This window comes from Anas acuta, chromosome Z (assembly GCF_963932015.1).
Source record: "Anas acuta chromosome Z, bAnaAcu1.1, whole genome shotgun sequence".
NCBI classification, from domain to species: Eukaryota; Metazoa; Chordata; class Aves; order Anseriformes; family Anatidae; genus Anas; species Anas acuta.
Window position 1 is genome coordinate 70320314 of NC_089017.1, and position 288358 is coordinate 70608671.

General features: G+C 39.4%; 10 protein-coding genes across 25 annotated transcripts in view; 4 read left to right on the forward strand and 6 right to left on the reverse strand.

Moving 5' to 3' along the window:
- Window positions 1-6722: 6722 nt before the first annotated feature.
- MSH3 (mutS homolog 3) lies at window positions 6723-120426 on the reverse strand. Of its 4 annotated transcripts, none has more exons than XM_068666212.1 (24): window positions 120218-120426; window positions 119827-119950; window positions 118580-118800; window positions 115052-115255; window positions 113543-113659; window positions 112652-112771; window positions 111250-111393; window positions 110082-110248; window positions 82831-82943; window positions 81368-81482; window positions 74752-74836; window positions 74023-74132; window positions 63510-63642; window positions 53073-53260; window positions 49343-49511; window positions 46075-46139; window positions 44719-44835; window positions 40758-40865; window positions 36863-36977; window positions 33327-33484; window positions 13049-13235; window positions 12707-12836; window positions 9913-10087; window positions 6723-7167 (listed from the first exon to the last, which is right to left on the reverse strand). In XM_068666212.1, exons 1-24 carry the CDS (start codon window positions 120323-120325, stop codon window positions 7059-7061), a joined length of 3282 nt encoding a protein of 1093 aa, XP_068522313.1. In that variant the 5' UTR covers window positions 120326-120426; the 3' UTR covers window positions 6723-7058. The 4 variants fall into 4 exon arrangements, with proteins under 4 accessions (XP_068522313.1, XP_068522312.1, XP_068522314.1 ...); XM_068666211.1 differs by having other exon boundaries at window positions 118580-118803; window positions 120218-120425; XM_068666213.1 differs by lacking the exon at window positions 120218-120426 and adding an exon at window positions 120034-120182 and having other exon boundaries at window positions 118580-118803.
- DHFR (dihydrofolate reductase) lies at window positions 120405-137221 on the forward strand. 3 transcript variants are annotated; one of them, XR_011091059.1, is made up of 6 exons: window positions 120405-120575; window positions 121004-121053; window positions 123863-123968; window positions 124871-124997; window positions 130614-130692; window positions 134707-134822. XR_011091059.1 is itself a non-coding variant. In XM_068666216.1 (6 exons), exons 1-6 carry the CDS (start codon window positions 120490-120492, stop codon window positions 136424-136426), a joined length of 573 nt encoding a protein of 190 aa, XP_068522317.1. In that variant the 5' UTR covers window positions 120413-120489; the 3' UTR covers window positions 136427-137221. The 3 variants fall into 3 exon arrangements, 2 of the variants coding, with proteins under 2 accessions (XP_068522318.1, XP_068522317.1); XM_068666216.1 differs by lacking the exon at window positions 130614-130692 and adding an exon at window positions 136339-137221 and having other exon boundaries at window positions 120413-120575; XM_068666217.1 differs by lacking the exons at window positions 130614-130692; window positions 134707-134822 and adding an exon at window positions 125100-129516 and having other exon boundaries at window positions 120406-120575.
- Window positions 137222-148623: 11402 nt separating this feature from the next.
- Window positions 148624-157944, forward strand: ANKRD34B (ankyrin repeat domain 34B). 7 transcript variants are annotated; one of them, XM_068667293.1, is made up of 3 exons: window positions 148624-150775; window positions 152267-152390; window positions 152745-157944. In XM_068667293.1, the coding sequence occupies exon 3, from the start codon at window positions 153579-153581 to the stop codon at window positions 155124-155126; it is 1548 nt and encodes a 515-aa protein (XP_068523394.1). In that variant the 5' UTR covers window positions 148624-150775; window positions 152267-152390; window positions 152745-153578; the 3' UTR covers window positions 155127-157944. The 7 variants fall into 7 exon arrangements, with proteins under 7 accessions (XP_068523394.1, XP_068523395.1, XP_068523392.1 ...); XM_068667294.1 differs by having other exon boundaries at window positions 148624-148971; window positions 150480-150539; window positions 150653-157944; XM_068667291.1 differs by having other exon boundaries at window positions 152267-157944.
- A 3522-nt stretch (window positions 157945-161466) lies between these two features.
- FAM151B (family with sequence similarity 151 member B) lies at window positions 161467-175791 on the reverse strand. 2 transcript variants are annotated; one of them, XM_068667703.1, is made up of 5 exons: window positions 175653-175791; window positions 173024-173180; window positions 169457-169674; window positions 167660-167795; window positions 161467-165174 (listed from the first exon to the last, which is right to left on the reverse strand). In XM_068667703.1, exons 2-5 carry the CDS (start codon window positions 173167-173169, stop codon window positions 165021-165023), a joined length of 654 nt encoding a protein of 217 aa, XP_068523804.1. In that variant the 5' UTR covers window positions 173170-173180; window positions 175653-175791; the 3' UTR covers window positions 161467-165020. The 2 variants fall into 2 exon arrangements, with proteins under 2 accessions (XP_068523804.1, XP_068523803.1); XM_068667702.1 differs by lacking the exon at window positions 175653-175791 and adding an exon at window positions 174430-174614.
- Window positions 174717-207688, reverse strand: ZFYVE16 (zinc finger FYVE-type containing 16). Of its 4 annotated transcripts, XM_068667697.1 has the most exons (19): window positions 207535-207587; window positions 204162-204247; window positions 199961-200069; window positions 197637-199774; window positions 193068-193164; window positions 192110-192280; window positions 191161-191336; window positions 187572-187953; window positions 186928-187050; window positions 186673-186828; window positions 185838-186062; window positions 184581-184663; window positions 181788-181892; window positions 180810-180960; window positions 179532-179612; window positions 178782-178944; window positions 177840-177945; window positions 177262-177426; window positions 174717-176390 (listed from the first exon to the last, which is right to left on the reverse strand). In XM_068667697.1, the coding sequence occupies exons 3-19, from the start codon at window positions 200028-200030 to the stop codon at window positions 176229-176231; spliced, it is 4554 nt and encodes a 1517-aa protein (XP_068523798.1). In that variant the 5' UTR covers window positions 200031-200069; window positions 204162-204247; window positions 207535-207587; the 3' UTR covers window positions 174717-176228. The 4 variants fall into 4 exon arrangements, with proteins under 4 accessions (XP_068523798.1, XP_068523797.1, XP_068523800.1 ...); XM_068667696.1 differs by lacking the exon at window positions 204162-204247 and having other exon boundaries at window positions 207535-207688; XM_068667699.1 differs by lacking the exon at window positions 204162-204247 and having other exon boundaries at window positions 191161-191312; window positions 207535-207687.
- A 148-nt stretch (window positions 207689-207836) lies between these two features.
- Window positions 207837-220805, reverse strand: CCDC125 (coiled-coil domain containing 125). Its single transcript, XM_068667701.1, has 12 exons — window positions 220628-220805; window positions 220172-220531; window positions 218521-218579; window positions 217074-217160; window positions 216267-216344; window positions 215473-215558; window positions 213036-213118; window positions 212009-212124; window positions 211265-211372; window positions 209819-209990; window positions 208309-208442; window positions 207837-208183 (listed from the first exon to the last, which is right to left on the reverse strand). The coding sequence occupies exons 2-12, from the start codon at window positions 220437-220439 to the stop codon at window positions 208034-208036; spliced, it is 1341 nt and encodes a 446-aa protein (XP_068523802.1). The 5' UTR covers window positions 220440-220531; window positions 220628-220805; the 3' UTR covers window positions 207837-208033.
- Window positions 220806-221796: 991 nt separating this feature from the next.
- AK6 (adenylate kinase 6) lies at window positions 221797-223845 on the reverse strand. Its single transcript, XM_068667705.1, has 5 exons — window positions 223672-223845; window positions 223353-223445; window positions 222432-222490; window positions 222195-222340; window positions 221797-222050 (listed from the first exon to the last, which is right to left on the reverse strand). Exons 1-5 carry the CDS (start codon window positions 223697-223699, stop codon window positions 221861-221863), a joined length of 516 nt encoding a protein of 171 aa, XP_068523806.1. The 5' UTR covers window positions 223700-223845; the 3' UTR covers window positions 221797-221860.
- On the forward strand, window positions 223758-239852 carry RAD17 (RAD17 checkpoint clamp loader component). Its single transcript, XM_068667700.1, has 16 exons — window positions 223758-223894; window positions 224959-225234; window positions 226017-226100; window positions 226817-226973; window positions 227441-227577; window positions 228395-228447; window positions 228540-228665; window positions 228749-228818; window positions 229457-229568; window positions 231235-231429; window positions 232590-232675; window positions 233549-233695; window positions 234238-234384; window positions 235133-235253; window positions 236594-236651; window positions 239044-239852. Exons 1-16 carry the CDS (start codon window positions 223862-223864, stop codon window positions 239309-239311), a joined length of 2070 nt encoding a protein of 689 aa, XP_068523801.1. The 5' UTR covers window positions 223758-223861; the 3' UTR covers window positions 239312-239852.
- A 7056-nt stretch (window positions 239853-246908) lies between these two features.
- ZCCHC9 (zinc finger CCHC-type containing 9) lies at window positions 246909-254147 on the forward strand. The gene is made up of 5 exons (XM_068666749.1): window positions 246909-247358; window positions 247821-247971; window positions 248231-248323; window positions 249589-249657; window positions 252376-254147. Exons 1-5 carry the CDS (start codon window positions 247050-247052, stop codon window positions 252489-252491), a joined length of 738 nt encoding a protein of 245 aa, XP_068522850.1. The 5' UTR covers window positions 246909-247049; the 3' UTR covers window positions 252492-254147.
- Window positions 254148-258958: 4811 nt separating this feature from the next.
- The window catches only part of ACOT12 (acyl-CoA thioesterase 12), a 34027-nt gene continuing 4627 nt past the window's right edge, over window positions 258959-288358 (reverse strand). The window contains exons 3-15 of the mRNA XM_068666748.1: window positions 285868-285928; window positions 284747-284848; window positions 282206-282338; window positions 279843-279993; window positions 275279-275398; window positions 273736-273886; window positions 271917-271972; window positions 271440-271500; window positions 269882-269965; window positions 263191-263324; window positions 261829-261957; window positions 260549-260675; window positions 258959-259666 (exon numbers count right to left, since the gene is read on the reverse strand). Of these exons, the coding sequence (XP_068522849.1) occupies window positions 259532-259666; window positions 260549-260675; window positions 261829-261957; window positions 263191-263324; window positions 269882-269965; window positions 271440-271500; window positions 271917-271972; window positions 273736-273886; window positions 275279-275398; window positions 279843-279993; window positions 282206-282338; window positions 284747-284848; window positions 285868-285928 (1444 nt within the window). The 3' untranslated portion in view covers window positions 258959-259531. The remainder of the gene's footprint in view (window positions 259667-260548; window positions 260676-261828; window positions 261958-263190; window positions 263325-269881; window positions 269966-271439; window positions 271501-271916; window positions 271973-273735; window positions 273887-275278; window positions 275399-279842; window positions 279994-282205; window positions 282339-284746; window positions 284849-285867; window positions 285929-288358) is intronic.

Sequence of the window (288358 nt, forward strand, 5' to 3'; positions counted from 1 at the left end):
ATGCACCTGTCTATGAGGCATAAAAGATAATCAGACAGGGAATGAAAGGAAAATTTTTAGATACTTAATAGTGATTGTGGAGATCCACAAAGCAGGCTAAGGGAAACTGATGCACGGTATATGGCCAACTGCTATCAACATGCCACAGAACTTGGTGGATCTTGAATGGAGACACCAAATGAGGCCAAGACTTGAAAATCTGAATGGCACTTGCAGTGACCTTGCACTGAAGATGAGTTTGTTGCTAGCGATGTTGTATGTAGAAATATTATTGCCATTATTCCAACACCAGGCAATAAGCAAATATTAAAAGATAATTGCATAAATGTGGAGGAAAATGTCACAATGCCTCCCCCTCTCCCTGCCATTCTCTTACCTACATTTCAGACATAAAGAAGGAAGACAGTACTAAATAGGTACATTAAAAAACAAACAACAACAAAAAATAAAAAGACAACACTAGCTGTGATTTTGTGAAACAGGGGAAACCATCAAAACATTTCTAACCTAGAATCTGCGTCAACTCTCATTGAAATCCTTGGGATTTTAGGGGTCCCTGAAGATTAAGCTTTTAGAATCTGCAATGAAACTCACAACAGCAGCAAACCCACACTAGCAAGAAGAAAAAAACATGGGAACAGAGGACACAGTCTCTGTGCCATTGCTCCAGCTGTATGCATACCATGGTACCATGGGCATGCTGCATGCCTCACATGGGAAATGGGTGGGCATTTCTTCTGTACTGCTGGGGACATGGAGAAGGACAGCTAAAGCTTCTGGGCCTCCTGACACGTTGGACACAACACCTTGTCAGGATGAATGTACCTCTGGCCACGGGCTTGACCTTGCTAATAGGACTTAATTGCTTCTCAAGAAAAAAAAAAAAAAAAAAAAGTATCAAAAGCTTCAAAGGCTTTGTTTTGCAGATTTAATTAAATTATTAGAAATTAGATTTTCTTTTCCTATGTGGAAGCTATTCAGAATAGGAAGTTGCTTAGCAAATTAGATCATGTAATATAGCTGCTTATTGTGCAAAGATAGTGCCTGCTTAGAGTACAATATTTCACTTTATACAGAAATGCTTGCATAGTGAGCCATGATGAAATAAGATTAACACGAAGTGTGTATAAAACATAACCGATGAGAACAAAAACATCACGGGTGCCAGCCAGCTGGGAGGGAGGGTGGTCCCACTGAGCACCATGCTGCTTGCTGCGGGACAGCCTGCTAAAAAAGCTGGGGAAATTCTTGGGCTGCACAGAAAAAACAGCTCAGTATGCCTCCGTGTTGTGTACTTAGCATTATTAAAATGTATTTACTTAAGAGGTCAGTGTTGAAAGAAAAATATGGAGAGCAGGTCTTCCCACTCCCTGGTGGCAAGACGATTTTTGGATGACTTTTTGGATGAGCTGACCTACCCCAGGACAAAAATGCTGTGTCAAGGCCTTCTCCAGGATCCCCCCCCTCTCCCCTCTTCGACCACTCTGGGTTCAGCATTTGTTTTTCTCGTGGTTGGGAGCATTTCAGGCACACGGGGGGCTGACGAGTGGCCTGAGCTAGCACATCTGAGCAGATCTGAGGAGCGACCTTCAGCTGGCACACATCGTGAAAAGGGAAAAGCCGGGGGGACACCGGGGGACAGAAGGGAGAAGGCCTTGCAGGAGGTTCATGGAGATGGGCCTCCATGGAGACGTGGAGGCCACCCCGGGCCCAGCGCCCTGAGTAGCCCTCTGGCGAGAGTAGGCCCCACATGGCCGGCCCTGCGATGCTTGCCTCTAGTGATCAGCGTCACGGCGCTGCTATATTCCTCCCCGCTCCCAGCCTGGGTGAGGAGAACTATAAAGACATGCCCATACAACGCGCCTGATGTTCTGAAATGCTCTGAGACGATGTTCGATTTCTAATGGTTTGTGCGGAGAGGAATGTGCAAAGAGAAATATTTCAATACGTAGGCAGAAGGAGAAGCTCGGCACTTGCCTGAAACTTTTATTTTGTGTTACATAAGAGTGAGATAATTATATCTAGTAATCTTCCCAGTATTCAGGACACTCTGAGTTTTAAGTCACCCTAGATATTTGGATTATTATGAGTAAAAAGCAGCTGATTTCTACTTCAGCAGATTTCTACTTCATTATTGCAGATTGCGCATTTAAAATTTGCTGTATATTGTGTTCTCCGATTCCTTTGTTCTCAGGAATCACCCTTTTTCTTACAGCACATCGTAAGGTCATAAAAACTGACAACTTAAAATTAAAAAATAAAAAATAAAACAAATAATAATAAAAAGGTTAAAATGCCAAGAAGAAAGCAGAAGTATTTTTAAATTATTATTGCAGCTACCAACATTTCAAATAAAAGTCACCTTATAATACCTGAAAAAAATACTTTTACTTTCAAACAAACAATTGGAAGGAGAGCAAAATGTAATTTCTGATTCCCTCAAAGGAAGACAAGTATTTAAAAACATGTCTCTTAACGGAGATTATTTTGCATGTATGCATTTAAAAGACTTGTTAACTTGTCAGATTTGTATTTCAGAGCTAAAACTAGTGCTCTGCTGACCCTGTGCGGGGCAGAGGATGGGGCATGAACTCCTCCTCCTTCCGAAGTGTTGAGTAACACTGGACACGTAGGTGACCCCACAACAATTAGGGCCATCAAGCTTACCTCCTGCCCTCCCTTGCTGTGCAGTGAGTATGCGAGGTGACAATCCACATCCATGTGCTGGCCAGTATGCACTAACTGATGAAGGGATGCTTTTTGGAAGAAAAAATAATAATAATAAAAGAATAATAAAGTGCCTCCTGGCTTAGATTTGGTTCATCCTTTACCAGCTGTAGCACCAATGACTTCAATCCCACAGCCGGGCACCTTCTCCCTGTGACCACTTTTTACAATCTGCCCTTGATCCCCTTCCGAAGGAGAGGCACCGCATGCAGACTGTGTGCTGGACATCCAGGGCAGCAGCTTGAGGGCTCACAGCAGAAATCTCCCAGCCTTGCGTGCCATACCTGCTTGCTAGCAAGACTGTAGCCAAAATATCAATCACGCTGGTGCTCGCTCGCTCCTTAACAAATCCTGACACCATGTAGGAGGAAACCATTCTGTTTCCTAATGCCATAATTCTTAGAAGAGCTAATTATTCTTAGATTTCTATATCTGGCTTTATCTTGTTCACCACTTATTTCCCTTGAAGTGTATCTTAGGCTCTGCCATCCCTTTCTCTGCAGCTCACTTAGGATTTAAGCCAATTTAGTCTCAGGCAGACACACTATTTACCGTTAACAGCACGGGCCTGGAAGGACTTGCATCTTGCAAAACAAGATGACCATCTCAGAGACTGATTTTTAAACATTTTTTTTTAAGTGTAAGAGATGAAGAGAACATCCATTGCCTTCTTCTAGTCTCTATAGCTAGGCAAGAAGAAAAACCTATAATGTAGTTAAAGAAGTCAAGTTTGTGTTTATCTAGCTGACAGGGAAAAAAAAATGATCTATTGTTTCAAGCAAGGGGAGGATTTCCACGTGCTTAGTTGTATGCAATGTACCATTAGCATTATCAGCATCATTAAGATAGGCAGACTTCCATAATTTTGGCAACAGTGTTTTCAGTGCAGGACTCTGCCATGCTGGGCAAATCCAAGGCTTCCCCCACAAGGAGCTACAGAACAGGAATAGCCAGCAGTGATGGACTTCACTGTCATTTCAGTGATCTTCAAATTCATTTATACATGTTGTAAACTTACGTACATAGCTAAATTCATGCAGTTTCTATAAATACTTGTGGATAACTTTACAATACCAAGAAAAAAGGGGGTGGTGGTGGGGAAGAAACCAAACAAAAAAAAAAAACCTCTTGCGAATTACTTCAGTGAAAGATGTATGCCAGCATGAAAGATAATTGCTACTGGTAATGCATTTTACCTTGCATATTCTATTATAACATTCTTATGTAACCAAATATAAAAAGGCAGTGACAGTGTACCCAACCCTCTCTCCCTCTCTTCCATCACAATGGTCTACCAGTTTTTGTTGCTAACCTGTGGCACTGTGATTTCTAAAGGCACTATATTTGAGACAAGATGCACAAAGGCATTATTAATACTTTTAAAAGGAGGAAAGAGAAAACAATGAGGAAGCTTAAAATTAAGTGAAAAACAATCTTTTAAAAATGGATAAAAGCTGCGAAGTACAAAAGTCTTTCAAGGGGACTTTATGTATAGCACAAAGGTATGCTTTTTCACATCAGTATTAAACAGTGTCAGTAACATCCTGGGAGAGACAGTAGGAGCCAGTTTTCTATTAAAATAAGAAAAATGCTGGTTTTAAAAAATATATTAGCATTTAGACAAAGATTTAGACGTTACTTTCTTGAAGGCAACTCAATACGGGGAGTTATTCCTGCTGTAACCAGGGACCATCTAAGTTCAGGTCACTCTTCTTCAGCTTTACAGCAGATGGACAGCAGTGTGCAGCATCAACCCTGCTGACTCAGCACTCAGCCAACCTTTGATTGCTCTGATTTTAAAAACAAAGCACATCTCCAGGATTATGCCACTACCAAAACTGCACTTCAAGTTACCTTTAAAATACATTTTAATGTACTGCTATTTAATTAAAAAAGAAAAAAAAAAGGGGGGGGGGGGGAAAGAAAAAGAAAATGCAAGACCAGATTCTCTTCTTTTAGTCTCTCAGGAAGACTCCTGCTATAACACCCACAGAAACTCTGCTTACCACAGCAAAAGGAATGGAAAGATCTCTTACAAAATTATTGCTTTTCTCTGTTTTTTCCAGCAGGTTTCTGTTTCTTTTTATCCCTATACTGTATGCTACCAAAGGCCCAGGCATCCCTGTCTGGCTGCTTGTCTAGACTATGTCTAGTCTCAGGCTTTGCAAACATACCCAAGCGAGCTCTGAATTCATCCCACCCCAGCTCGATCGCCCCCGCACAGCCCAGTGCTCATCCTCTTAATGAGCTTGGCTGCTCCACATCAGCAGGACAAGGTCTAGACAAACCTGCACTGTTCTGTGTGGTGCACTACAGATGCATCCTAAAGCCACCTGTCAACACATCGAACAACAGGATGTGTCTCCTTACAGTGCATTCTCAAATGGTCATTCAAACATTTACCTATCTGCTAGGAATACTAATTATCAGCACCGAATAAAACAGCAAGCTTCAGCAATTAGTTTGCCTACCCAGAAGAAACTTTACTGGGACAAGATAACCTCTTTTGTTGAAATGGGCAAGGCTACAATCAAAATTTATTTCTGAAATGGTCACAGACATTAGGAAAAAAGCCTGCTCTAACTGCTTTGTATTGTGTAGTATGAGCAGGGCAGCAGTACCTTGTCTGTTCACCCATTCTTAATTGTATTTCTTTATTTTTCTGAGAATGCGTCCAGGTGTTTTTTCGTGTCACAGCACAGTCTGAATGCTCCCTTGAGGACAGAGAGAGTCTTACTAAAAGCACATTTAGCACATATGGGAATTCAATAATGTTTCATTATTCTCTTTGAAAGCTATGGTCAGAGGTCTTTAGATCCAGTGCACAGTGTCTGTGTGCATCAGTAATGAAGAATTATATTCATTGTGCTTCACAGTGTGTGGCATTTGTAAACACACATGTATAAGTACACCTTGAAAGACCAGTTTTCTTCTTCGGCTCTTCCCATTTAGACAAATATACTGCAGATCTGGAAGGAGATGGTTGTATTGATTGTGGCTATTGAGCAGCAGACAAACTGTTTAAATGATCCTCTGTAATTGGAAGGAGAAGTTGGAAAAATGTCTTTGGTGAATGTTAGCAATTGTTTATGACTGGTTAAAAAAATTACATCTTATTCTGAGCAAAGTTCTTTATATCAGAAAGGCTAATTCAATCACCTGCAATAATTCCATATTCATCTCCATCATTTTTGCCACAAAATAGCCTCAGTATATTTACTAAAATAATCAGAAGGTTCACCTGTCTCAAAGATGACAAGCCCCATTTTATCATTTTCCTTATAGCAAAACCAAGGTATTTCATTTTACTGAACTTCCTTCCATTTAATAAAATACTTTTTAAAATATAACAAGCTGTTTGCTAAGGTTTAACTATGTGACTGTCACTGTTCATTTTCATAGCAAGATATTTCACTTGGCTACATTTATAAAGAAATCACATTCCTCTATGAAATTTGCTTGGAACTTGAAAATTGTAAATTAAAAAAAATAATAATATTTCTGTTTTTTCTCCACTTGACAGAACGCTGGGGATTACAGTTGCATAGTTTGAATCACCCATGTCAGCTCATTGCCGTAATCCACCACTATTTAGGGTAAATTTTTCTCCAGACTATGTCAGAGTAGGCCAAGATTGGGAGGAAAGGAAGCAAACATAATGAGAATGAAGAAGAGGGAAGTGGAAATGCAGTCAATGCATATTTTGTGCTGCTGCTTTGGAAACTACTTGTTGCACCGTTGTTAATCTCATCTGTGGAAGTGAGTGTCTCCTACCCAGCTCTGTAACATGCTCTCTCTTAAACTCATTCTTTACATCAGTTGTAGGGGTTGTTTTACATAAACAGTGAATTTTAAATGCATTAATACTAGAACAAAAAGAATTTGCCTTATGGCATTCATTCTTACGAACTGCACAACAGCATAGTATAGTCACAATTCAGTTACATTTTCCCAATGAAGAGAATTATTTATATAGAAATTGAAGTACAATAAAGTTAAAAGACATTATTTTATTTATAAAAGATGCATTCTAATAATTTACCAACATAATTTTTTGTGTTTTCTAAACATATTATAAACTTAATTCAATACCAGCAGACATTTCGCAGTTAAGAAAAGGGGTGGGAAACATTTCAAGGAATACAGAGAGAGAAAATTACAAGCAGGAAGTGGATGTGGGGCACTGTAAAACAATGTGGCATCATGTATCTCTGAAAAAGTTAACTTAATGAATTATCCCCTGATAGAATTATCCCCTGATAGAATCTATTACTCTCTGGACTTGTGTTTTATATCCAGAATATTTTCCATAGTTAAGCACGATTCGAAGATTAAAAAATGTCCATTCTTTCATCTTCAGGTTCACACGTACTTTTCCATTTCTGTATTTCCTGAGAATCATTTATTTTCCATACTTCAGCAAAAGACTTCAGCGTTTTTCTGGGAGGGGGGAAAAGAAATTAGTCAAAATATGGACACACTTTTAAGTTAAGTTAAGCTTCAAAAAACCTACAATCATCTACAAACTTTTATTCACAGTCAAAAATAGCAGTTTGCATAGCTCAAGACATTAACTGATCTATAAGCAATCAATGAACATTTCTTGTATATATTCCATCTGTAGTACAGTCAACAATGTAATTTTACAATTAACTTACAGTACCAGAAGCATCAACAAGATGAAATAAAACACTAAGCAAAAGTAAACCATTAAAGAAAATAAACAGTATTGTAGCTTGCAGAGATACAGATGTTCAGTTCCTAGAAATTTGCACTTAGGAAATCAAGAAGAAAAAATGCATTTTCAAATCACTGAGTACACTCATCCTTCCTATTTTCTTTCTAATATTTTTCTGTTTAAGAAGGACTCCTAAGAGTTGTGACAAGTAAACAAGACATTTAAAATGGGTTAACGCACATTCCTGATGACAAAGATGTCAAGACTGGATGGAATTACACAGTGGATTTTCTTAAATAATATGAAAGTGATTTAAAAACATAAGACAAGGCAGCTGGCCTGTGGGTATTGTGACAGCACAAGTATACTGCTATGAACAGGCCTGAGTTTGATTCTCATAGTAATTTTTATGTCCTACCGCTGATACGCCAGAGCAAAGCTCATATTCATTTTAAACTTTGTTTATGTCTCTTGGGGAGGAGGTATAGAAGAACTTAGATATTTAGATCACATTATGGCAATAAAAGAAACTAAAGAGGAACAGGCGAAAAAGAAAATATAATTATCTATACAAAAGAACTGCAAAAATTAAGAATTATGTAATACAGTGATTTATGCACTGTTAAGTCATCAGACACATTTGATAATCTGTTGTTTTTCACTGACTTGAGCTCTGGGTCCACAGAGGTGCGTGAGGTCCCCTACAAAGTTCACACAAGAATTTACGATGGGGGAGCGATGTGTAACGGGGTCAAACCCCACAAGTCAGCAGCTGCTGCGGGGGTGGCACAGCCGTCCCAAGGGGAGGCAGAAGTGGCACACTCGAGGTGGGCTGGGCTGTGCCTCAGGGCTGCCACAAGCCCTACCCAGGTGCCCGCGGTGATGCCTGGGCCCCGGGGGACTCCAGCCTCAGTGGCGAGCCAGGGTGAGGGACTCATCGCAGATGTAGATGAGGGATTTATTCTTTTTCATTTTAAGAATACCAGCAAATTGCATACCAAAAGCTAAAATACAGATGGTAGCTTACTTGTTCAAAAGCTGGAAAATGTCACACAATTAGGTCCCATCATTTTGATCACCCGGTGAGCCCTAGCTCTTCCCCTCTATGTGCACTGTAAATTAGTCTTCTAATTACATCATCACATACTATTTTTACTGCTCATAGGTTTTGTATGCAATTAACTCTCTTTTCGGGAATGGAGAAATGTTTGAACTCTATTTGTATCCTATGATTTTGACAGAATGGAGATAAAACTGATATATTATTTCCCATCTTAATTATATCACACAATAAATCTGGCCTTTCAGCTCATATTCTTACCTTTCTGAACAACATTTTTTTTCTAGATCTAGTTAAGACATTGTTAGTAATTTGTCATTTTGCTTTTGAAAATTATGGACTACTATTTCAAATGAACATCTACCACATTATTTTTCCCTTCAAACCATCACGTATCTTCAATATGGTTATTTTATTTTGCTTTCTTAAAAGAGGATAAAAAACACTGTTAGGTACGACATTCTGATAAGCATCAAAAGAACTGATTGCATCTGCAAATAAGTAATCCTTAACTTTTTTTTTTTTTAAAGAAGTAATCCTTAACTTTTTTTTTTTTTTTTTTTTTTTTAAAAGATTCTCCTACCAGGATTAGTTATTACCACCAGGCAACAAAGATGTTGATGTATTTTATTTCTGAAGGGTCTCTTGAATTTTGCCGATATGACTGGCATTGAAAAATAGTAACAACTGAAAATTTGGTGGAATGCATATGAATAGTAGCACATTGTTACACCTTAACTGTATACATAACATTACTGGATTTGTAACGGTGATGCTATTCGATGCACATAAATTTTCATACCTAGTCTAGCATGCAAGATACATACACCCCTAAATGAAAATTGGTTATCAGGAAAATAAGAAAATCATAAGACTGTCATTAAAATTTTCTGTGTTTATATAAAAAAAAAAAATATTGTTAAGTTAAACCAGAAGCAAAAATAGCAGCATTTCCTTCTACATTATAGAACACAAATAGATTGTCAAGTTCTGAAATGAATACACTTTCTAAATCAAATATATTTATATTTTCTCTGTCATTGTTAGAAGAGAAATAAGTATTAGAAGATAGTTATATTTCAAATACAACTTTCAGAATTTCCTCCTGAAAAAAAGTGAAAATAAGTATTTTAAAGAATGTACTTGATAGTATGATGTGTATTCCTAGCATTAGTTCAATGTGCATTTAGTTTTTTCCAATCACCACTAAGAGGGTAGCAATTAACCTCTGACATAATAGCTAACCACAAAATCTAAAGCTTTGATTGAAATGGATAGCACAATTTCTTAATAATTTTTCAAACTTTCATCTCACTTTCTCTTTTCTGAAGGGCAGAAGTATATCTAAAGTAGCTCTTACTGCTCTTTTTAATGCACATTCAGTGCAAAACACTCCTCCACTCACATCTGGAAGTTTCATTAGAGAAAAAGTCACAATTTTTCTGACCTTTTCATATTCACTAATCTCTCCAACTCCTTTGATTTGTGAGCTGCCTTCTTCAAGATTTCTTCAGGAATATCTGCCAGCTTGGCAACATTTAGCCCATAACTCCTTGCAGTGACTCCTTTAGTTATTTGATAAAGAAAAGTGATAAATTCAGGATTCTCTTCCTCTTCAGATCCTAAAAAATAGAACAAAAATAAAAAATCACTCTGTTATATTGATAAAATGTAGTAATCCAAACCCAGAAAGAGCAGAGACTCTGGTTTCATTGTCATTCATACCTCCAGTGAGATTAATTCCATTGAAGAAATGCAAGATAAAAATGTTTCCATGAGTTCACGTTTTCCTTGCACATAGTCTGAAAAAAGTGTTTCAGTGTAGTTTTATCTGATGTCTTATTACACAGAAGTGTGTACATGTGTGTGTGCGTAAAAGGTAAGAGTCTTTATATGTCAAATCGATTAATTATGCTATAACTGGAACATTGCATTTCTTGTCTACCAGACAGAATAAAGGATGTGTCAGTAATCCCACAGTCAAGAACTCTGTAATACAGTACAACAACAAAATATTGCTGCCTGCCAGTAGGTTAGGAGCTACAGAAAAATGGTTAGAGCAACCCAAATAGTTAGGATGGCGGATTCTTTCTGTCACGACAATAAGATAGAAATGTAAAAGCAATGATAAAAAATCCGACTCTTTCCTCTTCCTCTTTAGACATTCTTTTTACATCCCTGTACAATTCAGGCCTTGTGTTACCAGCACAAAAGCTATGGTGCTATTCACCGCCATTCATTCTTTCATCTTGGAAACACAGGTTTTTGGAAACAATGGAGATTTCCATAAATACTGATGTCTCAAGCTGATTTGATCTGAGTGGTCCAAGCCAAAGGTTGCAAAAAATATGCCACAAACATTTAAATAAAACAATTCAAACACTAAGACAAGAGACATGGGAGCTAAAGATTCAGCTGAAGAAAGAAATGTGGATGTGCTGTTGCTCCCAGGCTGTGACAGTAAACCTATTGTACTTTCGTGAGCAAAATGATGAAGACTGCATGCGGCCTGAAGGTTCAGGCCAACTAACATTGAAAGCAAGAAGGCTAAAGCAGCAAACTAAAACATAAAGTATAGGGTTTCAAGGACACAACACATAAGGAACAGTAAGTACATTCTCATCTCAACTGCTTGAGAGTATCAGAGATGAGCAGTTCAATTAATCAGCTAGACGCGAAAGGACATACTGACGCTCCTAAAAATGATGCAGTTAATGGGGAACATTGGTTTTGCTATAGAGTGCTTACCTAAAGACAACTTTGAATTAAACAACCTGTGCTCAACATTAATGTTTATTTCAGGGATCCCTGCTTCTAAAATTAACCAGAGTACAAAAGCCAAAGTATCCCTCTTGTCTGTATTAGACAAGCCTCCATCTGATGTTGAAGAGTGTCTGTCAGAGTACAGGTTTTGGGAAGGCACTTCTATTTTTAAAACTAACTTTCTGAAAAATATTTTTATTTATACACAGTATTTAGTGACAAATACTGGAGACCCCCTGTCTGATCAGTTTACGATGTAAGCACATAGTACAATACTAAGAATGAATTATAGGGAAAGATTAATGGCAAATACCATGCCAATTAAGAAAAATAATAATCCTAATAGTGATCTGGGGAGCATGCCGTTACTTTGCAAAGGGGGAAAACCAAAATAAGAACAGAATTGTCAAGTGCCTGAATAAAGCTGATCTATCAGAAAAAAAGCTAAAGCAGTTTGTATAGAGGGAAATTCCATGCCACCATTTTACGTTTGGAAGGCACATGAGTAAAGAGTGACAGTGGATAAATCCTATATGGATTTTCAAAGTGCTTTCAAGAAGAGCGCTGCATCAAATGCTCTTCTGAAAACCAAGCAGCCATAATCTTCAAGGAAGGCCTTTGCAATTGTAAATAACTGGTGAGCAGACAGAAAACAGATGAGAAGAGCCAGTTTGCACCATGAAGGGTGGTCATCACTGCAGTTAGACAGAACTGCTCAACTTATCCAAAGAAAAGGGCTAAGCACTAAGGTGACAAACCTCTGAAAATTCTAACTAATTCAGAGCAACAGTGAAAAGAAAAAGCACTTTAATTCTTCTGCCTGGTTAAGAACAGAAGTGAAAGGCATTATGATAAAAAATCTGCAAAATTAGGCATGGCACAGAAAGGATAAACATATCATCACTCTGACTCAAATCAAGAACAGGGACCATCAAATGAAGCTACATGTTGTTTCAAAACAGCCTCAGAACAAACAAAAGGAGGTAGTAGTTCCTCACACCAGTAAATGCACTTTAATGCAGTGTTAAATTTTGGAGCTCCTTGACACAGCAGAATGAAGATTTTAAAAGTATATGTGAATAAACTGGGGGTATGGACAACCTCAGTGAAAAGAAAATCGATCAAAGATTAAAAAACAAACAAATAGAAACCACATCTAATTCTTGAAGTCCCCTACACAGTAAGTGTTTGCAGACAGTGGGATCTTTTTGAGAAAGAGTTGCCATATGTTTGATCCCTAATCCCTCCTGCCTAGTCCTTTTGTTATTTAGCTACTGTGACAAGCTGGGTGAATCTTTGATCTGAGCTGGCTCAGTCATCCTTGTATTAATTTTGAAAGAGAAATGGTTGCTCAGTTTACAAATCATCAAAATTCTGTGTATAGGCTGACACTTTAGTGCATTTAGATGTATGTAATCATTATTACAACTTCTGCCTCTACCCAAAATGCCAGAATCTCAGATGGCTTTATACTGTACCTTTTTGTTCACCACTCTCTTCTTCATTCACCAAGAAAGCCATGTGGTAATTACCAACTTTTTCTGGATACATCTTTTCTAGCTCACAAACTGAGGGATAGTGAGTGACAAACAGTGTCAGCGACTCCACCTGCAACAATGAGATAGATGCATACGGTTTTAATTTTTTTTTCCCTGAACACACCAACAAAGCACTGGTATCCTTTACAAATAAACCTTTGCTCTGAGTTTAGACGTGTCACATTTCTGCAAGAATGGAACATATACCATGCCAAAGTAAACCTAAAATAAAAAAGTAAAGTAAAAAAGTATTCACAAGCATGTGTCAGACTGATCACTTACATCTGTAATAAAATGTTCCAGTGTAGCGTAAGCAATAGCAATTCCATCATGTGTGCTAGTTCCTCTTCCCAGTTCATCCAAAATTACTAGCGATCTTGAAGTTGCTTTTCTTATTATCTCAGCAGTATCTGTCAGTTCTTCCATAAAGGTACTTCGGCCTTTGTAAATGTTATCTGCTGCACCCATTCTGTATTGGGATACAAAGCAGATCAATTCATTAAGTTCAAATATGAATCATATACAAAGAAAAAAAGATCATGATCATGAAACCAGTTTGTTTTAAATCTCCTATTGCTGCTCCAGAGCACAAAAGCCAGGCAAAATGACCGTCTTCCACAATAAGCTACTGTGTAGGAAAAAAACAAACAAACAAACAATGGCAACAGCCCATGGTGCAGATGTGAGGATACTCTAAAGGACTGAAAGGTCCAGAGGGAGCAATTCGTGTACCATTAAGCTTGCATTAAGCGTGCATGGTTTGCACGCATTTCCCAAGGCAACACTAACCCTGAAGGCATCCCGGGCGGTTAGGCTGTAAGGACAGCAGGGAACTTTTCTGCCCATCCCTAATCTAGTCCCAAGGTAAATCTGCAGACAGTAAATGCAGCATCCAATGCCAGCTACAGGAATTAGGGGGGGGGAAAGAGGAGGCAGAGGTGCATGCAATTAGCATTCATATCTTCCATCTTGAGAAATCGTACAAGGCAGCTTGCCCTCCCCTTTAAAAAGGATGCTGAGATTTCAGACCAGCCAGCGCACTGGAAGGACTACAGTAAAGGTAGCAGTGAACAGGAATATAATTTTTAATTTTTTTTTTTTTCAGTTTGTCCATCTAATGTGTATATTTTTAAATTTAAAATAAAATTTAAAATAAATTTAAAATTTTAAATAAAAAAATTTAAATTTTAAAAAGGTATAAAGTACCAGCACCAGAGATACAGGGGAAAGTCATGTGACCAGGTATTTGTCCATACACAATGATACAGCAGGCAGTAAGAAAATAACAATAATTTCTTCCAATTACAAAGGTGCACAGTCTTATTAGTACACTAATAATAATTCTAAGAGGAGATTTTTCTCCTCATCCTTTTCCTTAACCATCCTTCAGCTTACCTGTCTCTGCAGGTGAGGATTCTCCTCCACCCACCATGCACACACACACCTTCCTTCCTGATTCCTACAGGTCTTTTTACACTGTTTCAGATGCATGCAACCTTCAGCCCTTCTATTCAATATGTGAAATCACAATTTTCATCCCAAAAAACTGTTAGCAATTCACCCCATTTTTCTTTTCTTGTGCAGGTTTCCGCACCTACTCAGTAACTAGGCTTTCCACCTGGAAGAAATTACATTTCCGTCCTCCATATATGCTTTTCAATTACGTTAATCACATTACAATGTCACTTTGGAGATAGGTTATCATTAGCAAGCCACTGAGTAGGGCTGTAAAAATGGATTTGTTCACTCTCATCATCCAATAATATAGTTACATACAAGCCACACTGATTTAAGGAAAACTGACTCATGGGCTTAGCATATTACATTTTCAAATATAATAGCTGGCCACAACAGTATTTAAAGCCAATCAAAACCTTGAAAGAGAATCCCAGTGTAGCTTTTTTCTCTCAGTCTTTTGCTGTTTCTTTCTCTAATGTAATTGCTTTTGTTGCCTACAGAAGCACTAGCAAGATTCTCATTATTTTATGAGGATCTTATAATTGCCAAGAGTAATTGACTACCAATACCCAAACTATCTGGTTGAACACAGTATGGTTATGTTTTCTATATATTCTCCAGGTCCTGCCTTTAAAATTTTGTATGGGGGTATACATAACTCAACAATATGCAAATCTGCAATTATAAATGAACTAATTTTGGTTGGGGATAGGCATTATGATGCAACGAGCACACTGAATGGTTATGTGCAATATTTCACTGAATATGTGTTTGCATACATACACACTGGGTACACTCCCACATACTCCGGAAGAAAGGTGATTTTGCACATGAGCTAATTAAACTTTACATTAATTTCACTGAATTAGGCATACAATTCAGGATACTGAGACATTGTGAAATTAAGATTTTTTTAAACCACTTGCTACTGCAATCCCTTTAAATGCCTTAAACATGTACGACAATGTTAAGAGCTATGAACACACTGCTGAATTTCTCATAGTGCCCCGTAACCTGGCTTGCACATTTCCTAGCTTGGTTCAGCAAGCACATACTATTGCAAAATTGAACAATCCCCATTTATTGCAAGGTTGGATAGATCTACAGAGAACAAGCGATTGGATCAGTTTTTAACACTATTAGCTACAACTAGATTCACCAGAAAAATAAATATTTTTTTATGTCTCAAAAACCTCTGGCTTTGTAATGGGCAACTTTTAACCTTACTTTCCAACCCTAGGCTTATTGGCATTATTATTTGATCATTTTTACTTGTTTTTTCATTACAGAGACAGCACCTATATAGCCAGGCAGACTGTTCTGCACCCGTGACGATTACACTGAGAGCTCTCAGTTCTATTTTTTTCTCGTATTGCATTATTTCCATAGAGCCCTCCAAATCATTTAGTCATTTTGAATCTAATTTGCATTTGTGAAAATAGTTTTCAGAACTTCCTCACTAAATGCTCAAGATACAAACAGAAATGAGCATTATCTTTCTCTTGTTAACAACAGCTGCAAAAGAAGCCTTTCTTTTCAGTATCTCAAAACATTCAAATCCAACTCTGCCTTATCTACAGATCAAAAAAAAAGTGTATTTTGAAATGACATACACACTCTTAAATGTCATCCTTGAGAACAGATAAAATTGTTCTTTCTACCTCTGCCCCTTATCCTAGGAGAAGCAATGTGATAAGCAATATTATCCCAGAAAGAAGATAAAGAAGATACAATGAATTATTTGGGTCAAAACAATTATTACTTTAACAATTCTTTGAGTTTAAATCAGCAATAATAAATTCCACTAAACTTCTAAAAGATTCAATTGCTTTTATTTTATATATTATGTATTTTGTCTCCTAAATATTTTTATATATCAAAACATTATGCATTTTTCTGTAATGTTCAATGGAATCCAGATGATTTACCACTGTTATCAGCTACTCGATAGGTAACACTTAGGATGTTATTCTGATGAGATTGTTGGATTAGAAATGTTAAGAAATATTACAGATGCTCTTACAGATCTTAAAGTTGCCAGCACTTAAGCAACTATTTAAGCAACTATTTTTTTTTTATTAAATTTATTAAAGCAACTATTTATTTATTCCTCTAACAAGGTGCCTACACTGGGATCAGACGCTTGTCTAAATTTTATTTGTAAGCAAAAGTAACCATTTCATTAGATTTTAATACTCTATTTTTAACTACAGTAGAAAACAATACAGAGAAATAAACCAAGACTAATGAGTGATCCCTAGTAGAATGATGCAGTCATGTTATTCACTACCCAAATTCTCTTTTCTCTCCTCTCTTTCTTAATTAAAAAATATTAATAAAGAAAATCAGGGAAAAGGGTTGCAATAGAATACGACAGACACAGAAGAAAACCATTAGAGCAAGAGCAACACCACTCAATTTCACTAGCTCTGCCTGTTGAACACCAGCTATTGGAAGCAGTGACACATTTAATATGAAAACTTCCATTTCTGCTATGGAATTTCTAAACCCTATGTTCAGGAAAATTACCGCATTCTGCCCATGAGGAGCATGCAGGCATCCAATGTGAAGAGTGCCTCTTTAGTGCTGGCAAGAGATCCATCACTCCTCAGCAAATGCAATTTGGCTGGAAACCACTTGTTATAATGTCTCTTTGACAGCCAACCAAATTTCATAAAATTAAAAGCTTTTCATCTTTTAATATTCAACACATTTATTATGTAAAGAAAAAATACTGGGAGGCATTATCCCTTTTCAGTGCTAGATTTCAAGTGGTAAGGATCCTTGTCCATAATCTCCATATATAACAACAGCAAATGCAGCGTTTTCATAAATTAATTTTTTGGAGGATTAATTAGACAATAGGCAGGCACTACCTAGCTTTACGCAAAGCAGTTATCACTACATGCATAACCTGTATGTGGCCCCTTTGAGAAGATGATTTTTTTGATTTTTTTTTCCCTACAGTAGCAGCATTCAGCAGCATTGCTTTTTTAACCTGCTTTCCTGAGTCAGTGCATGCACACAACATCGACCTTTTCCAGAGCAAACGCTCACCATTCTGGGAAGGTATCCTATGATATTTTGTCCTGCAAGGCTCCGTAAATGCTGATAATTTTCTAATGATACAGGGTATGATACCGCTCAGAAACCCCTAGCATAAAAATAGCGTTAACATTTTTCTTGTATCCCAGGAATTTTTATGAAGTCAGTATCCATTTAAAATTGCTCTCAACAGGCATGAACTCATACTGGGACACTGTATGTCTCCTGAAGTTACCTCAAAATCTGGTGCTTTCAAGCTCTTGGTCAGCTGGGCAGGCCAAAGTCCTCTCAGTATTTTTCATCCATTAAAATTTTGTAAGGAGGGAGGAAATGAAATTAAGGCCACTGACCTCTTCTTAGAGCTCCATCACTCAGCACCCTGATATTACTGCTCCCCCAAAAAAAGGAGTGTCCTGGAGCAGGGGACAGACTTGCAGACCGGGGTTGGCTCACAGTAGTCTGAAATGAGATTATTTTGGAAGGGAGCAGGGAGTGTCATCGCCGTTTCCCCCCTCCTGAGAAGTGCTGCTGCCCTGTGCTAGCAGCCCTGGGGTGAAAGTCACAACTTGTATGTTAAACCAGAAATTGCCCCAGTGTGACAGACAGCAGAGAAAAAATTGAAAAAATAATGATCTTCTCAAGCAGAAAAATTTATCTGAAGTCCAGAAGTTTCTACTTGAGTCTGTTTCCATGTTATCTTTTAGAAAAAGTTATCCTACTTGCTGCTGACTTGGTTATAAAACAAAGAACACCGTGTGGACCCCAGGTAATTCTGTTCTTTTATGTTAGTGTGAATCCTTCACGCTACCTGTGAAAATGACCAAGCAGTGGTCTGAGGCCTACCAGTAGTAAAAAAGCAACCAAATGAATTCCAAAACAAACAAAAAGGCATTTCCTAAAGCCTTATTTTCATACACAAATGGCATCCCGGTGCCATTCATTCATTTGTAGTATATAAAACACTTAATGTTGAAAAAAATTAAATGAAATCTAAGATTTTTCAACCTTGATTTTAAAAAGATCTACTTGACTAAAAGTCCGTCTGACTAAAATACCAGAAAAATGAAACCCCTTCCCTGTTATAGCAGAATAAATCAAATTAGTGTAGAGCCTCTATGGACTGCCTTTGCAAAGGCTGCAGTTATCAAGAAAAGGCATCCAGATTTCCAGGTATGGTTTGATTTCCCAGGGATCAGAATTTGAAGCCAGACTTCTCAGAAGGTACCCGTAGTCAAATTATTTATTCATCAATAACAACTAACACTAAAACAGAATTACTCTTTTCTCTGTGCTTATCTCAAGCAGCAGTTGTACAATAATGCTTCCAGCAACAACAAAGAATTTCTTCTGTGGTTCAGAGAGAACGCTGAGAAAAACACAAATAAAATACATGCAGAATGTGACCTTACAATTCCACTCACTCCCTCTCACACAACACCTTCAAAATGTCATTTCAAAGCTCACTGTATTTGAACAGGTGTTATTTAAATTAAAATCATTTCTTTGCAGAAAACAGGTTGGAAAAGTGTGGGTATTAAGTAAAGAAGATGTTTGTGAGACCAGAAAATATGATATTGATGAATATCAAATGTGAATGGCAGAACGCGATCAAAATTTCATTTCAACGCTTAGGTTAAGTCTTCCATTGAGCTAGGTTTTAAGTTTCTATTAGGCATCCAGCTGCAAATTTAGTCAACTGCAGTCTTAACAGACAAATTAAGAGTATTAGACAAGATTTAATGTTAACATATTAACCTGAGGGGTCATTCCCACCCCTCATAATTGCCAAGCAGATACTATAAACACAATTAAGACACAGTCCTGCCCTCCTCATTGCAAACAGCACTTATCTCAGGTTAAAAATTATTTGTAGTTTGCAGGAGGGTTTGCTGAGAAAATTAGAAGAGAAATCCTGAACTGGGACTGGCAAGCTGGCTATTGCACGCAGACCTACCACACTTCCAAGCACCCAGCACCTTTAACCAGAACAATCATTATGTTTTGCCCACAAAAGCAATTTGAAATCCTGCATATTTTAGAAACACTCAAACTGCTAATGAGAATTTCACAGTGGTTATTCTAAAAGTAACCCAAGTCACATAGCTTAACTTCTGGCTACTTTCCATTTACAATGAAAATTTATCTAGTAATTCTTCAGAAGATAGCATCTGCAAATTTACAACAGTTCACTGGCAAGAAACTAATGCTTCACACTCCCCCACAGAGTACTGGTAAATCATTTACTTCACTTCCATCACGCTATTGCAGATCCAAACCAAAAACTAACAATAAGAAAAAAAAAATCTTACTGAAACTGCAATTACAAGATTAAAAAATAAACAACAACAATAAAAAAACTCTTATCCAAAGTATGACAGGATGCATTGTTATCAGGACAGTTATTTTTGCATTTATGGGCAACTTCCGAGAAGTAAATGTGTGCAAAGTTACATGGACGACAGTGACAAAAATTAGAAAATGTTCATAATACAAACCTATTTACAGTCAACATGCATGCACATGCTCAACTGTTTCTACAGCAGCTTATTTGCAAATTATAAATGAAGAAATACCCACAGTATGTTACCTAATTTAAAAGAGCAGTAGTTGAAAAGCCTGACGATGCATTACACATTTAGTGTAAAATACATTCTAATTTTGCAATTTATTATAGACATATGATGTTCTAAGTCACTGACAAATTAATGAAACTAGTAAAACCTAAGACCACTATCAATACATACTTTGCATTATCCTTAAAAAAAAAAAAAAAAAAAAAAAAAAAAAGGCAAGTCCAAAGTGATTTTAATACTCAGTTTCATAATCTTGTTTTTAACATGTTTTTCCATATCACTAGGTAGCTGAAGTAGCCAGAACAAATCATCACTTAAATCCTTATTGCCTTTTATAACTAGCCAATAGAGACCTGCTGCACACACCGGCTTTCCAGTATACTGAAAGAAATGAACCTAACAGATCAGCTTTCAAGATGTGAATGGCATTGATTTTTTTTTTTTTTGCTGAAAGCCACAGGAAACAAAACCAACCAGAGATTGAAGTGAACATTCAATATTTTAAAAGCTTCACCTCAACTGGCAGAACCAGGTAGGACTGATTTCAGAAGAGCCAACACTAGTCTAATCAATACAGTCACTGAATGACCAGCAGTTACCAATATTCGCTCATTTCTGATGCTTTTTAAGGCAACAGAAGTACATCTGTTCTTGGGAAAGGTTTATGCTAGATCGCCTCATGATGAATACTTGAATATGTTCTTTTCTGAAATTCAGCTGCAATACCCTCAAAAGCACTAGCACTCGTTAAAAAAAGAAAAATAAAAAGGGGGAAAAAAAGGTCATCTAAGGCATCACTGACTGTTAAAATAATCCAGCTGGTGGTTCACTCTAAAATTTCCCATTGTATTTTGAAATTGAACTTTCTTGAGCCTATGTTGCACTTTCTCCACTCCACATGAATTGCTTCCTGCAGCAGCTGTCTCAGAGGAGGTGGGCGTCCAGCAGCATCACAAACACACCACGGTCCTGCAGCTGGGCAGATGAGCAGAGGAGAACCCCCAGTCCTGGGCTGGGGAGTGGAATTACTTGCTAACATTTCGTTTCACCTAACTCCCATGACAAAAAACTTGGAGCGGGTTACTCTAAGGCTGTGGGTTTTTGAGTAACTTAGGTGAGTGATCAGCAATGCACTTCCCTTTTCTAAGCATGTGGAAAGAACAAAGTTTGGTAAAGCTGTGCGTCTTCTGACAGCGAGCTGAACTCCTGCAAAATTCCCCCCTCCTTCTCCCACTAATATTAAGTTCAGTCAATATCCAAAAAAGGGATTGGTTTAGTGATACTACATTTATGCTGAAGTGTACAACTCTCAGTGATTTCTGGAATCCTCTAAAACTATGAGTCTCTTTGGCTGGAAGTTTCACAACCTTCATCAAGATGTTTGACAGAACAAAGTGCAGCAACACAAAAGCAGAATTAGAACAAGCAATTAGAAGAACATTTTTAGGAACAGAGCCTTTTATGCATATATGCATAATATCCAACAACGTTTTATGCTTAGGTTTTCCAGCAGTATCTGTAAGTTTTATATTCATATACATCCATAAAGAATCCTGAGAAGTATGCAACCAGCATATAACTTTACAGCAAACTAAGCTGTATTCCACCAAAAACTGCGGACAGTAATGTAAATTCTGTGTTGGAGGGTGAAAATGATTTTATACCTAATACATGAACAGATTGTTCTCTACAGGTCAGTCAGGCTTTATGTTAAAAATGTATATACATTTTACTGATGGTCAAGAGAAAGAACACATTAAAAGTACAATCACTTTGCTGAAAGATGTTGTAAGACTAGATATTCAAATTAGAGTGTTTATTTGCAAGCCATCAGTGTCAGCCTGAAGAAGCTGAAAACATGATAAAGCCAAAAACCCACCCCTAAAACATGCACAGGTTTACACTTACTACTCTCAGCTTCCACTGAGGGAACTCAAGGTAATTAAGTTAATGTGCATATGTAGCTGAAGGATTGAGGCCAAGGGGGGATTAAAAAGCAGGAACTATAGCAACAGCCTAGGGACAATAGCTGAAGCATTTGGCATAAGTGAACTTTTCCCCTTTAAACCTGTGGACACTCCTGAAAATCCAATTCAAATTGTGACTAGGTTAAATCCTAGCACGGGTCAGTTTTAGAAAGGTAAGTACCCTGTTTCGGGGAAGGAGTTTCAGCCCAGCCTTCCTGTAAAACAACTGGTCAGCTTCACATGCAAATTCTCTTTTTCCTGTTTTTTTTTTTTTTTTTTCCCCTGTATACCATTACAAGCATTAATATGCAGCGTAAATTATTTTATATATCTCACTGTAGATATAAGTAACTGTCTGTTATTGTCTTAAATGAATTTTCAAACTTGATTTAAACCCCTGCAAACAAAACAGTTTTTTGTACTTACAGAGTTTACCAAATGCCATGTATGTAAGCTGAAGACTGTTCTATTAAATATATACATTATTACATGTATATGAGATACAGATCTAACTATGCAGGTGCATATTACTATGAAATAAACAGACATGGAACTAAATTAGCTCTAAGTACATGCAACATAATTTAATAATATTCTGTAGTTACAGAACACTGTCAGAAGTAGCTACAGTTCAAATGCACTCCATATATCCAAGACACAGTAACTTTTCTGAAAAAAAAAATAAATAAAAACATTTTCATTTTAACAACGCTAACTGCAACTTTTACTCATTCTCTTCTTTTTCAAAAAGAATATCTCCACGTGATATAAAATAGGTGCAAAGAATTTAATACAACCTCCCTTTTTTTTTTTTTCCCTGAAAGCTGAAAATAATTTACCCCAGAAGTGTAATTTTATGACTGTAAAGCATAAATGAAAGGCTTAAGTCATTTTTGTTATTCTGGCAATAAACACAAATACAATTAAGCAAGAACAAAATGAAACAAATTACCATGCCATAAAGAAGTAATATTTCTGAAAATTACTTCTGGGTCTTGACAGCTAACAAGTTCTGTTGGTCTGACTGTCACTGATGCTTTCCAGAGTAATACAAATACTAAAACAACTCTTGTTTAGCCTATCTGTACATAGAATTCTAGTATGAACTTGCCAGTCACTTGGGATTGCTTATTATGAACGGTTCCTTACTTCTCTGCACAAAACGCAAATTAATGTGTACAGCAAAAATAATAAGCATTGCCATGTATAATACAATGGTGTGAAAAGAGACCTTTTGTTCTGACATTTTCTGACCCTTATCTTTCAGAGTCTAACTGCATGGGCAAATCGAGAGAACATAGTTGTTTTCAAAAGAAAATGTGAACTCCTAAAATTAAAAAAAAAATAAATCAGGTGAATAAATATATAAATAAATAAATAAGGCATCAACAAAGCTTTTAGCCAAAACTATGCAGTTTATAGAAAAGTAACTCTGTTAAATACTTAGCTCCTCCATAACTTCTGTTCAGCATTCTCTCAAGGCAATTCCTGTATTACACAGGATGCCTGCAGACAGCGCTGGCAACCACAGCTGCCACCTCAAGAACAGAATTTAATAGCTCAGGTTTTATGATGGAGATATGAAGAAGCTGACTAACTGAATCTTCATGCCAGATTTCGTGATCTAACTGATATTTCTAGGACTGACAAGAAGACTAATCTTCCTAATCCTACTTTGTAAGCCTCAAAAAAAAAAAAAATCAATAAAGCATAATAAAGCAATAAATGGAACCAAGGAATTTTGGAGTTTGGTAATTGGTCTTTTGAGTTAAGACAATAAAGTTCATAAACATGAGAGGTAATAGGTTATTCTGGTAAAATATGACAGAGATTGCCATGAAGGATAACTACTTAATAAGTATGTGAATGCCCATAATCTATGCCACTCCAACCCAGTGATCTGACTCATTTCTGAGGCTGTGGCTGGCACAAGAATTCAGAGAAAGGCACAGAAATTGTGACATGGGAATTATGCTGAACTTCCGAGAAATAATTATTTTTGCTAAAGATTAAAAACAAAAAATCACATGAATTATACATGAACTCATGTATAATTCCAGGTATACCTTTATCAGTTTAAAAGCTATTACCAAATCCCAATCAATTTAGCTCCCTAGGAGTGAAAAGCACTAACTTTATATTCCATTCATATAACAAAGGACTAAAATCAAGATGGGACAGGCTTATTTGAAACATGAAGGCTCCCCAAGTCTTTCCTGCACACCAGCAGTCGCTTTGAAAAGCGATCAGCATGCCTCCCCCTTAACAATCAAGGTTAAGCAGGCAGTGTAGATTTGGATGGATGGAGGACCCATTTTTTCATGTTTAGTGAAATCACTGCATAGGAAGTGACTTCTAATCAAGAATGTTTCTAAACCATTTTCAAGCTGGCGAGTTCCTGGGCCGTCTCTTTGTAGATAAAGCTCATCCATGAAACAAACAATGCATAAGTAGGAAAGAATATAACAAGCTGAATTCTGGTCAGAACGAACTGCGCTGTTTTTCAACCATTGCTTTCCTATTGCTGGGGCAAATAACACAGTTTCTGCTGTGAAGCTCTGAAAAAATGGTGCTTGCTATTTATTTATTATTTTAAACAAGCATCTGTAATTTTTTCCCCTCTGTCCTGGTCCTGTGTTGCTGCCTTCCACTGATCTGCTAGTAAAACCAGAATTAAGTAAGTGCAACATTACTTGCTCAGATAAAAAAAGAAGCTGGGAAGTTTTTGCCATCAGCAGTTAGACCACTGGAACACCCATTTCCACTAATACTTGACGAGCCATATTTCACTTTTATTCTTTAGTGATTTACCTCAGATCTCAAGGCATTGTGAAAAGTGCCTGGAAAGCATCTCCCATTCAATTTTTGTTCTGAGTGAAACATTTTCTTTTTCTTGCTTCACATACCACTCTATACTGTGCTTTCCAATTTTCTGAAGATTTCCTTAAAAATGTACTCTCAACAAACCTCGTAACATTTTAGTCTGTTAAAGTAAATCATGCAATTTTAAATACCTTTCAAATTTTAATGATGGTGACATTCCAATGAAGGAAATTAAAAATAAATACAAACATCCAAAATTGATTGCCCAAATGTTTGCAGGTGCTAATAAAGTATTTGCTTTACATCACGATTTTTAATTATACTAAAATCTGTAATGATGCCATAAATACATGCATTTTATCTGCTTAAAAATATTATGCTTGGTTAGAGAGAAAATACTGAGGTTCGTTTACTAGTTTCTTTCAGCTCCACATACTTGACAAAACAGTAATGAGTGTGTCAAATTATCAGAATTAAATAGCTGTTATTTTTTAAGGAGGTAACATCCAAATGTATATTGGAAGATCTGTCCTCTTCTGAGAATTAGTTCTATCTTTTAGTGATGAGACAGACATCTTGAATAAAACACATGGGAAAAAAAAAAAAAAAAAAAAAAAAAAAAGAATTACTGTATGCTTAATGCAGATTCTTTAAAGAAACATGGATTTAAAGGCCTGGATTTCTTTTTTTTTTTCAAAATTTTACTTCAAAGAAATGCTCCATTGCTAAACCCTCCTCTTAGCTGTAAGAGTATTTCTTTCCACTTTATCATCTCTTATAGACCATGCCAAAAAAGGGCAACTACTGGGGACGTTAAGAAAACTTTAGTTGTTCCTAAAGATCACTTAACTGTATCAAACTGTAAGAATTTGCTACACCTAGTCACAGTTCTGCTTTTGTAATAATACACTTGTAGGTTGAATAAACTTGCTTCTTCTACAAGGGAGAGCAATTACAGATGGATAGCCATGCTCTGCTGTACACAGTAAGTAGACTTGACAGAAAAAATCATATTACCTGTGTGCTCTTGAGTGCTCTGCATCTCAAGTCTGTGCTCTGCAGCTGATCATCATGCCAGTGACAATACATGAGATTCTTCCAGCACAAGGAGCAGCAGAAACAAGTAGTGTATACCAATGAGAAAGACATCAGACACAGACCCTGCAGAAACAGACACCTGCAGTCCTTGCAAGGGCTACAAAGACAGGTTATGAAAACAGGCCAGAGGCCACGTCCATCCCGCATTCTTGTGGTCACAAACGTTCCCTGTTTCCTGGACAATAAATTATCTTTTAGGTGCCAATTCTTACAGCAGAAAAATAATATGGGTGAAAGTATCCATGATGGCTCTAGTGCCTCAGGCAAAAAATATCATTTCAGTGTATATAAATGTCCCTTCCTCCCCACGTATCGGCAGTGTGGATCTTATTGCACCTGATTGACACAAGTCCTTTTACTCCCCGGATGATGGAAATGAGGACTGCCTGTCACATCCCTCAAGCAGGGATTCAAATACTGCTTTTTCAGATCAAACATCAAGCTCACATACAAAACAGTGTACAATGTTCACACATTTAAATGGAATAGCCTGCAAGCTTTGCAGATTTCTGGACCAACTGAAGATATTACAAGGCAGCAAGCCTTGACAGGCAGCATGGGAGGCACAGTCACCAGCAGCAGAGCAGCAGCCTGCACTGAGTTACCCACTTCGAGAAATTTTGTGATGAAATACCTTAGCCTTCAAAGTAGCTTCCTACTGACAGAAAAAAAAAAAATAAGCTTCATCAGTGTCACCATGTGAAGTGAGGTGTATGTAGAAAAGATGCCATTTCTTCTTTAGACTATAATGCACAATATCAGTTGACTGATTTGTGCAAAGGGCTGAAGACATAGCTGCTCACATTATGCAGAGAACACAGAGGACAAAAGGAGGTTTTTTTCCTGTTGCCTACTCTGGTTTTCTTAGAAGAGAAATAAGAGTTGTATGGTCAGCAGTCCTGGGGTACCTCTACAACAGAGTGATGCTCGTGATGTTTCAAGAAATCAGGGTCAGCTGGGATAGAAAAGCCAGGCTGGAATGATATGATACTCCAGGGAGACACTGACACAACTTACCTTGCTCACTGACACTCCTGTGCAAGAGTGAGTAACATGGGATGTGTTTTCAAGCATAGATTCAGCCTATTCAGAGTTGATTTTCTGGACTCTGGAAAGACTAAGCAGATGAGGGGTAAGTACAGCCCTGTGAACTGTGTTGCTACATCCATAGTTTGTGAGGACAGAACTGACACTGACATGGGTAGGCCTTCAGATGCAATAGCAGGAGGTGATCTTACATTGGTGAGCCTCTCAATAACACTGTTGTTATTTGCAGGAATTGCAATTCCTTCCCTTTGCTAAACCAGAATCACCCTTCTTTGCAAGGTATTTATGCCTAGAACTGGATCTCAGCTGTTGGAATTGCATAAAATGACCCAACTGAGGCCAGCGGTGAGGGAGATGTATCTCATTATTTCAGTGTTGGATGAAGCTGCCAGTTCTCAACCAATGCAGAAAACATCTTTTCCTCTCCTCTACCTCCTCCCTCACCTTATAAGCTCACAAAAAAAGAAAAGTTTCTTATGTTTGAAGGGCAGTAAGTTAGACCTCTGAGCTGGGGTCTGAAGACTACCTTCACGGACAGCTCCAAGAAGTTCTGCCTGAAACTGATGGTCTCCCTCAGCTTCTAGATCTGGGGACACAGGAAGACCACATGCATGCCAGAGACATGTGCAAGTACCTCAGCGTGACACAGTTTCTACTGCAACAATCAGAAGCATCAGGTCACTGCATTAAGTCAGCCTAATTTATATGGCTCTACAACTTTGTCATGCTATAAAGACACGTGAGGATCAGCTGCCCAAAGATTCCTGTACTCTACTTGTAGTTGCACAAACAGCTATTAGAATTTTTCAAAATTATTACACAGGAAAGAAAGACATGGAAGAAAATAACAAAATAGCTATGTAACTTGAACACTGGAACAGTGTCTGAAGGACTCTGTATATAGACACACAAGTATGATCTAGAAGAACAAATCCATCCCTCCCTGAGGTGATGCAATGGCCACCTGTTTTCACAATGTTTTATGAAGAACAGTGGAATTTGAACCGAGTTCCTCCTAACTCTAGACTCAGTGATTAGGAATGCCTTCTATGTTAAAAATATGTCTAAATCATCTGTTACAGGGATAAAATGTAGGTCAAAGTCGTGCATATCTAAGTACAGATCATGTGATGTGCAGAGCCAATACCAAGACAACTGTCTTGAAGTGCAGGCAACCTGCACATCCTACACAAAACAAAAGAACTAAACTGCTACTTATCTAGGCAACCTTCAACTACCAATTATTAACTTGCATCGCCAGCCTCCTCCACCCTTCAGTTTTCTTAATATACCCTCTCTGACAATTCAAACTCCGTTCCTCTGCCATTATGAAGATTGAAGACAAAACCGAGACTCAGTAAACAGAAAGAGAACTCCCTTGAAAGAGAGGAGGTGTGTGAGTGGGCAATCCGCATGCATCTCACTGATACTTCTTTGTACTCCACTAACCTTTGAGCATGCAGTACATAACCTGCAAGAGGCAGCTTTCAGATGCAGTTAAGCACTCTGCAGGGTACTGGTTCAGGCAACTGAAGCTGTCCTTTAAATAGCACGGCCCAGCTTGGCTGACGGTACAAAAACCTCTCAGGAACAGGCATGGTGCTGTAATGTGACTGTGCATGCTGGTGTCTGACCACTGGGATAAACGCAATAGCTTGCATTTTACAATACAAGAGAAAGGTAGGCAGGTGAGTACTCTACAAAGGAATTCATTCTTTTGCCTCTCACTGTCTCCCAGCGTTGGCAGGAGTTGTCTTCTTAAAGGTATGCTTTCTACGGAAAGCTTGTGATTTCAAGAATTTGATTCTTAGGACTCTGAATACAAGGCCCTCAGTAATCTGAGCTATTAATTTTCTTGCTTATTTGAACACATCTTAGCTTCAAATGGTTACAGCTTTCTTGGCATCTCAGTTTTGAAAACTGACCCTTACGAGAGCTACTGTTGACCTACAGGAAGTGGATTGAAGGTTTCTAGCTGTAGGAAATTATTTCAATAATAGATCAAGTGCGACCTCTTTACAGGTCAGCTTCCTTCAGCAGCTAAACACTGTTCCTTCTGAATGTGCTATTAGGTCAACAGAATTTCTTTCATTAGTTCCTCCGTATGTGTGTGTCCACACTTGCTTTGTCATTTTAGAAAACACACAGAGAAGCATTATATTGATATCAATGTCTAAATAACTAAATGAGTAGGAGTAACACAAATTGAAGGTTAATTTAAAAGAAAAATTGAACCCATTTACTGCATTAAGAACTTTCAAACATATTGAAGAATTAAACACTCAAATCCCAGTAAAAGTCAATATAGATTGAGCACTGACCTTTCCAAAACTCTTAAATTCCTAGCTATAATGAAAGTGATTAAATGAAATTCTATGAAGCAAAGCTTGCTTGAAAATATTATCCATTATTGAAAAAAATGAAAAAAATATCCACCAATAAAACATCCTTAAAAGACTGTGTGCTCCTTCCTCGTTACATAGCTTCCGTTACAGCTGGCTGGCACAGCAAAAGGTCTGAAAAATTGTACCTTATTTGTACAAAACCAGTTTACACATGCATTGACTCATGAAAAAGTGAATATGGATATGTGGAAGTTCAAGTGAGAGATTTATACAAACACTTCTTTACTCAAACACAGAAATTATTCCAAATATAGCTATAAAAAAAAAACATAGAAAAATGAAGAGAATTGTTTAGTATCTCTTTATTCTGACGCTTTGAAGCTTGAGCCACTTAAAAATGAAGCAGACCTTTTACTCTGTATTTCATACCCCCCTCAACACCTGCTTTCCAGGATGAAGACCAAAGCATTGTTGTGGAAATGGCAAGGTTGTTTTTACACATAAGAAATGATGGAATATGGTGATAGCCCACAGGAGCACTCAAAAAACTCCTTAAGTGAATAAAGCAAATGGAGGATTGGAAGAAATTGCTCATGCCCCCCAAAGTTTTCAGTTTGCAGACTTGTAATAGCACATCACCTGGGTTTAGGGGCATTACACAGTGAAAGGATCTCTCCTTTTCCCCCTCTTTAGGATGAAATTATCAACTCTACTCAGAAATGTTTGGACAAGCCCTAGCACTGTATTGTATTTGTACACCTTGTAATAAATCATTGCTATTTCCACTGTACCTCTAAGCAAGACATTTCCTTTAAACTACAACCCTTTTGCAGCTTTAAAACGTTTAATATAATGCACTATTTAAAGTCAATTTAGAGAAGCTATAATACATAAATACTAACTATATCCAAAGGAATAACCATAGTAGCAATCTTTCAATTTCCATGGAAACCCTACTTAAAACACAAGATACAAGGCCTAGATGAATGTTAATCTCTTAAACCTATATAAATTCACACTTCAAAGATGCAGTCTACCATCAAAAAAGTGACTGCAGAATACAGCATCAATATTCAAAAAAACTTAGGAAGCACCAGAACTGCTGGTGCTCCTGATGCACAGAGCTCCTCATACAGCCAGCCGGTAAAGCACCCCTCGCAGCAGGGGTGCTATGGTAATAGCAGCATCTAGAAATACAACACATCAAGGCAGTGATGAAAATAACTTGGAAGCTGACATCTTCCTGTGCAATGTTTTTAAAAGATTAAAAATATACCGAAGTTATCAACAAAAAAATCCCATTTTCCAGCAAGACACTTATGGCCTGGGGTGGCAGTACAGAAAGGATGTCTGCGTAACTGCATCCTATTAAAAAAAATAAAAACAGATAAAGAAAACAAAATAAAAACCCTGAACTGTGAGTAAGAGAAAGAGCATGAACAGAAATTTCTTCAAGCTCATTCCTTACCAGAACAGAGTTCCTGGCAAAAGCTGAGGCTTTAGAAATGTGTTGTCAGCCAGTCAGAGCATTAAAGAAACAAAGTAGGACCTATCATGTCATATCTGAATTTATTATTTCTCTCCTCCTACTAGGCATTACAATCTATAACAAAATTAACTTCCTACGGCTAAGAAATATCCTGAATGTAGCACCACATTAACCTGTCCTGATGAAATTACGTAATTTAAGACCTTCTCCAGAACCCTGAAGAACAAAACAAAACAAAACAAAACAAAACAAAACAAAACAAAACAAAACATAGAAGTGCCTGCTTCCTTGGCAGTCTCTGAGCTGCAGAATCTGATCGGTTTTTCATTTTCTCACTGGAGAGGGTGAAGTTCACAATTTGGGTATGGTTAAAATGAAGCAGAAGTTAGAAAAAGACAAAGACAACTGGGTGTTGAAGACCACTTTGCAGCTACTGAAGATCAAACACAGTGGGACAGAAAACAGCCGTAAGAACTCACCTACCCAGAGAGCGTGGACGATCACTACTTGGATATATAGAGCTAGGAAGACCCCTAAACTCCACAGGCAGAAGCAAAGTCAACATGCAAGCACCCTCCTAAACACTGATACTGTAAGGAAAGCCACAGCTGGATCAAGATCTAATATCCCATACATACATAGCAAATCGCTAATACCTGTCCCAGCAGTAAAATACATTCACTTAATTTGCATTATACAGAAGTGAAATGTTTAAACCAGTGCACAGATGAGCAGTTCCACTGCATCTTTTACAGATCTGACCATTTTGGATTTCTGAAGGAATGTATTACATAAACCAGTGTTTTTGCTTCCTGTTACTCTTATGTTAACCTTTTAACTAATGCATGATTATTACTTTGTAAATAATAAAATTTCAATGTGTTCTTGATTGATTTTGAGCCAATTAGTTTAATTACCAGTGCAATGACAAAAATTTAAGTAATTCTTTAGTATACTTTTTTGAGTGCTCATCATTTCAATTTTGACACATTTCACATTAATTGATGAAAGGCATATCCATCTGAGTTTCCAGAGCTAATTTAGACAGGTAAGAAAATTAATCCCCTGGATTAGAATCTCATTGGGCTCCAAATTAAATGGTCTGAAACCTCACAGCCAGTAGGTGACATACCTTAATCCCTTTGGCTTGAAATCAAAAAGCACAAAGCAGCATGACAGAAGGTAAAACTGTTATGAGAACAGATGCAAAAATACCCACAATGCAGAAAAAAAGCTAAGTGGAATAAGAGAAATGCACTGGGAACAGGTGAAACTCAGATATATTAAATTCAAGGATTTCACACTACAGAGGACAGAAAGCAACTTGTTCACTTGACAGTGGGCACAGAACAAAATCTCACTCCTTAGTGACCGTGTCACATTCCTCAATCTTTCTGCTGAAATAATCCTGTTGTAATGATAGTCAAACAAAATTAGAGGGAAAGGGATACTGAGTGTAAGAGAAACACATTTATGCTCTTATGGCTGGAAATTAAGTCAGTGTGAACACAAAAGCAGCACTCTGTGTTCACTGAAGAAACACAGAGCACGACAAAAATAATCTTCAAATTGTTAGTAACATTGGAATATTTTTGCCGTAAAATAAATTACATCTTGTGTATCTCCACATCCTCTCAGAAATGTTCATTCAATCAAATAGTCAATTACTTTCAACATAGGTACGGAAAAAAAGGTAACTATTTTGAATTTTCAGCACCAATTAATTTTGGAACAATAATACAAATTATTTTCTAATTTGTTCAATGGCTTTAGCACTGAAGTGCATCAAAGCATTATTTTGTTCGTTTTTGTCATGACACAGTGAGGCATAAAAATACAGTATCTTTGTATGATGGAGCAATCCCATACGAGCAATATTTCAAATTCTGCGTTAAAAGTTAACTCTGAAATGCAATCTTCCATCACATTTCATGGAGGATAATTCTACCACAAATACATAATCTTTGAGAAACTAAGAACCATAAATAATTATCCAGCTCAAATAACATCAGTAACGCAGAACTTTTGCTGATTAAAAAAAGAGAGAAAAGAGGAAGGAGAAAAAAGGCTGGATAATCCTCGGTAATACCTGACTATTGAATAAAAGTTCGGACTGCGCTGGTAATCTTTAAAAGTTATTCAACGTTATTTTAAAAATGACACTAAGACATGCCAGGTAAAATGAACTTCCATTATGCATTCTTTAAAAGAGATCAAGTAACATATGTACAAGACTGATAGTACAGAAAAGAGAGTAAGAATAGGGCATATGTGGACCCAAATTCTCAGTTCCAAATATTGGAAGTATGCACAACTGTGCTGCGCAGCAGAAACTGTGACATGATTTTCAGAGTTAACAGCATTAATTTTAGGGGAAACATCAAATAGATATTACCCAGCAGAGTATTTGACTGAGATGTCCATTCAGGCAGATGCATTTAAACATCTAAATCTTTACTGCGCCAGACACATTAACATTCTTCTCCTTTAAAGTCTCAAAAATTCCAAAATAGTTTCTGTAGTCAAACAGCTGAATAGAAAATCATGAAACAAAACCTAACGAACAGTGTATGTATTTAAAAATGAAGGAGAAAACTAAGTATAAATTCTAATGTTCTACCTGAAAAACAAAATTATATTTTGATATACACACACCCACACACCCCATGCTGTAGTAAAGTTTTCGTAAACATACGGAAAATTTTGAAAGATTACCTGGTAAAAATACCATCCACAACACCAATTGTTGACTCCTCTGCAGGAACGTAGGAACCAATCTGTGCCATGACAGTGATCAATGCAACTTGCTTTATATAGGAGCTCTTTCCTCCCATGTTGGGTCCAGTTATTATCATGACCCTTTCACCATCTCCCTGGAAACACAGAACAGTGGTTAAATATATTGTCTGCGTATGATGCATATAGAAAATCTGTTATGTATACATATGCTCAGAAAGATACAGGACATGTCCTCAGGATTAAACATTCTGCTTCTATTTGAATAGCTTCATTCATTCTTAGAGTTCATCACATTCACTTCTCAAGATATAATGAATTCTCAGATGGATAAATCTTCCTAAGATCTCTCCAGGCTGGTGAGAGAGAAGCATAGCAATCAACACGCATTGCTCTGGAGAAATATGGACAGAGTGTGGAAGATTTTTCCCTTTCTCCATCAAGAAACCAGGAAAGCACTCCAAGAACTTTCTGTGCAGTTTTCTTTGGAGAATGGGAGAATCTCATCAGCTTTCAGAATAGGCACTGTCACCCCAATTTGGTTGTGATCTGGATTCCTCTCCACTTAAGAGTTCTCATTGCCAATCGGGACAAAGATCCGACCCAGGTTAAACCCTTCAACATACCCACATCCAAACAGACTGGCTACTACAAGAAATCAAAACTTCTCTGAGTTTAGCAGTACTTGGTTGTAACACAAACATTTCAAGCAGACTGCATCCAATCTCCGATTGATCAGTTTATCTAATCACTGAAATCCTACGGAAGATGTATCAGACACAAGCATTCATCTCAGCTATAATACCTCTTATAGTACTTAAACCTGTCTATGGCACCAAAACAAAATATTCTTCCTTTGGTGCAAGACAACTCCTCACACAAAATTAAAACTCACCAATGAACATATAAAGCCTTCTCAGGGCCTGAATCAAGACTAGGAAATTAAGTTATGAAAGGACTTCAGATAAACAGACTTTTATTTTGTACTACAACTTACAATGAAATCCAACAATTTATGAATTAACCAGAAGTCAGCATATTCCATTGCCCCATGGGACCGGCAGAGCGGAAAGGATAAGCTCTGCATAATGAATATTAGCCACACTACTTAAGAAACTTGGAGGTCATCAGGCACTATGACAAGAAAAATACGAGTATCTCCACAGAATCTCCTCATGATCTTTTCAATTTTGCTTTTCTTTTGGGTTTTCATTCTTGTCAACAGCGAGGCAAATAAAATTCATATAGGATTGACACTTTTATTTTGTAATTCAGATCATACAGAAGGTACATGCACCCAGTATTTACTGTATGTAAAAGCTGTTTAGTTTTTACTAAAAACAACAACAACAAAACCGAAACACATTCATAAGGAACTTGCAATAAAGTTAAAACATAGAAAATGACGTTATCAGGAATGAAGGATGGATGTAATAAAACGCAGATGTCTATAAGGGAACAAAATTCGTAACATCCTATTCTCCAAGGTATAGTTTCAATACGGCTACTAAAACTTTGTCAGGGCCACCACCACTTCACTCAACACAAGAATTTACAGATACTTAAAAGCAGAATGAGTTAACACACAAGTTTCTTGCATGTGTGTAGTATTCCTGCAGGGTCCCTCCAAGCACATACAGAGACTGGTGGTTGGTTTGCAAAGCCAGCTTTTAGAAAAACATACACTGCAGCATCAGCCCAGAGAATCCATCCACCCTTACTAATGCATGCAACCATAAGCTAACATCTTACTGGAATATATGATAAAGGTACTAAAAAATTCCGTGAGTATTTGGGGAGGAGAGGGAGAATGAAAGTATAAAATGTTTATTTCGGGACACTGCAAGAAAGCTTTCCTGAAGTTAGATATCTGACAACATTTCAGTTGAAAACATGACAGAAGATGCATTTTCCTGCTGATTCAAACACAACAATTAAAACTAGAGACATTTTAATAAACTGGATTCCCATCCACCTCTCTCAAAAAAGAGAGAATTCAAACCAACAGTATGGTAGGAGGTGATTACACCATGACCACTTGCTTTTGTAACACTCAGTACCTGAAAAGCCAACATAAGAAGGGGACTAAAGGAAGAAAGTGCATGATGATTACTGAATGAAATGCTGATTTATTTTTTTTTTTTGTAAGAGCCATCTGTCGCTTTTTTGGAGTTCAAATAAATTTTTGAAAATGTTCTATGGAGTATCACACAGTATCTATATCCTTGTTCAGCACAGAACAGCATTTAAAAATATTTCCAGAGAAATACACACAAACTTGAACAGCGCTTACCATGGCAATATTCCATGCTGACATCTGTTACCTTTTCTATGTTTACTGTATCAAAAGGCAGTTAAGTATTCAGAGGTAAGTTGCAAACATATTTTTATATTCATTAGGAAGAGAAATGTAGTATTTAAAGAAAGATATAGACAAATAAATATTCAACAAAAAAGTCAAAAGGACATACAATTTAACAGGCAGGTTTTAGTTTTTCAGGGGGAAAAAAGGAGAAAAAATAAAATACGCTCATCAGAAACTGATTTATGAAATAAAATAAGGCGGTGTTTTCTATCTAAGGTAATTGCATATTTATACCAATTTTAGGTAATGTAGGTTATACAGTTTAGGTACTGTATAAAAAACATTAAGTTGTAGCCCTTTTTGACCTGCTGACAACACCACCAAGTTAATAGTCTTCCTACTTCTCAGCATCCTATTACTTAATTCTGTTGCAGAAAACAAGTCAGGGAGACCTATGGGTAGCACAGAGTCTGCAAAGCTACACATCAGGGATCTTCATCTATGTTAATATGAATGGCTTGTTACAACTAACGTGCAGTCTACACTGTGTGTACACAATACTACACAGTGAAAAGTCAGAACTCCAAATACGCTTCATCAGACTGTGAAATGCTGTGTGAATTTAGCACTTCCAGAAAGAAAGGAAAACATATAGTAGAGAAATACCTTAAAGCATCTGAGCTATCTTAGAAATAATTTGTAAGACTGAGCCTGCAAATGTGACACAGAAACTCAAGTGACTGATAATTTGTATATTATATGCCCATGGAAAAACAAACATTAAAAATCTCCATAAATTTGAGATAAATTTACTACAAAATGTAGACTCTCTCTGATGGCATTGGTTAAAAAAAAAAATAGTAATTACTCACTTACCTTTTAAAGATAACTACTTAAAAATAATCACATTTTCCTGATTTTGAGATTTTCTTTTCCCTCTTTCCCTTCCTTTTTCCTTTTCCCTTCCCCTTTCCTCTTTTCTTTCCTTATGTGATTAAGCCTGAACAGGGTTGCTAAGAGAGAATCTGGCTGCAAAATACCAGAAAAGAGACAAAACTGATGTGGTCATGTCTAGCAATGTCTTCTCTGAAATGCAAGCAAGCAGCCATTCTGTAATTAAATTATTTATTTTAACTTCCTGGCTAAAGAGCAAATTCCAGATTCATTCCCCTGAATGATTTTGAATCCCAAAGGGTATCTTGATACTTACTGAAAGGTTAGTGGTGTTTGGAACATACTGATCCTGTTCTCCCAGTAGTACATCAATCACAGGGTGCCTGCCGTTTTTTATGATTATTTCTTGCCGATTATCTTGCACAACTGGTCTGCAAAAAGGAAGACACATTAATTTCAATGTTCATTGTAACCAATTACTTAGAACTACTGTAATTAAAAGCTGTTGCGGGGGTCATCTACAATGCAGATTTTTGTAAAAATATGCAAATGATATAAAAACGAATTCTTGCTATCAAATATTTCTAAAGAATGGATTCATTTAGTTTAAAGAAATATTAGTGGATTAAGTTATTTTACAGTACTTTTGTGATTCTTTTTAATATGTAGGAAATGTTTTCAGTTGTTCATATGTATTACAAAGAACTAGTAAGAACTACAACATGAACAAGCAATAACAAAACCCTTAACTTGAGGACAATCCACTCTTATAACACCACCACTACAGAAGCTCCAACAAACTTCCACCATTTGCAGATACAATTGATATTCTCACAAATGATCTTGCTCATACACTGGTCCAGGCTGCCACAGCATCAAGCCCTGGCTGGCACATGGATAGCAAACAAAACTGTTCAGCTATGTATATTGTGACTGACAACACATTAAACCATACAAATCAAAGCCTACAGGATGACAGAGCCGTAATTCTGTAAAAATATGAGCGGCACTCCTACTTTGCAGCAACTTCCAAACACATGTAAGAGTCATCACAATCACTGTTGATAGGAAGTGTACTAAGTTGAAACACTGAAATGACAGTATCTTTTTAGAAATAAATATGCAAACCAGATTTATGTTACTTGTATATTTTCTCTTCTCCAAACCATGTAATAAAACGTGTTTTTTCAAATGGCTCCGCCTTACCTACAAATTAGTCTATATACAAGGATATAACTAATGTACAATTATCATAGAATCATAGAATATCCTGAGTTGGAAGGGACCCTTAAGGATCATCAAGTCCAACTCTTGACACCGCACAGGTCTACCCAAAAGTTCAGACCATGAATTTTACAAGGACAATTACAAGGATATAACCAATATACAAGGATATAACCATGTACAATTCTGTTACATATCTCCAGTCTAAGAAGCTCCACCTCAAAAAGCTGTCTGTTCTTCACAGAACAAAAAACACTAAACAACATAGTAACTAAATTATAAATTTATATACATGTATAATATATTACAATATATATTATATACATAGATATTTATATATATATTATATAATATAATATGCATTATATATAACTATAAAGACTAAATTATAACTGTGTTGTGTTTTTTTTTTCCTGTTCTCCTTTTTCATCATAAGTGAAATGCAACATAAATTGAGTGGTAGAAGTGGTTTCATGTCTCTGCAACATTTTCCTACAGTACAAGCGCTTTGTGGTAAGAGCAGTAACTTAGGGAAGTGGCAGTAGTTGAGAAAAGAGAATAATGGCATAAAGCCACAGAACTTCTGGACTGGAAATGAAGTAACACTTGGGTGGACTTCAGAAGGAATGCAAAATTCAGGGGAAGTGTGATTTTCCTTGGGCTGAAGAATGACTATGCAGTTAGAAAGGAAAATGGAGATAAAACAATGGCATATTTGGAACAGAAGTCACTGGGGAAAGAGGGGCAAGCTGGAAATGCTGTGTGGGGTTTGGTTTTGTTTTTTTGTTTGCTTGGATGCTTTTTTCAGCATAGGGATAGTCCCAGCAGTTACATAGCTGAGATGAAGTCAGTCGGGACTGAGTCTTGGGGTACAAAAAAAGGAAATTTCACTCTCCACTCTTGTCAGATATGTAACTAATTTGTAGCTGTAACAGGATGGTCTGAGAAGGGACGAGCACATACCTAGAAGTATGTTCCTCCTCTACCTCTCCATTTTGGAGCCAAGAAGGAGAGATGTCAGCTAAATGATCCATTTGCTATTTTCAAATTCTCCCCTCATTTTCGTAAATCACCATGTTTTTTTAACTGGTCGTGTCTCCTTCCACAAAGCTGTGAGACAGGATGTACTTTCAGGATGCCACGAGCTTTGCCAACTGCCTGTTCTCATTTCAGACAATGGGGCCCACAGAAGCAAAGCCTCAGACACAGTCATTCAAAAGGTCTTTCCTGCCCTATGTCCTCACAATGTGACAAGCATGTGTCATGCAGTAGGGAAAAAAAAAAAATCTCTGGAATGCTTAACACGTTATTGAGTCATGTAGCATCTTTCCAACAGCATTTCAGAAAGTTACCAAATTTACAAACTGCAGAGCAGACAACACAAATATCTGGTGATGATGATGATGTCTGGGCTACCTGAATTATCACCCTTATATATGTAACTTTGCTGCCAGAGAGCCCTGACTTCATTCATCATTCCTGTAAAGGATGAGACTCCCAACATGGGTATCCCAGGACGACCCACGGAAGCTGTAAGAGACACTTAGCTCTTTCCAACAGCAGTGTGGAGCACCTGTGCTGCTAACTGAACAACTCATTTAAATGCCTTAAAAAAAAAAAAAAAAAAAAAACTCCTCTGAAATTCCTGAACTAGTTAATATGAAAGTCCCATTTTCTTTTCTGTAGACCTCCAGAGTTAATTATTGACATCTTCCCTTTGGCTGAGGTTTAGCTAAGAAGTCTCCTCCCTAACGGTTTATAAGCTCTAAGCCACTCTTTAATATTCAGTGAATTATTTAAACTCTGTGCAGTGAATTAATAAGATTTCAGTTTGTTTTCTCATCTGAGTATACAGAAATAAGTGAGCAATTACTTTCAAAGAGATTCTGATAGAGGCACACAAGATCCCAAGAGTCCACAGTGATCAATATTATCTTTATATTCTTTATTATCTTCTGTATAAAATCAGAAGTATATTTAAGTTGACTTCCCTTTCTCCTTACACATTTAATGCACAATTTGCTGTACTTTCACAGGTCTCAAACTTCATTAAATTAGATGGTTGTTTGTAAGTAATCGTCTGATCACTTCTACTGCTTCTGGTACAGCTTCACAATGAAAACACTTACTGGAAACAGGACTGGAAACTAACTCTGCACACAGATGTATACAGTATACCTCAGAAATAGTAACTACAGGCCTCCAGGACAGCTCTCAGCAAGCTGAATTAGTGTCTCTGTGTGCCTCCATGTCTACAGGGACAGAGTCCTTGCAGGATGGAAATGGGCACCCCAGTGAGGGTGACAGTCTCCATGAGGAGGCAAGAGACATGGGCTTGTGATGGGGGAGGAACACAGGAGCTGCAGGGTGTGCAAGCTCAGGAACCAGCTTTAGACCAACCTCAGGGAAGCAGGACTTGAGGCTCTGTGCTTCTGCAACCCAGAGAGCAAGAGGAATAGCCTTGGCACTGCTAGAGTCCCAGGCTGCACTGCCTTGTATGCATGGATGCGTCTTAGCTGGAGGGATGTGCACAGCTCATCAGATCTGAACACGCTATCGTAGGTGAGGCATTATCGCTTCTGTAGGAGGTGGCATTAGTATTTACCTGTGTTTACCCGAAATACATCTTTGAAAACACATCTCATACACCTGAGAAACTTTGGTATTAGAAAGACCTCTCTGGGAAAATAGTAAGGAGCATGGATGTTGTTTCCATGCAAAGTTCAACATATATTTATGTGTTTGTGAGATACCATCAACTAGACTCACGTACAACAACAGACAGACAAGTGGAAGCTGTCAAATGTGAATTGCAACATTTATGGTCTTGAAATAAGGCTAAAAGCATTGCTTTGCAAAATCAGATTAAGTTAAATTACTGTAAACAATTTTAATTATACATACTGCACTACACAAACTCAACTGAAATTTATTTTAAATACTCTAATTCCCTATAAAATCCCAAATAAAAATTAAAAATTGATTACCTGCAGTAGTCTCCTTGTTTAGCCACCTGTGCCAATGAGAACAGACAGTCGATAGTTGCTAGGTGACCAATCGCTTTAGACACTGGGTGATAATGTTCACTAAAATGGCTATTCCAAAACAGGGAAAAATAACAGGAGAAAGAAAAAAAAAAAAGTTTATACAGATACAAATGTATTGTCAAAATATACCCCATGCAGGTTTCTCAAAGGGCTCCTACGATCTTCAAATTACTCTGAATTCAAATCTCCCAGCAGTGTATTAAGTTACCATATGAGGACACAACCTTAATCAAGAAGGACTTCATGATTCCGTTGTAACAAGGAATTATTTTTAAGCACAAAAAAGCAGACAAAATGAAATTTGCTAAATAGCATGCAAGGGGTCTGCAGTTGATCCCTGCTACCTAAATGAGGTCTATAAAAATGCCACTGTTTATCACAGTGGTAACTGAATCCCAGGTGCCAATTCACTTCAATCATACACTGAAGTCAAAAATATATACAATAAAAGTGCCTGAACACAGGAGTTGTCCACAATTTCAACAAAATATGGTATATACGACCATTCAAATGGTTGTATAAATTCAAGAATTCAAGAAAATTCAAGAATTCATTTTCTGTTTATGGCACTGTTTCAGCCAGTACATTAATGAAGTTACCAGGCAAACACAGTTTTCAGTAGACTTCATTCTCTTAGCACTTACGAATTCCTTTTCCCCTCTCCTGGTCTCAAGGATACAACTTGGAATATAAATCCAGTATGTGAGCTGAATTTTAAAAGGTGGGAGAGGGTAGGATACTGTATGCTGCTATCAGCAGTGAAAACAGCAAAGTAAACGTGAAAAGCAGCAGATCTAAGTGCAGAGAGGTTAACACAGGTCAGCTCAAACTTAGATCGCTAATTTAGTGACAAATACTATTTAACAAAACTACTTTACAGGATCACAAAGCCAAAACAGCTTGAGGAGAGCAAACTGGAATGTGTTTTCTCGTTCCTACCAAATAAACAGAATTTCTGGGTTCCTACTAGGAGGCAAAACCTTGGCCCCAGGTACATTCATGGCATGACATTCAGCATGTCCTGGGCACCAGTGAAGGGAAGGGGAAACTGTGGCTCTGCCACTTGTATGTCACCTACAGCCTTTACAGAACTGATGCTAATGCAAAAGCCACAAAGCATGAAGCCTGACTTCTAGACCGCACAAGAATTTTGAAGGGCTGGCAGCAAGAAAACATATTTTAATACTCACTAAAACAGGAAATCTAATACAGCATTTAGCAACTAATCATCAAAGACAATTTCTGGAATGTTAAGTGAGTGTTAAAATAGTAGTATTTCAAAATACTGCTGGTGTTGTTCACTGGGGTGGTCAACCTGTGGCTCCGCAGCTGCACAGAGATCACAAATAAAACAAGAGCTGCTCCTAGGCCAGTGCTGGCAGCAGGATCCTGCTCATAGTTAATCAGAAACCATCACTGGGCAAGTAAAAGTATTAACATAGGGTACAGGGGGCACCTTTTTGTGTTGCAGCCAAGTTAACTCCTGTCAGCAAGGTCCTACACAGATTCCTCTCCCTTCCCTGGCCCCAAGCACCTGCTTCCAACTGCCCCATCCTCAGCCCCAGATTCTCCCGCAGTGCATCCTGTTCATGGGGCTAGATGATTCAAAGTCTACTCGTGTTTTTGCAGGATCAGCTTAATTCCCACTCTTCTTGCTCTGACTGCTAAGGTCATTTGACAGCAGGGAGTCTCTACACCAACTCCAGAGCTCTGGGGGCTGAGACACTTAAAGACAAAGGCACACCCAGCCCAATACCAGCCTGCAACACAGAGGTGGGATCCTCAGGGAAAACCATCATCCCCTGCCACAGAGGGCCCAGTTTGATTGCTTCTCTTTAAAAGATACATGATGGACTCATTGTCTGTCCAGTATTTAAAGCAGCTGACCTGGTGCTAAAGAAAAATAGTCTTTTTGAAGAAAGCTACTACAGGCAAGACTACGACATTAAGACTAAGACATACGACATATACATAATTAGAAGACAACTTTGGCATAGTAATGTTTACTTGCAGAAATTCAGTGTGATGGTAGATCAGAGAAGGTAAAAAGTCCCTGTCATGTTGAGACAGAATCACAGAATCACAGAATCACAGAATTTTCTAGGTTGGAAGAGACCTCAAGATCATCGAGTCCAACCTCTGACCTAAAACTAACAGTCCCCACTAAACCATATCCCTAAGCTCTACATCTAAATGTCTTTTGAAGACTTCCAGGGATGGTGACTCCACCACCTCCCTGGGCAGCCCGTTCCAATGCCTCACAACCCTTTCAGTAAAGAAATTCTTCCTAACATCTAACCTAAAACTCCCCTGGCGTAACTTTAGCCCATTCCCCCTCGTCCTGTCACCAGGCACATGGGAGAACAGGCCAACCCCCACCTCGCTACAGCCTCCTTTAATGTACTTATACAGAGCAATAAGGTCACCCCTGAGCCTCCTCTTCTCTAGGCTGAACAAGCCCAGCTCCTTCAGCCGCTCCTCGTAGGACTTGCTCTCCAGGCCCCTCACCAGCTTCGTCGCCCTTCTTTGGACCCGCTCAAGCACCTCGATGTCCTTCTTGTAGCGAGGGGCCCAAAACTGAACACAGTACTCGAGGTGCGGCCTCACCAGAGCCGAGTACAGGGGGACGATCACCTCCCTAGCCCTGCTGGTCACAGTGTTTCTGATACAAGCCAGGATGCCGTTGGCCTTCTTGGCCACCAGAGCACACTGCTGGCTCATATTCAGCCGACTGTCCACCATCACTCCCAGGTCCTTCTCTGCCTGGCAGCTCTCCAACCATTCCTCTCCCAGCCTGTAGTTCTGCTTGGGGTTATTGCGCCCCAGGTGCAGGACCCGGCACTTGGCCTTGTTGAACTTCATACAGTTGACCTCAGCCCATCGGTGCAGCCTATCCAGATCCTCCTGCAGAGCCTTCCTACCCTCGAAGTAGGGTAGCTGTTCCCTTGACAGCTTCAAAGGGAATTTGCTAAGTTTCAGTATCAGGGAAAAAAAGCACAACTGGAAGCCAGTAATCATTGCATGACATAAGGAACAATTTCAGTGGTCTGTAACTCATACAAGTTAAAAAATATTCAACAACCCAACACCTGAAAAATCAGAGGTATTTATAAATTTGAGAAACCATTTTTAAACTCCCATTTTGAAGATCCTTTGACTGAACAGTCAAATAAGTTTGTTTGAAACTCTGATCTGAGACAAACAATGGCAGTTGTGAGGGATAATACTCTAGGTACCTTCTACCAGACTCATAGTCTGTTGCAGGGTTATCATACATAGCATACGATTGTGTAGAATTACATCCATCCGAGAGACTGCCTGAATACCCTGAACAGTTCTCACTCAAAAACTCTAACACTGCAACTGTACTTTATTTTTTCTTTCAATAATGGCACACTTAACAGTGAAACCATACTGTATATTAAGTAATGTCAAAGAAGAATTTGCTTAGCTTGTACAATAAATTATTCTTATTTGCATTGTACATCACAAATAAATACATAATAAAAATACTAGATTCAGTTTCACTCTTTCACAGAGTTGCACTTTCAGGTTCTTAGTGCTATCATACTAGTTTCCAAATTTTGGGAGTCACTTAGCATTATTAAGTATACATTTTCACCAGAATTTCAAAATCTGGAGATAACATATCTGGTCTCAGGTCTGTCTGTAAAGGTCTTGCTTTAAAATACTTTAACTTCAAGAACAGTATTTTGACCATGTCTTCATACTTGTTGTGGGCAATATAGCTATCAACTCTTTCTATCAAAAAATAAATATCGTTTGCTGTTCCTGTACCAAAAATAAAATAAAAATTTTAAAAAATAGAAATAAAAAATAAAAATAAAATAAAAATAAAAATAAAAATAAAAAAATGATGAATCCTATTTTGTAAACTTACTCTAGAAAATTTAGCCATTCAGCACCACAGACAAGGATTAGCTGCTCCCGAAGCTGATTCAGATGTCTGTAATTTTCTATAATGAAAGGAGAGTGGAAACGGCTGACAGCTTTTGTGCTGGAAGATAAGAGAAAAGCCAAACAGGAAATCAAGGTTACTAAGCAATCAGTTATACCATCTCCGTGCAAAATTGGACATATTTTCTTATTCTCTGTAAGCCTTGAAAATGTATGTTAAAAAAAAAAAAAAAAAGTTATTTTATGGTGGTACTAAGCTCTATTGATTCCAGTGATCTATACTGCGAATAAAGTGACCAGCTGCTGCACCACTACCCATTCAAAAAGCCTTTAAAATGTTTTTCACACTATAGCATGTATCACGGAAGTATACATATTTCACAAAATTCTGTTCAGCAACATGCTGCACAATTACATAAATTTTCTGTGACTGCATATACAAAAAATTACAATTAAAAAAATCACCTTAAAAAGGAAAACTATGATGAGTCTGAAATAAATGTAGTAAATACAAGCTGTCATGCACATATACTAGTTTCCATCTGGGGCACTTGCTATTTACGTATGTATTTTTATTAAAGGACTCTGGCGTTCCTAGCCATATTTTTATTTTTGTTGTTGTTTAATTGCCTTTTTTTTAATTATTATTTTTACTGCATTTTCTTATTTCTGACTAATCTGTTTACTTCTAATACTTCTTGCATAAGTCAGTAACAACACTTTAGAGTTCACCTTTGCTATGCCTATTTCTGGTGATAGATGTCTGTGTACATACATTATAACATGAAGGTGTCTGACCTGCTTCAATAATAAAACAAACGACTGAGGAGGAAAAAAAAGCCCATTACATAGTTCAGTCCACTTCTCTTTAACCTACTGTCAAGAATCATGATTACTTCACGTAACACTACGTTACTACATTACTACAAGCCAAGTAATACTTGTGTGTATAAGTAAAATGACATTTTAAATACAATGAGTTTACTGAGATGCACAAACAGATCTTAGTACAGACACCTTTACCTATCTGAATAAAATAATAAACATTTATCATTCTGAAAGGCTTGTAGCTTTGTACCTGAGGGGAGAGAAGAGGAGGGGAGGGAAAAGAACAACAAAAATTAAGAACTCCAGTTCTTCAGTTTGGTTTTGTGCACTTTTAAATCAAACCTATTATGGCAAAAATTAACATAACAATTTGGTTTTGTTGGCTTTCAGTTTAAAAATAAAAAACACATGGAGCAACAAGAATGTGTGTGGAATTAACTGTAACACCAAGATACTGTGTTTTATTTCTCATGTTTTAAAACAAAACAAACTTGAAAGACATTTTACATACCTACTAACCATAACCCAGCTTGATGGCACACATGACATATGGGAATTCTTGACTTCTATCAAAAACTAAAATAAACAGAAATGGAATATTACATATCACAGGTAGGTATGAAGACTACAGAGTAATATTCTTCATATAACAAGAAATTTGTCTGCACTGGAGGAAAGCCATATTCAGCCTGAAGAGGATGAGCAGACCAGGAGGAACTAACGCTCTTTTTCCCCAGAAGTGAAGGTCATGACACAAACATTTTCTACCAGTGACTCCATTCCTGAGGTGTTCCTGTGCCCTGCTGTGCTGCTGTCCCTTCTCTGCTCTTCCACTCCTCCAACCACTAACATGCTCTGCTTGCCTATCAGGCCAAAAGCAGACCAAATCTATTATGCGACTTTTGCTTACCTGATCCTGACCTAGCCATGCACCAAATTAGCACACAATTTATTTACACAGATCCTACGTTATATACCACCTCTACTAAGGCTATTTCTTATCAGAGAGATGTGTCTTCCTGACTTAGGACCAGCGACTCATACTGAGACACGTTTACCTGTAACAGTTCATAAACAAGAACTCAAAATGTCAAATGTTAGCACTGTATCTACAGTACCTTATTTCAAATTTAGATATGCTTGAGGTCACAAAGAGAATGAATAGGGGAAAACAGCAGTAAGAGGCTGAGAGCACTGTAAATTACATGATGTGTTTATTATGGTATTTTATATGATTCACATTGGTTATCTTTATAACCTTCCCTCTGGTCCTAGATGTCAAAGAACTGAGGCTTTCTCAAATAAAAGAATTCACCTGCAAAATGAATTTCTAGCAGAGATTGAATTAATTCAGAATCTGATCACCTTTACAGCAAACCATCAGACTCTCATCTCACAAAGCTTTTCCACTGCAGTTAGTGTGATTTAGATAAAACATTCCTTACCTCACCAAAACAGTCAGTGATCACCTTCAAGAACAAACAAGAATAATCCTAAAACGAGCAAAAGATTCCACGAAGGACAAAATACACTAGTTCTTAATTTACCCAAGATACCCTTAAAATATTTGGTATCATTGAAACCCTTGAATTGTATAATGCACGTGAGATAATAGGACTGAAAATAGGTAGAAATAGAGATCCGTAAAGATTTGAAAACAAGCCAATTATTGCTACTGCTAGTGTTGTTCCTGATGTGCTGGTATTACACTTTTTCTGAAGTTCATCTCAAAACAACTTAATATGCTATGTTTACAAAAGGAAGACAGAAAATAATACCACATTTGTGTCTATGCTGAATGCCTGAACTCAAAACAGCCTAAATAAACATAAACAGTTCAATTGCCTGGTTTGTTTGTGTGGCTAGTGAGAAACAAGCAAAGAGACAGTGACCTCCTTCAAAGCAACAAAAGCATTAGATTTTTCACTGTCTTATTCTTAGCTCTATTAGATAAATAATTGCAGTATTAAATAAACCACGACCAAAGCACTGCTTATGCCATGCAGGAAGCAAACATTTGCCAAATGTAGCAATTTCTCTATAAATCCTGCCTGAAACAAACAGCAAGGCTATCGTTATCTGGACAGCGTTCTGTCCTGTTTAGTTATCTATAACAAATTAAAGTAGAGGTCTGGAAACAAAAGATAAAATAGATACGTGTGTGACCTCACATTTTGGGAAAGATATGTGTCACCTGGAGCTTCACCAGAACTCTAACATGAACTTCACAACACATCTAAGTCAACAAACTGTGGGCTGACTCTGAAAAACTAATCATATTTTCACAATCACAGGTTTGGGGGCACACATTAAACAGAAAATAGTTTGACTTCTGCCTGCAATAGTTGCTAAGTGTTTGCATACTACTGCATCTACATGAATCTAAGCATGCTACAAGAGCATGCTTAGCATCTAAGCATCTACAGCATGCTACAAGAATCTAAGAATTTAACAGACATATGAGGAAGAAAGACCTCATCTCAAAGAGGCTCTTGTTATACCTGTGCTCTGCTCCTCCCACTCAATTACCTTTCCATTACTTCCATTCTTTTAGCGTATTTCCTTACCTCGTTGACCATCTCCTACAACCCTTTTTACTGCCTCTTCTGATGTCACTGAAACAACTGTACCAGATGAAATTAGGTAACAGCTATTCACAATCTCTTCTGCTCCTCTCAAGCATAAACCAAGACAGATCTGTTGGTCTACAGTTGTTTATGAGCTGTCTGATCCTACAAAGGATCTGAAATTCTCTTGTCCGGTTCATGTCTGACTGCACCCTCAGGCTCTCCCCAGCCTTTAATCAATTCTTCTCTTCTTCCTTCCTCCACACAGCTGTCTTCATCCACCCCTCAAATTATCCTATATGAGAGAAAGGTTTCAAACCCTGGCTCTTCCCTTCCTCACACAATACTCTTCCTGTTTTCTCTTGGACTTCAGCATCCATGCAGACAGCCTACCCCCAACTTGCTAGCCACGTGTTTTTTCTTCTCAATGTCACCATCAAAAGGTATACTCACCTGATGTCTTTATCAAATGCTGCTCATTCCTCACTAATTAATATTTTTTACCCTCAACTGTCAAACTATTTCCTCAATGCTTCTCAGTATTATTTTCCATGGACTTTTTCTTTGACTTTCTCATGTCAATTCCCAAAGGATAATGCTGAATGGTGCTACCTCACTGCTCCTTTCAATTGCCCCACAAATCGGTGGGAACCTGTTCCCTCTCTTTTTTGGACTCAACCTCTCATCTCGCTGAAGCATGGCCTGTCCATACCTGCAGAGCATCTAGCACACACACAACAGTTCAGACCACAAGCATTGCTTCTAAGAATTAAAATCAGTAAAGTAACATTTGTCATTCTTTAATACCGTTCCTCCTTGCTCATATATTTCAAATTAGAGTCTTAATCAGTACTTACAAAACCATTCTATCATTCCCCAAATTAACCTAACATTGTATTTCCGGGTTCTCTGAGAATATTTCAGCACTTAATAGTCACATAGTTAACCTCAGAAGTATGCAAGTGTTTTTACATATACAGAAAAGAAAAGCATTACTGAAGCACATCTAACTGCACTAATGTATCTTTATTCTTTAAATCACTAAAGTAAATCGAGTTAACAAAGCAACTGTCAGAAAACTGTTCTTCAAAGCTGTACAAGAGAATATAATCAAATGACCTCATCAAGTATCATAGTAAATGAAGAGTTCTAGTTAAGCCCCAGTTTCAAACTACTTTCTAGACAAACACAAGGATACGGTCATACAATTACCTCTTGACCAGAAACTGTAACATACTCTGCAGAAGGATTCCTAATTTGTTTACGAATTTCCGGAAGATGTGATTGGATTTTAGACAGCACCTCCAGGATCTCTTCCTTTTTCTTACTGATGACAGGGAAGTCTGTAAGGTCCTTGAACAGTTGGGTTTTATCCCCAGTCCTATCCATAAGAAATGTAAGATAAAATAAGAGTAAACCCAAAGGTATATTCCCTATTTACTAGCTACATCTGTATTTTTATTCATTATTCTCATTTGTTTTAACACTAGATTTATTTCCTTGTAAATACAATTTTCTGTTACTTGGTCATGGCACAAAACGTTTACCAAATGCTGTCATACACACTGCATAAACAGAAAGGCACTTTGCAAACAAGCCATCAAAGGCTACACCAGGAACCCCAACAAAAAATGTATTCAAAATTCCTTTAGACTCGTATGTGTTACACTCATACTTCTATAGCAAATGCTACTGAGTCTTTTTTTTTTTATTTATTTTTTTGGTCTCTTCTGAATGTGAAATCTGCAGCTTTCCACTTATTCTTCCTATTCTTCTTTGGTCCAGAATGGCAAGAAGAGAAAGCACAATGAAGATTGTTCCTTTCTGTCTCCATCTACAATTGCTGCTCCACCCTGCAGCATCCTGAGTTCAGACAAAACTTTTAGCAATATTGAATGGGAAGCTCTGGATAACTTATGTACAACATGTGAATGGAGATTTTTCATGGATTTAAATTTTGGCCAAATATGGGCAGATATCCATGAAGCTTGCAAGGAAAAAATCCTCCCACAAAGTCTTCCTCAAAGCAGAATGTCATCAGGAGCTTCTCAGAGGAGCCTCCTTCTTTTCACACGAAAAGATTAACCAGAGTATTTTAAATACATGCAAAACAATACTTTTATAGTCTCATTGTCAAAAATGACAGAATTGTTTTGGCTGCACTATCTTAGCTCAAGATTGAAACCTGAATCCAAAAATGCCATTCAAGTGTTTAAAATTGGGAAGCTGAACAAGCTATTAAAGATAAGGTTGTCATCAAAAATAAAATAAAAAAAAAGTATCAGGCAAACAACGAAAAGTGAAAATCAGTGCCAAGTTAATTGGAATATATATTCGTATTTTAGTGCAAATCTAGTTAATTGCTTAAGTTTCCTGAAATCTAATATCTGGAGAGTAAGTAATTAGCAAAAAAAATAATAAAATCTGAAAGTGATAAAAAAAATAAAAAGTCTTGCATTCTGCCTACTCTGATACCTTTTTCCCTGAGAATGAATCAGCAACCGGACTCAGTGACCAGACAGGTAACATAAAACCTGCATTTTGATTTTGCATTACAAGAACATAGTTATTATATAAGTGGCAGTAAAGAAGCCATTTTGAAATACAATACTAATTTTTAGAAATGATTTTGTGCTAATTAGACCTGTTTCCATGGGAATGTGAGGAAAAAAGATCGCTAGTAGCCAGCAGCTGATGAAAACTGTCACTGTAATGCCTAGCAAAAAATTAAAGTTGACAGTTTAAATATATATATATATATATTTATTTTACATATATGACAGTTTAAATATATACATATATATATAAACTTTATATATATATATGTATATATGTATATATTTAAATTGTCAACTTTATAACAGTTTAAACTTTCTAACGGTTTAAATATATATTTAAACTGTCAACTTTATAACATATGCTATATATATATACACGTGTGTATCACAAAGCTCCATCAAAAAGCCTTTGGAACAGAAACATAATTTTGGAAAGCACTACAGGACTGCACCCATACTATATAATAGAATTAACACATGATACATGTGCAAGTTTGTGTGCACGTATAATTATATCAATAGTCACCATAGTTATTATGAAAGAATGGTTTTTGAGCACAAATAATATTGTCATACTAGTTTGAGATACATTTAGGCCGAAGTGCAAGTTATTTTAGTCTTTATCTTGAATACATTGAAATAAAATACATGCACTCCGCACACCAGTAACATCTTCCTTTTACACTAGTGTATCTTATTCTTTTATACTATTCTAGCCATCATCAGCACACTGACAGAAAAAAAATGTATTTTAAACCTACCTACAGTAAATCCAGTATAATTAAGATAAAGTCTGTTTTGTCATAATCTGTCACAACTATAATTGGATATCATGCACCAGTAGAAATCTTATAATCCCACCTGTCCAATGGACATGGCAAATATTTTAACCCTCCTCAACTTCTAAATTTATACTCTTTCCATCTATCTCTATTTCAGAAGCAAATAACAGAACTGATGGGCTTCGATTCTGATTTTTTCAAATCTCAGTTGGAGAAAAATAAAACAGATTTTATAAATAAAATGTATGTTTATTTTTAGTCTGTTGGGGAAAAAGAAGATCAAGACTGTGCTGCCTAAATATAACTAAACACTAAAACTACATGCTGCATATTTCATCAAATAAATAAATCATTAAATCTCATAGTAATTCACACAAGAAAATGGTCAAACAAAGTTGAATGAAAATTTCTTATAGCAGGGAATTTTAGGATGATCTGAACATAAAGCTGGGTGGTATTCATGATGGGTTCAGAACATCCTTTGAACAAACATGTTGCGTAAACAAAAACTACACTGAAAGGAGACGAGAAGCCTGCAAAGTCAAGTGCTCAGGCAGGTTGGCTGTGCAAGACAGATTGCCCTTGTGTCTAGCACCATGAGAGAATGCTTTTCATATGCTTTTATACTATTTTGCTCTGAAAAGCACTGAGTTTTACAGGCCCCAAGATATTCTTCCTAAAACCTGTCCCTGACAGGTTATCACACATCCCTGACTTACTGAAGCCACATTCTTGCACACAAGCCTAAAGCCTTAAGCCTCTCGCCTTCTTCCTCCTGTGTAAAACCAGGGTCTATGGTAACAACTGAGGCAGCAGCTCCTCAGAAGCAGTACACAACAAATTATTTTCAGACAATCTCCATTTTATTGTATATTCATCTTGATTTCTTTGTCTATCATTGCTTTTTCTCGGACCAGGGAAGGACACAATTAAGACAAAAGAATAGCCTCCATGCTTTCAGCTCTCCTTTCCAAGGCTACAGAAAGGCAATTATAGAGAAAAGCCTGAACACACCTGGAGCCTGAGGTAGTAGCTCATTTAGTCATTCTCCAGAGAGTGCATGAACAGGGCAGTGACCCCATAAATGCTATGAGGGGATACAAATCCCACAGGCTACGTGGAGTCTTCAGAGTTATTAAACTCCATATTCTCTGTTATTGGTGAGTATGTAAAGAGATTTAAAAAACAGAGAGGGGCTCAAAGCTAGTAAAAGGCATATTCCTTGCAGCAGAACAGCCACTCTGTTAAATGTCAAGTCTCTCTTCAAAAGGAATAGCTTCTCTACTAAAATAAATAAATAAATAAATAAAAAGTTGTTAAGCAAATTAACATGAGCAAAACATATTTTGCTCTAAATTCATTCCCCAAAACAGCTGAAAAGTTTTTCAAAAATTATTCAGCCGGAGGCAGACACCCACGGGGCAAAATACTTGCTCACCTAGTTCAGAACCTCTGCTTAAGTATAAGCAACCTGTGCATGCATAAATGTAAAAGCTACAATATAAAACTGAGGTGTATTAAAACAAGATGCATACTTCACGTAACTGAATACATTCAGAAATCCTACGAGGCACAGAAGATTCACTTGTTTTCTCTACTTACTTGGCTGCTTCTTCATTAAGAATCTTTAAATAATGTTTTACTGGGGAGAGAAGTTCTGGGATTTCCAACAGTGTGTTTTGTAACAGAGGCGTTTTCACATGAGAATGTATGACTGGAACAAGAGCTTGAATTTCCAAGTCCAGACGAGACAAGGTGCTGACTATCAGGAAGAACTCTTGGGTTGAACACTGCAAAGGGAAGCAACATCTATATCATTACTATGTATTATTATGTATTACTTTCATTAAATCCTACTGTTTTCTGGCTTTAAAAAAAAACAAACAAACAAACAAAATACAGTTAAGGCATATGCACAGTAATGCAACTGCATAATCTTACCACATTCACAAAGTTAATAAATTATGCTAATTGTCTTAACCACTGTCTTCAGGAATCAGTCAAGAGCTGATCTGCATTACTGTGATTGCTGGGTGGAGATGTGTAACACGTACGCGGTACACAAAGAGCAGAAAAATAGACTAATAACATGTAGATAGTAAATAAGCATGCTGAGTGATTTTATGAATACCACAATCTGTCCATACAGGCCTGTGCCTCTACATCTGAATCCCTAAGCTGTAGCTTTGGAAGAGAGGGTTTGGAAAGACAAGGCTAGGCACAGGAGAATTTTGGCAAAGCGACACAGATGAGAAAAGAAAGAGGATATCAGAAACCACTGCTTAAAGTGCTTGCAGCTATTGCCAGATTCAGGGTCTGTCTGGTTGTTGCCAGGTCTATGTGACAAGTTGGACCTATCACAGAGATCCCAGTGACTCCATGGGATGGGGCCCCACTTGCACATTTTTGGGTAAGGAATTGAGAATAAGGAGAAAACACTAACCCAGTCTTCTTTCATCCTCTCCTCACTACAGAGGTATGAAAGAGATTTTTCTATCATTTCCTTCAGGCAGTTGGCCAGGGTATCATCAAAAGGAAATCTCTCAAAGTGCAGCCAACAACACACAGTGCTTTCAGAGCTTGCTCCATGATACCCATGGAGCACGAAAAACAAGTATCAGGTTCCTTAAAGCAACTTCTCACCGAAATCAGCGACTTGTCAAAGAGACACAACTTGAACTCTTCTCTTTCTCTCCCTCTCTCTCTCTTAAAACTATTAATATTATTCGTGATGCAGCTCAAATATTTTGCTGTTAGATCCTTAATGCTCCTCTGTGTCAGCACCGTTTGTTACTTTTGGCTCAGCTTCAGGAATCAGCTGTCAGGGACAGGGTTTTGCTTGCAGTTCACAACTCTGACAAAACAAATCACCTCCTGCCACATTCCCCCTTCTCAGCTCTCCCATTCAACACAACACTCAGTCACCTAAATGCCCCATTGATAGATTAGGTAATGCTGATTCTCTTTGAAATTTTTATTTATTTATTTACCAAAGTAAGTTTGCATTTGTGTTACACCATATTTGCCTATCAGATGGAAACACAGACCTCTGCGACACAAAACCGCTTCACATCCTGGGTACTTCATAGGGACTCCAGGGCATTTCCATTTCAGAAGATTTGGAAAAAAAAAATGTCCATAAACAACTATGTTTATATTTTCTTTCCTTTTACTGATGCATAGAAACATTTCTGGTTCAGTCTGAACTTTTCCCACTGGTCAGCTGACAACACGAAAAGAAAACACTTTACCTCCCTCATCCACCCTGAGGAGGCAAGGGAGGGCAGGATATGCTGAATGCAAAAGTGCTTTTATTATAATATTCTTGGTACACCACAGATGTTGCTTCCTTCTTTACAGACATTTTTTCTCTTCTCACCGGGCAGTAGTCTAGAGTTTCATTCCTGGTCAGTATTTTTTGGTGATTAGCACACCACTTATTAAGGAACAAGTAGGCTTCAATGAACTGTTTCATAAAGCATCTACTTTTTTTTTTTATTTTGTCATTTCTTCTCTTTAAATTCCTCCCCAGAGGTACATTTTTGTTTCGTGTTCCTTCCCACATCCTTAAACAAGAACTAAAGTAATTCTCTCATCTATTACACTGAAGTTATTTGTCCAGAGCTACTTCTGTAACCCACACATGGAAGCAAGCATTAACAAAAATGCTTGTCTGGAAAGGAACAATCTATCTTCGTCCCCACAGACACAAACCCCCAAAATAAGCTTGCTCTATAATGTTTATTAGTTCTTTGAAACATGAAGAATGTCTAAACGCAACCTTCTGAAAAATCATAAAACATAATTATAAAACAACTTTCACTCTCTTCTCATGAAATACATATCACACCTGCAACTAGAGGTGGAAGAGTGACCCCCATGTGGTAAAAACACAAAATAAAGAGCCTTAAATCTGCAGCCTTGGCAGCTGCAGTGGATGCTGAAAATTTAAGTCTGACCAAAATAAAGTTGGAAAGAAAATAATTCCTAGGTTAATTGCAGTGTTCAGGGATGTTTGTGTTATCATACAGATTATTAAATAAAAATCAACAAAGAATCCTTTCTGGACATTTACGATGCGCTCCATCACAGGAGTAAGCAATGCGACTGAAGTTACCATAACGCCAGTCAGCCTCTGTTAGATACTCATGACTGGACTGAAGTAGGGATGTTCAGCTACAGAGCCAACTCATCACTTTTTGGAAAACTTAAGTTCGTATTTGTTTCATATCCATGTAAGTCTGAGGCAGAAGAGACCTACTAAGTGACTTCCCTGCAACTGCTCAATTTTTCTGCAAGTATTTTCTTTTTGTCTACTCTTGGGACATCAACATTTCAAGATGTTATGTGGTGCCACTCCTTTCATAAACTAATCCACAAAATCTCATCATGTAAAAGTTTTTATCTGATAGCCTAAATTTCTCTTCAATTAGATTAATCCAAATATCTCTAGTTTCACTCTTTTGTATTACATTCCACAACCAGTTATTACACAACTCCACTCTCTCTTTGCTGTTAACACCCTTCAAATATCTCTAAACCTGTTGTTCTCCTTTAATCATCAATTTAAGCAAACTATAATCTTTTAATCTTCCTTCATAAACAAACCATTATTCAGCTTCATGAAAACTTACTTTTTCCCCCCATGCTTGTTGCAATTTATCAACATCTTTCTGATAATCTGGAACTTGCTGAATCTGTCTTATAAAAACTATGACAACAAAATAAAACAAAATAATAAAACAGCAAATCTGTCCATGGCATTTGAAGTGAAAGCACAAAGGAAAGGTCTCAAAAACTAAACAAATGATAAACCCAGGCTTGGACTCAAAGTCAAAGTAAAATACAGTACGACTGACTGCATCATCATCATCAACCTTGATGTATGTAAAGGATAAAACTCTGTAAGACTGCCCTTGACTACAAAGTGTACTCCTCAAGGATACAAAGGCTGCCGCCCCGTCACACTAAATTTGTAGTAGGTTCCTGACAGCAGACACCATTAGGTGATTCACAGGAGAACAATGTCCAGAAAAAAAAAAAAAAAAAGAATGGGCAAATATGGGCAGTAGGAAATAGATCAATTGCATGGGTTTGTTTTTTTCAATATCGTTCCTTAATTTAAAAAAAAAAGTTTTTAAAAAAGTAATCAAACTGGGAGTTGGCAACTTAACTAGCACACTATCTCTAAGAGGGTAGAAAAAGGAAAAGATTTAAAGAATATATGAGAACACCAGCCTGAGGTGTTCTAGTAACAGTCATGAGGCTGGGGAAGGTGAGGTTTCAACAAGAAGAGAAAGCTGGATTTCAAGGTACTCCCGCCTACAGAGGAAGCAGGGAGAGAAGAAAACAAAACAAATGAAAAACAATAAAAAAATAAAACAACAAGAACCCAACCACCACAATATATACATGTACTTATAAAGATAAAACAGGGTCCTGTACAAAATGCACCATAAACAACCCCAGCAGCTATCACGAGATTTCTCAAAGGGTGCTTAATAAACATGCTGAAGTTACCTGCAGGAACGCCACTAAACTACACAACTTAACTGTTGTCTAATGGGTTAAAATTGTCTAATGGGTTAAAATGTGTTTTATTCGAGTACAAGCTACAGTCTGCAGTACCTTTGGAACATGGGAAATTCAGCATGCTTAACTTAAAAAAAAAAAAAAAAAAAACTTTGCCGAACACATTGCCAAGAAAGAAGGTGAACATAACCCTTTTGCGCTTATTCAGAGCATTGTTGTTTCCCCAGCTTGATTTCAGTAACACAGCAGGACTTTGCATCTAAAATTTAATGGTTCCAATGCAGAACAAAACAAATAGATAACTTGGAACAGACGCACAGAAATAACTCTGAAAAGCTGAGCTCCATTAAAGTGGGAGTAGTTCAATTTAAAACCTAAGTAACCTTACAAAAGAAACATGCAATTGTGTTATAAATTAGAAGCTTTTAAAATGTAGTTAAATGGTTTACATAAAGCAGGATTAATAGTCTTGCATTCCCTAAAGATTCTCACATGCATATTCAATGATATTTTTGAAGTCTAATTTTGAAATGCCCTCCACGACAGCTACAGCTTCTCTGGCACTAGTAAAATAAACTCAGAGCTGACAGTGATGTCAAACAATAGTTTCAACCAGCACTTTCTCAAATTGTACCGCAAATCACAGAATCACAGAATTTCTAGGTTGGAAGAGACCTCAAGATCATCGAGTCCAACCTCTGACCTAACACTAACAGTCCTCACTAAACCATATCCCTAAGCTCTACATCTAAACGTCTTTTAAAGACTTCCAGGGATGGTGACTCCACCACCTCCCTGGGCAGCCTGTTCCAGTGCCTCACAACCCTTTCGGTAAAGAAGTTCTTCCTAACATCTAACCTAAAACTCCCCTGGCGCAACTTTAGCCCATTCTCCCTCGTTCTGTCACCAGGCACGTGGGAGAACAGACCAACCCTCACCTCACTACAGCCTCCTTTAATGTATCTGTAAAGAGCAATAATATCGCCCCTGAGCCTCCTTTTCTCCAGGCTGAACAAGCCCAGCTCCCTCAGCCGCTCCTCGTAGGACTTGTTCTCCAGGCCCCTCACCAGCTTCGTCGCCCTTCTTTGGACCCGCTCAAGCACCTCCATGTCCTTCTTGTAGCGAGGGGCCCAAAACTGAACACAGTACTCGAGGTGCAGCCTCACCAGAGCCGAGTACAGGGGGACGATCACCTCCCTAGCCCTGCTGGCCACACTGCTTCTTATGCAAGCCAGGATGCTGTTGGCCTTCTTGGCCACCTGAGCACACTGCTGGCTCATGTTCAGCCGACTGTCCACCATCACTCCCAGGTCCTTCTCTGCCAGGCAGCTCTCCAACCACTCATCTCCCAGCCTGTAGCTCTGCTTGGGGTTATTGTGCCCCAGGTACAGGACCCGGCGCTTGGCCTTGTTGAACTTCATGCAGTTGACCTCAGCCCATCGGTGCAGCCTATCCAGATCCTCCTGCAGAGCCTTCCTACCCTCGAGCAGATCGACACACGCACCTAGCTTGGTGTCATCTGCAAACTTACTGAGGGTGCACTCAATGCCCTCGTCCAGATCATTGCTGAAGATATTAAAGAGGACCGGCCCCAGCACCGAGCCCTGGGGGACGCCACTAGTGACTGGCCTCCAACTGGAGTTGGCTCCATTCACCACGACTCTTTGGGCCCGGCTATCCAGCCAGTTTCTAACCCAACGAAGCGTGCGCCAGTCCAAGCCACAAGCAGCCAGTTTCTTGAGGAGAATGCTGTGGGAAACGGTGTCAAAAGCCTTGCTGAAGTCAAGGCAGACCACATCCACAGCCTTTCCCTCATCCACCAAGCATGTCACTTTGTCATAGAAGGAGATCAGGTTCGTCAAGCAGGACCTGCCTTTCATAAACCCATGCTGACTGGGCCTGATCGCCTGCTTGCCCTGTAAGTGCCGTGTGATGACTCTCAAGATAATCTGCTCCATGAGCTTCCCTGGCACTGAGGTCAAACTGACAGGCCTGTAGTTTCCCGGGTCTACATGGTCTCTAAATGGTGTAGAGGCCACCAAACAGAACGCATGGAAGATACACAGCGGTATGTTAGGTCCTCACACCCTTTCAACAACAACATTAAATGCAATTTAGCTTTATTTGCTGTAAAATTGTTTCCAGCAGGTCTGAAAGGGTGCCACAACAACCTACAGCTGACAGACATTGACCACTCCAAGTTAAAAGTATTTTGAATTAAACAAACAGGAACTGAAAAATGCAGCATCCATTTTCCGCTCATTTCAAGCTGTAATAACTACCTTTAAGTTTTTAGTAGAGTGGGTGTACTATTTTTGCTGTACTAAGGTTACTATGTCCCCCTTTTAGGAGACTGTTTATATTAATCGGCCTAACGTGGAACAATTTGCTCAAGTCATCATTTAGGGCTGCAAATCTAAAAATATCAGTGATGCAATTTCTTTAGAAAACTGCTTCTCATTTTAAGCTATGCGGTGCACGCTGCTATGGTAGAAGAAAATGTAAGAAGAAATTAAGACACGTGTAAGCTAAAGTCAGTAACATGCTATAGGTGAATTTGTTCTCAAAATTTTACACATACAGTAAATGGACATATATAACAGGTGGTGATTTATTAAGAGAAAAAAAAAATCCCAAGATATACAACAGTTTTCTCTAAACCATCAGGATACTAGAATCTTCTGAAAATCACCCACTCTTTAATGAAACATCAAACGTGGCTTCCAGGGAGGGGCAACATTTTCAGCATCATTCTGGTCGATGAGCTTATGTGAAAGATTTTATAAACTTAGCGCCGAGCTGAGCAGCACCCTCGTCCTCTGAGGAGCCTGAGCATGACAGTGAAGAAGCAAACTATTCACTGGAAAGCTGAAAGGCAAATCTCACAGGGAGGCTGGAGGCAGCCAAGCAGCAAACAGACCTCTTGTAACAACTACTTACTTTATTTTGCACAGGTTAGCAGCCTGATAAATGGGCAGCAAAGTTCAGACACTGATGCAGAATTAAACAGTTTTGTTTGTGTTTTTTTTTTGTTTGTTTGTTTGTTTGTTTTTCTTAACTGCAGCAACTTGTAAGGAACTCAAAAACAAGGACACCCTATGGCTGAGGTTAGGAGCAGAACATACTGAAATGACATTTTATTACACACCCTGGCAAGGTTTGATTGACTTCACTTCTCATGCAAGGCTTCAATGAAACTGTTTCACTTCAATGTGTTCTATAAATTCCGTGGCCGTTTGTTATCATGACTGCTGGCCACTTCAGTGACTGAGCTTCAGTCAAAAAGTAATGTTTATAGAGCCAAGGGTACAAATAAGATAAACACTTACGGATCAAGTCTCTATAAATATTTACCTTCTGAAACACAAACCCACTGCATGAAACCAGCAGGCAACGTTGGAGCGGCCCTGTGAGACACGTTTCTAAAAGTACTGATGGCATTTTTGTTCCGTACTGGTTTTTAAACATAGTCCACCACAGAGCTCTTACGACTTTCTCGCCATTCTGTACAATCCAAAGCAAAATTAAGCAGCCATCACCTTAACTGAGAGGAAAACAAATTGCAAGATCCTGCCATTCCTATCTCCCACTGTCCTGAGATGCAGGTAACAAAGAAATGCATGTCACCTAATTTTTTTATTTTATTTTATTTTGAGATTACATAGTGGTTTTCTCCAGGAGCTACAGGGTAGGCTGAACTTGTTAAGGGAAACAGGCACCTTGAGCCAATACATCATGCAGAAAGATCTAACTCTGCATCAGCTCTGGGCACAACTCAGACAAAACTCTGACACTTCCTTCTCTCATTTGCCTTTTGAAGTCAATTACTGTGTGCTACCAAGAGGTCTTTCACAGAGCGCATCTCCAGCTGTCCTTTCTTACCAGAGATGGGTAAAGCCATGTTATGGTTAATAGTATTTCTGTCTGGGAAGATGTCAGGTGCTGGAGCTGCAAGGACTAAGAACAATTAGTTCTTGTATTAATTCCACTCTCCGTAGCAACTGTAATGTTGCTCTTGCCTCATTCCCATAATTACCGTCCCCGTAATTCCTTTCTAGGCTGGGGCAAACTTGGGGCTGGTAATACCACCTCCAAGGCAATACCTAATTTCCCCTCCCCTCCCCTCCCCTTTTGTACAAGAATGTTGTTTTAGTTCTGGGCTGCTCGTACCTGGAGTTAGACCAGCAACGTTTTCTGGTGGTTTGGGATAATGGGAGTTTGTGAAAGGTCGGATTAGTAATTGCAAATCTGAATTACGCTGCCAGATAAGAATCATCAATGGACCTATTCAAAAAATTAATAGTCAGACCAGGAAAGCATACAATGATGACACAATATTTATTTACCAGAGGAGCTTCTACAAGGATGTTTTGCCTTGCAAAGTTGGTTCCGTGACACAGCACCGTTTTGCCTTGTTTTTTCTGTCTCCTCCAGAGGTTACTGGTGCAAAGTACATCACATAACACAAGTTCTGCTGTGGCTGATCTAAACGAGAGATGTTTAGAACGACTGAGACAAGTCAGCCATCCCTGTACACTTCAGGGGTGTCCCTTAGTGAAACATGCCTTCTTAAAAACTAGCATCACCGGAGTCCAAAGAGCCTGAAAGATGAAAGACTTGTCAGATTTGCCTTTTTTTTTTTTTTTCCAGCAGGTTCTCCAGCAGAGCTGGAATTCCTTTAGTTAAGACATCAGTGTGCTCTGCTGAGAGTTTTGTATCCCTTAATAGGAATGAAAATGCAGAGGGGGAACCTCATGTTGAGCATGTGGGAGCTGGACATCTGGAGTTAACAGGATTGGAAACACTCCTAGTGGGAACTGAAACTGCAGCATTCATTCGATATTCTGAACAAAAAAAAATAGTCAAGAAAACCAGTTACTTAGTGTTCCTGAATATACACGTACTTTGCAGAGACCTTGTTTCAGGCTCATATTCACTGTCTGTCTGGACTTCAGAATCTGTTTCCAAGAGTCTGGTTTTGCTTCTTTATTCAAAACAGACCCTGTCTTTGAGGGACACTGTCATTTCAAAGTCCTACAGATCTCCAGGAATTACTCAGTGCTTAGGGCACTCTCCATCATGTCTCGCAGTGGGTAACAAACTAGATTTTTACCAAGGAAAGCTAATTCAAAGGCAAGTGGCAAATCACATGCTCGGAACAAGAATACCCTTTCTTCCTTGCCCCCTGTTCACCCTTCCTAAGAATTCTGCTGGAGAATTCTTCTACTTCTCTACTCCTGCAACTTCCTTCCAACATCTGATTCATGAAACACCCACTGTGGCTGTTGATAAGACAGCCGGCAGTTTACATGTATGTCACATGAAAACTGAGGAACTGTGAATGGTTCCACCTAAACGCTGACTTGGAAGCTGAGAAGGGTAATCAGCCCTACAACATGAAGGGGTGACAACTGGAGAAACAGATACAGACCAGCATACACACACACAGAAAAGAAAGAACAAGAGAGCAGTGGAGGAATGACAGAATGTTGTGAAATACAGATGCATTCCTACAAACCTTACTACACATCACTCAACCTGAAATGAGTTGGAACATTAAAAAGTGAACCAACTCCTGAAGAGTTATTTTGCAAAACAAAACAAAACCAAAACAAAACAACAACAACAAAAAAATTGTAATCATGTGGACACTGCACATTTTAGGGGATGACAAAGTTGGTGCACTCTCCCTCTTTCCATACGCTGCATTATGGCCAGACATTCGTTGAAATACACAAGTCTGTCCATGTGCCAAACACAGTAACACCTGACGGCCTTGAAAAGAACTGAACTTCAGATTTTCAGAGAGATGAAGCCTTTGTGCTGTACCATCCAAAGAAATTACAACTTTGCTCTCCTACCCACCTATTCCTTTATCTAAAACAAACTGTCAAAACCTCTCAATATAACAGTGAAATAAAAGAACATGAAGTACTGCACAGGTGCTATTAGCACATTAATCTGCTTCTGCTAAGAACTGCCTGTGTCTCATTACAAGTAATTCTTATTAAAATGTGCAAGTGAGATCCAAATTACAGAATTTATAAACAAATTAACATTCATCTGAAAACAGCTAACTACAGTCAAGTGGTTTCACTTGCAAGTGTGATTTTAGATAAGCACACAGACTATAATGCATTGTTTTAGAGGGAAAAAGAAATCAATGGCACAAGGATCTACCGCATCATCTCATCTCGATAAATCCAGTGACTAACGCATTAATACCATAGATGTTTTTCCTGATAGCATCAGTAATACAGTGTATCTGTTCTCTAACCCTATTAAGACATTTCTTCTTCAAACAAGGTACCACTGGTAACGTACAAAATAACAGAAGAGTCTACCATAAGGCAAAAATCATCATTACAAACTTGCATCCCTTTATTATGTCAGCTTCAGTCTGGCTAACAAGGAATATTTTAAATAGACATGCAAAAACTACGGAAGTATATTAAGACAGAAACACGCCATTTAAAAAACAATAAATTACGATAATTATGGGTATACCTTCTTGTGGAAAACACTGCAGAGGCCTCTTTCTATATCTGGCAGCTTACAAAGAAGATTCTGAATCTGGCCAAACACGCTGGATTCTGACAGGAGAATTTCAGACACAGCATCAAGCCGGGCATTTATTTCACTGTAAGACAACAATCATAAGAGCAATGAATAAAACTTTTGTTTCTCTGAGGGGAAGGTATATGGCTAGTCAACTTTTTGCTTTTTTTCTTTCTTTTTTTGGATTTTGACTAAGGTCACGTTCTCATGAAGATAAGTAGAAGAATTCAGAAATGCAGAGAATCTTCAGCTTTCATTCAATATGCAAACAACCTCCTGAATGTGTTACATCATTCACCCCTCTCTGTGCTCAAAACAGCCCAGTATACACCATGCCCCTACATATTCATTTAAAGGTACATAAAATGAGCAACACTCAAGTGTGAATATCCTACCCTAAATTTGCTGATAGGTACCTCTGTGAGAGCTGGGGAAGTGAAGTAGGACTTTGCTTTTAAAGTATATGTAGCATAGTTTATTTCAAAATACTCATATATTTGATTTAACTCTTTTGGCCCTCTACTTTTGATCCAGAGCAACAATTGACAACTACATGAATCTCACTGGGATTTCAACTTTTTTTTTTTTTTCCAAAGATTGTAGCATTAATCTCCATATGTCAAGATTGAAGTCAAACAATGGGTAAACGTCTTATTTGAACAATAATTACATAACTATTTGTGCCTTTCTTTCAATCACATTCTTACTGCCACTGTCAGCAAAGAGCTTTAAAATGGACAACATACTGTCAGGGTTCACCTCAATTCACACTGCTGTTAATGACACAGTTAACAGCTAGTTCCAATAAATCCATGAGCTGGCCATAGACTGCCGAGCTAAGATAAACTCATTTTTTGCCTTTTTTTTTGGAACCAAATTGCCTCAGTGCTTTTTCTAGGAAAAGACTGAGATCAGTGGTACATGGATGTGATCAAAACATGCAGATTAGGCGTCTATCTTTGGGAACTAGTCAACAAAAGCACCATCAGTGCATGCAGCCGAAAGGAAATTTTGCTAAAGCAAGAGGTAGCTGCTATCTTGCTGTACAACAGCAGCGAAAGAGATGTGTCAAGGATGAATAGCACGATTCCTCTGAATGTAGCTTTTTATGTGTTCAGGCTTTATCTCTGTGGCAACTGTGTGCACTACAAAATAAAGTTAACTAGGTGAAAGCTGTGCTAGAATTTGCTGAGCTTTCATGACAAAAAAAAAAAATTAAAAAAAAAATGTTCAAATTGGTATGTTTTCCTAGAGTCCCTCACCCATGTGCTCCTGGGCACAGTGTGTGTGCACCAGCAAGCTGGAAGGCACTAGTAGGCAAACGGGAAGTTTCCAACAAGAAACTCTAAATCTAAAATAAGCATGTAATCAAAATGTGAAAACCTGGGGAAGACTGCCTGTCTTGCCTGTGGTGCATAATGCTCATGGCTTTTGCCACTACAGCCTGTGAGCAATCCAACAAAATCAGGCAGCTCTGCAGGTTGCAGACATCACAACAAGCATCCAGCGGCTTCTGGCCCTGAAGGCAGCTAAATCTAAGAGGTCTTGACATTTTATTGCACGTGAAAAAGGGAGAACATCACAACTGGATGTGCACTCAGATACACATAAATGTAGTGGCACTTAAGTGCCACGATTTTCCAGTGACATACTGGTTTATACTAAAAACAGTAACACCATTCCCCCATCCACCACAAACAACATATATTCGCTCCCAGAGTGGCCCTGCCAAAGCAATGCCAGGATTTCCAATGGCAGCCAGGCAACCTGCAGACAGCAGCAGCAGCATGCGGCTACCATCAGCGAAACCACTAGAAACTAGGGGAAAATGCTTGAAAAAGGGGCTGCTTTCAGCATACCGCATACCTGAGCTTTACATCTCATCCCTGAGAGCCATGGGCACATACCTACCACAGGCCAGCAGCATTACTAAAAATTATGCAACCAAATAACCTAAGAGCAAGCTGCTGGCCTCCACACAACGTATTCAAGGCAGCAGATTTAAGCTTTGTGCATTAATTAGCAAAGCTCTCTGAAATGACAGCTGGATAATGCAAAGGAAATTGGGATGTGTTAGTATCAGTGTCAAAGTAATAAAGCACTCTGTGTGCATGGCTTTGAAGGTAGCTAAAGCTTACACTGAAACTCTAAAAGGTCAGAATCATCAGCCATGATTACACCTTCACGGAGAATGATTAAAACTCGCTGTACTTGAGACCTTGCAATTCCCTGTGCAAGGGAGTGCTGGGCTGCTAAATTATAAACACATGCATCCTGACGAAGAAAATCATCTGTATTTTTATTGCAAAAAGACTACGTAAGCACCAGAATTATATTCCAGAACACTGCCAACTTAACTCAAACAGCATGGTTGTATCTATTTGTCCATTTGAAAACATGCAGTAATATGTAAAATACATGCAGATATTCAAAAAACTCCTCCCTTCAAAGCTTAATCTGCCCTTTAATCATCCTCACATATGGCTATGTTACTGTAGCTCCAGTAATCTGAAACTAAGCGTCCATACAGTTTTTCTGCCTTAATCCTACAAATCAGAAAGGGTCAAGAGAATGGCATCCAGTATCAAATGACCCATTTTTTCCACCTGTAAATGAAACATACAGGGATTCCTATTTTGAAAGTCAGAATGTAATGTGAAAAATTATGCAAAACTGCATGTATATGAGGCTGGAAGGACAAGGAAGAGAAATGATAAAAATAGACATGATGAATTTCGAAGTATGCTTTGACACATTCAAAATATTTATAATTTAAACTAATAAACACTTTTTATACTACAATATACTAAGCTGATAAGTTATTAAATTACCTCAAAATAAATTGATACTTCACTCACAATTATTCACCACATCTGATTTACAGTTTAGGATTTCTACTATTTGTGATTTGGGAAAAAAAATTCTACCTCTAGAAAATCACAATCTAACATTGAAAGAAACTCAATAACTTACACTAAGAAAGTCTCTCATATTTTATAAATTGGCTACAACTCCATTCTCTTTTTAAGTCCACTATTATCATATTCTTTCCCATCTCTGTAAACCATGTCAGCAATCTGAATTCTATCCAATTTTCCAAGCAATCTTCTGCAAAATAATGCAACATAAGTCAGCTGACTAAAAGCAATACTGACTTCTGCCATGCTCTCCATCTAAGAATAGCATCATTAATACAATACTAAACTAAAATCACTTTGCAACATATGCATACAAAATCTAACCACAGATTTTTGATTCTAGTATTTAGAAGAACTACTTAAATTAAACCATGTGATACTGTCCTCTTTTATTCTGCTGCCACATACGTGAACAAGAAAGAAAATCTGCAAACAGAAAAATATTTGAATCCTGCACTAAATATTATCTTGCCATAACAGAAGGCTGCAGATACAAATGCAGTGCACTGAACTGACACCTAAACATCTTAATAATTGAAACCAGCAACCCTAACAGATCTGCTTAGATATTTCCCGTAGAGTGAAACAAACCTAACATTTTTAGGTGCAGTAATTGATCATTACATTTAAAGTATACTGAAACTGATTATGTAACCACTACATAAGAGCCCTAAAAAAATGTAAGTCATATAATGTTTTACTTTTTTATACAAGGTAAATAATTACAAATAAGAATTTATCGGAAAACATTTAACTTAAAAATGCTGTTAATATGGGTTCATTCATCATGGCAAGGTTAAAGCTCAACTACAGTGAATGCATAAAATTGAAATTAATTTTATTAAATTTGTTTAAAGACCACAACAATATGTAAGACTACCAGTGACAAGAATTCAACACCTGGAAAATAAAAATTCAGGGTGTGCAACATCAAATGCAGTTTTCAATGAACTGTGCCTAGATCATAGCCCTAGCAGCCTCCTCCCTAGCTACAGGGCTTTGAACACAGAAAATGCATTCCTTAAACACCAGCAAAATCCAAGATACTCGTGGATACCATGGGTGCCAGAGAAAGGTCCCACACTGCTCACTGCCGGGAAGTTCTGGGGAGGTAACATTACCCAGCTGCCCAGTTCTCTTCTCCTCCTGGCCCCTGATGCTGGCTACTTTTAAGCACAGGACAACACAAAGGCTGTATAGACTTCTGCTGTTTTATATTTTGTCTCACTTTGCCTTTTTCTTGACCTTCCTATAGGATATAGTCCGCAAATGAAGACTTTATACGAGTCTCACACAACGAGAAATTACAAGTATCTAAACAAAGCCATGGCAGAATTACCACTTATCAATCAGTAATCTGTGTATGTCTTTTAAACAGAACAAAACAAAACAAAAACCAGTTTACCTGGCTTTTTGCTTCAATGTTTTTTTTTTGAATTTCACGTGACTTTATAGGCTAAATCTTGAATTGTTAAACTACTGCGACCACTGTAATTTCAGACATTAGCAGCGATTAAAAATACAAATAATAATAATTACTACGGTGAAATTTACATGAAACCTAAAAAATTAACATCCTTCTGCATCTGTTCACTTGTTTTTCCAATATACAGGAGAAACAGTAATTTACTCTCAAACTCATAACGTCTCCTTCCCCTGCACAGAGGTCCAACATTCCCCTAAATAAACACGCAGCCACAAGACAATATTCCAGAATAGATCTCAAATACTTAACAGCAATACACAAGTACTATAAACTTTGTCTTCACATCTGTTAAAAGAATGTAAGAAATATGCAAATGGTAATCAAACACTTTTGTTTACGTTCACACACAATATATTTCAGCTATTTGTGCCAAAAAAGAAAACCGTTTGCTACTTTAGCCTACATGAATGAATGCCTGATTACTACACTTATAAACAGTTAGAGGCAGCTTTCAACGGTACCAAAACACAGCTAGCAAAAATGAATGAATACATATGATGATGCTGCAATCTTTTTCTTTGTAACAATTTTGAGATTCCAGGCATATGTTGTAACCTGCATTTGTGCATTTTATACTGGCACTGATGCTATGAAGTCTTTATGCTTAGGAGGAAAATTTAGCCCACAAAATTGTGCTGTAGGATGGACAGACTTCGTTCCTAAATCTCTGCTACAAAAGAAGATTCTCATCGAGGTCTGGGTGATGATGGTAACAGACACTGACCAGTCTAAATCTGAATTAAGATGTTTTTTTTAAAAAACCTTTAGCTAGTTTGTCTTAGATATGGTAACCATTCAGACTACACTTCATGTACAGATGTATAAATACAACAGGACTCGGTACATTCAGAGCAAGAGGAATCAGAATGGTCTGTTTTTATATTAGGAAAGACATGTCATCACCAACATCCCTATAAAGGGACCCCCTTTTTCCCAGTTCTATTGCACATCTCCTCCAAACAAAAGGCATTGTGCATTAGGAATAGCAATTTCTACCCTTCCTCCTCTGTAGAGGGACATAAGGAACCATCCTAATTTGCTAAAGCTACAGTCATTCTACGCTCTTGCAGGCAAAGCACATTTAGACTAATAGATATTATTTGTACTATCCTTTAAGGCTTTGATTCAGCCTCAAAAGCATTATCTCATCCAGAACTAGAAGAAACAGGGTATTACAAAGGCCACTGGAATCACAGGAAAAAAAAAAAATCCTGTTTGTGAGGGGTAATTAAAAATATGGTTCACGTAGCCTTGAAAAGCAAAGCTTAAAATGTTTTTGGCAGCTCTCTAAATATACACACTTATCCTCTCTCCTTGAGGTTTAAACATCAGCTTTAACCAGGAAAGTATCAAATGAGTATGAAACCAATTACATATAAACACAGGCAAGAAAAACTACACGGGCTTAGAAGTGTTATAATCAGTTCTAGCAAGCAGTGCGCCTTGCAGACATGCATGTGAACAAGGTGAAATACACAGACAGGTCGGGGCGAGGGGGGCCTGAAAGGCAGTAAGCGTTGCATTAGTTGACACCCCCTGGAGCGAGCAAAAAGAGGCTCCGTTGCCAGGTACGAGGTCAGGATCACTTCTGAACTCCCTCATTCTGCACTTCCAGACTCAAATTGTTGGCCTGGAGGCATCGGGAGAGGTGTCTGTGTCCACAGCCCCCTCCCAGTCCCACAGAAATGGGCACCGTACCCTGCGCCGTGCAGGCCCGCTGCTGTCCAGCGAGGCCTCTGTCACAGCAAAGGCCCAAAGCTTGGCGAAGCCACTGGTCACTGCCCTCCTCCTGTGAGTACATTTCTTGAAGAGGCTTTTTAATTTTGCTCTAAGTTTGTTCTGACACGCTGAGAGTATTTGGTGGCTTGCAGTACACCAGAAGCAACACACGTACCCCCAAAATGTGCATCTGAAGTCATGTGTGTAGGCAGGGGGTTTCAGCACAGGCTGACAAGGACAAAGCTTGTTGGCCCCGAAGCCCAGAGCACGCTTTCCACGCTGAAAGTTGCATGACTTCTCAGCTGTAAGCTTCGTGCACTCTGCTCTCCACAGTCACACCATTAACCTTACTAACTTCTACATTTCGTGCCATAAACAGAGTATTAAGGTAGAATTTAAGCAGTTGACGTTCATGCTGCCTGTCTAAGCTACTTCAAACCATGAGCACCCTCCTCAAAGTAAAGCAGATACCGTCCCAAAGAGAGAGCCAGAGCATTGTGCAAACTAACGTGTTCATGTCACACACATAACAAATGTTTTATGGCTTTCAGTCAGCTGCCCTTCCAACTAAGCTTTCCAAATTTTGGACTATATACTTATCAAACTCATAAACCAAGCACTTTCGCAACAAAGGGAAACACTAGCATTTCCCAGATTATCTTCCACTTAGATAGCAAAGTCTCCACCTTCTCCCTGGCTACAGTACTAGAAATACCACTTCATGATGTCCACCCACTGATATTTAAGATATTCTACCTCTCCAGGAATAGGCTAGAAAAAAAGACTCTTATGCAATGCTTTCTATACATACAGGCCACAGAGTTCTCTGCACACAAATTCTCCTACAATGGCTATAAATTGCTCTGCATGATACATCCATCATTTATCTCAAGTTCTACTTTAAGTACCTCAGCACAGCTCTATCAGCTTTATAGTCAATTTAATATGGACATAATAAAACTTCATGTAATTGTGCTACCTATCCGCCTTTGTCAGTTTCGAACTAACCTTGACAAGGCAGAGGAAGGCGTGTGTTTATCTCATGGAAGCAAATTTCCTACAGATTGTGGTAGAATCAATAGCTGGGCAAGGCACAGAGACCACCTACTACCCAGTGAGGAAAAGAATGCAATATCAGTTCAACAGCTACCTGTTGTCTTTGGACTCCCAACCGTGCAAGCAGCACAGCTACAGCTTGGCGTTAGCTGTAACTCTCAGCTTGGGAAACAGGAAAAGGAAAGGTAAGAATCAGAGTGGGAGTGGGTATCCATGGATGTAACAGGCTGAGAAAGACTCACTAGAGAAATGAGGCTTCAGGCTGTCCACAACTGCCTGGCACTGCTGTTTACGCCGCAGCCACAGGACAACATATCCACTACATACAACCAAAGAAGAAACAAAAACTGCAAACCAGACCCACAAGCCTGTGTTAAGCTTATCTTTCTCTTTTTCCTGTAGCTATTGAAAAAGCAATGACTGCCTCACATCAACTTCAGTGGTTCTTTCCTTTAATTTTGTGTTAGGAAAGAAATTACTCTTAAACATTACACACATACAAAGACACAAAGACCACGTTCTTGTACAACACTCTATTCTGAAATGGATGCCTTAGCCCTTTGGCTTTCTCTCTTCTTTCTCTTGCTAAAACCCCACAGCCTTACCAGGAAAGAGCATGCTTTATTCAACCAAAAATGCTCCAAACAACTCAACTTTTGATTTCCTTTTATTTCCTTTTCACTCCCCTCAAAGTTAGGTGAGAAAGATATTCAACGGGAGTTATGTTTCAAAGACAACATAAGCAGGGCAAGATAATGCTTCTATAATTTACACAAATACAACTCCTATAAAAAACAATGACTTTTCCGATTCCTCCTAAAAAACAAAAAGTAATAATAATAAAAAAAAGTCAGTCCTTAATAATTCATACATTCTTTTCTCTGACATCCTAGTATAACCAGGTGAGTAGTGAGGACATTACACCTTTCTTGGTTACACCTTTTGTTTTTCTGTTCTTTATTTCCTAAAAATGGCACATGCCTTTACTTGGAGGCCTTTAAATGCATTACGTCACCGATGAGCTAACGGTTACCTTTAACTTTGCCCAAATACTCTTTCTGTACACATTCTACCTGTACTCAACTTGATACAGTGTTTCTCCACTGGAAATTTAGTCATCATCCCAAGTGGTTTTCAACTACAAGGCATAAAGCTGTAATTACACCCTCTTACTTTTTGATATGCCAAGGGAAATGCACCTACCCACTGACTGGAAAAGATAAAGTATAGAAATCTTGCTTCCGCTGAAAATGACACACCAGGAGGCACAGGTGAATTGCAATTACAGAATGTTCTCTAAGTGCATTTGTGCGCATTACTGGAAACAATACCACTGAATGTCTGATGCACTAAGTAACTGAAATTACAACTTCTAGTCAGGACAGGGAAAAATACATAGAAACAAAATAGCTTTTTCCACATCAACCAAAAAGCATTGTTAACTGTAGCCATATAACTTCCTCCCATATTGCGAAAAATAGATTGAAAAAGGAAAAGTCTTGATTTTCCACAAGTAGCAAAGAGCAGAGTGACCCAAACTGAGAACTTCTGAAGTTGGTTCTGCATTGAGACAAGGGAGAATTTAAATTTACTAATTAAGAAAGAAGGCCTGAAGTCCCCTAGCAAGCATTGCGCTACGTCTTATGTCCAGACAACGCCTATCTACACTACTGTTGAATGCTGTTTCACCTGCTGCATCACATACTCAATCATTTGGGAGCAAAGTGGTTAGAGCCACTCCTTTACAGGTCCCCATCTTCACTGCTGCCACTGCATGAGCCCAGAGCCTGTACTCTGGCTCCCCCCTCTGACGACTTTACAAACAATTCCCAAAAGGCTGTAGGGTGCCTATGGGGCTGGAAAAGAATTAAAGTAATTTATTTCAATTTATTTCTGCAAATTGGCCCAGACATTCTATCTAGATGCTTTTAAAGTGAACACAAGACAGATAATCAACTTCCCTAAAGTCTAATACTTTAGGAAGGGTACATTGAAAACCATTTTCAAGTAGGTAAATTCTACACAAGCTATTGTGAAAAGGAAAAAAAAAATGTAATCAATATGTTAAATCCCTGCCAGTAATTGCAGTGTGATACCATCTAACCAGTATTGCTCCTACACAGGAAACAGGTCTCTAATACTCTACATCAACAAAACAGTAGGGGAAAAACAGTAACATACTTTTTTTTTTTTTTTTTTTTTTAAAAAAAAAAAAAACAAAACTACTGGCAGAGATTCTGACAAAAAGTCTAGTAAAAAAAATTTAGCAGCCGTAATTCAGAAATACATGTATATAGTGCTTTAGCATATTAAAAAATTAGCCAAAAAAAAATTTACTTCAATAGAAACGTTTGTTAACTATCAATAGCAGCAAGATGATAAAGTGCTGGTATACTTTAAAACATGTCCTGTTTACTATATTAATAAATCAAAAACAAAAGTAAAGCAGTGGAAAATTTAATTTTAGTTAACCGAGCTAAAATTATTTTCTGTAAAGTATAGCTGAGATGAATAACACAACTGACTTAATTTTACACTGATAACTCTCAGGATATTCATGTGCAAAGGAAGAGATCCAAAAACTTAAAATGCAGGTGAACAAATATCACATGTAAAGACTCAGCACTGATATGGAGTAGCAAGTTCAACAGTCCAATAAATCCTACAAAGAGAAATGAGAAAAGGCAGAGTCCATTTCAAGACAAAGTAAAGCCAAGATGATAGGTATTACAAAAAAAAAAAAGGCATTTTCAAAGCATTACAATATAAAACATATCTTAAAATACATGAGTGAGCAAACAATCATCACATTTCAGAACTACTAAAAAGAAACACTTCATATTCAACACACTGTTTACAGGGATAACAGAAACATCCACCACTAATTCAGAACAAATAAAATGCATTAAGGATGCAAATACTTGCTTGAGGCAAGAAACAAATGAAACACTAATTAGCAAATTTAGGAATAATGTATCTTCCACCAGCAGTAATACTCACCCATGGTCTGAAAAAGGATACTGAATTAAACTGGCACTCAATCTGATTTCTGCACAGCAATTTCTAACTTGCTCCAAACCTACTAAGCTGAATTACTCAGATGTTCTGTGCCCAGAGTGGCAAAACTCTCTCAAACCATTACGTACGATGTCCACATCTTCTACTGTATCATTTTCTGCATAAACTCTACTACGAATCTCAGATCTTAGGGAAACATAAACACTGAGAATACTCATCATCATTTTAAAATATGGATTTAGTCTAAGATAAAGAGATGTCTAACCTGGATTTCATGAGGGGCTGAGTTACCCATTTCTTCAGTCTCCGACGGCCAAAAGAAGTTTTGGTATGATCCAAGACCCAGAGTAGGCTTCCTTTTGTTTTCATATCAGTCTAAAATAATAAAAATAGCATAATTGCTTTTAACTGAGCAATCAGTTATGTACTTAAAGAATCTTCACTATGTAAGCATTCTGTTCAGACTTCAAGATATCGCAACTACATTAGTTTACTGATCTTTTTCATGAATAACATCTTACATAAAGCATCTCCATCATTCATGAGTTACTCAAGTATGTTTTTCCTTTAGTCAGAAAATGTTTTTAGAAAATGACACAAATAAAGTCAACATGTTAAATTAAGTCTGTGCATAAACCACTAGCACAGGAAAAAAAAAAAAAAAGAACACTATTGCATCTATATCACTTGATAGCACTTTTTCAAGAACTCTGGAAGGTCTTCAGGAAACGTCTTTGCTAGACAAAGTACAATAAAGTTTCTAGCTCATACTTATAGTCAGTAGAGATTACCTTTCATTTATACCTCTGAAAATATAACCCTCCTTCAATCTGACCCCATTTAAAATAATTTTAACATCTGACTGATATTTTCAAATCAACTTAATTACCTTTATTGGGAACAGTATGTCAAACAACTCTGAAAATCTCCAAATTGAAAATAAACAAACAAACAAACAAAAAAAAAAACAAACAAACACTCAATTTTTCCTTACTTGATTCTGTAAAATTTCAAGATTTTTCATTGTTGTCCCATTAATTGTCATGTATTCAGTTTCACTTGACAACCGTTTGAAATTGCTGAGGAAAGGAATTTCAGAGGTTACATTTCAAATATGGGTACAGATTTAATGGTTAGTCAAATTCCTCACACTAGAGAACTCATCAGCTATATGAAGCAAAACAAAAAAAATAAAAAAAAAGAAATTAAAATCTATTCAAATAAATAAGAGAACTGAACACCAACAACATCTATTGTTTTGCTGCTCAGATAAACAAGATTTGAAGACTCGCTTGCCCAAATTCCTACAATGATTCCAACAAAGCTTAGAATAAAATTGAGCTTTCCTGTTATCTAATCCCAATGCACTAAATTGTTAAGGAAATGCCCCTTCTTCAGTCTATGATGAAATTAAGGAAGTACATGCTTTTGTTAGCATACTGTTCTGATCAATGTGGGATTAGAGGCAGGGATAATATGAAGAATTAATGCTTTGAGAGCAAAACAGATTTTAACACCATTCATCATCAAAACTGCATAACGAAAGACATATTCTTAATTTTTCTTTCTACTACTACCAATTTAAAACTGCCCCTTAGTGTCATTATTTAAGAAAAGAAAAATATGGCATACTTAAACTATTTCATTTTCTTTCGAATATGACATAACTGTGACCAAAATGACTTAACTTTTTAACACTTCCTTACATAACAGGAAGAGACCAACCCAAATGTTACATATAGCTAAGCAAAACACTGAATAGAACCAACATTAATAACTGTATTCGATATGTAATATTAGGTGTGAAAAGTATCTCAGTCTAAGATATGCAAATGTAGTAGTTGGGATAGTGAAGTGAAGTGCAAGAACCCCACTAAATGCTTTTGACAAATCAAGTCATGATTGTCTAGGTTAATCATACTGCTGACTGCACTTCGCACAAAATCTAGGACGCTCTTTATTGTCTCAGCTGGAAAAGAATGACTTGCTGGGTAGGATTTAAAATTGCTTTCTTGAATTTTCATACAATTTTTTGAGTGCACTCCATTTTAATTCTGTGGGGGAGCACTAAGTGCTTGAACTTTTCTGCCAGGGATACACAGCTGCACTATATTTTTTTTTTTAAAAAAGGCACTAAAATTTCCAGCAAATAATAAATTCAGAAATATTCAGAGGGTAATGGTATATATTCAAGTTGTTTGCAGGTGTTTGGGCCTGCTAGTGAATATATTCTTAAATAATGGGTCAAATTAAAACTACTTTCTGCAAAATTATTAAAAAAAAAAAAGTCAATTTATCGGAGAGGATAAATTCATGGACAGCTGGAAAGTACAGCTGACTCAAAAAACTCACAGTCAGCATTATTCTGCTCTAGCATGCTATCGCAGCAACCAGCAAACTTGACCAGAAAAACAAAACACTGGAGACAAAAGGAGCACTGTCTTCCAAAAAGTACACAACATTAAAAGCAACCAAACAAAATTTCATGATATTCTGTCACAACTGGTGGTGCTGGAAAAAATTAAATCGGAATAATGCCCACTCGGCTTCCAGTCCCCATAATCAACACCAAATCCTAGCCACTCTTCCAAAAGCACCTAATCTACATCTAGGGCTTTCCTAACCTGCGTTTTCCCCTGTCTTTATATATTTATTTATTTATTTATTTATTAATTTGTGTGTGTATGTGTGTACAGTTATATATATAAAGCGCCTATCACTATATTGATAAACACTCTTTGGAACAACTCTGATGGCAGGGGTACGTACAGGAGTTAGCCTGTTAGTACCTCACCACTTCTGTTTCCAACCAATTTAAAATTAAAAAATAAAAAATAAATTATCTATGTTTTACATTATCCAGCTGTGAGTTTTATCTGAGTTACTCCAACCCTGCTATTAACCCTGGTAACTGAGAGCTTAAAGTACATGAATAATAGCCAAGATCAACTGCAGAATATGCCCAACCAACAATTCCAGATGTCACAGCAAAGACATGTTTTGCTTCCACCCCCTCATCTTCCTTCAGCTTGGGATCAGAACTTGATAAAAATGTGAACAAAGGCAGACTCTTCATAGGGAATTTAGGGATTAAATTACATGAGAAGGAGGTTGTAAACAAATATTAAGCCAGTGCTGGTTTTACAGTGAGGGTGTCACACAATCCTCCTGAGAAGTTCTAAATGTGCTGCTATCAGCCATCTTCTGCATCAGCAAACATGACTCTTCAAAATCGCTTCAGATGGAGCACTACACGTTCCTTCTGCAGGTGACAGTGTGACCTGAGTTTCAAAGAACAGACTTGCAGCTACCTGAAGTACTTGAACTGCACAAAGCACTAGTGATGGAAATAGCTGGTTATCCCACTACTGAAGAGCAGGCCAAGGTAGGATTATGCTGCCTGGGATGAGAAAAATAAAAAAGAGGAAACAAACAGACATGCAAGCTTCTTGTAGGATTTATATGACTTTTAGGGAATGCTTATTAGAAAGAGGTTGCTATTCAGAGAACAGTTTTTCAGAGTAGAACCTCACTTAACAGTGAGTATTAAAGGGTTACTATGATTGCTTTAGAACCGTAAACTACATCCGCAGACTTTTGAGGTTTGTATGTTACCTGTGAAATTTTATCTTCTTGGTCATTCTGCATCCTGAGAATCTTACAGAATAGGGCACTTTCTATGCTTTACTCATTATTCTCGCCACAGAAGACATTATATATAATTTCACGCTAAGCAACACAGCCTAGGTGAATGTGTGTCGTTCAACGCATTAGTTTTCAACTACTTTAATTTTGCAAATCTCCAATAACTTCACAGCAAATCTCCAAGACACTGTTTTGAAAGCCTACTAAGCAGCAGATTTTCTTTGCTCAATTACCTTTTACAGACCTCTAGAATCAATGTCTTCAAAACTTCAGTCAGTGAATAAACCTATGCATTTGAACAAGAACTGTAGGAATTCCTTTTCAGCTTCAAGGAGTAAAAACCAGCCTCTTCATTTCTCAAAACCATTTGCTTTGGGTATGAAAGACGTTTACCAGCCTAAGTCATGAAGGACCTCAAACCCAGATTATGTTCTCTATTTAATTAACTAGACTTTTAAACTTGTTAGTGAATACTGCTGCGGGGCTAGAATTTCTGATCTGGTTCCCTGATGTAACAGCAGTCCACAAATTCCCAACTAAAACAGTTAACAAAATAAAATGAACAAACACAAAACAAAACTTAGAAATACAAAACACGATACAAGTACAGAAATAAGAGAAGCTGGAAGGAGTAGGACAAATAAAAATACCCTCCATCATTTTTAGCCTCAATTAGTCTTTTTCTCCACTGAACTCACCCCAAGGGGTGTGCCTGCAGCCTTGCTCTCCCCAGGTGGCTGTTTGCTCTCAGACCACTTTCCTTGCATGCAGCCTCAGCATTCATACAAGCTCCAAACTTCCAGAGAGTTGCCACCCTTCTGTGGTCTCCAGAGATAACGCATAAAGAGTATCTCCTTGGGGTGATACTCTGAAAAACAGGCTTTTCCTTTTCCAGTCCCTCATGCTCCTGAACTAACCCTGAAACACCCCAAAGTCTTTTCAGTACTCCTTTCTCAGAGTCTTTCACATTGTGAGTGTGGGAAATAAACCTATGTGTTGTCTCGTATACGTGATTATTTTTGGAATTAACACACAAGAGATATGGAACCCATATACACATCATTTCTTCAATTTCAATGACATCTCCGCTGAAAATTCAAGGAAGACCACCATTTTAAGCTGAGTGCATTTACAATTTCATCGCACAAACTCCTTCCCACTCCTATAATAAAGTAAAATCATCTACCCTCTTGTTGAAGTCTTTCAACATCTTCCTTTTCATCACCTTTCCTTCCTTTCTTCACCTTCCTCATAGTCACATTAGCTTCTGTCTCTGGCTTGTCTCTTTTTGACTTCTGTCTCTGTCTTCTACCTTCACTGCTGATAGTTCTTCAATCCCAAAGCTACTCTCCACCTTCTGAACACAGCTGTTTTCTCCACAATTCCCCAACTTCCTTGAGCTAATCTGTCACTGGTCAAACACTAAGAATTACAGTCTCTCTCTTCTGTTTCTAATATGCTGGAAAGTATGAACATTAAACAACAATGCACTGAGACACATTTCCCAGCAAATGCTATGCAAATGATGATTTTTCAAGCAAAACTGGTTACTCAGCTGTCCTTGAAAACCTCTCCAATAACAGTGTCTCAGTGGGCAGAGTTATTAGAACATACCAGTAAAAAAGCTTATCTCACTCATTGTTCAGTCTACTTTTATTTGATGTAGCAGTTCCAGCGCAGCCTAGCCAAATCGTAGGGTCCCACAGTGGCACAAACACTTTTCTTTAAAAAATAAAAATACCATTTTGTTTATGAACTTAAAACTGTATTTCATATCTTCTCCTGAATATTAAAACAGAATTAATTTCCCCCCAGGAATGAAGATCCCTCATAATTTACGTGATATTTCAGGAATCATACTATTAATTTCAGATGGAATTCTGTTCAACTGGGAGAAGAGCGTTAGGGTGTTTATCAGAAGAAGGTATAATTGTGTAAAGAATTTTTTTTTGTCATTCTTCCTATCAAATAGGTATTTTTCATCCAGATTTGTGTCACACCAATAAACTGGAAACTATCTCACAGCTCTGACTCCATGCTCACTGACTCATCAGTATATGCTCGCTGACCTGAATTCTCCTAGGAATTTTAAGTTGCTTGACAGTACAATGAAATTATTTCTCTTCTTCTTCCTGCAGAATCACAGAAAATCCACAAACTTGACACCGTTTGTTTTAAAGTCTCTCCCTTTTCAGCATTTATATATTTCACTGACATTAGAAAAGTATTTAAGTTGAGGCTGGCTCAACATTTGGCTGACTTCACTATACGTGAAGGTATTTGGCTCATTTCAATAAATGTGACACACTAAAAACATCAAGTAGAAGTCAGTATTGGGTAGTCCAAGCAGCAAAAGCATTAAAAATAAATACAGTAGAATCCAAGCTCCTGAGCACAGGAACACTGTTATCTTGAAGAACTTATTTTATTTCTTCGTAGCATATTACCAAGATGTCAAACAGTTCATTGCATCAGTTGAGTGGGAACAACACCACAGTGGTAGGACACCACAGGTTACAGTACTTCTTGGGGGATGAAGCAGGGGGGAAAGCTTAGAAGACACCAGAGGTATTGCCTTCTCATTAGACCTACAAGCCCAGCAAAGTTTCTGTTTACATTTTAATGGTACTTGTAGAGGGGAAGAGCAGAAGTGCAACTTATGGAAGAAAATCCATTCCAAAATCCAGAATACCCAGTTATGTTTAATTTCCAAGTATTATAGAAGATATTTGAAAATTGTTTAACGCTGATACCTGCAGTCATTTTTTAATGCAATTGTATTTTAAAATAAAAAGATAATGTAGGGAACCCTTCAAAATGAGGCTTGAAATTCTAAGAATATCATACAACATGTGAATGAGCTACAGACAACAAAAAGTATTTCTAAGTTTCTAGTTTGCAGCCAGGCTTACTTATTTAAATACTAGCTATTTACAGGACAAAGGCATACTGAGACAGCCAAGAGAATATTTTGAACAGGATCCATGACAGAGAAAGCTGTTTTCATGAAGCCTTTATTAAGCCTTGAAGCTTTGATGATATTTTCAAACCTAAGCCAAATTGGATATCAACCTTTCATACTTCTATAATAAAAAAAAAAAAAAGACAAAAAGATGCTTGAGTGGCAATATCTTTCCATTTTCTTTTGATTCCACCTGTATATTATTATAATTTTGAGTACTCACTTGAGCATATCTAATAAATCTACAAGCTGTTACTACCTAAGAGAAGGTAAGTTTATTTTCATGGCTGTGTGTTTTTCTAGTAACCTTCCACAAATAGTAAAGATCTATGAAAAAGTTTTTGTAAGACTGGTTCCCTACTCCTAGATACCAGTAAGCCAACTCAAGGGATTTTTCATAAAGCCAGGATGTGCTGTCTGCCTGTTTTCTTTTTGCTTGTTAACTGGATTCACCAACTTAAACAGATCTGCTGAGTACTGTCTAAACATTGCGATGTTAGCATTTATATCTGCTTCCAAAGTTACAACGAGGGAACATGATTTACACACCTCCATGGCAAAATAAAACAGCATCTTACAAAACTAAATTACAGCACTGAAAGTTCATAAAAAGCTGCCAAAAAAAGCCTTGGTTCATAGAGTAAAACTGAGCTTGAGATATGATAGCTAGTATTTATTGACAAACTGTACAGTTTACCTCCTAGTATCTACAATTTTTGCACCTTTGTTCATCTTTAATAACACTTGGCTGCAGTAGCTGCTCATTTACATTAATGATAGTAACGTCTATAAGAACATACTTCATATAGAACTTCATGAAACACCACTTGGAAAAACAAAATCACTTGATTCCTTCAGTTCTGATTAAGAGCTTAGATTTTATAAAGATGATGTTTATCACTCCAGGTGGGCTCATTTCATTGAAAGGAAGTTGTCTGTTAAAAGTTGCAAGATATCCCTCGTATTGGTGCTTTGAATTGGAAATTTATATAAGGTAACTTACCTTGGATTGTAAAGCATCTTTTCTAAATTAAATTCCTTGAGGTATGCAATTACTGCTGCCAGAGCACAAATAACAGGCTTATCCAAGCTTAGTATTACAGATAGTTTTTGAGGACCTAAAAAAAAGAAAAATTTCCATGTTAAATTACTGTTTTCCATGAATGCATTTTAGAAAAAGTGTAATCTATTTTTCAATATTTAATCTAATAAAAATCTTTATTATGTGTATAGTGTTCTATGTTATCTACAGATCAACACAAAGTGGTTCCAAAATAATATTTATGATTCCCAAAATTGTAGACTTCTGCAATAATGCAAACATATTACAAAATTCAAAACATTCGACTCCACAGGTTTTTCCTCACAAAAATGAGTAGCTGTCGGCATAAGAAATTTCTAAATATACATACTAAGTACTGAATTCTGAAATCTTGAAATAATGTAAGCAACATCTGCACAAGTTAAAAGGAATAAAAAGGCCTTGGCACGTGTACTGATGATTTATCTGCCTCAGCAAGTTTGCAAATAAGGTTCCATCTTGGTAAGACAGCTATTTGTATCACAGTATCTCTAGACAGTGCTTTACCGCAGTGCCTGTTCCAGATGCAACAGTAAAATTCACTCCATGATATCTCAATATAAAAGGATTTATTTTTTAAATGAAGGTTTGTCAGAGACATTTTTAAAGCTGTTCTTCTGTTCTTAGTGTCAGCACATACAAGAACTTAAAGAAACATTTCAGATGCATCATTTCCCTCAGTTGCAATATATGTGTGAATTTATATCTGTCTAAACATACTTCTTCAAGACATGAGAAAAGAGATGCTAGCCCTGCATTCACTTGTATGTAAATAACGTTTGTTTTCAAGGATCACTTCCTCCAAGCTCAAAACTGGTCCCAGTGTGCAGAAAATGAAGCAAAGAGTAGCAGGAGGCCTGCATGGATGAACAAGATGCTCCAGACTAAAACATAAAAGGTAAGAAGATGAAAGGTGGAAGCAGGGACAGGTGACCCAGGAGGAATACAGAGACACTGTTCAAGCTTGCAGAGTTTCGGAAAGCCAGAGCCTACCTGAGATTGAAACTGGAAAGATACATGAAGTGCAACAAGAGCTTCTATAAGTACATCAGCAGCAGAAGTAAGACAAGGGAAAATACAGGCCTGCTACTGAATGGGCAAGTGGATCTGGTGACAAAGGACATGGAAGAAGCTGAGGAACTCAATGCCTTCTTGGCCTTGGTCTTTGCTAGTAAGATTTGCCTTGCAGAATTCCAGGCCTTTGAGACCAGTGAAAAAGTCTAGAGCAAGGAAGATTCATCCTTAATAGAGGAGAATCAAGGCAGGGACATTTAAATAAACCAGATGTAGACAAGCCCATGGAGTCTGTGATGCACCCACACGTATTCATCCTCTATGTAAAAGCTAATGGGATGCATGCTTCAAAGACATTCTGAATTACATACCTGTAATATCAGGCACTTCTTTTGCATAAAAATCTGTAATTAGTTGGAAAGCATGTGTGTATTCAAAATGGTGGTTCCCCATTCTTTCTATCCTAATTCTGTCATCTCGTAACCTGCAAACAAAATATAGATTGACTTTCAACATTTATGCTCCTTTCTTTCAGTTTTCCAATACCAGGAAGAGAATGGGTAGAGAAATGATGAGATTAGCTACTCAAGTGGATTGAGAACATTTTGAGATTTATTTTTGTTTTAAAACTTCCTTTTTCCACTGCAAAAGTAAAACAAACAACAACAAGACAGCAACAGCAAACTTGCCCAAAAGAGACTTAAAAAGGTTATCTCATATACCTGCAAGGTAAATATATTTTCATCAGTTATAACAAGTGTTTACTTTATCTGTTCTTGAAGTCCTATGACGGTAAAACAATTAAGCCATTCTCATATGTAATCTTTTACCATATTTAATTGTGCTTTATCTTTAAAGGCTTTCTTCACTGCTGTGCAATTTGCTGCAATATTAACCTACTGCACTTTTCCTTATATGCAGCAGAAGTATTCCTCTGCTTTATTCCCTAACTATCTAAGACTCTTCTCTTCCTTGTGCTAAAGGACTCGATTTCGTTCAATCTTTTTGTGGAGAACATATGCTAGGCCTCTCAGCATCCCACGGTTGTTCTTTTGCTCCACTACTTTTGATTGGTATCTTTGAAGTCTTCCAAAGATGGACACAGAATTCTGACTTGGCATATTCCTCAGCACAAAGCTGAGAAAAAGGATCAACAAAAAGCGCTTCATCTTTGGTACAATTTTATTTTTTTCTAGCATGACATTTATGACTGCTGTCCAGCTTTAAATCTGTTAAACTCACTTTTCTGCAAAACTGTTCCTTTGTATTCTGTCCACTTACCCATATTTGCAAAGTCATCGTTGCTGCAAACATTCAGCATCTTACACTACAGAAATTACCACAGTTCTGTCATGCTACTCATCCAGGCTGTCAAGGAGTTAAAAATAACAATTTAGTCCTCCCAATATGCCTGCAGATCCTCCCAGCTTAACAGGATCTACAAATGTAGGAAACTTACTGTTCCACCACTGAGCCAAATGAGCTCTACTCAATGAACCCTTCCATGCAGACAGCAAATAATTGAGAACTACACCTGCAGAGGACTCCATCCAGTTTTGCAACCCGTAAGTAATTCATCTAGCATATTTCTTGTGACCCCTGCTTCCACAGCCTACTTATTAAGGAAGTGGAAGAACCTTAATTCATTGCACCATACATGAGATCCAAGTTGCTCAGTACCTGGCTCAAGAGATCTGAGATGCCAACACCTGAGTCCAAGAAAAGCATTTGTGCAACATTTACGAGACACAACTTTTCTACACTGCTTATTCTTACAACCTGCTCATTGAAATTAAAACTGGATGCCATAACATTAGCTGAATTTTTACAGCTAGTAACACAGCATCTAATATTTGTGATGGTCAAAAACAAAAAAAAACAAAACAAAACAAAACAAAAAAAAAAAACTACAAAAGAAACCCTGCAACCTTTGAGTATAATTATATATCCCCAGACTGAGCACTGAAGAAGCAACTGGTATAAAGCTGCCAGCAAAAGGTGTATATAAAACCTACTCAAAGTATCCAAGCACAAGTCTCATATTACCATGGGACATGAATTAACTAAGTACCCCCAGCACATTGGAATTATGCCAATGAGAGGGATGTGTAGGTGTTATAGGAAGGAAATAAATCAATACCCCTCTTGCAGTGCTTTTCAACTTCACACACACATATTTAAAAAAAAATCGGCATTACATATTCTCTTCTGAAAAGATCAATACATCTCTGAGGCTCAATTCTTAAACATGAAAGTTATTTTCCTATAACACATGTCAAACTAGCAGCCTTAGGTTTTTCTCAGCACATCCTAGATGATCCCTTCCTTATTTCAAGTGCCTTAGTTTTAGTTGACTGATCCAATTAAGTTTTCAGTCTTCAGACCCGCTGGGATTCTCCTCTGCTCCAACCCTGTTCAGAACATGCAAACATTTTAAAAGCAAATGGATATACGTAAAAGATAATTAGTCCGCATTTCTCAACCTACCTCTGGTAGCAATCTGCTGTTTTCTTCCTTGCATCTTTCACCTGCTCCAGCCTTCACGACCAATCTGCTCTAACACATCCATCCATTTTGCTTATAAATGAGCAAATAAACTCACTACAGCATTTTGCAAGAACACCTGTTAAGCATTAAACTTTTTAAAACTAGACCATTCAGTGATTTCTAAGACTTACACATATTTTAGTGTTTCTATTCCAGATGCAGGTATTGCCAAACAAATATCTGATATCTTGTCTATCTAAAAGTATACGTATGATATTCTTGACAATGTCCAAAAAATGGAAGATTTAGAATCCTATTCTACATATGGAAAACTCTGAATTTTTATCAACATGTATCAAAACAAAATTCGCTGCAGAAGGTTTGCATGTCTGTCCTTTGCTTAGCCACATGCCCACCCACAGGCCATTTTCTTGATTATAGCCAGAATGATATGTTGATGCTTATGTTGATGCTTTATCTCTCCAGCTACCAATGCCTATTTACATCAGAAGTCAATTTGCCATCAACTTTTGTAAACATCATTCTTGTCAGAGCATTGACAATGAACTGCTGTAAAACTAATACAGTATTTTACTGATAGCTTTTCTAGCACTTCTTAAAAGAAACAAGCCTCATGTTCTCATGACAGTGGTGGAGCTAGTCACTAAGAGATCACTAAATCTGGGGAAAAAACAATTTTGAGAGGAAAACTGAAAAAACGGCAGAAGCTGGAAAAATGATGAACAGAATAAACAAAACTAATGTACAGAATCTGGATCAAGATATTTAAAATGTATGTATATATATATATACACAATATATATATATATATATTGTAAGGATGAGCTTGTATATAAAGACCAGAGCTCTCAACAGCATGCTGAATAAAACAGAACTCACTTCATTACTGCTGTACAATTCAAAACTAAATATGCAAAAAGTATGTAAAGACTTCTTCAAAAACAAAGACATCAAAACTAAGTTTTCTTAAAGCTCAGGAAGCCTTCCTAAAGAAAAGTAAGTAACTCTGGAGTTTTACCTTCCAACTACTACCCTGACCTGCCAATTCCGCTTCAGGGGCTCCCAGCACTTTTTGTATATCTGCATGTCCTAACACACGTTCATAAATGATACAGAATTTCAGAAGGCAGATCTCTGCTCCTAAAATTTAGTAAGATATTTTTGTTACTGACGCTAAGCACAGATTTATTAAGCACAAATAACTGTTATTTAAATGTTCCTATACACTTTAAAAGCTGCTGTTTCCTCTGCAATTCTAACAATCCACTCTGCTGGGATCACCAGCGTGTTACCGTCAGGAAGAAATGCCTACACTGCACAGCAGAGCAAGGTAACCTGAAAGCATTAATCCTCTCAAACATCCAAGTACACAAAATGACTTTTTCCTATTAACATGCTTAGCAGAAATGATATTCCTTCTATTTTTCATCACTGTGTTGCCTCTGTCATACAATTTGTTTCTAGCTCAGGGGCTGTAGCTTTGAACTGATCTGTGAGAGCTGGAGAACAATCATCCTTCCTTTTTTGGTGAAACTTGGCATGAAGCTCCAGTAGCTTCTCTGGCAAAGTCTCAATGACATTTCCAAGCAGCTGTTCTTTTGGCACTGACTGCATACGTTTTTAGAAGCACAGCTTTTTTTCTCCTGCCACAGTAAAGCACTTTCCCACATTTGCTCTCAACAACCTTCAGATACCGGAGATGGAGACAATGCTGCTGCAAGGAGATTGGCAGCACAGACACCTCCTCTGAGCATCTGCCAGTCTCAAAATGATATAAACCACTGATGCCTGTAATAACCAAACAATAATTATCATGTGCATGTTATCCATACACTACATCCCACTATATGTACGCACACTTCACCCCACCTGTCCCAAAGCCATTACAATGCTAGGAGCTGCTGAAAAGCCTGGAACCAACAATGCCACACTTTAATACTATATATTATATACACACATATACATACACAGTAATACATACTTATATAATTTATATATACATATATGGAAAAACTTGGGGAAAACTCCTTGATTACTTTTTGCAATCCAACAAATTATCAACACTTGTTAATGTGTGTCTTGCTTCCCTTCTAGTCACCTTAGCAAAACTACAGATGAGCAGAACCCCCAGCGCATCTCCAAACAAAGCACCTGGATCCAAAAAGCTCCAGAAAAGTTTCTTTTAGCTTTAGGAACTTGGAGACAGGCACTGTCAAAGATGTTGAGTACAGAGGCAAAGATGTAGAGTATCAGAAAAGCAAAGACCACTTTCCATAGGTACTCTGTGATACTCTATGCCTTCTGTAAGAACAAAACTAGGCACTACAAGACAAAACACAAACACCACTAAGCTCCAGCAGTTACTACATCTACAAAACAGACACGAGACAAATCTTTTCCAGGCTCCTTCCATCTGCCTATCTGAAGAATGGGATGACATACACTACACTTGCTTTGGAAGCCAGTAGAAAAGATCAAGAACTGCTGGGAAAGAAGGGAAGATTAATAAGAGCCAGGGTGAATTTATAAAGGAGAAGAAAATCCCATCAAATCAATTTAATTTCCTTCAACAGTAGAGGAACAGGTTCTGCAGAGAGACAAGAAGCATACAATTTCCTACATGGCTGATTTCAGCAAGGTTAATTTATAGCATTGCACATGACATTCTCATAACTGATTTCGATTTTTCATAAACCTGATTTACATGAAAGCCCTTACTACAGACTGAGCACAAAACTGGCTGGAGAACGATACTCAGAGTGGTACCAGGGATTCACTGTCAAAATAGAGGAATGTGTTCTGCAAAGTTCTGCGGAGCCCGATGCTCTACACGGTAGCATTCAGTACTCCAGTTATCACTTGGACAAGGAAACAAGGACAAGCCCAGTTAACTTGCCACTGCTGTGAAGCTGACGTGACTGCACAGAATGTTAGAAAACTAGACTTCAACTCAAAACAATCTGGCATGCTGGAAAAATTACCTAACAAATGTGAGTTCTCTCCAACATGTGTCGCTGCGAATAAACAACACATGCACAAGTAGAAGGGGGAATGAGCATGAAGAAGTTCTAACGTAGTACGAGTTCTGTTCATTAAACACCCAAAGCATATATTGTTCACTTGTAAAACAACAACAGAGAGCAGCTCATATCCCACGACTAGCACTACTTGAAGTGATCTTCAGTCCCTTCGGCAGTTGTGTATCAGCTTACAGAACTGCTGTTTGCAGTCAGCAAAGCATCTTCTCCGTGCTACCAGCAATATTCCCCTCTGCATTTTAGAGGTGTTACGTAGCACATGACACTGGGAGGATGTAGTGCACCCAGATGTGGTCTCAAGAGGGGACTGAGCACACCAGATTCCTCTGCCACATGCTTGTTGCACTTACCATCACCTGCACGCCTGATGGTGACACAGCTTCATGAAACAGCTGTGCAGGTTTGTCCCCAGAATCACCACTGGCACCACAGATCCTCCATTCGTGATCGTGCCAACCAGCAAAAAAAAAAAATCTCTCTACTTGCAGGACTTAAAATAGGTTAAAAAAATACAATGCAACATCAACACAATGACAAAACAAAACCAAACTATAGTAACACCCTGCCTACTACCTGCCATACTACGGTAATGCTAACAAAATCATATTCTTATAATCACACCCCACTGTGGAAAATGCCTCTGTCTGAATCAAAGTGTGAGCAAGGAGGACGTGAAGACACATCCAATCAATTGCTCGTGGTAGCTTGGGATGACCCCTGTGGCTTGCCTCTCTCTTTTCTGCACAGCAGCAAGTCCCTCACAGCAGGGCACATTTTGTCGCCCTGTTTAAGTGGTCTGCGACTATTTCTGCTCTGAATTTTCTGACATCAGTTATACAAATTTAAGGTTGGAAGTTTCCAGCAGCAGCACTTGCACACATTTCTCTTTCAGAAGGATGATTGTGTTGTGGTGCCTTTCTGTCAGGGAACAGTTCAACAAATCCAAGATGCCTTGAAACGCATGGGGGGGTGGGGATCAAAGAAACAAAACAAAACTGAAAAACAGCTTTTTGCTGGCTTAGCCTGGCTAAACGGTGCAGCAACAGGGGAGCGAAAACATGATGAGTAAAAGGACCACAACAGCTCCCTCCAATCACTATTTCTGAGGTACAATGTGGCACCAGCTTGCCAGCATCAAGCTTTGGGAGCACCAACTGGTGTCTCAGGCTTGTACCACAGCGCTCTTCAATCCTCCCTGGGGCCAGAAGTGTAGCTTCATTGTGTGCAGTTGGTCAGCAGGAACACTCATCCCTCAGGGCCTCTCACCTGCTGCCTGCCCCTCCTGCCTGTAAGTTCTCCTAACGCTGGGTGCCAGCAGCACCCACAGCAAGCAGAGCGGAGCTGAGCATCCCACTGCCCCGACTGGGGCACCTCCACAGGTCGTGTCATCCATCCTCCTCCCGAACAGGGCCATTGCCAACATCAGGTCGCTTCATGGGGCTGTACGAGCCTCTGGCACTGCAGTAACAAAGGAGCTGACAGAAATGAGGGTGTAAAGGGCAAGCCCAAAATTAATTTTAAAAGGATGGATCAGCCACAGCTGCAGGAGCTACACCCCACAAAGAGCAGCACGGGATGATGGCACACGTACCTGCTAATGCTGCAGCACAAAAAGCACAACAGTTACAGCTGCCCTTCACTGGGACCACTACAAGGAGAGGAGTGCCAAAGTTTTCAAGGACGTGACCTGTACCAGAAACATGCAGAGATCTGCTGTTCTCTGAGAAGCACGGCACAAGCGGTGCTTCGGGAAAAGAGATTTAACTTCGAGAAGCAACCTCAGGGTCAAAATGAAGAGTCCCATCCGTGCAAAGGTTTGGAAAAGAAACCAGAAATGCGATCCAGGAATTTATATCATCATTCTAATCTGTTTCTGATATATTTCCCCCCCAGGAGCCAAGTATAATTAATTCTGAAATGTTTGCTTTTACAAATACGATGCCCTACCTCTAAACACTGTTGAATCTTAGTGTAATTTCATACTTGACCCAGAAAATCTACAGCAACCCATTAATACTACTTTAAATTATCCTGTAACGCAGTAATAACTGACTGTCAGAACTCCCCCAAAATTGTAAGCTTTTCTTTTTCTTTTCACACCAAAAGGAACCTCACAGAGAATGTCTACACCACCAGACAACAGAAGCAGAAAACCTGAGCTCTGCATCACATATTCTGTTAGTATAACAACCTTTCCTTATATAATTAAGAAAACATCAAGTGCTCTGTAACATCAGCAATAAATCAAACACCAGGAAGAGAGTAGCTATAACTAACAGACGCCAAAGCATTCTGGACAGGCAGACCGAAGGAAAAGACAACAGAATGACCTTAACATAAAATGAGTTTTGAAGCTCTAATATAAATATGTATGGTGAATTTTGGACCATCACCTTGTCCCAAATCACTTTTCTTTGTTTCTCTTCCTATCTTTTTGGAAATATTTCCCACCTACCAGATCTTGCAGCAAAGTCATAACTGCTGTTCTTGTGTCAAATTGCTGCCTATTGTCATTAAACTCAGCATTACAACCTCACTCTAGGATCAAGCTGATGGAGGAAAACTTGGTAGAATATGACTTATTCAAAGACATATTTACCCTAGCAGCAAAATGTAATGGCCCAAATCCAATTTGAGCAAAGTCAGTTCAATGTTTAACAAAGTTTCCCACACATTATACTGATCTCTCTTCCCTTATGCTGTGTCTGAACCTGCAAAATCTCTAAGGTATTCCTAGTTTAATATATTTATTATGTACCACTGACCTTCAAAACATTCAAAATTATCTGAAACCTATACACACATATGCAAAACATTTAGCAGTTTGTCCAAGAAAGGAAAGGTAATACTGTTAAAATAATCAAGAATTAAAAGCAGATGACTACAAGACAATGTGTTTCTAGAACGAATCTCAAATTCAAGCTAAGACTTCTCCACAGGATTAAAGACACTTCTTCACCCAAATCAGTGCTGAATATTGTGGAATGTGCCAGCTACAGAGAATTTGCAACAATTCTGGGGAGTGCAGCTGAATTATGATCTGTGCATTTGCCCAGGTTATGGATAAAAGCATATTTGACTAGCACAGATTAGAGAGCATAGATGTGAAGCTGAATGGAAGTCATCATCTGCTTATGAAACACTATTTCCAGCAATTACATAAGAAATAATGGAGATGGTGACAGAGTCCGTCCATGTATCTGTTATAAATCATTTTAAACTAACCTCCCACACTTCTACCACAGCTCTACCTGCCAAGAACTGTCAAAAACATAAATCCTCTTCTTTAATCAGCATGAGAATTGCTGTGGAAATATACCAGGATCACTGAACATGCAACACAGACCACGCTCAGAAAACAAATTGCTCCTGCTAGCAGGAAGGCCATACCCAGATTTTCCACCCGTCAGTGTGCTGAAGCCATCGAGGGGCCTGGCTCGCACACACCTGCCCGTGCCCTGCTCTGAGTAAGCGAAGCTCAGAACCCTCGATAAGGAACTCACACGTACTTGGTAAGGGCAAAGCGAAAGGCAACTCTTACAAAATGACAGCCTGGCTGTTTTGCTGAGTGAGACTGGCGGGTTACAGGAAGAGAGAAAACGTGGAGGTTCCCCGGGGACAGCCCGAAGCAGGGAGCAGGCCAGGGAGCAGATGGCTGTACTTTCCACACAGATGTCATGTGGGAATGGAAGAGCTGAAAGGCCTCCAGGAAGAATCTATCTATGCCTCGTCTGCATTACAGAAAGCAATATTCTGACCCCTATCTGGAAACCGATCCGCAGTCAAAACCGGCAACACGTAACTAATCCTGCGTGCTGATCCATCGCCTGGCGTTCACAGCTGCAGAAGCCCTGATACAACAGAGAGACACGATGGGGAAACTGGAAATTTTCCTCTTTCAGTTTACTAGAAGTGCAGATCGTGGTTCAGAGCACAAACAACTGCCTACCACTTCTCCCACACACTCCTCAGCCATGCCCTGTCAGGAGAGACTTAACTTGTTCTCCAAGTGGCAGATGTCACCCAGCAATATGCACCTGAAGAAAACCTCCCATTTCAGGAAAAAAAAGAAAAAAAAAATTAAAAGGCTGAATCCTCTTAATACTTTGCATGGCCCTGTAAGATTACAGACCAACTTAAAAGAAATTGAACAGAAAAAAAAAAATTAAGAAGAAAAGAAAATACAGCCCATAACATCTCACTTTAATTTACATTTGAAAGGACGCTGGGTACATTATGGTTTTGCAGTTATGCTGACAGGTCAAACCTGGCATTCAGGAAGAAAACCTACAATCATTCTTGAATTCCTTGCGTAAAACACCACATTACTCTAAAATTTATAGCAAAAAGGAGGAGGAAAAAACATCCAAACAATCTGTCTTCACAATTCAGAAAAAGTTATCCAGGTATTTTTCCACAAGACTTGATGCTCTTAACTAACTTTTTTTATTATTATTTATTTATTACTTTTAACTACCTGCAGAACAAATGTCTAATTCATATTCTGACCTGAAACTTTCCAGTGGCTATTCCTCCAGGTATCACCCATCCTTAAAAAAGGTGGGAAATACATTCAGCCAAGCTGCAGAGGAGAAGCACACCAACAGAACAGCATTTATATACAGCACAAGACTGCATATCGGAGTCATATTAAATAGATCAGCATAACCCAACAGGAAGAACAATATGGCTGGGCTACACCATGCTAATTGTAATTCAGATAGCAAAATTAAAAGAAGCACAAAGCTTCATAACCACTGGTATTTGCTGATGCTCATTTGCCTATTTCCTTTAAAATTACACCTCAATTATTCTTGTCGCTTAGGCATGCTTTTTCTACACAGATAAAGGATGTTGGTATCAATTTTGTGCAAGGAGAAAGCAGGAAAACTTACCAGGATAAAATAATTTCAATACAACGAAGGCAAATGATTCTTGTGAATCATTGTGAAGGCAACCTCACGCTGGGCCACATTTGCCCAAGTATGATAAGATTGAGAGAAAGGATTATTCCTCTCCACTTCATATTCGTAAGACTGTACCTGGAGTACTGAGTCCAGTTTGGGCCTCCTGTCACACATCACAAGACACACAGAAACAAACCGGAGGGAATCCAGAGGAGTATCTCTAACACAATTAGTGGGCTAATTAATACAGCAAATGACGGCAGACTAAGGAAACTGTTGGGTTGTGTTTTGTTTTTTCTTCTTCATTTTGTTTTGTTGTTATTTTTTTGTTTTCCAGGACAGAGTAAGCAAAGGGGGCATCTTCTACCTAAAAGGCATACAAAAAAGCCTAGAGCAGACCCTTGTCATAGGGGTACAATGAAACAACAAAACCAGACAGTCACAAATCACAGTTTGTTCAAAACTCTGCTTGGACTTTATGAAAAAAATTCTTCCCCACAAAAAACAGTTAAACATCAGAGGAGGTGGTAAGACAGCCTGGGGATCTTCCATCCTTGAGGATTTTCCAAACTGGACAAAACTATGTGCAACTGAAGATAACCCTGATTTATGCAAGAGGTTAAGCAAAATGACCTCCAGAAATCCCATCCATGTATTTTTTTTTTTCCCCAGGATTCCAGGAAATCAATGATTATACAAAACTGTGAAAGTTATTAAAGGCAACATAAAACATCAGCAGCTTAACTCCACAAATAAGAAGAACATAGAGTCTGGCTGTATAGCTTTTCTTGCCTTACAGCACTGTTCTACCAAGCTGTTTCCTCTGGGCTGTACAAAAGAGATGAGCATAGAATATTTAATTTATTGTTGATAACAATCTACTAATGACATCAGGAATGGACCAGAGGCTGGAATAATTATGATTCTAGAATTGGGTTTTGACTACATCATGATCTCATGACCTACTTGTACAACGTCCTTCTCACACATCCCAGAAACTCAAACAGTGCTCTGAGCTCTGAGCTGTTTTCCAAAAAGAGGAATTTTCCATGCAGGAATTCTCTTTAATAAAATATCTTGGTTTGGAAAACGTCATCCATCCAGTAACTAGGAGAGGAGGAGAAACGCTTTCCCGTTTTTTGTGGGGAAAGTTCATATGGAACAGGACAGGGAATACTATGTAAGCTCATTATCCAGCCATATTTTTTCTGCTGAGAGTGTAGCACAAAGTCTTCTAAGTTATATTTTGATTTCTGGCACGCATAACTTGCTATTCACATTGCATTTTCCTCTCATGCCACTGACAGCATCACTTGAACTGACTCCAACTGAAGGGACATGATAGATTATGTAACTATTCAGTCTACTAGGTTTTACCTTCTTTTTCCCCTCTATTTGGAGGATCAATGTTCAGGACACATTCACATGTTAAAGTCTCCTCTAACAGTACAGAAATAAAAACAATAAGCTGCAACAAGATCGTGCAGCTGTCAACATTTTTAACTACGGATGTAATCACAGACCATAAACAAACTACTAAGCATTTCCATCCCCAAATCGAACCCACTGTGCTTTGAAGAAGCTTCAATAATCAAACTGGACTTTATTACAGAGTTTGCTTTTGTAGTTGGTCTATACCTTTTAAGCCTTATCATACTTTTTAAGGGAAGATACAGCTGGAGGTTGCTAATGTACATTTAGCAACCATCTCACAAAAGGAAAAGTGAAATGAAGAAAGGTTCCATGAGGCCCTTCTTGTACTTGGGGAAAATAATTCCCAGCCCTGCGAATGAACGCTGTAAACCTAGTGGACAAAAGGTACTCTTCCCATGCAGTAAAGACTTGCACATTTTTAGGCATTATGGTAAGACAATTTGATATAAGATGGAGCTTGTCTTCACTACATGCCTATTTTACTGCTCCCAATACAAGACCTGAGCCTCTGAACCACCCTGCTGTCAGAGGACTTTGTCTATGTAGAAAGGAAAATGCAACCACACATTCAGCTTCAGTCATGCAATGCTCCACTCTGGGAACAAAGCATTCTGACGTGCTAGCTGCATATGCCATGTTTTACAAGTTTTTTCTTTCTGTGCCTGCTGAGGACTTAGCCTGCCTCCCATACAAGAGCAGTACATACCCATAGGTTCTGGTCACCCAATATGCATTCAGCTAAGAAACACTTTAAACCTCACTGCATGAGGAGAATTTGGCACAGGAAACTTCTCATCTGCCTCAGAAAAAGAGCTTTACATGTTTTGTAATGCTTTTAATAGAGGCTGTTGGACAGAAAACACGGAACAGCTGGCTAGTCAATTATACTTTTAATTAATGTTTCCATTGATAAGCTGATAGAGATTTAAGAATCCATTAAATGTGATGAGATGAACTTGTTAGTTTTTCAACAAATTATTTTAGGCTTTCCTGTGATGCTTAAACACACTGACATTCCTAATACAGTAAATACTGAGAACGTTAGTAACTATACCATCTATACACAAATTTTCCTTTCACTGCCATATTCCTATAATTAAGAATGGCACATTTTAACCATGAATTGCTTCTTACCTTGACTTACTATGAAAAGTTAACAGAAGTGAAAAAGCAGAGAAATTATCTTTCCCTGTGGTTTACTTTAGTCTATAACATACAGGTGCTGTATACCATCTACCTTTCAAATCAGTGCTTTGCTAGGATTTGTGATCAATGAGCCAAAAGCAAAAAGCTAGTTAAATTATTTTACAAATGGAAAATACATTTGAAGGAAACTGAGGAAGGCAAAGTAGCTTTAATGGTACACTTTTAAAGAAAAAAAATAAAAAAGGAGATCAGGATTTGAAACTGAAACTGAATTTATCTCATATTTACACTTCAGAAAGCTTCACTTTAAGTGAATGCTCTCTGGCAAGTGTTCAGCCCAAAATAAAATTCTCAATACCATACAACTGCATATCATCTCTGCAGAACTCAACTGAAAATGGAAGTGACAGAGGTTTTTGTTTGTTTTTAAATTACAGAATTAAAGAAAAAAATATAGTGTCTTCTACTAGCAACTGTGATTTACTCTTATTTAATACATTTCATAAGTCAAGACTTGACTTAGGGAAACTGAAGAATAAAATTTACGTTACTACCCACAGATGAAATGTTTACAATGCCAGAGGAACAGAGAAATAAAACTACTAAGTGTAATTCTGTTTATTTTTGTCAGAGAAAGGATTTTAGTACACAACTGAGGAAAATGAAGAGACACATTGGTTTCCTTTTATTCAGATCCTGTATTTTAAAACACACAAAAGTTGCTGGCACAGTACTTTGAAATCTGTCTATAAAGAATGTTCCTAACAAAAACACAGGAATTCCCTTCAACAAGCATGATATAAAAGGTAGATCTCCACATTGTACTCACAGTGAATTGTGATATATGGACACAACTGAAAATACATCTCTCTTAATACACATCCAATTCTTCATGTGATTTGCATCTGAAATACTAGTTGAATACAGACTGCAAAAAATGGAAAATAGACTTCAGTTTCAGGCAAAGTCCTCTCTCAGCAGCGCATTTCTTTCCTTCATAAGTCACTATACTGAAGGAGGATCAATAAAATCCATTCTGAGGTTCCCTTCCAAAGAATGTTAAAAATCAAATAGAGAATCACGGAATGGCTTGGGCTGGAAGTGATCTGAAAGACCATCTGGTTCCAACCCTGCTGCCATAGGCAGAGACACCTCCCACTAGATGAGGTTGTCCAAAGCCCCATCCAGCCTGGCCTTGAGCATTCCCAGGGATGAGACACCCACAGCTCCTCTGGGCAGCCCGTGCCAATGCCTAACCACCTTCACAGTAAAGAATTTCTTTGATATCTAATTTAAATCTTCCCTCTTTATCCCTACACTCCCTGACACAGAGTCCCAGCTTTCCTGGAAGGTCACTTTTTTTTACTGGAAGGCTGCTCACTGTGAAGTCTCCCCAGGGCCTTCTCTTCTCCAGGCTGAACAACCAGCCCCTTGATCATCTTCATGGCCCTTCTCTGGACTTGTTCTAATACTTACTCCCATGTCCTTCTTGTGCTGGGGCCCCAGAGCTGAACAGAGGCTCCAGGTGAACTGCCAGCTTGTGTTCATTTTTTCATCCAGCAGCACTCTCAAGCCTTTCTCCTCAGAGCTGCTCCCAATCAACTCATCACCCTGCCTGTATTCATGTTTGGGATTGCCCCAGCTGTGGTGGTTTTACTGGGTGCAGGACCTTGCCCTTGGCCTTGCTGAACTCCATGAGGTTCACACAGGCCCACCCAGGTCCCTCTGGATGGCATCCCTTTCCTCCAGTGTGTCGACTGCACCACTCGTCTCTGTCATCGTCAAACTTTCTGATAGTGCACTCAATCCCACTGTCCCTGCCACCAGTGACAATATTAAACATTACTGGCCCCAAGACATACCCCTGAGGGACACCACTCATCACTGGCCTCCCCCTGGGCAATGAGCTGCTGACCACTCTTCATTTAATGTGGCCATCCAGCCAATTCCCCATCTACCAAACAGTCCATCCATCAAATCCATCTCTCTCCAATTTAGAGACAAGGATGTTGCATGGGATTGTATTGAAGTTTTACACATAACATACTCCTTTTTAATTACATTTGCTATTATGCTAATTATGTATCACACATTGAATAAACTGCCATGTAAATTTCAATTCACTTTTTTAACATGAAAAAGCAACAAAAATACAATTATTTACTAGTTTGTCTTTTCCTTTAAACCCTTTCAGAGCCAGCTAAGGTATTACCAAGAGTCAGATATAACTCCTTTGTAGTAAGTAACCCTTTATTTGCATGGTGAAAACTCCTAAAAAGGATGTATGTACCTTGACCGGGTAGCCATTTTTACACTTTTTGCTTTCTCTTCTGTCCTTCCCCTCACTGTGGAGCATGACACCACTGGAAACAACTCTGGCACATGTCACCCTTGAATCTACAATATGAGCAGCACAGAATTATTTTGCAAATTGCAACATGCAATGATACTAGCAACATAATGAGTACTCACCCTCATCCACTTCCCAGTGGTCCACTACACAAGTGCTCCCACTGGATTTGCTGAGGCTATGGTCAGGTATTGAACGGATGGATGTAGTCAAGAAAAAAGAGTTAATTACCTTTTCATGTCAGAGCTGAGGGTGTTTGTCTCATCACAGTCCTTACTTAGGCTTTTTATAGCACTTCTTACTTCAAAATGATCCATCGTATTTCAAAGGGCCCTACACTCACACTAAGTTACAGAGCTCTTTTCTGCCTGTCTTCCGTATTACCACAAAAGTCATCACTTCAAACCCAGTATCCTTCTGATGGATTGTACAAAATGACGAATGTAGATATAGAACCCTACATTATGTACATACTCAGACACAGAACCAAGTAAATGAGGAATTGAATCTGTCTAATCAAAATCCTACATTATCCAGGATGGCATAAACCCAGGCATCTTAACCAACAGCTGTATCCACATCTTAGTGTTACAAATTAAAAAAAAAAAAAAAAAAAAAGTTGATAGTTGATAGTTTCCGTTTTGCCAAGGCTCAAAAACTCACATTTTGATTTTGAGTAACAAATGGTACACGATTCCACAGTATGCACTCCAAAAAATAAATTAATGCAAGTTCATCATAACTGCATTTGATTATGTCCATTAGGAAAGCATTTCTTTACTCAGGCAACCCAGAGGCATTAGTATTCAAATTTTTATGCCAAAGTGAGTTTGCAATCTGATTCTGTGCCTGAGTCCTAAGCAACAATTTATTTTTCAGAACCAGACCAGATAAACAAACATTTACACCTACATACTCTACTTTCAGTCCTTTCCAGCTTAGTTTCTAATGTTTTCCACATCTCCACGCCTCTACATACTTCAAGTCAGCAACCATTACAGTCCCTGGTAGATGAGGACCCCATCAGAGTCCTTCACTCTGCAAACCCATGTGAAAAATCTAGCAGAAAGGAGCAGCATCCCTGGCTTGTGCGGGCTAGAGAAAGGACAGCAGAGCCCCCCACGCTACATTAGATTCTCATTCTTCAAATTCCAAAGCTGGCCTGAACAGACAGTCATTAAGTCAATCTGGTCATAAAATACTGACTCAAAAGAGGAGTAGCATTTTCTAGGTTGACTGACAGCTTTCACCAGTCCAATTTAAATGCAAGTATTCTCCACTGTTGTCAAAATGCTGCTGCACACACAACTGGACTTTTTGTGAGCTTTGATGGAGACCCTAAACTTAAATCAATTAATTGTACATTAAAATCTTGCCTAGGAAAATGGATATTCCTCCAGATTCAAGGAAAACAGAAGTGAAGCCCAGTCATCAGTTTACAGTTTTCCTTGGCTATAGATTTTTTAAGCTCTTTGTAAGCCAAAGAATATTGGCTGAGCTATTTTTCTTTTTACATCTGTGAGTCTGTCATGAAATGCAGACTTTTTTTTTTTTTTTTTACAGGCAAGGAGTTTACAAACCTGTGTACAGCTCATACGTATAGATAGATAGAAAAACTGGTACATTACATGTATATATACTTCTACATCCACTAACTGAAAATACAAGTGCTTTTATTAAGTTCCAGAGACAAATTAAGGGTTTTGGTTGGTTGGTTGTTTTTTTTTGGTCAAAGATGTGAGGAATAACAAGCATTCTGTATTTGCAATACATACGGAACGTTTTATGATAAAGCATAATTTCTCTACTTAGAGACACAAATCCACGTGGAATCTTTTCATAGAATTAGAACAGTTAACACGTCAATTAATACCATAAGTAAGGATTTTTGACAGCTGCACAACTGATTATGTGTTCCTCAGAAAAGAAGGCCTTATTTTTCAGCCTTTTCCTCTTCCTACTTCCCTTTCTCTCAGATATAACAGGAAATCTTTTATAGTAAATGCAATGCTGTCCAGAGAAGACCATCTTGCTCTTCACAGTGTTCTCTTGGTCCTTCCTCAAGCCCTGATAAGAGGTGTTTAGTACAAAGTGAAATGCATAGCCCAAAAGGAATAAGACATGCAGAGAGATGGTTCAAAGTTAAAAGAAATATAATTAGAAGAAACGCTGAAGGTGTCCAGGTATGTTACCCTTACTTCTCAGAACCCTGCAGTTCACCAGCTTTGGAAGAATGAAGAAAGGTAGAAGGGTCTCACATCTCCCCTATGTGGGGAGCTGCTGCTTCTACCTCCACGTAAAAGGTCCACACCAGACACAACTTTGCACAGGGGTATGTAGAGCACAATGACAGTGCCAAGCAGCCCACTGGAAGGAGTGCATGACATCTGTATGGAGATGGGGAAAAGGCAACCTAGAGACAGCAAACAAAAGGGCAGGTAGCATAGGTGTAAAGGGATGGTATGAAGGAATGGAGGAGCAGACAGTTGTCTCCTACCTGACAAGAATCAAGAGAGACAGGCACAACATAAACAAAGAAGAGGAATGCAATGCATTCAGGCATATTTGTTAGAAATTGTTTTTAATTACATCCATCTGCTTCTCTGCAAAACGATCCTTCCACATAAATGCAAAATAAATATATATACATAAAACCTTTCTGCGTTAAAAAATACTGTAATAGTAAGATTTTTACTGGAAAAGTTAATTACTAAAACAATTTCAAATTCTTTATTAAGAACTCAGAAAATATCCACGGAAATGTAGGAGTAAACTTAAGTACGAATTTCTTACAATCATTTTTACTATTCCAAATTCCCAGGCAAAGCATCTATTTTTGAAGTACACTGTTCATAACCCTAATTTACTGAAAGCACCTTAGCTATACTATACATCAAATGAACATCTGTTAAGAGAGACAAATGCTATAAACCAGTCAAGAACAAAATTGGACTATTAAAGATAACCTGGTAGACAAAGGCTTGCTCCCTCTTTCAGTTCAGGAGACTTACGGTACTTGAGAACCCATTGCAACTTCATTTTCTTCAAATTAAGAAAATGAATATATTCTGTTACGAAAAATAAACAGATTTCATAGTTTTTCTCTCTTCTGTAACTTAAGATGGGGAGGATGATGGATGCATAAAAAGGGATTTAATCTCTCTCTACTGTCACTGCTATCTGTATGCCAAACATGCACAGAGTTTCAGTCTTTTTTCCTCCCACACTACCCTCACTTATATCACTATATCGTTTTGATTAAAACTGCTTAATTTCTAACCCCTAGCAAAAACAATGATGGCAGAGAAGGAGAAGTAAAACTTGAGGAATTAACACATCCTAGGTGTCAATGATGCCAATGTTTCACAACTGAAAATTTACATCCCAAGTCAACTTCTAAGGAGAGTAAATAACAGAAGAGAAGGTGTTACTAAGAAAATGCTAGGACTTAAACAAATACACCAACAAACTTACACAGTCTGTTAAAATAAAAATTTGCATGGCAGCTTTAAGAGGTTAAGGATCCTTCTCCATTTGAATGTCTGAGCTATAGCTTCAGGTTACTGGAACATTTCCACTGACATCTGGAACAAATGAAGACATGTAATTCATATTCTGGATATAAGAATGAGTTGGCATCATTTACATATACGCTGCTTCGCCGTATGTTAGCGCCTCCACAGTTAACCAAACTGTACATACACGTTCACCCCTGCAGAAGTCCAGATAGATTAAAATGGTCACATTACCTTCACGTTTCAAGCACAGGACACTCACGCTGGAAGTCAGCATGGAACAGCCAATGTGCAGGGTAGCCTAGAGTATGGACTAGAGTAGCACCAGAGTACTAGCGTAACTGTATCCTTAAAAAAGGATTTTACCTTCATTCAAATTCACTTGGGTATTTTTAAAAAGAACAGCCCCTTAAATTTTGTTCTACTCACCTCAAAACACATAAACAAATGCCTGGCTTACCCTAAAGACCCGAGTGCTCCCAGTGTCTGTACACTTGAATTGCTCAGACATCCAACTGTTGTGCACATAGTTTTTACCTGTACTTCAACACAGGTGGAAGCACAGGTGTGTGTCTCCCGCCCTCTCACCTCAGCACAGCACGCAGTCGCTGTACTGCAACAATTGTGCAACTCTCCAGTTTACACAAGCCTGTCAGATATAACCACCAGCTCCACAAAGAAAATCTGTGATGTGTATGACATCTCTACTGTCTTATCAGCAAAGCAGACTTCCATCAGTAAATGCTCACTTCTTCAAATGATACTTGCTCCATCTGAAAACTGGAAATTAAATTACTAATGTGAATTACGTTTCAATAACAACACCATTTGGGTGACTTTAATCAGAGCAGTGACCTCCAACTCAGGTTCAAAAAATTTCAAATGTAAATCGTCTCTTCAATTTAGGATTATTGAACGTGGAAATTTATTACTATTGTCCACCAAGCCAATTAATACACCACAGTTATTTTTCTTACAGATATCTGGGGAAAATTAGTTATTATAAATTGGTTGCTGTCATTCACTCTCCTCCCCCTAGTAACAGGGCCAGCAGATGGAGGTGCCACCTGCAGGAGGACCAAGGTGCAGAGCTCCAGGCACCAATCTGGATTTGCAATCACGAGCTTCAGCATCCTGCCCAGGTTGAGAAACTTCTAAAGCTGCTGTGAGAAGTCAGCTGTACACAAATACATACTGAGAGAAATAAGCAAGTAATATCATAACAACCTGATAGGACAACAAAAAGTAGAACTACTCACTTGTCACCTTCTTCTGAAGTTTTTGTTCTCTCCTATAATAATGAATGAAGTAGGTGCCAAAACACAAAAAAAAGAGTATTTGATTTCCCTGCTTCTTTCAATATGGTAATTTTTTCTAATTAAAAGTTAAGTTTTTTGATTGTAAGAAGTTGCACAACCACCCGGATCAACCTAATCATTTTTAATTTAACAACTGCCAGCTCAAGTGCCTGGAAATAAAAACAAAACACTAAATCATGTATATGACTAATCAGTGCAAGAACGCCACAAATACAGTTCCTGAACACAACCCTTTTTTCATGCAGCTTGCAATTACAGGAGAGATAATGAACCTTCAAGCCAGGTATGAACTACCAAGGAAGCTCATCAGTGTGCGCGGCTTCCTTTTTGACTGGAGGAATTTACAAGAACACTTGGGCTGGGCAAGGCCCACAATGGCCTGCTGTGACTCCACTGATGGAGCTAAAACTTTTTATCTAATTAGTCACCCAGGTTGAGAAAAGCTCTCTGAGAGCACCTGCACTGCATTCAGACAAAGTGTTTTGAAACTTCCTTCCTATGTTTTCCCAGTGACACAACTCTGGACTCATACCAGAATAGTAATTTCATCCAAAGGATGCGTGCCTGTGTTGTGTCCTAAACTGTGAAGGGCAGCAAGGTAGGCAGGGGTGAAGAAGTCATCTTCACACATAAGAAATCTGTCAAGAAATTTACACCACACATTTCCCTTACCTGGCAATGTCACAGAATACAATAATGAACTCCAATGCTGAGAACAGCATCTGCTTCATGTCTCTAACAAGATTAAATTGAAAAACATCCTCCAACACTGATTTGATTATGCTGGTTTTTTGTTTTTTTGTTTTGGTTTGGTTTGGTGTTTTTTTTCCGTGTCTGTTCAAACCAAGTAAGCTATGGCATGACTGATATTCTTCAAACAGCTCTCTATACAGCTGAGTTGCCCAAGCCACGAATTGGGTTATTAGCAGTGCAAAAGGCCTCTTTAATCCATAAACAGCTGGTCAATAATACATTTGTGTTTTTTTATTTACAGAAAATAGCACACATGCTGTTTTCATACTTGACTTGCTTTTTTCCTGCTGCAAATTCCACTGCCTGTAGCTTCCATTTATACTAAGCATTTTCAAGATGTTTGTCACAGCTTGCCTTTCACTTAAAAATCTGTGGGAATATTACAAAGTATACAAAACATGTAACCGCTAGGATGACCCACCCTTTAGATCCTTTTCACTCTTTAGTTCAGTAATTTCATCTGCAATACTGTTTATTCTTGCTGTAACCATTTGACGTCTTGTTTTTGCCTCTACTAGCCTTCTCCTCCTTGCTCACCTACAAACCTTCTGAGCTCAGCTACAGAAATGCACGCACAGAACTGCTCACTGTTTTAAAAAGTCCTCGACAGTAACTTTATGAAAGCATCCTCTGATGTGAGCCATTCATTACCAGCCACATACGAAGATCTACAAAATTAAATGCATCATATATTTGTTTCGAAGATTTCACTGAGCTCATTCCAGCTGAGATTTTACCCATTCCCTGATGGCAAATTCCTAACTCCATCTATGAGAACTATTGGCCATGAACAGCACTACAGACCAATACATGCAATAAATCAGCTGTAGCTCACTCCTTAAAGGACAGTCGTACTTCCCGTTTATAGGAGTCTCCAGCACTGCTCTATCCTACTACGGCACCACACGTACTGAAACAGAAAGCTGAAATACATCTTTTTCTTGATTTCTGACATACTACAATAGGCAGGCAGGATGAAGGAACAGCAAGCCAGCAGCCAACGACCCTCTACCAAGCCACAGCTAATGACCGTGCTGGTAAGAAGAGATTGTGCCAGGGCTGAATGTAGAGAATGAAACCCCTGTGGAGCAGGTACCTGAGAGACCACCTTGTAGGTGACTCTCTACTGTGCAGGTGGCTGAGCACTGGCACAGGCTGCCCAGGGAGGCTGCAGGGTCTCCTCCTTGGAGATCTCCAGAAGCCACCTGGGCATGGTCCGAGGCACCCTGCTCTGGGTGGCCCTGCTGGAGCAGATGAGCTCCAGAGATGGCTTCCATCCTCAGCCATTCTGTGATGCTGTGACCCCACCTGACACTCAGTTAAAGGCAGAAGAGACTGCCAAATCAGAGACGACATTCAGCACTTCACTGACAGTGTAAGCAGAAAGGGCTTGAAACTGTACTTACAGAGGTCCTTCAATAAAAAGAAAGAAAACGTGTATTGCATGTAATGATGGAAGACCAGCTGTTTGAGGGATTCAGTCCCAGGTAATTTGATCGTATCAGTGAAAGGGGAGGATAATTTCCTTCTGAATGGATTTGAGGAGGCAATTCCAGGCAGCAAACTCCAGGCTGAAGGCAATGCTGCAGTATTGAAGTAAAAACAGAAACCTGAATGTCATAACCAGGAGATAAAAAGTCTTAGATGTATTACAGGGCAACAAATAGCAAATCCAGCTGCAGTATAAACTAAGCAGCAAATGATTAAAGCCTGTGTCAAAACTGCCTCCCATACCACAGGCCCAACCTAATTGGAAGAAGACATGATGGTCTGCAAGCAGAGTAACATGAAAAATCTGGGGGCATGGACAAGAAGTTAGTTACCATATCATCCCTATTTTATATTGTTGGCCAGCTATCTGACAGAGCAGGTTTAAATAAAAAACTGTGAAACAGTGCAGACTTGGGTGGAATGATGCTTTGGAGCTCAAAGAATGACACAAGAGAACATTACCCGTGTTTGCATAAAAAGGCCAAATGGAAAAAACGAAAGGAGAAGCTCTGGAGCATCTGAAGGTTTGCTGGAGAGAAGCAGAGCATTTTTCAAAGAAACAAAAGGCAGGTATGTAAGAAGACCAGGAGTGACTGCAAGGGAAGTGATTTCATGAAGACCAGTACAGACCAACTTCTAATACAGCCAGTGTTAAGGAAGTATTGATCCTTGACAAGGAAGAGCATGGAGTGCAGAACATGGCATTCTCCCGTAAAAACACACACATATATTTGCAGGGAAGAATCTTTTCTTTGTTTTCTAGAAAGAAGAAAAACTAAAAGCATTAAAATATTTTCCTTCAGCCAGGCCAACTCTCGCAAACAGATGTTACTAAGGGTTCAGGAACAGAACAGTACCCGCCAGAACAGTTTGTTCTGAACCACTTTCCATAGCCTACTTTTAACTTAAGGATTGCTTTTGAAGGAAGGCTCACCACCAAAGCTGACCTCAAGTTCAGTGTCCTTGAATAGTATTTTCTAGTGATTATTTTTTATGGACAATGTTTCCCATGACATTGGCAAGAGGACCATTTCATTTACCACCTGAAACAGCAACAAACTGGAAGAAAATGAACATGAACCACACCACACATTTAAAAGCATTTGTTTCCATGAGTTTTAAATTACCAAGGGTGAAAGTTTACACAGAAAAACACGTAACTTGTAAAAAAAAAAATCTACAACACAAGTCAAGCTATTTTTTAAAGCTTACCATTTTGGTAAACAAACACCAAAGTTTGATCCAAATGGCTAAGCAGAATCTTTACAAAAAGAACTTAGCTTCTTTCAAACCAGCAGTAATTCAAACCTATTGATTTTAACGCTGAGATTTCTGCCCCCTCTCCCCCAAGAATGCAGTTTAAGTGGCTTTGTAGTAGCTGAATTAAAGCTCCACTCTATGAACAAATCATACAAACATCTAAGTATTTAACTTTACTTAGTGTTCATTACATTAATGTTTATGCGTAACTTGGACACGGAGCACTTCAGAACTGGGGCTGTATCTTCCATTTACTCTGCAAACTGCTTTCTTGGGTACAGCTCAAACAGCTGCTCTGAGATTGTTCTTCCTAAAACAGCTTTTCTGCTGCTTCACTCATTTATTAACCTACTATAAAATCTGTTTAATTCTTCCCACTGAGAGACCCTGTTTTCAGCCACATATAAATATGTGAAAATATTTTCTCCACTCATTTGCAGTATTAGCAAACATTTACTCTGTACAATTTCAAAAGTGAAGAAAGAGGCCCCTTTCAAACGTGTATTTTAATTTACACTTTCATTTCTGACTCAAAATTCTTTTCAGCTATTTTACATTAATACATATATATAATTTCTAACATAACGAAGCATTCCTTAGGCTGAAGTACAATCTCAGTGATTGTCAACCATATTAAGACACTAAAACACTTTTGGTGACTTATTTGGCTCTTGTTTCTAATAGAAACAAATTTAGAACAACGGTACTCTGCTCCTCAGCTGTTCTTTTCTTCCTGTAATGTGTGTGCTTTTGATGCAAGTTTGGCTGTGAAAATTTACACAATACCAAAATAGAAGCACCAGTAAATACTGTGAATGATTTAGCTGAGTCTGGACATAGCTGCGGTGGCAACAAAAAAGAGAAGAATAGGAAAAGGGGAGCACAGCACTACAGAAGAAATATGCACGTTATGTATGTTTAATTTTTGAAAACTAAAGACAGACAGACAAGTACACTGCTATATACCCTTCATCACATTTGGTCTTTTTATATTATTAAAAAGAGAGAGGGAGGAAAAAAACAACACTTAAAGCAAGGAGATACTTCCAACTCTGTCAATACAACTAGGCATTACAACTGACCACGTCTGCTGCCATAAAGGCCCAGTCTTTTATCTTGACAAGTTTTTCTTTATTTGTTTTCCAACTGTCTTTGAGCACACTCTGTACAGGAGACCTAGCCCACATCACGTTGATCTAATACGCAACATCCAAAAGCAAACTGTCCCCCAAGTTATTCAGACAACTCCTGGTACAACTCTTACAAGACAGCTGCATACAGGGAGAAAGACTCATCTCTGCTCCTACCTGCTCCTGACACCACTCCAAGCTGTCTGTCTGCTGGGACTGATTTTCTCTCCTATCCATACCCTGTTTTTTTATTGTTTTGTTTTGTTTTTTAAACTTTGCCAGTTTTCCACTACATTATAAACAAATTAAGAGATGATATGCCTTCACGAAATACAAGACCCCAGTTCCAATGGGTTTAGTCAGAAAGGTCTTGTAAAAATTGGCAATGAAACCTCTCCCAGCTAAGAGATGCTTCTTACAAGGAGTTATCAGAAAAAAAATGGAGACAAAGAATGAAATTACAAGTTAATGCACAACTACAACTGAATACTTTAGACCATTCGGTATGTGCAAGAACAAAACTAATACCCGTATAACAGCAATTATATAAAAACCAGAGCCTAGTTGAAAGCAGAAGAAAGGAGGATACTGGAACCACTTAAATTAAGTACTTGAGGGCCCTCTAGCGGTTAAATCTTTGACATGAGAAAATCAATAAACAATTGGTTTAGATGTGACACTACCAAAGCATACCTAAGGAATGTGTTTTATTTTTTACCATTCCAATGTAATTAAAGACGATTAGACCAGAGAGTCACCTAGTAGGTTTTTGTGGATAGTTACCAGAAGGGGGGAGAAAAAGCTATAAACTAATATCTGCTCACAAGATCAAGTACTGGGATATATCTTTGGTTCTTAATAGAAATGAACAGTTACCATCTAACACCTTCAGCTGTGCACGATCAAAAAAAATTAAAAACCACAACCGCTGTCTCAAACCTACATCAGAACTTCCTTAGCATACAACTAAAATACTTGTTCCTGAGAAACATGCTTGCTTTGTCTGTTTTTTTACATAACTTTGCTTTCTTTCAGATTCCACTAAATTCTCAGTACACAACACTAACAACAGTGAAAAAAGTTTTTAGTCTTCATCCTGGTGTATTTAGAAATATTTGGGACATACTCCTCTCTAAATGATCTACAAAAGGAATGTCATCAAAGGATTACCAGGGCAAAAACGTTGCAACATTTGTTGGCAACTGGAAAGTTTCTTCCTTCCTAATCTGACAGGAAGAATACTTCCTTTATCTGCCCAAGTCTTAACAAACCACTGCACTGCAAGAAAACACACGGATGTTGCTTGCCCAGTAGACCTACAGTCAGGCATCGACCTTTTCAACTCCTTATGGCTTTGCAGTCCACACAGGAGCTGAGGGAAGAGAAGACAAGAGCACACTTCACTACAAAAGGTAAGCATCACTATGCCACTGAACAATGCTGAATACACCACTTTCACAGGCCACATTTTCTTAAGCTCCCTAACACTGACTTGCAAGCTTTCAGTCCCTCTTCCCACTCTGGCCTCTGGTACACTCATGCCCTTGATAGCTGAGTACAGCAACATCTGTGCAAACTCCTACAATGTGCCGTGAAAGCAGACTGCCTACCCACTACTTCATGTCAGCTTTTTATTTTTTTACTTGTAAAAAGGGACAAAGAAGGAGTACGCTGACAGGTGGGAAAGGAATGCCTGTGGAGCAGCCTGATTAAGCTGATCAGCTGTCTGGGGCATTAGAGAAAGCTATGAGATGGTGACACAGGCAGAGTTTAAGTGAGGGAGTCAAGGTAGAAAGCTGACAATCTGTCAGGTGTTTACTGCCCGTGTGATGGTGATGCATTTGTCTGTCTTTACAGTATGGGAAGTGCTGACATTTGTATCTTCCCCCTAACACACAACTGTGTCTATGCAATGCATTCATTTTTCTTTGACTTTCTTTAGCTCCTATTGTATTAACAGGTAAAAGGAAACATTTCTTCTGATTATTTCACTCAAAATAGAAATGCCAAACTCTACTCTGGTTCTCTACAATCAAGAGCTGTGTGGTTTAAAAAAAAATACAAAGCTATTTTCCCACAAAAATTGTATCTGCAAGATTTTGAATGTTTTATTCCCTTCAACTGTCATCCTACAAATTATGTCCTATTTTGGCTTTATACCACAGTAAAACAAAAATTGAAAACATTTAACCATTTTACCCTTGACACAAAGACAACACAAAATATAAATGGATGATCATTTACAGTACTTCCAAGCCTGTATTCAATTTCAAGATAATGTAATAGCACAAGCAAAATAAAATACCAGTTACAAAGTTTTTTTAATATGTATTTACATTAATAGAAAAGAAATTTCATGCCATCTAGAGATACTAATACTATGACAAACAACAGCAGACACGGAGCACCACTTTCAAATCCCAAAGATGGGTGCATCAACGCTAAAATAAAGCCAAAAAAAAAAACCAATAAAAACATGACTGGGAGTGTGGGATCAAGATGATCTAAATGAAAACAAAAAACGTTTAGATCCTCTAATCTTTCACAGGCCTGAGACAGAAACCCTGAATTTCAGTCTAAATACAAGTAAAGAATGAGTGTTCAGAACTCAGTAGGATCCAGAGCATTTTTGACCCAGCAGCAAACTACAGACATTTTGAAAAGGGCTTTTAGGGAACTATACATCAATGCTTGCCTCTGGATATAAACCCCATCAATAGCTTAGATTTAATTAAAAACAAAAGCAAAAAAAAAATCCCCATAGAACATACCTCATGGAGGTTATACTGTTGATGAGCTTTTCAGATTGATCTGACAAGCTGGATGGAAGTATTAGTTCAACTGGCTGCAGGCGCAAAAGCCGACTCTCTAATTCTAAGCGAGATGCACAATCCCGAAAACTGTCAAAAACAACTTCTCCTGTAGTTGGTTGGATTGCCTGTCAAATAAAATAACATATACACATTGGGTATTTAAAGTTTCAGGGAGCATTTCAGTAACAAAAATTGTTAAGCCAGAAAGAAAAAAATTTATATATAGTATAGAATTTACATAGCACCATCAGACTTAATCAAAGTGGAAGATCAAAAATGCAATTATGTTCTTCAGATCTATATAGTAGGAAGTTTGAAAGACTATCACAACTTTGTGCTGGTAAATCATAACAAAACCTTGGAAATGTAAACGTGCTCTCATTACTGTCAGTCCCCCACTGCTCAACTCTTACTACTATTAAGAAGCATGCAAATCTACATCATTGGAAGTCTATGGAAGGTACATGCAATTCAGCATTGAAACTAATTGTCATCTTGGCCCGTGCTTTTTTTTGCTCTCTCCCAGCTGCAGTGTGACATTCAAATGCAACTACAATCAAAATAATTTCAAATTAATGAACTATCAACGGAATGGGCTTCCGTTATCACTATGTTTTGCCCGTTAAACAGTTCTGGTTTTAATCTTTACCATAATAGAAAATACAAAGTGAAGTGTAAACAGTAAAAATAGAAGCAGTCTCTTCCTCCATAGAAAGTTATTTTGTAGAGGAAAAAACTGCTCGCATGCTTTAAAGTATTATCCCTAAAAATGTTTATACTCTAAAGTTAGTTTACTAACAGCTTTCTTGTGTTTGGCTGCTAAAAAAAACACAGCTATGTTTTCAAGCAATATGGCAACAATAAACTATGCCGTATATTGCTATTCCCAAAGTATGGATATTGGGAATATCCAGTTACCAAGTCCGAACCTACTGGGTAGTTTTCAGGTATTAAGCCATCACAATTCAAACACGGATGATATCTTACCTATACTGGACCCTGTTATAAAACAAACGAACTAGAAAAAAAAAAACACAGTACAATACTGAACATAGGAAGACAACCATTCACCCCTAAGAAAAAATATATTAAAAACCTAAAATACTAATTTCTCTGTGAAACTTACCATAATGCCTATAAGAATGTCACCTTTCCTTCTGTCTTTTACGTTTTCTCCATTTTCACAAACACAGAGGAGGTAGTTATCAGGGACGTCAGTTGTTACCTCTTCAACATCTACAGAATCGTCTAGCTTCAGCAAAGGGTTCACATGTATCAAGTGTTAAAAAAAAGAAACAGAACAACAACGTTGCACACAGATTTGTGTGGATTATTCAGAAGTCCTTCTAGATTTAAGTCCTTCTCAACTAAATTTTGTAATAGCCTGCTAGACTGAAGGTTTATTTTCCTTTTATTAGTTTAACTCCTACTATCACTTTAGTGAATTTCAGGTAACCGTCAGCAGGAGGACTGAAGTCAGTGGTTATGTTCATATTACATGCAATTACACGATGCAGATTTCATCAGCTCAGGCAAAGGCCATCTTCAACTATGTCTGTGGGTCTCCCTGTTCAAGGTAGAGCAGTTATGTCAAATGTTTAACTACCAGCAGATGCTGCACATGGGCTGCTCACCTTAACCTCACATCTGCAAACCACATGCACCTAACAGAGAGAAGGAAATGCACTAGCATGCAACAATTGAAAAGCAAGCATTAGACCGACTTAAACGAAAGTTAACATCTTAGCACGAGCATTAGGTTAACTTCATTAAAAATTTGTTGCATATCAGTCCACCACGATGGGTCATACTGCTGAGCCTGCTTTCATCAGTTTGCCAGTCACTGCAATAGAGTTTGTATGTACACTGGAAATCTACGTCAAAATCCTGGGACTGTGTAATCTGCCTCCATTATCTGTGCCCTAAGTGCAACCTGACAGGCATTAATCTAACAATCTTTTTAGCTCTCAGGATCTACTAAATACGAGCTTGAGATATTACAGAAAAAACATGACAGAGACAAGGCAGAAGTCAGGAAAACAACGTCAGTGGTCAAAAGATGCTTTCATCTCCTTTTTGCTTTTTCTTTGTTACAACAGCCAGGAGTTAATTACCTAGTTTTATTTTTTTACAGCCTAGTGGTTTTAGTCCCTTCTTTTCACTTAAAGCAAATTGTTGATACCAAACAGTGAATTCTTCTTCCTTGATAGCCTTATGAGCTACTAATGCTGCAGCTCTCTATCAGGTCACACACAAAGCTGAAGATGAGACCTTCAGGAACACTGCAGACTTGGAAAGTCTAAAAACAACTACAGAAAACACAAGCTCTGCTGTTTTACAACAAAACTAAATCCCTGAGTAAATTCTTTGTAAAGTTTGGATGATGTTTCACGACAACATAAAATTAAAGGAGTTTTATTCCCTGTCGGCGACTAAGCACCCATGTTCTGTCCAGGTGATCACACTGCTTTTATAGCACCCCATACATCTATGATTAGATTCGGGAAACAAATTCATTTGAAAAGGATATCTTCTCCAATCAGTGTAGACTTTGTATAGAGAGCAGTCAGTTTCCGGCTGAAGAGAGAGCTTTTGTTTTCTCCAGCAGCCTTCAGTGCTGCGGTTTCCATTTGTTTTATTACTCCAACCTAAAGGCACACAGTGAAGAAACAATATTAGCTCCTTGATTTTAAATGTGTTTTTTTTTAATAAATTCAGTGATTTTTTAAGATGTGCAAACTGCAAGTGCATCACTAAAGCTCAATGGAAAGGGCAGAGGCTAGCATCAATCCTACTAACAAGACTAGGAAGCCACAGCCTTTTCTTTTATTCTCTCTATCCTTTCCTAACTGCCCTCTCAACTTCTTCCTCTGTGCTTCCTGCCATATTCTGAAACAAATTCGCTAGAGTTCATCATTTGCCAGAGAATTATTGCTGCAATCAATTTGAATTCAGCAAGTCATCTTCTGATAAGCAGAAAGTGGGAGGTGTTAATAGAAAGCCACAAAATTATAGGGAAGAGAACAACAACAGACAGAAAGGGAAAAAAAATAGTATGGTCTGGGATGAGATAAATATGGTGTGAGGAAGAAAAACAAATGGAGTACGCATATTTACCTTTACTAAGTGCAAAGGCTGGATAAAAAAATAACTAAAAGAACTGTTCTAGAACTGTTATAGAAAAAAATGAAGCTACTGTTCTTTAAAACAGCAGAGGAAGCTTTAATCAATTTGAATTACATGGCATTCACTAGATCAGAGAAATTACAACAAAGGAAAAGTTAGCCATTTTACTTGCAGAAACATGTACTAATACATTTCCCACTTCTCAGTTCAAATAAGACTCTGGCACAGTAACTGGCAAGTTATTTCAGTGCTATCCTATACTGAACAGCATTTAATTAAAAGCCAGAGATCACCTTATATCCTTTTGCTACAAGTCGTCGCACATGGACAAACAATCTGTGAGTTGGTATACTGGCAGTCATAAAGTTATGATCCTGATGACAATAAATGTTTAGCTCTTTAGCTGCAATCTGCAACATACAAGAAAAAGAGTCAGACAGTAAGTAGTTCAGGTCATCCGCACTAGTTGCAGTCACAACAGAAGTTCCGCAAACACAAACACATCAAAATGCAGTACAGGAGCTTGTTTCTATGACAATACCAATTCACATTTACACTTAGAAGTCCACTGTCAAAATGAAAACATGACAGGAAAAAGCTCAGCATGGTGGGTCCTTCACCTTCCTGTTTTAACATCTTGTCACAAACAGGGGCTTCAGTATCACAGACTTCACAACAGATTATTACATTGCACCTTGACCCTTCCTTCCCACAGTGAGATAAATGACCCAAATAGGGCATGCATGGTTTCTGCAACACAGCTCAACGAAATTTCAAATATTTTTCATAATATTAAAAAAATGCAGACAGAACAATGTTAATGATGCTAAGCTTGCTAATCAACTAAAACACTGAAACATCATTATCAAACAGAAGTGGTGGCTAAATATTTCTAAGAAAATGAATAGCAACAGTTGCTGAAATATGACCTTTTAATATATGATTTGTATTTGCTTTTCTGCCCTCAACAAGAAGGTGGTTGCCCGGAACAGAGAAGGTGGTCTTAAACAGAAACTGCAGTTAAACACTGAATTGGGCATCTGGGTATTGTATTTCTATCTCTGGACTTTAAGTGCTCTAGCAAATGAGTAGACAAATTAAATAGTATGAAGTTGGTAAGAATTAATTATTTCCCAGTAACCAAGCAAAGAGAAGCTTCTCAACTGTCTTAAGTGAAATAGCATGGACCAGACGGTAAACCTTTTTGGGACAGACTACAAACAAAATGCGCATAAGCTATTTATGAACCATCACTTCCAAGTGCTGTTTGCTGTGAAGTACTTTCCAGTTCCTATAGATCTGGCACGTGCGGATGCAGCATCTGAATATGTTTTGTAACTGAACACATGTAACATGTTATTTTCTGTGGAGCTACTCTTCTTGCATCCAAGACATTCTCTGTACCCAGGCTGTATCGATTCATCTACTCTACATCATTTGCTTCACTGTCTTCAGAGCTGAAATATTCCTAGTAGATCTTCATCTGTGCCATGATAATGAACTCATCTGTAGAACTGCTTCAGGTTTAAGTCTGCCACGTAATAAACACTGGGGTGCTACAATAATTAAGTTCTCACTATGCAACCTTATGATTACAAAATAATAGACGCTGCTTTGGTTGACGTGTATGTGTAATGGCTAGTCTTACATTTAAGTATGCAGAGATTTTTCATCTTATTTTCAAGTATTAAAAACACTCATACAATTCATGTCCCCAGGAAGCCTCCTTCTGGAAGCGGCCATAGACCTGCTAAGACACTGACACAATGCGAGTATCTTTCCAAAATCCTGACAAAAATTACCTCTGCATCTTCTCCAAAGAAGCGGTATTTGTATCCACATTCCACACACAACACAGCATCTTTATACTGTTTCTTCATTTCTATGAATTGAAGTTCCAACGGAGTGTAAATGCTTTTGGTTCTCTTATTAAGATTTGTATCTGAAGTATTTTCATAGCTTTTAAGGGATGCGGAAAACTGACTAAGATCACAGCGTGACTCCTCCTGTAAATAAAAGATGGAAAGGAATAGTTAAGAATCATCAAATAAATTCATCACCTCTCAGACCCTGACTCATATTCACAACACAGCTAAAGATTGCTCTTGCAGTAAATAGTCTCCGGAACTGCAACAAGAGTATTAAAGAAGTTATACATAGTACAGTTTATTTGGTATTAAAAGGTCACAAAAGAAAAAGATTTTCCATCACTTCATCAACTTGTTTTACAACAGTTCTTAGACACTTCAGGTGGAAACAAATCCCTCTCGTATCATGAGCACACATCAAGAGACATCCAGGCTGCAAAAGCCTGGCAGTCTACACTAGCCACATTTTAAGAAAAGAATTACCATTCCAATTTACTGATGAGTAATTGCAGTGCAGACAGATTAATGATCCAAAAATCCACAGTAAATCAAGAAATAAACCAACTCAGTACAAGTCTGTTTGCTGTCTCAAGCACCGAAACCATATTTCTACTCCAGTCAGCACCATGCTAGTACAGCAAACATCCCAAAATTATTTATTCTTAAACAGAAAATCTGTACCACAATTTCTAACCCCCTTAACAGTTAAGGCTTTGAGCCCACTTGCTCTACTGTTCATCACTTACATATGTGAATAACATTACGTAGCCTATGTCAGCCAAACAACTTCACCTTTCCAAATTTGTTTAGTTCTGTATGGCAAGCACGGTGATGGATTCAGCCTTTTATTAAGTGCAGTGAACACCACCAATAAGGTGAGCTTCACTTCCATCAACATTCCTTCTAAATTACATCACAACTTCATTAATAAAACTGATTAAAAAATAAATAAAATACAAAGACTACCTCTCCATGTAAGTTTTTTAAGCACATGAGAGCACAAAACACGATTGATGAGACTATGCTGTGAGTGTCTGTATCTGCAAATAAACCTGGTAAGTTCCATTTTCTAAAAAGTACCCCAAGTAGATTTCAAAGAAGGAAGTCAAACAGGTGTTTAGGAGCAACAGTAACTGGGAAGAAAACTCATGAAAATCACACACACTGGGTCATGGGAACATAAAAGGACACAGTCACAAAACAATGGAAAAGAAAGAGCAATTAGCTCTGATGTTAGCTGTGAATTGCAAAATTCCTGGAACTGCACACAGTCAGATCACCCATCTGACAAGCAGACAACACAGCCCAGTGTTAAAAGACAGGTGCTATGCCTACAACTCAGATAGCGTTAGAAGTCTCGATTGTAATCCTTGGCCTTTTAATGCAAGCTCTATTTGGACCCTCAGTCTTCAGCTGTCTTCGATCCAAGGTCCGTGCCAGCACAGCAGTGTGACCTTGTCTCGTCTTATAGAGAAAATCATTGTGAGAAAGCATGTGAAATAAAGCCATGAAAGAAGGTATGAAAAATAAAAACACACGTGGAAGTTGAGCTGTTGCGATGGTATTAAGTTAGCAGCTCAAGGAATTTGGATGAAAAATGCTAACAGGAAAAGGTGATAACTCAAAGGAAAAAGCAGGACAGAAACATCCAAGATGAGCCAAACCAAGGAAGTGAAGACAGCCCTTCTCCATCTGACTGCCTGGCCAGCACAGACTCAGCATGTGTCATATAAAGAAACACAACAGCAGTGCTTTGCCAGGCAGGTCATGAGCCCTCGCTGTCTAGTGAGCACATGAAGTAATAAATGATTGCTCTTTACTTTTCCTTTGCATACACCTTGCTTGCAGAGTCTCTCTGGAAGTGGTTAAAGCTGCCTTATCATCTAGGAAGGGAGAGGTAAACTGCAATCATCATTTCATGTACAACTACCAATCAACTGGAACCACATGCTGTTTGACTACCAGCATCCAAGGATATGAATATGCAGTGGCAAGACCACTATGAAAAGCACACAGGTGTTACTGCATTGGAAGACAACTCTGGTGTGAGAAGGCAGCAGTACTGCACCAGCTGATACGTGGAAGATTAACAAACATGTCTGTTCAAAGACAGAAACCTGATTCTGCAGAAACATCCATCCACCTGACACCCACAGCTTGGTGGAAGGAGGGTTACACATGCCCTTCCTGGCCAAACACACACCTCTACTGCAGTTACTGTAGCACACACATTTTTAACTGTGTATCTGTGCCAGGCACATACTGTCTCCAATGCTACTAATGTCACAAAGATGAAAAGTATTTTACATGCTTTTTCCATATACGATATGTGTAAAACATATTTTTATAGTTCCTGCATCCAGAATTGGTTCTCAATACAGCTGTGAGAGATGCCAAGGTATATTCTTCACATTAAACTAAGAGGCAGCACCTGGTGTCAGTGTAACTGGATGGACAACGGGTCAGAAATTGGGAACTGCCAGACAAGGGTTTGAAAAAGAGAGAAGGAAGCACTTGTCTGTATTCACCATCAGACCACAGCTGCATAATCCCTCATCACAACATAAATTTATTGCAACAAGCTGTTCGTTTCACTCTTCTTCTTTTGGTCTGGTGTTCATACAACCCAGGTGCCCCAGTTTCAAGATTACAACCTTGAGACAGGAAAGGTCAATCAGCTGTATATCCTTCTGCACTGCCACCAGATGTAAAGCTTAGTTAAGGAACAGTTTACTCCCAATGCAATAACAATGCAGTAAGCGTAGAAGAGCCTTTTAGGGCCTGAATACTTCAAGCTGAGCAAGGTGATCCCAAAAAAAAAGTAGCCAACATACCAAATACGCAAAGGCTCCCCTGAACGTGTTCACTCAACTCACCCACAATTAAAGGAGAAGCAAGATACTTTCACTCTTACTGACTTGTATTTTAGGTATCATTACAGTAAGTTTTCATGGCAACTACCTGAATCTTCTGCACATGAAAAGAAACGCTGACACATTTAGTAGTTGGAGCTACTAGCAACTGAATTAAGCTACATCTCAGCAAAACCTCTGAATTATATTTTTGCAAAGACATCTCGTAGGAATTTTACAGCCCTTGTTGGAACTGGTAGAACTGAAAGAAAGCCAAGCAAAGGACCACACTGAACATTTGTTACTACAATATTATAGGTTAACACGTAACTAGAGACACACTGCCAGTGTTTATACTCTCTAGTCACTGCTTATTAACACAATGCAACGTTTAACCATACCTCTGAAGAACTGAGAGAGCCATTCTGCTCACTGGAGTTCCAGGCAAACATCCACACACAAACACTGGTCTACTGTGGTGCTAAACTATTTACTAACAGAAAACAACATACTTAAAATGTAAAAGGCATCTTGAGCCAAAGCTTTCTTTTTTAAACCAGAAAAAAAAAAAAAAGTCATCTGCACAGCACTGGGCCAAAGCTCTACGTACCTTCTGAGCAACCTTTGGGCTAGTGTCCCCACTCTGAAGAGGGTTTTTCAATTCTGAACTTCTCCCAATAATACTGGGACACTTTTCCAAATACATAGATTTTTTCTCCCGAAAACCATCCTCCCGGACTCTGTTACATTGCTGGTCTGAATCACTGCTGAATTCTCTCAGTCTGTCTAGAGTTTGCAAACATATCCTGGGCTTTTCACACTTCTGAGGTTCTTCTTCAGTAAAAATACATAACAAAAAATAGATTAGCAAATTATATTCTAAAATGTCTATTAGAATGACGTCAATACGTAGGGAACTCCAACTTTTTGCTTAGTGTTTCTCTTCCCTCTCCTCTCCCATGGCTTTCATTCTGCCAACCTGACAGAATTGTGCATGCAATTACATTTTCTGGAGAGTCAATATCCCTCACTTGTATGCTTCTTTATACATGGAAAAAGAAGCAAATTTATTTTCTGAACCGATAACTGCAGAGACACAAAATTAGCCAAGAATATGGGGAGATGAGTTATATTTTTCAGCATAGCTTTTATGCAGACAATGTTGTTAGATGATGGTGCCCTTAATGGTAATTCAAACCATCACACCTGCAAAACTGAATATAATACCTACTTAAAAAATATGCAGAGGAAAACTGTTTCACAAGAATTGTAAGTGTTTAACTTACAATTTATTATTTATTACAATAATTGTAATGTAAGTTTACATTAGCTGACCTGTTTTTCTGCTAGCATCATTTGTTAAAACCTTGGTTCAAAGCCAGATGCAACACAAGCATTTTTGACGTACTCAAGCAGCTGACATTTCACAGCTCAGAGCACTGCACTGGAACTATTTACTCTGAGGTGGCCTTTAGGTACCTCAGTCACAGGCCAGGCTCCACGCAGCTGTCAGATGCCAGTCAACCTGCAGGCCGAGTCTAGAAGACAGGCTGCTAAACCAACCCAGAGAAGGAAGTTGTAGCCTTTCTGCCAGGACTTTACCAACTAAACAACTTGTCAAAGCTGAATCAGTTGAAGGGGGTTTGCAGAATAATTTCAGAGCAAGGCTCAAACACCTAGCTTGTGAACCACAAACGTGTTTTGAAAGTACAGCTAGAATGCTTACAATGGCTCTCCAATGATATTTCTTACAATCAACAGACGCTTCTTATATCTGCAGAGAATTATTTTAAGCTTGTCAATGAAAAAATGTTTATTGTATATGAATTCGTGAAGGTTTGTTTACAGTCAACTCACTTTTACCCTGGGCCTTCAGTGTGTTAAAGATGTCATCCATGGTGCTCTGCCGCGCCTTGCTCTTCTTCTCACCTGGTTCATTGTTTTCAGACGACGTCCTCCTTTTTACACCAACTTCAGCAGCCTGAAAAGAGAAATAAAAGAGAGGAATTCAGTTAGGTTTTTGATTTTTCCTTCACCAATCCTCTGTGAAGGGCAAGAATACACCTGAGAACTTCATGGTAAGATCACGCAAAATAGGAATTAACTAATGATATACAAAACCCTTCAGTATTTTAAGGATCTACACTGTTGTTTATAAAACAGGACTGCTTTATAACGGCTTTTCAACCGTTTTTATAACCGTTTAAGCTGCGCCGCCCCCAGCCCCCAGCCCCCCGCCGCCCCGCACCGGCTCCGCGCCGCTGGCCGCCGGCCCGAAGAAGCGGCTGAGCACCGGCTGGCGGCCACCACCGCCCCCCCGGCCGCCTCCACGGTCCTGCCGCCGCCCCCGGGGCATGGCCACGGCACCGGGGACGGGGACACGGCCTCGGCCTCAGCTTCAGCCTGGGCCCGGGTCCCGGCCGCACCGCCCCCCCCCGGATGCGGCGCCCTCAGAGCGCCCGCCCCGGGCCCGCCCCCGTGAGTGGCGGTGTCTGTGTGTGGCGGTGTCGGTGTGAGGGCATGGTGCGCTCGCTCAACTCCATCGTGGCCGTGTGCCAGAACATGGGCATCGGCAAGGACGGCACGCTGCCCTGGCCGCCGCTGAGGTACGGGGGGGAGCGGCGCTGCGGGGTGATGAGGTGGAGGGGGACGACGGGGGGGGGGGACGGGACTACAAGTCCCAGCGTGCCCCGCGGCGCGGTGCCGGCCGGTGTGGGTTGCGAGGCCGCGCGATGCGCGCTGGGAGTTGTAGTTCAGGTGGGAGGCGGGAAAAAGGCACGGCGTGTTGCTGGTTTCCCCGTGGGTCCGGGCTGGGGGGGTCCTGGGGGGGTCCCCATGGGGTCCCGGCCCAGAGCGGCCCCTCACAGGCAGGGCCGGGGCCAAAGGTCCCGCTCCGGACATGGCGCCGAGCCCGGCCCGCTCCCTGCCCCTCGGCTCCCTCACGCCCCCCCGGCGCTGCCCCGCAGCCGCTGCCAGGGACAGAAACGCAATTTAATCCTAAATCCTTGTAACCCTCTGCCCCTTCTCTCGTCAGGAACGAGTACAAGTACTTCCAGCGGATGACCACCACGTCCCACGTGAAAGGTAACGTGTGCCGAGGTGCCGCGGGCACCCTGTTGTTAGGTTCCTGTGGTGTCGGTCACAGAGAACAGGTAATTTCGCTTCAGCCACCTCAAAAGTTAAGCTTCTGCAAGCAGCCTGCCCTTCCACACCCTCCCACGCCTCACCATCATCCATGTTTCACAATAAAAGCAGGCGGGGAATTACCTAGCACACTCTCTTGTTCGTATGTCTTATGCTTCAACAGAACCAATTTGTGTTTTGATATAAAGAAGACAAAAGAAGATTATATTTTTTTACCCAAAAGTACTTTACCCCTTCATAAAAAATGCCAGGTTGTTTCAGCTAAGCGGGGAAACTGGAGATGAATCCAAATCCAATAAATACAATCAAAGTCCTGCTACCCCAACAGGGTAGACAACAAAGTTCTGCCTACAGCTCTACCCCTGAACAAGTACAAAATGGCAAAGTTATTATGTGCTGAATATTAGCAGGCTTTTTAATTTTTATTTATTATCTTTTTCCAGGCTGTGATAGCTTATCTGGCTTGTTTGCTGTGTAGTTCAGCCTTGGCCATTCATTACACCACTCTGACCCTTGTGACATTAATTTTGCTTGTTTGTCTGGGTGCTGAAGCCATCCCAGCATGCCAGAAAACCCGAAGTGTACTGTCAATATGCAGCACCAATATTGCAGCAATATACTGTATGTCTGCACAGAGTAATATGTATCTGTGCTGGTAATGTGTAGCAATAATGTTTGGGCCCAATGAGACCTTTGCAGCAAGGTAATATCACAGATGATTTGGTGAAAGAAAGCCAGTTACTGAAAGGTCAAAAAGGTTGTGGAAATCAGCACCAGCCCGTGGGTACGGGAATGCAGGGGCTGGAAACAGCCAGCTTGTTCTGTCTGCTTTTCTGCTGGAGGAGAGTGAAGCCTTGCTGCATTATTCCTGCTCCCCTCTCACATGTCTTTAGTGTTGGTTTGAATTTTGTTTGAGCCATTTCAATTCTATAACCCAGCAGACCAACCAGGGTACGTACTGGTTGGGCGTCTGCAGGAGCTGCCAGTGCAAGGTATGCAGTAGGAGCAGGAAGGAGGAATTGGGAGAGGAAGGTTGGGACCTCTCCGAGCCATGTGAGCTCTCTGCAGCTGGTGGGATCGGGGCTATGACAGACAACAGGCTTACCTTCTGTTTTTTTGCTGCTTCTGTTAGTCAATAGGGTCACTCTCCTGTGTTTGTTCTTTTTTTTTCTTTTTCCCACGCTGCTATAAAAAATACCATACAGCAAAATGTACATGTTCACAAAACTTCTGGGAAGCCTAACATGTGCCCATGACATATGGTGACATATTTCCACGAACATAAGTCTTTTTATTTATCTAGTTTCCACCTTACCTGGCACAAATAACCCATTACCAAAAACAAACAAACAAAAAAGATATTTTAAATACAATTAAAAAAAATGCTTCATCCTGCTTGCAAGTCTTTTGATAAGCTATGATCTTAAATGTCAGGCAGTTAGGTTTCTTTGTCAACAGACCTTGTGATGGATGATGCTTCCATAAATCTTTACAGCAAGGCTACCACCTTTAGCTCAAAAAAGTGACCAGTCACTGATTTTTCAAAAGGGGAAGTAAACCATAGGGAAGTATCACCTGATCTTGCTTTTAGTCTGCTTGTGTGCCTGCACTGATGACTACTGTAAATTAGATATTGATCTAGGTAAATATTTGTTCTGACCCCTTGGGTGTCCCTCTGAGAATCTCTGTGAGGAAAACCATCCTTTTCAGAACTTTTGTGTTTCCTGCTAGTGGTCTCTGCTACAAAAAAAAAAATAAATAAATAAATTTGACAGTGCTGTACATCTCTTTGTTCATGCAGCTTATCTGCAGGACAAGTGTGTTTAGGCATGGCACATGGACAGCCAGAACATCAGTTCTCTGGTGTGCCAAGAAGCAGAGAAAGTAGCTGTGTGAAAATGCTCTTTTCTTTTCAACAGAATCCCTCCTGCTTTGTAGCACAGTAATAAGCTTCCTCCTGCCTTTTGTGAGTCTCAACCACCACGTTTATTTCTCTGACAACACCACTTGCCAGTAATGAAGGGAAGTTCTGATAGCCCTCTGCTCAAGAGGATGTGTGTGAGAGATAATTGGGCTATGCATCTTGTGTTTGGTCAGAAATAATACTGAAGGGTGAGTTTTAGGGTGTGATTGAGTATCTGTTGGACACCTGCTTTAAATTTAATTTGTCTGGTTCTTCTCCCAAAAGTTGTCCTTTTACCTGGCTGCTTTTTTTCTTAATACCTCTCAAACCTGGTAACTATTTCTGATCAAATAATTGGAATGCTGGAACATGCAAACACCAAGTCAAGTTCTGAATGCCACTTTTGCATTTAAAAAGAGACCAAAAATGTTTATTCATTCTTTGAGAACTCTGACATTGTGAGTTGGTCCCACACATGGAGATGAATGTGGTGTCATAACTAGCAGAGCTCATGTTTATGTAATGGACAGTGACATGCCTTTTGTGTTTTTCTTTGTTGTTGTTGTGTTTTATTGTTGTTTTGTTTTTTTAATTTCAATTTTGCAAGTTTACAGTGTGAATGAGATTACATTGGTGTCAACTGCCTGCCAACGCTTTGAGGCCACAAACCTGTTCTTTTGTGCCTGTGACTCATTTCAGAATTGGGGCATGAGCATGTACTTTTGTTAACTGCTGAAATTGATTTCGGAAGGGGGAGGGAAAGTCCAGCAGATGTCACTAAGCAACTAAACAAATTTAGTACAGAGCAAAAGCACCATTTAAATAAATGCTTTCTCTCTTACTCAGGTAAACAGAATGCACTGATAATGGGTAAAAAAACCTGGTTCTCCATTCCTGAGAAGCATCGTCCTTTAAAAGACAGAGTTAATATAGTGCTCAGCAGGGAGCTCAAGTATGTATGATGAATAATAAGCCTGTAAAACTTAACAAAGCTGTGCTTAAAGATATGTATAGCAGTACCTCATAAAGTAATTCTCAATGTAACGTGTTCTATATCTGGTTAGGAAGCACCTCTGCTATTGGCTCTGAGTGATATCACTACCTTTAATTTCTTTAATATTTTTATTTGTTTTCTTAATCATTTCACAAAACAATTATTACTACTTTACATAATAAATAGTAGTCCTAGCTCTACATACAAACCATCTGACACTTTCCAGTATTCTTTTGGACTCATTTTTTTAGTTATATTTCTCTAGTACCTAGTTAGATTGGTGAATTCAATCATCTCTTTTAAGTTTATTATTACTAACATTTAATGTATATGAACCTGTCCTTTTTCAGAGCTGTCTTTCTGAGTACAACACCCACAATCGAAATATTCTTAAATAAAAATGTGTCCACTTGTAATGGTTTATTGCTTTGGAAGTTGTTAGTGAGTTTGGGGCTGAAAGGAGAGGTTGGGGGGGAGGGGATAAGGACTTTTTGACTTGTTTTGCTGAGTGGAATATTAATTCCTAACTAGAATATTAATTCTAGAATTCCAGTAAAAATCTATATTTTAATATATGGATATCTACATTCCTCAGTTATGCTTTTTTTAAAACTTGATAAAAAAATTCAGGTCTATAATTTATAGTGCCTCTTAAGTCACAGTTAGGATTAAATTTTGATTTGTTAAGCAATCCTGCAGTGAGCTGAGAATTCTATCAGCTTAGCAGTAACAGACATTTCAAAATAAAGAACTACTGAGAAACATTTAGTCACTTGTAAATTCAGTGAAATACACTGTATGCCGTGATTGTTTTGATTATTGTGACAAATGGTCCCTTAATAAAACTTTGGTTTTCCTAGGGAAACCCCAGAAGGAGCACATTATCTTTCCAAAAGTCTGGATGATGCCTTAGCTCTTCTGGATTCTCCGGAATTAAAGAGTAAAGTAGACATGGTGTGGATCATTGGAGGCACTTCGGTTTATAAGGTACATTTATAGTACTCTTAAATTATCAGTTTTCTGTGATGGGAGAAAGAAGTTATTTCCACTTTACAAAGTACAGGCGTGAGTCTTTTTTTTTAACTCTAGGTGACCTAGCAAACTCCAGTGACTCCAGCAGAGCAAGTCTTAAAAAGTAAGATTCAACTCAGAAGTTTAAAATACCTGTCCAAGTAGCAACTGTTGCTCTTGCAATGTCATACAGGCATTGTGCTTTTGAGAGCTTTTCTTAACTATTTAAATTGCTAGGTTTTTATGCCAAGACCCATACTGTTTTGTTTATTTTACTGTCATAGTAGACTGGCTCTGCAGAGGATGTAAGAACAAAGAAAACCAGTACAGTGGTTTAAGCTAAAGTACTACATTATATACAGGTGTACAAATAAGAAAAGAGTATTTAAATAGACCTGGCATGTAATAACGTTAGAAATAAGATTAGTTAAGATAAAACGTGAAACTGACTCTTTTCCCTTCCAGCAACCGGCTGTCTCTGTCTGTTCCCACTCCCCAGGTTTCTCTTGGTGTCTGTTTATGTTCCAAAAAGACAATGTGTGCCACTGTATTCTTTTCTCAAAGCCCTGTATAAACAGCCCTGTTTTCCTACAAAAGCAAAGTTCCTTCTCTCCTTAATTAAGGTATTAGATGGTGCAACAAAGTCTAAAGTAAAACCTACCTTCTTCTTGTCCTGTATTTCCTCAGCTATGTTTCTCTGTTCCCCAAAACTTTTCCTCTCATTTTTTTTCTTACACACACACAAAATTTAGCCTTCTTTCCATGCCTACATCCATGTCCCTGAAGCCATCCTTTGAGCCCCTGCACAGTGTACGGTCTGCCATTTAATTCTCAGGTGATTTCTTTCGTTTGTTTCTCATATAAATTGCACTTATCATCAAACAGTACCACAGAAAAGATAATGTACATCAACCCTAGTTCCTTTAGTTCCTTTCACATCAGTCAGGAGAAGCATTCTTTATTCTGATTTTTTTTTTTTAAAAGAAAAAAAGGTGTCAAGTAGGAGTTGTAAAGCAACCTTTTTATGTTTACAATAAAGGAAAATCATCCTGTGGTCATTTCAGGTATGCAGGAAATGTACTCCACTTCTTGTCTGGCACTTGGACTTCAGGTGTGTGATGAAAGTGCCATTGTGCTCCTGGTAGCAAGTTAGGTTGTTAATATTTTTTTGTATGTAGGGTGAGAAAATACATGTTTGAGTATTTCTTGCCTTTCTTCCAGTTTGTGCCCTTTGTGAATCTCTTCTCCGCGTCTTAGGGAATAGACATTTTGGAAAAAAAAAAAAAAAGAAAAAAGAATTCGTAATTACAGTTATACAAAAAAATATCATGCATATGCAAATAGCCTGCAAAAGACTGTTGCTGCTCTACCTATTCATTTATCTGTGTCTTATAGTCAGTTTCATATGTGGTGAAGCCCACCATGCCTTTGATATCCAAATGCACTCAGTCTATAATCAAGTATTATATAGCAATAAATTGTCCTTCACTCTCAACCATTAAAATGCCTGCTTCCTGGTAATAAGTGGAAAGTTTATTTCTGGAGATAGATTCTCTTCATATTGGGCATAATTGCCCATCATGAGCAAGAGACCGGATTTGGCTTCTTTATGTAATTCTGCCTGATGCATAATGTGAGCAGAAGCATTTACACCTTCTGTACATTAGCCACTTATTCATCTAGTGCTGTAAAAAACGATAATTTTTGCTTGTTCATAGAGGAAATTCTGTGTTGTCGGCTTTTAATTTAACTGTTTTTCTAGTGTCTGGATGATAGAAAACAATGCCATTTTTGATACCATTACTAACCATTAGTTTTATTATAAATAGGCAGTTTTGATCAGGACTACTTTTTCAACATATTGCTGTGCTGATCAGCATAAGGAGTGTGGTTTAAAATTTCTGCTGTTTTCCCTCCTTCGAGTGTCTACTCAGGATGTTTCAAAAGAATTTGTAATTCATTAGGGAGAAATCTGAAGTTTTATGCAGATTCCTGCATCCAAACTATCTTTGTGACCTTATTTGAGAGGGTTTGATGGAAACCATGCACTTCTACTGAAACAGCAGGTAGTATTTAAGTGCTTGTATTGAAGATGCACAATGGATTGCTGGAATATTTCCATTCTATCATGTAGAGAAGCGTGGGAAGTAAAAACACCGATTGGTAACTGAAGTGAATCATTTTATTTAGTAATTGTAGGTACTTGTTTTTAAAGCATTATTTTGATCTTACTGCTTTGAATGTCTCAAAGATTTAAGTCTGCTTGTGTTCAGTAAGTAGCAGTCCGTGATGGAGAAAGTGACTGTAAGTACTTCAGCTAGGAAGTGCAACAGGAGTGGTTTGAAGCAGGTAGTGCTGAGGGCATATGGCATTTCTGCTTGTAGCAGTTTGGGGCTTTTAGCCCAAAGTTCAGATCTTTCAAAATAGGTAGATTTTTATGAGGACAAACCTTGATGACAAGAGCACTCTGCTCTAGAAAGCCCCATACTTGAATTTCCACGTTTCTCGTGCAAATGATCATCCCAACCACCATCAGGTCCTTTTTCCAGTCCTTACCTGGGTTGCTTCTGCTCCTGCTCATTCGGAAGTAACACTGGTGCCTGCTGAATAAATCCTCTTTTGCATTTGAATACAGCTCTGCAACAGAGCAGCAAAGAGGTGTTTTGCATCAGGAGGAGCCAGTCCATGATGACCCCATTGAGAAAGGCACTCAGACTCTAACCTGACATTTAAAACACCGTTTTATCAGAGCTAACCCTTTAAAGAAAGACGGAATAGTGTAGGTAATGTTAAATCCCTTTAGATGCTGGGGACCCCAAGCTGTGCAGCCTCAAATCCACGTAGATGGATCACAAACTCCTCAGTCTACAGTGGTCTTCCTGCCAGGATCACTACAGGAGAGAATGGTGAGCTCAGTGTACCCTTGTTGCACAAGCCTGGCATATCTGCAGCTACAGAGCTGTGCTGGGGTGGACCAAGTTCCCAGCTGCGTGGGTGTGGAAGGGACACAGGTTTCCAGCCTGTCTCTCTGACCTGCTGGTGCCTGCTGTGCTGCTTTGCCCAGCACAGGCACACAGAAGTGCTCGACGCTCTCCAGTTTGGCCTGCTGACCTCAGCAATAGAGGTGCAAGGAGTGGGACAGAGGCAAGGCGCCGCTGCTGCTTCTGCAGCTGCTTCCTCAGGACTACAGAGGGAAAACATCCTGCTTGTTTCTGAACATTTACAGGATGCAGTGCAGCTGCCTGTGGCTTGTGGCCCTCTTGCCCACTCTCCCTGTGTTCTCAAGGACACAGGTTTCTCCAGGGTCAAAGGGGTACTGACATAAGCTTGTTTCTGCCTCAAGTCCTGTGAAGAACAGAAGGTAAGCTCTGAATGTGGTGGCCATCCCATGTTCTCATGCTACTCTGTTCAGCTGCTTACTGTGGGAAACTGTCTCTTCTGGAACTTGTTGTCCTCTGCATTTTGGTGGCAGCAGGGACAGATGAGTAGTGTTGGCATTAGGAAGTGAAAATAGAAGGGATTAAAAACAGCTTCCATGGTCCACTGAAGAGACTGGTTGAAAAGCCTCCTTCTGCTTCAAAGCGTCCACAGGGATAAGCTTTTGATGTGGCTGTTTGTTGTGCCAGGCCTTGCTAAGGACAGCCTTCATCTTCTTAAGTGCGTCTTAACACTGATCACCTCATAAGATTTGTAACCTCCCGGAACGGCCATAAAGTGTAATGCTGCCTCCAAGGAAGCTTTTGGATTTCTCACAGCATGGGTTTACAAGTTTAATTACCTCGGCTCTCAGCTTGATGCCAAGCTGGGTCTTCCGAGTTCCAGAAGGTGTTGGTGCTGCTATTGATTGCATGGACGAGAAGGAGCAGCACAGCAGCCCGGTGAGGGCTAGCAGGTCATAGCAATTACAAAGTCATTTTATGGCATGAGAGGCACTCCATGGTTTTGCGTGAGCACTTGATGTTTTGAGAGCCTGCTGCTGGCTCAATGAGTGCTTGTGTGCCGGACAACTTGTGGTGGTGATTCACTCATTGTCCCTTGAGTTCCTATTAGCAGTTGGAGCATATCAGATAAGTTCCTTAAGCAGACTTCTTGACTTGGTTTCAGCCCCAAGAAATGTAGTTCATACACACCAAGATTGCTCCTTGGTGCAACAAAAGGACAGACAATTGGAAGATCGATTTCAAAACCACATTTCTGTTCCGAGCTGAGACACCAGTGTGGATGCACTCTGTGTGGAAGCACTGTCTCTTCAATTGTCTCTTAATTGAGAGGTTCAGGACTTGGCTTTGACTCTGAAAAATAGTGCTGCTTGGAGGTCCTAAGGATGTCTGCTCATTTTAAATTAGATCAGTCTTTTTTAGTTGGATTAAACTGGGTATTTTGAATTGATTTAGAACAACATTGAGATTTTACTAGGAATAGGAACTATAAGTCCAGCATATCCTCAAATATTAAACAGTGCTTTTATTTAAAAAAAAAAAAAGAAAAACAAAAACAGAAAACACATCTACTTGTGTGGATGAAATGGTCTTACGATACAATGTTTTTGGAGTGTTTAATGTAAAACCTATTTTGTAAAAATAGCCAAACACAACCTCCAAAGAATGAACCCAGCAGTGGGAAAAGCTAGCAACAAAACTTTAAAAAAATAAAAAATGTATGACTCAGGTCCTCATAACCAAGGCCTCTTCAGTGACACTAAAACAGGCTATATGTCAAACAGGTTTTCACCTTGATAAAACATTTTTTTCTACAGCATCTCAAACATTTAAAATTGTCTCTTCTAATTTATATGTTCCTACTCAGCTTGTTGCTTTCTCAGTGCCTCGGAAGCAAACAATGACACTCAAGGTCATATTGCTGAAGTACAGAATTGTATTCATGTATTAAATTTGGAGAACTTGTAATTTCATAACAGAACAAAAAGTTCTCCTTTCATAAGTTTTGTTATTTTTGATGTTGAGTTAATACCTAGGCTGGGCATAACAGAAAATAGATGCCACTGATAAATCGTGTTTGGGGAAATTATTCAACAAAGAGGCTTGAGCTGGAAAATTAAATTTCCAGTAATCTCTGAGGGAAAATGTTATCTAATATTCATGCTCAGGTGTCTTCCTATGTATTAGTATTTGACATATTGGGTTTGGTAATCTACCCTCTTTCATTCTTCAAAATTATTGAATTATGAAGTTGCTATTCATATTTAGTGCAGCAGGTCTCTTGCAGATGATTAATTACCCTCTTAAACAGAGTTTCTTGACTAAGCATATACGCTTCACTGGGTTCTGCGTGCCCTGAGTGGGTTGTGGATGCCACATTTGCTAAGCTTCAAATCTTTGTTGTACCATAAAGATCACTTCTTAGTAATTTGAGTCACTAGTTCTGCTGTGATTTTTTTCAAGCCTGCCCAAACTTTGCTAACTAGTACATGTATACTAAGATAACGCATTTTAAGGATTAAATTTTAGTATGTCTGAATTTCCTACAGACCATAAAAGAAATCTCTTCCCTGCACATAAGACAAAGTGATTTTAAACTGCCTACCTCCTGAAGTAGAGACTAACAGGTGCGTTACCATCGTTTTTTTCGAAGAATTGCGTTCAGTCAGAGATGTGACCAAGGACTGAGAACCACTTAGGAAGGAGCTACACGGGTAGCCCATTTTTCTGCGGTAAGGTGCTGTGCCCTTCTTGCATGTTGCAGTGCAGTGTGTTGTTGTTTCCTACAAGAACATGCTGCAAAGAGCAGGCTCACCTGAGCTGTGTGAAGCCATTGACGTGGAGGGCGTCATGCTAAAGGCCTGAAGCATTTTCTGCTTTGCGAGGAATCAGTGCAGAAAGCACAGTACTGCATTGGCTGCTTTGTTATTTCTGTTTCAGACTAATCAGTATGGCTTAATCCTATTAAAACTCTCAGCAGCTAGTAATATTACCTCGTGCAAAGTAAAACTAAGCCACAAATAAAGGGCAACATCCCAACATCAGGTCTTTGCATGGAAACTAAATTCTAGATATACACTGAACTGTGTTATGGAGGGGTTCAGGCTGGATGATAGGCAGAGTTCTTCTGGCCTATGGAGAGAACCGCTTAGGCAGCAATTGGCCATGACAATGTCGGTACATTTCAAGGAAGGAGACTGGTTGTACCGGCTGTATTTTCTTTCCCTGTCCCACCAAACTCATGATAATCTTACTTTAATATGCAGACGTGAGTCCTGGGCAGTTGTCTTTCCAGAGAAGACTGCTGTCTTCCCAGCATGTAAGCAAGTGTAACTTTGTCCCTGTAGTGCCACTAAATACTTCCTTACAGAATAATTTTCCCACGTGTATTTCTACAAACAAAACAACAGCAATGGAAAGACAGTTTAACTCTATTCCTTTGACCTTCAGGTGTCTTTTGAGAACAGAATACAGCCATCATAAAGCAATTCCCTAACATCTCTTCTATATAAATGTGACAAGGTTAAAGCATTACAGCTGATGGGACTATCCTTCTATAGAAATCTGTTTTCTAAAAATACATCCATAACTAATGTAGTTATGCCTCTAGTCCATGCTTCTTTCTCTTACCTTGTTGCAAATAAAATCAGAAGAAACAGAGCCACAATGTTAGCAATGGACTAGTAGATTAATTAATAATTTCTTGTAAAAGTTGAAGAACTTTCTTCAGTTTAGCATCTTTATGCTTTCACAGACTTAAGAGAGACACATCCAGCCTTTCCAGTGCACTCTTCAAACTAAAGTTTTTAACACTGGAAGGAAAGGTGTAATGTTCCTATCGTTCTTTGTTTGGTTGTTGTTCTGAACTAACACCGAATTTGACATTCCTCTGGGGAGAAAAATTTAAAAATGGTTAATGTATGAGACAGAATTGCAGTCCATGGGGAGGAAGCGTTTTTGAAGGTGCTTCATGGTGAATAACCTTATCGTGATTATCACAGCTACCCTTCCAACAGAGAAGGTTTAAGTTTTACCTAGGTGGGACCTAGAATTTCAGGAGCTCTTTAGCTGTGAGATTTTTTTTTTCATACATGATGTGTATATTACTGGTCTCGTGGCTTCAGAAATGCAGCTTGCAATATGCATATGAAGAGTCAGAAAACAGAATGCAGGTGGACAGAACGTTTCCTTTGAAATTTTCTCTTTTGTGTTGTTCTGGCATTTTGCTTGGATTGGCAATGTTGTCTAGAAGCAGAAAGACACTTGAAAAATAAGTGCTTCACATAGTTACTTTCCCTATTTTATCTACTTTATGTAATCAGTCGACGATGGGAAGGAAGAAGCGATGTGCATGTGTCCTTCTAAAACCAGCAAATCTTTGAATGACTGGATTTAATTCGTCCCTTCTGCAGCAATTGGTCGCTATGCCCTCCAGTGTGCAGCAGTTTGGTGATAAAATCTATAAAAGATTAATTTTCTATATAGTACTTTTGTAAAACTGCTCGTAATGTGCAGCTATTTGTTGTGGAGCTTTAGGGTTGTTTTAACCTGTGTTCTACAAGGACAACTAATTCAAGGTAGTAGTTCTTTAAGTGCAGACAGAGACTAATCTTGTATGGCTGCCTGTCCAATAAGGCTGGAAATTATGGGGAAAATAATTCCTGGGTCATCTACTTCTTGATGTATGATTCAGAGTCAGGTCTATTGACGGTTGCCTAGAAAAGAGCAAAATGACAAGGGTATGCTAAAATCTTTTCACAGGGATATAAAGGCTTATGTGAGTAATAAAGGACTCTGGCTCACGTACGGGGGTGACTTGCCTGGGACAAGAGGACCAGTCCCAACACCAGCTCTCCTGTCCTCCCTTTCTTTTGGGAAGTCATCTCTGAGGAATGGCTGTGGTGTTTCTGAAGGAACAGATCAGCAGCTATGGCTTTAATAGACTGTGCTCTAAAATGAGGCAAAATCAACTTTGCTTTCCTTATTTCATTAAACTGTAATACCTTAAACGGTTCTGTAGCTGCTACATTGGCGGGTGAGCCTGTGAGGAGAGCAAACACTCTCACAAGAGAACTCCCCAGAGAAGCTAGTACAGGTACAAATACCATCCTAGGACAATTTAGTGGATTGTGGTGGGAAAGCAAAATAAATGCAAGTCATACCAAGAATGTCTTTGAGATCCAGTGTGGCAAAGTGGTGTTTTCTGTTGATTCAGGGGCAGAGAGTTGCACAGCTGTTTGATCCACTCAACCTGTGTTACCCTTCGTCTGCAACAGAGGCCGCTCTCTGGTCCCCGTTGGGCTAAGTTCAGCTGCCCGTCCAGCAGCTGTGGCCAGGCACTTGTCACTTTCTTCCCTGACCTGTCTTGCTGGTAGAGAGTTCTTGCTGAAGCACTGGAAAAATTCCCATTAAGCTGAGTAGGAAATGGATTTATCCACCTGCTGCAAAAGAAAAGTATCTCGTTTTACAAGGTGGTGTTTTTAATTTTGTGAAGCAACTTACTCTTTGATCATTCCACGTGATGCTTCTCCTTCTGTGGCCTGCCCATAGATAAAAAGTAAATTGTATTTGTTTACAAACTAGTTGTACATCAGTTCAGTGCTGGTGGGTATTGGTATGCTGTGACTTACCCCTTTCATTTTAAGGTATTCTGTAGTAATAGAGCTGCTTTCCTAGAAATGAGCTTTTTGGTAACACTACTGATTAATTTTATTGGATAAAATTTGCAATTACTTGGTTCCTGCACTTGTCAAAGTTGTACCTAATAGCATGCTGCATGGTGAATCACTTCTAACAAAGCATTACTGATTGCCATGAAGGGAAACAGGGAAACAGCTGTAAGCATTTCAACAAATTTGTTGTACTCAGACACCAGGATAGCTTTTTGAACTCAAGAGTTTGTGTGCATTTGTTAGGGAGGAGCTCACTTTACAGTTGTCTTTACAATCTTTTTCATTCGAGGAACCTGAAAATTCTCTGGTGCTGTTACAAGACTTTCAAAACATACTACCACTTTGCCATAATCCAGAGATCAAACCTGGATGTTAAATTGATATATAACTTGATCACTGGGATTTCAGACTTATGCAGACTAGAAGTAGCCTATGAATCCTTAGCAACATTAACAAAATGTAAAAACTCACTGTCATGTGCAGGCCTCTTCTCACCAATGGAAATTTACTGTCTTTCAAGGACATATAATACACACACTTTGCTTGTTGAGACAAGGCCATACTGCTTCTTTCTTCTCACAGGACTTCTCATAACTTTTTCTTAATTAATTAATTTAATTAATTTAACTATTTTTTTCAGAGCCCAGAGCTCTGAGACCAGGTCTTGCTGCCACTTAGCAAGTGGAACTGGAACACGATGATGAGGAGGAGATCTAGAGTTCAGTTTTCAGTGCTTTGGTTAAACCTTGTATACAAACAGTAGATTAGTTTCAGTTCTAGATAACATAATTTTAGTGTGCAAAATATAAGTAGAATCTCTCCCTAAGCCTCATCTTTTTGTTTGTTTTGCATGCTGCTGTGGTGATGTCTGGAGCAGACAATAAGAATTCAAATAATTGTTAAAGAAAATAGCATTTCAAATGAGAATGTATATTTGATATTGTCTTACTTCAAATAGTGCTTTAACACAAGATTATTAAAAATGTCATTAAACAAGAATAATACTTCATGAATAGTTTAGCTGTTTTACATGGAGCAATGGAATTTTAATTATTTTTTTCTTTGCTTTTAAAGGCAGCAATGGAGAAGCCAATTAATCATCGATTGTTTGTGACAAGAATTTTGCATGAATTTGAAAGTGACACGTTTTTTCCAGAAATTGACTACAATGTCTACAAACTTCTCACAGAGTAGGTATCAGAAGGGAGACTTAATAATTACTTATTCTGCATGTGTAAGGATCCTACTGAAGCCATGTTCTGTTTTAAGTTAGGGGTGCTTTTCACTGTATTTTTCTTTGTTGTATTTTAGTTGTATTAAAAGTTGTATTTTACATAGATCTTGGAATTTATACCACACTCAGAACAGACAGAATTTTTGAATTTTTTTGATTCTTCAGCCTCCCATAACCTTTACAATAAAGGATTGCATTTCTCAGTTTGAAGATGCTTGAAAAGCAGATTACTTATTCTCTCTCACTGTAGAATTACTTAAATATTTACTAAGCTTTGTATCTCTCAGTATGCTGTTAGTGTTAAGCAGCTAAGTTTCTGCCATTCACTACAGTTTCTTATATGTTATCCTTGTCACATTCTAGTCATGCTTTTATGTTCTTTCAAACAAGATCACATCCAACAGGCAGTGGGGAGGTACCAAAAGTACAAATAGATGCCTCCAAAAGCAACACAAGGACAGGAACCCTTCTTCATCTTGCTGCTCCCATTTTTGTTTCCAGCTAATGACAGGCCAGCAGCAGACAGAATGAATGGCAAGTCAGGTTCTCTGCTCACAGCCCAGGGCACAGGAGTGGATTTGCACTGAGTTGGCAGAGAATAGGTGGGGGCAGCACAGAAGGATGCAGGAGAGGCAAAGTGAGTGGGGAGCGTGAGTCACCTTTCTCAACTTTAACATATTCTGAAGTGCTCTGTGATGTGTAATATCCTAGTCTAGTGTAATATAATTATCTCTGACCCAAAGTTCTTTCCTCTTTCTCTTGGTTGTTTCCTAGGTATATATTAGTTTTGGTCGATGAATTGAAATCAGAATTTGGTCTTAAAACATTAATTATGAAGTAGCAGATAATTCGCCTACTGAAATGGAAGCCTAACAGAGGCTGACCCAGCAAATACAATTTAAAATTTCTTTCTCCCTCAATGTCAACATTACTCATACTCTGTCACAGGGAATGGAAGAGATTTAAGAGTATCTATTAATAAAAATTGTTTTAGTAACTTTGGAATAGAGGGGAACACTTTGTAGCAGGTAACAATCACCGGCTTTAAGAAGCTCTCATAGACCTGTAGAAAGCCTTTACCATAGCATTCCCTCTAGACCATCTAGACAAAAGCAAACAAAAAAATACAAAACTGTCTATGTCACCTCTGCCTTTACCAACATTTTAAGTAATATGGGAGGCTCCAATCAAAATTTTATTTGTTTTTTATTTGTCTTGTTTGTTTTGCATGTCTACTTCCTCAGTTTAAAAAGATGTACGTACAAGTTGCTGATAGTAGCATGAATCACATGTGACATGTTTCCCAAAAATAGTTTGTAGCTAATATACACGTATGTGTGGTAAGGATTAATTTTCATCTCCTTTTGACCAGACAACTCTCTATTCCGATTAATTGGATAAATTAGTGGTGACTTGCAATTATATTATTATCTACTTTTTGTCATTTGCTTTTTCTCTTTCCCTTTCTCTAGATACCCAGGTGTTCCTGCTGAAGTCCAGGAAGAGAATGGCATCCAGTACAAATTTGAAGTGTATGAAAAAACTGTCTTGGCACAATAAATGAGTCTTTCTGTACTTCTACATAAGGGCAGGCATTTTAAATTATAAAATCTAATTGAGTGGAAATATATATTGCATCACTGTGAGAAAATCCTACTTGACAGTACAATAGTTCAACGGTGAAAGATTCCAGAAAACACACCCCACATCACAAATATACATCCTGCAGGGGAAATATGAGGGTGGTCAGCAGCAGCTGCAGCTCCAACCCTGACATTGAGAGCCTACAAGCACAGATCCCTACCACCCTTTCATTGCAGATCAGTCTGTGAGCAGGAAAAAAGAAAAAAAAAAAAAAGTAACCCTAAAAACTGTGATGACTTCTTCCCCAAAGCATTTTAAAAGCATTGTGTTATGAAGCATTCTTATGGGACATACAAGTAACATTGACCTTAATGTTGCACTAAGTCCCAGTTCTAACATCAGTGAGAATTGCACTGGACATTGACAAGTTTTACAGCTTGACTGTACAGCACAGCATAACAGTGGCCCGATTTCTAAGAGAAGATTAAAAGTTGATTTGGTTTGCTTTTGAAAAGCAAAAACCAAGTTTCATGTATAAGAGAAAAACACTTAGAATATCAGCTATGGATACCCCTTGAATTCTTTATAATAAATTGATACAAAGCAATAAACTGATGCAAAGAATAATTTTTGCAGTATCTGTACCAATTTGTCTTAGTTTACTCTGTTTCTTCCAAAATGTTAACACTGTAAGTACTTTTCTATGTTGATCTTCTTGTTCTGGATGTGCTGACTTTACATCAATCAATAAAGAATTAAACATCAACGTTATATGGTTGCGTTATATAGGAGTAATACTATTTTTTAATTTGCTAACATACAGCAAAAGGGAAGGAAAAACACTGTTACCAAGGAGATTGTGTGTTTTTTTCAGTATTTTTTTATATTTTGTAATGTAAGTCACAGTGACCCTGACAAGAGAAAATAACCTCCCAAAAGCATTTATTATGTGCCGGTTAATATCAAAAAACAGGTCAATGTTAAAAGCTCTGCACAGCTTATCTGCAAAGTACTGTATTTACAGCAACTGACATTTATTTAAAGTGGAAGCAAACACTTTAGGCAATGTTAGATTGCACAGTGATATTCTCGTGAACATAGATTAGAAAGTTTCTGCCTAAGCGTATATCGGATGAGATACTGTCAAAAGTTTGCAGAACCACTCTGGTTTTGTTGAAGTTTTGCTTGGATACAAGCAATTCTGCAAGGGACATATGTAGTTTCTCTGTGTCTTTGGAGTAGCTAATTTGTCTAATTTGTCCCCAAATTAGCTACCCTCACTTGTCAAATTCTACAAGAAATGAGGTTGGTGTGTGATTTGAGGAAATGAGAATTTTTGGAACAATACTGCAATTTCTACTAACAACTGTTCATAGCATGTTCGTGACAGGTCTGTTAGTATGCCACCCTGCCAACAACGTGCAAGTTTTGTTTGCATTTGTTCTTTCACGACACTGCATTTAGATGGCACCTTTTGCATTAGATCTTTTTGATATGCCTTACAAGCTTCAATTACGAATTATGAATATGCGTGCAGTGAAGTTAGGTCCAAAAGAAATGCATTCATCCTGAAGACCACCTACATGTAAATACCAACCACCACAGGGTTAAATGCTTACTGTTTGAAGAAGATGGATAGACAGAAGGGTGTAGGCCTCCATACGTGTCAGAAGCACATGGGACAGTTGGCTGGCAGGTGTATCATTTCCAGTGGATGATTACTCTGCAGATTTTTTTTTTCTGTGCCCTTTTATAGATACCTTAGATTGTTAATGCAAAAAACAAACAAGAAACACAAGGCCAGAGCTACTAGCTGGCATTTGTGTGGCGCCTTGTTCAAAAGCAGTGCTTCACTGGCTGACAGGTGGGTTGAAAAAGCATGACACAGGCTGATTGTCTGCTGCTCACCTAAACCAGGCATTGTTCCTGTCACCTCCCCATATATGAATATTCTATATTACTGCTGGGAAAAAAATAATAATAAAATAAAATAAAAAAGATCTTTTGTTCCAAATACAGCTTTCCCATGTTTTGTTTACTCCCATACCTCAGTGATGTGTGATGCTGTGAAAAGCCACGGGTTCCCATTATGCCTAGTGCATGGGGAAACGTCATGTTTTTCTCCATTTCCATGCAGCTAAGTGCAATGAACAGCGTCATGAGTGACAGTGAAATTACCGATCACCAAGAAAGGTATAGTACAGATATAATTTAATCCACCTCATTCATGCTTTCCCAGGAACAAAGTGTTCTAAACAGATTAAAAAATTAATTTTTAAGGATAATAGTAGTTTTAACAAGATAGCCAAAACCAGAGAGTCTGCATAAGAGGTGAAAAACAAACCATTAGTGTTTCTGTTGCTTGTCTTTTATTCATTATCTCTCTTATCTGAAAGTGAATGGCAATTTCCATTTGGTAGTAGAAAGCTAATGTTTTAAGTAGCTCACTAGTACTGTTACAGCCCTAGTGTATTCAAGGACAGAACTGGGAACATTCCAACAACAAATCTCTGTCATGGAGAAAAATCTATGGAGAAAAAAAAAAAAAAAAAGGTACATATTAAGTAATATGAGTTTCCTAATTTAAGTAATATGAGTTTCCTAATTTAGACAGCAGAATATTATTAGTATATATTCAGAACACAAGGAGAAATCGGGAAAGGAAAAATGGCAATTATTAGCTTATGCATGTTATCTAAGGAAAGCATCGAGAGCATTTGACATGAGCTCCTAATTGGGACCAGACTACCATGTTGTCTTCATCAGACTGCAGCAAATTTGTCAAAGGCTTAAATCTAAAACCAAAATAATTCTGAAGGGCTTAAAAGCAGTGCTAATGGAAAAGGAAGATATGAGCTGATTTGGAGCTGATATCAGCTGATTTGGAGAGGGGGAAAAGGCTACAGAAAGAGTTGATTATCCATCAGTGCAGAAAATGAGGTGGCTAAGAGGAATCTAGAAGAAAACTAGAAGGCACTTGCCTTATACAGTCGTGCTTTAGCTGTATCTGCTTGCCCAGCAGTACTGTGGGGATAAAGCCTACCAAGTCAAGGTGCACTCACAAAAATCTTCTGAAGAGGCAGGTCGTGGAACAAAAGAGTGAAAATGGGGAAAGAGAGGTAGGGAAAAAAAAATCTAGAAGGATTACACAGCTTCTTGTGTTAGTTTGCTCTCTAAGTAAAATTATTACAGTGGGAACATTTTCAAACTGCCCCAGGGTACAGCACTTGTAAGATGATGTGACAAAGAATTTGAGAAGTGAAGAATTTTCAGAATTTGGATGTTTCAGTAACTGCATTTGTCAGCTACACTGAAATCCTAAGATACAAAATCTTATCCTGAGGTGCCCAAGCTACATCTGAAAGCACAAGTCCTATCCCAGAGTATCCAGTAGCCTAAGACTCAGCTCTGTGCCCAGGCTGGTCTTCTGCTTCTCTTGGTGGAAAGCAGACATTTCTGTAGCTCCACATGAGGAACCTACTAGCTTTTCTTGGCCTTTCCTTTTCTGCTCTGGTGAGGCCGCACCTCGAGTGCTGTGTTCAACTTTGGGCCCCTCACTACAAGAAGGACATCGAGGCCCTGGAGTGTGTCCAGAGCAGGGCTACAAAGCTCGTGAAGGGCCTGGGACACAAGGCCTGTGAGGAGCAGCTAAGGGAGCTGGGGGCGTTTGGTCTGGAGAAGAGGCTCAGGGGAGACCTCATTGCTCTCTGTAGCTGCCTGAAAGGAAAGGGTGGGGAGCTGGGGGTCGGCCTCTCCTCACAGGTAACCAGTGATAGGACCAGAGGGAATGGCCTCAAGTTGCACCAGGGGAGGTTCAGGTTGGCAATGAGGAGACGTTTCTGCTCAGAAAGAGCAGTCAGGCACTGGAGTGGAGTCACTGTCCCTGGGGGTGTTCAAGGAGAGGTTGGACGTGGTGCCTGGGGACATGGTTTAGTGGGTGACATTGGTGGTAGGGGGATGGTTGGACCAGATGAGTTTGGAGGGCTTTTCCAACCTTAATGACTCTGTGATTCTGTGGTTCTGTGTAAGCAAAGTTTGTAAGATATCTTTTATTAGATTAACTGACATGGTCAGAAAGAGAACAGACAAGCTTTCAAACTCCGAGTCTTTCTTTTGGTTATATTCTTGAGACTTTTTTTCAGGAAATACTCAAGTGGTCCTTTCTACTGATACAGCTGGGCCAGCAGCTCCTAGTGATGACCAAACAGGAGCTGTAATATCGTTAGTCTTCAGCTAGACCTAGATGAGATGTCCACAGGTGTCCTAAATGCCCCAGAAATTCAGTCATGCTCTCTCTGGCTCCAGGCTGGGCCATTCAACACGCTCGCAGAAGAGAATGCTACATAAATAAAATAAAATAAAATAAAATAAAATAAAATAAAATAAAATAAAATAAAATAAAATAAAATAAAATAAAATAAAATAAAATAAAATAAAATAAAAAATAAAATAAAATCTCCTGAAAACTATTTCTTGTGAAATAAGCTTGAAAGAGAGCTTCATTTTCGTAAGTGGAAGAAGTGAGTTTTGATCACTCTGTTTGATCTTTTTTGGTTTTGTTCAGAAAGGTTAAAATTTGAATCAAGAATCCTAGGTAGAAAAGGTCATGACTTTAGCATACTTAGTTCTGAAAAAATTGATTTTCTTAATTTTAATTTAAATTTTCTTTATTTGTCTTTGCTATTTAGCCAATTAAGAAGGCATTCTGTAGTTGAGTTCTTTCCTCACCAAGTCCTGCTGTGCATATTGCTAATTCCGTCACTTAAAATCAATGTCTTTAAAGTATTGAGTCCCAGTGTCCATCAAATTATGGTTCTCTTTCGGATGGGATCGTGTAGATGCTGTTGCTCTTGTCATACAGCAGTTCTACTGTTCTCTACTGCATAATCGATTATGTATTAATACTAGTATGAAATTCCAAGTACCCATAGGAACTCCTGCAGTTCACATAGGGTACAGAAAACTTTCTCCTGTAATGAAAGTCCTTGTGCCTTTCTTTGAGTAACTTATTTATCCTCATATGAAGGAAATCTAGACTCTTCATGTTATGGACAAATTACTGCTTGGACTGCTAAAATAAATAAATAAATAGATAGATAGATAAATAGATAAAAGATAAATAAGCTCTGTCAGGGAAGATAAAAAATAAAAAAAAAAAAAATAAAATTGGAAATCAAACAGTGAGTGTACAGTTTTCCTTATCATAGTGTAAAAGATTCAGACGGAATTGAAAATCACTAGTACATGAATTTCAAACCGGCCTGTAAACATAGAAATTAGCAGTTGATGTCTTGAACCATTATTTGATTTTTCCTTCTAACTAGAATCACAATATAGAAATAAGTCCTTATTATATAGTAGAAAGCATGTTTTGCACCATTTTACTTTACCAATATGCCTAACATTATTGTGTCAAAACATTTAAAAATACTTCTTTCACAATCTATTTTCAATGTTTCTGAACACATTTATGAGAAAGTACCAGCTCTGTGGACATTTGCATGGATTAGTAGCATCTGGTTCATACACAAAGAAATAACCCTCCCAAAAGAGGGTTGTCCTACAGACCTGCTGACTTACAGCACTTAGGAATCCAGCACGTGTGTTGCACAGTGTTGCAAATGGATGCACTTGTGGAACCAGACATTTCAGTGCAATGTAGTCTCTCAAATTGTTTTAAGGACTTCTGCTACCTCACCAGTGATAATTATTCCTGTCAGTACCACATGACAAATTCCCATGCATAGTCATTATTATTTTTTTTAATTGAAGTAATTAGCCAAAATACACCAAACACTTCAGAGAGCATATTGTTTGAGAACGAAGCTTCCATGTCATAACTACATAATTAAAACATGCCTGAAAGAAATCAGAAGTATCACTTCTGGTGCTGACTCACTGAAGCTGAAGAGGTCACACCAGACCAGGTCAAAAGGACCTGTCTTGGAGCTCTTGCCTGGTGTGATCACTCCAAGCGACTGATCTAGCAAAGAAAGTACAGCATAAAGTATACCTCAAAGTCAAAATTAGCCAAGTAAAGGAACCAATAAAGCAATAACATTTTACTTTAGATTTTGTACGATGCGCAGAGTTGTGGCTTTGTGTGAGCCCCAGTTTGTGTGGCTAGTGGAGCCCTAATTTCTTTGTTTGTTTTTGCTTGTTACTGTTGAAACAAAACAGCATTCCTCTGTACCCTGCCTCCTGCCCCTGTCCCCTTTCTTGGCTTGTAAGCCACTACAGTGACATCTCTAGATCACAAGCATAATTCCTTTTCATTATTTTAAGCCATCAAGCAGCTGTACCTGCTGAAATTAATGAAAGAATTTTTAAGAAACGGTATTACTTACAAAGTATTATTGCACTCCTCTTGGCAAACAGTTCCTGCACAGTAAACAGCTGTCTCTGTACATGTTTTAAAATGATACCTAGACTTAGGTACCAAATTACAATTACATTAATTTCAGTGCTGTTATTGTTTTGTTTTGTTTTTTTATTCACCAAAACCAAACCTAGTAAGGTACTCTTTCTTTCTATTTTTCTCATTTGTTCACAGCTTAGTGAAAAGAAAAAAGAAAAAAAAAAAAAGTACCAATATATTACAAAATAGTGGAGTGACTTATATGGTACTGTTCCGTGATTTACACAGTAACGCATCAATATAGATTTAATTATATACAGTAAACATGTATAGGCCCTTCTTCATTTTAATTGATTTTTCTGGTGTAGGCTAAGGTTGGTCAGTGCAGGATGGTTTTAATGAGCTCTCCAAATAGGCGTGACAACCAAAGTGCTTACAGTTTCCCATGGAAATAAAAATCCACAATGTTTTTTGTTTCAGATGAAGGTATTTCCATTCTCCCCTCCACACCCAAACACGATGAAGCAGCTACCTTCCCCCAAACCTCAGTGGTGCTCAGAAACCCCGCCAGGTCTCACTGTTGTGCCCAGACTCCCGGCTGCACAGCCTGGACTGAAGGTCTGAAGCCACCTTCCCAAAACAAAGATCCTGGGCTCGAGGTCTGCATTCCAGCTCTGGCTTTCCAGCAACTTGTGGAGCAGGCTACCATAAGATGAAGTGTGTTCCTTTAGTTCTACTGTCTACCTGCCTGTATTTGAACAGAAGTTTATCAAGAATCAATGCAGTGGAACATTTTGGTTAATTAAAACGAATATTAGTATGCTATGACCATAAAACTTTCCCCTGGTAGATATGTAGCTAGCCCAAATGTCAGTGAAATATTAAAAAAGGTCTGGGTAGATGGAAATCCTGAGAGGGATATGAAAAAGTGTAGCAGGCTAATATGTCATGTGCATATGCAAACATCCTCTGCATTTTTGAGTAAACCTTGGACTGCATTGCTGTATTCCCTACTCTGGCTTTCCACCCATCTTCACTGTTAACATAAAAATTAACTTCTTGATATCAATACTTGTTTTTATACCTAATTAAAAGTAGCAGAAAGTGAGGAAGTTGTGACATGTATTAAAAAAAAAAAATCTAATTATCTTTCTAAAAGTGCTCTTCTAAGAATGGGTGTGATACACTCTTTTTGCAGAAGATTTATGCTGGCTATCATAAGCACAACAATACAATGCGAGCAAGGACAGGAGGCACAATAAGAAAGTGTACATGAGAGCTGCAGAAACCACACAAGCGAAGATGCCCAAGCAGCAGAATTGATGAACCATACACCAGCGCACACCGCCTCCGTACCTTATATAATTCACACAATAGCAGGTCTGAGAAGAGCAGTAACCTTCCTGAAGAGTGGGTGTTCGATATGCATGCCCATCTCAGGCTGCTTGGTATGGAAAGAGTATTAACAATGTGGGTGAGGTGCAGAGAATAAAAGAAAACAAAGATAATTAGAATCACAACACAGGGGGAAAAAAATAAAATAAAATAAAATAAATCTGTGGACAGTCTCCCAACTTAGTTTTTGAAAGACGAGGTTAAAGAGTAACTGAAGAAGCTGCCCTTGGGATGCTGTTTGTTTTAGTAGCTTATTCTTACAATTCACCCAGCTCTTAGTCATGCCTGTGCCTAACCAATCCTGTCATGTCCTTTGAAAAGTAGAACAGTACAAATCTCCTTCACATTCCTCCTGGAAACTTATCTCCTGTGATGCCTAAAAAAGCCCTTCATAGCATCAAGGCTGCTGGTGCCCTGTAACTGCCGCTTATTATACAGAACATGCCTGATTGTTTCGCTGTTACTTTGCCCTCAGCTCCCCTATTTGTTTACTGCATTCACCTGTTGTCTTTTATATGCCAAGATGACAAAGTCTTTGAGGCAGCAGCTGCCTTTTTAAACAGATGAGTACAGGATCGTGCACAATAAGGCACTACAGACCCCACAATTAACACTGTTTGCAGGGGAGACAGTTGTCGTGTCCTCACTGCAGAAAGTCGCAGAGACAAAAGGCAGCCAAAACTTCTCCACAGTGTTGCTTGAAACCGTCACAGTGGGCTTTTGTGATAGTCGGCACTCCAAGAAAATATCCGTGGAATATCAGGGATATCTGCAGGAAATCCTCTTAAGAGCAGTCCCTACGCATCACTGGGGGCACCCAGCAGATAAACTAGTCCAGTAAGGTGATCAGGAGTAGTCAGCATGGCTTCAGCAAGGTGAAGATGTTTGACATCATTTCTCACAGTATTCTCCTGGAGGAACTGGCTGCTCATGACTTGGACAGATGGGCAGCTTGCTGGATGAAGGTCTGGCTGGATGGTCTGGCTCAGAGAGTCCTAGCGATGAGTTCAGTTCAGCTGGTGGCTGGTCACCAGGGGCATGAGCTGGGGCTCAATCTTGTGGCCGAATTTGTTTAACTTTTTCACCAATAATCGGGAGAAGGAGACTGGACGCAGCCCATAGCCCAGCTGAAGTGCCTCTACACTTCCAGCTGTTCAGAGAATTGGTGGACAAGATCCCGTGGGACACGGTCCGTAGGGACAGAGGATCTGATCAGAGCTGGCAACTCTTTAAGGATATTTTCCTTGGAGCACAAGAGCTCTCTATTCCTATATGTAATAAATCAAGCAGGGAAAGTAGGAAACAAGCACAGTTGAATAAGGGTCTGCTGGTCAAACAGACATGGAGAAGGCAGTGGTATTTAACAACTTTGCCTCAGTCTTCACTAGTGGTCAGGATTCCCAAATCTCTCGAGTCCCTGAACTTCTAGGTAGAGGCTGGGGGAGCAGAGTCCCTTCCACTGTAAGCAAAGAGCAAGTTCAGGACCTCCTGATGCAACTTAACAGCTACAAGTCTACGCACTCTGATGGCACACACCTCAGGGTCCTGAGGGAACTGGCTGATGCAGTTGCCAAGCCTCTCTCCATCATATTTGAAAACTCATGGCACTCAGGTGAAGTCCCTGGTGACTTGAAAAAAAAAGGGAAACATCACTCCCATTTATAAAAAGGGTAGAAAGTATGATATTGCAGATGACACCAAGCTGAGTGGTGCAGTTGATATAACAGAAGGAAGAGATGCCATCTAAAGGGACCTGGACAGGCTGGAGACATGGTGAACCTAACGAGATTCAAATCCAAGTGCAAGGTGCTGCACTTGGCTGGGGCAATCCCAGACATCAGCATGGACTGGGAGAAGAACTCCTTGAGAGCAGCCCTGTGAAGAAGGACCTGGGGGTTCTGGAGGGCAAAAATTTTGACATGAGCCAGCAGTGTACGCTTGCAGCCCAGAAGGCCATCTGCATCGTGGGCTGCATCAACAGAAGAGAGGCCAGAAAGCTGAGGGAGGTGATTGTTTCTCTCTGCTCTGCCCTCGTGAGGTCCCACCTGCGTCCACATCTGGGGCACCCTTGCCTATGTCAGGAGTTGGAACTAGATAGTCTTTAAGGTCCTTTCCAACCCAAACTGTTCTATGATTCCATTAAACAGTTTCAATTTGTGCCAGGGGAGGTTTATATTGGGCATTAGGGAAGAATTTCTTCATGCATCAGGTGGCCAAGCATGGGAACAAGCTGCCCATGGAAATGGAATCCCCATCCCTGAAGGTATTTAAGAGACATGTGGATGTGGTACTAAGGGACATGGTTCAGCGATGGGACTCAGTAGGTCAGGCAGATGATCAGACTTGATGGTCTTGAAGGTCTTTTTCAACCTAGGTGATTCCATGATTCTGTAAGTGTAATGTTCTGCACTGCCTAAGGAGGATCAAATATATATATATTAGGGGCCACCCATCTGGGAAGCAGCTTGGCAGAAGAGGAACGGTGGACACCAAGCTGACCACAACCCAGCACTGTGCCCTTGAAGGAAAGAAGACGAAAGGTATGTGGGCTGCATTAGGCAAAGCATTGCAGCAGGTCAAGGGGGGGTGTTCCTTCCCTTCTCCTTTGCACCTGGAATGCTGTGTCCAGGAGAGATTCCAACAAAGGGCCATGAAGATGATAAAGGGCCTGAAGCACCTGTCCTAGGAGGAAAGGCTAAGAGAACTGAGGCTCTTCAGTCTAGAGAAGAGAGGATTTGGGGGTTCATTTGTATTGATGTATACAAATACACCAAGGGAGAGCACAGAGAAGACAGAGCTTGGCTCTTCTCAGTGATGCCAAGGGACAGGACAAGAGGCAATGTTCACAAATTGAAAGACAGTAGATTATGTCTGAACTTCAAGAACTAGTTATTTACTGTGCAGGTGACTGAGCACTGGTGTAGATTGCCCACCTTGAGTAGGTTGCCCTGCAGGTGGGTAGGACCAGGTGGCCTCCAGAGGTCCCTTCCAATCCCATCCATTTTCTGATTCTGTAACAATCACCAGAGAGAGGAGCTCAGTACCTTGCCTCCCCTTCTGCTCCCTCTGGTGAGGAAGCTGTAAACTGCTGTGAGGTCACCTCAGTCTCATCTAAACTGAACAAGCCAAGGGAACTCAGCCACTCCTCCTTAGTCATGCCCTCTATCTAGTCCATTCACATTCTTTGTTGCCCTCCTCTGGACACATTCTGGTATCTTATATCCTCAGATAACCTCAGAAAAATACATTGTAGCTGTGAGAAGAGACCGATGCATTCTATTTGATAGGAATTTTTTGTTTTGTAATTATTTTTTTTCTGAGTTTGTATTAAAGAAATCACACATTGGTTTTGCTGGAATAACTGTTTCTTACTGAGGCTTCTCTGGTGCTCCGGCTGTCCTAGCCACTCTGGAAAATATAACGTAGCCTACTTCTCAGGAGACAAATCTGTATAAAGTAATGTTGCACAGAAGTGGAGTTGCAGACAAACTTTTTAGTTCGCCTGCAACCCAAGACAATCCCAACCACTGGGGCTTTTTTGCTTTGAGGTTCATTGATTGTTAGGCAACACCAAGTACCAGTAAAAGAAGACATCCTTCCTGGCATGCTTTGACTAGATTGCTTCTGGCAAAGAGCAAGCAGCAGAGAGAAAATCCGTGATACAAGGTAAACCCATACTGACATGGTGGCCTTCATCTCCGACTGTGTCCACAAGTTTCTGCAGAAGAAAAAAAAAAGTCATGAAATATATAACCCTCTGGTTGGATTTGGGCTTGCTTAATATTGAAGCTGTGTGAGATAAGTAAGGCAATTTATGAAATCACAAAGCTCGTAGACCTCCCACAAACAAATAGCACCCAACCCCCTTTTTCCTTCAGCAGTTTTGCCCACTGAAGTAGCTGGTGATTATTGCAGAGTCAAAGTTGAGAACACTCAAAGGAAGAATCTCCACAGGCTGCAGTGAAAAAGACCTCAGACAAATTTCTCCATTTCTTGTTCATCTCTAGGTGATCATTTTTGCTTAATGGTACTCTAGGGACAGACTTATGTTCGAAATGCATCAAAATTTGATGCATTTGATGCCCTTTGGCATCAAAAGCTGTAGCATTTCCATCAGGATCTGGGCATAGCTCCAGGTGGGGTGGCTGAGGGTTGTCCCTTGAGCTCGCCTTGGAAGCTAGCCACAGGCAGCCCGCAAATTATGAAACCTGTCAAATTATTAAACACCAATCAACTCATGTAGTAAGTAGGGCAGTAGTAAGCGGCAAGAGGGGCAAAGTGTTTATGGAGGGTTGTTTCTTGTTTCTTTTCTTCCTCACACACGAGGGGACGGGTAACCACAGCTGAAGGCATCACCACAGGGGAGCCGGCCATGTTCTCCTCCCGCCTGCCCTGTGGTGGGGCCGGGGGGTCCCGGGCATGGCGAGGTGCCCTGTGCCGTGGGGCAAGCCGCTTGGCAGAGGCTGTGGGGCTGAGGAGGGAGGGAAGGAAGGAGGGAGGGAAGACATCGCCATGAGGAGACCGGGCCGGGACAAGCCGGGCTGGGCAGGGCAGGGCGGGCAGCTCGGCGGCGAGTAGCTCGCTCCGCCCTGCGCCATGCCCGCGGGGCTTTCTGCCGGCAGCCAGCCGGTTTATAAAGCGGGCGGGACCCGCACTTTTTTTAAAAAAATAAAAAATCTCTCGGCTCTGCGCCTTCCTGCGACCCGGCTGGGCTGGGAGGGGATGGGACGGCGCTGGGGGCCGGCCCGAGGAGCGGCGGCGGGGACAGGTAACGAGGGGAGCGGGGCCGGGGGGCTCCCGCGGCCGGCTCTGGACGGGAGCTTTCGGCGTGTTACGGGTGCGCTCTCCCTGCCGGCTCTGCGGAGAAGTTGCTCGTCCCACAGGTTGTTTTTATGTTTTTATTTTTATTTTTATTTCCTTCCAGGTGGGACATAGCGCCTGGGAGGGCGGCAGGCGTGGTGGCGCTCAGGGAGGGGGGTGGCGGTGTCATGGGGGTGGCTTTTTTTCACTCAGAAGTAATTTCCAGCCGGGGATAAACTCGCTCACAGCACGGTGTAGGAGGTCAGGCTGCTTGTCGTGCTGGCCCGGAGAGCCCACAAAGTTAGGATGGGTGTGGGAATCACAGATACAGGTTTGTGCTCTTCCAGCCTCTAAGCCCCACCGATGCCCCCGATGCCCTTCCTGTCACTGGAGAGGTTTTGATGCCCTGAGGACTGCTGAGAAAGCTCACGTGTGATTCAGAGAGTGCTGGGGCACACCGAGAAAATCTGGCTTTAACTTTGAAAAAAAAAAAAAAAAGAAGGAATAGCCTTGCAATAGCCTTGTTTCATAGCACTCCTTCGCTTAGTGGAAATGTTGGTGTGTGTGCTTGTTTCAGCACTGAGCCTTTTGTCCCCTTAACTTTGTGAGTATTTCCGCTGTTGCCTGTAACGAAACTCTGCCAGAGTTTCTCCTAGTAATTAAGTGCTGCCTACAGATCCGGTAAGCAAGGCGTACAGGAGTACAAGTGCTAAAACTTAGAAGTTGTAGTGGCTTTTCCCGCTCTGATGGCAGCAACACCTTTATCAGAATAGGGCTCTGGGTTATCATTACTTGTTATCTGCCAGCCAGACCTCGGGATAGGACCCAAGACAAATCCACAATACTGCCTCGCCCCTCCTTGGGTACAAACCATCATTGCTTTCGAAAATCGATTTTCATTCTGAAAGCTGCTTTGTGCTACTTCATCTCAGAACAGTCTCCAGGACAACTTTGCTCTTTGAAAACAGAACAAATCTCTTCCCAGACAGAAGGAGTGTTCCTGGAATACGATTTGCACAAGAACACCAGGAATTTGTGAATAATCCGACAGACCAGCCTGTGATTTGCTGTCATAAACTAGGTCGCACAGTTCATCATTCATTGAACAGCCAGCTTGGCACAAGGTTATCTCCACAGCTGAAAAGCAGCTGTGCCACTCCTGAGATCTTGGTAACATATGCAGTTGCTCCTGGCATCACAGATAATTACGATTGAGGAATGTGTAGTCCCAATTTGTTTAGCATCAATCTGTGATAGATTATCAAGTGAGTAAATATTTTCAGGAGATTGCTTGAACAGTGTTTTTTCAATTCAACTACTTAACTTGTTTTAAGTGTTGTGGGTGGGTTGTTTGTTGGTTTTTTGTTTGTTTGTTTTGGAGCGGGGTGTACCCTGTCCAGATGTGGCACATGCATTTCCATTGAGCCAGTGTCACTCCCGGTCTTAGAGAAGTCCAGCTACGTTTTGTTCCTACAGTGGCAATTTTGGGATGACACAGCTCTGAGCACATTATCCTGCAATGGATGGATTCTCCAGGTGAAGTCGTGGTTATTTCACCTAGCATTCAAGAATGTATTCTGCTTTATATTGTTCCGCTTACAAATCTGTAACACTTTCTTTTTTGTTGTTTTGGGCTTTCCCTGGACCAGGTTCATACAGCGTCCTGGGAACACATGCTGCCTGACTTGTAGTCGTTTCTTCCTCACCGTGAAGTCAAGAGATGCTTAAAGATGAATCTTGATCAGTTTTCATCTGGGCGTGCGTATGTCTATGTATGTGTAGTTACCTACTTTACAGCAGGAGTGGGGTGGTGGTGGTAGAAGCAGTCTCTTACAAATGATTTTTTTCCTTCCAATGCTATGTTCTGCATCCTGGCTGTATTTAGGTACTTGCATCATCCCATCATAACAGGATGTAAGCACCTCACGGTCTGTTTTGCTTTTTTTCTAACAGCAATTCTGTCTAAGCGTGGATGGGAAAATGTCTTGGATGCTTTTTCTAGCTTCTGCAGATCTCAGTTTATTGAAGATGTTAAAAGGTGCTTAGAAATTGAGCTTTAAATGACCCTGCAGGAGGGCTATGGCAAAACAGGGTCTTCCAAGTGCAAAATCTACTCCAAACATTGAAATTCCATTGGTTTAGGCTATTCTTACTCTAATGCGTCTTACATTAATAGTCCAGGTAAAGCCTATGGAGACAGCTAAGCAGGTGGTGATATTTGGTCAGATACCACAAAAAACATTCTCATTTTTGGCTTAGCATTGACCAGTCACCTTAGAAGAATTTCTATAGATGAAAAGACTTCTGTAAGTGCTACATACCATCACTTAGGTAACACAAGCAGGTAGGTATCAGAAAAGTCTTAGATAAACATGAAAGAAATGTAAAATTGCCAATGACTTACAGATATGTAAAAATAAGGGAGAGCACATCAGAATTCCAGCATGTGTGCTATCTGAAAGTGATTTCTGTTTAACTTGTTTCTGGACACCTAAATGCACCAATGTATTGGATACTTTTATAAAAAAAAAGACTTAATAATAATCTTGAAAGTTTTACATGTCAAAAACGTACATTGCATAATAGTGATTTGCACATCAACAAAAGCTGAGATAGACAATACTGAATCATGCACTTCCAGTATAATAGAATGAATCCTTAAAGTAGTTTGAGTGCAATTACTTTAAAAGGTGTTTTATCAATAAAAATCAAATAAATAAATGTGATAGTACCACAGTGGTGTCCCCATTCTCACCAGTGATTGTAGTGGGACATCTTCTCCCCTGAGAATGGACAGAGAAATTCTGGCCCTCTTTGGTCCCCCTTAATTTCTCAGGATAGGATTTTGGTCATGTGTAGATAATGATCAGTCTTTGTGTCGGCCATAAGCCCAGAAAGTAATGAATGCCATCAAACTCAAACTGCTTCATCACATGTGTTTGTGTATGTGTGTTTTTTTTCCCCTGAAATTCCAAATATTTAGTGGTATCTTATTAAAATACTTGCTGCATATGACCTTTATTACACCACATCAACAACTAATGACTATATCAATAATAGCTGAGTGTTTTACTAACACATGGTAAGTGTGAAGCCCCGGAGCTAACTGTTCACATCGTGGCTGACAAACCACAGCTGAACAAGCGCCCCTCTGCCTGTGGAGCATGTTGCTGTGGAGTGAAACTGCATGGTGGGGGGAATCTGGGGTAAAAGTCTCATGTGTATGTACTTCAGTTAACTTTTTTTGTTTATTGGACTTTTAGAACAAACTACGTTGATACTCTTCTTTGATTTTGGAAATCAAAGTAAAACTCCAATATTGAAGAAAACCAGAATGAAGTTGCTTCTTTTCAGTTATTCAGCAAAATATTACTAGTGCTTTCAATGGTAAATAACAGTGCATATGCTCATTTTCTTTGCAGTTAAGCCAATTAAGTGTTTTTATTTCTCTAGCAATACCTTGTAAATAAACAAGTAGTTTTCATGTCCGTGTGTATCCTGTCTTGGTGTTATAGTGCTCTGCCCATTGTTAAATACTGATTTTTATTTTGGCTCTGAAGATTTTCCCTCCACATAGATAAACAATCACATAAATAAAAGCATTTTTTTGTTTGTTTTCATGTGTGTGGGTGTATATTCATATGAGACCTTTCATTATTTGCATCACATTGAGCTCATATTTTTTTTCAAGCGAAACCTTCAGATTTTCTTTGATGCTATCAAATACTTCTTTTCTTTTAGAGCTGACACTTTGTGCCCAGGCAGTGGACACCTCTCAGCCTACTACTGATCCTCGTGACAAATGCAATAGCCCCTGCGTCACTTCATTTATGCCGTTTCACTCAAACTAGTATGTTTTCCAATCCACAAAAGGAAGGTAGCGTGCTTCCCCAAATATTACCACTTTTTATAGAAGACATTAATATTTATCTTCCAACTATTTAACGGTTACTTCTTAGATAAACAAACAAAGAGTGCTTGTGCTTTTCTTATTTGTTATACCTTGGAATTTGTTTTTTCTCACTAATTTCTAGACGTTGAGCACTGTCATTTTATGAGAAAGAAAAAGTGAATGTGACACAGTAACTTATATCAGTGAAAAATGTGCTGCAGGGCACATTCAGTTCTTGCTTCCGTGGGTGCAAATCAGGAGCGGTACAACTGCAGCAGAGCCACTTGGGTATAGTAAGTATAAAAACATCACAGTGTGGAGAATTCAACTTTTTTTGCAGCTTGTTTGTCAGGCTGTGACAGAAGCAACAGCAGCCTGAAAAATAAAAAGTGACAGCTGTGTATTAAGCATCCATAAATATTTTAAGTGTAGCCAAATATTGTTTAAAATTTTTAGTGCGTTTCTTGAAGTTTAGGAGGCAAGACTACCTTTTTTTTTTTTCTTTTTTTTTCCTTCTTATCTTCCCTCTTGTCACAGAGTAGCGGTGAGTTTACAGGAGCAATTCAAAAAGCTGACACACTCCCTCCCCCCTTTTTTTTCCTTCTTTTTGTGCCTCCTTGTCTTCTTTGAGCGCCAGGTGTTCTTTCCAGCAGCTAGGAAGGTGTGATTGAGAGACAAGTGCCATGAATGAGACCGTGGACCTGCCGACAGAAGGGAATTCCCTGATCAGAGCTGTCTACCAGAGCCGACTGCGCCTCACCAGGCTGTTACTGGAAGGGGGGGCCTACATCAACGAAAGCAACGACAGGGGTGAAACCCCTTTAATGGTTGCTTGTAAGACGAAACACGTGGACGCCCAGAGTGTCAGCAAGGCAAAGATGGTTAAATATCTGCTGGAAAACAAGGCAGATCCGAACATACAGGACAAGTCTGGAAAGACAGCCTTGATGCATGCCTGTTTAGAAAAAGCAGGGCCTGAGGTGGTCTCTCTGCTGCTGAAAAGCGGAGCTGACCCGAGCCTACAAGATCACTCTAACAGCTCTGCGCTGGTGTACGCAATAAACTCTGAAGACAAAGAGACCCTGGAAGTTCTTCTCAATGCCTGCAAAGCCAGAGGAAAAGAGGTAATCATAATCACAACAGACAAGTCTCCATCAGGAAGGCAAACAACGAAACAATACTTAAACGTGCCTCCCGTGGACCTCAGTGAGCACTGTTCCCCAGATGCCTGCACGTCCCCATCCGAAATAGAACTGAAAACATCTCCACCCCCACTTTCAAGCTCGAATGAGACTAAAAGTGCACTCTTCAGCTTTCAGGATCTGGACCATCCCAGAAGCACAGACAATCCGTCTCAGTCAGTCTCACTGAGAAATTCCAGCCCAACCAATGCAGTCTCCAAGCTGGCACAAGTGCAGCAGCTGCATTCCGAACCTTGGATAAAGAGCTCTCCGCTGTTCCACCAGAGTAAAATTGCCTCTTTACATGGAGAGATCCAGGATGTAACTCCAGAAGAGCTCTCTTTTAAAATCAACGGCCTTGCCTTGTCAAAGAGGTTCATTACCAGACACCAAAGTATTGACATAAAAGACGCTGCTCATTTACTGAAAGCTATTGATCAAACTGCATTGAAGAAATCATCATATGATGAGTTGAACTCTCAGACTCTTTATGGAGAAGAGAGGCTTTTCCCCAGTGGGATTCCTGTGGGTAAGGATTCCAGTTTAGGACAGATCAGCTTCATTTCAGACCTGAGTAGTATTATCCAGAAAAGAAACTTAGGAGCAAATCATTACAGCTCTGATTCTCAGTTAACTACTAGTCTACGTCCTGCTGCTGCAGAAGACATGAAGTCAGTGATAGGAAAGAAGAAGATCAGCTCTGCATCTCACTCTTTGTTACCAAGCTCTAGAGAATTATTTGAGAGCATGCCGCCTCTTCCCCTGAGCAGAAGAAATCAGACTGTTCTAGAAAGACGGGGTTCAGGGGCTTTGTTATTGGATAACTTTTCTCAGACAAGGCCAGGTTTTCTTCCACCACTGAATATGAATCCTCACCCCCCAATTCCAGATATTAGTTTCCTAAATAAGGTTTCTGGGGTGATTTCTTATGGGCAGAAACACTTACTACCAGCAGTAGCTTCTTCCTCTAGGGAGACCAAAAGTAAAAAAACGCTGCTAAGGAGGCAGTCATTGCAAACTGAGCAGATAAGGCAATTACTGAATTTTTAACAGGAGATATGAAGGTTTATAACATCCTTACAATATGTACATACTTGCCTACCTATTTAGCTGTTACACTCCTGAAAAGACAGCAGGTCTGTATCATAAGGCTTGCTGTCTTGGAGTGAGTTAAATATCTTAATACTGCTTAAAAAGATAGGTTTAACTACCTGTCTAAGTGAAGCTGTTTTCTGTAAATGGAGGAGTGTTTATTACATTGTTTTCATAGTATTTTCAACTTGAGCATTGAAACCTTGCCCACAACAGGATGAATCTACAAAGGACATTAGGCGCTGCGGTTCTCATTTTTGGGTTGGAGATACTGTTCCTGCAAGATTTCCCCAAATACATAGGCTCTTTCTCCACCCAAAAATGTTGTACAAGTGAATTTTGGGAACTTGAAGCATTTGGCTGTGATGCTGGACATCAAAGCGTGGCTGTGGCTAAGCTGTGTGTTATCCACAGACCCCAGACACTGACAGTGTCATGCCTGTGTGTGGGCAAGTCTCTGCCGGCAGCATCTTCTGGCTCCAGTGGCCTCACTGCATGTTAACAGGCAAAGACTAAGAAAAAATTCACAAAGTACTGTTGCATATGTAGCTTCACCCGTGAAATCCCAAAGACTGGGAGCCCGTTGGAGGTGCCTTGCTGCCCGCCGGGAGTCAGCAGCGCTGAGCCTGAGAGCTGGACTTCACGACACGTGGCCGCGATCCAGCACGGAGCCCCGAAGGGGTTGGGTTCCCTCTCATCTGGTGTACAATGACCAAACCCTGCTTGCAGCCTCAGAGAGGCATGTCAAACAATTTGGGTCTATCGAGCTACTTGAGTGCTGGAATTTGCGCATTAAAAAAAAAAAACGGGGGGGGGGGGGGGGGGGAGAGGCAGAAGGCAGAGTGTGTATGAGAACTGGGTTGGTTCTGTTACTTTCTGCAGTTCCAGACTCAACAACCTGATCTCCAGAATACATCATCCTTCTCCCCAGCCACAGGTCTAGGTGTCTTTTCAAGACAGGATACAGATGGTTGGAGACAGATTTTTTGTCTTGCTCTGTGCTTATGGTCGCACCCCCATGCCTGGGACAAGCTCTGTCTTGCTGCTCAGGCATTGCTAAAGAAATCCATCCAGCAGCTCGGGTACTTGCCTGGGCATTCAAAATCCTCATTTTACCTAATTTGAAGCAAAAGCCTGAATTTGTTGCAAACCAAAAATGTACTTTTGCCTCTGAGGTATTGTATATATCTCTGTTTTTAAGTATCTCTATCTAAAAGGTGTTTTTCCTTCCCATCTAAAGTTTTGTGGTTCCAAATGTCTACCTTGTATTTGTGCATATTCTGTAGAAGCTTGGTTTCTGGTGTCACATGTAGCATTTTATAGCTTGTCTTCTAAAGATTGAGAAGTATTTAATGTGCTCTGTTTTGCCAAAGATTACCTATATATATATATTTACATATATATAGTATCGATGTCTGTATAATGTGAATTTCTGTGTAATGAAATGACATACACTTTTCTGAAGATAGTCAGTGGGTATTATCTGCCTTCTTGCCACTTCAGTCAAAATTCACCCGGTCTGTGATGTTGCCTAATAAGTAGCTGTGATGTTGTTTAGTTTTGTTCTGAGTATAAGACAATTTCAAGTAAGATGATAAATGTATTGTCTCTGTAAGAACCTTTGGATGTGAAAATATGAAAATGTCCTAAAGTTCGTAATGTGCACATTCTGAAGAAGGAAGCATGGATTATAGCTCTACTCTTACACCACTGTATGTAAAGTGCTGGTCTGAAACTACAAATTTAAATCTTAAAATCAATTTTGCAACACCAAACCCTTCAGACATCTAGATTCTAGGGAATAAGCAAACATGAAAATCTGCATCACTATTGTCAAAATTAATTCTCCTACACAAAACACAGGTCTTGAAAGTCATCATGTCCTTTGCTGTCCTTCCCTTACAGCTCTAACCTGGGATGCACAGCACTGGTGACAGCAGAGGAGCCCCAGAGTAACTGCACAATCCCACCGCATTTTACTTAATCAGTTGTGACTGTCACACTCGGTTAGTTTCTTGCCCATCAGGAGTAACCACTTCAAGTCACAAAAATCTGATGGCAAGTGGGGTATTTTACAATTTACTTTTTTTATTCATTGGTTAGTTAATTAGAGAAGGACTATTCATCTGCTGGAAGACTTGCTCATTTACGGACTGTGTGGCCAACCCTGGTCTCTGCACATAAGCAACAAGTGTTCTCTGGGTTTTAAACAAACAAAACACCATCACCAATGAACCGACCAACAAACAAAAAACACCCCCACCAAAACAAAAAACAAAACAAAACATTAAAACCCAGGTGAGTTTGCATACCTAAACATTCAAACCTGGGGAGTTAGGCTTCACTCAGTAACAGCTACGAGCTGCTGGAGGAGGCGGTGAAACTGGAGGAGCCTTTGGTTCCTTTCAGGTGCAGTCTGGAAAACAGCATTGCACTTCAGATGCTATTGGATCAACCTCAGCATGTACATGGTAGATTTCTGCTGTGTCAGTGTTATAATTACGTGTGGGGGTGTTACTGCTTCCTGAACAGAAATAGTAATTTTTTACAAGTTATATAAGTTACTCAGATGACGGAAGGAAATGCTAAATGTCTTGAGAAGTGAAGTCTTTTTGTCATGTTGCCAGTATTTTGTGCCTAACTTTAATGCAGAAGTAATGTGAAAAGCTAACATCAGTGTTTATTGTTGCATCAGTGTTACAAGTGACCTTAGATGGAAAAGCATTCCAGTCGTGTTGACTTGCTGTTGTTCTGATGCATAAATAAAAGTTATTTTTTTTCCTCCATTCAAAGAACATGGAAATAGGCATCCATTTATTTGCCATTTAGGAGAGGCTGAGTCACTGTCAAAGGTACCCACTTTTAAGTGTTTCTCAGGCTGTCTCTACACTGGAAAACTGGAACAGTTAATTAGATTTAATCAACCATAGCTGAATTTGTACAAAGCAATGTGTGAGAGAGCCTCTATCAGTAGCCTTTTTTTTTTTTAATGTTTAGTTTCAGTGAGGATACACTTCTGCCATTTTTGAAGTCTTAATCCTAGTTGTTTTCCAATTGTCCTTAAAGTCTCTTAAGCAAAGGATGGGAAACAAGACCTGATTTCTAATGTTAAATTCCCCCCAAAGCTTAAAAGTTTAAAACCAACAAAAGACCTTTCAGGTGTTCTTTATGTATCTTGATAAAGAAAACATCACAAGCTGAAACTTCTTCCTTTCCAGTTTTCCTTCAAGAGCCATTGCTTCCCACGCCACGGGGAGTGGCTTATTCCACACACCTGACAGCAAAAAATCAGTGAGGCTCATCCACTCCAACTTCTAAAAAGACTAATGGTATAAATTATTAAACAGTCCTACACTAAACTATTTTAAAAAATGGAAGCAATACCCCTGTGAGTAAGCATTCCTGTTGATGCAAATTACAGCTTTCAGGAATATACACTTAGCAGGAATATACACAAGATTATTGGTTTTGAACCCCTGTGATAATATTTTTGCAGACCATCTAAGAATTTAGAAAGGCGAAAAAATCTTTTTTATCTTTGGTTTCAATTTTGTCTGGAAAATACTGTGAAACTATACAAAGTACCTTCTAGACAAATACTGGTGGCCTCACAAAAATAGTGATCATCTAAAAAATATGCATCCAACTTCTGTATTTTATAGCTTGGTTCATTAAATACAAGAACAGTAAGTCGCCACATGAAAATACTACAAAAACAAAACAAAACAGTGTTCAAAGTTGTACTTCAGGTAATGCGTTCAAAGTACAACTTTAAAAATATCCTTCCCTACTCATTTTTTTTGTTTTCACCGTAAGGAGAAAGTCATTTGGAGGAATTGTTCCCACTTGCTTTTTGTCTTTTTACAATTATGAAAAAGAATGAAACTCTTCCAAGAGCATTTGATGCAGCTACACAGGAAAAATAGTAAACTAAACGTCATTGAAAAAAAAAAAAAAGTATTTTTCCCTCATCAGTCCTTATTAAGACTTCTTAGTGCATGTAATACAACCGATCAACTTTCCAACTACTTTTTTCTAAAACAAGATATTTATAATAAAATGGATTCTTTTATTAATGGAGTAAACCATTACTCCATTTGTTTAATATTGTATTCATGTAACGAGAACAAGGCTTGCTATAGAAAGGTTAATGATAGTCACAAGTAATGATCCTACTAAAAACATTCATACTGTTCTCATAAGAGGTACAAGCTTTTTTCACTTTGAATTTAACACTCAGAGTTAGAAGGAAGAATACTTGTTGCAAAATATTTCCCACTGTTTGCCAGCATAGTATTTTCTCCTTCAAGTTTAAAGTTTTACTAGCACCGCAATACCTTCAAAAAGATCAGTTTTGATACGGAGGCATCTTACGAAGACTATTTTTCTAGAGTAAAAGGGATAAAATGCCATTTTTTATGGCTAATTGCTCTGATAAAATTCCACTACTATAAATCCTTTCAAAAAAGATGGCAGATCTTACAGTCCCTCAGGTAAATTAGCCTAATTTTAATATTCATCCAATATTCCTGTTCTTCAAAGTATACAGGTTATCTGAGAAAGGTGTCTGCCTGGATGATGTCTGTAGCTGAAAGAGAGCACATCTCCTAGGAACATCCTTGGTTTTAGCATTTTATACAAGCAAAACATAAGCTTGTGTGTTTATGTTTACACAAAACAGACAACAAAACCTGAGGACCTTGACTAGGGGCTGAATCACTCTACTGATACAAACATCTGAGTTACTTTGTGCAAAGTCTTCATTTAAATACATTCCTTGCACGGATCTGTTAAAATGCAACAAAGAAAGTTTATAGGAATGGAACTAGAGGAATTGCAAATTACTTAAAACTAATTTTGCACCTGCATTAGTTCTCTGTGCTAATATTTACTATGTAGTAGGTGAAAAGTGCCATTAAATTATTAAAAAAAAAAAAAAAAAAAAAAAGTATTCTGAAAGGAATGCCTGGAAGTTCATCCCCACATCAGGGCTTACTCCATCTGTATTGCTCCCTTGCTCCTCTGGAGTACTAAACATGATCAGTGAGTGCTGTAACAAGCAGAAATGGAAGGATAAATTTAGACAGTACGTAATTCACTTAAACTGGGATTTAGGAAGCTTGGGTGTTAACATTTCTACACTCAAGAAAGTACCCAAGGATTCTGAGAATCTGTGTGAAGCTGAAATTACTGTTTTAAATATAACCATGAAGATGGTACCTCCTGTAGCGCAGGGCTCTGTCTAGCTCCACTCTGTAGGTCTAAGATTAATTCAGGGGTTTGGGCCCAAATAGGAAAAAAGTGACTTTATGTTCAGCTGGGTTTAAGTGCTGTTTAAAAAAAACAAACTACAATCTCAGACTAAAGAGTGAATTTTTAAAAAATTGCATACGGTCCAGGTTATTCCCAAATTTCTGAACTCCAGATGCAGCTGCATGTTGATGGACTGTAATTAATTCCTGTATTTTTTCCCCTGAAGGCATCAGTTAGCAATTTGAACACTTCTACAAGTTGCCAAAAATGGCATGGTTTACAGTCTTCTCTCTGAAAAAGTTAGTCCATTTTAAAATAAAACACTTGACATGAGCAGAGCATACATTTAAAAAACACAGCAAATGCGTTAAAAATATTTAATTTTTTTTTTTTTTTTTTTTTTTTTAATATTTTTTAATTCTGCTCAGACAGATCCCCACTGAGATTACAAATGTGCAGGTGCAACTTTTATGTTACAACAATGCCAGGAGTGGCAACTGGGTGTCAAAGGCAACAGCTGTGATGATACAAGGACCACTGAAAAATTCAAGGGAACAAACCCAGAATATCAGGATATTTAAAAACACATTTATTTGCCTTGAAAATTCAGATGTTCAAAATTCAGAAGATAAGAGTAACATAGTTTAAATTTTATTGGAAGCACGATAAAAAATGGTAGTTCTTTATTGTGGATTTTAATGAATACCCTTAGCTACAGCAGGGTAAGATGTTATTATCCCCAGCATCCTCTTGCACCAAGCTGCCAGAAGTTACTGCTCCTGCAGAAGAGCTGGCAGAAGGGAACATGGCCCTTACTGTCCTACTGCAACTAAGAGTAACTGCAGTATGCAGTGTGTATGTTCTTTATATATCCACACTGAAAGGGTAATAATGCAATAATTACAGTGATCTGCAGGAAAAAAGACAAGTCAGGAGTAACAGCATCCAGAAGTATCACCATCTTACTTCACTGCAAAGACAGCTGTCGGAGCTCAACCAGCAAAGCCCTAGAAGAGAGGCAAAGAAGTGGAGACTCACACAACACTCTGACTTGGGTTTTATTTAGGAGGCCTCATTTTTGCACATAGATCCATACAAGATTTGTACATAAAACTCTTGGTAAAAACTGTCAGTATATACACCAAACTAATAGATGATAATCCTAGGCATTAGGGAATCACATTGCATAAACATACAGGTATTACCGCAACAAAAGACAAACAGACTAAAGAATAATAGTCTACAAACATCAAAACACAGCATCAAAAATCTATCAATATTACTTTTCAATTGAAATTTCAAGATGTATAATATTGTTTCATGGTAGAAAACAACTTCTGATTAACAAAACTTTATGAAAAATGTTTCTTTAAAACAAAAACAAAAAAAAAAGAAAAACAGCTGAAACATTTTGAACTTCACAGCACTGCTAACTGCTATTACTATAGTTTTGCTTAAAGAAAAAAAGGAAGGAAAGGAACGGACTATTTTGTCGCCAAATTATTCAATGAAGTACAAAAACTTTCTCTGTAATTCAATCTCTCTGTCTTCTTATCTGTACCAGAAACTCTGATTCGCACAAGGGGACTCAGAAGTTTCACATACTTTCCTGCAGCTATTGCACAATCCCTACTGATAGACAAAAGATTACATGCACCAGGTGCTGGAATCAAATTCTTCTGTCTCCATCACAAGTGCTTGAGGTCAATAACATTAAATAGGCTTTCATGGAAAGTTAAATGCAAAATAAATTTGAGATAACATTAGCAAATGGCTTAATCACAGACAGCCGACTGATAAATAAAAAGTAAAAGGTTTTAATCTATCTTGAAGAAAAAGACAGTTGCTTTTTGTGCTTGTTTGTTTTCAGTCAGAGTAGACCAAAACTGAATAATTCAACTGTTTTTAAAGATTTTTCTTTGAATTCACAGTACATTTGAAAAACACAAACCTCAGAAAACTGGCTTCTGTTTTGGTTTAGTCATTGCACACATTGCTTCTGAATTTCATTGAGTAGTTATGGAGGATTAATGATGCCACCTCTCTTCTGTGACATTATATTATCTGTTTAGTAAGTTCCATCAAATTCGCAGAAAAATATATGACTTGAGCTACATCTGAAGTAAATTTCAAACGTTTTATTAATCAATTAACTCACCTGGATATCCAGAACAATACCTAATCCATTAAAGACAACCGGGTTTGTTATGTAACAATGACAAGTATGTCTAAAAACTTGGCTGAAAGATAACAAAGTAACACTGCTGGAGAAAAAAAAAAATCCACAAGCAGAAGGCAAAACTCCTACAGAAAGTTTTAAGGACAAGGAATAGATCATTTGCAGGAGAAAAAAAAGGAGACATCAACAGCTAGAGCAACACAGAACTTTCACAGATACCTGTTTCCAACAGAATAAACAACTGGCTTTCATCTCATCTTTACTGTCTTACTTCTAGCCCCACAGTTAACACATCTGGTATTACAAGGAGATATTACAGCATGAAAACAGAGAAACAAAGTCAAATTAATTTATTTTTATGCAAGTCAGACCAGGACCCAAGCCCTTTTGCAGGAAACTAACAGAGATACATGGGTAAAAAAAGAAAACAGAGAGAAATTCAGATTTAAAGGATAACCCATACAAAATAATCAACTTCAGAATATTGTCAAATCCCTCTGTCACTGCAAGAACGCTTCATAGAACTCACTCCAGCACTTCGTTTAATCTACTTTCACACGTCTTGTTACCTTAATTGATTTTTCTGGTAATCAGACTGTGTCTTCATTTAATTGCATCTGACTATCTCTGTTTATTCATATCCACATATATTAGCCAGTGATATTTCTTCTACGATGCCTGTATCCTTAAAAGTACTTCTGGCAATTGCTGATAATGTTTTATTACTTAATAGTTTAATCAGTTTTAACAACTCCTAATACTTCGGGTATTAAAAAACCTGAACTATACTTTTTCATACTAGCTTGCTGTATGTACTATAGACTCAAAGCAACATCCAGAACTTTGGTTAATGGGACCTTTGGTCAGTCAAACGTCCTGTTCTCCCTGGAAAGGAGTAAGGTGAAAAGGTCATTATCCAAGAGTGTCCCTACATGATCAGATCTGTTTTCATGCCTGTTCAGGTAATAGCTCCTGAAACCTGGGTTGGTCAAAATGATCTGATTAGAAAATGGTCCTTAAAGTACTTAAAATATTCTCCATAGTTATGGCAAAGAAGGAAATAGTTAATGACTCTTCTTCCAGTGCAATAGCAAAGTGTGCCCACAAAGCCAATAGAAACAGATGCTACAAAGAACAGAGAAGATAAATCTGTTCAAACCTGCTCATGTTGGCATAGTTAACTAAACAATACATCTTTTCTCCCAATTCATTAAAAGGAATCACACTGACAAAGTTGACCTTTTGGTGGTTGCTGCCATTCATTTTAATAAATGCAGACAGAAGAGAGGCAAAAAAATGCTTAAATTAGGCCTTTCCCTGCAGATGACAAAGAAGGTTGCAATGAGTTTATTTTTTCTGAAGGGAAAGTTTAACTTCCGAAAATTTTTGAAATTGCATTCTGTGAGTCAAAAAGACGTCCAGTACAGGGGAATGTAGAAAATAACTGTACAGTCACAGAAATGTACAATTTTTGTGGTAAGCACCAATTACTGTACAGCTATTTTACTCTTAAAGCCTCTGGCTTTCAAAAAGACTACAACAGAGCATTTTACATAGCTACTCTTACACTTAAAATTTAGTTTAAGACTCTTGAAAGAACAATCAGCACTTCTCGATCTTATAAACCACTGTAGGTCTTTTTAATACTGTAGCTGATACATACTTCACTGCAATCCATCCATGTGCTTTAAGTACAGGTCAGAATTACAGTTCATTTCACCATCTCTCTCTGCCCCAGTGCCTCTTTCAGCTACAGCTACAACTCCAGCTTTTCACAGTCCAGGGACACAGTGCATGCTGCTGATGGCTTGGAATGCATGGAGGAAAGCCATGAAATGTATGACTGCCACACTTCAATGAACTTGATTTGTTTTAATTCAGGAAAAATAACTATTTTATCTGCCCGGGACATGTAGCATCACGCATCCCACACCCAGCAATCAGAATCTTCGATTCACTAGGACTGAGAAAATTGTCTATTATGATAGCAGTAAAAATGGAGTGTATCAGGTTGAGCTACAAAATAAAAAGTTTTCAGAAACTGTGTATCTCTGTACTTACTACAACCTCAATTCTTGTCTGCCTGTATAAAGTGTGAACTATTTTCTTTCGTAGACATCAAGTGTCCCATAACTGGCTTACACAAAAGCAGTTGGTAGCAAATTATCATGGTCCACAGCTACGCACTGAGGCCACCCTCCTCTTTATATGCTTGCAGGGAACAAGTGCTAGAAGGAGAGGGGAGATGCATATGATGAGCAAGTAACAATTCTGACCTATCAAAGAGGCATTATTTGGGAAAACTTTTAAGAAAGTTACACAAAAGCTTCCTCAATAACCACGGGTATGTTCACTGAACGAGAAGTTTTCACGTTTAAAGAGGCGAAGTATTACAAGGTCTCAGCTCATGGGCTTCGCAGTTAGCATTCTATTCCTATGGCTTTTTTGAATTCAGAATTTTGTGGTTCTAAGATGTCATAGTAAACCCTACTTTTATCAAAGTTTTTTCGGATGTAAAGCAAATCTTCTACAGAATACACATCTTCTTTCCCTGTCCAAATGGTGAGGCTGTACCTATAAAAAAAAAAAAGAGAGAGAGAGAGAGAAAATAGAGAGTAATTTAAAGGATGTAAGACAGAAAGACATTGCACTAATATGCTTTTAAAAATAGTCAGGTCTATGGTATCTTAATTTTAGCAATGAAACTACATACCAAAAAATTATCTCCTTTAGATTTCATAGTTAAGCAACAAAAATTTATGAACTACCCGAATTAAACATCCCTGTCCTCTCTACCCATTCACATCCAGGAAAATCATCTTCCCCCACCCTGCATTTGTGCTACAAGGAACTGTGCTGATGGTCTCTATACTCGTCTTATTACCACAATGACTTACAATTACCAGGAAAATCAATTCTTGAAAATGTTACTTCAAAAACGGGCATGCTCCAACACATGCTCAAACTAGTTTGCACAGGGACCCTACAGAATGCTTACCACAGACAGGATAGCATAAGAACATGATTGCAAGCCTCTAAATAAACCTCTATTTGATGAATGTGAATGACAATTTGCAAAGGCCACATTTTTTTTTCCTTAGAGATGAAGAAAATCGCACAGTTTGGTTCTAGTAAAATTTAAGTTCTTGCAACTACAACTAAATTTGTTAGAACTTCCCAAGGAGGAGGACTGCAAATTTTTAAAGATGGACAGTTGTCCATTACCCAACACAATTTATACTGAGCCTGGTTCTTGTATGAACTGTTCAAGGAATTTTCAAGGAATAAAATAAACAATGCATGGCAGATATCCAGCAAAGAAATTTCAGCTAAACATTATGTTTGATAAAATAATAAATAGTTACAGAGCTACAGAGCAATAGTTACAGAGCATTATAACAGCAAACAGGAGGCAATCTTAATAATTGGTGATATCAGTGTGGTGGCATTTTCTCACATATGTGATGCGTAGTGATGACATCTGATTAACTGGATGTATCTTCCATATCATATCATGCATGCTTTTCTCATTAATTGCACAGACTTTATTATAACTTTAAAAATATATATATAAAAAAATAAAAACATTTCTGTCCATAATATCCACATAACAAACTTTTTTTTTTTCTTTTTTTTTTCCCTTTACTAAAACTGTATTAATTTAAAACAGAGGTAAATCAAGAGTGTAGCTGTATGTCAGCAAAGCCAGCTCAGGAATTTCTGACTTCTAATGCCACTAAAAAATTGAGAATTTAAGGATGAGGTGAAGAGAAAATCCTGCTATTTCAGTGGGAATTATGCTTTTATACACTGAAGAAATATTTGAGAATGGCACAAAGAAATTAATTTCTCAGTTTACAATAATCAACATTTCTCTCTCAATTCTCCACTGTTAACACGAACACTTAATTTTTCTGCCTTATTTTCACTAATTACTTAGAAATTTTTCAGGAAACTATTTGTATTAAATTCTCTGGTTTGTGCTTTGACCTTGTTTAGTGCTTAAGGAACAACTTTATTGAAGTGTAGGTAAGCAGAGTAGGTGAAAAAAAATAGTAAATGGCAGTGTGTAAAAAGCAGATTTTATTCTTCTTCTATAATAGGCAAATACATGTTGGCTATGAAATTGTTATGGGCTTATAAGAAGAGTTTTTAAAAGGAAATATAACTTGGTGTTTGGAAACTACTTAATATATTTCAAGTACCTAATCCAAACAAGTTTGCAGCAAACTTCCTAACTTCTGTAGCACTGGTTTTGGCTGGGACAGAATTAATTTTCTTCATAGTAGATCAGTATGGGATAAGTTTTGGAATTGTGATCAAAACAGTGTTCATTACACAACATCATGCACAGCAGTAAAAACTTGTGGGAGTGGAGGGAATTTTGCCAGGGTTGCTGTTGATAAGGCACTGGCTGGGTTTGTGGGGACCAATTGCTTTTGCATTGCTTGTTTTTCTTGGTTTTGCTTTATTTTGTCCCTCTAGACCTAGAAAACTGTCTTTAACTTAGCTGATGAGTTTTCTCACTTTTGCCCTTATGCTTCTCTTTCCAGTCCTGCTGGGGTAGAGCTGGGTGATGCCCAGCTTCCTACCAAGGTTAACAAACAAATTCCAGCTCAAAAATCACCTTTGATGCTTTTATGGCCATTATTATATAGTATATAAGTAACCTAATGCAAGGAATATACAAAATGTCAGTATTAAACCTCATTAATTCTAAATTGCAACATCAAACTGCTTGGTCTATGTAACTACATTAGTCTTATGAAATGCATGTAATGGAATTGGATTACTTATAAATCCAATTAATCCTATAAATGATTCATTAACTATAAAAAGTAATTTTAAAAGAGGCTTTTGAAGTGAATACTGACTAGTCATCTGTGATAAAACAACTGAAGAACTGATGGAGTTAAGAAACTAAAGGAATAAGCTAAAAGAAAATATTTTCAATTTAATTGGGATAAGCATGTACATATAGATGCACTGTACTTAATATAACAAATATGTACCTTTATAATAAGGACTGATAAAATTGAAGCAAGTCCCTCAAACTTACCTGTCTGACTGTTGTATTAACCAACAAAGCTCAGACATTGACTGTCGTACTAATGCTGCTCTTACAGGGAAGGTAACAGGCTGGGAAAGTGTACTGCATATGTGAGCCATTTCTTTCACCATCGTCCAGTCATAGCCTACAAAAAAGGCCATTTAAAATAAAGACATGATGATTTATAGAACGGTAAGCTTGCAAGACAGAACAAAAGCAAACACTGGTTTTGTGAAAATCAGATAAATCAAAAAAGAAATCACTAAATGATTATAAATAAAAAATGTCAGTATCTCAATACTAACATGGAAAAAGAAACTTATTTACATTAACTGCAGTGTTATTTTGGATAAAGGTACAGAATGTAACATTTTTAATGTCCAGGAAACTGTATCGTTACTCTTTCTCTAAAAATGCGTTGCCACTGACTTCAGTATGTACTAGTTTTAACATGACTGTGGCCCTAAAAAAACCAGAAACATTACAAAGAAAACAAAAACAAACAAACAAACAAAAACCAACAACAAACAAACAAAAAACACTAAATGCTAGAAAAGAAGCAATCTAAAACACTTGCAGTGCTTGCTGCTGAGATTTTTACAAGCACTGGAGATAAAATGCTGTTTAACTTTCCTCTTACTTCTAAAGGCTATGAAAATCTTAGCTGCAGTAACATCAGTTAATCATTTGTTGCTCAATTACTCTACTGCAATGTAGGTACTGCAAAGCCTACAAAAGCACAAAATTTTAAATAAAGGTTTTGTTGGGCAAACAGTAACTTGCAGTTGTAAGCATTCAAATAAGTTGTTTCTCTTTTGTCTTACAGTACATCCATAATTAGCATCATCATAAACTGAAGTTTTGAATGAACAACATAAAGTTACATTTATTAAAAAAAGATTACTCAGTACAATATTTCCTATGCGCATTTCCAACAACTTCTTACTTGACTGATAATACTTTGGAGAAAATACAAGCCAAAAAAAACCCTCTATAACATACAACACAATCATAACAAAATTCTAAATCTTGCTAATAAATAATAAGCAATTGGGAATGGTGTATAATTTTGTCACTGTAGTCCCAGATGATACTGCTGGGAACTGTGTCATTGCACACAAATGCATGGGCCCTGGAGTAAAAAATCCCAACAAAGCAGCTCTGAGAACTGTGAGAGGATGCCTGTAGAAAAGATCCTAAAGTAATGTTTACACGTTCCAGATTTAAACTTTAGTTAGGGATTAACAATAACAAACTGCAATTAGATTCACAAAACTGAGATTTCCAGAAATTATTAACATCAATAACTTGGAAAATCTATAGCACAAATTCAATTCTTCAATAGAAATGCTGAAAACAATGCTGACCAGCAATTTGATTTCAGTTGTCTAATGGAAGAGCAAAATCATAGGTTTTAAAACTTCCAGCTAATCAGTTTTTCCTTAGGAACTGTGCCAGAGTTCTGCTTACCATTCCGATCCCGCCACGATTCAGGGAGCAGACCACCTGAAACAGAACTCAGGCACTTTGTCCCCAAGAGATTGTGCAGTACATGAGAATGAGAAGAACAAAGTACTGCTTATTTTAACAGAAACACTGGATTTTCACACAGTTCCATTGCAACTCAAAGAGAGAACTAATAGCTATGCAACACACTATCAAATATAGATCAAGAAAGAAAACAATTCTTATATTCACACTGTTTTCAAACTGACAAGATGGCATTCGATTTATTTTGAATCAACTATGAAATTAATTTGGAGGGAGTAGGCTATAGCGTGTATGAATTAAATCTTCTACCTTTACCTTTATTTTGCTGGTCAGGGTGCCACCCAGTCGTCCACCCCAGCGACAAGGTTACGTCTGGGAAAACCGAAGTGACTGTGTCAAGGAATCCTTTCGCATCCACGGCGCTGCTGCTCCCGTTCGGTCCTGGCAGGATGTCTGCGTTGAGCCAAACAGGTCGCCTCAACTGCGGTTTCACACGCTCGAGAAGCTCCAGGGAAGGCTGTACGGCATCTAGACTGTGCCAGCGACATGCAGATGAGGTGAGACGCCTTACCAGACCGAGGAAGGGAAAGGCACCATGCGTGTACAGGTGGGGAAGTTGATGAAAACTCCCCACGTAACCCAGGCAGCATCTGAGCAGGTGCTGAGGAGCCTTTCTACCACAGGGTGACTGCCCAAAATGAACTGCTTCATGGCTCGTACTTCATGGCTCTTCTAACATCAGGCTTTGTAAGACTTGGACTTTATTGGGTGCTTGGTAAGGACTTTAGTAAAGGAAGCCACAGCAGGCTCTGGCTAACATTTGTAATCAGATTAGACAACTGGGCTGACAATACCTGAAAGCCACAAGTGCTGTCATAAATCTAAATTTATTTCTTCTATCCGAGGATGTTCCTGAGGCTTATACACTACCTGAAGGCTGAAAGTAGTCTCTCTCAACCTCGCTTAAAATTTTGACATTTTTTGTTGACAAACAGCTATTTCAAATCCTGCTGACAGAAAAAAATTACCTTCACATCTGTGCAAGACAATGCACCTGTATTAGGACAATAAAAAGACAAAAACTGAGCATTTTGGGCAACTAACAGGGTGAAAGGGCACTCATCTGAACATTTTAACCCTGGTAGTGGTTACTCCCATAGCTCAGAAGTGTGGCATACCAGCGGCTGCATGAAGTCTGCACATCAGATGCGCATCCTATAGATAATTATTAAGTATGCGACGTCGTCACTTGAGCAACCAATGTAGAAACCTCCTGTAAGCATTTAACAAAATGTTGTAAGTCATACAACATTTGTTACTCTCTTAAATCAAAATAAAGAGCATAGCTAGAAAGCAAACCATAGCCTTTCCCCATCCTAACAAAACTTTCAGAAGTTTTGTAGGAAAAAAAAAAAAAGAAATGTAGAATAATAATAAATGTAGAATAATGGGAAAGAGACTGAATGCCAAGAAAACAGATAATTTTTCTCACTCAGCAAATTAATGAACATTCTACATAACATTTAGGAATTTGAAATTGTAATGATCAGAGTCGTGCTTTCCTTATTAATAGCAAGGACCCGTGTTTTCTCCTGCGAGTCCTTCTCACCATTTTGTAAGGTTGGTTCTGGAACAAGCTATTCCCAAACCCAGCTCAGGATGAGGTCAGATGAATCATGTCAGGATGTTCAGCCAGACATGAGAACGGCAGCCAGCTGTGTACCCTGAGCTGCCTGTGTTAGTTACTGTGAAAAGTCATTTTGTACATTTTAACTTCTGTGTTGTTGAGAAAACTGCATATTGTCAGGAATTCCACCCAGCACTTTCAGTTATTAAGTACTGGCTCCACTGGCTCTTTTTTTTTTTTTTTCCCAGAGAAAAGCTAGTAATGGCTTGAATTAACATTATTGGTTTAAGTATTTTTCACATCTTATGAAGCCAGAACACTTCACATGTTCTCAGAACTAATATGCAGGTGATTCTCCAAATCAGCAAACTGCCTTCATTTTTGCTGTAAATTACATTACAGTGTAAAGAGAAACAAACAAACAAAGCAGCATCTCTCGAAAACAAGACAAACACACAAAAAAGAACCAACAGCCCTGAATAAATCTGAACAAATTAAAATGTATTGTTGACTCCACTTTAGATGATTCTGGCATTTTTGAAATGTGACTCTGAAGTCCTGTTGCAGAATACATTAATTCGAACAGGAAATGTGATTATGTGATTAATCAAGCTCACAGAGTAGAAATACAGAAAATATTTCTTTTTAAGCACCACTGGAATAACCTTCAAAACTTCAGCAATGGTACCCAAAGAAATATTATCCAAATGAACATCAACTTCTATGTCACTCATTTGAATGTATGTGCACTGTGTGCTTGTATTTTTTAAATGCTTTTGTACAATCAGACTTTTATCGTGCAATATAATTTTTAAAGCTTTTAAAAAATCATTGGACTTGGACAGAAATTCCTTATAGAAAAAATGAGGCAACAGTTTTTAAATTAATTTCAGGAATAATTAAGACTGAACTGAAAAAAAAATGAAAACCTCTCTACTTCTCTTAACATTTGTCTTTCCTGTCTAAGCAGACTTTTAGAGACTCTGTAACAATAAAAGTCTGCCCCCAATTTCTGTATTCTCATGAACTTTTACATTAAAACTGTGATTACATTACACAGAACAACAGGTACAAATTTTATAGCTACCTAGCAATTTTTGTGTGTCTATAACATACCAAGGCTCCTTTAAAAGCGCGGCTGGATTCTCCATCTGCTGCAAAAACTGATGTACACTGAGAATCAGACAAAGCTGAAGACAGGAATTGCAGAGATTATGTCTGAAAATCACAGCTCACTTTGAATACAATTTCAAACTTTTCCAAGCAATTCTATGAGCTTTTCAGGTGCATTTTCCAATAAAGCTAAGGAAACAGCACGGTTAAAATTGAAAGCTGAAATTGAGAAGATAGATCAAAGAAATTGAATTTACTTCAATATACATGCAACTTACCATACTGACAGTAATAAAGCTTTACTGTATTACAAATCATACTCAAAAATTGCATCATGCATGGTGAGAGATCAGACATTCAAAAGAATGAATTTCATTCATGAATTGAGAAATTCCCAACAGACTGTTAATATTGGAGCTGATGAGGGAACAGAAGTCCTCTCCTTTAAAATAAATAAAAAAATAAAAAGAGTTCTGGAAAGAAAGATATATATGCTGATGGGAGATGACTTTTATTTATTTATTTTTTAATCAATATGACCTTCAGCAAGCCTGGAACAAAGCTAGCTTTTCAACAAGCTGTTCAGAAGCTCCTTAAACAGCCTTGACACGTTCATTCCCCTTCCAGAGTAGAGAACACCACTGAGAAACCTGGAGAACAGCAGGAGTGACATGCATGCTGCTGGGCAGAGAGAGACCCAGCGTGCTCAGCCCCATCTGCAGCCTGGCAGCCGCGCTGACTTCCAGCCGAGAGGCCGTCTTTCCTAATTTATTTGCTCAAGTAGAAAACTGGTGGGAGTTTTCCAGGTAGGCACTACCAAGTCAATTTTCCCAATGGGAGAATTTTGCTCAGTGGCAACTCGGAAAGAAGCTGACTGAACATGAAATCATCATTTGTGATTAAAAACACTTTAAAGCTTTTACTCTTGAAACGCATTCAGTAATTCTGACTATGATTCACTACAGTTACTGTTCAGTAAGGAAGGAATAACTCTAAATTGCACAATCAGAAATGGTTTGGTTTACGATCACCAAAAGATAGCACTACCTGTAAAACTGTTAATTGTTAAGAAGTAAGAATGATATACATATACAAATATATATGTATATGTAGTATATACAAATGTTTTTGTCTTGAAATACCTCTTAAAATCCAACTTGATGCCTTTATCTGTGTTGACAATCACATCCAGCCATTCCTGCAACGTGATGTCACTGTCTGTTTCAGGCGGATGAGCCATGATGGGGTCTCCCTTGCCACCACGGAGAAGGACATCTGCTTCTATCATGTGAGCCTCACCTGTTATTAAAAGATGACTGCTGTAAGAGAAAGCAAATCCAACAGCTCCAGTGTCTGCTTCAGAATCACAACTATTGGGAAGACTGTGCACGCTCTCCCCACAAAGCTCAGTGACTATGAGTTGCTCTGTGTGAAGCAACAGAGAATTTTTGGGGTAGTTCAGTCTGTAGGCACTTTAGAAATCTACAAGCAAGTGCAAATTGATTTTTGAATGCACATTTAGCCAAGTGAATGGCAAAATTAATATCCCAAACGCAGATCCACTCTTGCTAAATTTCAGATCTTTTTCACTTAAAATAAAGTTTTGGAGCTTCTTAAAGAAAAGTCTCCAGAAGATTTTAATGCTGACAGAGACACTGTCAGATTCCTTTTGTTTCACTCCCCAGGCTGGCGAACTCACTTAAGCCAGAACTTCAAGAAAATGGTAGCTGAAGCTCAACACAAATGAGTGGAAATCTTAGGAAAGCTGAAAGCTTTTGATAACAGCTTCCTATTGTGAGAGGTATCTGAGAGCTTGGACAGTGCCAACAGCTTTGCAGTGAATTCAATAGAAACGGTTACTTAGATGGAAATAGTGCAAAAAAAAAAAAAAAAAAAAGATGGTGATAATTGTATTGCTGATAAAAAGCAAATCAAAAGCATCACATGTATTTTGATGTTCACATTGGTTAAAATTCACTACAACGTAGTGCTCATGAATAACCTGATATATGTTATTACCTGGAACCAAAAAAAAAAAAAGGAAAAAAAAAAAGTAGTAAATAAATTGTCCTGTTGAATCCAGTACATATTACTGTGTGTGTTGGAGCAGTACCTAATTTCAAACCATCCTGAAAAGATGTAGAAGAGGATATACGAGGCCAAAACTGCTTGGGAACCCTAACTGCTTCTAGAAGAGGGGCAAAATTTGCCGAATATCCCTGACAAAGCTGCCACAAGCACTCGTCCCCCAGCACTTCGGCTGCTGCTGGATGGGGAGGTGCCCAAAGCACAGCCAGCTTGAAGGCGATGTTTTTATTTTCTGATGTTTAAAAACAGATGTGTGTTATCCACAGACGGGACTGCCGTCCCCTCGGGTCCTGTCGCTGTCCCCAGCGAGCAGAGCCCAGCGCCTGTCCCCCGCTCCCCTCAAGAGGCAGCATCGTGCCGCCATGATGCCCGCCCTGTGGGCTGAGCAAACCCAGGCGCCATCCCTCCTCTCCTCTCCTCCTTGCCCTCCGCCATCTCCGCCACCCGCCCCGGCACTCACTGCTGGCGGCCTGCCGGGCTTTCAGCCTACTGTTGGCCGCATGCCACCAGCGGACCCCGGCCCCGTCGCGGTGCGCCAGCCGCCCGCCCCGCTGGAAATGCTCCACCGCCGCCTCGCCCCAGCCTCCAGCACCCAGCGCCGCCGCCATCGCCTCGCCCGGGCCCGCCCCGACAGAGGCGGAGGCTGCCCCGGCTGCAGGGGGGCGGGAGGGCGGCCACAGCACAGGGCTTGAGGAGGGTGAAGGGTCCTGGAGCCCCCCTGAGGGGGAAGAAAGACGAGGCTTCACATGAGTAAGAGGGCTGTGTTTATTTAAATAGCCGGTAACTGTGTGTCTACACTGCTGTTTCTTTCACTGTCCATGCGTGGCTTTGCTTGCACCCAAGTGCTCCTCCTGTGGTCTTCAGCTCTTCTCCAGAGTCAGCTCCTCTGAAGAATCAGCTCGAAAGTATCCCCAGTATCCTCCACAGCAAGATCTTGATGAAGCCTGAAACCTTCCAAAAACTTGCCTTTTAAAGCACGGTTAACAGCAGAGCTGATTAGGTTAAAGTTACAAACTGTTTTTGATACAAAAACATGAAATATCCCCTATGAGCATCAAGAAGGCATCAAAGTTCTAATAGTCGCATAAAACGGTACCAACATTTTTACTGAAAACAATACAGACCTTGGACAGATTTTGTTTTGGTTCTGTTCCTGGTAAACAGTTGTGACAGTTATCAAACCTTGGTTCACTGAACCTTGGTACAAATCACATGCATCACAAGTACATAAATAGATTTTAATGACCCAATATCAAAAATACATCCTATACAAGAACCGCAGGTATACTAAAGCGATCTGGTCATGAAAATTCACACAATACATTTATTGTCCCTGAAAATAAAGGTGGCTACCAAGAGGTGACAAAAGCAGTAAATGGAAGCAGAAAAAGTATTGCAGAAACCTTGTCTTACTTATTGCTACATGTAGATTACTGCAAAGGTAATCTGGCTTTTTATTAATCCTTGAAAGGCCAAATTGCATCAGGACTTCTGAACACAGAGTAAAGGAAAAAAGTATCAGTATTTATAAAAATAGCATCCATTTAAGTTAGATAAGTCCTTATAAATACCAGAATGAAATCAGTTTTCTATAAAAAGGAATTCAGAAGCATATGTTCCTGAAGCACCAGCATAATATCCTAGTAATTCAGGACTTCAACTACAAAGTCTTCATAAACATACCTGCAAAATTCTTCCTTGTGCTGATCACAGACGAGTGTCAAAAAGTGTGCACTTGTATTTGCACTGACACATGAAGCTTGCAGTCAGCTACAGATCACATATTTGAATCTCAAATGGCAAGAAAACAGTTTTGTGCCAGCTAAGTATACTTCAGTGTTTAGCTCATATGCACATGGAAAGTACATGCTTCAGACTGAGATTAGACCTAACCACAGCAATTTCTCTAATACTTATCTGAGGTTAAGAGGCAAGATAATATGGCTTAAAGTTACACTACACAAAGTAAACGCTACAATTGTGTAAAGAGGTAACAAAGACTGCCCTCTTCATCAACTGTATTAAGTGTGAAACTTCAGAAGTTTAGGAAACATTACAAATTACAATTCTTTTGTCATAAAGTAACCAGCAAGAGTTTGAGAGTTGGTGCTTTTTTTCTTAAACAGTTTGAAAATCCATTAATGAAAATCCATTAAAACAAAACCAGTCTTAAAAACTGTTATCATTTTTAGTGTTTGACGCATCACAACTTTGGTATTCAGAGCTAGCAAATCAGTATCTCGCCAGTAACTGGCCTCATCAAAACAGATGTTCTATAATGAAAAATACTAATTCCATTTTCAATGGTAAACTTGTAGGATCTGACATCCCACCATGGATCACAGGAATCAGAGCACTGTCCAATTCATTCAGATAGTACTGTGGAAGAAGTTGACCTCCGGATCCTGCCAAGTACTCAACCTAGAATAAGAACACATCTATTTTAATATTTTTTGCAACTAATAAGATGACACAAATGCGTAGTAAATTGGTAAAACAGTAGTTCACCTAGCATGAAGTGACATAAAGTAACATTGAAACACTGGGAACTGGGTAGGTTTTCAGGTTGATCACAAACTATTAGGTTTGCCAGAGGAACATGCAACATTCTACCTAGGTTTACCAGGCCACAAATCCTCAGCATCCCGGACTGCTTCAGACTTTTGTCCAAAAATTATCTGATTTTATTCCAGGATCAGTTACTAATAGATAAATTTCAAAATAGATTGCTGAAAATTAGAATTTAAGGAGTACATTTACAGCTTCCCTCAAAATAGATAAGGAAGTGTAACAGAGAATAAGACCTTCAGATTAAAAGATGTTTATTTCAATACTGGAGTTATGCAGGCTTTTGAGGGACATCCATACTGAACAGAACTAGACAAACCTGTCCTTTTCTGCTGTAGAAATATTGGACCAAATATCTTTTCCTGAGTTGGGAGCTAATGCAGCAGAAAACTACATACTTAAAGAAAAGCATCAGAAAATTAACTCTGTAACTCTCTAAACTGACTCACCCTGGAGGCAAATGAGTGCCAGAGAGAGTCAGAACCAGAGAAGAACTGATAACTTATAGCAAGCAGCTACTAGGGAATGGGGCAGAAAAGACAATGAGGCTATTCCTTTCATGAACCACTAGCCATTAAGTCAGCTTCTAAATGAAATTTCATCCTCAGTCTGGATCTGGGGTAGGACAAAAAAAAAAATAGAACCATTCAGAAAGAGATCCAAGGTCTTCACAAGAAAGATTTCAGTTGAAATGGAGTGTCTGCAATAAAAGTTGAAAGATTACCATATCTGAGTCAACAGAAACTCTTAGGCCTATCTTATTCATCCCATTATTTTTCAAGGTTTTAAGGTGTGGGCAAAGAGCAGCGCTGCAGGCAATCGCAATCTCTTTAGCAAACTGAAGAGGAACAGGACTGGATAGTTCATGGTCCTTTAGAAAATAGTACACCTGAAATCACAGAAAGGATAAGGACAGACAATAGCCTGGTTATATGACAAAAGTAAGAAAATGAGTAGGCAGAACAAAGTGAGCTATAAATACCAATGCTTGTTTGCTGTCATATTATTTTAACACTTCATGTTCAGTCATAATACTTAAGTGACCATAGGTATATCTGGATTATACATTAATCCAGACATTAATTAGCAATGATAATAGACTTTTACAATGTACTCCTTTTCAGAGGAAGATAACAAAGTATGTAAGCTTATCAAGGAATCATAGAGAACAGTTTGCAAATCAGTATGGCTATATAGCAGGTAAGTTAGATTCTTTAATAGTAACATTTAATACCCCTTTCTTTAACACTACAATACTTTAAGTGGTAGTAAAAAGGCTGAAGTACAATGTAGTTTACTAACTTCAGTGCACTTTAGAACTTTTCCTTCTCTTTCGAAGTCTCTGCTGTGTGGTGCTTTTTCACTCTGAGTTCCTTCCAGTGCTTTTCCATCTACTGGACTTAGAATTCTGTGGAAGATAATAGCGTTGTTAATAATTACAAAAAACATTTTATTTCATACAACTTTTTCCAATCTACCAAATCATGTTTAGTTATCCTTAAAGGCTTTTTAAACAGCTCTATGACAAAACATAATACAGGATTTGCATCACATCAACATAGAAGCTACAGAAAAATTATCCTACATAGGGAACAAACAACACTTACTCGATAAAAGCCTCATCTTATGTGTTTAAGAAACTATAAACCATCTTAGGTAAGGCACCTTTCTGCTTTAATTGGTCAATGAAACCACAGAAAAAGGCATACTAATTCAAGCCCAGGGCCTGAGAAATAACTCTGTTAACACAAAGCAAGTTTTTGAGTTAGCAGTGTACAATTGAAGTTTGAAGATGTATAAACAACCATTCAAAACACATTAAGTAAGGATGTCTTGCACCTTACTTTGTTTCACTAAACGCTGGCATTCAAAGCAGTGAGTGGCAAAGAGCAGTACTGTGTGCTCACAAGCCACCTCACCTCCCCGAGATATAAAGAGATTAACTGCATCCTTAAATTGATAACTGATTCGATAGAGGACTTTCAAAGGTTCACACACACACTTCCTGTCAAATTTCTGAACATTGAAAACAGTATTAATTTCGATGAACACAAGCTAAGCTGTTCTGCTAGTGACATCTAGAGGCTAGCAGGTACTTTACTGTCCTACTCCCTTACAGCTTTTAGTAGAACACTTCCTTTGAATAAAAATACCTTAGATTTATTTCAAGAAATAGAAGGTGGATATTTTCAAGCAGTGAACAAGAGAATTCTGTAAGATGCTTTGTTTTGGTAATACATTTACCCTTTGTTTGTTTTTTCTTCATTTTCTACCCAGCAAATATCTACATATTCCTTTAGGCCTTCTGCATCCACTTTGCCACAAGTTATTTTAAAGTCCTTCTTGTTTCTTAATGCCTGGCGTAGGCTTTCCATCGTTTCCGGTGTTATTTGTACCATTAGTCCATCTAAAAGAAAATCAGTTAAGATTATCATTTATCTACAGAAAGAGTAGCATAGCTTTAAAGTAGAGTCTTAGCTTAATTTCTGATGAGACCAGCCCTCTCTCCCTCAGCTCCCTAATAAACAGATGTCAAATCCTAATTGGACACTATACCCAACAACAGCATCAAATGCCACATGACAGAAGTAGTAATTAAAGCTTTTCTAGTCAACAGAGCAAAGACCAATAGACTAATACAAGTAGCTCGCATCTGTGTGTCAATACATGCATTTCATCAGTACATCAATGAAAATAGTTCTAGATACACACAGCCATAAAGGAAATTCATATATTGGCTAAAGTGAAGAGAGATATAACTGAGATATGTAATAAAACCAACAGATGAACTAGCATGTGTTTTTATAGAGCATGACTTGTTTGTAAGAGGTTTTCTACAAGTTGCAAGTCCTGAAAAAGCTTTACTTACTGTGGAATAAAGATCTTGCATAAAACTGCCTTCTTTTCCCCTCTCCCTTCCCCCCTTCCCCCCCTTAGGATCCTCTGGAAAAAAAGAAAAAAAAAAGAAAAAAACACGTAGGACAAAATTCCTACCTTCAACTATACTGGATTTAGCTAGAAATCCTGAAGATGTCTTTAAGGCTCCATTAAACACTACAAAACTTGCACCTGTAACTAGAAAAAGTAGAAAAAAGTAAATATCGCTACATATCTCTGAAGTTTGTCATTACCAACATTTAATTTACTTTTGTTGTTGTTGTTGTTTTAAGAGAGCAAACAAAGAAAGGTATTACTAGCAATCACTTAGTCACAGGCTGGTACAAAACACTGGACCTTGGCAAAAAACCTTTGTTAAGCTACATTATGAGTGCATAAAGTATTCTTATAAGATACTGGCAGATAGGTAAGAGGCAAGCTGGCAAAGCTCAATATACAAAGGGGAGACAGTCACTGGTACAGTGTTGTGCTGTGGTGTTTTATGGTGTTTTTGGGCTCAGTCAACCCAAGCACAGCACTTCAAACAAAAGCACGCTTAATAGATACGCTTAATGAAGCACAAAACAGTATTTGTAATTCATGCCAGAGATGGCAAGAGTAAAGCCTTACCAACATGGAATTCCCATGCAACTAATTTGTGCTTGAGAAGCACAAATAATCAGCCTGGATACACTGCTATGCAATGTAAACATACTGTTTGCAAAACCTCAAAAGGTACCTCTACACTCTTCACTACACGTGGTTTCATCAGTTTGCTAGGTGCTGTATAGAGTGATTCACTCATACTGTACTTCCATACACTCAGTTACTCAGGCTGTTTAGTCTGTAAACATATTGCACAGTTCACACTAATATTAAATTTGGATTTTGAAAGATGTAAAAAAAAATCATGCCTAAAAACGCAAGCTATGATAAAAAAATCTAAAAACAAGCAGAAAAAAATTTGAATCTTCACTTAACATATCATTTCTAAAAAGTAACTAACAGCTGAAACCAAATAGCAATATTTTATTTTGCACTTACTCTGCTACTTGAATGCCTGAATTTTTTGTCTAAATAAGCTACTGGGAATACATACTTTCCTTGCAGCATGAGTCAGTGAACATACATTTTATCTGCACCATGAAATTCTTTACTCAGAGGGTGGTGAGGCCCTGGCACAGGCTGCCCAGAGAAGCTGTGGATGCCCCATCCTTGGGGGTGCTCAAGTCCAGGCAGGATGGGGCTTTGGGCAACCTGGTCTGGTGGGAAGGGTCCCTGCCCATGGCAGGGGGGTTGGGACTATGTGATCTTTAAGGTCCCTTCCAACCCATTCTATGGTTCTGCGATTTCTGCTCTGTGATTGCTCCTCACAAGCCACGCTAGACAGCTTACCTTTCCTAGGATGTTCAGTAGCGCTGTTTGCTTGTGTATGATAGTGGCCATGCTTATTCTGCACACACACTAAGTGAGAATCTGCTTCAGTATTGAAACTGGCTCCAATACTAATTACATGGTCATTAGAAGAATTTACCACCTTCATCACCTGTCAACATAAAGGTTGTCATTAAAGTGACAAATCTTTTTTTGCAGTACTTGTTTTAAATACAAAGACATTAGAAAAATCCAGGTCTCGAAACAAATCCCAAGGATTATTCACTTAATTCCAGAAAGGCTGAACAACTTGATTTGCCATGACTAGTTCAAGGAAAACTAAACATGATTAAAAATTCTACTTCAGTTGAGAGCGATGTCTGACTACTGATAACGCAGAGTATCAGAGTTGTAGGGATTTTGTTGGTTATGAGGTGACGCATTAAGCATCATGCAGTTCACTACTCTTTTTTGTTGTTGCTAAAGGTCAGTTAAACTGTAATAAAAACTACACTGACAAAATATTTTTTAGAAACTGTATTGTATTTTGAAGTTTTACGCAAAACAGCACCTTCACAAAATATATAGGAGATTCTCCTTGGAAACACATGCTAAAAGACTTTACAGAAATTGTTGATCTTTCACCTTTAGCAGGCTACCCTAGGCCTCAATTTTTCACTCATCATCCATCTTCTAACACAGCCATGAAGACAGAAATGTGCATTCTGACGATTTCATGCCCTCTCCCCAGACATCACATGCTTATACCATTTTAAAGTTCAAAGAGTCTACTGCACAGCAAACTAGAGAACTGCAATCAGGTGGAGAAATCACTTGCAGAACTCCCTGGAAACTGATTTGAGAATAAAAGCATTACCGCCTCCAAAAATCACTTCTTCCCTCCTGCCTTTTTTAAAAAAATAAAAGACCTCACATAAAAGACCTAACTGGTGTTATACAAAAATGAAGATTAAAGTAGTTTGGATTACTTTTACTCACCTCATTATACTTCCTTAGGGGTATTTTAATACAGCTTCTACCCATTTCCACATGAACAAATAGGTTGTCTATGGTATGCAAAGTATATTGATAGTTTCTAAGATCCTAAAACAGACAAAAACTTGTTAACTTACAGTTTAAGTATAATTTCCTCACATTTGAGAGTAAATCTCATCAAAACAAAGTATTTTACATCCAGCCCCGAGAGCGCTGGTTTTCAGCGAGGGTTTGGACACCGCCGTCATGGAGTCACAGATCTCACTGCACTGCAAGTTTCAGCTGAACTGACATTGTCTAGCAGGAGCAAGGATATGCATCACAGACTCCCTTTGCCTTCATCATTCACCACCACCTCAGTCACTTGTGTGGTACTAGATTTTATGATCTTTAGCTGTTGAGCTTGCACCGCCTGTAGTTAAAAATCTAACAAGAACATTTTGCAGTCATCTTCCCATGACTCAAACTCCTGCTGTATCAAAAGAAGTAACCCTGCCAAGAAGCACATGTTCTCAGTGTTTTGAGCTGATGCCACTGAACAGATGCCACTGAACACAGCTATAAAGGAGAATCACAGCAACTGTAACCCAACTGAAAATAGGTTCTATAGAAGCCCTCCCTACCACCAGTGCAACATTAAGACTCCTTTGAGTCCAAAGACGTAATTCCACAGCAGGCTAAAGAAAGGAATGGGTATACCACATCAGATACTAAGACAAATCCGGTTCAATATCCCCTGCGTGACAGCGACAGAGAGTGAACACTGATGAGTTTATGCTACTCGTTATGTGCCTGTATGTCTTTCCTGGGCTACTCTTCCAGACCTTAACAATCTGTGGCCTTAGCACTTGAGTAACACAAAGGCTGTGGCTTAAGCCAATTAAGTGAATCTTAATTCTCTTGATGTACTCTTCTCCTTTCTGCCCTCAAATTCTTCCTCTGCCCCCACACTGGTACTGGTCCATGGCCAATCAGGCAGGGAGCAGCCTCATGGAATTGAAACTTAAGATTCTTTTTTTTTTTTCTTGATGGAGGAATCACTATTTTTATATGGCTTAATTCCTGAGATTGATTCTCTAGTTAACAACATGGAAATCAATGATAGCAAAAACAGAAGAGAGCCAAAGACCGCCACTTCATCTAAGCTGTAATGGTTTCTAGACTAGAGAGGATTTAGCAATCACCTGGGTGTATGCAATTCTGTCTGCAACCTTTTCAGTACTTTTGCTTACAGACTTAAGGATAAGTTCCACATAAGTGTTAGAAGAGGAAGTTACCAGTCAGAAGTACAGGTTTACTAGAAGTTTACATCAAACTATTTGGGTAACAAAAGAAAAATTATTGACTTGAAGTAAGTCAAGTCTTTCAGGTAAGGCAGTCAGACTGGTTAGCCATAACAAAGTTAATTTTGTGTATCAATGTAATTAATGTTACACTTAGAATAGAGAATCTGCCTGTCAAGCTTGCTTTTTCAAATTTAATGAGATGTCAGATTTAAGAATAGAGTTCTTGTGCCAGAGGAATCCTTGTAAAAGAAAAATGTAACTGAACAGTAATTACTATCAGCTTTACTGTAAATTTCAACATTTTTCCCAATTAGTTAAAGCTATTTCTTACTACCACAGACTGTGCTAACAGAAGCATGACATGAAAGATTATACCAGGTTTAATTGATGAAGTTTCGGTAGCAGTGGTGCTGCAGGGCTGCTCTGCGAGCAGAGTGCCCCATGTCAGAGCAGAGCCAGCTCCAGCCAGCGCCAAAAGGGACCTGCTGCTGGCCAGGGCATGGCCATGAGCGATGCTGGGTGGGCCTCTGGGAGAGCAGACTGAAGAAAGGGGAAAAAACAGCAGCTGGGAAAGAGAGCAAGAAACAGAGAACCAACCCTGCAGACACCAAGGTCAGCAAAGGGGGAGGGGAAGAGGTGCTCCAGGTCCCAGAGCAGAAGATGCCCTGTGGTGAGCGAGGACCGCATCAGAGCAGATCTCCAGACTGCAGCCCGTGAAGAACACCACGTCACAGCAGATGGACGTGGCCTGAAGGAAGCTGCAGCCCATGGAGAACCAACACAGGAGCAGGCTGCTGGCATGAACTGTGTCGTGTGGAGAACAGCTCACGCTGGAGCGGTCTGTTCCTGAAGGACTGCACCCTGTGGTGAACACCCATGTTGGAGCAGCTGGCAAAGGGCTGTATCCCATGGTAGGGACTCCACAATGGAGCAGAGGAAGAGAGTGAGGAGGAACGAGCAGTAGAGATGAAGTGTTATGGGCTGACTGCAACCCCATTTCCCATCCCTCTGTGCCACTCAGGTGTGGAGAAAGTAAAAGAACTGGGAATGAAGTTGAGCCTGGTAAGAAAGGGGGGTGGGGTGGGTGAAGGAAGGTGGGCTTAGTTTGTTTTTATTTCAGTTCTCACTTCGTTATCTATTGGCAACAAATTTAATCTTCCCCAAGCCAAGCCTGTTTTGAATGGGATGGTAATGTGATCAATTTCCCTGTCCTTAGTTCAATTCACAAAGATTTTTCATCATATTTCCTCCCTGTATCATGAAGAGGAGGGAGAGAGAAAGCATCTTGGTGAGCAACTGTCAGCCAGGCAAGATCAACCCACCACAAAGATTCAGCTTTCTTAACTGACATCTAAATTGTCTTTGGTAAGGAATTTCCCAGTTACCTCTGAAAAACAAAAACGTTAGCTCTTTAACGTTGCCAAAAGTAATTCAATTTTAAAGAATCTTAGTTCTGAGGATATTTATATAAAATAGATTACAACAGGAAGGGAAGAGAACAATTACTCACAACAAGTAGATTCATTACTGTGTGTCCTATTTCTCCAAAGAGTGGCTTTCGGTGTCTGAAACTTACTAGAGGAGTTGGATATTCTGGAGTGGAGGAAATAAAAAAGGTCATGTTTACTTACCAACAATTGTAAAACTCACTAATATAAATATTTTCAGCTATAGCCTATGTTTCTTAATTTCATTATCCAAACTGCCAAGTGAACTATAGCCATTGTGTTTCTCCCTCACTCTCCCTCACTTCATCCCACTGCATGGTTTCCTCGCCCACGGTTAAATCCTACTGCAATGTCTGCATGTCTCCCCCAGCAGCAGAAGTCTTCTGAGAGACCTGATGCTGTTCACATGCTTTATCAGCTACGCTTCTTGCTATAGGTGGGCTGGAAGGAAACACCCTGTGTTCAGTCTTTGGGTTATCAGTCATAAGAGGAGATGCAAGGCTCAATAGTTGCTTGAGTATGAATACCATGCAGGTAACTTCTAATACGGAGTACCACTTAGTATTGGTAGGTCACGAACAAAGTGATTGAAGAGGTTCATACAAGGTAACAAGGTTTTAAGTGCTTGAAGATCTATGGTTGGAACAGAAAAGGTGCAGATGGAAACCAAGGGAAAGCAAGGAGATGCAGCAGACCACACACAACATAAAGTAATCTGAAAACAAAGCAAATTGCATTACGAAGTCAATTGAGATTGACTCAAAGGATTGAGATCAAAGAAGGTGCATGGTTGATACAAAAATGACCATAAATTTGTTGAGAAAGAGTAACACCAAAGCTACCACCCTTGCCAACACCCAGGCAGAAAGTAGAACTCCACTACCGACTCAAATGCATGAACAACTGAGTGATGCACTTTTATAGGCTTAAAATCTCTAAAATGACAGGCTTATTTATTAAAAACCATCCAAGTTGGAAAAAGTTTATGTATTTTTGAAATCTATTCCACTCAAGTAACAGCTCCATGTTGCAACTTACCTAAACTCCTTATCTAAACTGTCTCTAAGTAAGGAACAGTGTGACAGGAAATAAAGCAGCACCTACACCTCTAGATTCGTGCCTGTGTTATTCAAAGAGCAACTCTAGATGTCATTTAGGACAGTATCTGCCTTCAGGTCCTGTGCAAGCTGGCTTTATCTCTTCAAGTCAATGACAATTTGTGAAAGTATTTTCTTCCAGTGAACCTGGAGCAGTGTCAAAGTTATGTTTTTCGAGGGGAATTTTGTATCTATATGGCTATTAGAAGTGTTAAAACTTACCCCCATATTCTGCTCCCAATCTCAACATCAAACGGATTGGAAAGACTTTTGCCCAGGGTATTTCCATCTTATGGATTAGAATGCCACAAAGAAAAGGGTTATCTGGTAGAATTAAATCATCAAGTTTCTGAAAAGTTGGTGAAACAAACAGGAATCCTCCATGATCTTTGTTATCGAGAAAGTTTTCAGTAAACGTAATGTTTTCCATGTTTCTTATAAATCTTCCTGTTGAAAGAGGGTCAGAGAATCTTTATACATCTTTAAAAGTAACACGATTATTGCCAAGAAAACTAGTACCTACTCTAATGTCATTGCTCTACCACGGACTTGTAAACCGTAAGGTATATATCTAAAATACTGCTGAAAATTTGAGGCATCTACACACATAAACTAAGTGCTCTGTAGTCTTATTTATTAACTAGACAAAAACTATTTTTTTTCTAAACAAATACAAAAAACTTTGAAGTGTACAGTGTTCTGGTACATATTGATTGACGAACTTCAATTAACAGACCTGATTTACACACATCTGAGTATTGTACTTCTACAAATGAAGTTCAGATTCCTTGAGCCTATGGCACAGGGTCTCATACCCAGAATCTCTAAGACCACATGAAGAACAACAACAAACAAGCAAACCAGATGTTTACAACTGAGGAACTTAAACTCTTTCCCTCCCATTTTTTTACTTAGAGAACCCAAGGCTAACACTTAAGTTGTTTTCCACCAAATCAGACACCTACAAAAACTGCAATAAAAATCATGTAAACCTCCAACTTTAAAAGACAAGTAAGAAGATATTATATTACAAAGTTAGATCATCATAGTTACATACCTTTCACTGCATCCTTATAGATGTTAATAAATAATTTGAGCATCTCATTAGGAAAAGTCTCCTCATCTGGCAAACACTGCAACAGAATGATAATTTCTGCCTGACCCAAACCATGTAGTCCGTTTGTTGAGAAGTACCAGCATTTTTCTGAAGAATCTTTAATCAAAGATAGATACCACAGTAATAAAGATACTGCTTTATATAATCAGAAGAGGAAATACAGATTTAATGGAAAATGAAATGTGCAGTACTTACAAGATATTAACTTGACATTCACAAGCAAGTTTGCATTTACGATAAATGTTAATGGATTGGGACTCTCTTCCGCAAGAAGCAAGGTGACCTGTTGGTGAGATGGATGTTCTTCCACTAGAGGATCTAAATAAACATCTGATTTAGTTCAATGTCAGCCAAATGTTTACAATAAGAACTACAGATCATAGCATATGAAAGACTGTCCTATCTTTCCATGTTAAATGGGTGGTAATTATTCTCAAACTCAGAACAGCTGTGGATCAACCAGCTATTCTATTCAACAGCTTATCCTAAGATTCAAAGGCCATACAAAAATAAAGCAGTAACTTCTAACAAAGGTGTGAACTAGGGCTGCCACTCATTTGTTGATTACTGATAAATTGTGTATGCTGTTTTCTCAATCTGTATACTGGTACTGTCAATTACAAACAATGAGAACTGTCACTACTACAATGCATTTAAGTGGTGAAGTGCTATTTTCATAACATTCTGACATTTTAATAACTCATGTTCAATTAACAAACAATCAATCCAATGTGCACAGATGAGAGTTAAAGTAGTATTAAAATGTAAGTTATATACATAAATGGTAATATTTAGAAATTTTGCATCTGGTGATACAGTACAACTTATCTGAATTTTACCTTTTCCTTTTTCACCCACTGCAAGCAAAAGTGGTGGGAGTTTGTCACCATCAGGAACAAGGCTGATTTCTCTACGGACCCAGTTCTCAACACCACAAAGTGCTCTGTAACTTGAAGGACTAACAGGCATATCACTTTTAGTCCGATCACCTAAACTGGAACTAGTTTTCTCATCTTCTGTAGCAGAAGAACTCTCTTTAGTTCCTGGAGTTACGGATCTATAAATATGCGCCATCTCACTCTGGCCGCAAAGAGCCTGCTGCACATCCTGTTCTGAAGGAACAGGAGGACCTAGTCCCTCCATTTTTGTAACAACATCCATTTCTTCTTTTGGCTTTGAATTTACATCAGTTAGTATGTCATCTTCCTCTGGGTTTGCAGCCTATGAGAAAAAAAAAGAAGATCTAAACTCTAGTCTCACAACAAACTCTTAACTTCTGTACTAGCAATCTAGAAGCAAAAAGCACATTGGGAAAGAAATCTATCAAAAATTATAGGAAATGCCACCAAATCTCTTGCATTTTTCCCCCATTGTTAGAAGTCACATTAGTCCCTATCTTAGGTGAAGATGTGTTACTAATTTGTTTGGTAACAAAAAAAATCCTACCAGTGTTGTAAGTTAGTTGTATTAGTATAGTTAGATCTAAGACATCAACAATGTCTTATGATCAGTAATGATCAGTATCCCTTAAGCAATCTGTTCTGTATTACTGCTTCCTCACTCATACCTACTGAACATTGTGATCTGTCCTCATTTTGATCCGTTCAGTATTGCAAGCAGCTGTTAGTAGAACACATCAGAAAAGAAACAGGAGTCTAGCGTTGGACAGTCTGACTCACTTCTAGTTTGGTGTCAAAGCTATGCTGCTCCCCCAGTGAAGCAGATATGGCAAGCTAAGGGCACAGTCACGTTATGATATGAACTGTCATCAAAAAACAAACCAGGAGGTGATCTATCACCTTTCATGTATGCTAAGTAATCACACTACAAATCCATGTAGACTTGCATCCTATTTCAACAGGAAAGACCACATTTTAACAAGAAAAAAACTAACAACTCTATGCTTGTCCTGCAATAATAGTTCTCCTGGTATGCCCTGAGCTTCCATCAAATCCCCTGCTTAGAGAAATGTGTGTGCCAGAAGGGGTGGGGGAGAGACACCAACCCCCCAAACCCACCAACCCCACAAACACGCACAAAAACATAAGAGGTATGACTAAAAGGGCCTCTGGTAGACTTCTTCCCCACAAATTCACTTGCTGGTGTTGTCTATCACTTTATACTTTCAGCCTTCATAGCATCTTGTGACAGCATGTTCAGGATTACATGCTCTCTGGTAAAGTACATCCTGAGCCTTAGAGCTGCATTATGGAGGGTTTGTTTCAACCTTGAAAGCTGCACACAGGAACGACCAACTTATTGTTTCCTTTGCCCATGCCACGTTTAATTTTAGACGTTTCTCATCTTTTTGAAGTGAAAACGCCCTATTCTTTCCCCAAAATGGAACACAAGATCTATCTTTTGATCACAAAGTTGGGTAGAGCAAGAGCTGCTAGGTATATTCAAGTTCTGAGAGCAGTAATGGATGCATTTATTGTCATAATGATTTTCTACTTCTGTTTCTCTTTTCCCATCCACTTACTTCCCTTTTTAACAATTAATTAATCATTTTCTTCAGATTGACCACTGACCATAAACCGGCCTTATCCACTCAGTGAGACAGTAATAAATGTACCATTAATAAGCCGCAAATCACACACTCCTAAACCTGCATTTCAAGGCACATGACATAATTTAACGTCCAGTTCACTAATACCTGGAATATATTTGCCTTCACTGTTTGAACTGTTTCACCCTTTTTATCCTCTGCAAGTACAACAAACAGCACTGAGTCCAGGACACAGAACAATTAGACTCAGTTCTTTGTCCTTTTATCACTTACAGTAGCTGTTCGGTTTATCTTTATGATTTGGAAGGGGGCCTTTTCATTTCCAACAGAGGCCTACTTTCTTTCAAGAGCTCCTGATGAGCTTTTCTAGACATACATGTCCGCGAACAGCACCAGCATTACCTCTACCACTGCACATTTCCTCTAACAGAAGTGTGAGGCATGATTATCCCCATCAAAAATCTCTGCACTTCTTCACTGTCACTCTGAACAGCTCCTCAGGCTCCAAGTCACTGCGGAAGCCAGATTCACCTGCGACTCAGTGGAATCCTTGTTCAAACGGAATCACATTTACTGCTATCCCTGCCTCATGAAATAAGGCTGATTTACATATTATACACCCTGTAGCTGTTGAGATTCTGCATGCAGCAGGTCTCAATGCGACTGCTTCTTGAACTGGACAGCTCGTTAATAGTGGAGCACCAGGCAGAGCTTGATGCTCTGGGGAGCCTACCGTGGGAAAATGAGGAACCACGTCAGAGTCCAGGAAACAACGTGATAAGGAATTTGAGCTCGATTATGATCAATCACTTTATCTAATCAATATGGTGCCTCATCACTTTGCTATCTCTAATTCAAGGAAAAGCCCTAGCAGCCCCATTCCTCTGTTTACACAGAGGAGTGAAGCCTTACGCTGCCTCGCTCCCCGGCTATTAATGTAATATGGGCGTGGGGTGATCAGGCCTCCTTAGTGACTGGCTCTGGGGGGCCCTGTGGCGCAGATAATTGACAATGGCACAATTAAGTGCTAAGGGGAGAGGGACTGCACAACCTGAGCCAGTAATGACCTATAAAAAAAGCTAAAAAGACTTGAATCCTGGAAAACTGTCTAAAACACAATGGCCTCGCCATCCTATAAATAGTGATCCCAAGCAAGAACTCTTGGAGCTCTCCGGGGACCTCAGCAGGCATCACCCCCAATGTCCCCCCAGGCTGGGAGGATCCCAGAAGAAGTACCTCTCACAGGCCCGACTCCTCAAGGAACAAGCTCACCTGCAGACAAGCACCGACAGGGGAGTTGGGTGAGAAATTTACTTTAAGAGGGACTCTTGGAAGTGTGCAACTGGATTTACAAACTTCCCAGGACCCTGCAGTAAGTCCTGGGTGAACCTTGCCAGCCTTGAGTCTTTAAGCCCCTGTTTCTACTGTAGAATCATTGATCATTGTGTCAATTTTCTAAAACTTGTGTCAGCTTTCTAAAACACTCTTCAAGTGCTGTTAAAAGTCATGTAATCTAACCTTGTTACGTGCTATAAAAATACAATAAATCCTTAATTATTGCTACATTAGAGTTATGTAAAATCTAATTCTGCAGCAGCAGTATACTGATTTTGCTGCACCCTATGGTATAGTACTCTAGGACATTAATCAGCTTCTTGTACAGCAGTTTAGTTTAGTTTAACAAGCAAACTACAGATAACCACTGGAAAAAACTATAAGCACGTTAATAATGACAGATTTTAGAGCTATGGCTGAGGACACCTTCATAAGAATAGTTAATCAAAGCCTGTACAGGAAAAGCTTGATTTGGAGTTTATTCAGCTATATCATTTTTAAAGTTCACATATGCCCCAATCAGTAGCAAGCAAAGTTATTTCAAGATAGAATTCATGCACCTACACACACTTCTTAATTCATACCATATGCATCTCTGGCAAGTCAGGGTTTACTGGACTTAGGTCCTGTGATGACCTCTTTGCTCCAGATGAAAGTTTTGTTGTATCTGCCACTTCTCCAGTTGGCAAAATACCATCTGCAAACCAAACTCTCCTCTGTTCTTTGGGGCACAGCCCTAGGATAGGTTGAGAAAACAACACTGACTTCATATTATTTTCACTGTCCTAACAGCTGAAAGGGATACAAATGCAGCCCCTTCTCCCCCCAGTTATACAGACAATCTGCTCACTGAAACCAAGCACAAGTAGGCAGCTTGACTCCAGCCAGTCTCTCCCATCAGGTGAGCACATGCAAAAGACATCTCATACTAGCAGAGGAAGATGTCATGCTACAGTTATTTGTATCATTGCCTCGGTCATCCCATCATCCCTCTGTAGTTAGGTAAGAGTGAAATGCATATCACAACTAGAAGGTGAAATACTCTAAAAAATTAGAGTATCATGTTGTTAAAAGTTTATTTTCATTGATGAAAGTCAGATAATGGTGGGACAAAGACACTATTTAGTCACTGATCATTGCTCCCTAACTTTTCCCTTAAAAAAAAAAGGGGGGGAGGGAATACTTTGTTTACTGTAAAACTGGCAGTTGCAACACAAGCCAGAAATATCCTCAGCTATATTAAAACAATGACAGCAATATCTGTACTAAAAAAGAAGTTACTGTATAAGCACATAAGACAGTGAAAAGAACAAATATCCACATTTCATAAATGGAGATGTAAGACACACTTGGTCAGGCTCATACACAGAGTCTGAACTAGGAGCTGTAAGCTTCCTCTAAATCCCAGTTCACAGAACTTGTTTGAGTCTCAGAAAGAACATCAGTGTATTAAGTATGTATCCATGATACAGCAAACTCTTTCCAAGCAGAACTTGACAAAGTGTTTGTTAAATTATACTATGTTTAGCATACCTTCAATGCCAGGTTGTTTAAGCACTGAAACAGGTGACAATGCAGAGGATGAGGGAGTGCTAGCACTACCAGGTATCTGGGCTTCCTGCAAAGGTGCAGCAGAACACTCAGAGGAGACACTGGAGTTAGGAAGAGGACCAGTTGGACTCATCATCCTTTCAAATGCCTGTGCTAAAACAAAAACAAAAAAACAACAAACAAACAAGAAGTGGTTAGATTTTACAATTTTACAATTGAATACATTTACTTTGAGGTGTAATACTGATTTATTTTTTTTTTGCCAAAACAGTAGACAATTTAGTTAGTTGTGAGAAGTGAACATTTAAGCCATTGCACAGAAGAAAATCCAAATTGCTTGATTTTCAACCTCTCCACTTGCCTAATTCACTCCCAACATATAAAGAGACCTGCTCAAAGAGCTCGTTATTGTTGCAGTGACTACAATGAACCATATAATCCCTGTACCTCAGTGCAGATGTATCACCTTTATGAAGCCAAATTTCATTCAGGTGGTACATTTAAAAAAAAAAAGTCTGGTATGTTTTCAACTTGTTATTTAAATATTATTAACGAGGATCTCAGTTTTGTCCGGCTATTTCCATGAAGCATCCACGCTTCGCTCTCAGTTAACAAAAAGTTAACCTAATACAATTACAGTAGTACTGTTAAGGTGACCTCTAAGAACATCAGGACAAAAAGCTACATGTTATTTGCCCATTTTACGTGAGAACTAGCAGGGGTACGGCCTTTTCAACAAGTATAAAGCTCCTGTGGCGACTGGGGGAAGGTGGGGCAGAAATCTCTTTTCCTGGACTCCTGCCACAGGTGACCCCAACTGAAGCAGGGCATCTTCTCAGAAACCACAAAGTTAAAGAGATACTCGTTGTAAATATTCTCCTTAAATGATTACTGCAATTACTAAAAAACAAAACCAACAACAAAAAAAAACACTCTTTACCTTTATTAATATCATTGTAGCAGCCAGTACAGACTCTTGCTTCCTTCTCCATGTACTGTAGTTTGCACTTTCGTTTGCAACAAGCACCACAAAAAACCTGAACAAGAAAGGGACTCAATTAAGCATTATGAGCAAAGCCCCACTATTTCCTGAGTTCAGTTCCTATTATTACCTGTTTTACTTAAACAGATGGAATAACACAAAGCACACATATAGCATTTTAGCACATGCATGTCATAACATGTTTCTGTGCTGAGAGAAGGGAAAGTACCAGAATAGAAAGACTTTCATCAGGAAGCTTAAAGCTCCACAGTTTGGTTCAGGCTGCCAGGTCTGCTTTTGATCAGGAGTTCCTACCCTGCTTCCAAAAACTGCATCACAGTCTGTCCACAGTGGAAACTCTGAAAAAGGCTCTGAAAAACATCCCATTGCTCTTCTGAAACACTCATCAATGAATGCTGTGCCACAGAACTGCTCTGCAGCATTAACCAGGGTAGCACTTTGGATACTGCACATCATAGCTCCACTTTAACCAAAACATACACCCGTCACTTCCTCAGGGGATCCTGATGTTCGGCAGAACCTTTTGATAGGGAAGATGGCCAAGTCATGCTAAGGAGTTGGATCAGAGCTCCACACCCCCCCAAAGCTCACATTTAGCATCACAATTTCAGGTCCAGCATCTGCTGGAGCCCTGCAAAGAGTCCGAAATGCTGCTTTGCGCATTTCCATCAACTGCTTTCTCCAAGGAAAGCTGCTGAAAGTGCTGTAATCCTTAAAAATAAATGACAGAATTACTTAATAAATAAAAAATTAAGGTACAATAATATTCCAAGCAACTCTTGGTCTTGTATAAGAACTGCCAGGTATCTCTTCTTAAAAGCTAAGATTGCATGATGTTTTCTGAAATATTTTATTATATCCCCAACAGACTACATAACATTGTCTTCCTTCGTATTATGGAACAGTTTAGTCTCAAATGGGAAATAAGGAGAGCACAGACTGTATTAGTAGCTTATTTCAGGGCTACGGCTGGAACAGAGAGATTCAGACACAGAAAGCGTCATCCCAGTATACTTTCTCATCCAGGTATGAAAAAGAGCAGCACATTTAGAGCTGCCAGGCAGAGAAGGACCTGGGAGTGATGGTGGACAGTCAGCTGAATATGAGCCAGCAGTGTGCTCAGGTGGCCAAGAAGGCCAACGGCATCCTGGCTTGTATCAGAAACACTGTGACCAGCAGGGCTAGGGAGGTGATCGTCCCCCTGTACTCGGCTCTGGTGAGGCCGCACCTCGAGTACTGTGTTCAGTTTTGGGCCCCTCGCTACAAGAAGGACATCGAGGTGCTTGAGCGGGTCCAGAGAAGGGCGACGAAGCTGGTGAGGGGCCTGGAGAACAAGTCCTACGAGGAGCGGCTGAGGGAGCTGGGCTTGTTCAGCCTGGAGAAGAGGAGGCTCAGGGGTGACCTTATCGCTCTCTACAGATACCTTAAAGGAGGCTGCAGTGAGGTGGGGGTTGGCCTGTTCTCCCACGTGCCTGGTGACAGGACGAGGGGGAATGGGCTAAAGTTGCGCCAGGGAAGTTTTAGGTTAGATGTTAGGAAGAATTTCTTTACTGAAAGGGTTGTTAGGCACTGGAACAGGCTGCCCAGGGAAGTGGTGGAGTCACCATCCCTGGAAGTCTTCAAAAGACGTTTAGATGTAGAGCTTAGGGATATGGTTTAGTGGGGACTGTTAGTGTTAGGTTAGAGGTTGGACTCGATGATCTTGAGGTCTCTTCCAACCTAGAAATTCTGTGATTCTGTGATAAAACTTGTTCCTGTGGACAGATCAAATTACATATAGCCAGGTGCCCGCAGATTGACTAAAAATTCTTATATTTTAAGACCATACTCAGAAGCATCTGGCATATAATCGCATAGTGATTAGAAAGCTCTTCCAAGAAATACATTTGTTTGATTACAGACCCTCTGCAGCCTAGTATTCAAGCTATCTCCCATGGAAGACATCTATGATGCTATCTCAAGGTCTTCAGAAAAAAAGGACTCAGGTAGTGTTGAAACCATATCAGCAGAGATCCATCCCCAGACTATTCTTCTTGCAGCACTGATACCTGCACTACAATGAATCTAGGAGAATCCAAGCCACCTCTTCTATCTCTCGGACAACTACCCGAACCAAGGCTCAGTGCTTCCCAAACAACTTCCTAATAATGCTGGCTCTGGAATTACGTTAGCTAGGGAGCCTCCACTACTCTGCCAGAAAGAATTATGTTAGTCACTTTCTTGTTGCTAGCTTCCTTCAGCAAAGCACTTAAAGATCATGCTCTGAAAGAACAGCTTACACTCTCACACTTAAACAGGATATACACACGCACATTTATATTTTTCTTGTCTATTTTTAAGCACAGATTTGGGGCTGGGTGGGGTGGTAACTTCTTAGTCTGGACCATGCCATGAGATTGTACAATCCACTCAAGAATTACATTTCTAGTTTTTCTGCAAGTTCCTACAAATACCTGGTGCTTTTCTCGCTTTTACCTGATGTTCTTCCTGGGGGAGCTTGCAAGTTTTCAAGAAGTCCTACTATTTTTAGCTATACATGGACTCTAGATTTAATACTACCCTTTACAAAAAATAGTTTTTCAAACCTTGGTCTGACAGAAGCCTTCTACGCCTTATCACAGTTAAGTGGAGGCAACAGTAAATCTCCTGCTATTCCTAATTATCTCCAGGAAAACAAAGTGGATTAAGGGGAAAAAAAAAAAAAAACAAAAAACACAGCAGTAAAAGAGGAAAAAAAAAGTGGTTATTGTAAGTTAACTCTTCAAGCAGGAAAAGCCACTGCAAGCACAGTTACACTTGATCAGTGCAAGACAACCCCAAAAAAAGAAACTATTCCAGTTGCTTCTGCATTAATGTCACAGCTAATTTATCTCAACTAAAAACACGTGCTCAGTAAAGAAGTTAAGAATGTAACTGGAAAGGATTAATTGCTAATCAGCTGCAATCAACCTTAAGGCTCCACATGCTGAGCAGTGCAGCCTTGGTGTTGCCATTCTCCTCTTACACTCGGTGCCACTGGCACCATCAACACAGGAACCAACTTAACCCTCCTGCACAGGAGACAAGAGGTGGAGAACTAAGGGACGGGTGGTTTGGCAGGGCAAAAGTGATGAAAATGAAGCCGCTGAGCAAAGAAATTTTGGTTGCACTAGGAAGAAAAAATGTACCTATACAATTCTCCTCTAGCAGAGGTCAGAGAGGACAACTATGCACTTCTACCAGCTTCTTCTTAAGTGCAAGTGGAAGAAAACACAACAACCCACAACGGGGCCATAAGGAAGGTAATTTTTGTCTTTAAAGACAAGTGACAAAGCAGTAAACTATGGCACACTCAGAAAAGCTATGACAGAGCTGCATAGCACACCATTATCTGCAACAGTTATGAGCCTTTACCCATTCTCCCAATGCACTTACACTGTGAAGCTCCCTTTATTTATGCTGTTCTTATGCCAAGACATCCTCCGTTAGCACACAGGATTAGCAACACTAGCAGCTGTTAGCTGTGAACAACAGCGTGTACTGAAGGGTCCTCCTTCTCCAGAGGACGTGCAAGAAATCTCATGGCAAGTGTAGACAGCTAAATGACTAAAATGAAGCCTACTCTGAAGAACTGTATTTTAAAGTGTTGCATAACTTCAGCAGGGTATACTGCCAACTGCTTAAGTTCAATGACTCTTAGCTTATCATGACAAAACCTTCATTTTCCTGGCATCAAACTGTTCGCCTACCCTTTACTGTACGTTTACTGCAAGTAAATGGGGACTATGGCTTAAATACACAGCACCAAAAGCAGCATTCTGGGCCAAAAAAATAAAATAAAATAAAGCAAGCCTCTCTGAATGTCTTTTAAAACTGAGTATGCAAGAAGTTAACAAATACTGATGCTAGCCTTTGCAATACTTCCTCACCCATAAAGCCTGCAGAGGAACGCTGAAAAACCAGATCATTAGTACTATTAATATTTGCATTTATGCACAAGTACATAAACCACAGTAGCTCACAAGGAAATTTATTTTTGATTAAAAGCAAGCTTTGATGTTATTTACTCCCTGCAGAGTACCATTCTCTCAGCAGAAGTAGCACACTTCTCCCTGCTCCCCTGCCCTCCCTGACAGCTCTCTTGGAAATTTACACATACGTTTAAGCACAGAGGACAGGCTTAGACTATAAATCCTTTGCATGGCTACTGCTGTCACAGCTCCTCAAAGGACACGATCCTTCCTGAGCCATGGATATTGTGAGCCATGGATTCACTTACTTGAATTCCGATCATCATCGTCTCCATCTTTAGAGCTTAAATACTTAAGAACTGAGCAAAAAAAAAAAAAGATTCATTGTAGTAATCACTAGGCAGTGCACATTGTCCTATCTTCCTTAAGAACAATAGTCTAGCCAGTAATGGAAGATAAAATAATAACTTTTTCCTTACAACCCTATTATTAAAAAGTCTTTTAATAGACTTAAATTTGCCTACAATACCAAAGGACGCCCTCACCAATAACTTACTTTTCCACACGCACGACAGTGGTGTCGTCTTTTTGTAAAGGTGAACTTCGCTTGACAGCTCATGCAGTTGGGTGCCTCTGAATCAGGGACCCACAACGGCTGTTTCTGTGAAAGAGCTGCAGGTGTTTTAACTGGTTCTGCACTTTCAGATGTTTGGCTTCCTCCCGCTTCGGTGCTGCTTTCCCCAGGAGGTTCAGAATTTTTATCAAAATTAGTGCTGGTGCTTGAGAGGGGAACTTCTGGGGTAACAGAATTCACGTCCTGGTTCTCTCTCTCAGGTATTTCTGTTTGATTCACTTGTCTCTGACCAGCAGCTCCTTGTGGAAGGCCAAACAACTGCTTTGGTCTTGCACCCTCAGTGTGAAACTTCGAAACTAGTGCCTCGCTACCATTCTCAGTCATATCCTGAGCATGAATCCCTTCTGTTGGAGATTCCAGTTTATTGGCAGTGAGAGATACTTCAGGATTACTATTAATGCTAGTTATATCTTCCAGTTTTGTCTGTGTGTGTTCTTCAGCAACCTCTGTAAAATCTAGGTTCACATTTGTTAAATGCGTTTGTTCTGCACCAGCTTCCATCAAGTTACTGTCATCGTCTAAAGGCAAATTAGACTGATGACTTTGTCCATACAAGAACTCATCAAGCTCAGCATCACTTATTAGAGTATCACTTTTAATAATGCCCTCCTCAACCGAGAAGTCAGCCACAACTTGGCCAATACTTTCATTGTAGTAAGAGTCTATATCAACACCGTATGGCTCAACTTCATATTGCTGAAAAGCAGAAGCGACAGCTTTGATTTGCTCAGAATCGCTGTCATCAGTTGCATTCTCAGTATCACATATCTTTCCACCTGCGCTCTCTTCCACGACACTTTGGTTGATTTTAGGTGAATATTCTTCCTGTTCATGCAAGTCAGTCTCCTTCCAGGATTCACATGCAGAGGCGTCAGTTTTGGACTTCCCAGCATGAATAGTTAAACTGTCACTAATAACCTCCACCATTTCATTCTGAGGTAGAGGATTAACTTCTTCTGTTACAACTGATGAACCACATACAGACAGTGATGTCTGGACATCCTCAACTGATACACATGAAGGTGAAATACTGCTTAGTATTTCACTGCCAGCAAGTTCTTCACTATTTACATTCTCCTCTGTAATTTTCTCTTCTAAGGCTACTTTAGCCCCTGCTTGACATGTGGAGCCTGGTAAAACACAACTTCCAGGTAATGCTGCATGGCTTTTGTGCAACTGAGGCCTCTTTGGCAGATCTGAAGGCATGGATTCATCTTCACCCTGATCTTTTGAGTCTTCATCTTCTAGGGCATTTCCTCCAAACATCTCTTTGCTCACTGCAGAGCATGCACTTTCATCTTCTGGCTCACAATACAATTTTCCGTATGCTGTCTCATCTTTGGGACTGTGTACATTCGGACTCTGTGAGGTTACAGAGACACATGCAGTATTAAGGCAAGCAGTTTGTTCTGCCTGATCAAATGCTTCACTGCACTTCAAAGATTCCGTTCTGTGTGGATCACCACATGGTTCTGAGATCGTTGTTTTAGCAAAAACATCTGATTTTAAAGGTAATGGGCTACTCTCCTCTGTTTTAAGGTGTCCTGCATCTTGTAGCACTGAGTCCCCATCACACTGTTCTGTACTTGAAACACCGCCGCTGCAACTTACTGATGACACACAAACAGGAACAGGTATGCAAGATATGCCAAAGCCAAGCAAACAGTCTTCACTGGGCTGGGAGTCATGTGGCTGCATCTTTTGATTATCTTCACTGGAACCTGCTGAATGAATCAAGTTACCTGTGTCATTAACAAGATCACACACGGGTATACTACACCTTCCTGGGGTGGAAGCCTGAATTTCTTTTGAGGAACTGCTGTCCACAGTGGACAGAAGATCAGGGCCAGCAACACTCTTCTCATTTTGTGATGGGTAATTCAGAATCCCTTCATTTGGTCCGGTATGGCTGACTAGAGAGATTTTGTCTGTTGCCTTACAAGCATCCTCTTGCAGTTTGGGCGTTGGATATGCATGTTGTAAGCCATCCAGGTCTGAAGAAAATGAATGTTGTTTCGAGTCATATGGATTTTGAGGTGTTTTGTAGAAGTCACATTCATCTGTTTTAAGCAAGAAGAGATCAAAAGCAAAGTTTGTTAGACTCACGGGTTTCTATAGTGCACAACCTTAAAATCTCAACTATTTATTAATACAAGGTTTTATGCATATATTACTTTCAAGTTCCACTGTAATAGTCATTTGGCTAGTATTGCTACGCTGGAGAGGAAGGCAGTGGAGGTACTAACCTGTGTTCTGTTCAAATTCATCAAGCAGCTTGTCCAAGTCACAGACTGCAGCTCTAAAATAACTGTCCATTTTAGTTACAGTTCTAGTGAAGCTTTAGGCCTCTTAAACCTAGAAAGAAAAATACAGCATTTCATTCACATTCTGCTATTTACAATGTCAACCTGCTCTCATTATTTGAGAACAACTTCCAGGAGGTATTTTTTTTTCTTTTTTAATAAAATTTTCTCTATACAAACAGAATGCTGGTAGGAAGATGGCTGCAATCTGTTAGCCTCTATCTGTTCTACAGCATACTCAGTACACTATACACTAAAAATTTCACCTCAAATCAGGAAACGGAGACTGACTTCTTAAAACCAAATGCGTCTGAGTTCATACTCACAAGTTTTTAAACCAGCAAGAAGTCAGATATTCTATCTTGACACCCCCCACACACATTTTATACCACATGGTTCACAGGAAAAACAAAAACAAGATAGGCCACTGTTACCCTTGCAATACAAACGAATTGCGTAAGTAAATGATGCCTACATAATCCCAGATAACTCATACTCTAAACTGCAGTAGGTTGCAAGAAGAAGTTTCCATCTGCTACTGGAAATGCCAATAAGAAAAAAAGGAATTCCTGTAGGAAGTCAAGCTTGAATTTGAGCATGTGAACACAACCTTTAAAAAGAGATTGGTTCTCTTAGTTCCCAAGTGAACTGCAGTTAACTCTCAGCTATGGTCAGTTAAAACTAAACACAAGCTAAAAACTGAAGTGTATCAGGGACTAGAAAGCTGATAAGCAGCTGAAGCATGGTGAGACAGTCATCTTCACACAGAGCTGCAGTGCATTTAAGCAGGTTGAGGTCAGGACTCTTCCCCACAATGATCAATGCACTGCCTTTAGATCCTCCTCTGAAATTTTCCTCCAAGGCCAGGAGGGGAAAAAAAAAAAAAAAAAAAAAAAAACATCCAGCATGGTAATTCATTTCATCTCCACCATACCCAAAACCCATCAATTTTCTATGAGACTCTGAGATCGTTAAAAAAAAATTAAAAAAATCTCATTTTAGATAGTCTCCAACTCACCAGAAAGCTATTTGCTGTTACATTCTGTATTACAACACATCCTGCTTCATTTCTTTAATGAAGATCCCCAGCCACTCAACGTTATGCCCTTTTGGTCACTCTGAGGAGCTTCCCAGTTCCACATCTGTCTCATGTCTCAATACCTATAATGCGCAATTATCCAGAACATAATCAAGATGTCATTTACATTTCCCTCAAGTAAACCAAGGGGATTTGGATTACTTAAAACTCCTTTCCTCTAGAAACCAGACCTGTGGAGGGCTGCCTTGTTATGCCTGCAGCACATTTCAGCCTCTCTGCATTTGATGACTTGACACCCTATGGTATTCAACAGACCGTCTCTCCTCAATGCTTAGGGACCACAGAAACACTTAAATCCTCTTACCACTTATGCCACCCTGCAGCTACTGGTCTAGATCCTTTCCCCTAACTCCACGAAAGAACAAGATTCCCTTCTCGTTCAATGGTTCAGATCTGTAATGTTCACCTGCCACTCAATTAGGAGAGATCATAGAAGCTATAAATATTGAAGGATTATTAGAAAAATTGGGGGATTGGAGAGATACATAAAGCTGATATAACACTCTGTAGGGATTTCTTACACCTCCTGACCATCCAGGTACAGCTGATGTTATGATCGATGGACCAGCAGCTGTGACCAAAAGGGGTGGTCAGAGACCCCTCACCACTCCCCAAATCTTTGCTCTGGGGACCACAATCACCTAACACCACAAGAAGCCAGATCAGACTGCTGAACAAAGTCATGTACTCAGAGGGAGAACAGAGGGCATTTTTTGCTCGTTTCCCCACCAGAACAGGTCTCCAACATGAAACACACTAACCTGGCACAAGGTCCTGGCAAGGATTTTTAAATCCTACTGCTTGACTCTTAATTCACTACAAAAAACACTGACCTACAGCCCTGTAAACTGAGCTCCCAATTTACAGGGATCAGAATATTAGTTATTTGAAAATCACCAAGTGGTAAAGCAATACAAAGAACTAATTGTCAATGAAACGGACATCTATCACCAATAAAGATGACTTAAAGATCTCCTCTGAAGTGAGTTATATTTTCCTACCTCAGTGACAACTGAAGCTTTTCCAAAAATAAAACTTTGATATTTAAGAATTATTATCATTATTGAGAGGGAGAGAGGGGAGAAACAAGACATTTCAACTAATTTTATCTTGTACTTAAAAAGACTTCCAGATTATCCATGGCATTTTTCATTCTTAGGACATGACAAACCTTGAATTAAGTACACACAGTATTTGATTATAATGCTAAATAATTAATTAGAAGGATGTGTTTCCACTGTGCATTTCTGGCCCATTGACCTCTCTCGAAACAGAAAGAATCAAGGGCAAAGAACTGCAGAACTGAAATTGTATGTAATACAAACTGTAACAGAGTTCAAGATACATGTGAAATCATCTCCATTAAAAAACTTAGAAAATCTACCATGATACATCATTCCATGCCAATACAGTTGTCACATTTAGTTAATCCTACGGTTTTGAAATAAAATGATTCTGAGGTGATAAAGCACTTTGAACAGCTGAAATAACTTTGAATAACTAGTATATTACTCATTATTTTTACTACCCTTTCTTGAAGCTTTTCACAGATCTTCAGTTCTTCTAGAGCAGCTCTCCAACACCTTCCCCCAACTCCTCTCCCTCATCTCCCCCAAATCAACACAAAAACAAAGACAACAGTAATTCCTCACCTTACCCATATCTCACCTCTCTGCTCTCAACACTTGTATCACCAGCCAACTGTGAAATCCTTCTGGTCTGAGATCTTTTTTTATAGGAACAAGACCAGGTTTTCTTTTTGGCTTGCTACAGCTGCCTACAGCCAGTCCCAATATTTACATTAAACAAGAAGCGAACTAGAAGCCCTGAGGTTCTGGTGACGCGTTTTTGTTAAATGGTTGCTTGCTTCCTCAAACGAAAGTAATCTTTAGTATCCATGTCTTTCATTGAACTACATTCACTTTGAATATACGCTCAGTTTCAAGAATTATACTTCTAACTGTCCCAAACCTGCAGCAGCACCACCATAGTTTTTAAAATAGGTAGAAAATTTTAGTTTGAGGTCCAACCACAAAAGCATTAAAAACCCAAATGATCAAGAAAGGAGAGGGAAGTAAATATTTTGTATGAGCACGGAGAGAGCATGAAAGCAGAGGAAGATGTCTGCTGGGCACTGCAGGTTTTAGAGGAACTGCTTTGCAAACAACTTGTCCCTGTACCACCCCTTAAATCACTCCAGTTATGGTTTGCTCAGTTACACATTCTGCAGAGCAAGAACTGACCTGGCTGATTTAAACATTTTAAATTTATTTATTTCCTTAGTTATTTTTCATCCAGATGAGGTCCTTGCACAGACACATAAAAAAAAAAAACAAAAAAAACATGCCACCATACCAGAAGGGGCAGTGCACAAACAGGACACAACATTCATAACTCTATCTGAGGTCTTACATAGTACAGAAGACATGCAACTCGAACCTCTTAATGGCTCCATTTTGTGTATTTTTTCCCCAAAGTTGAAAGATTTAAGTTTTAAGTACTGTTTAAATCACTGTCTGCCAAAGATTTTATGCTTTCACTTGAAGTTAAGTATTTATGTGGTAGGAGACTGGAAGATATATACCAGTGCTCCTCAAAACAGGAAAAAAAAATCAAAGCATAAAATGAGTACAGTACAGCGTTAAACAGCTAGTGTCTAATGTCAGAAGTCATCTCAAAGAGCAAGCTTTATTTCAGAAAGACAAATTTAGACTGGAGAACGTAGTTATTGTTAAATCAGTTAACTTAGTTTACAGACCAGTTTTAGAGACTTTCTTTCACTGTATTAAACTGAGCCAATTAAATCTATTTCCTTATGAGTTTCACTGCCTACCTTATGACTGAAGGACAAGGCCAGATGACAAGAGAAGCCTTGGAGTGATCACTCCAAGATCTTCAGCCAGAAATATGCAAAAGACAACTTTCAAACTCCACACATCCTGAACCACTGCAGATCAGCAACTCTCATCACACCATTTGTCCTTCTGTGTGTCTCACTTAATGGATGGACAATCTCACCAAAGAACAGGTCACTGAAGATCTTACCTATTATCAGGGCTTCCAAGTACGTGGCATGGCAAAAGTACATTTTATTCCAGCCAGCAGCCTTCGTTTTGTTGATTATCCTTTAGCTTCAAGACAGAAAAACAGCTCTCCTTAATGTTTTACAAAAAGGCACACCAAGACAACTCTTGCCACTTTTCTAGGTAAACGTTTGGTTTGTTTTTAAACAAGCTTGCTGCCAATCTTTCAGCTTTCAAAGCTTTTTTCTTATGCCATAATTACAGGATAAGCTTTCTTTATTACCTTACTCAAGTTTATTTAGTGGACGATTAACAACAAAACTGCTCAAACAGGCAGTGAACTCAGGAAGCCAGTATCCCAAACAGCCAACAGGAACAGTATCAGAGTGTTATTCTGTGGTAATCTCTGGAGGAACCGAACAGTCAGTACCGAGCACACATCAGCACCTGGTCAGACACCCTTCTTTCCCCTGCAAGTTTAAAATGCACAAATGGAAACAGTGCAGGTTTGCTTGTTATTTGCCCAGTCAGAGGAGGCTTGGTCCCTGGCAAACTCCTAACACTGCACTTCACATTGCACAAAGAGTGTATCTTAAGAAATGGAGGCAATGATTTTACTAATAAAAATTGTTGCATGGTCATCTAGATGACATTATTTGCTTCTCTTGGGTAACAAGTGTGTCAATATACTAAAAAAATAAAAAACCGAGTATCTTTGTTTATAACCTTATAAATAACTTCTAAGATAATAGGCACATACTCCAGTGTTCAAAAAGCACTTAATGTTAGGCAATTCTAAGTGCACTCCTATTTAAGTGAGAACATAATACACATTTGCTATTTTTCAGTTATTCTCTATCCTAGCAATCTATGTTGTAGTTTATCAAAGACAGTGTCTCTAAATACACAGTTAGTAGTTTTCCATTATAATTTGCACAGTAAAATTTACAAATTCATTATTACTTACTAACCAAAAAGAAATTTTTGTCTGATGACAAGCAGTCTTTTGATATTTACAAATCCCTAAAAAACAGTCTCTGTAGTGCTTGATACATGTAGGCATTAGCAGAGCTCAATCCACTCACAACCCATCATCCCTGCAGAATCCAGGCCTGCTGAAGTGGATCAGGTTTGGAGACAATGAAACACATGTGCACTCACCTCACACACACACACAGAGGTCTCCATTCCTGAAAGTTAGCCTCTTATTAAGACTGCTATTGCAGTCATCAGGAAAGTCTTTGTGCTCACTGCAAAGTTGCATTATTTCAACTCCATCACTGTGCTTACTCACTATACTTAAGAGTGACCAGAAACTAGACGCTTGAGGCTCTACAGAGAAAAAAAAACAAAAACAACTAAACCACGCCAAAAACCTAAGGGTACAACTACCCATGCAGCTGGTCAGCAATCAACATAACTGAGCAAAAGCTTTGGGAAAAGCTTAAGTGGTGTCAGATAAAAAATAAAATGATTCTTGCTGACCAATGCAACATATTATCCAACTAAAAAAGTGCAGGAGCTGCTGACACTGCAAATTTACTGGCTGAATTAAGGAATGAACATAAAAGTTAACAGAAGTTTTCAGACACCTAAGAGAAAGCTGACATGGCACACTGCAAAACTACACTGCCTACCCTGAAGAGGGATATTTTGTTAGTTCAACAAAATTTCTTCAGAAAAACTACAATAAAAAGCCACCAACAGTATTATCACCAACAGCAATCAGACAACTTCAACGTAACATCATATTCAGCCCCCCCCAACCCCCAAATTTTGCTTTCAATCAGCCCCAGTAACATGTTATTTCTCTTCTGACCAGAAAACAGTACCATGCATTGCACAGAGAGAAAAGATGTCGCTGGATGTATTAGGTATATGTAGCAAGGTTTGGGTAGCAGGAGGCCTGCAGATATGGCCTTTGTAAGAAGAGTCCAGCAGCTGCCCCACGTTAGATAAAGGCCAGTTTCAGCTAGCTCCAAACAGGACCTGCCACTGGCCAGAGCCAAGCCTGTTAAGTGATGCTGGTTGAGCCTGTGGGACAGCAGATTTAAGAAAAGGGGGAAAAAAAACTAGTTGCTCATCATTAGCTGGGAGAGAGGGGTGAGAGCCAGCACTGAAGCCCCCAGGTGAGTGCAGCAGGAGGCAGGAGGTGCTCCAGGCAGGCAGCAGCAGCTCCCCTGCAGGCTGTCCCCCTGCAGCCCACGGGTCCCTGCAGCCCACGGGTCCCACATGGAGCAGATCTCCACGCTGCAGCCCCCCCATGGGTGGAGGAGCCCCCGGTGGAGCAGGTGGATGTGGCCTGGAGGAGGCTGCAGCCCATGGAAATCCCCCGCAGGAGCAGGTCCTGGGCCGGAGCTGCAGCCCGTGGAGAGGAGCCCACGCAGGAGCAGGGGGTCTGGGGGGAGCTGCTGCCCACACATGGGGGACCCTCCCTGAGTCTGTTTTGCCTGTTATGATAACTGTTGAGTGATCTGCCTGTACTTATCTCAACCCTCGAGCCCTCTTCATGCTATTTTCTCCCCCTTTCTCTTTGAGGAAGTGGAGTGATAGAGCGGTTTGTGGTGGAGCTGGGCTGCCCAGCTGGGCAAAACCAGCACACTGGACAATTACTGATTTTCAGCAGTGCTCTATAGCACATCAGCGGTACCGGCGCAGCTGAAGAATCCACTTGCCCAACCAAACAAACGCATCTCTCACATGCTGCACACAATACCACCGCTATTGGCTGTATCAGCTTTTATTATTTAGCTGTAGAAACTGAGTCATGAGAACGTGATGGCTATTACATCAGGTCTGAAGTATCATCCTCCAGACAAAGGAAATCAGTGCTCTCCCAGCACACTCATATTTTCTGTTTGGCGTGATTAACGATCAGATTGGACGTACTGGAGGACCTAAGCAGCAGACGCTCACAGCATCTAGACATTTCCCCAAAGCACGCTAATAACCACTTCTCTACCGCTGCAGTTTGCATTTGAATACAGACTGACAATGTTTACCAGTTTATCCAGAAGCCTTAAAACACTTCATGCGTCAACCGGAGCATTATAAGCATTATATTCAGCATCCTGTAGCTAAGCCAAGGGAACAGCAGCACAGATATCACTGAATACAAACACCTCATCCCCCTGAGCAGCACGGGGACAGCACAGCCTGCGAGCCGCACCCCACACCGACACAGACCGAGGGCTTTTGTTCCGTTTCCCCAAAATACCACACCTGGGCGCCCCGCAGCCTGCCCTCACCGATGAAGGGAGCCCCTCGCTCCCTTCGGCACCGCCCAGGACGCGCTTAAGGCCGGGGGAAGGGAAGGGACGAGGCACCCACCGCCCACCAGGAGAGCCCCGACAAGGCGACGGGCGAGAGCTTCCCCCCTTCCCCTCAGCCCTCACCTCACGGGCGGCGGCTCCGGGACGGCGGCGCCCCTTGTTTGCGCGGCCGCTGGGCGCATGTGCGGGGCCCGCCCCTGGCGGCGGCGGCGGCCGCCATCTTGTGGGGCTGCGGGGCGCAGGCGCGGGGCAGCGCCGAGATGGCGCCTGCGCCCCCGCCCGGCGAGGGGGAGTGCATCCGTGTGGCGGGGTTTATTTTGTTCATTTATTATTATTTTTTCCTTAGTCCGTAACATCCGAGTTTAAAAAATAAACAAAGACACAACATCCGTGTTAAATAAAAAAAAAAAGACACAACATCCGTGTATAAAAAAAGCAAAACTTCATTTTTATTCGCCTGACGCCTGTATTGAAAGGACAGCGGTTCCTCACGAGCCGCCTTCTTCATGGGGCGCAGTCTCTGAGGGCCAGGAGTGTGGTTCCCAAAGCACTTTGTGAATCCGTTTCACTCAGGAGCTGACAAAAGTCCATGCTGGGTGGAAAGGTTGCGGCAGCCCAGGGGTCAGGGTCCCGATGGCCCCAGGGGCTGCCCAGCTTTGCCTTGGTGTCCATCTGTACCTTCTGCCCAAGCCTTCTCTTTAAGCTCCATCGCACGGGCTAACATGTAACTGACCTTCCTCTGATGAGCCAAAGCCTCCTCTTTGTCATTTATCTGCATGTTGATTTAAAACGGAAAGACAGGAAAGAAGGTGTAAGAACAAGGCAATCCGTGTAAATCAACAATTACGTTTCTTTTAGGAAACCGTGCTGATTATTAATTAAAACAAAAAAACTAACCAAATCTATTAATATCTTCAGGATTTCATGAGGGTTGTCTAGTTCTTCAACTTTCCTACTGTCCATGTCTGATGAGAGCAGGCTCGATAATTTCTGTCCGAGATTATTCTTGTTCCCTTGTAACTTGACAGACCCTAAGGAAAAGTATGTAAATTATGGAAATGCTTAAGAGAAAAGCTACTTTGGGACAAAATGGGCATGCATAAAGCTGAACTCCAAGCAACCTCTCTAAAAGGGCACTGCAAGCTACAGCTGGTACAGTACATAATGTGGCCAAGTTATTTGCATGCAGCACCACCCTTGCCATCTCTTAAAGGCTAAATGGACTTTTCATTTTTGACTTTGGGCAAATTGAAAATAAAAGTTATTTTTATATGAAAATTATTAAATTATTAAATTGCCATATGAAAATTAAACTTTGGTTCTATCAAAATGGCAATTCATGGTAATGTGTTTTTAAGCCATTGGTAGCCTAAAAAAATACATTTCTTTGGCACAACTTGTTAAGTTTGTAAGATTTATAAAAAGATTAAAATACATTAAAATTACAAAATGCTGGTATCATAATATAGAGCTTCGTAATAATGACATCGGTAAAAGGGAAACAGACACTGAAGACGTATCCTGTCTTGCTTCCTGGGGTGCCCAAGGAATCCAGAAGACCCACAAAACTTATAAACCTGGCACATTACAGGTCAATAGCTAACACAAATACATCTTAGAATGCATTCTACTCCTCAATTCTATGGTATTGACCATGAAATAAGTATTTAAATATTTCTCTTGATGCTTTTCCTTAAAAAGAAAAGGATAATGACAAGTCTTCCTCTTTTACAAAGGGATTTGTAATTCATGGATCATCATGCTAAGTAGTAGTAGAAGAAGAAATACTAGTGAAAGGAAATATGTAATAAAAAACTGAAAATTTAAAAATAAATGTATTCAGTATTTCAGAAAAGGCTCAGTAGGTATCTTTTTGCACTTCTCCTTTCCTAAGTCTTACATATAATAAAAAATAAATAAAAATGTTGATAACATCTTGAACAGACAGGCTAAACTTTCCAGATGCTACCTTTCTTTTGTGCTGTTTTCATGAGATCTTTAATATCTAGAATATTATTGTCATCCTGGATAAGTTTATTTATTCTAGCATGATTTAACTCAGATAATTTAGCTCACGAGCGTGTAATAAGAAAGGCTACATTAAAAGGTAGACTAGTAACACCAACATCCTACAGTAGTTTTTGTTTTATGATTACTATAGTAGTCCACCTATACCCAGACATCCTGCATTACATGAGAAACTTCTGGTAGTAGTTTGTGAACTATGTGCTGCATTGCTTAGCGTATTTATGGTTTTCACATTGTTCCTTTTTTCTGGGGTTCAGAAATCTCAGTAAGCAATTAAACTACAACCGTGTATTTGATGCAATAAAAGGCTGCCTGTGCCCCTTTGTCGACTGACTTCTTTTCTGTTTGACTGTTGCTGATACATAACATGCCCAGTTACCATCCTCTTTCAGACGTTTCCAGTTTATAAATTTTGTTCCCTTTTTAATCTTTATCACTTCCGCAAGCCTCTGAGCTTGGTCCTTTCGTTGCATTAACTGCTGTTCGAATGCAATTCTGAAGGCATCTGCCATTATATAAGCTTCATCTTTACTCTTCTTCAGAAGTTCGATCTGTTTTTGATTAAGAGAAAGTGTGAAGTATATTAAGCAATTTGGAAGCAATAATGGATTTAAAATGTAAGTTAAGAGGCAGACTAAAGCCACTAATGCAGTTCAGCACTTTCGTATTACCAGGTCACCATAGTGGTTCCCAAGGCAGACCTGTGACCATAAAAGGGTACTGATGAGCAACCAGGCAAATTTTACATATATCTAATTGGGGAAGTAGTATAAAACCAGACTAAATGGTTTTTTGTTACATAAAGAGATATGTTTTGAAGTGTGTATTTAAGTCCGTACCCTTTTCTACGCATGTACCTGACACCACCTACACACTGCATTAGCTATGCTGCTGGTGTTGCCTACTTATCTCTGCACATGCAGACCAGCTTGTTCTGTACCAATATGCAGAGCAGCAAAATAAAAATAAAATAGAAATAAAAATAAAAAATAAAAATGCATAATAACCCTGATACAAAAGAGGTATGAAAAGTATTAAAGAAGTGGTTGATGCCTCATGCCTGTCTAAGAGGCATCTGGACAATGCTCTTACTGGTAAGTTTTAATTTGGGGTCAGCCCCAATGTAGTCTGGTGGTTGGACTCAGTCTTTGGAGGTTCCTTCCAGCTGGAACTATTCTATTCTGCTCCACTTATTTTTAAAATCCGTATGTCAGTGGGAACTTCTGCACTAGGACAGCGAGTAAGGTTACCACACTTGCCGGTTCAAATACAAATCAGAAGAAAAATTCTTCTTTCTAAAAATATAGATTTACTAAATTTAAAAATTTAAAAAATAAAAATAAAATTTACTAAAACTTTGAGGGCTTGAAAATAATTTTATTGATTTATTTGTGATGTAAATACACCATGACCTAGCTAGGTGAGCAGTTGTTTGAATGCTGACGTCAACACAAGGGAGTGGTGTAATGGGGTGGAATGCACTGACAGGAAAGGGAAAAGGAAATTATCCTTTTCAGTGGAAGTCCACACTCACATTGTGTACACATTTACAGAGTGTAATACATTTTGAGTGTGTATATTTTCATACTAAAAATACGAGTGGAAGAAAACTGAACAAGATTTACTTTTTTTACTAGTAGATTTTAAAAATCATAATTACAGTTTTATATTAGCAACAATCAAGGCATCACAAACAAACATCATTTCTGGGATGCATTCTTGTTTTCAAACACATCAGTTTGTGTAACGGTTTGTTGGGGTTTTTTTGAGCAAATTTGTTTTTCTGACCTCTCTACTTGTTTTTATCTAAGTCAAGCAGCATTACCTCTTGCTTGAGATGAAGAAGTTGTTTTCGAGTGACAGCTGCCATTTTAGCACAGGAACAAGGTTGCCCCCCGGAAGTATTGCAGGTGCAGGCTCCAAGAACTGCCAGCTTAAAATCCAAAACAAATCACTGGTTAAGTATCAACATACACACCACAATGCAGGAGATGCCAAATGACTTAGCAAAAAACATTCTGAAGCTACAGAGGGAATGTAAGGGTCAGGGAAACCATGCTACAAAGATTCAGGCATGATTTCTTTTAACTCACAATGACGCATGTCAAGTGTATTTTTCAGCACTAATCTCATATCTGACACTAATGTACTTTTTGTGAATCTAAATATTCCCATTAGGTGTTCCAATCTGAACTCACTGCTACAAAGGCAGCAAAGGAGATGGGCTTTAAAAGTCTTCTGTTCAGTACTTATCCGCAAAGCAATGCTCAAGAAAATCAAGGTGAAACAGTAGTGTGCTCATACGTGAAAAGAGCCACGACTGAATTCCAGTAAATCTGTGTCAATAAATCCCTGTAAACACTGCTCCCCTCCAGCTTTCACCTTGAAGCAGGTATCAAAGAAATAAAGTCTTACACTGTGCTCTTGCCAGCCTGAGCACTTTTGGAAAGGTTAATAAATGCATTGTATCCTAGAGCCTGCTTTTTATATTGTAAAGGAAGAAAGTTTAGAATGCAGATTTTTGCACATCTTTGAACCAGCCATTTTGAAAAACACAGTTCGTACTTACTTCAAGACCAGTAATATCTGTGATGTCGCTTCTGTTCAGGGACATGTTTTCCTGAACAACCTTCTGTTTGTTCACATCCAGCATTGCAAGAAATTCCAAGCACTGCTGATTCAGGACTATGAAATAAAGAAGGAAAATAATTGAAAAGTCTGCTGTTCTGATTTTCTTATTTTCATAGTTTAACTACAGCCAGATGAAGAAGTTTTATTGTATAAGCATCTGAGGAATACAATGAGACCATGTAGATGTACGAACTCAGATCCCACTTGTTTGTTCTTCTGTCTTTTCCTAGAGCTGATGAGCCATTTACAGAGATAACGGTCTCAAATATTACTTTTCCATTATGTGCTCATGTCTTTCTTCCACTTACAACTAAGGCAGCAGATTTGTTTTTATTTTTATTTTTTTTTTTTAGAAAAACACACTGTTGGGAAAATAATGATCTGTTTCAGCCATTTTAAAGGTTTTTGGAAACCAAAAATAAGGGAAAGAAGCTTGAGATGTGTGACCCAACCCTGCATGGGCATAGCATACAGTTTGGAAAACTCCATTATAAAGTTGACAAGCTGAATACCTCAAAGTTTTTGCTATAGGAATCTAGAGACATTAGAAGTGTGTATCTCCAGTAATGACTTTAATCGTAGCTGAAGCATTCTGTGGCTTTCCTGGCCTGTTGCTCCCTCCTTACAGATCATGAACAGGAACACAAGAGGTCGTTTCCCTCCACACCCACTGTGTCACCAAGCCAGTGAGATAAGATGGGTCTGTTTCTTTCAGACCCAATCTACTTTTTATGCTACATCTACCCTGACTTTTCCTATCACTTAATATATTTTTTCCAGTTAAAGTGACAATGTGACAAGAATAACAAACAGTATGTGTCTATTTAAAGAGATTTGCTGTATATCCACTATTACCAGTTGTCATTTAAAAGAGACTTGCCCTGACGGAAAGCTTTATTCATAGTTAACTCCTGAATTATTCCAGAGCAACAATATAGTAAGAGGAACAGTGGCTGATGGCTTACTTGCATTTTCAGACTTAAGAGTTTTAACTTCCTCAGTTCTCAGTTTCAATGCTTCCTTAAGAGCTGCATTTTCACAATATATCCTGCAGAATTTAGAAAAAGGCTGTGTCATCTTTGAAATAAATATTTAAAAAAATGGGAAATTAAATGAAGAGAAAAAAAAAAACATTAGCAGGTTAAAATATATCTACTATTTCTACAAATTAAAATTAGGATTACTGAAAAGAATAGAGGAAAAAAATGAAAACTGAAAATAGTTGAGTGTTCAGTTTGACAAGATATTACACATGTATCATCACTTTCCTGGCTTGTAATTTTTTAAGGAAAAAAAATCTACTATTTTTCTGTAATAATATCTACCAATAATAAGTTGCATGTTGCTAGGTCTGAATCTGCTAGTCAGGGCCAGTAAACTACCTGAAATAACCTGGCTAAGCTTTCTGAAAAAAATAGGCAAGAATGACATTTTACATACCCAGCATTTTTTGATGGGAGATTCTCATTAAAAACTAATTAGCTCCCCTCTGCCTGGTCAAGCAGAGGAAAATAACTAAATATTCTTAACAATGCAAAGTACAGATTGCACAGGGGCTGGTGACCACAGCACACCTGAGGGACTCTGCGTAGGCTTGGTATGACTGGCACTGAACCCAGGCTAAGAAGTCAGGCTATGCCACACCGGCTTCTGCAGGGTCACTCCCAGTTATTCAGGCTGCAGTTGGCTCTGCAGGAGCAAGAGCAAGAATCTCTGCATTCATGAGGAGGTTTCTCTACAATCCAGATAACACACACTGTTCAAACAGGCTGACCTTTATAATAAAACCACACCCACAACCAATTTAATTGTGTCCATGTGTGCTCAAGTGAAAGTTTTAAAAAAAAAAAGCAATAAAAAAAATCATTCACATGAAAGTACATCATGCCCCAAACTTCAGAGCTTAACAAGAGATGTGTTTAAGTACCATTAGAAACTCATAAAAATCATAATTACCATTAGAAACTCAATAAAATTTGTATTGTAAGCCTCTGAAACACTTGCTAGCAATCTCTTGCTTCCTTGAAAACAGGAAATTGTTATTGGACATACGACAATATGGCTTGGGTCTCAATTTTAGAAAGTAAACTTCCTGTAAACTTACTCTTGCAAAGAACAGCTGTACTTTTCAGCATTGCAAACTGAGAACATTCAACAGACATTTATAATGCATTTTGCCATTTTTCTATTCAACAGGATATGCTTCCAGGAAGTCTGAAGTCCTAAATGTTATAACAGTATACATTTTTTGGTGTATCTCTTCAGCTGCCAGTAAATGCAGCATACTGTGACTTCATGTTTTTGTTTAAAGCTAAATAATAACTTGGAGTATTTCCTTCAAATAAAGAAAGGGAAATACACATTATTCTCATCCTCGTGTATCAGATATCTGAAAATCTTTTTGCAGAGACTACAGTTCATGTCTTTAGCTCATAGCTTGCAGCTTTCTGAAGCTCAGTCTCTAGCTTCCAACCATTAACAGTAATTTTGTTACTCACAGCTATCTCACACCTCTCGCTACTTTCTTGAGTCCACAAAGCCAAGTGGTTTTTCAGAAAGGATTTCTTGACATTGCAACTGTGTTAAGAGGTGAACAAGATACAAAATCTTAGCAAAACTCTTCTTACAAACTAATAGTTTTTTCTGTTTGTCTTTTCTTTGATTCTAAGTATGAAAGTTTTAAATAAAAAATTCCACTAAAATAATTATAACTCTGATGTCTAGAGGTCAGACATACTATATAAACATTAAATAAGTGAGGCTGCTGGTCACTTTTTCAATGTCTGTTATTGCATTATTAGTTTAGTGCCTCTGGCTTCTTCTGCTTGCCTGTCTATACCTTCAGTCCACCCAGAATAATTCTTACTTAAACAAAGAACCAGTTGATCTGCCTCTCTCAAAAGCATTAAATTTTACCTGCACTTAGGCTCATACCTACAACACAAGAAAGTAAAACAATGATTAACCAGCAAACGATATTTCCACAAGCAAGCACATACCATTATTTTCCATGCCTCATTTACACTTAAAGTAAATAGAGACAGTCTGGTTCCTGCTAGCTAACATAATAAAGTAAAAGGATGAAAATGAAAACTGAATCTAGCAAAGCCAGCCAGCTAAAGAATTGAGGCTTATTAATTTTAGTAGTTTTAACTGAAAAATACAAATCTGACTAATATGAAAATTAAATTCATCTTCCCAAATTGTGAAGGAAATTTTGAAAGAAAAAACAACAAACAAAAACAAACAAACAAAACAAAACAAACAAACAAACCCACCACCAGGACCAGATGACCTGATGAAGCAAACTTGGAACGAGATGAAGATAACATATAGCATAAAATGTGGTTTAAAAAAAAAAAAAAATAGAAAGAAAAAAGAAACACAGCATAAGTTAAATACCTGTCATATTTTTCTGTCCATGTATCTTCTATGTTTTTAAATCTATCCTGATCAAATTCAATTTCCCATTGCAAAATATTTATTTCCTGTAGAGACAAAACAAACCAGCAGAAGTTCATTATAATCCTCAGAATGGAAGGAAGAAATGGAACAGCTGGTGCTGTATTTGGCACTGACAGAGACTAAGGTGACCAACAGTAACTACAATCTATGTCTTTTAAAATAAATTTGGCAGCAGACAACAATGAGTTTCTGCGTCACTAACCTATTTGTTCCAGACCACGCTGAACGCGCTAATGCTTGTACTGCTTTATGACAAAAGCAAACCCATGCTGTCCTGTTTCCCTCTTCCATTACTGTTCTGTGGAAAGGCCACATAGAAAGAGAAATAGAACCCCGTTTAATGAAGTAGCTCAAAGTGTTCCTCCTCCTCATCTTCCCAATTAAAACAGGGTATTCATTTCTTAGACTTGTTTGGAAGATCAAGGTTAACTCAGAAATAATACAACTCAGTACCAACAACTGTGAATCTCACAACACAGACCAATTGAAAACACAAACATAATTCCAGTATCTCACAGTTATTATTTGTACACAGTGTAACTGGAAAACATCTAGATCAAGAGTGATACATTAGCATTTTCCCTTTCCACTTAAAAATAGAATAGTTGGGGAAAAAAAAAGGAGCTAATGGCAGATTGCTATAGATTTAAATAAACAGTATGACCACCCCTTATTAATAGTGATGAACTTCTATGATATTGTGCCAGTTTAAAGGAAACCTGCACCCTTACCTTTTCTAAAGTTCTCTTTTCTTCCTCAGTTTTTTGAAGCATTGCTTTTGTATGACTAGTGGCTTTATTAAATACTGCCTAAAAAAATAAAAAGTTTTTTATTTTAGTCACAACTAACTTTATTATAGTCACAACTGTCAAATACTATAATTAAATAAGGCCCAATATTCAGTTGTACATCAATACAAGTCCATGCTCTTGGTTAACCAGGAGTGTGTTGAATTTCAAACATTAGCAATTACCTTATAAGCCCCATGGGTTCTAATTTTAAGATACTAAATAGCTACAGAGCATAACAAACTTGTGTTTCAATCCCCTAGGCTCTTACTAGAAAATAGCACATGACTCAGAAAGAGATCATGTCTGCAAGGACTGTCCACAAAATCAACTCTCAGAAAATTTGGTTACAACATACCTATACCTTGATCTAGGTTTGACTAATTACAAATGTCTGAGGGTAGAACATGCAGAACTATAAATGGATTATGCAAGTATGCAATTGATTTCAACACCATGCATCGTGACAGTGAATAAAATATAACAATCCTGGAATCCTCAAGGATAAGTTACTGAGAATTTGCTACAGCAGTAAAGTCTTCTTAAGTAACTGTGATGATTTCATGCAGAAAAAGTAGTCAATTGTAAGGGCCTAGTCTGTACAGACTTGCAGTCTCAACGTTTTTAAAGTATTGCCCTAGGAAGACTTTAAGTTTTGCGGGGTTTAATGAAGAGAGGCAGAAAGATTTATTTATTTATTTATTTTTCCTTCACTACAAGGTAAGCAGAAAATTTCTGAACAGCTCCTACCATGCTCTGCAGAATTCTTAGGGCTTCTTCTTTTCCTTCAAGCTGTCTTTGAGAAGCTTCAAGCTCAACTTTCAAAATTTCAACTTCCTGAAGCAAAATAAAACAGGCACACTGGGTAAAAGCCAAGATAATCCTGTTAAAAACTCAAGTATAACAGCAATGTAAATTTGCCTTCCCTCCAAAAAAAACTCTCCTCTTGTTTTTATCCTCTTAGATTCTTTTCTAATAGCTTGCTTGTGATGAAATGTTAACAGCACGTGCTAGTGCAAAATCCTTAAAGAAGAATACTTGTGATTTTTCGTTCTGTTCTCTTTCAGTGTATTCAGGAAAACAAAACAAACCACTAAATATTGCAGTTCTACCTTGCTAAAGAAGTTGTATATACTAACATAGGCCTAGAGCATTTACATTAAGTGAGCAAACAGAATAAATTTCTTTATACATGCAGCAGAAAGAAAATATACTATAAACATTAACAGCACTTAGGACTTATTATATATTTATAATATGACGTATTATAAAATATTATACAAAATATCTGTAGTCTATAGAATGGATATCATATCAGGACTATCTGTTACATTACCTGCCCAAAACAAAAGAACAACAAAAATGAGACAGATTCCTGATCCAGTCATGCCTTTAAGCAACATTCCGCCCTTTAGAAGAAGGAGGTTTTTCAGTTTTCAAGAGATCAAAGAAAATTCACTACTTCATATAGTGATTTTTGCTTAACCTCTACGTAGGTCCCTTGATCTGTGGCTATCCAAAACATCTTTCATAGGTCTTCCAGTATCTCACCAGTTGATACTGGTTTTGTATCTGTGGGCAGTGCCAATTTATTACCTTCATTGTATTGAAAATTAGTAAGGTTCCTGGACATTTTAAGTTGCTCTGCAGTAAAGGTTCTCTGTAGGACAGCTTAAAGACAGCTTAAAAGTGCCATATCATGAGGTATTTTGAGGTGAAAGAATACAGTAAAGGTGAAGTATATGTTTTTACAGCTGAGATCACTCTGGTATTTCTGTCTGTACTGATGCCAACACAATTATCTGCAGTAAAATTAAAAACATAGGCGTTGACTACCTTTTGGTAAAAATGTATATTAAAAAGCCAAAGACTATTCAGTTTACTCTCCAGATTTTCAGGCGCAAACCTCAATAAAAAGGAAAAACTGCTAGAAAAGGAACACAATTCTTCTAATATTCTCTACACCTTTAAAAACACTTTTTCCCCCTAAAAATCCAGAGTATAAACTGCATCACACACTACGATTCCCTAGCATAAAATTGAATTAGGCTTCCAAGTAGTACATGAGTTTCAAGAACCCGATTCCATTCAAGATTCTGACCATGCAAGCATCTGCCAAAGTAACACTGTGCTTTACTTCGATACATTAAAATGAAATGCAGATTTCAAGAACAGCATACCTGGCAGTGTTACTAACCTCTAGAGCTTCTCGAAGTTGTTGCTTCAGTTCTTCATTTGACATTTCAGTACTGGATTCTGTTAGATTGATAGGAGATACCACAATATGAGATACTAAAACAGTTACAAAAGAAAACAAGAGAATTTGCTTTAACCGGAAAGCAGGAAACATGCAGAGATGATTTTCATATTTTTTTTTCCTCCTGGAGCTAATAAGCAGATCTAAGAAATACATAAATCCTAAACTCAAACATTGTTCCATGGTTAAAGAAGCTAAATGGGAAAAAAAATCTAAAATAAGGTCGATTTCAAGGTTAAAATTTCCAGTTAGTAATAAAAACAAACTTGTGATCTCTACTCCCAAAATAATTTAATTTTTTAGATTCCTTTTAAATTGCAATTTTTCTTCAGCTGCACCTGACACTACAGTAGCTAGTGCAATTCAGAAGTCAGGCCAATGTTCAAGACACTGAGATGAAGTACAGTGGTGTACTTTGCAGGATTCAGTGTTTGTCTAGACTAGTGGTTCCTATTGGCACCATTTTTCCTTAAACTGAGCAGCACAGAACTATATTAACATGCAGCCTCCTGCTAAATCCAAGTCACGTTCATGTGGGATTTAGTCGTGCTTTCATGGGTAGCGCTGTGTGGATGATCTAGGTGAACAACCTAGGTCCAAGACAGCAGGAGCACTGGCAGGAGTACAGTGAGACCAACTGGAACTATGTTGCTCTTGTAACATCTTCTCTACTAAAACCTTCACTGCTAAAACCTACAGAGAATAAAACTACATGGCTTAGTTTACTGCAGTGTGTAGAGAATATAGTGTGGACTTGCTGTAAAGGAGAGAAATAAACAAGCGTTACGGAAATGCTTCAGTCAAAGCACTAAAAATGCAAAGCAGAGAAGCTAAAGTGTAAAGAACATCACTGCCTGTACCTGATTTTATTTAAAGCAGCATTTCTTCACAAGAAAAAATGAATGCCAACACTGAGATAGCAGAGATGTACAGAAACTTCTTAACCTTAAAACTATGCCAGTTCATAAATTTCAACTCAATAACAAACAGGACTTTGAATATTTAGCCCTAACCTTTGGATGCAGTCTCTGGAAAGATACATTCATATCAGAAATCCAAACAAATCCATTAAGTTTAATATACTTACATATACATATATATATGTATAATGGATATACATACATATATATGTATATTAAATCTAATAATAATATATATACACACACACTCATATATATGTGTGTGTAGAGAAAAATGAAGCTGCTCTTTACCACAGGATGTCACTTTCAAAGGCAAAACTAAATACCAGTAAGGGTTGTTTCACACTAAGTAGGACCATAGCCCAAGTGGCTGGAAGGCCATTTTGGGAGGAAGAGCTTGGGGCAGAGATGACTTCGCTGCCTTGGTTACACCGAGTATCTCCTCCGTGCCCTGTTCACGGCCCTGACAGGACAAGACTCGAGGGCAACGCAGTGGCAGACCCCAGGAGGCACGTGCTGAACATGTGCCTGGCATCCTCTGCAGCTTCAGAGGGTTTTGGCAAACAGTTCACACTAAATTTGAAGATGCCTCATGAAGCAGCTCAGCTGCCCTGAATTGCCAAGGTGCATAATTTCCTGAGGGTGAATAATCAACTCCAAATTAGCCTTACCGGAGCTCTTTTGTTGGGTCAAACTAGTAACAGGGGTTTTGGATGATCCGTCGTAAATGCTGTTCCGCTTGGAGCAGGGAAGAGCAGCTTCATTTTCTTCCACTCTCTTCGTTGACAGGAAACTTCTGCAAGCCTTTCCAGACCCCTTCCTGCATCTGGACGGATAGCTTTGTGCGTCCTCCTCTTCGTATGCAGCAGCTCCAGGTCTTCTCCCCAGCCCGTTTCCCAAGTCTCCACATGCCATGTCATCCTCTTCTGCTTCCTCCATCTTCCCTTCCCCCTGCTTTGTTCGCTTTCTCCCCCTTTTAACCGGGCGTGCCCGCGTGGACAGCGCCCCTTCCCCGCCAGCAGGTAACCCACCTGGAGAAACAAAACCAGCCCCGTCATTAAAGAAAAAAAACATCACCAAAATGAGAAAAAAACCAAAGCTTTCAGCATGTGGCTGCTCCCCGATACCTGTCCCGCCTCCCTGGTGCTGCAGAAGGCGGCCAGCCCCCCCAAATCTCCCCCAAATCCCCCTTGCTCTGCTCGCTGTCGGCACCGTGCTCCCGGGCACGGCTCGGCACGGCCCCGGTGTCCGTGTAGGGCAGGGCAGGGCTGGCTGCGGCTCCTCCCGTGTTTTCCTGCTCTGCACACAGCCACCCTCACACGCAAAGCAGGTTTTGGGAACAGTTTCGAGTTCACCCAGCTTCGCGCCTTCGTTTACTTTTTCCATTCATGCCCTCACCCTGAAAAGTGCTGCTCAAAAGGAGGTGTTTTTTTCCCCCAGTGTTTGGTCCCGATCCAGCCAGGAAGCTCCAGATTTCTCCTACCAATTCCACTCATGGTCCTGGTGCATGCAGGTTGATTTGCTGAAGTGCTAACAACACCTGAAGATGATCTGCAGAAAGACTTCCGTCCCCTCTCAAACACTCCTGTCAGTCTCACCAAACTTCAATTAAAAAGATAGGATCTAAAACACGTAACAACAACACTCTTTACCAGGAATCAGTTTTACTGTTCAAGCTCACGGATATAAAAAGTTTATTTATCACTGGGACAGGCGACAGAGAATGCTGAGACAAAAAGGAAAAAGCAAGCCTGCAGCTTGCTATTCTTCACTACTGCAGGGACAGCCAACATTTCTTTACATCGTGAATAATTCCATTTATATACAGCTCTTTTAGCAAGGTCACAACTCTTCCCTCAAAAAATGAAGCACTGTCCTTAAAATCTATCACCTCTCACCCTACATTAGCCTGCACACAGTCGAGTATATATAGTGGAGCTTAGCAGTTCGAAGTTTGGCAATTCAGAAACTGATTGTTGTTCAGGACACTGACTGATCTACCCGTTGGAAATTGAATACTCCTTAATTTTAAGGATTTTACAGTTTTCTTAGTGGGGAAAAAAAAAAAAAAAAAAAAGCTAGGTTTCAGTTTTGTTCCTCCTACTAAAGGCAACTGCGTCGTTATCCTCTTTACACTCTGCTCAATTTTTACTCTGGTGTCAGTTCTTCTATGTGCCTCTCCCACACGGCTTCACAGGCAGTTCCAAAGCCTTACAGCTTGGCTATTTGGATGCTTTTTCTAATTTCCAACCATGTCAAACTACAATTAAATTAATTTTAATTAACCATACAAGAATTAAAAAATGTCATTTATTAAACTTCCCAGGAAGAGACCAGCAGAGTTACTTTTTCAGCAAATGTCAGTTGTTGTCCTTCATCCATTGCTCAATCCATTGCATAATCTGATCCAAATTTCTCTCTAGGTCTTCTGGAGTGTTGCTGGGTAACTGGTGCACGATTTCCTCCCGATATGACAACATAGCTTCCTCATAAAGAGTCTGAAAAATTTCACACTGAATGTTGTCCTGTAGCTTCTTCCCTTTGTAACCCCTGAAAAACAAGAACAGCACCAAGCTAATCCTCAGATATAGAAAGAACTACAAAATATATCATGCAGAATCAGTAGTTGATATCACAATCAAATCTGTGAAGAAGTCACACAACAGCAATTTACTTATTCATTGTGTGACATACCTGCTTTCCAGCCTGTCATACAGAAATGAGTTGTCTGTGCGAAGTACAAATACGATATGAAACCATTGTTCAGGGAAAAAATCACAGCCATGGTAATCAACGATAACTCCACCCTCGCGCATCTTGTCTTCTAGCTCATCAATTACCTGTAAAAAAAACAGACAGGCAAGGTTATGTGACATCACAGGAAATGATCGATACAAATGCAAAAATCCTAGGGTTTGAAGTTGAACTTACCCTGTCTTCATCCAAAATTGGACATTCATACTCCTCATCAAAACCTTCATATAGTTCTCCTGCAGCAAAAATAATTCATGCAAGTTAGTGAAATAGCAGAAATTATTAAAAATATAGTTACGTTTGTTTTGGGAGACTGTAAACAAAAATATTGTACAGACAAAAATACTGTACTGAGCATGGAGTGCTTCATTTACAGAATCACAGAGTCACCTAGGCTGTAAGAGACCTCTAAGATCACCTAGTCCAACCTCTACAGATTCTTATAAAGAGAGGTTTGTCACTTGCATTGCATTGATTAATAAATTACTGTTACAGGAGTGGTTTTGCGAAAAACACTCCGTAGCCAGTAACTGAGGTGAGGATCTCAGTGAAGTATCAATTTATTCGTGATTGCAATGGCGGGTGCCCCACAAGGAGGATAGTGCCCCTACCACTTCCAAAACACAGTTTATGTACTTTTTGATGACAGGAATCTCCTCTGAGTGATTCCCCACTGAGTGGGTAATCCAGGTTCACAACCTATCTGATGCTTCACAGACAACGCATGGCCTTCAGTTGCTGGCCTACTAAATTTCCAATTTCTTTTGACATTTTTACTGCTTAAAGTGTTGATGTTTCTTCTCTTTCCTGACTTTACACCGTGATTTTCACCTAATTGCTCCAAGGAGTCTGGCTGTCTGTGTTTTACAAGGTTTCCTGCTAAGCTTTCTTAGCAGTGCAAACACATCTCAATACCACACTCCTTACCTTTAAACAGTGTAACGTTGTAAAAAAACAACATTTTTACTCCCACCATTTCCTTAGCACACCCCACCAAAAACACTTCCACTAAGGCAAACCCGTTGTATTATTTTTTACTGTAAAACAAGCGCTGTAGAAGTGAAAGGCTCTGGAAAATAAAAGGCATCTCCGGCCTACCTTCTTTGGCCAGGTCCCCCACGTTGATGTAGGTCAGCCCAGTCCTGGAGGCGAGCTCCTTCCCCAGCGTGCTCTTCCCCACACCCGGCGTACCTAAAGCAAAAAAAAAAACAAACAAAATCCCCCCCAAAAAATAGGTCAGAGCGTGAGGAGCCGGGCGCCCTCCAGAGAGCCCCTCCTGAGGGGAAACCTGAAGGGGGGGGGGGTGGCTTTGCACAGAGAGAGGCGAGGGCAGGACAAGGAGGAAGGGGCTCCTCGTGTCCCCAAATCCCCGCCCGTGTCCCCCAAATCCCTGCCCGTGTCCCCCCCGTCCCCGCACCGGTGAGCAGCACGTTGGGCCGCCGCATGGCCCCGCCGCCCACAGCACAGCACAGCACAGCACAGCCCGAGCGGGGCGAGGCGAGGCGCTGAGGCGGGCAGCTAAGGGAGGGCGCTGAGGAAGGACCCAGCGAGGCCCGGCCGAGCTGCCAGGAGCCCCGGCCCCGCTGCCGGCCCCGCTGCCGGCCGCGATGTCCCGGAGCCCCGCGGGGAGGCAGCCGGAGGTAGGCACCGGGACCGGCCCCGGGGTGAGGGGGACGCGGGCGGCCATGAGCCTGCCCCTCCTCGGGGGCCGGTGGGCCGAGGGGGGGGGGGGGGGGGGACGCTGTCGCGGCGCCTCCATTCGTGTTTTTTTGAGAGGCTCCTGTTAATTATTTTTAATTTTCAGAGAGTTCTGGGTCGTGAGCGTGTATTTGTGTATCTGATTTCCCCGGGAAGTCGCCTAAACTCGTAAAAAAATTGTGCTCTGAGAGCGCGTCCTGCCAGCAAGCGGCGTGTGGGGCCCTCGGCTGTGCTCCTCTGGCAACACGCAGGTGGCCTCAGAGGGAGCTCAGGGCCTGCGAGCTTGGACACCGGCCCTGCAGGGTGTTCCTTAGGTGCAAAAGTAAATTGTGATAAAAAAATAAACCACGAACAGCGGTTTCTTTACGTGTCGCTGTCTGGCTCGTGATGCACGGCACGGCCGCTGACCCGAGATCAGTCCATCAGTCCGTATGGCCTCGTGTGGAAGATGAACACCAACACCTGATTTTATCATGCTCTTCACATCGATTTTCTGTTGTATATTTCTAGTTTTTGAAGAAAAGCTGCCTTGTAAATGGGGGATAAAGTCTTTACAATGGAAGAGACGACACAAACTTGATCTTAATGTGAAGGCTGTTGATAAGCTTATGCTGCTTTTCCATTCTTACTTCTGTTTTAACTTTACTTTTTTTTTTTTTTTTTTTTTTAATTTAAATGTGTTTTAGCAGAGATCTCAGCTTGTTCTGGTTTGCCAGTTTGCTGCAAAATCCTCTGGCACAAGGTGTAAATATTAACTTTATTCTTTGGCCCTTAAGAAGCCTGTAATTGATACAGTCCAAGCAGAGTAAGTGCCAGCATTTGTTGCTAGCTGGCATTTTTAATATCCTCTCAATGTTAATGAAATTCTTTTGCATCTACAAGGTATTTTTTTTATACATACCTGGAAGAAATCTCAAATTTTCTGGAGACAGTTGTGCCCAATTAAAGGAAGACAATGCCACAATAATAACTTTTTCTTTTTTTAATTATTTTTTTATTTTACCAGGTAAAAGGTTGGTTGGCAGATTCATTTGATGACTTCTTTGGAAACACAGCTGTTTCTTCTAGCACAGTTTCTGCAAAGCTGCCTAGAAGCAACTCTGGAAGAAATTGTCAGCAGAACAAAGACCCGTCTTCAGTGCCGGCACGTAGCAAAAGCAAAGTTCTGCCCAAAAAAAGAACAAAGTCATCTTCAGTAGACCTGCCTGGCAACGAGTGCAGACAAAATCAGAGCCAGTCTCAAGATGAGCCATGGGTAGATAAATACAAACCTGAAACTCAGGTGTGAGAGTTATTCTAAGTACTAAAATAATAGTAATGTTACACTGTAATGTATCGTGCTCATCTTTCTAATCCAACTTGATTGGGTCCTAAATATGTTGTATTTTATTAGGGCAGTAAAGTACTGTTTGATTTATCTACTCTCTGTATTCAAGGTTTTAATGAACTACTTATCTGTAGAAGATGCGTTTCTTAGCGGGCCTCCTGAGGATACAAAGGTGCTGATGAGATGTTGTTTCTTGTCCATCAACTTCTAAACTTTTGAATGTGTTGTCAAATTTTAGCCAAATCTGTCAGCCACGAGTACTTGAAAAATACACAGCTAGGGGAAGGATAAAGAACTAAGTGTAGTACTTGTATTTTATGTTGAATTTTTTAATAGTTCATCTCTGGAGAGGAAGACTAGAATGCGAGTAAGTTGCACAAAATCTGCAGAAATCCCCCAAATATATGCAGGTTTAGAGTGAGTAAGGCCTAAAAACTATCAGCTCTAGCAATAGCTATAAAGCATACTACCATGAAGGAGTATAGTGCTATTACTTTAGGAATAATAAATTATTCATTATTTCCATACTGCTGGCAATGGAAAATTGGTTGTTTGAGGAAAGAAGCTCCAATGATCGTCTTTCTGTTACTTCTGTAATAGCATAAACACATGTAACTGGAATATACGCATGTTACTGTTCTAGTCTGTATGTATTCTGTTCTTGAATCCCATCATTACAGTTGTAGAAGACAGGATGCACATATATATGTGTTTCATATGTTTTCATCTTGTTTCAGAATGACCTTGCTGTGCAAAAGAAGAAAATTGAAGAAGTTGAAACCTGGTTAAAAACACATGCGTTTCAGAGGCCACCAAAGCAGGTAATTTTGCTAAAAATTAGCAGCCAGAAGTACAAAATTGTCCAAACAAGCTGGATTCAACGTTCTTTTAATTTCAGGGGATAAAAAAAAAAAAGAACAAAATAAAAACCAGAACAAACTCTACTTTTAGATAGTGTTTATATCGCTCTATAAGAAATCTCTTAAAAACATAGGTTAGAGTTTTTACATTAGTTTAGGTCTTACACTGCTAAGGGAAGCAGAGATTAATTCTATTTTTTTTCCAGCAGCATTATTTTGTAGCATCCAGTCAAGTCATACCTGTTTGGTTTGTGCTTATAACTGTGTTTTGTCACCAAAAGACTAATTTTACATAGCATGGCAAATTTCCAGTTACAGTGACTGGAAATATAGGAGGGTATTTTTAATTTCTTGATTGATAAGAGGCATTCTTACTCTGATGCATCATTTAGTAGTCCCGACTAGTGCTTTCCAAACCTGATTCTCCTGTGTGTATTATGTTGGTGTGCAGTTAAGCAAGCAGATTCCTTTGAAAAATCTGGGAGCATGCCAGCATGCCTTCCTGAGTTCTGTTCCAGCTGTTTCAGAGTAGCCAACAGGTAAATCAGTAACACAAAATAGTTACCTATGTTTTTATTTGTAAAAGAGAATCAGTACTGTAGAAAATGTAGAACTCTTCTTCAGCCAAGCTTTAGTCTTTATTTGTTATGTTGGAGATTATTTTCTTTCTTTGACAGGGTGGCTCCGTTTTACTGTTAACTGGTCCTCCTGGCTGTGGAAAGACAGCAACTATACAAATATTAGCAAAAGATCTTGACATTCAGGTACAAGAATGGACCAATCCAATATCGTTAGACTTTACAAAAGAAGATTTAAGAAGTATATTTGGCCATGGTAAGTATTTTGATTTATTTTGTTTTCCTTCCTTATACTTCTGTGATTTTCATAGTCTGATCTGACTTCGTATGTGACAGAGGCAAAAGAATTAAAAATACAATGTCAATATAAGTCAGATTCTTAGAGTTTAATAAGAATCTTACTTCTATTTGGGAAGGGATTTATTATTATTTTTTTTTTTTACAGTGTTTACTCCAAAATAGTTTACAGTGCACACAGAGAGCTATGTAATATCCTGGATATCATTTGAACTAGTTAAATAATCGTGTGTCTTTGGGTCCTCAGCTGAATTCTACTTTGCATAAATAGTTTTCTATTTCAATTATGTTTGCTAAAGGGCTTGGCTGCTGGTGTTCAATGGCTTTTATCAAAAAGTAGCATGCGTGGGAATTAGTTCTTGTAGTTATTATGTATTCTATATTATACCAAGTAGAATACAATTTTTAATTAATTTTCTTTTTCAGTCTCAAACTTTCATATGTTTCCGAGTCAGGCCCAAGCAGCTCTTTTTCAGGATTTTCTATTAAGAGCAAATAAGTATAACAAACTTCAGATGCTTGGGGAGTCCTCAGGAAATGATAAAAAACTTATTCTCATTGAAGTAAGTGAAAACTTTTATGATAATCTTGACGTGCTAACTAGCTGCTGCTGGTGAATTGGTGTCGCCACAAATTTGACTACTTTTCTGCAGATGAGTTACTACTTACTGAGTCTTGACAGCTCGCTAGAATCAAATTCTACCCCTACTTAAACCATATAAGCTAATCGGCAGGCAGAAGTTGGACACTAGTTCATATACAGAAATCAGCAATAGATTATTAAAAAGCAGATTGTGAAGCCATGTTGAAAAATCCCATCTGTGCTTCTGTATGATTTGCTTTCTAGAAATGTGTATGTGTATAAACAGGTAGATGGAAAAATTATCACTTTTCTTGTTTGTTGAGGATGCAATATAGTGTAGAAGAGCTTGAGAATATGTGTATTGTATAAATTAGGAAGCATGGTTTCCTGTGATTGCTCTTCATAAAGTCAGCTCATGGTCTAGATTCTCTCCTATCTCGAGTAGTACATCCTGGATCCTTCTGCAGTGGAGCTGCTGCCCTGGGTATTTCTGTTATGTCTGAATAAAACTGTCTAGTAGGTAATTTGGTTATACATGGCTGTTTCTTGGAAAACAAGGATAGAAAAAAAGCTTCTTTTAGAGAATCGTTTTCCATAGGGAAAGAAAGAAATATTAGGCTTTTTTTGTTTCTTTTTCTTTCTGATTATTTTCTGTGTTAGCTGCATTCAGATTTAGTTGAAAGCGAGGTAACTAGGAAGACAAAATGTATAGCGGTGTAGTGTGGCGTTACAGTCAGTCTGAGGGAGAGAATATTTACATTTGAATGTAATGACAGCATTTCGTTTGTTTTGAATAGGACATACCAAACCAATTCTATCGAGACCCTAGCAGTCTACATGAAATTCTCAGGTTAGTTATCAACAAACTTTTAAAAGTTAGCCTTAGCCGCTTGTGTTAAATGGAGTTTGATTCCTGTTTCACCTGCTTGTTTTTCAATTTAGGAGATTCGTTCGTACAAGTAGATGTCCCCTTATATTTATAATCTCAGATAACTTCAGTGGAGACAGCAACCAGAGGTTACTATTTCCAAAAGAAATTCTGGAGGAGTTGTGTATTTCAATTATCAGGTAAGATCTTTGATGTAGTAAGAACTTCATCAAAATAAATGATAAGTGAGGAACTAATTGATTTTTTTAATGACTTTTAACAGTTTCAAGCCTATTGCACCAACAAATATGATGAAAGTTCTTAATCGAATAGCAGCAACAGAAGCTAGTATGGTAAGTTGTCAAAACTGAACTTGTGCACAGTGCTAGGATCAGGCTTTTATATATGAAATATGTTATTACTATTTTTTATTGTTTTTATTGCTTGATCTTTTATCATGTGACAACCCTCCCCCCTCCCAACAAAATAAAAAAATATATTAAAAAACAGCAGAATACAAGGAACAAAGCGGAAAACCATCTTATTTTTCAGTTGAGTTCCACTTGATCCTTGGTATAGACTTTCAAATCTGCGTCCGAAAAATCTGCTTTTTACAGAAACCGTATATATTTAAAACAGTAAGAGTAGAAGACAATCCCATCTTATCCAGTAAGACCAGAAGAGGTCATTAACTTGAATCTTCTGTTACTGCCCAATACTTGATTACAATGTATTCTAGTAGTGACTAACAGCTTGGAAAGACCTCTGTGCCTTGCTTTCTCTAGTACATTGTCATATAAACTGTGGCAATGTGTTTAAATTGATAAAGTGTTTTAAAATTAGACCTATTACCTTGCCTGAGCTTCTAATTGGGTCCTGATATAATCTGTTTATGGTCTATATCAGAAGTGAGTACCCACAGTCATAATATTACTCAAATACTCCTTATCCTACTTGTTGTTTTTACTTTGGATGTTGCTTTTCCTTGTAGAATGGAGACAAGAATTATGCTCCTGACAGAACATCTCTAGAGCTGCTTTGCAGAGGTTGTTCAGGTGATATAAGAAGTGCAATAAACAGTCTTCAGTTTTCTTCTATGAAAGGTAAATACCTGTGATTTTCATGAAAGTGAATGATGTTTTGACCACTGCTGCTGTAAAGATATGCTGTTCACCATTGAAGCTGCTAGGTGAGATGTGTGAAAACATTTTTAACTTGATGCGCTGGAGCAAGAAGAGGATTTTTTCTTTAAAGCCAAATAAGTTGAGTGTTACGCCATTTCTAAATATCTGCTACATGTGTATTGATGTAGCTTAATGCAGTGACCTCTCTTCCTCTTGATATCTTTGTTACCAGTATGCATTTGCTGATGAAAGCTTTTAAGATGCAAACTTAATTTGGAAGAAGTATTTTCACTTCTTGCTTCTTTAAACTTGTTTATGTCCTCATCTCTGCTCATGTAGCATTTCTGAAATAGCCCATTGAATTTGTGTGTGGCATTTCTGAAATTATTGATTTTGCTTTTGAGTTCCTACAGCTGTTGATAAGTTGAAAAGCTGTGAGGTAGCATGACCTTCTATGAAGTTATTGACAGGATTATAGAATAGCTTTGTGAAGTCCTGGAATATAGTTGCCTTTAAAATACATGGCTATACAATGCTCAAATCAGTCTTAGTTTAAGATTACTTAAATGTTGCAGTGTAGAAAGAAAAGACTTACTGTATCTTTTTGTAAGTGCTGGAAGTCAAACTTAAGGAAACAAATTGACACATGGTCTCTGGTACTTATAGTTTATTCTGAGAACCTGTAGATGATGCCAGCATTTACGTTCAAACCAGAAATAAAGAAGTAGACTTTTGTGGTACTTCTTAAAGCTGGTAGTGATTGTGTTGTTTTTCGTTCATTTCCTTTTTATTCCACTTCTCAAGTTGAAAATGTGGAATAGATTAAATGTTGTTTCAAGTCCTTGTGGTTTGGGTTTTGTAGTATATTGAAATGGATTTCTAGACGTGTTTTTTACATGTAATTGGGGAGAAAGTCAAGTTTATAGGTTTCAATTGTAAACATGGAAACTAAGTTCTTCTGATGTCTTTGTGTAGGAGTTTTTACTGTCTTACTCATCAGAAGAAAAAAAAAAACACAGAAAATTTCTCTCAGCAAAACCATTTTTGATTTTAGTGCCATTAAATGAATAAAAAGTAGGTTGAAAGTACCTGCGAGTAGTTTGGTCTAGCTCACTGGTGGATGCCAAGATGCTTTATATATTTTTTTTATATATGTATTTTATACATACTGTAGAAAATCTAAGTAGTCTTAAAAATGACCGGTTTGTGTAATTTTAAATAAACTGATCTTGGAAGTGTAAAAACATGGGGGTTATATAAAGAACTTGGGAGAGAAAAAAGGCATACGTTCCTTCTTGCATTTTTCTTTTTAAACACTGATCAAGAGAGCTGTTCTCACATCAAATAGAAATAATTTAATAGGTCAGGTGTTTCAGTTAGATAATAGATCATCAGACAGTGAAAATTTGGAAAGAATGCCAGCTTTTCTTTTAGAACAGCTGTTTATTATTTGAAGAAATGCTTCACATCTTAGTTATGGCTTAAGGGGCAAAAGTGTAATAAATCATGCTAGTTTAGGTGATGAGGTTGCCTTCCTAACAAATGTGCTTTCTCTTAGTTACCTTACTTTTAAAACTTTTACTGTATCATAGATTTTAGTTATTTATTTACTTCATAATGGTCATATTGCTTCTTTTATTGATAGACTTCTCATTGGAGAAAAATTTTTGGTCAAGGAAGGAAGGCAACTCCACACTAAAACACGGAGCAGCAGCAGTGTGTAAATCAAGAAAGAAAAGTAAATGTGATCCTTCGGAAGACCAGGAGATACAAGCTATTGGTGGCAAAGATGCTTCTATCTTTCTTTTCCATGCTCTGGGGAAAATAATTTACTGCAAAAGTAAGAGAACTTTGCCTTACTCTTCCTTGTCAGTAGGAGAAGTATGTTAGCTCCTAGTAGCTAGACTTGATAAAGTAAGGCTTAGGGTGACCCCTAATTCTCATATAACAGTATAAAGATAGTAATAAATGCCTCTGGTAACTGAGATTGCAGCAGTCTGCATGTAATAGAGAAATAACACACATTTCATTAACGAATCTACTGCATATATGTAATACAATACATACCTCTAGTTGCATTAGGTCCATCTGCTGTCATGCACCGACAGCTAAATAGATAGCTATCACATTTGTTGCTTTGCCCAAAGGCGAAATTTTCCTTTTGTATAGAATTATACATAATTATGCATTTATGTTCTGAACTCATCTGTTTTCTTAGAGGTTACAAAACGGCCCTGCAGCCTCTTGGCTGCTGCCTGCCCTGTTGATGGGTATGGTTTTGATTTGTTGTGCTGTCTTTTCCTCCCTACTTTTTTTTTATCTGATCTTTTTTTTTTTATTATTATTATTATTATTACACTACCCCATCTCCTTTTCCACCTCTCCAAAATGCTTTTAACTTCACTGATTTTTATACACTCAAGCTCTGCAAATTTACTTCAGCTCTGCTTCCTGGGTATGGCTACGGTCCTTTATTAACATCTAAATAATACAGTTCATAAGAATTTGATACTTACGCTGTAATACTATCTACGCTCAGCTAAATAAGGAGCCATAATGCCACTGGTTGTTCACCTTTATGTAATAATTCACAGCATCTGTTCCAAAATAAATTCAGAAATGGTGAGATGAGGGAATATGAAAGCTGTAAGGAGAAATGTGTTATATGAAGCACAGTGTATCTAATTACCTGCTGTTGACCATGTAATTAATTATTGATGCAGGCATAAACAGTTTCCTAGGAAGTGAAAACTGTGTAACCTAGATGTTGGTAAAGTCAACTGTTGCTTAAAAATCATGCTCACTATACATGAAAACTACTGTTTATGCAGTTGCACATTTTTGTTCTTGCTCTCAGTCTCATTGGTTTTCTGAGTTTGAATTTAATGTCTGAAATGTGTGTCTTCCCCACCTCGTTCCCCTGTCAGCTCTTCGATAGTATGCAGTAACATGACGTTATTTCTGGTAGTAGAGGACTAAGGATTATAAAATTCCTTTTAGGAGAACCTCTGTCAGAGTCGGAAGTTCTTCAGCTGCCTCCTCACCTATCAGAATACCGTCGAGACACCTTGCTTATTCAGCCCGAGGTATATCTGCATTAATTGCTTAATTCCAATTTGATATGGGAGGAAACCAAACCATAAACCTGAGTGATTGTTACAAATTCTCAAGTGCCTTTGTCGTTAATCCTAATATTCGTATACTCAGTTGGTCTAAGTTGCAGAATAATCTGGAAGGGAGCTCTGGAGGCTAACTTCAAAGGCCAATGAGGTTCTCAGTCTTGTTTAGTTTTGTGTATCTCCAGTGATAGTCAGTAAGAAATTTCTGACTTGGATCGAAGGGTGGACTTACCCTTGCTGCAGGCTGTGATGATTTCTCTCTCACATTTTTGCTGTGTGTGATCTAGTGGAGTCTGAGCTCACCTTCCTGTTGTCATTCATTGGAGAGCTGAAGAGAGCAGTGATTTCTGCCCTTCCAGCCTCCCTTAGTTGTCTTTGGGAAGAAACCATCCTTCCCTTTGCTTGTGAGCAGAGCAGAGGGGGACAATCACCTCCCTTGGCCTGCTGGCCACACTGCTGTTGGTGCAGCAGTACGGGTGGCTTTCTGGGCTGTGAGTGCACCTGGCTTGCTCGTATTCAGTCTTTCAACCACCGGTACCCTCAAGTCTTTCTTCTCAGAGCTGCTCCCAATCAACTCATCACCCTGCCTGTATTCATGTCTGGGATTGCCCTTGCTCAGGTGCAGGACCTTGCACCTGGCCTTGTTGAACCTTACAAGGTCTCTGTGGGTCCCATCACTCAAGCATGTCAAGGTCCCTCTGGGTGGCATCCCTTCCCTTGGTAGGTCATGCACCAGCTCTGTAATCATCCAAATGTGTCATAACTTCTATGGGATACGTTTCCTTTTATACTGTATAAAACCTGAAGTTTTTTTCTTGTGGTTCCTCCCACTTCCAATAGGTTATTGTGGAAAAATCACACATGTCTGGAAGCATGTTTAATTTATACCTTCACCAGAACTACGTAGAATTTTTTACTGACATAGACGATGTTGTGAGAGCCAGTGAATACCTGAGCACCGCTGATGTCCTTTGTAGTAACTGGAATGTAAGTGTCATTTTATACATACGTAAATTGAGTTGCTAGATGTTTCTCTGAGTATTTATAAATAGTAGAAGGAAATTTTCGTACACATTAATAAGAACTAAGCTGTATCATTTGAAACTTATGATACAGGTGACCGTGAATTGTTAAACTGCATCCAATGGAGGAGAGATGCAGGCCATTTGTGTACAATTTCTGTGCAAAATGGCCTTTGTTTTTTTATAGTTGGTCATTGTATATTTTATAGACTACAGTGTATATATGTATAATATGGTATATTAAATACACCATATTTTTATAAAATAGTGTAAAATATTCTACAAAATGTTTTTAAGTAGAACAATAATGTGTTAAATGTATCAGAGTCTATATGTCTTCTCCCTGAAGTACTTGAGCTAGCTTTTTGTTCAGTTCCTTTGACCAGAGGTTCTGCAATAATCTAAATTCATGCTAAACATGTTTTGTCACTGCAGTTGAAGAGCATGTTTTAGTCAAATGAGATGCATTGTACCTTGAGCTGAGCTAATGCCCAGTTTCTGTCTTAGTCACGGCTTGTGATGGAAGAATACAGCGCGTCTGTGGCTACCCGAGGTGTGATACATTCCAACACATCCCGAGCCTTTGCCCACTGCCAAGGAGGGATGGGGTTCCGGCCACTGCATAAGCCCCAGTGGTTCTTCATCAATAACAAGGTAAATACTTGATGTTTTGAGGAAGGCATTCCACTTACATTTCTAAGTGGTGTGAGTAGTATATGTGAAGTTTATACGCGGTGCTAAACTTGTCAAATACCCTATTTTAATATAAGCTACTTGTAAAGAACGCTTGCTTGAAGAGGTCTACTTGTGCTATTTCATTAATGGAAAAATGAACTGGAGACCTCCAACAGTGTTCCCTGTGTCTGAGTTAGTGTATCTCTGGGACAGTATTAACCCCCACCTTATGGGAACGCAGTTAATGTTGAGATACTTTGAAATATTCCTAAAAGTAAATTTAATTTAAGTAGATTAAATTGCCTTAAACTCTTATAATAATACATAAGTATTTTGCAATATATGTGTTTATCAAAAATGGCTTGTTCATGAGATACCAAAGCTCTTGGTAACTTTTTACATTTGCATACCTGCCTTGCTGTGCCTGACAGAATAAAAAAAAGTGCCTAGGATGGTTGGGGAATACTATAATCAAAGGATAAAAACTTTCAGGAAACTTCAATGTCCAGTGAAAGACAAAAATGAAGAAGTTTACCATTTTTTATAATCTGTATATGGCAACTCTAACTGCTTCTTTCTTTCCTGGACTTGTTCTGTATAGGCTTGTGCATAGCTATACAGCAGACAAGAAGAAAGTTATCCTGCTGCTTTTTCTGGTACAGAATACATATAATAATTTTCGCTTTAGCAGAGTTCTTACTTTTAATTTTTTCCTCAACTCTAACAGTATCAAGAAAACTGCCTTGCTGCAAGATCGCTCTTCTCAAGCTTCTGTTTACCACCAGAGTGTCTTCAGACAGAGCTATTGCCTTACCTTGCTATGTTAGCAAATCCAATGAGAAACCAAGGTAAAATCAGTGTTACACTTGCTCTTAGATTTTTGTAAATATTAAAGCATACTGAAAAATTTTAGTAACTCAGAATGTGAGTTCCATCTGTCCTTTTGCCTCACTTCAGCAAAAATAACAATGACAACAAAACAAATAGAAACAAAACCCCAAGGCCACCACATACGGTACACACAGAGAGGTAGTGAGCTGGTGTGTAATTAAAATTCAAGCTGTCCTGCTGGGTTTTGAAACAAAATCAGGAATGTCTTTAAAGCTTTTGTAACTGAAAGAATGAAAACAAGCTCTCTGTCTTGTAATAGGTGAGCCATACACAATACATACACATGGCTTTATAAATGTGTAAGTCTGGTCCTAGTGTTAGAGTACTTAAAAATCCTATTTCCCTCTTGCTTACTGCACAGATTTTGAGCATCTATGTACACTGAATTTCGTCATATGACTATTGTGCGGTCTCAAGGTCTTGCACAGTTCTTCTGTATACCCACATCCTTACTAGCCTATTTAACTCGGTGCCCCAAGGTATCGTGCTAATCTTACCCTTCAACTCTCTTTTTCTCACATTTGAGAGCATAGTGGGTAAGGCAGATCCTAGCACAGATCTCTACAGAGATGTGTTGGCAATTTTCCTCCATTTCAGGTATGAACTGTTAACTCATACCCATGGCCCCCATTTCCCATCCATTAATTATCAGACTTTACTAATTAAGTTCTTCTTTTAGGCGTAAGGCTTCTTTTGAAAGCCTCTGATAGGGGACTTAGAAGCCTTTTGGAAACCAAGTAGACTACATTAGCTACATCTTCATTGCTTCTGATAGCTTTTGAGTAACCTCAACAGACTTAAAAGGCTCTAAAAAGCCTTTTCCAGAAAGAAGTAAACAAAATCAAAATTTACAGTGCATTTTTAAAAAGTGTGTAACAAAGGTGACCCATGAGCAGATAGTACATGCATAAAAATTTACTTTGTATGATATATAATCCCAAAATTACAGATCACACAGGTGGGTCACTTATGCTATGTTAATTATGTCTATTAAAAGGCTGTATGTCTTAACTAAGGCCATGATGTCCAGGTTAATTCATTTTGTAGGATATGTATTAAGCTGTAAACTTGTGCTGTAGAGTTATTATGAATGGTAGGGGTATTATAATTGTGTAGTCAATATACAAATATACTGCATATTCAAAGTATATCATACTACCATATAAACTGTTCTGATGAGCAAATTTATGCAGGACCACCTAACTGAACTTACAATGAATTACTTGCTTTACAGTGTGCTTAATTCTGTGTGCGTTATGATGTATTTAATACGATACCGGTGATTCTTTGTTCTCAGCTCAGATTGCTTTTATTCAAGATGTTGGGAGGCTACCCCTGAAAAGACGTTTTGGGAGGTAAAGTTGCCTTTTTCTTTCTTCAAGAAAATACAATACCTTCTTTCTTCCTCAACATATTAAGAAAAGAGATGTTTTTGTACAAAACAATTTCAGTGTGTATCTGTAGTGTGACATTTTGCCTCACTTGCAGCATGATCATTTAGTAGTTTGGCTGTTAGAATTTTTTCCAGTTCAAATCTATATTATGCTGCTAATAGCAATATTTTAGCTATAGTCTTACTTTTATATTCTTGTCTAGCTTTCTCTTCCACTGTATCAAATGCTATTTATCTGTGCTAGACATGCTTATATTTGTTCAGTGCACGATCTGGATGAAATCTTTTTACCATCAAGAACATTTAATGTTTTAACTTTTAGTTCTTTTTAAAAGAACTAAATGTTCTTTTTACCATCAAGAACATTTAGTTTTATTCTTAATAAAACTAAATTGGTATGAGTGTAGTGTGCTTTGCCCATTGTTTATCATAACATAAAACATTAATCTGAAACTTTGATAGAATATTCTGTTATGTCATTTGTTAGAGGCTTAAGAAAGAAAATATGAGAAATTACTCTTATTTCCTTTGAAACAATTGTATGCCTGTGGGACTAACAAGTACTTAATGAGTGCTTCCTCTGAAATTAGATAGCAGCACTGACTTTGTTTTGTGTAGCTTTTTTCATAAAACTACAACTACTGAAATTCCTCTGTCTTGGATGCTAGAATTTTGAAAAAATACTTTTTTTTCAGTTGTGATGCTACAGTCGCCTGTTTATGGATTCTGTAGTGCTGATGGGGCAATATAGCTTGATATGCTATACTATGACTCCAGTGGGCTTCTGAACCATAGAGATTGTTCAAAAAATTAGAGACTTAGATACATTTCTATGACCTTGATATCTCTAAAAACTAAAACATTTTAATTGTGATGGCCTCTACTAATAAGGTGTTGTGTGTTTTTATTAGCCAAGAGAAAAGGGTTTGTCAGGGCATCTGACAAAGCATCTTATATTTATCAGTGTAATACTGCTGCATGAGTTTTAACTACTTTACCTAGTAAAGTTACGAAAACCCACACTGTTCCCTGACAAATGAATTAAAAGCCATTTTGGCTGCTAGTCATGAAGAAATGGAGGTATTTTTGTATTCTTCCTAGTCTGAGCCGAACTGTTTATAACTTCACAAGTTAGTCATAGACTTCCTTATGCCATTAACTTTGTCTGCAGCATACCTCTAAATATTGATAAAATTTTTGTACCTGCATTAATAAGTTGCGTGTGTACCATTTAGTTTATCTGAGGGACAACTTTGTAGGACTGAAATCCTTTTAATTAGTTCACTATTTTGGAAAGGAAGTGTAAAGAAGTTTACATATTTTAGTAGTATGTATTTGCTTCCTTCACGAATCCCAATTGAAAATCATTTATTTTGTTAAGGACTTTATTTTGTTAAAGACTACTTTTGTTAAAGACTTCATTTTATTAAAGACTATTTTATATAAAGTAGTCTTTAATAATATATGTTTCAACAGAAATAAGAATATTATTTTCCATTACATTTATTAGTGGGATAGGAATACTGCTGTAGTAAGAAAATTGGCATTGGGGAGATTGTATGTTTTTTGATAAATTTGAATTGTTGTCAGGATGAGCTTTTGTCAGTAACTTTTGGGAAAGTTTATTAATACCACGTAAAATGGAGAAAATAAATAATGGAACATTGATAACATACTGAGGTAGGGATGCTACAAAGATGAAGTCAAAATAGTAAAAGAAATAAGAAATGTAAAAAGAAATACTTTCGACTCCTTGTCTTAAGTTGCCTGTTTCAAGTTAAGTTGCTTCATGTCGTAAAGGACTTGGTTCTTGTTTGGAAGGGGTCTGATATGCTGTGGGCTGTTGTCAGTAAGGTAGTTGTTAGCAGTTCACGTGCTTGAGGAAAGCTAACCAAAAACACTGTCACCGTAAGGAAGAAACGTCAAGCACCAGACAGTGCTGGGGAAAGAACACAAAACGTACATGACTTGATGCTTTGCTCTTGCTGTAGGTTAGATAGTACTGCTTTTCACCTGAGAGAAGCTTCTATCTTCTGTCAGTCTTGCGAGTGATACAGCATTGAGGTCTGGGCATAAATATCTATACTTGGTAGGTGTGTACAGAAGTAAAACATATTGGAAGTAGTCATGTAAAAAAAATAATGTGTACAGTTTGAATTAAATGTGACTTGTAAAGGGAATTACTGACAGGAAATGTGAAAGCTGTTCAGCGTCAGTGAACAGGAAGGTGCTACACAGGTGGTCTTTTTACTGTAGCTTGTGCTAGAGCAGGAAATGTTTTTTGGGGGTGGTTGTTGGGTTGTATGTGTCTTATTTTTTGGTAATAACTTAATCTTGTGATGATTATTTTACAGGTTAAAGCTTGAAACGCTTACTGATAAAGATCCTGGAATACCAGACCTGTTTGTTAGTTTTGAGGGGGACCATGATGGTGTGCATGCTACAGAGATGGATGTGCAGATGGAGCAAAACAGAACACAAGAGAATGGTTCAGATGGATTCCCTCTTTCTTCTAGCCAGTGCAGTGGAAGCGAACTACCTTGCAGTCAGCCTCAGCCTGTTGCAGCCCAAGCAGCTATGGAGGAAGATGAGTTAAAAATAGAAGAATATGATAGTGACTGAGTACAACAAAATATCAACCACTGAGTTGCCTGAATAGATTAAAATGCATCAAAGGCCTTTGCTAAAGTGAGTATGGTCTGCACCTCAGTAATCCTTTAGCTACTTAGGTGGATGAAGAAGCCAGATCTAAACATGTGTCAGTATCAAGACATTTCTTCAGCTTCCCCTTAGCTTTGGAGGATCAGACCTGAGCAGAATACTAAATTGCAGGCTATTCCCTGCCTATTCTGAGCCATGAAAGTAATTTATACTGAGAGAGAGAGAACAGTAAATGATATAGTTTGAAAGACTGTAGATAATCAGTTTCACTCTTAAGTTATTTTTTATTTTTACACATTTTAATTTACTCTGCAGTTGTACAGTGGCTTTCCTAAGTGCACAGTTGATTAGTTGTCAGCATTTGAAGGCTTTACTAAAATTTATACCTTCAGGGAAATTGCTGTTTGGAAGTTTGAACCTTCTGAAAGAAGAGACTAAGGGGTATATGTAAAAAGTTTTATATCCTGTACCGATGATGTAAATAAAACTCCTACTGTATTAATACTGTTTTGTATTCTGCTACAGATATTTTTACAGTGTTTATAGGTTGAACGTATGTTGTACAACACAGTATTTTGGATTCCTTTTTGGAAAATATTTTCATAATTTATTGAGGAGGAAATAGAACAATCAATCAGAAGTCCTTTTTGTCCTTTGTATTCTGTAGGAAGCTCTTGGTGTAGCGTGCAGTTTTCTCTTTAAATTGCAGCTGTGCTGGAACAAAGAATAATCCCATGGTTGGTAATGAACACATGAAAAGTTTTTTCTTTGTCTGAACAGACAGTTAAGTGGTTTAGCACTTCACTGTAACTGGGATTACTTCATGCAAATCATCTTAACAGGTTATAATTAGTGATACCACATAAATAAGGAAACAAGGAACAAACCACCAACTTAACTTTGAATGCATGACGTGTGTTTGCATTTCTCTACTGTTAAAATCCAAAGTTAGAAAATGCATCTACAGCCATAACCTTGGAGTGAATGCTGCTAATAAAAGGTTTAGATTTGTCCCCTATGAACAACCTTGTGTAGTCTTTAACTCTGTCGCCGCTGTTTAATTTTCAGTAGGGAAATTTACAGCTTAAGTTCTGTTACCGCTCTACTTATGACACTTCCCCCTCTCCATGGTGCTTTGGAGGGTGTGACCCCTGCTCAGTTCAGCTACTGACTCGGTTCATTCAGCCTCCTGCCTGTGTGCCACTGAAATGCCTATTTAGTTTGGTGTTAGTAATAAATACAAAGTAGTAATACAACTACTTTTACTAACACAATTACCATCCAGCACATCCACGGCATCATTCAGATTTTGGGCTTCTCCAAACCCTCGGCACTATCTCCAGGCCTGTCCTGCTCCCTGCACGGATCTGTGTCCCACATGGCTGCCTGGAGATGCACCTTCAGGTAAAAGTCTGGGCTAAAAGGTGTGGCTGGCCTCGAAGGCCTCCTGTTGGGCTCACTCCTGTAACCCACGTTCTTCTCCAATCCTGTATCAGGGAGCTCTACATCATTTTGTCCTGTTGATTGTCCACAATTTCTTCCTGAGGTCTTTTAGGAAGCTTTACACACTCTTTGAAAGCATCAAGAAATCTGAGAACCTTCCCAGTCCTTAGTGCTTTCTTACAGTGTAGAATTAACAATAGCAACAGGGGAAAAAGGATAAACGTTTTCTGAATGTTTTAACTTAGTGTCCACTTGACTGAAACAAATGAATAAATTCCTCTGAATTGTCTGTAGCACTTTTTGTAATTTGAGAAGATTGGCGAACCTTGTTTCAGTAAGTAGGACAGCCTGAGGCATCAAGCATTATGCCAAGGAGCTCAAAGAGAAGTCAGCGTTTCTGTCCTGTAGGGTTCAGGCGGGTGCTTTTTGGGGGCTGCTTGCAGGTGCTTCTGGGGCCACCTTGCTACTTGCTGTCACTGCGGCCCCTCCAACTGCAGCTCTTGTGTCCACACAGGCCGCAGGGTATTTATTCAGCTGTGTCCTGGCCCTGCTTCTCAGGGCCTCTCCCTCTGCTGGGCCCTGCTGGCACACATCCTACACCGGCCCAGGGTGCTTCGCCTCCTAAACATACCCCCAGAGACCTGCACCATGTACAACCTTTCCTTGAACACCCCAAGGCATGGTGATGCCCCCACCTCTTTGGGAAACCCTTTCCAATGCCTGGCTACTCTTTCTGAGAAGAAATATCTCCTAATTTCTAACCTAAACCTCCCCTGGCGCAACTTGAGGCCATTCCCTCCAGACCTGTCAAGAGGCCGACCCCCAGCTCCCCACAGCTTCCTTTCAGGGAGTTGTGGAGAGCAACAAGATCTCCCCTTGTGAGAAACAAAATCGTGCTTTAGCAATAGAAGTTGTTTTTGCATTCTTCAGCTCTCAACAACCATTCTTTCCCCCTAATTACTGTTGCCCTCAATCATGGCAGAGTTTTCTTTGCTCCAAAACCCTGCTCAATGTTGCACTTATTCAAGGTACGCTATATTCAGTGCCTTCAACTCTGTTCCATGAGATACTGGTTCTTTGTTTCTTGGTTTGCCAGACAGCTGGCGAAACCTGAACAATCTGTCAGCAAGATGTGAAATGCAGAGGTATGGCAGGCAGACAGCATCTCTTCAGAACAGACTGCCTCTCACAGAGCCCACAGGGAAAGATCCTTTACTGACACCTGGTGGGTAAATCTGCACACTGCGTGTGGAGATGCGTTAGTGTAGAAGGGTGTCACAAATACTTGCTGGATAGAGAAAACAAACAGATATGAGCCTTTAGTTAAACATCCACGCCATGGCTTAGGTTCACAGACTGCTGACCTGGTTTGTTTATCTAGCCTGCTTCTCTTTCACTCTCCCAGACTGGCATGTCCTTAAGAAACCATTCACTCTCTCTTCCCGACTGTGATATTTTTAACCATTTGCTTGTCTCCAACAGATGGAGCTAGAAAGCATGGTTACTATCTACTTGCGTTATTTTATAGAAGGGAGGTGATACCGAACAGGAAATGATGCGAAACAAGACTGTTGCATGGATGACTTCTATTGTTACATTTGACACACTGATATATTAACTGATTAGGTCAGGAAGTCAGGCAGATGCTAAAGAGGGAGATGGATCTGTGCAAAACAGGCCATGTTCCCTCGCCTGTTGAACTGCACCAAGCCCACAGCCTCTGCTAGCAAGCTGTGATTGTGTGCCATCACACTTGGCTCCCTGTCCCCAGATGCAGGGGCTTGTCTCCCTCTTCAAAACATGAGCAGACATTCGTGCACTTTCTGGGTTGATAAACTGGTAGGAATTCCCACACTGGTCCTTGAGACATGAACTGACCTGAAGCTGCAAAGTAGCTATTTAGTGAGAACTTCATGTTTCACCATCTTGACCTGTGTCTACTGAAGTTCTATTTTTTTTTTTCTTCTAGCACCCCAGTAGGTCGTCTTGTGTGTACCCCACTTTGGAGACCCCTAGACTATAGGTATGCAAATACTCTGAGAGGAGAATACAGATGTAGTAACAGGGCTATGTCACAGACATGCAGTCAGTACACCCCTGTGAATTAAACAAATTTCTGCCAAGATAATCCTAGTTCTCAGTCAAGATAAATGGATACAGAAATACATATATAAATATATATACACACAAAACCACTCTTTGCTGCAACTTACTGCATCTGCTTATCTGACATATAGCTGCAGTTCTGTGAAAAGTGTGTTGTGTCAAACAGAGGTGTATGAGCTCTGTAACTGCTCTGCTTGGGTGAAAGTGGGAACTGGGCAATTTAAGGAAGTGCCAGTATCCCCAAAAGGAACTACAGCATATTATGTGTATACGCATTACTCTCCTAAAACCTGCAGATGTTTAAATAAATAGAATTTCTGGACCAAGAAATAATCCATCTGAGCAATTTCCTATAGAATGTCCTTTTGACCTAGGCAAAATAGAGCACTTAACACAATCCTTGGAGTGCACAGGAACTAAGGTACTCCAATTGCAGTCCAAAAAGAAAAACAAAATCTTAAACCAGAAGTCTAAGACACTCTCAGGAGAAACTGAAACTTCAAATAAAGCAACTGGACAGTTAGAAAACCACCATGTGTTTTTGGAAAAGAAAAATTAATGTTATCTTATGAGAAAACAATGTTTCCTTAACAGGCAGCCATCAAAACTAACAACAGAGAAAACTTGTGCTATCATAACAGTGTGTAACAGTATTAGATTTACTATCCCACTTCACCTGAACCATGTTTTCCATATTTTCATTCTGATAAAGAGCAGTGTTTCTTCTGAGTGTAAAGTAAAAAGATAGCTGACTAATGGCTAAACTTTAAAGGCTTCACTTCATCCAAACTCCTAAAATCGTGCCAAAATATAAATACGTGAGTTGATCCAGCAACTCATTTAAGCACCTGTTAAATATCTTGAAGAATTAGAGTCACAAGCAACATATAATGATGGAAAAACAGGACAAGAGTCAGCAGAGCAGGCTTACTGAAGATGATGCAGCTTTGGTCACACCAAAGGGAGTCCACAAATAATTAAGTTTACATACAGAATATGAAACCATTTAGCACAGGCAAGAAAGACCCATCCCTCCCTACCCTTCCAGCCAAAAGGATCAGTAATCTGCTTGGTAATCTGTTGTAATTATAAAAATAAAACAAACAAACAAACAAACAAAAAAGTTAACACCTGTTCAGAAGCCCTCAGAATACTGCAAACATAAAAGCATTTAAGCAAAAACAGGCTTTACTTGTTTGTTAAAAATGAGCCTTACTTGTTCCTTTCTCTCCTGAGGCTTAAATCAAAATTGTAACAACCAGAAAAATGTCATCTTGGCACTCTAGCAAGTAGTATTAACTATCCAAGGATCACAAGCAAAAAAAAAGAAAAAGAATGAACAAAGATACCATCCATCATATGTGAGAACAACTGAAGCCTCTGGCACTTCTTCAGCAGACAAAACTTCACTTTTTGAGGCTTGAGGATTATAAATATTATGAGCCAGAACAAAACCAAAGTCACTTGTCAAGCTCTGTGGAGTACTTGACAAGGTGACACGTTCAGTATCACAGTCATGCCTGTATCAAATGCCTGACTGCAGGGAGTGTCTTTATATTCCTTATCCACGTTCCCAGTCCTTCCTCAGGCCCCAAATCGGCACCTGCATCATCTCTGTCTTGTGGTGGAGCTGTGGACAGACCCTTTGCCTTCACTGTTCCTTCACAACTTCTTACTACCACATCCTTTTCACCTTTTTACATTTTTCACTCCCCTGAACCTGCATCACAATCTCTGTCTGGCGTTTGGCTGCTCTCATTCCTTGTGCTTGCCCTCCCAAATTGCCAGCACAGCTCCTGATGGCCCTTGCTCCACTCGCTGGCACTAGGGAGATGTATGTGGCTCTCTGGGCGAACTTGGGAAGGAATCCCCCAGGTGCTGCATTTCCAGCACCACCTGCAGGAACAGTTGTCACTGTACGACCCTCCTGAGCTGGCCTGCTCAGGCAAAGAGCTGTAAAGATGCAGCCAAGCCCTACTTATTTCACAGTATTGAAAGTGTGCTCCCTCGGCCACGTTTTTGCAAGAGCTGTTAGACATCTTCCCAAGATGTGCTGTTGCATGCAAAGAGAACAACTCCTCGTGGACATGGACTGAGGAACACCAAGTCTGGCCCCGAATTATCGTATTTAATATAATAATGGATGAAGTGAAAAATTGAGAAAAGCATCTCTGAAGGAGGGAAAAGGATTCACTCATGCTCCTCTTTCTTTCTGTTTACTAACATCACACATTAAACATAAAAAAATTTCCACTGCCTGCAAGCCTGGCTGGGGACCCAACTTGCCTATACGCATGCAAAAAAGACAGAATTCTGACTGCAGAAGGACATCACAATTAATACTTCATCAGAACAGTAAAGAAAGGAACCCCCTTCCCATCGCTCTTGCTGATGCTGCCCTTCAGATTTTCTCTGCACCCACCTCTGCACAGTGAGGTGGCCCAAGGACTGTCTGCTGTGAGCTCAGTGAGGCGGCAGGAAGCTGCAGCCAAACAGAAAGCGGCTCCAAAGCGAAACTGGCAAGCAACCTGCATGCATCAGGAGGCATGCTGCTGCCTTTGCTCGGTGGAAATAAGCCAGCAGACAGATGGACAGACACAGATGTAATTAAATGTGTGTGTGTAGCACACTACAGTGTAGTTTTCCACTGCAAAAACACCTTCCGTTGCAAAAGCACAACTTTGTTTCTCACATAGCCTCTCTTCATTTGGCAAATAAATCAGCCTTTACCCCCTCTAATACATAAAATGAATCAGGCCACATATGCTAGATACAGACTAGCAAGTGCTTCACACCAGCTCTTCAAAAAAACCTCTAGTAAGTGTTTTAAAACCCTCTAACACAACAACGCACAGCTATTCATAAAATGCTGCCTAGTCAATGCATATCATACGTATACCTTAAATGTGTATTACGTGTCCATCGGATCCCTAATTGCCTTTATTTCCCCTACCCTTGCACCAGTGCTGCCTGTTTCTAGTAGCAGCCTTTCATGCCTGTAAGAGTCACCTTTGGCCATTTCTTATCTACAGGGTTACCAGCAGCTGGAAAAAACAGGACCTCATTTTGTGGTTGAATGATAATTTCATTGGAAATTTGATATTTTTAGTTGTAAAATGAAATTCCAAGTCTCTCATGTTTTGTTTCCCATCTTATTAAGAGTGGCTTCTAAGTGGCATTATTCGATTACTTTTACCTGCAGAAAATGCACCGTAGTTATTCCTAAATCTGTGCTGGTTCTTACCAGCAGCCACACAGTTTCAGCGCAAGGACCAGCAAAATCACTGCACTCCTTGTGCACATCTCCCTCTAGTGGAAGAAAATACAGCAAGCCCATTTCTCCACGGAGACACAAATATCAAAAATAAGCAATAAAGAGGGCATGGTGCCCAGCTGTTCTGTCCACTCTCCGTCAGCTTTATCCACTCAAAAACAGTAACGGTGATCGAGGGAAATGCTAGCGTACTCTTTGTATTTTTAAACGTTTCTTCCATTGCTCTGCAGGGACTTATAACAATACAGTCTTGGAGGTTTAGTTTGTGAATTTAATGGTGCCGTTAAGAGAGGCGGAAAGGTGTCATATATTATGCCTCAAAAAGCTGCACCCTCAGAGGAAGACCAATGGACATTTTTCAGGTGTGGGTTTTGGATCCGTTCTGCTGCTACACAATACAAGTAAGGGCTGCTTTAGCACCCCAGGCATCACTGCTGGTGGAAGATGAAGTCAATGTGAGGGCAACGTGAACTGGACTGGTTTTACTGAAGGGTGAGAGATTTTGTAGCGGAATAACTGCACCAGCACAGCCCCACATCTGCAAGGAGTCGGGTGTAAAATCGTGAAGACTGTGAAGCACCAGAAAGCTGGGGCAGTGCTAAGCGCAGTAAAGCCTCGCTGGAGGAATCTGCGAAGACCACAAGCCTGATAAGCGCTTATCGCCACTCAGCCCCAGGCACCAGGCTGCGCCCATGGCTCCCCCCACAACATGGCAGCGGGCGGACATGACATGGCGCCCCGCCCCGCGGGGAGGGGACGGGACCGGGCTTCCGCCGGTTGCAGTTGCACGCCAACGGCTGCAACGGCCGAGCTGCAACGGTAAACGGTAAATAAACGGTAAACGGCAACGGCAGCAGCCCCCGCTTGCCGCCCGCCATGACGCGCTGGGCCCGCAAAGCCGCCGCCGAGGGGGGCAAGGCGCTGCCGGCCACCCCCTGGGAGGAGATGGCGGCGGCGGCTCCGGCGAGGAAGAGGAGGAGGAAGAAGGAGTACGCGGACCGCGACGTGAACGGGTTCGCTGCCCACCTCAGGAGGGCGGCGGCGGGCGGCGAGCAGCAGCAGCAGCAGCATGAGGAGGAGGAGAGGGGAGAGGAGGATGAGGAAGAGGAGGCGGCGGCCGCGAGGAAGGCGCTGCGGCGGGAGGGCCGGCGGCTGAGGCGGCAGGAGGCGAGGAGGAGCGCCATGGTGAGGGGGCGCCGCCGGTGCTGCCCCAGCGCGCAACTGGGGGCAGCGGGGGGAGACGCGCTGATAATAATCAATAAACAGCCACCAGTTGAAAAATAATAATAATAGCCGATACTAATCTTGCTTGGTGATGGGCGTCTGGTAGTTACTCTGTGGCACGCCGCAGCATCTCTCCTGTCCTACCCGTGTTGCTGCAGGGGGATGACCTGTTGGTACACCTGCCTCCTAACAACCCCCCTGACAAACTTATTTCATACTAGGGTAGCCTAAAACATCACTGCAGAGGTGCATTCAGTAGTGCCAATAAAGTTTCAGCCAGGAGAAATGGTGGCCTAGAGAAAATAGTGTGGGACATAAGCGATAATCAGATATTAACACCAAGTGATCTCTCTCATAAAGCTACCTATAAGTGCTGTTTTGCTCTGTGACATGTTTACGAAAATGCAATTTTTATTTTCAAAGGTATGTTTCCACTGTAGGGAACCCGGCCACGGTGTTGCTGATTGCCCAGCGGTGCTTGAAAGTCAAGATATGGGCACAGGGATCTGTTACCGGTGCGGGTCCACAGAACACGACATCAGCAAATGCAAGGCAAAGATCGATCCAGCTGCTGGTACGGTTCAGAAATTGTGTTTCTCAGAGTATACTTTAGTGTGAGTTTTCTGACCACTGTAATAAAAGGTTTCTGTTTTAGCAACTTAACCTTTCTGAAGATGTAAGTTAATATGTTTAAAGGAATACAACATTAAAATAACACTATTTAACAGCATTGTGTTCATACCGTAGCATAATATTATATTATGGTATAATATTGTAATTGTGATGTTTTCAGAGTTTTTAACTTGTATCGTAAACTGTTTGGAATTTTGCAGGGGCATTTCCGTATGCAAAATGTTTCATCTGTGGCGAGATGGGGCATCTGTCAAGGTCATGTCCAGATAATCCCAAAGGATTGTATGCTGAAGGTGAGTGCAGAAACTTAACTGCAAACAAAATGTATTTTTACCTTCTTACCCAACACAGAGCAAAGTAACATTGCAAATTAATGACGGTGTTACTGAAAGGAATTTCCAGATGTCTTTTACTCTTGGTGAGAGCAGATTAATTCTGGGGAACTCAGTGCTAATGTTCGTTATGTAGGGATTTCTATTTTGGTTAAACAAGGAGGTGAAGTGCAAAGTATGAGAACTTGCTTGTGCTTGCAATTTCAAGAGAAACAAAGAAACCATAGTATCCTGTGTGCATGTAGTCAATGAGTATTTAAATGTAAATACACCTAAGTATCTAGTAAAAAACATGCTGCTGGTCTGAGAAGGGACTTTATAACCTTTACTGCTTAACACTGTAAGAACAGAGAGAGGTGTTCACACAAAACAAGATCTGTTGTAGTTACACGTGGAAGTCATTTGTTTCTTGTATGTAGGAGGTGACATTGTAAAAGATTAAAGGAAAATTAAGAGTTTAAAAACAGGTCGTGGCTTCAAGACAGTCTTAGAAATGTATTCTGAGAAATGAATGTTGTGTGTATGCTGCTTGACCACCCAGCAGCTTGGAGTCTTGACAGCTGAGGATTGTTCACAGCAAAGGGCTCTCACATCATCATTTTACATGTCTTTAATGAGAAACATCATCTAGGCTTGAAGATTCATTTAGATTCTGCTCTGCCTGTTGTTTCGTTTTTGTTGGCACTAGCAAATACCGCTCTGTTTGCTGGAGTCTTCCAGTACAGATTTGAAGTCCTGCAGACTCGTAAGGGTGATTTTACAATACAGTTGGATCGGAAGAAAAGCATCTTTGAAGGCATTATACTTCTCATAATCCAGGCATTGAAACTGACTTCATATTTTATAGCTCAGTACCTGCTGTTGGGTTAAGTACTGCTCTGGAGCACCTGTTACTTTCAAAAGTTCCTTTGAATAATTGAATTAAAGCAGAATTATGTTGTTCTGTCTAAAAAAGAGACGGGTTACAGATGGATGTGTCTCTCTGTCAGAGACTGACAGTACGAGGAAGCTGTGCATGCAGGCTCCTAAAGCTGTCTGCTTGTCAGCTCCGCAGTGCCACGTGTAGGAATGCTGACCTGTCTGTAGGGACGTTTCTTTATCTTACACATCGGTTGTCACTTCAGAACAGCAAAACAAGATTTTTTAATGTACATGTAACAGTAAAAGAGCGATTCTGTATTATTTTGTTTTTCAAATGAGTAACAACCTTCTCTCTCTTTTAACAGGGGGCTGCTGCAAACTCTGTGGCTCTGTGGAGCACTTCAGAAAAGACTGTCCGGAGAACAAGAACTTAGGTGAGATGCAAGGGGCTGAATAGAGTGGAGTCTGAATGTGCAGTCATGTTTGTTTGCTGCTTTGCCTTGACTTTGGTCAGGAAGAAAAGGCTTTGAGAAGAGAATTTGCAGACAGCACAGATGACTTCCCTTTGGAAATGTGCCCTTATATTAAGGGATGTGTTAAGGGAAGGAGACATTAAGCTGCAGTGCAAAATACGAACATTCAGTTCAAAAAAAAATCTAGCTTTTGGGTTTCTGAAGGTAATGTGACCAAATGTGTGTGCGTAAGCAAGTATTTATGCTGCTGCTCATAGCACTAGCAGCCACAGAAGAAAATGACCAGAAGAGGTTTCTTCTTTTGTCGATTCTCATGAAGTGGTAGAACAGCACATAATGTCAGTTGCAGCGTGGTGATACTGGCAGCTGGCATGAGCTGCTTGTGCAGGCAGGTGTTTAAATTATAAACAACAGGAGAGTCAGAGGAGAGTGGAGGTCTGTCCTCCTGGGCTCACCAGCTGATATGTGGCTTCTTTGTGTTCTGTGATTTACCTGTGTGGGTGGAAAAATCTGTTAAAAATCTCCCTGGCTGATGAGCTCGGCTCTTTGAATAAAGTGTATGGTTTTATCTGAGCTCTCCCTTCAGGTAAGGCCATTGATAGAAAGCACTTTGAGTGATCTGCTCCCTTTTTCACTGTTAATTCCCTTTTTACCTCCTGACAAATCAGTTTGCACTAAATTCATCAGTACATGTTACACACTGTAATACTTCCATTATTAATGAATATATTGCAAAGGGAAGTACAATTTGCAGATCAGGCTATGGAATAATAGTATTTCCTTTTCCTAAATTATTAGAGACAGGAGAAATCTACTCCTGCGCTTCCATACATATTTATATTTATTTTATCTATCTTTTGTATAAAAGATTGTGCTAAGGAAGGAAAAACCAACAAACAAGGATTTGAAGAATGGCACTGTTGTTGGAGTGATGAAACATTATTTTTTGTGCTTTGTTTGAATGGCCTACGGAATTTTGGGGTTAATAATGTGTCATGAGCTTTTGTGTAATTGGTGAGAAATATTTATGGAGATGATAGAGGTATCTACAGGATCAGATACAAAAGAGCCACTGAAGTATACGTGATAGTGTAGGCATTGTATGAGAGAGCAGATGTAGCATTATAGATGTGTTCTGGTGTAATAGCTCACAAGAAGTGAGATTCAGTCTTAATTGGTCACAGAAGTTTCTGATAGGAAAATTAAATTTTTCACCGAACTTTCCCTCACAAATACCAAAGGTGAGCCAGCTGTTGGCATGGCAGCCTTGCGCTGGCAGCACTTATCAGCTGAAAGGGTGCAAAGCTGGTACGCAGGGGGACAGGAAAACAACCTGCAGAAGATGCTCGTCACTTGGGAGGTGCGGTCACTAAACGTGCCTGGTCCAGCCCCAAACTGCTGAAGATGTAACAGGTGGGGTTAGCGTGCCAAGGCCTGCATATAAATATATGAGACAGTTAATGAGAACTAACAAGTGCTAATTTGTAGAGCCACTGTCTTTTCGCAGACAAAGTATGAAAAACAAAAGGTGCAACTCTTTTTGCTCTCTGGCACTGGAATTACATGTGAAGCAGAACTGGATTTTTTTTCTGTCCATTTTTGGAGAAGCTTTATGTCCATCATGAAGATCAACAGATGCTGTTTAATTTCCATGGGGATATATTAGGCTTTACACTGACGTTTCAAAACTGGTATTGCTGGTTTAAAATGGTCAAATTAATTTGAACTGTGACATCATGGGTAAGAATTGTAGTATTCTTTGAAAGCAGTTTGTGCCATGCAGAGTGGTTTCAGATAAATTACAGAAAGGTAACTGATAGCTGGCAAAGAAGCTGAGGCACAAAAGTGTATTGTTTCTTCAAGTGGAGCTATTTGAGCCCCTCTAACATACAGAAGTTAATCCAAGTAAATGTTGATTTAACAGTGTGATATTCTTGGCGCTATTTGGTTTGTAGCTCTCAGGTAGTCATTCAGAAAAGAAACATGAGGGTGATGGAGCACTGGGACAGGCTGCCCAGGGAGGTTGTGGAGTCTCCTTCTCTGGAGATATTTGAGGCCCGTCTGGACACCTACCTGGGCAGCCTGCTCTGAGGAACCTGCTTTGGTAGAAGGGTTGGACCCGGTGATCTTTCGAGGTCCCTTCCAACCCCTCCAGTTCTGTGATTCTGTGATGTGTTGGTGACCAGTGTTTTCTCTAGGACAGGGAACTTAACTGGTCAAAATATCACTTAAATGGCAAAAGGATGGTGTTTATTAAATGCAGGGATATAAGACAAGAAGAGTAGATTATCTTCTATTGTGGCTCTTCAAGCATGTTTTTTTCAAGATCTTTCCTTTTTATCCAGGGGTGACTGACATATCCTGAAATCTTCATTGCATGAGTAATTAGGACTTACAGGAGAGTTAGTGTATCTTCTGCATACACTCTGGATGTTTTTTTGGACAGTCAAGTAGCAAAAAATGCTTTCTGATGATTTCTAAAGATGGGAAATTGGTGTGGGTGAAGAAATGGAGTTTACAAAACACAAATTTAAAAGAAGAAGAGTTGTGTAAAGGAGCTAGCTTGAGACCCAGAAGGAAACTGACAGGCCCTTGTGGGCCAACTCTTCCCCAAATGTGAAAGTTTGATCTGATGCTGCTGCTTAGCCTCTCCGTAACCTCTTGTCTCCTGCTCCACAGATCAGGTTACTGTTGGGCGATGGGCCACTGGAATGAGTGCTGATTATGAAGAAGTTACAGAAACACCAAAGCCGCAAATACCCAAAGTGAAAGCACCGAAGGTTGTTAATTTCTGAAGGCCTCTGTTGGATGCTAAGCCACAGCTACGGCTTCACTTCAGAGTGTGACTGCTAGAGTGGACTGAACTGCAGGTTCCAGAAAATCGAGTGGACTGTTGCTGCTGAAGTTGTGTCCCTGATTTTTCAGTTTGCCTCCCAGACTCATCTAGCTTACTGAAAAACTGGGAACAGCAGAAATGCAGCAAGCGGGTATTTCATTTTTATATATTTTTGCAGAAATACAGCTTTCTGTCTGATTCACATTCCCGCGCATGGCTAGTTCTCTGAAGGGGGAACTCTTGAGGAGGGAAATTGGTTTCCTCTCATAACACAAATCTGGTTGCAGTAACCACACATGGCACCTGCCCTGTATCACACGGGTTTATGACCGGTGGATCCAGCTGGTCAGGAGGGTTAACTAACGAGTGCTGCTGCTGTCGGGTATGAATACAGTTGTGCTGATCTTGAGAGTCTTTCTGCATTTCTCTGAAAGTGATTGTGGGTATGTTCTAACCACTCTTGTTGGGTTCTAGTGTGCCTTCTAGGAAGTGATTTTGTGCTCTGCATGCACACATGTGACTTGTCTTACAGCAAAGTTATCGGGTAAGCCCTACAGAGCTGTGCGAGTCCTGCCTTCTGTCTGGAGAGCTTAGGGGTGCAGTTCCTTCTGTTCGTGGTAGATCAGCTCAGGATGGATGTGCATTGATCTGATAGTTGATGTGTGTTTAATTATCTGAGCACTTCTTCACTAACAAGCTGAATCATGCCCTTCCTCTGATACCCATCATGAAATACACCTGAAAATAGTTGGAGAGCAAGTGAGCAGCTTGCTTAGTTTGTTTACTTTTTTATGGAAAGGGTTCAGAAATCTTGCTCTTCAGTATTTCTGATCCTTTGGGTTTTACTCTTTGTTTTATTTAAAAATGCTTGCCTAATGGCAGATTTATTTTTAAATGAAAGTGCAGCCTGCACTTGGAAAAACTGGTACTTGTAACAAAAGTCACTCAAGCCAACGGAGAATGGAGTGCCTGCAGCAACTCTCAAAATACTCTCCTGATTCATCCTGTGCAGTCAACAGTGGTAGACTTTTACTTGTGTCTAATTACCTGATCTAAGATGAGAAGTTAACCCCGAGCCCATCTCACGTGCTGCTTTTCACTGTGAGGCAGTGTTGTGTCGCAGCGCTGGCAGGTGCTGTGTGGGATCTCTGTGCATCGCCCCTGCACTGTGCAGCGTGGGCTCAGTGCCCGCACCGCTGGGCTTCCTCGTGCTGCACTTCTGCAGCGCTGCCCCAGGACAGATGCAGCACTTTGGTGCTCCAGAAGTCTTAAAAGTGCCTTCTAACAGCTTCAGCTGTCATGACATAGTGATGAGCAACAGTCTTTGAGGGAAAGCTAGCTGCTAATAAAGCTGTTGCTTAAGAATCGATTTGTCCTTTAAATAAATGTTCTAACAGCCCGTACAGTGCGCTGTCAAGAATGTGAAAGTAACAGCAAACTTGAGCTCAGAGCAGGTTTTCAAGATTCTTAGCACCAAGCACTGAAGCTACGGGTTTGGGATTTACATTTCTTAAAGCAAGAACTAAACAAAACACAAACAAAAGGAATTTAATTGTCTCAATACATGTTTTGTATATGCCCTGTTTTGTTTTAAATAAAATGCTGGTAAAGAATACCTTAGGTAGAGGTCTTGTTCTAGGCTTCCCGGTTCTGCTTTGGGTTTAACGGCAGGTAACAGCATATGCATACTCCATTTATAATAATCAGAGCACCCACTTAAATGGGCAAGAGGGGGGGACTTGGATGAAATAAAGGATTAATTACCAAGTTTTAATTAACTTTGATTGAAACTCAAAGCTGCAACAGACATTCCATCTTAAAAGGTGTTTCCCTTCCTAGTATATGGAAGGAAGATTAAAAGGAAGACTTTTTTACCAGGAAGACTAAAGGGCAGTTGTGGCAATGGAAGCCATGTATGGAGCTGTGGATTAACCTTTGAGTTTTGGGTTTCATAAGATGGAACACAAAATGAGGTGCTGAAATACTTGTGCTCCACTGTATAACAGGCTGAGGTCAGGCCCTCCCCAGCCGCTTTACTCAGGGGAATGTGTTCCCTGCACATACACAGAGCTGAACGTTAGGTGTCTCTGCTGGCTAAAAAATGGGACTGCAAAGACTTCCCTGCCTGCTCCAGGGCTTCTGTCCGCACGCAGCGAGCAGCAGCACGGCAGAGCGCTGAGCCGTGCAGCACGCACAGGGGACAACCCTGCTGCTCCAGCCACCCCAGGAGGGGGAAGGAGCCTGCCCTGCTCAGGCCTCAGCAGCCTTCGTGCTGGGGACGGGGCTGCCCTGAGCCCGCAGCCCTCCCTTGCTGGATGCATCTTACCCACATTGTAATAATCGTGATCCAAAATAAGGGTCTGCATCCAGAGGGTCATCTTCAGAGCCAGAGATCCTTCCCCAGTTTGCTTGTTCTATCACTAGTGCAAACGTTTCTCCGTGTTGTAGGGCGTATAGTGCCTGGCATCACCACGAGGTAACAGAAGATGCCCTAATTTTGCTCACTCTTTGTTTCAGTGCAACGCCGTACCCAGGTGGAGTGCCCCGCTGAGGGGCCGGCCGACCCTGCTAATGCACATAAGAGCTTCGAGGGCAAGAACAGGTGCCTCTTGCAGTGCAGGTAGTTGATGTCATGCAAAATTTGCAGGTATATCGTAACCCACAGATCAGCAACAAAAGCTTTGATTTGGTTACAGGTTAAACTGAAGATGTAATTTACTTAAGTGGGACCTGGATGAGATGCTTAGAGCTCTCATTCTACCAATTATCAGACTTCAGAGAGATAAACGGCACAGCTACGGTTCACGTGTTTTGATCCTCTTAACCCACCCCTCCATTCACGTTACGATTTAACTGCAGGTGATCTTACAGGCTTTTTGAGCAAGGGACTTTTGCATGGAAAAAAATTAAAACAGAAAACAACAGACACACCACAATAAAACCTCTGAAACTATTCTCCCTTTTTATGTATGAGGGAATGTATCTAAGACTATTCCCTCTCTACAAGAATTGGCTGCCAGCGGAGCAGTCTGGTTTAGAACTGGGGGTCACAGCACTTGTGGAGGAGGCCAGCCAGCCCCCCATCATCACCACAAACCCGTCTGCCTGGAGCCAGGTGTGAGAAACACCTCAAATAATTTTCTTCACATAGACTCTTTCTTCTGTGAAGCTATTTAATTCGTGATTGCAGTACCGGGCATCCTGTCAATCAGGAGCACATTTTAGTAAAATTATAACCTTTATTCCCTACTACCTGATGCCTGATCACCTCCCCTGTTTCCTCAGTGGCAGAGTACTACTGGTTCACAAGCTACTTGACACTCCTCTATACCATGTGTCTACCTCTATACCTCTGTGTATACCTCTATATGTACAATTTTCCTTTTTTTCAACCCTTTAATTTCTCCTTTCTTACGTTTTGAGAACCTGTGATCTTTGTTTTAGTGTTCCCACACTGCTCATCCTGTTTGCCTCGAGCTTCCGCCTTATTTTGGAGCAGTGAGGCCTCCTACTGTCCACTTACCTATTTAGCATTTCTCCTTACTATGACTGCACAACTACATTGGAATACAGAAAAGTAATTCTCTACTGCAAAAACACAACTTAGTTTCTCACAATTCCCCCCCTCTTCTTTTCTTACCCCTATTGTTGTTTTTGCAGCTCTTCACATACTACTGCATTTTTGAGTTTTTCCAACATAAAGGTGCAATATTCTTTGGCTGTCAGGGGGGATGACCGATATACAATGCCATTATTATTACGATACCAACAAACAGTTGTTTGAGCCAATTCTATTCAGGTAATCACGAAATTAGTTTCTCCAAAATGTTTCTAAATCCCCAGGAATTGTCATCTTGAGTTACTCTATGTAGTTTTATCAGTTTTAACCTTAAAAGTTGGAACTTGGCACAGTCCGTCCCCCTCAGGCTGCAGTTTCAGCTCTCTCCATGTTTGCATCAGATCCCAGTCTCCTGCTCGGAATGGATGGATCGGGGCTTACAAGGGTGGGGTTTGAGCTAACAGTCCCCGGGCCCTGAGAGATGACAAAGAAGATGACAGCCCGAGTATATCGCTCTTAAGAAAAGCATCTTTTGTCTCAAATTGAGGTAATTCATTCCCTTTGTCCATGGACAGCAATCCAAATAATATTTCATACGGTGAAACTCCCACATCTGTTCTTGGTGCAGTTTGAATTTGGAGAAGTGCCAAAGGTCAGCATTTCGTCTGGGGAAGCCGAATTTCCAGAACTTTGTCCATTGCTGCTTACTGTCTGATCCTCTCCAGAAGAGGAAGGATGCCAAGGAGTGTGAAATTGCCACTTAATTCCTAGAGTCCGCGTTAGCCCTCGCAATATTTCTGGCATAAAGTGATTTCCTTGGTCAGAGTCAGTATTTTCAACAATTCCATACCTGGAAGTTATCTGTTCTGGAATTACTGTACTTACTGTGTTCGCAGTAGCAGATACTGAAGGGAAAGCTTCCACCCACCCTGACAAATGATCGACCAAGACTAACAAGTATTTAAATCTACCTACTCCAAGGAGCTCAGTAAGATCTACCTGTACATTTTGGAAGCATTGAATTCCTGGTTCTCACCCCCCATTGGGCTGACTGCGGATAATTTTCCTATTTACCTTTTGACATACAAATCCTGTGCATTTGTTCAGCCAGAGTATATATTATATATATAAATTCCTACACTTACCTCTTTCCAAAGCACCGCGTCACACGTTGCTTGAATTCCCCAATGACCCTCCTGATGTCAAACAGGCAATATTTGCCTCATTAGCACTTTATTCAGCATTTCTCTCCCATCAGGGAGAGAATCTGTTTTCCTTTGGACTTTTTGACTCCTAATTCCTTAAGAACCTCTTTCTCTTAAAACTTTTGCTTCATTTTAGTTTTGGGTAGGGGTAGCTCAACAGTTCCCTGAATCCTCTCTGGATTTATTTCTCATTCCCCCTCAAACACTAGGTGCCCTAAGTACTTGACTTCTCCTTCTATGTATTGTAATTTATTTTCCAATACTCCCAAGCCCTGTTTTCCCAGAAAGTCGAATAGCTTGTTAGTGGCTTCCTTCACAGCTGTTTTCTCCTGTCCTAACAATAAAAGATCATACACATATTGTAACAGTAGCACCCCCCCTGGAGGTTGGAATTACTCCAAAATTTGTTCTAGAACTTGCCCAAATAAATTGGTGGCCCTGTAAGCCCCTGAGGTAAAATTGTCCATCTGCATTGCTGCTTCCACCACATTTCAGGGTCTTTCCACTCACAGGCAAATATATCTTTGCTCTCAGGGTCTGAGAGCACCCCATTAATAACACCATTATTCCAGTCTAACAATTTACTATTTGAATGCCCAGTTTCATTATCAAATCCTTTCCCAACAAGTTAGTCCCTGCCTCGGGCACATACAATAATTGCCCAGTGATCGTTCTGTCCCTAGTCTCAGCTCGGTGTCCCCAAAAAGTGGCACTGTTATCCCAGCCCCTTCTACCCCATCACATTCTCCAAACGGCTCTCTTTAGGCACAATCCCGGGGTCCCCACCCCCACCTTGCTGACTCTTGCATCCCTTAATCCCCAGCTCTTCCCGACGTGCTGCTGTGGACTTTACCACCCACAGGGTACCACACGCCCTCACCTAGGATGAGGACAGAGGTGGGGCGTGCTGCCGAGCACCTCACCTCACCTCACCGTGCTCGGGGTACCGTACACCCAAGGGCCCAAACCCCCAAGACTCTCTTTCACTCCTCTCCTCTCTCTTTCACTTCATCCCTCTCCAGCCGAGGGGACTTTGTTCATCCCCTTGCAGGACCTCCGAGCCTCATGAATTGGGACTTCACATTCGCTCTGCACTAAAAGTGTGTCTCATTCACGCTCACCCTCATTCACACCAGAGTCTCCCCGAGCGCAACCCAAGGCAAGATACAGTAAAGTTTCCCTTATCTTGGTCCGTGCATGGCTTCCTGGTGTGGGGTATCAGCAGTAATCCCCGTGCCTGTTCCCGATCTGGGCTGGTCTATCTCTGGGCTGTGTCTGTGTATGTCAGTGCTGGCTTCCCTTCTCCCCAGAGTTTCGCAGAGCCTGTCTTCAGATTAACAGCCTCGGTCCTTTGCTGGCTGTACCAAGACCACCCACCACCCACAACGGGACTGCTGAAATCAGCGGGGTGCACCTTCCTGTCTGTGGTGGTGAGAAATCTTCAGCAGGTGACAAGATCCCGGACAATCCCCAACATTGTGAGCAACATCTCACATAATTTTCTTCAGACAGGATCTTCTGTGAAGCTATTCTATTTGCCATTGCCATTGCGAATAAAATAGCTTCACAGAAGATCCCGTCTGAAGAAAATCATGCGAGATGTTTCTCACACAGGTCTGAACCTCTTCCAGAGAGAGTGTAATAAAAATCATGATCGATGTGTAACCTGAAAAGCCATAATTTATTGAAAATCACAGATAAGCTACAAGCATTGACACATAAACATTTGCAAACACTAATTTAATTTAGGGTATGATAGGTTTACATACAATGCATGTGCAAGAACCTAGACAAATCGGCCAGGGCACTGGATAAGCTACTTAGTAGTACTTAGAGTACTTAGAGCACGTTCTCTGCAATCTAGACAGATGAGAGTTTACTGATTTAAAGCTGACTGGGTGCCACTAGGTTCAATACAGCAGTGTAATAATGAAAATGAAATAGTCTTATAAGCTGCAGTTCTAAGTTCTGTTGGGCCAATCAAAATTCATTAATGCATTCAAGTGCAGACTCTGTGCCTTAATCTTTTTTAGATTAAAAACTTGAATTTAGAGCATAAGGCCTAACCTTAATTTGATACAAAATCCTCCTGCTAGATATCCTCTGGTTCAAGCCCAGTATCAGCTGCATGACCCGAAGTAATTAAGATGTAGAAGGATGATCAACGCGCATGCAAGAATTTAAACCAGAATTGCTTGATAATCTTTAGCGCTCTCCAGAAATTTGTTTTTAACTTCAGCACTTGCTGCCTTTCTGCTCCAAGAACTTTATACACTCCAAAGCAGCGTCTTCAATGGAGTTTGATGAACCAGTAAGATTTGCAGCTAAGTAGGGCATAACACCTGATGTCATTTGATTGAAGTAACACACCTGTTTAAATATAAATAAAAAAATAAAAACCCTCTGGACTGCAATAGTTGGTCTTTTTTTTTTTTTCCAGACCCTAGCTGAGTATCAAAGTTTTTATGGAGAAGCACAGAAACGCATAGTACTTTTAGGCAGTAGAAACTGAAGGCATAAATTAGCAAAAACAAAGTCTTTTTTATCGGCCTCTGAGGATCTTAGTGTCTGTCCTCACTACCGGCAGGGCCTCAAGCATATAGGTGAATGTACACACCAATGCAGCAAGAAACATTGCATAATTTGTAAAATATATCATAGAACCATATAATGTCCTGAGCTGGAAGGGCCCCAGAAGGATCAATGGGTATGACTCCTATAGGTGTGCTTTATGAACAAAGCTGTTGTCTGAAAAAAGAATCCCAGCCATTGATAGATGCTGCTTTCAGACACGCATTTTCTTAAATTTAGAAGTTATATTTTCCCCTGGAAAAGTACAGAAGAGAGGGACACTGCCATTCATCCAGGAATGGCATTCAGATTGCATAATTTCTAACATATAAAACCAAGTATTTAATCTGAACTCATTCTTTGGGATTTGTCTGAAGGCAGACAGGCACCAACAGACACCATGCCTTCTAGATTATTTTAGGACTGAATGAATTACCCTCCAGAAGTCCTAGTCCCTCTTTAGCACTGAGTTTAACTTCATTCCTAACCTTCAGATTGGCCAAAGGTGAGCAAAACAAATTCCACTTTGTGGAATAAAGAACATCTTTCCTAACCAAGCTGAAGTCTGGGGAAACCGACTCATTTATTTTGTTGCATTTCTGCTGTTCTAGATTGCCAGTGCAAATGAGATGACATGCACACGTAAAAGAAGGCACAGCCGAGGCCTGCAGGGCAACTCACCGTACAGGAGCTGTCACTGTCACTGTAGATCTGGAATCCTGCGCAAAGGATTTCACTTCTGCAGTATTCTGGGGAAGGCGGCTTAGACGTGAGGGTAACTGACTTCACAGCTACTACGTAGGGTTCACTGCAGTGCAAAGGGAAGAATCAAACTTCTATTTTAACAAGATATTAAAAAAATGCATGTAAAGGGCTAGAAGAACAGAGTATGAATTTTTTCTTTGAGAAGCATAAATAGCTATACCAAAGATGCCATTTTTATACAAAGGCAAATATGCCTCTGTATTTTGAAGGCTCATTAAAAGGCTCAGGTTCTCCTGAGTCTCATTAAGGCTTTGTCACAGACTCCAATCAAGAAGACTTCTGTGGAAAGCCACAGAACCACCACTCACATACAACACCCCCTTTCTTTTTTTCATTTTTCTTTTTTTTTTTTTTTTCATTTATTCAGCTCTCCAGGAACCAAGTTCACAGGAACAGGGCCTAGGAGCAACCCTTACTAAGGGGATGTGGAGTATGGCCCCAGCAGAGGTAAACATGATCCAAGTCCCAGATGTGTGGGGGGAAAAAAAGCACAGCACAGAACACTACTTACAAGCAATGTTCTGTTAACATAAAGAATTACTAAATATAACAAAATAAAGTGGGAATAAAGAATGGTAAGCACAAAGTAGACCAAATGGCCCCATTTATCCATGTTTCATTATGCAAGAACAAAGGGAAATCTAATGAAAAAGAAAAATCAATGTACATTAAACCAATCAACTGAATTTTTAAACCATGTTCAGCAGCAGTGTTTACTGATACAATAAATGCATCACGCTGAGGTTTCAAGAAATGCCAAACATTTCATTGAGAAAAATTCTCCAGAATTGCATTAAATAGGACTACAGAGTCACTTAAAGAAACTCCTAATCATGTGCTTCAGCACTCTGGCAGGGCCTACAGGATATGTTTTTTTCCAAATTTCCTGTTTGGAATACTGACCCTTTTTCTCTCAGGATGGACCATTCCTGAAGAGTCACTATCAAAGAAGCAACACAGGACTATGCTCCAAATCTGTGATGCTCTCAATTCACTTCATTGCTTCTTCCATTTTCAAAATAAATCTCATTGTGCAGACTCAGGCATCAACAGATATTTTAAATCAGCTACCAATCCAATTTCTTAAAAAAACAAATGACGTTTTTGTCACCAAACAACAGGCATGATAGAGGTCAGCAGTAATCAAAACCGTGGCTCCAAAGAACTCACAGTTCAACTTGAAATGGTATGCTCACCTAGGCTTACACGGTTGCCTTTGAGACACAAGAACCACAAAGTCACGGGGTTTATGGCCAGTCATGGGTGGAGACGTAACATAATATATCTTCTCATCTTCATTCACAGCCTGTAGGACCTCGCAAGTTCTGCAAGTACATTTAATACACACACGCTGGAACTGTCACATTCAATGGCATCTCTTATCAAAAGCACAGTACCAACATATATTCCAGCCTCTCACATACTACCCATTTCTACTTGGAATGACGTTAGCTTGCATGACATAATACCTGCTGATTGACCAAACACTGTCCATCTGACATGCCAATGGTGCAATAGTCAGAAAACATTAGAAAAATTTTATTCAAGGTTGTGTTCTGCTGTGTTCAGAAGGTGCCACCCAGTAGGACATACTCTTTCACTCTCTTGGAAGTACTGATCACTATCTCTTAGTTCTCAATACTGAAAAAAAAAAAAACACCTCAGCATTATCCTTTGCACATCTTCTACTGCCTTAGCAATGAACACTGCTAAGTTTGTATTCGGTTTTAACTAGTAAATTGGGCTTCATGGTAGTCATAAGGCATCTGAGATTTTGGCTTTAGATATGGAAAAGCAACACAACATTTGTTCAGATTTCACATTTTAAGCTTTAAATGAAGATGTTAATTCTTAAATATTCTCGGGTCTCCACTCACTTTCTAATAAAAATCTTTCAAGACAGAATAACTAATTGAAAAAGTTTCTATGTCAAGAAAATATTCACCTAATCAAACTGGTATCATATCAATTCCCTCGTCTCTAGTCATTATTCTACACCATGTAAGGTAGATTAAAAAATGCCTTTTACAGCTAGTCTGAAACCCATTCCAATTTAGACACACTTTATAAGATGTAATTTTTCATAAAAAGTGAATTTTGAAGATCCCCATTTCTTGATTTCTCACTTTGACTGCATGGTGAAGCTGGGAATCAGCATCCTAAACAGCACAAACATAAATGAGTCCACAGCTTTGCCTTACTTCTTACAGACAGTGTTCACCATTTTTCCACCTCAAGTTATACACAACCTACTCAAGTTAACCCTTTTAAGAAACACAGGTTTAGGCATGGAATTTTGTTCATTTTAGTAAAGGGTAACCCCTGTCCCATCTCTTTTGACAGTCCAGAGCAACCCTGTTGAGAAATTAATTTATTTTATTTTATTTTTGAGAGAAAAAAACAATCTATACTTTGACTAATGAACCTTTAATGTCAACTCCGTACAGCAATCTCTTCTTAATTAGGTGGAAAAGTGTCAACATCTCAAAAAATATTTTTCTCGGAAAAGGTTAGTTGTCAGTGGATTAGAATAGTCTTAAATAAAGCTAAATTCTTACAAGAAATGTTTGTCCCATTGTTGACGACGTGTGAAGTCAGATAAAAGGGAGAAAGCTAGATGTGATGGTATCTTCACTTGCATTTCTACTTTGAGTGACAAGACATCACCCTCCTCATGAGTCCATATTTTTATCTGGAAAAGTGAACAACATATTAAAAACAAAGGGTGACTGCTATAAATATTTTAGCACTTTTAAATGTTGCACATTTAGGACTTAAGCAGATTTTCTCAGCTACATATGAAACTGTATCTGACAGATGAAAGGCAGGTAAGTATTCAAGATTTACATTAAAATACAGCACAACACAAAATCAAATATACCGGTAGCACAGTGAGACCACACAGTTTTAATTGCATCAGGTTAGGGCTAACTGAATTACCTTCTAAGTGGGAATGAATGATCCAAACCCCTTTTTCACACTTTGTGTATATGATCTACAAATACCTTAAGTACGGCAAGTGCCTTAGAAAAAATAGTTATTTCAGTGGATTTTTCTTCTGTTAGGACCATGTAGACAGCACCGCTTTCATACACAACAGCAGATCCACTTAGGAATGAAGGAAAACACTTATTCTTGGCCTTGCCATATATATAGAAAGTCTCCTCACAGAGGTCTAAGTCTCCTTAGAGTCCAAAAGCTAAGGGGACAACCTTGGGACCTCATGCAATACTTTTGTGAATTTGACATCAGGACCAGTGACGGGAGATTGGACTTTTTAAATGTAGGCAAGCACTGGTCCTGAATTCTACCATTGCCTTGAGTCATTACAAAAATAAGGCATAAGTACAGGAGAGTAAGAGAAGGTAACATACAACATTTAGGAAGGAATGAAGAAACTTTTTAGGTAGGTTTTTCTGATGGAGTGGTGATGGTTACTTAAAGCTTTCCAGAAATTATAAACTTCAGAGTAGAAATCACTGGATGGGGCGCTGGTGGGCAGCAGCAAGATGGGGTGGTGCCACACAAGATGAGCTGAACATCCCTGCAATATGTATGAGGCAACACGGGCGTCAGCAAAAAAAAAACGAAGCACTGGGATTTTGTTTGAAAGGAGGACCTGGGGAACTCTAGAGTGGTAAGCCTCACCTCTGTGCCTGGAAAGGTCATGGAATGAATCCTCCTGGAAGCCATGTCCAGGCACACGCAGGACAAGGAGGTGATCCAAGACAGCCAGCATGGCTTCACCAAGGGGAAATCCTGCCTGACAATCTGGTGGCCTCCTGTGATGGAGTGACTGCATTAATTGACAAGGGAAGACCGACCTATGTCATCTACCTGGTCTTCTGTAAAGTTTCTGACATAGTTCCACAAGACATCCTAATCCTAATCTCTAATTTGGAGAGATACAGATTTGATGGGTGGACCATCCAGTGGATAAGGAATTGGCCTGATGGCCAAGAGAGTGGTGGTCCATGGTTCCATGTCCAGGTGGAGGCTGGTGATGAGTGGAGTCCTTCAGGGGCCTGTCTTGGGACCAGCGCTTTTCAGTATCTTCATCAGTGACACAGGTGATGGGATTGAGTGCACTCTCAGCACGTCTGCAGATGACACCAAGCTGAGTGGTGCAGTTGATACCAAAGAAGGAAGGGATGCCACCAAAAGGACCTGGACAGGCTGGAGAAGTGGGCCCATGTGAACTGAAGGAGGTTCAACAAGTCCAAGTGCAAGGTGCTGCACCTGGGTCAGGACAATCCCAGACATGAGCACAGACTGGGAGAAGAACTCACTGAGAGCAGCCCTGCAGAGAAGGACTTGGGGGTTCTGCTGGATGAAAAGCTCGACATGAGTCAGCAGTATGTGCTTGCAGCCCAGAAAGCCAACTGTGGCCTGGGCTGCATCAGCGGAGGAGATGTGGACCTCTTAGACTGAGTCCATAGAGGGCTACTAAGATGATCAGAGGGCTGGAGCACCTCTCCGGTGGAAAAAGTCTGAGAGAGCTGGGGACATTCAGCTTGGAGAAGAGCAGGCTCTGGCAGACCTAATTGTGACCTTTCAGTACTTAAAGGGATCTTATAAAAAGGATGGAGAAGGATTCTTTACCCGGGTAGATAATGACAGGACAAGGGGGAATCGTCTTGAACTAAAAGAGGATCGATTTAGATTAGACATTAGGAAATTCTTCACTGTAAGGGTAGTGAAGCACTGGAGCATCTTGCCCAGAGAAGCTGTGGATGCCCCATCCCTGGCAGTGCTCAAGGCCAGGCTGGATGGGGCCTTGGCCAGCCTGATCTAGTGGGTGGCATCCAGGCCTATGGCAGGGGGTTAGAACTAGGTGATCTTCCAGGTCCCTTCCAACCCGAGTCATTCTATGATTCTCATATTCCGAAAATTTAATCAGATGTGTTAATTTTCTTCTCAAATAAAACTATAAAGTTTTAACAGATTTTCATTTCTAAGTAATAAAAAATTCATAAGCTTCTTTATCTCTGCTGCTCTTTCTCATTATACCAAAAAAAAACAAAAAACAAAAAACAGTCTTTTGGTTTACTGAACATTTATAAAACAACACAGATTTTGTATTTTTACGTATTTTCATGTTTTGGGACAGGGAGAAAAATATATATAATATAATCCAGCAAGCATCTTCCTGAATTAAAGTTTTGGTGGAAAACAAAAGTCCAACCTCTCCAGAAACCAGCTGCAGGAAACATAGATCAATAATCCTATAAGGCATAGAAGAGAAATCATGTTCTCTTCGGAGTCTTCTGGACTTCAAAATCACAAAATAAACTAGGAGGTGCAGCTTTTAAAACACCTTTCAATACAGTGAATACTGGCAAGACTAGGTTATTGTATAGGCCTAGAAGTCTTGTGGTTATGTGTCAAAGGGCTCACAGTACCTCCTACTTTCAAAGCCTTTCAATCAGCTTGGGATCACTCCAGGGAAAGGGGAACAAATCCTCATCCTGCAGAGAAGCACATGCTGCTTTGCACAGCCTACCTAATAGAATACTTCAACCCAAAATATAGTTCAGTCTTTGACAACCTTGTTTCTGATAGTACGACTGTCTTCATGCAGAGCACTGATCAGCAGTACTACTTATTTTTACTGTTGTTTTTTTTTTTATCCTCTTCCCCAGAGAATATTTTGTGGACACCAAAGACTTTGTCTGACTGGAGACACTGTTTTGTTTTTTTATCAGAGAAACCTAAGCAATTGATCTGTGCCTGTGCCACTGCACACCCTAAGCAAAAGGATCAAGACACATGACCTAGTTTGCAGTGAGTCAGCAGTGCAGAGAACAGAAGACAGGTATGACTGGGGCCTGCAGTGCTTCAGGAAACATGTTGAAATGTGCTAAGCAAGATTTGGTTTCTTAAGTGTGGTGTAACTGCCTGAAGTAACCAGGAAAATAAAACTAACATTCACATTTTTAAGGAAAAGGTACAGCATTGAAGAGGCTTTCAGGGTAGGGCATAGCTGCATTATCTGAGCGATCCCTAGGCTCCCAACCTTAGATGCTATCGCGCTGGGGAAACTTGGTGTGCTAGCCCTAAGGAACAGCACGGAGCGGAGAGTGGAGTGGAGACACCACGGCTAGGCTCTGTAATCAGGTGGGACCTCGATTGTTCTTGTGCACAAAGCTGCACTTTTTGCCACCCTGAGCCAAAGACCTGTCATGTTTTGACAAATGCTGTACCCTGGTGTACTTTTTGCTCATTATAATATTATTATAATACCAAAACACACCTCCATCCCAAAAGCTACCCGCCTCCAAGGTGCGACCACCCCTCACTGAGCATGCACTCTGAATTTCTCAGAGCCTATTACTTTAAACGGAGACGGGAAAACTTTACACCAATCATAACTAAGATATGCTTGACTAGAGCCACTCAAACTCCACCTAAAAGATAGAAAATATAAATTGGCCCCAGAGAGAGGGGATGTTAGGGAAGATACCACCGTCAGGGGAGATACCATCCCGAGGACATACAACATCCTTAGGACCTCCTGACTCCTGGGATCAGTCAACAGGCTGAGCCTCTCTTCCCCCCCCATTGGGACGCCTTTGGGTGAGATCTGAATACTTGCTTATAAATCTCTATAGAGTCTTTGATCCTTTTAACGCGTTTATTTCTAGGCTGCGCACCTGTAACACCTGTGACACCTGTAACACACCTGTAACACCTGTAACATCTGTAACACCTACAACACCTATAACACCTGTGTATTTCGTGCATACTAGCTTGCTTTTGCAGACAGTCACTATCACTGGCAATCCAAAAGAACCTGATTATCTGTTGCTGTAATAAACCATACTTGATTGCACTGTGATAGCTCTCATTAAGTGCAACTAGGGTGAGGGTGGTTATCTGTGATAGTTCAGTGTTCTGAATCCAACCAGACCCCCAGACGGTTAATGTGTTTTTGGTGAATGTCCGACTGGTTCAGTACTCTGAATCCGACCGGGCCCGTAACGGTTAATCAGCTACACCCCTTAACGCAACATTAAGAGAGACTTGCTAGTGTCAAGGTTTACAGAAGTGACAGAATTGAGCATGGAACTGGGGCAAGTGACCAAGCCAACATTCGCTAAGACACTAAATTTCATTACCTGAAGTTGCAAGAAGCCATTCTTGGAGCTGCCTCTCTATCATTATTCAGCGACTCGAACACACATCTAACCTTGACTGGAGGAGCTGTGAAGTCCAAGATTGGTTTTACTCACATTTCCTTCTCCAAAGGACAAATCTCATCCCACCTAGTGGGTTAACTTGGAGGTAATCACAAATACATACGGGGACAAGAATAACCTCTGCCTGCTGCTGACATCCACACCATGTCAGCAGGTTCCATTTTGCCTGCAAGTAGATGCTAAGGGGAAAAATAAGGCTTATCATGGAATCAGAGGTACGCCACAATCAAAGTGGCCTATATCCAGAAGTAGGATTTGCTATAACCAGTCACTGCATACATCATTACAGAAAAAGAAATGGTGCTGTGCTACCCTGGATGCTTGCCACTTCTCTAAGGATTATGTAATTATTGGCAATGTCAGGCTATGCAGAAAGGTCCAGCAGAATGGGAATGGATGGCTGCTCTCTGCCCACCGACAGCATCATCATGAGTTGCATCTTACATCCTGCCTAAGCCAAGATTTTGTTGGCTTTAAGGTACCTACTTCAATTAGATTAACAAACAGCTAGAAGAAGTTGCTCAAGATCTTCCATCAGAAAAGAGCTGACTTAGAGAAAGATCTTATCATTAGGACTATTTCAAGGTATCAAAAATGGAGAAAGTTACAAATTGAAACAGTATTAATAATACTGGAGGTTAGCTGGTGGCTTACCGAAAGAAACCACATCATCACATCATGCTGTTCCAAATGTCATCCAGAATGTGCATGGGTGTGGTTTTTTGTATAAAGCAATTTTGTCACAACATTTGTTGTCGTTCCTATTACACATCTCAAGCATTTAGAATTGAGAAAGAAATCGAGATTGAGGCAATTCCAGTGGAGGCAGAAAGAAAGTTTTACACGCATAACAATAATGCTCTACCAGAGGTTTGAAAATAATGTTAAATGTTTCAATCTGACTGTTCAAGCTTACTTTCTGAACCATGAGTGCTATCTGTCATTTACTTGGCACAGCTACTGAAAGCTTTTAACCACTGGAACAGCCCACACATGGAACTAGCAGACTTGCCTTCACTGAAATTCATTCCTTCCTTATGTATGCTCTTATATAAGTTGTCTATTGACCAGATACAAGAGGTGGTAGGTGAAGTTTCATAGCCTGTGACGTGCAGGAGGTCAGACTAAAAGATCCTAACAGCTTCTTATTGTAGTCTTGAGCCGAGAAAATACAGAAACCTTAAATAAATCAGGGCGACTGGTAGCCTTGAGCTAGCAGAAGCAAGGGAGATAAGGGATGAAAGGTAAAAAACAAGGAGAAAAACAGCTGTGGGAAGATTCCAGACTGACCTATGGTAACCTTTTGCTCATCAATGGTCATTAACATATTAAAAAGACACCATCAAAATGCTAGTGTATGCTAACGTGAGATTTGGTGCCCCTCCCTCTCTGGTCCTCTGTAATGCACAGACTCAGTGGAGGTAAGTTATGCCGCCTGCTAACTGGCAGTAGCCGCTTAGAGCAATCTGAGCATAGTGCCTGCTGGTTAGAAACATCTCCCATAATGTACAGCTGATAATGGCAGCACATGACAGACTGCCACATGCATCTTGCTAGTCATATTGCCTACAAGAAGTCCAACAGATCCTCAACAACATCGCCTAAGCAGAGATATCCAAGCTTGGTATTTCACTAGAATCAAACAATTTGGCAAAACCGCAAAGGCAGCTCAATTGTGCCAAAGAAAATGCTTCACAAAAGTAAGATATAGTTCTGTTTTTGTTTTTACATTCGACTGTATGGTTGCTCAACAAGCCCAGTGACTTGCTGTCAAACCTGCCCTTTTGGGATCCCAAGTCTAAGGTTTACCAGCCATGCAGACTGTCTCAGGAGAGAAGCTCCCAGGTTGAGCACTGCTCTGGACAAACAGCTTTGCAACCTGTTGGGGTAACTACAGGAGTTTTGTTTTTAGGTACTAGCCACAGTAAAGCCAAACACTGCCAAGCCAGCGTATTTATTTACAAATGCAAAACCTTGCTTTTCTCCACCCACCTCTTATGCTGAAATGTAACCAAGTGGCTGTGCAGCTGTTCCACAGCTATGTACTTACATGCTCCAGCATACTGGTTATTTCCCAGCCTTGTTTTGCTGCCAGGTGTGTCAGCGCAGCTACATTGCTGTAACTCACATATGCCTGAAATGTAAGGTACATTTCTGAAAATCAAGGGGTGAAGGTAGATTTCACTAAATGCTCCAGGAACGAGATGCTCTTTTTCTATCATTACCCCTGTATCACAAACAAAATGTATATTTTTCCATAAGTGTTTTCCTTCCAGAAAACATGGTCCAGTAGTTTCCGAATTAAATACTTTCAACAGCTAGATTATGTGCTCACATGGCTGATGGCAAAACAACCCTAATTAAACAACAAAATACCACTTCAAGCTTCTCCAATTACATAGCATCACAGAAAAACTGTGACCACTGGAGGGATAATACAGGTAACCCCTGAGACCACTAAATTAATGGTTTTGTCCATTTTCCTCCTAAGTAATTAAAATCTACCAGAAATTTAACCTCTTCATTGCTATCAACCTGTAGTCTATTATGGCAGCTGTTTTACAAACCAGGTTCATGGCAGGGACAGTGCAAACGTATCTAGTATATATGCTTGACTACAGTGGATGGAGTTCTCTTTTAAGCACTGTACAACGAGAACAGAGCTTTAGACTCTTTAATGACAAGTTTTGAATGTAATACCAAATAAATCTAAGTAACCCACTTTTAACATTGCATGCATAGTTATATTTATTGTCTTGCAGAAAAGAAGTGCTGCATTTGCAGGATTCAGACTCCATTCATGGAGATGCCATTGTTAACAACAAATCCCTCCCCATAACATAATTCTCAATTATTTATTTAGTTTAATATGTAATGGAAAAAGACCTGGTAGAATTTCTGGGAGCCACTTGGAACTTGTGTACAAAGCAAATTTAATCACAGAAACTCCACGCTGGTCTCAGCAACATTTAGGGTGTGTACAATCCACCTAAGTTCAGATTCATCACTATTTACTTTATGGCATAAGCACATTCTGTGGCCTATCATGTCCAAGATAGAAACGTGTACCACATATTTTAACCTCTGTTTCCCACAAAAATGCAGTTTACATTATTTCACTGTTCATCTGTCTTTTGGTATCGCCATGTCTCTTCCCTCACTTTTAACATTCATTACTAGTGATAATAAAACCCCACAAGTTTTGAGAAATTCAGTGGGAAAAAGCAAACATGTTCCTCTACAGTAGTATTAAACTTTCTAAAAGCTGGGCACACTGGGTCATAAATCTTCGGGAGACCTGTCTTCATTATAGCTCTGCTGCTTAAGGGAAAAGTTGTTAAAAGATTCTATCTTAGAGACACATTTTATGTTCTGTACAAACCTTACTCTTAAATCAACAGTTAGGCATTGACACTTTTTTTCAGAAGGAAAAAATATGTTCATCTTATCACACACTGCTCTATTCTTCCATGACTACCACGACACTTAAGCACAGACTGTGTCAGTTTGGAAACTGGCACAATCTGTACAACTGTTTTACATACCCCAAAAGTTTACAACTACACCATTTTATGCAGGTAGGCAACAGGACACAATTTAAAGATTACCTGGTTGCTTCTCTCCCACGGGTCAGATGGTTTGTCTTCTTTAGCAGAGAGCATACACTTTCTAAAGCAAAGTTCAAAAGCAAAATAATACAATGGTTATTTACACTTTCTTCTATGTGTGCTAACATCAAACACTTCTACAGGTTTAAGTGTTTTCTGAACGCTTTAGAAATATTTTATCAATTTTCACTTGCAATGTGAAATTGTGAATTGCAATGTGATTTTTTCACTTGCAATAACTCATTTTTCTTCACAAGAGTGACTGGGAAACAAAATAACACAAAGAACAAACTGTTTATGGGACGAGTAGCTCTTAATAATTTCAATGCAACTCAGGCAAAGTGGTCCAGAAAATTAGGCAACAAAGCAGTTATGTTTGAGCAGACGTTGACTTCTTAACGAATGATCACTTTTTCTGGACATGTTAAAAAAAATGTAAGTTTTCAAAATCAAATTTTCTTTGTAGCCCAACTGTACCTGGCTAGTCGAATTCTCCTTCGGGCAATGGCTCCGTGGTACCGCCTCACACTGTCCTTTATCAAAAGTAAGCCAAACACAATGACACATGAGTGACACATGATTATTTTAGGGCACACACAAAAATAAACAAACTAAAAATATTACAGATGGACAAGTGCCAGGGATGCATTGCAAAGAAATAAAGAACTGTACTCTGTACCTTGGACTTTCCCCAGCTTAACCTGAGTCAGTGCTTTACTTCTGACTTGACAATATTCCCTCAAATTTGCAAAAACAATCCAATAAAAAGTTGTATCACAGCAGCATACTCCTAGCACTTTGGTCCTGAAGCAGGGGCAGCCAGACACGCATCACGACATGTTCCACTCCTTCTTGCATGTGCCACCTAACAAATCCAATTCACTATCATCTTCAAAGCATGCGAGAGGTATGGAAGAATTCTGTTTAAGTGCACACTCATCTTGTGCACAAAGCAAATTCATTGCAAACAGATGTGGCCCACCCTTCAAGGTAGCAGGTCTTTCCCTTCCCTTACTCTGACAGAATGGATTTTTTCTAAAGTATGGAAGTGGCCCAAGAGCATAGACTGCATTATCAAAGGTGAGTAGGACTTTTTATTCTGAATGATATGCAACTTTGCTTTTAGGAGCTGACACACAGCTTCTCCTGGAATAATATATATAGATACTAATCTGTATCTCCAGATTACTGTATTTTAACCTTCTTTAAAACACAAACTATGTAATGCTTTCAGATGCCACTTTCAGTGAAATGACCACTGTTCAAACCATCTTCTGCCAAGTTTAAACCACCAAGTTTAAACTACTTGGAGCATATACTCTGTTTTTCTCAGACTGGTTTACTTGACCGTGGAGGAATTGCAATGTTCCTATTCTCCTATCCTGACAGTTTGTGGATGCCCCTCTAGCCAGGTCTTGAAGGGAAGCACCGCTTTTCTGGCACAAGTTAAACTGTTGTGTTTTTGTGTTTGTTTGCTTGTTTTCCCCTGTATTTTAAAAGAGGAAGAGTCAGACAGTCTATCCTCTGGAAACAGTCAATCACAGGCAGTAATGAACATCACAGCTTCACCTGGTATATAGGATACCTTGATTTATTTGCCCAGCTGGCATCCTACAAAATGTAAAGACAGTGATGTTGAATAATTATTTCGTTTCTGCCTTTGCTGGCTTTCTAAAAATCTAATTCATTGGAGCATTAAGTTAATGACAGGTGATATCACAGCAAATAATTCAGCAAGAGTATTCACACTGCTCTGATTGCTTAGTGAACTTCTTTCAGGTTCACCTGCTTATATCTCCATGCCAAAGGAACTGGAAAGCCTGCCTATGTAATGGGATTTGTTTCCCATGGACTTCTCCCTAACTCTATTCCTCATCTTCCTTAAGGGTTTCTAAAAATAACTGTTCATTTAACACTTCAGAGTTTTGTCAGTTTCTTGCTGCCAAGGCATTTTCTACAGTCAGTGGAGACAATACAAGACAAATGGAGAATCTGCAACTGGTAGATTCTTCCTCCTTCTCCATCCACTAACTACAGAAGTTTTAATGACGACCACCCTCCACACTCCTCAGTTTTGGACGTCTGAAGTTAATAATGATGAATTTCTCACTCAAAGGCAAACATTTCATTTAGAGGCTTTCTCTCCTGCAAGAAGATGCATTTCAGTGAACAGTCTCAGTTAATCTTTGCTTTTCCAGCAAGGCTATAGTGGCCAGCTGCAGGACATGCAGTGTGCTGGGTCGGACCACATTGTTGCATGTATGCATTCATCCTCCTCCTGAGGATAAAATCTGACCTTTGTAGTAGGTTTAACTCCAGGGAAGGTGAGCAGCTCTCCTTTGTCATTCACAGCATTGAAAATGAGAAACGCACTGTTAATATGCCGTGCTTGGTCCTTGATCCATTCTTCACAGTTATATGCCTCAACGCGGACACCAACCTCTACACTGAAATAAGAGTTCAGATTAATTACTGAACTACCACAAGTGATGCAGAAGCAGCCCTAAGGCAAACTAAAAAGGACTGCTATATACTTTCCTGTGTACAGGAAGCCTTACTTAAATACTTTCTGCCATATAAAAAATAAATTACGCAGTCTGGACAGACACATTTTAGAAATAAAAGACACATAGCATGGGTAAAAACAGAAGAAAGTGAGTTAAGTAGCAAAATATGAACACTAGTGTGCACAATGTGTGAGCACAGAGCAAAAGTGAACAATACAGCATTGATGTGACATTCAGCACAAGCACAGCATGAGGGGGCTATCCTGGCTATACATACAGACTAGGGGATGAGAGGCTGGAGAGCAGCCGCATAGAAAGGGATCTGGGGGTTCTGGTCAACAGCAAGTTGAATGTGAGCCAGTGGCGTGCCATGGCAGCCAGGAGGGCCAACCTTACCCTGAGGGGCATCAGGCACAGCATCGCTAGCTGGTCGAGGGAAGGGATTGTCCTGCTCTCTTCTGTGCTGGTGCAGCCACACCTCCAGTACTGGGTGCAGTCTTGGGCACCACAGTATGAGGACATAAAACTATTAAGAGTGTCCAAAGGAAGGCAACTAAGATGGAGAAGGGAAAGAAAGGGGGAAGGAAGATGTATGAGGAGCAGCTGAGGTCCCTTGGTTTGCTGAGCCCAGAGCAGAGCAGGCTGAGGGGAGGCCTCATGGCGGCCTGCAGCTCCCTCAGGAGGGGAGCGGAGGGGCAGGCGCTGAGCTCTGCTCTCTGGGGACAGCGACAGGACCCGAGGGGAAGGCATGGAGCTGGGACAGGGGAGGGTCAGGCTGGGGGTTGGGGAAAGGTTCTGCACCCAGAGGTGGTTGGGCACTGGGACAGGCTCCCCAGGGCAGTGGCACAGCACCGAGCTGCTAGAGATCAAGAAGTGTTTGGACAGCGCTGTCAGATGTAGGCTCTGCTTTTTGGGTGGTCCTGTGTGAAGGCAGGAGTTAGACCTGATGATCCTCATGGGTCCTTTGAAACTTGTGATATTCTATGATTCTATAATCCCCTGAAAATCATTGGATTTCAGAGTGAATTTTACAGTCATAATTTGCAGGATTGCAATTTGGCTATGAATGATCTTTAAATTTTGAAAATCAGAGAATAAATTAAAAAAAGAGAAGTTAAAAAAAAAAAAAGGAAAAACAGACAGATCGACAGATCAATTGGTATACATACACATATATATATATCCTCCAAAGCCCAGCTGCAAAATATTTCATTCAGTAAGACAAATCCTACTAATAGTTAAAAAATGCAGTTAGGCTGGTGCTGGAGAAGTCAAGGAAGACAAGCATATGAGGAGCTTTACCTAGGAAGATAAGCATATAAGAAGTTTTACCTATTCTGAAATGTGTTGTTCACAATTGCATTGAAGACAAGGCGGTCACCCACAACGGATGGTCCCCAGAACTTAAACATATTGACTGATTTCAGGATGGGATATGAACGACAAAGGCGGCTGAAAAAGAAACCCCATGAGACAGAGAGCAAAACACACAGTCACGTGAAAGAACCTCCTTTGTTAGGTTTGAAAGGGGTAATGATTAGAGCAACAAGGTTTCCACAGCCTAAAGATCACTCACTGTATTACACTAATTTATTCCGTAACCCACTGAAATATAGTTAACATGTTCAGCTCCAGGAGCATATAATTCAAGCTTCAAACATAATAACACCACTTATGTCATGCTGCTTCATTTTCAACACACTTTACAAACACTGACTAATTGATTCTCACTGCTTGTTATTACCTTCTTTTGGTGCCAGACCATGAATCCCTTACCTACAGAGTAACCACCTGCTTCACAAAGAGTTTCATTAACTTCTACATTATTGTATAGGGAGTAGGATATTGCTCAGTATGTAAAAATGCCTGATCATAAACCCTTTACACAATTAACGAAACCTGAGCAGAAAGGTTCAGCATCAGAAACAGTGTTCAAGCAAAGCAATGTGAATCTCTTCTTTTGAATACTGATACATCTTTTTTTTTTTTTTTTGTCAATGCTTTCTACTAGTATTATATGAAGTGAAAAAAATACTCATAAAACTACCAGATGCATGTATATGTATTTAATTTGGTCTGAGCTTGGAAGGACATTTTTGCATATACAATGGGACAGCAAGATTTTGAATTGATCCCTTATCAATTCAGAAAACATATTTGCTAAATTTCAGAAGATGAGGGTAGGCATCATATAAACACATATCTTACTGATGTTTTCTGATCCTATAGTATATTCAATTACATGCAGTCAGGTTTAGCTGAGCTGTCCTACTGGTGCTCTTCGAACTGCTTGTGAAATAGGCTGTAGCCACTCTGGTAAAACTTTGCTGGTGTAGTGCCAGGAGACTACCCCTTCCAGAAGTACATGAGCAAAGCTGTTTTTTGGGCTACTGCAGTGGAGAAACAGAATAGAAAGAATATTTCTGCAATATTGTGTCATCTGTGAAAGGGAACTGCAACAACCTACCACTTCTCTGACCTTCACAGGCATGCCAGAAAAAAACGTCTGCAATACAGATACTGCAGGATGCGCCTGGAATACTGTGTCCAGTTCTGGTTCTTGTGATTCAAAAAAGAGGCAGATAGACTGGAAAGGGTTCAAAAGAGGGCCATGGAGATGATCAAAGAGTTGGAGAACTTGCCCTTTGAGGAAATGCTGGAGGAGCTGGTTTTTTTCACCCTGGAGAAGAGAAGGCTCATGGAGAATTTAATGAGTACCCCAGTATTTAAAGTCCGACTGTAACAAAGACAGAGGGTCTCCTTCTCAAGGAGACACAGGGAGAAGACAAAGGTAATGGGTACAAGTTGCACTCAAAGAGGTTTTGTCTTGACAAATTAATTTATTTTTTTTACAGTGAGAACAACCAACCACTGGAACAACATCCCCACAGTTGTGGTGGAATCCCCCTCACTGGAGGCTTTCAGGATGTAGTTGGACAGAATCACAGAATTTCTAGGTTGGAAGAGACTTCCAAGATCACCGAGTCCAACCTCTGACCTAACACTAACAAGTCCTCCACTAAACCATATCCCTAAGCTCTACATCTAAACGTCTTTTAAAGACCTAAAGGGATGGTGACTCCACCACTTCCCTGGGCAGCCCATTCCAATGCCTCACAACCCTCTCAGTAAATAAGTTCTTCCTCATATCCAACCTAAACCTCCCTTGGTGCATCTTTAGCCCATTCCCCCTCGTCCTGTCACCAGGCACATGGGAGAACAGACCAACCCCCACCTTGCTACAGCCTCCTTTGAGGTACCTGTAGAGAGCAATAAGGTCACCCCTGAGCCTCCTCTTCTCCAGGCTGAACAAGCCCAGCTCCCTCAGCCGCTCCTCGTAGGACTTGTTCTCCAGGCCCCTCACCAGCTTCGCCGCCCTTCTCTGGACCCGCTCAAGCACCTCGATGTCCTTCTTGTAGCGAGGGGCCCAAAACTGAACACAGTACTCGAGGTGCGGCCTCACCAGAGCCGAGTACAGGGGGACGATCACCTCCCTAGCCCTGCTGGTCACCCTGTTTCTGATACAAGCCAGGATGCCGTTGGCCTTCTTGGCCACCTGAGCACACTGCTGGCTCATGTTCAGCCAACTGTCCACCATCACTCCCAGGTCCTTCTCTGCCTGGCAGCTCTCCAACCACTCATCTCCCAGCTGGTAGCTCTGCTTGGGGTTATTGCGCCCCAGGTGCAGGACCTGGCACTAGACAATCTCATCTAGACTCCCATTTCCCAGAAAAGGTTGGATGTGATGACCTTTGAGGCCTCTCCAACCTGGGCTGCTCTATGATTCAATACAACTTCAGAGTTTGTGGAAGTGGGAGGGTATAGTTTGCAATCTCTCCAGAGTGGGCAAAATTTTGGTTTCTTCAGCAGTTCTAAGTGTAATAAAGGTCCCCCAGACATCTTTGTGCACCACATTAATAAAGAACAATATGTAACAATATCATGCGTTTTTAGACTTAGAGAAAACATGTTCTATCCTCATGCACGTTTGTGTAACTCCTCAGTAAGAATTAGATATGCACATCTGAGAATAGATTTTCACTGTGCAGTTTTTATACTTGAAAATACAGTTATGTAGTGTTCTTAGCTTTTAGCTCAATTGCACTCTGCAAACTAATGTACCAGTATTGTTAAATGCACACAATTATCTGTTGCTAATTAATTGACTGGTACATCTTTTTAATAGACTCAGACATTCAAATGACTTTGTAATTTCATTAAAAATAATTTGCTCTTCTGATTTAAAACACTAAATGGTTATCTCATTTACAAAGTTCACAATAAAGATGCAAATACAGTATTATTGAAAATAAAGAGAAGAACTGAACAGAAATTTGGCCTAATTATTCTGTTCTTCCTGGAAAACTGTCTTCTGAATACTTTTACTGGAAGTTGAAGACGTAAGAAACAACCAATCCAGTTCAAACAAATATTCAGATAGCTTTACTACTATCTCTAAGATTTTCATCCATTGTCCAGACTTAAAGGTGGGGGGAAAGAGGGTGAGTAACCTTTACAATGCTCTTACAAATTTACTTTTCAAATGTTGGCCCTTCTCCTCCATTTCTTTCAGAATTTGTGGCCATAGCAACTCTTAACTTCAAAGGTCAGATCTAATTATGAGTGGCCTCACAAGAGGTTTGTAATGAGACTAGCTGTTTCACAAACTACAGCATCTCTGTTTTCAACATTCTTCTGTCATCAACTGTTATTCTTGAATTTTTTTACACAACAAATTATGTTAGACATTCATTATTCCAAATAAAGTGTTTTTCCTACTTGCTTCACTGGTGATTCCCTTCACTTTTTAAAGACAAATGTGACTCTCTATGTCACATTTATCAAATGAAAACAGGCGAATATTTTGGGTCAGATTACGGCACAAATCTGAAACAACTCATTTGAAGCCAATGAAATTACACAATGGGGTAAGGTCAGTGCATTCTTATGTTAATAAAGCAAGTTGTTTATCCAAACACTGAAGAAAATCTGTTGCTACCAGTATAGCTACTGCCTACAAGTCAAAACTACATGAATAATGAGTGGGAAAGTCATTTAATTATTAAAGTTAAAAAAACTAATCTAACATCCCGGCAGTGAAATAGGTCACTTGGTATGCAAGGAAAATTCAAACTGAAATTCAAGTGTTGCTTACAAAGAAGCTTTGTATATGGTCCAAGAACAAGGAGGGAGACAAACAACTGCTCATTTTCAGATGAAGAGAAATCAAATGACAATATGCCCAGGCCTTACTTAGAGGCAGTTTCACAAAAATATTTTGTACTTACTACCTGAAGATGTCAGAGCACATTGAACTACTAACAATATTAGAATTCACAGGATGTGGGACACAGGGGGTCTGAAAGGCTAAGTGACTTGCAGAAGTTTATGCATACCTTCAGCATAAGCACCAATAAAACAGCACACGTTTCTTCTGATTCTTACTCTGGCATGAGCATCTGCACAATGACATCTAGAAGACTCCCTGTTTTGGGCTATCAATTAATACAGGGCTCGTGTCAGTTTTACTCTGACTTAATGACTGGCTCTGTTTTTAAAACACCACACCAATCACAAGGAGGCTGAGTTTCTATTCCTATTTCTAATGATGACTTTCTGCAGGGAGTTTCAGGCAAATAATATGGACTCTTTTGCCTTAGGCTCTGCATATATAACAGAGAGAGAACAAAACATGACTCCCACAGTAGTGTGGCATGCTGTGGGAAATGTACCACGGAAATCGTTTAAAGGCCTCCTGCAATCTTAAGAAGGAAAGTCAAAAGGATTTGGGTCTGCTGTTTTCATAAAATAAATCCTGTTGACACCTTTAGTATTAAAATGGAAGCATACACATCCTTTTAGAAACACATACAAAGACTCTGATGTAGAAAAGTACCTTGCTGAAATACTTGCCACTGTCTCCATCCAAGCCATGATCTGGCCACCAAAAGTGTTTCCATGATGGTTTGCATGAGGAGGCTGGACGAGCTCAATACTCTGCACATGAGTGAGGTCAGTTGAAACTGCATCTTCCTCTTTAAAAGTATCTGAAATATGGAAGCCATATATAATGAATTATTTCAGCTGGTTAACTCTGATAACCAAGAAGAAAATACTACCAGTTACCAAAGTGTGCCATTTGCTTTAGACACACTGAAAAGAAAAAAAATGGAAAAAAAGGAAGATACAGGAAGGCTTCTGATCTTTCCAAGTGTAGCAAGATGATGATGAGATGGGGGGTGGTGCACCCCTCAGTGGTATGGCAGCACAGAGATCCTTCCTTGAAAGAATCCTTTAAAGATGCTGCACCAGAAGCAGTAACTGTGAAACTCACGTTTAGCTACGAACACAGGCAGCCAACTTTCTCAGCTTGTGCTTCTGGTTATCCTTGGTTGCTCTGCATGACCTTTAACAGATGTTGTTACAGCAGTTTATCACTTCTTCAAATGCCTCTCATAGACTTTGACCATCATGTATGATTGGCACCCATGCAAATCTGTCTAATTAAGGTTATAGTATGACACGATCATTTCATAGCCTTTTACTTACAAATTTTGTGATTACTAGAAAGAGTATATAGAGTGGATACACTAAGGAGAGACTACTGATCTGAAACAGTGACCACTTTCTGTTGAGTGTTTCCAATTCCACTTCCAAATGCTTAGCCAAACATCCTTACTGTACTCTTCGCTTTTTCAGATATATTTTCCAAGAGTCCCTTTAGACATGAGATGGTGTCAGTTATTTACAAAGAGCGCATTCATGCTACATGCTACTTGACCTGAATTGTACTTTAGATTTTTGCCCTAATTAACTGCCTTTATGATTATATAAACGTGTGGACACATCTGACTAACTTGCACTTTGGACCTACTTAAGTTGTTGCATAAGATCTACTCAGAAGACAAACTTCACTTTCTGAACATGCTACCTGGCAGTCACTTATGCAGTATTTTCTTCTCTTTCCCGTTTTGCTTGCTCTACCCCCTAAAATAGGTGAATCTCTGTTTATGGTGATCAGATCTTTCTAGGAAGTCTCCAGGCAAGGTAGTGGAAACCAAATTCATCAACCTTTGATTTCTCTTTCATGGTATTAAACCTCTTCCTATGAGGCAGTTACCATGAGGACTGTCCTGGAGTTAATTTTCCTCCTAGTAGCTGGTAGGGTGCTATGTTTTGGATTAGGATGAGAAGAGTGCAGGTAACATGCTGATCTTTTAATTGTTGCAGAGCAGTGCTTACACCAAACCAAGGGCTTTTCAGCTCCTCACTCCGCCCTGCCAGCGGGCAGGCTGGGGGTGCAGCAAGAGCTGGGAGGGGACGGACCCAGGACAGCTGACCCAAACTGGACAAAGCGGTATTCCACACCATATGGGGTCATGCTGAACAATATATAGGGGTGGCTGGCCCGGGTAGGGGGGCCGGCTGCTTCGGGATAGGCTGGGCATTGGTCAGATGGTGATGAACAATAAAAATAAGCTATTTGCTTGCAGTAGCCCCTACACAGTCTAATTAAGTTGTTAAGACTCTAATTTATATTTACAAGAGGTTTCATCCTTCCTCAGTGAAGACAGACACATAATAATGACTGCTGTTCAGATACAGTTACAGCTCAGATTTTCCAGGTATCAGCACATTTCTTAACTGTTTGTTAATAACTTCTTTTGCAGGGGAACACAGCAACTTTGAAGCACAGTGGTCTTTAAGAACAGAGATTTCTACCAGAAATTAATATGAACCAGTGCCTCGGATCAGCTTTTCTAATTTGGTCCTGAGGAGTTTATTTTTTTTTTCTTTACTTGTTTTAACCACCATCTAATGAAGTTTCACCTGCTTGTTGGGAACGTTCTCACAGCATGAACATAGCCCTTTGAGGTTTCTTGCAAAGACAGCCATAATCCCAAATGAATTTCATCCTTCTGTCTACATTATAACTGATGTTATAGGACTTTATTATTGTATTGCAAAGATCTGCATTTACTGTTAATTCTTAGATGTATAAGCAACAAGATCTGCATTTTACATCTATTTAACATGTGCTTAGCATTCAATCCTGCATTTTAGATTTAGAATTTGTGAAAAACAAATAAATGGTACTCTATTAGTACAACTGTACTACGCAGACTCACAAAATCTGATACACCCTTTTCTACCTGACACCACCGCCTCATGGAGCTACACTCAGCTGTTTGGACTGTTTTTTTTTTCTCCCTTCCTTATGTTATTTATTCCATCTTCTATAATGACCACAGTAATCACCTTCCTTATTACTCTCCTGCATTAGGTTCTGAAAGAGCTGTTCATAGCCCAGTCGGATTCTTCTTCTCTCAGTAGCCAGGGTGTGCTCCAGATGGTCTTCTGTAGACAGAAGCTGCACAGGTTCTAGTTCAATCTATGAAAATGGGAAAGAAAAAAAAAAAAAAGAAAAAAAAAAGTTCTTAATTCCACAATCATACCATGCACTTTGAACTTAAAATGGCATCAGCATTTTCTATAATCTTTTGCTATCAACTCTTCAAGAAGACAAGTGTCATTAATACAAACATGTGCAGAGTTAAAGTTCAAGAGATTCTGCATTATCCTTTCAGAGTCATTTGTTAAAACTCACACACAACAGGGTTTTAACTTCTTAATACAAAGATTCACAAGAGCACTTACAGTTTAAGACAGTCCTTATTTAAAAAACAACAGCAACAACAAAGAAAACAACAAAAAATCTATACTCAAACAAGAACATTTGAGTACAGAATTTTCTTTTTAGAAAAACAATCCAGTTGCAGTGGTGGTGAGCAGTGGTGCAATACTTTTTTTCTTAATGCATGAAAGTGTACCCCAGAGCCCATTCTCTTTCACTAAGTCTCCTTCAAATAGCCTGCACTCTTAAAATTCACCCATACTCACATGGCCTATTCTGTCTATCCCCAACTATCTGAAGACCTGTTTTAAAAGGACTACTGGTTTTCTGAGGTGGAGGAGAAATGCATGAACACATAGCACTTGGTGTGGCTTCAGGCTACACACATTTCATAGAAGCACAGAACCATAGGATGGTTTGGGTTGGAAGGGACCTTAAAGACCATCTGGTTCCAACCCCCTGCCATAGGCAGGGACTCTTCCCACCAGCCCAGGTTGCCCAAAGCCCCATCCAGCCTGGTCTTGAGCACCTCCAGGGATGGGGCACCCACAGCTTTCCTGGGCAACCTGCTCCAGTACCTCACCACTCTCAGAGTTAAGAATTTCCTTTACTATTAAATAATTTATGCCCTAAACGCTACCTGTGCTCAAATGCAAATTCCCATGTATGTCAGCATAGGGAAAAAATGAATCCAGTCCCATACTGGCTTCTGAAAAGTCTTACATTTAGATAAATACTGTGAGGTGCTACTGAACAGACACTTGTGTCATTTACTTACAAGATCTAATTTCAGAAACCTTAAAATAATGCACATGCAATGTAACACAAACAAAACCAACATTTTACAGCCTGCTGCTACTATTTCTCAGTCTTCGAGTCTTCACTGAACACTCTTCCAGTTTACTTGCCTTATCTCTGACCCTACTCAAGAACTTCCCAGCTTTTTCCAAATGGCTTAGCTAGAAGATTAAGATGGTGAATGTATACTGTTGCTCTCTGCACAGCTTTAGCAACAATTGTTCAAAAAGCAGGTTTGAAAAAATGTTAACTTCTCCAATACTCTAATTTCCAATGAAATTAGAACTGAAATCTTAAACTCCCTCTGGGCAGTCCTGTCTTAAGCTTAGTTAATCATCACAAATTTAATCTGTAAATAATCTCCCTGGAAATTTGGGCATAAGGTGCCATGGATGTGATATCAAATTAATAATAAACAATCCTTACTTTATATTTTAGTGCTCTCAGGCTAACCTTAGCCATTAACCTTTCAGAGACAAGCTAAGCTTTAGTTTTGGTAAAACTGCACTAATTTGTTTCTTCAGCAAACTGCAATATATCATTGCAGAAAAGGAAAGAAATGACTGGATGTATTGAATTGCTCATGTGATGACAACTGTCTGCCAATCAGCAGTGGATATTAATAAGGCAAGATGCACTTTTATAATATGTTAAAAGAAACTGGAAAGTCAGATATGATACTAGTAACTTGTGTTAGAAAGTAGACTGTACACAAAGGGAGTTCATTAAGAATATCTGAGGAATATACGGCCTTTCCCACACGAACACTTTAGAAAAACTGTGCTTCCACTGTGAAGGACAAACAGCACTGTGACTGGTTTCTAAACACCTCCAAGGAGCCAAACACTGGGGAGAAGAGACAACAGTGGCATACAAACTATTTAACATTAATGCTGAAGAATTAATTTAGGTTGGAAGCTAGCTTAAAAATGTTTTCTACCTGAGTAGTCATGACTCTGACCACCTTCTCAAAAGCGGGTGTGAAGGATGAAAACAAAAAGGACCCCATCCTCCCCCAAACCCTTATATGTATATAGATCTGCTTCTGAAAAGGAGACAGGTGGTGCAAACTCACAGGAATTTCTTTTCCAATGCTTGCCTATGGCAATATTGCAGTCCCCATAACAGCACCACTTCTACTACTAGTAAATGTGCAGGAAAAAGTGGAAACAATAAAAAAGCCTAAAAAATTCATATCAGTTGTGGAAAAAAATATCTCCTTATTTTCTGGAGTTCATGCTATTTTTCTGTCATTGATCAGAATGAACAGGTATCATCATTTTCCTGTGTTTCACAATCAGAGGAGGGCTATTTCACAGAAATATAGTCCCAGTAATGTCAAGCATAGAACAAAATAGAATGAATACCTTTTTAGCACCGACTGGTTTGGCTACATATGTTGCATATGCCACACTCACGATTTTTTCAACATTTGTCAAAACGTCCTGTACTGTAACCTTGATGCCAACCTACAAGGAAGAAGGTAGTGGGAGAAGGGGACAAAAAAGTAATTACATCATCGTCCACTGAGTTCAGATAAAGCAGAGCACTGTTTAACAAATTAATCATGTCCTGTCTCTGAAACCTAAGGAAAAAAGGTAAAAAGCCTAAAAAAGGTAAAAAGCCTGATCTGCTATCACTGATAGAGCTCTGAACATACAAGAACATCACAATATTCTCTGGCCTCTGAAAAGCCCTTTAGCACAGCTGTATATAGATGTTTCAAACCATCTGTAAGGGTAACATAAAAAACAGGAAAGACACTTAGATTTAGTTTTATGGGTATCCATTTCCATTTACTTGCGGTGCCATTGGGAGTCCATGTCTAAATCTAAGATCTGTACGAACAGTGAAGTCTTTATAAAGACACAGAATACAGTGAAACACTGCAAGGGGAAGCACTTCATTTGACCCTCTGATGTGCATCAAATCTTTTGATTTTTGTGAACTTTAGAGCCTTCTGGAATACATTCTCTAGGATATGCACCTTTTCCATTAATACTAATTAACATACCCATATTGTTCCATTCTTATTTCAAGTAATTGGACAATACATTATTACAATATGAAGAGTAATAATGTGCACAACTAGCTGAAAGAAATACATTTTTTTTTTTACCAAAAGTTTCAAAAATATTTAGAAGACCACCTATTCAGTAGAGCCTGGCTCTGATCTGAAGATGACACAGAGGTTAACGGCTTTGGACTGGACGAACACCAACTACGCCAACCTGTCCATTACACCTGCCAAGTATTTTGAGTCTTCAGGGTCCAGTTGCTGTTTTGACACAGATTATTTAACAGGCAATATGCAATTAAAATAGTCATTATGAAACCAGAGTTTCATTAGGCAGCGCTGTTGTTTAGATTTCTGCACTACATCCTTCTGGAACTAGTAAGACTGGATCCTTGTTTCATTTCTCTTCTCCTCCCATCTCTCTCCCCTGTTCATTAAGCATCATTAGAAATAACAGTGATGATCTCTTACCTCCATGCTGGTGTTGAATGCTCTGTTCACTTTTGCTTTGATGGTTATAACTTGTCCAACCCTGTTAAGAAGAGTAAAATCTTCTTATGGTACGTAATCATGCAGCTTAATAAGTGTTTGGACGTCCCTCTCTAGGTATTCATAATAGCAATGAAAAAAATCTCTGGAAGAAACTCTCATTAAGCTGTGATCAGTCTGTATCTTTCACAGTGTACTGAAAATGCACTGAAAAAGGTTTAGCACAGTCAGATTACACTCATGCTTAATAATGATTTTAGTCTTTCAGAAAACTATGTAAGCTTAATTCTAGGCATTCCTTTTCCTTGCTATCCCTATGACATCAGGTATGCTCCAGGATCCTAGTCTTCCAAGAAATTTTGGCCTAGATTCTGCTTTTGCTCAAATGCACATCATGTGCATCCCCTTATATACAGATAGATACACACTAAGGAATACTCCCAGTTTGTGCTCTATCCCCTAGAGCTCTTTGAAGTTTCTGTAGGATGGGAAAAGAGTTTACTTCCCACATTCTGGCCAAGACCAGGGATGTAACATGCCCCTTCTGTCTGAGCAGCTACTACTCTTTCCCATTTACTTACACAGAATACCTAAACAGAATATTATATTTATGTATAAATAACACATGTATTATATTTATATGTATTTACATATTTATTTAGTTATATTTACTTATATACATAAAATTAACTGACTTTCCTTACTTTCCTTAAAATACTTTCCTTACAGAATAATGCTTCTTATATACTGATAAGTGTGTTTTTTTATCAGGCAATGCTAAAATAATGAAAAGAAGGCAGTTTCCTCCAGAGTTGTCTTATTGAGCAGAACAGCAAAAGGACATGAGGCTGCTGACTTCAGGGAAATTAGGCCAACCTAAAACTGCTAAGGATCAGTCCCAAAGCAGGCAAAGCACAGCAAGCTACATCCATGACTATCAAATATAACTCGGGCTACCTGATCACCTAAGAAACAGACATCTATAGCTAAGCACTGGGCACAGCATGACCCCAGTTTATTAAGAAAAAAAAACCTTTATAATTTCTTCCTAATTTAATGGATAGGCGATTTATTTTTTTTTTTGATGTACAAAGGTAAGACTTTTGTTAAACTGCTTCTTTCACTGACAGATTTTCAAACAAGTTATCAAGCAATATAATGGAAAGTAGGAAAACTGTTCCTTTACAATACAAGACAAGAAGAACGAATTGCAAAGATTTTTTTTTCTTTCTTGTTCACATTCAAGAATGCAAGTGGAAACCTTTACATGGGGAAAAAAGTGGTTCGAGGAATGATTTTGGTCCTTCTGCAGATATACACCTTTTGAAGATTCTCAGTTTTTCTGTCGCTCACTGCAAACATACCAACATTAACATAATAGTTCCAAACTGCACAGAAAAGGGAACCACCAATGCCTTTAAAAATGAGAGGGTATTCAGAACAATAGCATAGTATTTGTGTTCAGGCTTGGCAAAGAAGTTATAGATATAGTCTTGCAAAAAGCCTTTAGAAAACTTAGAAAGAGAACTCATGCAAGTATCCTGAAAAACCTCTGAAGATTCTGTATCTGCCACAAAACTCTCAAGAGGATTACAGTAACACAGCAACAGAAGTAATGACAAGTGCAAGGTGAAAAAAAGGTAAGTTTATGCCACACACTAACAGTGAGCTTGAGGCTTTCCTCTAAAGAGCGAGAGTTCAGAGTCTGTGGATGCTTGCAGAAGATGTCACGGTCCCTGTGAAGGCCACCACGATGGCAGATTGTCCGTGAGGATCCATGCACAGCAGGGAATGCAGCATTCTCTACCCCATTCTTCCACACAAAGACTGTTTATTTGACCTTTGCCAGCAATAGGTCCCGGCGACCTCTCTTCCTCTTTGTGAGAACATTGCATAAAAGAGGTTGAGAGAGGTAAGGTTGCGTCTGTTAATGTTTCAGGGAACTGCGGAGTTTGAGGGAACAGCAGAACAAAGTTGGATGTGATCTCACTCAACCTCAGCAGCCAGTCCTGCAATAAGGTGGGTTTGGATCTTAAGAGACATTGAACGCCCTGACTGACTTACATCTCCTTCAGTGTTCCAGTCTATGTAGCTGAATTCACATTTCATTGCAGAAAAGCGTAGTCCTCTGGGGTCCATGGCCATAACAGAAAATAAAGATGTCCGAACTGAGATTGTAAGACAGTGCGATAGGGAAACGTCTTTTCATATATTATCCAGAGCAGTTTCAAAATGAAATGTTTTACGTGGTATCACGTATTCTGTCTTTGGACAAACAGATTTATTTAAGCCAAGACAGCTGATCAGCTTGGGCATTTAAATAGATACTTAAGGGCAGAAGTCACAGAACATCACACTTTCACTTGTAACTGGCAGAAGGATTCTGAAATACATCAGAATGGTTAACATACGGAGCATTAACAAAATTTAAATGTAATTTAAAGTTAGAAGTTCTTACTACTGATCTGCTGCA

Excerpts from the sequence above, each read along its gene's own strand:
- ANKRD34B (XM_068667291.1), top strand. The coding sequence starts at position 153,579 with ATGAATGAGACCGTGGACCTGCCGACAGAAGGGAATTCCCTGATCAGA.
- DHFR (XM_068666216.1), top strand. The coding sequence starts at position 120,490 with ATGGTGCGCTCGCTCAACTCCATCGTGGCCGTGTGCCAGAACATGGGC. Across the intron at positions 121,054-123,862 it reads CACCACGTCCCACGTGAAAG|GTAAACAGAATGCACTGATA; the intron begins GTAACGTGTGCC and ends TCTCTTACTCAG. Across the intron at positions 124,998-134,706 it reads GAGGCACTTCGGTTTATAAG|GCAGCAATGGAGAAGCCAAT; the intron begins GTACATTTATAG and ends TTGCTTTTAAAG.
- ZFYVE16 (XM_068667696.1), bottom strand. The coding sequence starts at position 200,030 with ATGGACAGTTATTTTAGAGCTGCAGTCTGTGACTTGGACAAGCTGCTT. Across the intron at positions 180,961-181,787 it reads CCCTAAGGAAGTATAATGAG|GTGATGAAGGTGGTAAATTC; the intron begins GTGAGTAAAAGT and ends TTATGTTGACAG. Across the intron at positions 177,427-177,839 it reads AAGTTCTAAAGTGCACTGAA|GTGTACTATTTTCTAAAGGA; the intron begins GTTAGTAAACTA and ends CTGTGATTTCAG.
- ZCCHC9 (XM_068666749.1), top strand. The coding sequence starts at position 247,050 with ATGACGCGCTGGGCCCGCAAAGCCGCCGCCGAGGGGGGCAAGGCGCTG. Across the intron at positions 247,359-247,820 it reads AGGCGAGGAGGAGCGCCATG|GTATGTTTCCACTGTAGGGA; the intron begins GTGAGGGGGCGC and ends TTATTTTCAAAG. Across the intron at positions 247,972-248,230 it reads AAAGATCGATCCAGCTGCTG|GGGCATTTCCGTATGCAAAA; the intron begins GTACGGTTCAGA and ends GGAATTTTGCAG.
- RAD17 (XM_068667700.1), top strand. The coding sequence starts at position 223,862 with ATGTCCCGGAGCCCCGCGGGGAGGCAGCCGGAG. Across the intron at positions 225,235-226,016 it reads AATACAAACCTGAAACTCAG|AATGACCTTGCTGTGCAAAA; the intron begins GTGTGAGAGTTA and ends ATCTTGTTTCAG. Across the intron at positions 233,696-234,237 it reads TCCTTTGTAGTAACTGGAAT|TCACGGCTTGTGATGGAAGA; the intron begins GTAAGTGTCATT and ends TTTCTGTCTTAG.
- FAM151B (XM_068667702.1), bottom strand. The coding sequence starts at position 174,577 with ATGGCGGCGGCGCTGGGTGCTGGAGGCTGGGGCGAGGCGGCGGTGGAG. Across the intron at positions 173,181-174,429 it reads AGCCCGGCAGGCCGCCAGCA|GTGAGGCTCACATGATAGAA; the intron begins GTGAGTGCCGGG and ends TTTTAATAACAG. Across the intron at positions 167,796-169,456 it reads CCCTGACCAGCAAAATAAAG|GCTATGACTGGACGATGGTG; the intron begins GTAAAGGTAGAA and ends CCTTTTTTGTAG.
- CCDC125 (XM_068667701.1), bottom strand. The coding sequence starts at position 220,439 with ATGGAGGAAGCAGAAGAGGATGACATGGCATGTGGAGACTTGGGAAAC. Across the intron at positions 216,345-217,073 it reads TAAGAATTCTGCAGAGCATG|GCAGTATTTAATAAAGCCAC; the intron begins GTAGGAGCTGTT and ends TTATTTTTTTAG. Across the intron at positions 209,991-211,264 it reads TTCTTCATCTCAAGCAAGAG|ATCGAACTTCTGAAGAAGAG; the intron begins GTAATGCTGCTT and ends AATCAAAAACAG.
- MSH3 (XM_068666211.1), bottom strand. The coding sequence starts at position 120,325 with ATGCCCCGGGGGCGGCGGCAGGACCGTGGAGGCGGCCGGGGGGGCGGT. Across the intron at positions 40,866-44,718 it reads GAATGGCTAAATTTTCTAGA|CCATTTTAGTGAACATTATC; the intron begins GTAAGTTTACAA and ends GTTTTGGAATAG. Across the intron at positions 36,978-40,757 it reads AAACAAGGAGACTACTGCAG|ACCAGTTGTGCAAGATAATC; the intron begins GTAATCAATTTT and ends TCCTTTTTGCAG.
- AK6 (XM_068667705.1), bottom strand. The coding sequence starts at position 223,699 with ATGCGGCGGCCCAACGTGCTGCTCACCG. Across the intron at positions 223,446-223,671 it reads GCCCAACGTGCTGCTCACCG|GTACGCCGGGTGTGGGGAAG; the intron begins GTGCGGGGACGG and ends TTTTTGCTTTAG. Across the intron at positions 222,491-223,352 it reads GGGGGACCTGGCCAAAGAAG|GAGAACTATATGAAGGTTTT; the intron begins GTAGGCCGGAGA and ends TTTTTGCTGCAG.